Below are 288358 nucleotides of genomic sequence, written 5' to 3' on the forward strand. Positions count from 1 at the left end.
GTGTGCCAATCTGGCCTCAGGGTGCCCAAACCTTACTGCCCCACCAACCAGGGGGCCTGTCCAACACATTTTTGATTGCCCTCTCCCCCACACCCCAAATGGAGGGGGGTGTACCTCACACAGCCGTTTGTAGGAGGCCCAGGGAGGCCTTCATGAGGTGCCCCCGCCACCCATTTGGGATGAGGGGGGAGAGGGTCATCATAAATTGTGGGACAGGCCCCCCAGAGGGTGGGGCAGTAAGGGTTGGGCACCCTGGGGCCAGATTGGCACACCAATGTGCCCCTCTGCGCCAAGGCAAGTTTTGTACACAAAGAAAAAAATGGAAAATGGTGGAATGCATTTTAGGGGGGGCTGTGGGGCACCCCAAAGGGACTGGGAATTTTCTAATGGTCCGGGGTGGTGACCCCGTCTCCCCCACCCGCAATGGAGTGGGTGCCATGTCATGCAGCCCTCCCTGGGACCAGATATCTGCTCCTAGGAAGGGACGCCTGAGCCCAGGGAGGAGTGCAGGACAGCCACCCACTTATCTGCCACGGGGAGGGCTACATGAGATGCACCACCCCTCCAATTGGGGTGGGGGAGGAGAGGTGCATCCCCTTCACAATAGAAAGTTACCTGGCGGTGTATGGGGCCCATTTGCCCCCACTAAAGGGCAGCCTGCCATTTTGAATTATTTTCTTTGTTTACTAAACTTGCCTTGGTGCAGAGGGGCACATTGGTGTGCCAATCTGGCCCCGGGGTGCCCAAACCTTACTGCTCCACCGACTGGGGGGGCCTGTCCAACAATTTTTGGGGGCCCTCTTCCCCCCACCCCAAATGGAGTGGGGTGTACCTCACACAGCCGTTTGTAGGAAGCCCAGGGAGGCCTGCATGAGGTGCCCCCGCCACCCATTTGGGGTGAGGGGGGAGAGGGCCCCCAAAAATTGTGGGACAGGCCCCCCAGTGGGCAGGGCAGTAAGGTTTGGGCACCCTGGGGCCAGATTGGCACACCAATGTGCCCCTCTGCGCCAAGGCAAGTTTCGTAAACAAAGAAAAAAATGGAAAATGGTGGAAGTCATTTTAGAGGGGGCTGTGGGGCACCCCAAAGGGACGGGGAATTTACTAATGGGATGGGGAATTGACCCTCTCCCCTCCACCCGCAACGGAGTGGGTGCCATGTCATGCAGACCTCCCTGGGACCAGATATCTGCTCCTAGGAAGGGACGCCTGATCCCAGTGAGGAGTGCAGGACAGCCCCCCACCATTATCTGCCTCAGGGGAAGGCTACATGTGATGCGCTGCCCCTCTAATTGGGGTGGGGGTGGAGAGGTGCACCCCCCTTCACATTAGAAAATTCCTCAGCAGTGTAGGGTGCCCCTCAGCCCACGCTAAATGGCAGTCTGCCATTTTGAATTATTTTCTTTGTTTACTATACCTGCCTTGGCGCAGAGGGGCACATTGGTGTGCCAATCTGGCGCCAGAGTGCCCAAACCTTACTGCCCCACTCACTGGGGGGCCTGTCCCATAATTTTTGGGGGCCCTCTCCCCCCACCCCAAATGGAGGGGGGTGTACCTCACGCAGCCGTTTGTAGGAGGCCCAGGGAGGCCTGCATGAGGTGCCCCCTCCACCCATTTGGGGTGAGGGGGAAGAGGGCCCCAAATAATGGTGGGACAGGCCCGCCAGTGGATGGGGTGGTAAGGTTTGGGCACCCTGGGGCCTGATTGGCACACCAATTTGCCCCTCTGCGCCAAGGGGAGTTGGGTTACCAAAGGAAAAAAGGGAAAATAGTGGAACGCATTTTAGTGGGGCTGTGGGGCACCTGAAAGGGACAGGGAATTTTCTAATGGGATTGGGCGTTGACCTCCCCACCTCCACCCGCAATGGAGTGGGTGCCATGTCATGCAGCCCTCCCCGGGACCAGATATCTGCTCCTAGGAAGGGACGCCTGAGGCCAGGGAGGAGTGCAGGACAGCCCCTCCCCCCTTATCTGCCCCCAGGGAGGGCTTCATTTTGCTGGTGTGACCGTAGGTAACACTTGGTTTTTGCTTTGTTACAGCTTTTTGCAGCGAGCAGCTGCAACGTTATGCGAGTACTGTTTTTTATTATTCTATGGTTAGGGCCCACTGTCAGTGGGGTGGGTGAGACTGGGGCTGGATTTATGGTGGTTTGGGTGGGAATGGCCTGTCTGAGCGGATATGTTGGTGGGGGCTGGGACAAAATTGTCTCGTTTTCATCGGGACACGTGTAGGAACGCGGGAAGGTAGGCCATGTGTTATTGGCGGTGTGTTTCGGTGGGTGGCCAGAGCGAAATGTATGAGAATTGTCTTCATTTCCTGCCAATTTCAGAGACTTTTCCCTGTGTCCACTCACCGAAACACGTTGCCAACAACAGATTATACCTTCTCGCGTTCCCACAGGTGTTCCGAAGAAAAAGGTACCTCACATGTGTGGGTGCACCTACCGGGGGCGCAAAAGGAAAAGGGTAACCCGCTGGTAACCCCAAGGCTTTCACCACAGCACAATTTGTTCATGTGGGCAATCTACAGATTTGGGCCTAGGGTGTCGAAGCCAGCAAGGAAAACAGGGAACCCCATGCATTTCTGAAAAGAGAACAACCTAGCTCTCTTATTGTTTGCCGCCTTCTGTGTTCTTTTCCGTTCTTGGTTTGAATTAAAGTTTGGCTTCTCCCATGTACTATATTTGCTTGTTATTGAGAGGCAGACTGCCTCCTGAGTTGGAGTCGACCTCTTTTGCGCCTCCACTGTCCCGGCCCAGTTTTTAGAGGCATCCTTAATCTCAGCTCAATCCCCTACCCTCAATGGGAAGGGAGGTTCCCTCAATCCTGCCTTGGCCCGAAGCTTGTCGTTGCTCCCTCTTAGTGTTTTCGGGCCTTCACTGGGGTCTTGGCCTATGTTCTACTCCAGGCCCCTTTCGTTGTTAGGCCCTGTGTCGACATTCCGGAGGGTTTGTTCTTCGGCAAGTGCTCCAGTATCTACATTTTCAGTGCTTCCCAGAAGGCCGCAATCTGGGACCTCGTCCTTGGCCTCCTTTTATTGATTTCACTGGGGCGACAAATCACCAGCCATATCAGGAACAGTTTTTTGATAGAAGAATCTTTAATTTGTCGGCAGGTTGCTCTTCATCAACCCATTCGGATGCCAGATGGATTTTGATAACATGTGATAGGTCCGATTTGTTTTGTCCACTTCTGTATGCCCGGGGCTAGGAATCACTGCAGTAGTCGACTTGAATGCAGGATGCCTTGATGAATTATGTGCACTCAATTTGGGCTCCTGCCTCCTCCAGTTCCCGACTTCGACCCCGTACTGTTATCAATAGGGGCATCGATGGACTAGATGCTGGTGAAATTGGCCTCATCCTCTGATCGTGTCAAGAGGTCTGCCTGGGAAGCCACGAGAGGAAAATCCTAGGTCGGGCCTTTTCGATCTTGTTGTTTTCTGTTTCAATGGAGGTTAGTCTGGTTTTCCCAGGCATGTAGTTCAACGCTGTTTTTGGAGCAACAGAGAGGCGAGAGATCGTGGCTTTACAGGCAAGTGTGAATGGGGTGGCAGTGTCTTTTCAACTACTATTGGGGTTGCTGCTGGGGGTGCCTTTGCTGTTTCTGAAGTTGTTACTGTTTGTATTGATGGTTTGATAAAGCAGCACCCCTCCCGCCTCACTCATCAGATTCACTGTCTCCTTCCCTTCCCCCACCTGTGACGCCTCTTTCAGATTGTCAATATATTGCACCGACCGTACTTGCAATAACTTCAGCCTCTGTGTTGAAAGGGTATAGATCTGTTCTCAGACACTTTAGCCCTTCACCATCGTTTACATGTTTATCTATTTCAACTTCTGATCCCTCTTTTGTGCTATTGTCAGTGTGACTGTCGTTGCCGGAAGGTATATGAGAGATGACTCCCAGCACTCACCTTTCTGGAGTTTGTTAGATACACTCCTGTGGGTGCCAAGATCATCATTGGTGCTTCTGTTAGATATCCTGGCCAGGGAACCTCTTCCAGTTGCAGGGGGCTAATTCCCGAGGCTGTGCCCTTCTGGGCAACCACCATGGTCGACTCCGCCTTGTCGCACTCTTCACAAACTGCCACAGACTGCAAAACCTCTGTGAAAACTCAGCAAACGCTCCGTGTTGCTGCCAGGTTTTTAGCTGGTGAGCTCCTCCTCTTCCTCAATGGAAATGACAGACAGACCAACAAGACTGCTGCCATAGACTGCAAAACCTCAGCAAAAACTCTTGGTGAGGTTTTTAGCTGGTGAGATCCTCCTCTTCCTCAATGGAAATGGCAGACAGACAGACCAATAAGGATGCTGCCACAGACTCCGAAAAGTCTCTCTTGTTCTCCTCCTCTTCTCTCTCATTCTCTCTCTCTCTCTCTCTCTCTCTCTCTCTCTCTCTCTCTCTCTCTCTCTATCTCTCTCTCTCTTCCTCTCTCTCTCTCTGTGAGAGTTGCGGTTGTGCGATGTGCTGTTTGTTCTCTTTTTCTGTACAGTATGGTTATCTACTAGATTCAGAATGAATTTTAATTGCAGTTGGTTGAACTGGACCAGATGTAACATTCGCATGCACTATCTGTCATGTAAAAGTAAACGGTTTCTCTATTTATTTATTTACTTATTCATTTATTTATTAAAATTTGTAAGAAGGGAGCTACATGCCCGAAGGCCTCAGAGCGCAGCAAGCCAGAGGAAAGCAAGGCAACAACACTACAGTAAGATCAATCAGCAGATAGAAGTTAGTCAGCCAGATTAAACAGAAGAGTTTTTGTACTTTTTAAAAAAATAGTTAGAGAGTGAGAAGCTTTAATAGCAAGTGGAAGGGCATTCCATTGACACCTAGCATGAAAATCAAAGGTAGTTTCTCCAAATTGTTTCAAGTGAAAATGCGGTTGATTTAGCTGAGAAGCATCAGAGGAGCGCGAATTTCAATGATAGTCTCCTAGAAAGATAGAGAGGTGCTCACTTATTCTGGCATTTAAAGACAAGAGACAATGGGCCTCATTACAAGTGTGCCCGTCCGGTCACAACAGTGCCGGTAAGCCTACCAGCACCATTGTTACCAGACCAGCACACCCCAAGCCTGCCTGCCGGTGTTGCTGTGCCCGTCAGGTCTGACCCTGCTGGGCACATCAGCCACGGTAGGCAGAATTTCACGGAAGCACCTGCACAGTTATTAATGGTGCCAGTGCTTCCGTGGTTCACATTGTCATGCTGCGGCCTTGGAAGTGCTGGCAGAAATGGAAGTAAACCTAACATGGTGGTCCTGTGTTCCATTCTATCATTCTAGCGTTTTTCCAAGATGGCTACTGAATGTTTATCTATGGTGAATACGAAACAATCCTTGCGTTGTATCGTCCATGGTTCCCACTCAGAGTTTCTGTGTTGTCCCAGCGACTTTCTTAGCAGTACAGCGCTCCGTTATATACTTCTTCCCGTGCAAAACCCTTCTCGTTCTGCACGGTTTCCTGCATTCAGGTGACTCTGCCTTCCCTAAGGTACTGTGGTATTATTCCTTCTATTCCGTTTCTCCACGTCTCTCCTTCTTACTTCCCCTTTGCCTTTTTTCTCATTCCCTTTTCCCAGAGTTTTACTGCCTCCGTACGCCCCGTCGTCGGAGTTCCTAGCTTTACCTGTTTTCTTTTCTTTGCTTCCGGCGTACGCTTGCCTTACCTCTCTTTTTTTTCTTCCTTTTTCTACTGGAGTCAGCCTTTCTCTCTTCCGTAGGCGTCTCTGCTTCTGCCTCCAACCTTCCTACTGATTAGTCTTGAATTACATGCTTCTTTCTTCCTTACCTCATACCCTCCCGTACTACACTTACCTTCTACTTCCCTCTGTATGAACAATCGCCAACATTCTTGTGCTATTGTTCTTGTGAAGTCACGCTCAGTTGGAACTACGGTATCCAGAGTTCCTTTCTGCTTATCTAAACAAGCAGTTACGGAGTATTGCCAGCTGTCTTCCCGTACCTTCAGGAACTACAATTCCCAGCGTGCAGCGTACCTGCAAGACCCGGCTCACCAAGATAAGTCGTCATTGAAGGACATTATCCGGATTCAACAATCATACATCATCTAACAGGGTTTTTTCAGCCACAAGGCTTTTTCCCTGAAACTTTGGGTCTTGCTCCCTGGGGTTCACCTAGTCTGGTTTACCACTCCCAGTCAAGGTGGCCTCCGAGGGAGCACGTCCTTATCTTCATCAAAAGAAAGAAAATAAATCAACAGGACAGAGGAAACCGCAACGGGAGAAGACATCAGAAGCATTGGACAGTTCCATAGAGGAAACAGGTGAGGAGGAGTGTGGGGAGGATCTTCGAGAGCCTGACACCCATTCCCATTGAGTCCTAGGAGATTCACCATTTACCGGCGACTGACTTCCCGTAGCTCCGGGTCTGTAATGCCCTGGTGTTTCCAGCAAGCCACGTGCTGGTAAAATTCACAAGTCCGGCGGCAACCTGCCAGTTTTACCAGCACGTTATTGCCGGACTTGTAATGAGGCATTATGTCGTATGCCTTATACTCTGCCTGACTGGAAGCCACAGCAATGTCCTCATAAATACAGGTGTCTCGAGAGCATGAATACTGTTCGTACAGTGCCATTTTGGGGGGCCTGCAGGTGGTGGAGATTAGCTTTTGAGGTGCCTAATAGTAAACTATTACAAAGGTCTAACCTTGAATTCACAAGAGAAGATGCCAGAAGCGCTCAATTCGCAATGGACAGATAAGGCCTAATCTGATGAAGCAGCTTGACTACATGACGGCATGATGAACGTAGCTGTAAGACCTACTTCTTCATAGATAGTTCCGCGTCAAGATACACCACAAGAGTTTTCACAGAGTTACAGTCAGCAATAACAGTGCCCACAATTACAAATAGGATTATTGAATATGGAGCTTCTTAGGGCGAGGACCGGATGCCATATTAAGAAACTCCGTCTTCTTGGAGTCATTGTGGGCGAGAGAATTTTCCGCCATCCAAAACTAAATTTTATTGTAAACAAAGTTTATTTTGTCTGTGTCCTTACAGTGTACTCCAGATAATTCAAAGAGGATCTGGGTGACATCTGCATAGTTTTCAAATTGGACACCCAGATCTACCAAAAGGTCAATAAAGGGTCTTATATACATATTAAACAAAAGGGGCGAGAGACATGATCCTTGCGGCACACCGCAGGACAGAACTATATTGCCACCGTTAGCAATCTATTATGTAGACGTTTATGGTCTATAATGCTGATAAGTCTAACAATAACAGAACCGCTGGGTGACTTTTTTCAATAATATCAGTTCTATTAGATTTGTTTGTTTTATTTGCTTTTATAGCGTACCAAACTCAGGGGTACCTGGGCGCTTTCTTAGGGTACATCATGTTACAACAATGAAGTAAAATACAATACAATAATATTTACAGTAATAGATGCAGTAATGTACAGAAGTCTGCAACAGTATAAGAAATACAGTAATTACATTTGTTCGGTATATACATAGCTTAAGGCTTACAGTGGGCATGGATTAGCATATACATTTGATCAGTATAAACATAGCTTTGAAAGGTAATGGCAGAGCCTCAGGTGGCTGGTAGATCAAATTTACTAAGCCATGGGCATGCTCATTTAGTCGATGGAGGGGTCACAGTGGTGCATGGTGATAGTTACTTGGTTTGTGAGAACAGCCAGGTTTTTACTTTGTTCCGGAATGATAGGAATTTAGGGTCTGACCTGAATGCAGGTGGTAGCTTGTTTCAGGCCTTGGCCGCGAGCACCGGTAAGCTGGTGATTCCTGCTATGAGGAATTTGAATTTGGGAATATTGAGGCAGTGGGCATAGTTTGCTCTGGTGGGTCTAGTGTAGTTGTTCCTGGCAGATTTGCCCATCAGGTACTTGGGGGCTGTGCTATTTAGGCACTTATGAGTGATCATAAGCGTTCTGAAGGCGATTGTCATGATCCGCAGAGTGCGCCCCTTTTGGGCTTCCTGGTCCCTGTCACAACGGGCTTGCACTCACTAATACTCCCAACATGGCCGTCCAGCGTATACCCCTTCTCGCTCCATACGCTGGATGTAGCCTTTTCTATTAATAGACCACGCCTTCCGTGGCTCTGCGCATCTCAATGCTATTACGAAGTAGCGACCAGACGTGTGCTCCATTGCTCGCGGTACTATTCCTTTGTTCCAATCCCGCTAATCCCTTCCTTGACCTTCCCCTTCTAATTACCTCCTGGACTCGTGTGCTATCGTGCTTTCATTGCCTCCTGGATTCCTGTATTCGGCGTCCCGGACATTGAACGCACTCTGGAGTCGGAAGAGACTCGAGCAGCCTTATTCAAGAACCGGTCCGTCCGCAAGAAGGCATCAACCAAGGACACGAGTAAAGAACGGACTCAGGTGAGAAGGGGGGAACTCCTTGACAGTTTGAGACGCCACCCGACCGAACTTGTTATTGATATGGAGACTGCCGTGCAGGACCTGATGCGTCGTATACAAGAACTATCTACAGAGGTACAGAATCTAAAGGCAGAAAACGCAGCTCTCAAACAATTGATCCTATGCCGGGATTCTGCTACAAAAGAAAGTGTCTTACTGGGCGGCAAAACTCTTCGTGCATTTCTGGATTCGTGTTTGGTCCACTTTACCTTCAAGCCCTATTACTCTTCGACCCCCAGGGCCAAGGTGGGTTTCATAATCTCTCACCTTTCCAGAAATGCCTTAACCTGGGCTACTCCCCTCGTTAACTCTGGTGATGACTTTGATGGGTTCATACAGGCCCTTAAAAACATGTTTGACCACCCTGAGCAGGTTTACAGCGCCCAGGAACGCCTGTTAGACTTTCAGCAAGGTTCTCAGGATATGCTCACGTATGTGACCCGATTCAAACAACTGGCTAAGGAAGCTGACGGGTCCTCTAAGGCGAGCTTTACCCTGTTCAGGAGAGGATTGAACGATGAGATTAAGGATGAGCTGGCCAGAGTGGCACGGCCGAGCTCATTCCAGGCACTAATGGATCTTGCCATGCAAATTGACTTCCGTATCCAGGAGAGGAAGGCAGAAAAGAAAAAATCCAGGGGAAATCCTCCCAAGGTGTCCTTTGAGAGTACCGTCAGAACGGACACCAACCCAAGCCCAGTCACGGAACCAGAACCCATGCAGATTGGAGCTTTTCGTGGACCCATATCTCCACAAGAGAGGATGAGAAGAATACATACGGGGTTGTGCATTTATTGTGCCTCAGATAAACATTTGGTTAGGGAATGTCCTTTAGCACCCCCTCAGCGTTCGGGAAATGCCAGCTCCTGATCCGAGATAGAGCAGAGCTTAGGGAGAGAGATGTTTGCTCCACATCAATTCCATCCTTGAACCCTCCTGGACAAAACAATTTGGTTATATTGCAGGCCTTTTTATCACCCTCCAAGAATAAGACCTATTCCATTTTGGCCTTGGTAGACTGCGGAGCTATGGGAATATTCATCGATCAAGAGTGAGTTGCTAAACATCGGATTCCGTACGAGACACAAAGTACCATGCAACCTGTAGAAGCCATGGACGGAAGACCCCTCACGTCAGGATCCATAAACCTGCAGACCAAGGAGATCCAGCTTTCCATAAATCACCATCAGGAGCTGATTAGGTTTGACATCATTAAGTCAGCCCATTAGCCCATGGTTTTAGGTATGCCTTGGCTACAGAAACACAATCCGTATATCAACTGAACAGCGGGTTCTCTATTCCTAGGCTCTGAGTTTTGCATGTCGCACTGCCTATCCCCGGAACCTTCCTTAACACACCCAAAGGAACCTACAAGGGAGCAACAGACAGCACTCATGGTATCTAATATCATACAAATTCCTGAGGCCTATCAAGGATACGCTGATGCGTTTTTGACTGCCATAGTCCAGGCCCTACCCCCACACAGACCTGAAGACTGCGCAATAGATACAGAACCCTCAGCAGTGATTCCCTTCGGCAGGATGTTCATCCTTTCCGAACCCAAGAAAAAGGCCCTCAGAGAATACCTGGATACCAACCTTGAAAATGGCACCATAAGACCTTCAAAATCTCCTGCTGGTGCTTCACTATTTTTTGTTCCCAAGAAGGATACCAAGGAACTCAGACCCTGCCTCGATTATCGCGGCCTAAATCAATGCACCCTCAAGAACCGGTACCCGCTACCCTTGATTTCGGATATCCTGGAAGCCGTGAGAGGCGCGGTAATATTCACCAAGTTGGATCTCCGGGGTGCCTATCATTTGATCCGTGTCCGGGAAGGGGACGAATGGAAAACCGCCTTTGGCCATTATGAATATCTAGTCATGCCATTTGGACTAGCTAACGCCCCGGCAATTTTCCAACGTTTTATGGATAGGGTGTTTTCTGACATGTTGTTTCTCTTCGTCATTGTATACCTGGATGACATATTGATCTTCTCCAAGGACCCTCTACAACATGAACAGCACATGAAGGCAGTGTTACCGAGACTCCGAGAACACAAACTCTTAGCCAAACCCGAAAAATGCTTGTTTCATGTTACCTCCGTTCATTACCTAGGATTTATCCTTATTCAAGAGGGGATCGGTATGGACCCTTCAAAGGTAAAGGCCATACTGACTTGGCCTGCTCCCACTTCCGTGAAACAAGTTCAATCCTTCCTGAGGCTTGCCAATTTGTACCGGAAGTTCATATCTAATTTCTCCGAGATAGTACAGCCAATTGTTGCTCTCCTGAAGAAGGACAATCCTTTCCTCTGGTCTACACCGCAAGATACGGCGTTTCAGCGTTTGAAGACAGAGTTTACACAAGCACCTATCTTGGCCCAACCCGATACTAGCCGACCCTTTCTAGTAGAAACGGATGCCTCTAATTACGCCATAGGGGCGGTCTTGGAGCACGAATTAGAAGATAAACTGGAACACCCAATTGCTTATGTTTCACGAACCCTGACTCCTAGTGAAACACACTATTCAGTCCTGGAAAAGGAATTGTTAGCCATCCACCAAGCCTTCACTGAGTGGCAACATTTACTTTTGGGAGCTAAACATCCAGTCCAGGTCCGTACGGACCACCGTAACCTCCAGATTCTACAGTCTTTGGAGTGTAGAAATAGTCGTCAGGCGCGTCGGACCTACTTCTTCGCCCAGTACCAGTTCCACATCACTCATGTTCCAGGATCACAGAACCTAATTGCTGACGCCTTATCTCGACGACCGGAATACGAGCCCACTGAAGACAAGGCATATACTCAGATGTTTTCCCCCATGATTTTTGTAGCTCAAGCAGTCAACCTCCTTGAAGAAATCCGAGCTTAAACCCAAACCTCTAAACTGAGGAAGGATATATCCAAGAAAAATCAATGGAATCTAAGGGCCCGGGAAGGTTATTTATTCAAGGGCAATGTATTGGTCATTCCTACAAAAAGACTAGAACAGTGAATAATAAAGCTCTGTCATGATACCCTACACTCCGGACATCATGGTGTCACCAATACCCTCCGTCTTATACAAAGACAATTCTGGTGGCCTAAGATGAGGTTCGACGTACGACAGTACATTCAAGTCTGTGTTGTCGGTAGTCAAAATAAACATGATAACAAGAGACCGGATGGCCTTCTATTACAACCTACACTGCCAACAAGGCCATGGGAGATTATCGCTACAGACTTCATTGTGGAACTACCACCTTCCCGTGGATACACTACCATCATGGTTACCATAGACTTGATCACTCATGTGGCGCATTTTACGCCCCTGCGTAAACTACCATCCTCCTCTGAACTGGCAGGAATCTTCCTGGAATATATATTCCGTTTGCATGGACTCCCTTCCAAGATCATATCGGATCGTGGACCTCAATACATCCCACAATTCTGGAAACATCTCTGTCAACTTTTGGGAATTCAGTGTGCCCTTTCTTCAGGATATCACCCTCAAACCAATGGAGCAGGGGCGTTGCTAGGGGGCGGCTAAGGGGGCTATAGCCCCTGATCTTTTGGTTGTAGCCCCGGATAGAATCTCAGGAGCTACAGCCAAAAGACTAGCTAGCCCCCAGTCCCAACAGTTCCGACATCAGCTTAGCCCCGGGTCTTTTCCAGACCTAGCAACTCCCCTGCAATGGAGCCACAGAACGTGTCAATGAAACCCTGGAACAGTATCTTCGATGCTTCGCCACCAAGGTCCAGGATGACTGGTCACTCCTGATACCTGTGGCTGAATTCGCCTACAACAATTCCGACCATTCGGCACTTAAAACGAGCCCCTTTTATTGTAGTCAAGAGTTCCATTCATAGGTCCTGCCTTCTGTTCTTCCTCAATCTACACCAGTACCTACAGTTGACTCTTGGATCGAAACCCTTTTCAATATACACAGGGAGGCTAAGGAATTCTTAGAGAAGGCCAGAACACAGACCAAGAAATATGCGGATTCCAAAAGAAGACCAGGCCCCTCTTATGCAATCGGTGACCAAGTCTGTTTGTCCTCAAAGTTACTACCCCGACATCTACGGCCTAATAAATTGGCCCCATGATACTATGGTCCCTTTCCCATCAAAGAAATTATAAATCCTGTTTCTTATCGGATCAAATTACCAGATTCCTGGAAGAAAATACATCCAGTCTTTCACACATCTTTACTGAAACCCTACTATCCATCCTCCCGGAAATTCTGCAGACCTCCTCCTATGCTGGTCGACAACCAACTCGAATACGAGGTATCCCGGATTTGTGATTCCAGGTATAGACGGGGCCAGCTTCAATACCTGGTCGAATGGAAGGGATATCCCCCTAGTGAAAGAACCTGGGAGCCTATGTCAAACATCAAGGCCCCTCGGCTGCTCAGAAGATTTTACCTCATCCACCCGGGCAAACCTGGAGGGACGGGTCTTCGGACGAGGCATGCTGTCATGATCCGCAGAGTGCCCCCCTTTTGGGCTTCCTGGTCCCTGTCACAACGGGCTTGCACTAACTAAAACTCCCAACATGCCCAGCGTATACCCCTTCTTGCTCCATACGCTGGACATAGCCTTTTCTATTATTAGACCACGCCTTCCGCGGCTCCGCGCTTCTCAATGCTATTACGAAGTAGCGACCAGATGTGTGCTCCGTTGCTCGCGGTACTATTCCTTTGTTCCAATCCTGCTAATCCCTTCCTTGACCTTCCCCTTCTAATTACCTCCTGGACTCGTGTGCTATCGTGCTTTCACTGCCTCCTGGATTCCTGTATTCGGCGTCCCGGACATTGAACGCACTCTGGAGTCGGAAGAGACTCGAGCAGCCTTATTCAAGACCCGGTCCATCCGCAAGAAGGCATCAACCAAGGACACCAGTAAAGAACGGACTCAGGTGAGAAGGGGGGAACTCCTTGACAGTGATGCTATTTTGGTTAGTGAGTCAGTTGATGTTTCGCCGGGTTTGTGTGATGTGGTTGGAACACGGGATATTTAGGACAGTTCTGAGTGCATTATTTTGCAATACTTGTAACTTGTGTAGATTTCTTTGGCTGGTGCCAAGATAAAGAGTATTGCAATAGTCCAGTTTGGATAATATCAGGGCCCCTGCAAGGGTGATGCAGCTGCTGGTGGATAAGAATTCGTTTTGAGGTATGGCCGTTGTGGAGGAGGTGGCGTTTACTTGTCTTTGAAGGGTGAGTGCCGAGTCTAGATAGAAGCCTAAGTTTTTGGCTTCCTTGTCAACTTTAATGAGGTTTCCGTCAATAATAAAGGCTGAGTATTTGGGACCAAGCTTATTAAGTCTTAATTTGGATCCAATGAGTAGTAGCTTGGTTTTCTCATCAATGAGACATAATCTGTGCTTGGCCATCCAAGCATGAATTCTGCTGTATTTATTGTTTAGGAGTGTTGAATCTGATTGGTAGTCGCCTGATAGTGTGATCAGTATTTGCGTATCGTCTGCGTCATCAAGGAGGTCAAATAGAAGCTTGGTGAATATATGGTGTCCAGTCAAATGGTCGAATCAAAATGGTCGAAAAAAAAGGTCACTTTTTTAATTTATTTATTTATATATTTTTGTAAGTTTTGGTTGCTTAAAAAATATTTTTAATAAAGAAAAAGGTGGGTTGGGGGGAACCCCCCCCCATTTGGAATATTTTACTTTGATGAAATGGTCATTCCACCATTTGGTTTTCGACCAAATGACTGGTAACCGAATATATTATAGAGGGTAGGGGAGACACTGGAGCCTTGTGGGGCTCTGCATGAAATGGGGGCGGGGTCAGCTGAGGCGATGGGGGAGAAGACTCTCATAGATCTGTCTGAGAGGAAGGAGTTGACCCAAGCTGCGGCTCTATTTGAAAAGGAGGCCGCTGTCGTGAGATGGTTAGTTAAGATATTGTGATCAACCAAATCGAATGCTGCAGATAAGTCCAGTAGGAGAAGTAGAGCGGGCTTTCCATTGTCCCTTTGTTTTAATGTAGTCCTGTCTTATGTCACTGGCCTGGAGTGCTTGATGTTAGAATGTTGATGCATGAATGCAGCTCAGGAGAATGTTGGGTGCATCTGTGAGTGAATGTTTTGAGTGGGTCAGTTGGGGGCCTGAGCTGGAGTGTGAAGGATGGCTGGTGGGTCTACTCTATACTTATGTCCTGTCAACTATATCACTGCAACCACCTATAAGAGAAACTGGATTTATGTACATTTGTACTTATGTGAATAAAGCCACCTCGAACAAACCCAATGACTCCAGAGCAGGTCTGTGTCTCCAGTCCCAGCTTTACTACATCCAATACACTTTATAACAATGTCGACGAGGATGCTCAAAATGTGCCGAAGGAACCGGAGGTGAAGAAGAAAGAATGAAAAGAAAATGACAGGTCCGCCCAATGCTGCAACTACAGCAACTGAAATGACAGTAAGGAGAGCTGTGGGAGGGAGAGGCAGCTGCTACATGACCCACAGCTCCCCCGCGCATCAGAAACCCATCCTGCCCAGCAGTAAAGGAAAATAATTGGGATTTGGGAGGGAGGCCCCATCAGGAAATAAACGTGCCCCAGAGATCCCAGTTGAAGGAGAGCCAATTTCCTTTAAAGGACTGTCAAGTGATGCCCATGTTATGTAAGAGACATATGGAGACGCTTGCCGTTTAAATATATGTTAAGCTTTGACAGTTGTCAGTTATCCTGCACCAGTGAACTATACAATTGATGTGAGCTTGACGAAAAAAAAGGGATAAAACACATCTTTTTAGAAAGAGTAAGTGCCGATGTATACATGAGGAAACCTGTGCAGAGTGCCTGCATTACTTGATGACCGTTGGATAGCAGCCCAGCATCTGGTGACGTCATGCTACGGGCTGGAGTGATGGTGAATTGGAACGTTCTATCCAGGAATCTGCAGAAGGGAGAGCTTTCATTATGAGCACGTTCCAAAAAAGGCATACTTTCGTTTTTGACGTTTTTTCTTCCAATGTTCTGTGCCATAATGCGTAAGAAATGACCGAAAGCTACATGCCAGGTGAGCGAGAGTGAACGAAATGCTGTGATGCGCACTGAGAAGAAACTCATAACGGCCCTGTTCTGACTACCGTGTTACATGACATAGAGGCGCGAGCTGCAGAAAAGGAAGTTACTGTTCCCAAAGAACAGTACTAGAGGATCACTGCTTGCTCCTAATAGAGGGGCATTTGGAAGTAATGAACCTGGCATTCTCAGCTGTCCATTAAAGGAAGCAAATATTAGCAAGAGCTTTGCTTTGTCAACTCAAGCATTTGCATTTCATCAAGGAGTATACGGCTCCGTACAAGACGGAAAAGCAAAACTATTTATAGTCTTCAGGTGGATTGTTCTAGAATCAATAAGTGGACTATTGAAGGTGTTGTAGATGCCAGCCATAATATGACTGGAAATCAAAGGAGCCCAGTAAAATGTCAAATAATGTGGCATCGTTGCAGGAGGAACATTTTATTTAATGAGAAAAGAAAACGGACATGTTGAACTAAGAGAAAAATAACGCGGTACACACAGATTGTGCAATGAAAATTGATGGATTTGAGTATAAACCGTATTAAGTTAATAATGATTTTGTTTACAGGTTTTATGGTGATGTCTCCCCATGCTTAGAAGATAAATGTTTGCTGCAAAGTGGTTTCGAATCGATGACTGTGTTGGCCCCGATCAAGCCGGCACATATGGATTTAAGAATGTTGTTGTGAGTGCAGCATTGTATATGTTGTTTTTCAAAGATAATGTTGATTCTTTTCGCGAAAAATGTCATTTAGGATGCAATGAGAATTATTGAGAGGAACACGTTATAAGGTTATTTTTGAGTTAAATATTTTTGATGTCCAATGGAATTACTGGACATCTACAGTATTGAGGTAAAGGGAACAACCTGAGAATTTGCCAGGCCGTTGTCTCGATATGGTGTGTGATGTGTTGTGGCCCAACGTGGAGCACATTATTTCTCATCCCAAGTATAACTTGTGCACCAATGTTTTTTTCTTGAAGTCAGGATTTCTGGTATAATGGGTAATTGGTACACTTTTATAGGAGGTACATTTTGATTAGGTGAACTTGTATGCTCAGAAATTGAGGTACATACAGTAAAAGTATGAGGGTAACTGGGACACCCATAAAATGAGGTATGGCGGTTGGATTTTAATTTAAAAAAAATTAGCAAGATACCAAACAAATAGGTTTGGGGTTTCAAGGTTTAAAGGAAAAAATTACCAAACAAAAAAATGTTTGGGGTGCATGGGTCAGAAAAAATTACAAACATAAAGGTTTGTGGTTTGAGGTCTAATAGGGAAAAGTGCGTATTGTATGTCTAGTGTATATATTGAATTGCAAAGGAAAATGTAGACATATGTGTCAATTCCTGCAGGCTGTATTTAGTTTAGTTAGGTTTCAAAGTTTAGCTCCTATTTTAAAGTTTGCAGTGCTACCAGGGGCACAATATATGTTTAAATGTTGTTTCATTGTGATGAGTCTGGTAGTGTTGTGGTTTGGTTGACACATGCATGAGTATACCGGTAAGAATGTACGTGGCGCGGGTGAGATGAATGTGCTCGCGTGTTGTTGAGAGGTTACACTTGTATATGTATGCTTCGTTCCACCGTCCCTGTATATGTATGTCTGCACTGAGTGAATGAGGCAGAGTGCATGTGTCTGATGCTGGAATGATTGGAAGTTGGTTTGCTTTTGATAAGGGTTGTGATCTGTGGGGTGTGTGTGTTTGGCGATAAGTGGGAGCCGGTTGTAGCTGATTGAGTTTTGGTTGTGAGAGTGGAAGGAGTGTGATCAATGCATCCCTCCTGTAAACGTTGTCTTGGTGTGGCAACACCCCTCTCCTGCATGTTAGTCTGTGGATTCCCAGGACAAGGTTCTGTTGACTCTGCTTCACTGCTTGCGTTGCATCCGGGGTCCATAGTGTGTCAACCTGCTGTCCCCCCCCCTCCTGTATGTTTGATTTGTTCCCCTTTTGGTTTGGGTTGTGCCAGAGTGTGGCAGACTCTGTGTCTAGATGTGGTGGGTCTGGATGGAAGGATGCTGTGTTGGAAGGTTCGTGTCATCAGAAAGGGAGATGTTGTGGTTGAGTTTGGTATTAAAGGGAGATGTTGTGATGGTTGTGTCAGGGTAGGAAAGGGAGATGTTGTAATGTAGTCCTGTCTTATGTCACTGGCCTGGAGTGCTTGATGTTATAATGTTGATGCATGAATGCAGCTCAGGAGAATGTTGGGTGCATCTGTGAGTGAATGTTCTGAGTGGGTCAGTTGGGGGCCTGAGCTTGAGTGTGAAGGATGGCTGGTGGGTCTACTCTATATTTATGTCCTGTCAACTATATCACTCTAAATACCTATAAGAGAAACTGGCTTTATGTACATTTGTACTTATGTGAATAAGGCCACCTGGAACAAACCCAATGACTCCACCGCAGATCTGTGTCTTGCGTCTCAGCTTCCAAGAGGGCCGTTTCTGTCCCATGTCTTGGATGGAAACCAGATTGTCTGAAGCCTAGGATGTTTTGTGGCTCAAGATGATTCTGGATCTGACCGTATGCAGCCTTGTCTAAGATTTTTAGAAGAAATGGTACTGTGGTGATTGGTCTGAAGTTGGTGGGAACGTTGGGGTTGAGGTTTGATTTTTTGAGAAGGGGCATGACCCAAGCTTCTTAAAGATTCATGGGAACGGTGCAAGAGGCAAATTAAGTGTTGATAAAGGAAGTAATGAACGGGGAACATTTTTTGGCTCCTACTTTTATGATGGAGGCTGGGCAGATGGCGCCATGGCACTTTAGATGGCTTGAGGCTTCTGATGATGGACTCAACTTCTGAGGTGGTAAAAGGGGTAAAATCAAATGGTTGGATTTGATAAATGCGTGTGGGGTGTAATGGGCTTAGGGCAGGCTGTGTCTCGGCAGAGTGGCCAGCTTTGGTGAAGGTCAGCAGGGTGGACTTCTTTCCTTCAATTCTGGATTGAAGTAGTGCAATTCTGTTGAGTAATGCTTTTTGGATGTTTGCACACCAAAGGGCATCTTTTTTACAGGAGTCTGGTGGGGAGCTGAGAGATTCCAATTCTTTAAGAATAGTGAAAAGCTCCTTAGTACTGGATTTGGCATTGAGAATTATGTTATATTAATTTTCTCTTTTTGTTGCTAGTATGGCTGATTTGTAAGCGGAGGAGGCCGATGTGAAATTTGCCTTGTTTTGCTTTGATGGGTTTCTTTTCCAAGAAGCCTCTGCATCTCTTTTGGATTTACACAGGGTTTTCAACTCAGCAGAAAACCATTTGTTGAGGTGTGCCAGAGGTTTGGCTTTCCTTAATTTAAGTGGGGATAGATGGTCTAGGGCCTTAAGTAGATTCTGATTATAAAGATATACCACTTTTGAGGGATCTATATTGGGTGCCAGCTGTTGATTTATTTATTTATTTATGTATTCATATTTGTTAAGCCACAACAGCCCGTGGGCATCGTAGCGCTGGTTACAAACTGTGAGAAGCTTAGTTACAGAAGAAGCAGAGATACAATGTTACACATGTTGCAGAATACAAAGGGTAAGGAGCAGTGGGAAAACAGGGGGTAAAAAGTTAGTAGGGGTAGATGAAGGGGGGGCGTTAATTGAAGAGAGGGGTTTTCAGATTTCTCAGAAAAGGCAAGGAGGGAGGTTTCCGTTCAGAGAGGTAGGGAGCGAATTCCATAGCTTAGGTGCTATGTATGGGAAGCCTAGCCCTCCTCCTTTGGTTCTGGTGATGCGTGGGATACTGAGTTAATTGGTGTAGCGTGTTCTGATGGGTCGGGCTGAGGTGGATCTGGATAGTGTTTCTGATAGGTATGAGGGAGCCGTGGAGTTGATGCATTTGTGCGCGGTAGTGAGGCTTTTGAAGGTGATGTGGTCCTTGACTGGAAGCCAGTGAGCTGCCTGTCTTGCTTGAGAGATGTGATCTCTTCTCTGAATTCTTAGTGCTGCTCTTAGCGCATTGTTTTGAGTGACTTGGAGTTTGTTAAGGTTCTTAATAGAAGTGCCTGCTAGGAGAGCATTGCAGTAATGTAATTTAGCACCCATGGGGGTTCTTGCTATTGAGAGGCAGTTGGACTTGGTTAGGAAGGGTTTTATGGCATTGATGAGTTTGGTGCTTAGGGCAAAGGCCAAGACAATGGCATTGACTTGCTTATCCATGGATGTCAATGTGAACCCCTAATGTTTTTACGGAAGATAGAACAAGAATGATGGAGTTGCCAACGTTGAAGTGGAATATAGGCTGTTTAGCTTGGTTAGAGTAGACTTTTGACCGAGGATGAGAATCTCTGTCTTGTCTCCATTGAGGCAGAGGCCATTCTCAGCCATCCAAGCTTGGATAGTGGCGTAGATTTGTTGTAGTGCCGCTGCGTCTTGGACATTTGAGCCGGTTGGGGGTAAGAGTACTTGGGTATCATCTGCATAGTTGCTATATGCAATCCCAAGAGCATTGTGTTTATCAAAGAGGGGCTTTGTGAAGAGATTGTATAGCGTGGGAGCAGTGCATGACCCTTGTGGCGATTGTCTGGTGGGTAATGGGTCGCAGTAGAGGGAGTATGCTTCCTAATGAGATAAGGCAGTTATTTCTGGTTAAGGCGGGTGGGGCTTGGAGATCCTCAGGAGATGCTTGTTTAGAATCGTGGAACTCGAAGGAGATGACATTGTGAACCGACCATGCACACAGTGTATTGGACAGGATTTTGGTATTGCAATTAAGGTTGGCAATCCAATCTAAAATTCTGCCTTTGCAGTGTGTGGGGTCGGATATACACAGGGAGAAGCCTGATTCTAGAATGGTATCTTGGATGGCTAAGGCATTATTGTTGGTTTTGTCGTATAGTCCGAGATTCAGATCTCCTAGAAGCAGAATTTGCGATCCAGGCTTGGTGTTTTGAGTGTGGAGGCAAGTTAGGTCTTCCTCAAAGGAGGATAGTTTACCGGGCAGTCTGTATAGTAAGTGGATGAGGAGTGTCGTTTCAGGAGAGAGTGGGGAAATTTACGGAGAGTAGTTCTCCTGAGGGGAGAGGTGTATTATCACATTCCCTAAAGGCCAAAGTATTTTTGGCAATGATATCAACCCTGCCTCCTCCTTTGGTCGTTCTATCATATCGGATAATGTTATACTCATCTGGGACTACTAGCATAAGGGCAGGGCCCGCAGCTGGATGTAGCCATGTTTCTCTGATTGCTAAGAAATCAAGTTCATTAGCGGTGATGAGATCTGAGATATCTAGGGCATGTGCAATTAGAGATCTGGTGTTGATTAGGGCCCCTTTTATAGTGGTGATTTCTGGTTGAGCTGGACCTGAGGGGGCGATCGGCAAGGGGATTTGTGGCACGTGTGAAATGGGGGAGTGTGGAGCATTACATATGGGGCTGGTGCTGTTTAGGCATAGATTACTCTTGGTCAGAGGGATTTTATGTTGTCTGCTGGTTTTTGTTTTAGTGCGGGAGCCAAGTCTTTTGTTCCTGAAGGTGGTAGGGCATGGGAGGTTGGAGGTATTGTATGTTGTAGTTGGCATGGTGGGGCAGGGTAGCAGGAAGCTGAGTACCTGATGCTCTGCTGTGGTTGTGTGTGTAGATGGGCTAGAAGTACCTATGATGGGGATTCTGAGGGGTGCGACTAAAGAGCAGATGTAGAGGACACTCTCCCAAGGCCCCATGGGTGTCGTTTCAGCGCTTGCTGTTCACTGGAAGCAAGCGGGCAGAGAGGCTGGGGAGTTAGTGCTAGTGATAAACTGTAGTCTAGTTGTTGTTAGGGCAATTGATACGGTCTAGGCAATGCTAGTGCAGAGTAAATAAAATCCTGTTTACGATAGCGGCCGGTGCAGTTCATATAGCAGGCTAACTGTAAGACAGTATGTAACATCGCACAGTAGGGTATCAGCATGGCATAATTGTAGGCAAGTTAACACGGGCTAGGACGGAGGGAGCAGCCACAATTAAGTGTATAGTGAGAGCAATAGGACTGGTAGGCTATTGGTTTGGATCAGGTAGTGGGCAAGCTAATAGCGGCTAAGACAAAGGCAGCAAGGATCAGATGGGATATCAGAGCGTAATTAGTATGGCAGGTAATGCAAGTCGAGAGGTTACCTCTAGACAAGGATGCAAACTAGATTGGGAGGGCAGCAGTGCATAATTAGTGCAGTAGGCTGGCTCATAAGGAGGCAACCAGTGTTGAGAGGCTGCGGCTAAGCAAGGAAGCAGCAGGGATCGAATAGGCAGCAATGCACAATTAGTCTAACAAGCTGATAACAAGGAAGCAGCAAAAAACAAATCAATTGGCGAATTGAGTGGTAGCAATGCGGCAATGCACAATTAGTCTAGTAAGCTGATAACAGGAGGCAACACAAATCAAGTCAAATAGCGAATCGAGTGGCAGCAATGCACAATTAGTCTAATAAGCTGACAACAGGAGGCAACTAAAGTTAGCAAACAAAGGGGGGTCTGGGAATCTCTCTACCAGCACGAACACAGCCCAATGACCTGTTCTTGGGTGAATAACCCCTGGGAGAGACTCTACCAAGTCTTTAGCTCACTGTCCTTTTCACAGAGAAGAAATTTCCCCGCATATCAGCCTTTGTCCTGCCCAGGGGCAGTCCAGCGCCGAAATGCTAGGCAATTCTCCTCTGAACAAGAGTACCATCAGTAACCCCATACACGTGTTTCAGCCTTGTTGGGCATCATAAGTGAGGTGAAACTGTTGCCTCTCTAAGAACAGTGAGCAAGGGGTCCACGTCTGGATTGCCCTGTTAACTTAGGGTGAAACCCAAAGTAAATGTATGCAAACAAAGGGGGGTCTGGGAATCTCTCTACCAGCACGAACACAGCCCAATGACCTGTTCTTGGGTGAATAACCCCTGGGAGAGACTCTACCAAGTCTTTAGCTCACTGTCCTTTTCACAGAGAAGAAATTTCCCCGCATATCAGCCTTTGTCCTGCCCAGGGGCAGTCCAGCGCCGAAATGCTAGGCAATTCTCCTCTGAACAAGAGTACCATCCGTAACCCCATACACGTGTTTCAGCCTTGTTGGGCATCATCAGTGAGGTGAAACTGTTGCCTCTCTAAGAACAGTGAGCAAGAGGTCCACGTCTGGACAAGGCTGAAACACGTGTATGGGGTTACTGATGGTACTCTTGTTCAGAGGAGAATTGCCTAGCATTTCGGCGCTGGACTGCCCCTGGGCAGGACAAAGGCTGATATGCGGGGAAATTTCTTCTCTGTGAAAAGGACAGTGAGCTAAAGACTTGGTAGAGTCTCTCCCAGGGGTTATTCACCCAAGAACAGGTCATTGGGCTGTGTTCGTGCTGGTAGAGAGATTCCCAGACCCCCCTTTGTTTGCATACATTAACTTTGGGTTTCACCCTAAGTTAACAGGGCAATCCAGACGTGGACCCCTTGCTCACTGTTCTTAGAGAGGCAACAGTTTCACCTCACTGATGATGCCCAACAAGGCTGAAACACGTGTATGGGCTTACTGATGGTACTCTTGTTCAGAGGAGAATTGCCTAGCATTTCGGCGCTGGACTGCCCCTGGGCAGGACAAAGGCTGATATGCGGGGAAATTTCTTCTCTGTGAAAAGGACAGTGAGCTAAAGACTTGGTAGAGTCTCTCCCAGGGGTTATTCACCCAAGAACAGGTCATTGGGCTGTGTTCGTGCTGGTAGAGAGATTCCCAGACCCCCCTTTGTTGGCAACTAAAGTTAGTCATGCATGTAAATCATGACAAATGATACAGCGAGTACGAGTCAAGTGGCGGATTGACTGTACTAGCCGGCGTACGTACGGGAGGCAGCTCAAATCATATGGAGCAGTGCATGGCAACTGTATAAATGGGTTTTGGCAGAGGCATGCATACACATATAAGACAGCATTACATGTCCGTTATGGTGATGAGTGAAATTCACGTAAACTGCTATATGCATAAGATGGGGCACACAGGGAGAGCAGCAGGCAGCAAAAGGGGCTCCGCGCTAGAGGAACAGGCATGGACAATCGCAAAGGCAAGAAAGACATATGCGGAGGCACGTGCAGAGTGCTCAGAATGAAATGTTTAGTGTTTGAGGGCGTAGGCGTACCTTGGTGTGGTAGGAGGCTGGATGTTGGAGTGGACAAGGTGGCATGAGTTCAAAGTCTTGGGAGTCCATTTAGTTGAGCCAGAGCTGCGTTACTGGATGATGCAGCGATGTCAGAAGGCCAGAGGATCAGAGTCTCTGGCAGACGGCGTGGACAGGCTAGGGACAGGAAGCAGCCTTGGTGATGTGGCCGGCTCACGCCTGCTGGGGAAATAGCACACGATGACCAATCGAGAGTCTAGCTGCACAGCATGGGCAAAGTTAGGCTGAAGGTGCAGGGGCAAAATGCGGGCGGCCATCTTTGAGTGTGCAGCCTCGTGGTGCACAATGGAGGGTGGATGAGGTACAGATCACACAATCAGGAGAATAACTTGATTCCAATTAAATGTTAACTCAAGCATACTTCTCAGTCGCACACTGTAAAATGTGCGTTCCGCCGACTTGTGTGCAAAAGCCAGCTGATTTCATCAGTGGATCACAATGAGCCCACACGCTTACTGCGTAGATGTATATATCTTCGAGCTGTTCTCCTGGAAGTAGGCACTGCTCCTGCAGTGGTCACAGGGCTCCTGCTCCTCTGGTGGGGCCAGACAGAAGGTAGTTTGGCTAGATCAGATCTAAAAGAGCAGTTTCCGTACCGTGATGGGATCTAAAACCTGACTGACGGCTGTTTCACAGGTTATCTTCCTCTATGAAATTCTGGAGCTGTAAATATCTAACTCTGTCCAGAATCATCAAAAGAACATTAGTGATGGGCCTGTAATTCTCTGGGGCTGCAGGAGCCAAGGTGGCCTTTTTCAGCAAGGGAGTAACCCAAACATCTATAAGGATGTCAGATATGATGGCAGCTTCAAAGGACAAATTAATAATTTTTGTGATCCATGGGATCAACACAACAAGAGAGCCTTTCATAATGTCAGTGGGGCAGACGTCCCGCAGCCATGAGGTAGATTTCATGCTCCTAATGGTTTCCAGAACCTCATCCTCAGTGCAACTATGAAATGTGAACCTGGGAGTCATTGTGAGCGAGTCTATGTGTGTGTTATTTGTTATAATGGGCTCATTGTTGGAGACTAATCTGGTCAGTTGTTTAGGGATAGACAAACGATGACCCACAATTTTATTAGCAAACTTATCCTGGATGGACTCACAACATAAGGAGTCTTTGCCAATGGGTGGAAATTTAAAAAAGTTCTTTGGAATTGGATTGTGCATTATTGATATGTTGCTTATAAGTTGACTTTTTTGCTTCAATAATGATATGTTTATATAGTTCTACACTTTTCTTATAGATCTCAAGGGTGATGGAGCAAGGAATTTTCCTCTATTTACGTTCTAGAGTTCTTCTTGCTTCTACGATCTCGTCTTTGAACCATGTTTTCTTCATGGTTTTTATTTTGCATGTCTTTACTTTTGCTGGAGCAAGAGTATCAATGGTCTCCCTAATGGCAGAAGATAGATGAGAGGCCAGATCAGCAGAGTTGACATTAGCGTCGATATGCCCAATGTTTTGATGTAACAATGGCAGAGAAAGCACTAGCCGAAATGTTCATGGTATCGCAACATATTATTTTAATTCTTGAGTTGGTGTCAAGTCTGGAAGGGGAAGTAGGGAGGATATTAGTATTGACAAAAAAGTGATCAGACCAAGGACATACTGAAGTATTAATGGGGGTATTTAGAACGTTATGTGTCAAATCCTGCTGCTTCCAATGATGAGCGCAGATATACAGCACAGAGATCTGTTGGATTATCATGCCATAGGTTAACATCACCCATCAATATTACTGGGGCCTTAGGCCTAATATTACTGTTTAGTAATTCCAGTAATTGTTCTTCAAAAAGCAGAAGGGCTTGAGGAGGTTTATAGAGAGTAAATAGGGTGAGAGATATACGAAAGTGAAAGCATTTTCCAATGTTTGGTCTTAAAGAGGAAGTATCTCGTTGAAAGACATCTCACCAGTAGCTATAGGTGGTTCTATGTGATTTGGTTAGAGTTTATTTTGTCGAATTCGATTTTGTCAAATTTATTTTAAATTTTCCTACATTGAGCGCAAACATATTTGGGGGAGACCCCACGGAACCCCCCTCCCGACATCCCCCTTTCTTAATTATCACAATTAGCTCCTCACATATATTTGCGGCCAAATTCATCTGAAAAAATTTGAAGAATTCAATGAGTTCTGCCACAATGCAATCTCCCCATCTTGCTACTGATTGTACTCTCAACATTCTGATTGGCCGATAGGAGGTCAAAATTGATTTATATGTGCTAAGGAACAAGTTACTTACCTGTAACTGTTGTTCTCCAGCATGGGTTTGGCATGGATTCACATGCTCATTCCCCGTCGTCAGGCCGGGAATCCTCGGTATAGAAAAAAATCAGTATCCGTTTCGTTTCTGATCTGTCTTTCTTAGTAGTAACCAATCACTGGTCTCTGGGTCATACTGCCCCCAGCCAATGACTGCCCTCTCCCTAAGCCCCGCCTCCGGCAGCCATCCTCAGATTTGGTAGCACGTAAAGTGGCAGTATGACCAAGTGAAGAGCCGCAGAGGGGTAGGCGGAAGGGTTCGCATGTGAATCCCTGCCAGACCCATGCTGGAGAACAGTTACAGGTAAGTAACTTGTTCCTTCTCCAGCATGGGGTCTGGCATGGATTCACATGCTCATGAATAAGAGAATACATAGCAGTACACACATGCACAACCACAGGATGTGGCAACAGGCTCAACATTAAGCAATACAACAACTCAACATTAAGCAACTCTTACCTCCTCACCAGGCTCACCTTAGGCGAACAGGTTGCGCAGCACTGCTTGGCCGACCCTGGACTCCTCCCTGGAGTCCCAATCGACGCAGTAGAATCTTGTGAAGGTGTGCGTCGACCTCCATGTCACAGCCCTGCAGATGTCCAGCAGGGGCACACCAGACAGGAACGCTGTGGTAGCAGCGATCGCTCTGTTCGAATGGGCTCTCGGACGGCCAGGCAGCTGTCGGTTTGCCAACCGGTGACAGTGCATGATGCAGCCGGAGAGCCATCTGGAAATGGAAGTCTTCGAGAGAGCCTTCCCTTGATTCACAGTCCCAAAGTTCACAAACAGCTGTGACGTCTTCCGAAAACTCTTCGTGCGGTCCACGTAGAACTTCAGCGCTCTAGCTACATCCAGCGAGTGCAGAGTCATCTCGGCCGGCGACGAAGGTGACGGGAAGAAAACTGGAAACACTAAGGGCTCGTTGAGGTGGAAGTCCGACGGCACCTTGGGCATAAAGGATGGGTGTGTCCTCAGCACCACCCTCGTGTCATGAAAAGTCAAGTATGGAGGCTTGCAAGATAGGGCCTGGATCTCTCCCACTCGTCGTGCGGAGGTGATGGCCACGAGGAAAGCTGTCTTCCACGACAGAAACTTCAAAGTCATCGAATGCATAGGCTCGAATGGGGCCCTCATGAGCTTGGTCAGCATCACATTAAGCTCCCACACCGGGGCAGGAGCCTTCACCGGCGGGAATGATCGGAATAGTCCCTTCATGAATTCTTTCACCAGGCGATGAGACCACAAGGTCGCCCGTCCCGTCGTCCTGGTATATTGGGAGATTGCAGCCAGATGTATTTTGATGGAGGCGTGAGCCAGTCCAGCTTTGGCCAGCGACAGTAGGTATGGCAGTACTTGAGGGGCCGTAATCCGCAGAGGGTTAATCTTCTGTGCACGGCACCAGACAGAGAACCTCTTCCATTTATGTCCGTAGCACTTGAGAGTTGAGGACGCCCTGGCCTTTGCAAGAACCTCTCTGCAGTCGGCCGGGATGTCATACCCTCCAAACTCTAGTGCTGCAGGAGCCAGGCTTGCAAGTTCAGCGACTCCGGGTTGTGGTGAAGAATGTCGCCTCCTTCTCTGGAGAAAAGGTCTGCGTCCGTCTGCAGCTTGACTGGTGGGGACGTTGACAAGTCCAGAAGGTCTGGGAACCAGATCTGTCTCGGCCACGCCGGTGCAACGAGGATCATCCTGCACCGGGACCTCTTGAGCTGGTTGATGAGCCGGAGCAGCAACGGCAGCGGAGGGAACGCATAAAGAAATAGGCCGTCCCAGGGGAATGAGAAAGCATTGCCCATGCTCCTCGGCTGGGGGAACCTGCTGGCGAACCTCCGGCACTTGGAATTCGTCCACGTCGCGAAGAGGTCGATTTGGGGTTCGCCCTATCGTCGGAAGAGTACATCCACTTGATCCCGGCATAGTTCCGACTCGTGGTACGAGCGCAGCTCCCTGCTGAGTGAGTCGGCGATCGTGTTTTTTATTCCTGCCAGATGAAGAGGCACCAGAAACATCCCTTGGGCGATGCCAATGCCACAGATCCTGGGCTTCCTTGGATAGGGCCGGGGACCTGGTCCCACCCTGCTTCCGGATGTAGAACATTGCCCTTGAGGGACGGAAGAAAGGACCTGAGGGCCCAGAACACTGCGCGGAGCAGCTCCAAGATGTTGATGTGGAGAGACTTCTCCTCCGGGAGCCAAAGGCTTCTCGCGTGAAGATCTCCGCAGTGTGCTCCCCAACCTTCCAGGGAGGTGTCCGTCGTCACAGTCACCTGGTGAGCTGGGGTCTGAAAGTCTGTGCCCGCCGACAGATGGGAGCGGGTACCCCACCACCGGATTGCCTGACGGAACATCTCGTTGAGAGGGATCCTGTCCTCGAAGCTGCCCGTCGACTGGATCCAGTGGGCGTCGAGGAACTCCTGTAAGGGTCTCATCCGAAGCCTGCAAAGGCGCACCAGATAAATGCAGGAGGACATCATCCAGAGGAGGGACTTGATAGATCGTGCCTTGGCCATGTCCGTGGCCGTGGCCAGCAGACGCTGCACCTTGCCCAGAATGGTCCTGGTCCTTTCCTCCGAAGGCGAGGCCAGCCGCGCCACTGTGTCGAGCTTGGCTCCCAGAAACAGGGCGACTTGCGACGGAACCAGGTGGGATTTTGGAACGTTGATGGAGAATCCCAGGTCCGTGAGCAGCTGGACGGTCTTCGCAGTGTGCTCCACGGCGAGCTCCCTTGTCCTTGCCCGGATAAGTCAGTCGTCCAGGTAGGGGTAGACGTGGATCCCCTGTAGGCGAGCCGCGCCGCCACCGGTGCGAGGCACTTAGTGAACACCCTGGGTGCCGACTTCAATCGGAATGGGAGGGCCTTGAACTGGTAGTGCCGCCCTTGGACCACGAACCTGAGGAACTTTCGGTGTCTTTTTAGAATGGGGATGTGGAAGTACGCATCCTCCAAGTCCAACAACGACAAGAAATCGCCCTCCTCCAGCTGTCCCAGCACATGCTGGAGGGTGACCATGCGGAACTTCTGTGCCTTGATGTACTTGTTCAGTCGTCGTAGGTCCAGGATGGGGCGCCATCCTCCTGTCTTCTTTCTTACAAGGAAGTACCTTGAGTAAACTCTGGAGCCCCAAAGCCTCTTTGGGACGAGCTCGATGGCACCCTTCTTGAGCATCGCCCTTACTTCCAACAGTAGTTGAGGGATGTGATTTTCCTTCCTGGCCACGGGTGGAACGCGAGGGCACTTCTTCTGAAACTCGAGGGCGTGCCCTTGGGCCAGGGCGTCCAGCACCCAACGGTCGGTGGAGATGGACTCCCACACGCTGACGAACCTCGCCAGCCGGCCTCCCACCGGGGTGCTTCGGCGGGGGCCCGACCCCACAGTCAGTTCAATCTTGTTTGGAGGCTGCCTTACCTCCTTGACCTCCTTGTCGACGACGATGGGCACCACCTGACTTGCCGTGTCCCCTGTAGGCTTCCTGGGACGAAGATCTTGCCGCTTGGCGGTAAGTGGAGGAGCCACTGCCAGATCCCTTGGAGGCACCTTGTCTGCCTCCGGAGCTCCGAAAGGACGGCTGTCATTGTTGGAGCACTCCCAGTGCCCGGGCAGTCTCTGTGTCTGTCTTGATGGTCTGAAGGGACTCATCAACCGCCTTTCCAAACAGGTTGTTCCCGTCGAAGGGCATATCGTCCTGGCGGAAATCAGTGGCCTTGAGCCATCCTCGTCGTCTCAAGCAAACGCCGTTGCCCAACTGACGGAAACCGGTGTCGGCGATGTCCGTCGCCACCGTGATGGCGTGGTCTGAAGCAGCAATCTCCCCCTCCTGTAGGATTTCAAGGGCCTCAGCCCTTTTGACGTCCGGAAGGAAGTCTAACAGAGGGGCGATTTTGAACCACAACTCCCTGTCGTAGCGGGCTACGATAGCCAGGGCGTTGGCCGCCTTGATAGTCGTCGCTGCGGATGAGATGATCCGTCGTCCCATCGTGTCCAACTTCCTGCCCTCGCCGTCCGGCGGGGAAGTTGATGTCGAGGCCGATGCCCCCTCAGCTTTCTTCTTTGCCGCCACCGAGACGACCGAATCCGGGGTAGGTTGTGCCCGAAGGCACAAGGGGGCGGCGTCGGGGACCCGGTACTTCTTCTCGTACCGGTCCCTCTTTGCCGGTGCCATGGCAGGGTTCTTGAGGAGGGCGAGCCCCTCATCCCAGAGGTCATCAAGAAGCGGTACGGCGAGGACTGTCTTCCTTTTAGCCTCGCGCCGTTGGTAAAGGAACCCTTCTTTCTTCTTTTCTTCTGGGCAGAGCTGAAAAAGCTTGGATGCCCGGGAAATCATGGCATGAAAGGATCCAATCTCATCGGGCGGGGACGCCCGAGCAGGGGGCGACGGGGGACACATCCCATCGTCGCCCCCGTCGTCATCTGTACCTGTCATAGCCGTGTCCGTGCCTGTATCATCCCCGTGGGTAGTAGACCGGAGGGAAGGCAGAGCAGGCCGCAGAGGTGGGAGAGGTGGCGTAGGATGTGTCCTCCTCCTCTTATGCGGTGGACTCTCCGAAGGTCCTGGCTCCGGTTCCCCCGTCGGGTCTGGCTCAGGTACCTCCGTCGGGGGAAGGGGCAACCTTGTCCTTATCTCCGAGCATAAGGACTGAATCACAGACAAAATGGCCGCCGAGGTGTCCTGCGGTGCCGGAAACGACGGGTGCGAGGGCTCTTGAGGAGCCTTGTCGGTGACACCGTCGCTCTTGTTGTCGCCCTCGTCGGGATCCCTCCCGATGGGCTGGGCCTCTTCCATGACTTCGATGAGCTCTTCTTCAGAGGTCGTGTCCGTATCCACGATGGCCACCAGCCCCTCCCCCACCTTTTCCAACGAGGACTTTGTGGGGGTCTTCTCAATGGGCCTGAAAGAAGACTCCCTCCGCGGTGGCAGGGAGACTCTGGGTCCTGAGGGCGCCTCCACTGGTGTAGCCTCCACAGGCTGAGCCAGGGCCGCGGCGACATCCTCAATCGAGGTCTTCGCAGGGTGAATTAAGGCCATCACCGCCTTCTGGACGCCTGGGGCCTTCACCTTGGGGGGAGGGTCCGAGCCTCGCTCCCCCTCTGCTGGAATCTTCGACATCGACCGGGGCCTCTCCAGAAGCTTCGCCGGGTTCTCGGACTTCCACTTACCCGAGCCAGAGCGTTGGCTCGTGGTTGATGGCACCGGGGAGGATGCGCCCTGCCTGGCAGCCAGGGAGCCCGACCGTTCGGCGCTCCCGGTGCCCGCAGACTTGCAGTGCTTAGCCTTTTCTTCTTCTCGCCTGACGGGCTCTTCCCTTCCAGCCAGTTGGCGAGACGGAGGTGGCAATCCTTCATGGTCCGCTCCGACATGTTCCCACAAAACGCACAGTCCTTCTCCTTGTGCGTCTTGTCCTCATGGAGACAGTAGAGGCATAACGAATGCTTGTCCTCCTTGACAACATTCTGAAGCTGGCATCCAGGGCAGGTCTTGAACAGCTTCCCGGGCGTCAAGCTTCCTTTCTCCTGGGCCATGTCCGAGGTAGGCCTCGGAACTTCTGGAATCCTCCAAAAGCGTAACTCGATGAAATCTTCACCCTTGAGGGGCGTAGAAAACTCTGAAACGGATCCCCGTTGATCGGATGTAGAAACGGTGGAGCTTGAGGCTCTATTTAACCAAAAAATCTCCTGAAAAAGCGCGAAAAAACAGCAAAAGCTCGAGAGCTACAGCACGAGGACTCCCAACACTTGAACGTTCGGTAAAAATCTGAGGATGGCTGCCGGAGGCGGGGTTTAGGGAGAGGGCAGTCATTGGCTGGGGGCAGTATGACCCAGAGACCAGTGATTGGTTACTAATAAGAAAGACAGATCAGAAACGAAACTGATACTGATTTTTTCTATACCGAGGATTCCCGGCCTGACGACGGGGAATGAGCATGTGAATCCATGCCAGACCCCATGCTGGAGAATACTAATTATAATCTAACATGTTTGAATCCCAAGTTGACGGTACATGGGTTGGCATTCCTGTAAAGCTGGGTCACCCTCGTGAAGAAGTCTTTCAGATTGTCAGTGCCAAGGCGGGGGCAGCGATTGTTATGTACATTTGCACCCACCCTGTCAAAGAGAAGGAAACTGGAGCAGTGTGAGGCTCACCAGGTTAATCCTCTTGATCAATTGAGGAAATGGGAATGTGGGAATCCAGGAGCACAGTGATGAGTGGGCCTAATGGAATGAGGCCTCACTTTGCTTACTAGGAATCCTGACACTGGCCTCACTGCCCTAATCGAGAAATCTAATACTGGGCCTAACAGTGCATAATGGGGGTAATGGAAGTGGACATCACTGTGCTACAAAGGGATTCGGACATCTAGCATCAATGTGGTTACTACGGTAATGTAGCACCTGGCATCTAGCATCACTGTGCTTACTAGGCTAATCTAGAACCTGCCAACTGGAAGCACTGTACTTACTAGGGTAATCTAGCTCCTGACATTTAACATCGCTCTGCTTACTAGGGTAATGTAGCACCTTCCATCTAGGATTACTGTGTTTACTAGGGTAATCTATCACCTGATATCTAGCATCACTGTGCTTGCTAGGGTAATCTAGAACCTGGCATCTTCCATCACTGTGCTTACTAGAGTAATGTAGCATCTAGCATCACTGTGCTTACTAGGCTAATCTAGCACCGGACATCTAGCATCACTGTATTTACTAGGCTAATCTAGCACCTGAAAACTAGGAGCACTGTGCTTACTAGGCTAATCTAGCACCGGACATCTAGCATCACTGTACTTACTAGGCTAATCTAGCACCTGAAAACAAAACTAGGAGCACTGTGCTTACTAGGCTAATCTAGCACCTGAAAACTAGGAGCACTGTGCTTACTAGGCTAATCTAGCACCTGAAAACTAGGAGCACTGTGCTTACTAGGCTAATCTAGCACCTAACTGTAAAGACCGGTGGGGGGGTCTGTACTTCCGCTCTCTATATGGTAGAGGAGAGGACCCCAGCCAAGATTCTCTATTATGGTAACGATGGACGAGCAATCAAGGCCTAGCTTCTCAGGAGGTGATGCAGGCTGGTTCTTAAGTACAGTGTATCCCCAAGCCCCCACAAAGGAATGTCCACACACTGTATTACTGAAAACACAGTCTTTATATAATTAATATTCCAGGGTTATGTACACTTATCACAATAACGCACTTTGTGCTCAGGGAAATCAATAATGGTAAATATCTACAATTCTAAAGTGGTACCACTAATATTAGACCTCATTAAAGTGCATTCACAATACTGTCAAAATGGCACACAGATCAATAAGAAGGAAACCAGCAATAGAGAGAGGAGAGATAGCAGGTGGTTGAAACAATAGGCAGAATACTGGCCCCTACCACTGGGCACAGTTCTGTGTGGAGATCCCCCCACCTGGGCAACCTGTAAAATAAAGAGATATAACACAAGCCCAGTCCATATATGGTTCAATAGTCTTATTCTCTCCTAAAATGTTTTTACCCCCCCAATGTACCTGGTGGAGTCGAGTTCTTCGAAGAGGCGTCGACAGATCCTTCTTGAGTGACCCCCTTTAAAGCAGGAGTCACGGATCGTCGAGAGGCGTCGAAAAGCGTCGAGGAACTCGGTGTTCGGTGTCGGGGAATCGACGGCCCTTCTTGAATGCCTTCCCTTTCAAGCGGGAGACACGGGGCGTCGAACGTCCGACAACAAACAGGGTAGAACGGCGTCGATGAGGCGGCAGGCTTCGATCCGAGCGGTGCTCGTCGGCGTTGAGACGTCGGCGTCCTGCGAGGAAGAGGCGTGCGGGGCACCTCGGCGACACTAGTTCTGGACCGCAAAGATTGTGAATGACGGTGGCCCAGCAAGGGCGTCGAGTCGCTCGAGTCTTTGGGGTCGTGAGGTGGTGGGAAACCCACCGGCGGATTCTCCTCGGCGCGTTGGTCGTCCTCGACTTTCTCCGGCGGGACAAATCGGTCGACGGTGCGGGCGAGGGAGTCCTTCGATTCCAATGTTCTTAGGCAAGGAGCGGACGGCTCCGGTCGTCGGCGGCACGGCGTAAAGTGGTTCCCACGGGTGGGCAACACAACTTCGACGGGCCTCCAGCGGTTACACAGACCTGCGAACCCTGGTCGACGGCAATGGACCTCGACAGCGTCGATGTCCGGGTGCTTCACTTCGATCTCCTCGGCGGTCCCGTCTCGGGTCGGCAGCCTTTCGAGGGTCTGACTTCCAGGGAGCTTCGGCGAAGATTCAGCGGTGCTCGATGGTCCCTCGGAGCACGGGAAGAGGGCGCCTAGCCAGGTCCTCTCTCGGGTCAGTCCTCGATGAACACGGCAGCCTTCGGATCGGTCGAAGCAAATGCAGCAGCAAGTCTTCTTCTTCCAGCTGGGCGTCGAGGGTCAGCAAATCCAGTTACTCTTGAGTGGAGACTCAGCTTCTGAACGCTTCTGAACAATTTCCAGTGGTGAGAGGTCCCCAGATATACTATTCTGTCTCTCATCCACACTGCTGGCACACACACAGCAGCCAATCACACAGAAGGGCATTCATGCAGTCAGTCAGCCAATCAGGCACACAGTGCATTCAGGCCACACTCCTCCCTTTCAGACACTCACAACAAGGAATGTGGATTGGGACAAATACCCAGCCATTCAACACTACACACTGCATTCAGGCCAGTTTCGGGCAGGGCTGTCTCAGTCTTTGTCTCACATGCCAGAAACCAGACAACCACAACAAGGAGTGCATATTGGTCACCCACTCCTTTCACCCAGGTCCCACCCACAGGAGGTACCCACAACATACAGTCAAAGGGAAGGCTCCAGTCAGTCTAGCTGGGCCTTCACAACAACACCATATATGGAACTTCCACCCAACAGCCAGTCAGGGGGAAGGGACAGAGTCAGGGCTTCCCAGGACTTTGGGAAAACAAGGTAAGAGGCAATAGAAAGCAAGAGGCCACAGGGGCCATCTTGTTTTCCATCAGGAATCAACTGATTCCAAGGGCAGGGCCTGGGTATCCCAAAATGGAGGACACCCAGAGCACCTGTCAGATTCAGCATGGTGCTGCCACCAGCCCATACCCTGCTCTGTGGGTCACCCACAGGTGCCCAAAAACATACACTAGGGGCACAGGGTTGCACCCCTACCCATGGGTGCCATAAGGGTATCCCATGGGTCTGTTCACCAAACCAAAAGAGAGAGCTGCACTGCCAGGAGTCCCAAATGGACTCCTGGGCAGAAAACATACAGGACACACGATAAAAAGGCAGAAAAGGACAAGGATTCAGAGGCCCTGTCCCTCTGATGCATTTCCAGCATCACAGTCGCCCCCCCCAGACTGAGGTGGAGTGTGTCTAATCTCCCACGGGATAGACACCCTCATCCAGACGGTCAACATACCTTCTGGAAAGGCCATCTGCATTATCGTGACTCTTCCCTGGCCTGTGCTCTATGGTGAAGTCTAGCCCTTGTAGGCTAATGGACCACCGGAGCAATTTCGGATTCTCACCCTTCATCTGCATAAGCCACTTCAGGGGCTTATGATCTGTTTGGACCTTGAAGGTGGACCCCGTAAGGTAGGGCCTAAAACGCCTAAGGCTCCAAACTATACTAAAACATTCCTTTTCCACAGTAGCCCACTTAAGTTCTCTACCCTTGAGTTGTCTACTGATGAATATGATAGGATGTTCTCTCCCTTTGTCATCTAACTGGGACAAGACAGCTCCAATTCCGGTGTCGCAGGCATCCGTCTGGACGATAAAGGGTCGGCTGTAGTCAGGCGCACACAACACAGGTGCCCTACACAGACTTTCTTTCAAGCCCTCAAAGGCCCTCTGACAGTCTTCGGTCCAATTAACCTTCCTAGGCTGTTTGGGCGAAGTTAGGGCTGTCAGGGGTGCAGCTATGGTTCCATAGTCTGCCATGAAATTGCGATAGTACCCAGTGAGGCCCAAAAAGGCTCTCACCTGGGTTTGAGTAGTGGGAGTCTCCCAGTTCTGTACGTCCTGTACCTTACTGGAAAGAGGCTGGATTTGAACCCTCCTACCTCATGACCAAGATAGGTAACTTTCCCCTGAGCTATCTGGCACTTGGTGGCCTTGATAGTGAGGTTAGCCCTTTTCAAGGCCTGCAACACCTTATCCAGATGTGTCAAATGCTCTTCCCAGGTGGAACTGTAGACGGCAATGTCGTCTAAGTAAGCCACACAAAAGGCTTCCAGCCCACTGAGCGCATGGTTGACCAATCTCTGGAAGGTGGCAGGGGCATTCTTCAACCCAAAAGGCATGACCCTAAACTGGTAGAGTCCCTCAGGTGTGGAGAATGCCGTCTTTTCCTTGGCATGGTCCGTCAGAGCTATTTGCCAATAGCCTGAGGTGAGGTCAAAGGTGCTCACAAATTTGGCAGCACCTATGGTGTCCACGAGCTCATCAGCCCTGGGCAATGGGTGCGCGTCAGTTTTGGTGACGGCATTGACTCCTCGGTAGTCCACACAGAACCTCCAATCCTTGCAACCCGCCTGGGAACTTGCCTTGGGGACAAGGACCACTGGACTGGACCAGGGACTGGTTGAGGGTTCAATAACACCCAGATCCAACATCTTGGCGACCTCAGCCTGGATGTGGTTCTTGACGGTATCTGACATACGGTAGCACCTGCTTTTGACAGGCACACTGTCACCAGTGTCAATTTCGTGCTTACACCACGGTGTAAGGCCCGGTGTCAGTGAAAACAGGGAGGCATACTGCTGGAGCAAAGCCCTGCAGGCCCTCTGCTGCTCTGTTGTCAAATCTGGAGAGAGATGTACTCCCTCCACTGAGCCATCCTGAGGGTTGCTATTCAGCAAATCAGGAAGGGGCTCACTCTCATCCTCTTCTTGCCCTGAAGCTAGCAAGAGACATGAGACCTCTGCTCGCCTGTGGAAAGGCTTGAGCCTGTTGACATGGAATACCTGAGGGGCTACCCCAGAGGCACCCATGTCAACCAGATAATTGACTTCGCCTATCTTGGAGATTATCCTGAAGGGTCCAGTCCATTTGTCTGCCAAAGCTCTAGGCTTGGTAGGCTCCATCACAAGGATTTCCTGTCCCGGAGTCCAATCCACTTGCGAGGCTTTAAGGTCATGCCAGTACTTATTCAATTCCTGGCTGGCCTTGAGATTTGCTGTTGCCTGACCCATCATTTGTGTCATCCTCCGTCTGAGGCCTAACACATAGTCCCCCACTTGCTTGGCGGGACCTGGAGGGGTGGCTTCCAAGCCTTCTCGGATCAGGCGAGGGGCCCCCTCACGGGATGTCCAAAGAGTAACTCAAAGGGGCTGAAACCAACACCCTCTTGAGGTACCTCTCTGTAAGCAAACAGCAGGCATGGCAGGAGGAGATCCCATTTCCTCCTTAGGGGTTCTTCCAAAGCCCCTAGCATGCCCTTGAGAGTTTTATTAAACCTCTCGACCAGACCATTGGTCTGGGGGTGGTAAGAGGTGGAGAACTTGTAGGTTACCCCGCACTCTTTCCACATGGTTTTCATGTAACTGGACATGAAGTTGGATCCTCTGTCAGAGACAACCTCCTTGGGGAATCCAACACGGGTAAAAATGCCCAGGAGAGCCCTGGCAACCACCTTGGCAGTAATAGTCCGAAGGGGTATAGCCTCAGGGTACCTGGTGGCATGATCAACCAAGACCAGGATGAACCGATGTCCACCTGAAGTGGGAGGGTCAAGGGGACTGACAATGTCGATGCCCACCCTCTCAAATGGTGTGCCAACCACTGGCAATGGCTGCAGTGGGGCAATGACTCTGCCTCCAGTCTTGCCGGACAACTGACAAGTTGGGCAGGTCCTGCAGTGGGACTCCACTTCTACTCCCATCCGGGGCCAGTAGAAGTGGGCAGAGAGCCTCTGCTTAGTCTTCTTGGTACCAAGATGACCAGCCAAGGGCACCTCATGCGCCAACTGCAGCAGGAAGGGCCTGTAAACCTGGGGTACCACCAACCTCTTGAGGGCACCAGGTTCAGGCTTAGTGGGCTCACTAACAAGGAGCTCACCCTCCCAATAAATCTTGAATGTCCTAGGCACTTCACCTTGTACCTGGGACAGGGCCTGTTTCATCAGACCCTCGAGAGAGTGGCACTCTCTCTGTCCTTTACAGAAGTCTGCCCGGGAGGGTCCCCCTTCAGCTAACAAGCATTGAAGGTCGGGATGATCCTCCGGGTTGAGAACCTCTCCCACAGGAGAGTCTTTTGTCTCTTCTCCCTCAGGAGTTGAGTTTGGGTTTTTCACTGGACCCAGCCCGTCCGGAGCATGGATCCCAATGGGTGCTGTCGGAACAGCAGGAAGAGAAGGTGTTCCCCCCACAGAGGTGGCCTTCTTGGTCTTCCTTCTTCTTGCCTTAGGCCTCGCCTTTGGCTCGGGTACCTGACTCACAGCCAGACCCGGTGTCACCTGTGACCTAGTGACCGCAGCAGCAGTCAGGGGAAGACCATCCGAGATCAACCCCAACTCTACTAGATCATTACCTAACAGAATGTTAGCAGGGACATTGTCCTGAACCAGGACAGGAAGCTTTGCTGTCTTGTCTCCAATCATGAGTGTGACTAGGGCTACAGGCGATAATTTGGGAGGCCCACCAGCTAACCTGGTGGTTCTCAGGGGAGCACCGACATAGTCCTCTGGCTTGAGCAGGGTCCTGTCCACCACTGTCATGCTTGCCCCAGTGTCTCTCAAGCCAGTAGAAGGCTGACCATTCAAGAGGACACTTCTCAAAAACCTACGGGTGTTCTGCGGGATAGTCGCCAGTACTTCTGCGTACTGGTCCCAGGCCCCAAGGGACACTAAGGAAATCTCTACAGGAGCACCAAAGGTGATTCCTGTAGAGGAGGGGAGGACAGTGGCCTCCACCTCAGACATGGGGTAAGGGTAGCTCAGGCTGACAGCCTGTACTCCAAGTGCCTTACCTTTACACTTGGAGTCACCCCTTCTGTGGTCCAGAGCCCCACAATCCCAACAAGTGCCAGGAGTGCGGGGTACGGTACTGGAACCACTGGGAGCCTGCTTTGCAGCAGGTGGTCCGCTACTCTTATTCCCACCCACAGATGACTTATCCCCACTAGGTTTTTGGGTCTTAGGAGAGGAAGGTTTTGGTTTACCCGACTTTGATTGCTTTTGGGACTCCTCAGCTTTCTGAGAGGTCCCCTTTTCTTTGTCCTTGTCCTTCCCACTGGAGTCCTTAGGGGACACCCGGTGGGAGACCCACTTGTCAGCCAACCTAGCCAGCTTAAAGGGGTCCAAAATGTTCTGGTCAGCAACATACTGACGCAGCTCTGGTGAACAGGCTTCAGTAAAATGCTCAAAAAACAACAGGTGGGATAATTCAGCAAAAGTTTTCACCTTGTAACCATCAATCCACCCCATCATGTTCATTAGCGCAGCACTCACCCAGTCAACCCAAGACATATTCTCTCGTTTCTTAAAATCCCTGAACCTTTTAAGGTATTGGGTAGGTGTCTTGCCAAACTTGGCAATTAAAGCAGACTTCATACACTCATACTGACCCCTTTCTTCCACACTCAGCTTCAGAATACAGTCATATCCAGTTTGAGGCACTCTGCTTAACAAACACTTAGCCCAATCTCTTTTATCCACATCATGAATTGCACAAGCCATTTCAAACGCTTCAATCCATTGGAGGATATCTGAACCCTCCAAAAACACACCAACCAAATCTTTCATAAACTTGGTGGCTGGGGACCTGCCACTCTCAATTGGTTTAGCTGAAGTCTCCACTCGAGCTTTCTCTAACTGGATTCTCTGACATTCAGTGTCCTTTTCTTTGAGCGCAAGATCCCTATTCTTGAGTTCCACTTGCTGTGCCAGCTCCTCTTTCTTAAGCTCAGCTTCTATTTCCAACTTGCGATATTCAAAGGCTAACTTCATCCTTAATAACTCAAGTTCCATGGAATTGCTGGGGTTCGGAACAGAGGCAGCAGGAATGGCGGCATTCCCAGAAACAGATTCAGCGACAACTCCAGGGGCAGAGTCCTCACTGGTTGCATCCCCCCCTTCATCAAGAGTTTCACCATCAGTCTGGTAGTCCACCAGGGCAGCTATCAGCTCAGCCCTAGACTTATCCACAAAGTCTAACTCCCTGGCTTCACAAGCACTCTGGAGAGCCTCTAAGCTCATCCTAGTCAATTTACCATTCGCAATGGACTCCATTGCTTGTAATGCAGTTATTTGGAACACACCCAAACCTTAATCTAATAAAGTGCGGATATTTTGTAAGTGGCACGGTTATACACTGAGTCTTAAAACCATAAGCATCCCACCGCTGCCACCAGCTTGTAAAGACCGGTGGGGGGGTCTGTACTTCTGCTCTCTATATGGTAGAGGAGAGGCACAGAGGACCCCAGCCAAGATTCTCTATTATGGTAACGATGGACGAGCAATCAAGGCCTAGCTTCTCAGGAGGTGATGCAGGCTGGTTCTTAAGTACAGTGTATCCCCAAGCCCCCACAAAGGAATGTCCACACACTGTATTACTGAAAACACAGTCTTTATATAATTAATATTCCAGGGTTATGTACACTTATCACAATAACGCACTTTGTGCTCAGGGAAATCAATAATGGTAAATATCTACAATTCTAAAGTGGTACCACTAATATTAGACCTCATTAAAGTGCATTCACAATACTGTCAAAATGGCACACAGATCAATAAGAAGGAAACCAGCAATAGAGAGAGGAGAGATAGCAGGTGGTTGAAACAATAGGCAGAATACTGGCCCCTACCACTGGGCACAGTTTTGTGTGGAGATCCCCCCACCTGGGCAACCTGTAAAATAAAGAGATATAACACAAGCCCAGTCCATATATGGTTCAATAGTCTTATTCTCTCCTACGATGTTTTTACCCCCCCAATGTACCTGGTGGAGTCGAGTTCTTCGAAGAGGCGTCGACAGATCCTTCTTGAGTGACCCCCTTTAAAGCAGGAGTCACGGATCGTCGAGAGGCGTCGAAAAGCGTCGAGGAACTCGGTGTTCGGTGTCGGGGAATCGACGGCCCTTCTTGAATGCCTTCCCTTTCAAGCAGGAGACACGGGGCGTCGAACGTCCGACAACAAACAGGGTAGAATGGCGTCGATGAGGTGGCAGGCTTCGATCCGAGCGGTGCTCGTCGGCGTCGAGACGTCGGCGTCCTGCGAGGAAGAGGCGTGCGGGGCACCTCGGCGACACTAGTTCTGGACCGCAAAGATTGTGAATGACGGTGGCCCAGCAAGGGCGTCGAGTCGCTCGAGTCTTTGGGGTCGTGAGGTGGCGGGAAACCCACCGGCGGATTCTCCTCGGCGCGTTGCTCGTCCTCGACTTTCTCCGGCGGGACAAAGCGGTCGACGGTGCGGGCGAGGGAGTCCTTCGATTCCAATGTTCTTAGGCAAGGAGCGGACGGCTCCGGTCGTCGGCGGCACGGCGTCAAGTGGTTCCCACGGCTGGGCAACACAACTTCGACGGGCCTCCAGCGGTTACACAGACCTGCGAACCCTGGTCGACGGCAATGGACCTCGACAGCGTCGATGTCCGGGTGCTTCACTTCAATCTCCTCGGCGGTCCCGTCTCGGGTCGGCAGCCTTTCGAGGGTCTGACTTCCAGGGAGCTTCGGCGAAGATTCAGCGGTGCTCGATGGTCCCTCGGAGCACGGGAAGAGGGCGCCTAGCCAGGTCCTCTCTCGGGTCAGTCCTCGACGAACACGGCAGCCTTCGGATCGGTCGAAGCAAATGCAGCAGCAAGTCTTCTTCTTCCAGCTGGGCGTCGAGGGTCAGCAAATCCAGTTACTCTTGAGTGGAGACTCAGCTTCTGAACGCTTCTGAACAATTTCCAGTGGTGAGAGGTCCCCAGATATACTATTCTGTCTCTCATCCACACTGCTGGCACACACACAGCAGCCAATCACACAGAAGGGCATTCATGCAGTCAGACAGCCAATCAGGCACACAGTGCATTCAGGCCACACTCCTCCCTTTCAGACACTCACAACAAGGAATGTGGATTGGGACAAGTACCCAGCCATTCAACACTACACACTGCATTCAGGCCAGTTTCGGGCAGGGCTGTCTCAGTCTTTGTCTCACATGCCAGAAACCAGACAACCACAACAAGGAGTGCATATTGGTCACCCACTCCTTTCACCCAGGTCCCACCCACAGGAGGTACCCACAACATACAGTCAAAGGGAAGGCTCCAGTCAGTCTAGCTGGGCCTTCACAACAACACCATATATGGAACTTCCACCCAACAGCCAGTCAGGGGGAAGGGACAGAGTCAGGGCTTCCCAGGACTTTGGGAAAACAAGGTAAGAGGCAATAGAAAGCAAGAGGCCACAGGGGCCATCTTGTTTTCCATCAGGAATCAACTGATTCCAAGGGCAGGGCCTGGGTATCCCAAAATGGAGGACACCCAGAGCACCTGTCAGATTCAGCATGGTGCTGCCACCAGCCCATACCCTGCTCTGTGGGTCACCCACAGGTGCCCAAAAACATACACTAGGGGCACAGGGTTGCACCCCTACCCATGGGTGCCATAAGGGTATCCCATGGGTCTGTTCACCAAACCAAAAGAGAGAGCTGCACTGCCAGGAGTCCCAAACGGACTCCTGGGCAGAAAACATACAGGACACACGATAAAAAGGCAGAAAAGGACAAGGATTCAGAGGCCCTGTCCCTCTGATGCATTTCCAGCATCATACTAACATCTAGGATCACTGTGCTTACTAGGGTCATCTATCACCTGGCATCTACCTTAACTGTGCTTACTAGGGTAATGCAGCACCTGGCATCTAGCATCATTGTGCTTACTAGGTTAATCTAACACCTGACATCTAGCATCACTCTGCTTGCTAGGGTAATCTAGAACCCGGCATCTACCATCACTGTGCTTACTAGGGTAATGTAGCATCTGGCATCTAGCATCACTGTTCTATTTATTTAAATTTTTAAAGCACTCACACAGCCCGCAGGCATCGAGGCACTGTTATAGGAATTGTTTGTTATTTTTTGGTTGCGTAATTGTTTTTTTTTGTCTTACTTGCGTATTTATAACACACTTAAATACCCAGAGGTTTCTAAGCATGGACCTGGGGATCGAACCTGTGTTGCTTTGTGCCGTCTTGTTTCCAAGGCGAACACGTTGCCACTGAGCTATCCTCCCGGGTCACTCTGCTTACTAGGGTAATCTAGACATGGCATCTACCATCACTCTGCTTACTACGGTAATATAGCACATGATACCTAGCATCACTGTGCTTACTAGGGTAATCTAGCACCTGATATCTTGCATCACTGTGCTTACTAGGGTAATCTAGAACCTGGCATCTACCATCACTCTGCTTGATAGGGTAATCTAGCACCTGACATATAGCATCACTGTACTTACTAGGGTAATCTAGGCCTACATCTATCATCACTCTCCTTACTAGGGTAATCTAGCATCACTGTGCTTACTAGGGTGATCTAGAACCTGGCATCTACCATAACTGTGCTTACTAGGGTAATGCAGCATGTGGCATCTACCATCACTGTGGTTACTAGGGTAATCTATAACCAGGTATCTACCATCACTGTGTTTACTAGGATAATCTAGCACCTGACACCTAGCATCACTGTGATAACCTGGAATGCCAACACCTACCCACACTGTCCTTGCTGGCCCTAAAGGAATCAGCTCTCACTGCGCTTACTGGCAATATTGATGCTAGGCGTCATGCCCTTGAGTGCACAGTTCCGCCGCATTTGCTCGTCTGTGCCCACTCCTTGCCCAATTTGCTCTTCAGCACCACGTTAAACCCTGATGTGACCCTCCTTATACCTTCCAGGATGCATTTGCCCCTCAGTACGCTGCACTGGCCTCATGTGATGCTCAGAGTCTGCCCTGTCTGCACACCATTACCCATTTCAGATCCCATTTAACCTTCAGTACCAATTTCTATTCTCAGGTACCTTTTAGTAAACCGTTCCAATAATAATTATACTAACTTGTTATTCTCCCAAAAGGCTTTACATAGAACACATTTACATTAATTATTACCACCCATTCGAAATTGGTACTCACATTATCGACCTCAGAAGGATGAAAGGCTGAGTCGGCCTTACCGGCTTTTGAGCCTGCGACCTGCAGATCAAACAGATAACCGTAACCAGCTCTGAACCTATTGAGCTATATTGCCAGCTTAATCTTAATGGTTCTGTACAATTCTCAGTGGCAGTTCTACCCCCATGTGATCTTGTTGCCCATTGATACACCATGTGTGCCTAATAATACACCAGTTCTGCCCACATTTACTCTTCATGGCTGAGTTTTGCACCCATTTGCACACCGACAACCGTTTTAATTCCCATTTATCCCTCAGTACCCATTTCAAGTCCAATCTGCCACAAAGTACCAATGATTAGTCCAATGTGTCCCCAGTACCCATTTTGCTCCTTGCTTCCCACTCTCTCTATCTAGAACCAGCCCAACGTGCTTTTATTGCAGTTCTGGACCCAATGTGGCAACGTGTTATGCCACTATATGTGCCTCAACGACATGTCTGGTTCCATTTGCACCTCACTACCCAGTTCTGGCCCCTGCGTGTCTAGATTTCGCAGCCACTTACTATACACGTATGTCCCATCAGTGCCTACAACCTGCCCCCATGTGCCCTCATAGCCATGCGTGGCCCTATTGGTCCTTCAGAAGCACATCGGGTCCCATTTGACCCATGTGTCTCTCATTACCTAGTGTGGCCCCAGTTTGATTGTCAGTAGCCAATTCTCATCCCATGTGTCCCTCATTACCCAACTGGGACTAGTTTGCACCTTAGTGTTCATTTCTGAGCCATGTTCCCATTGGTACATATTTCTGTCCCATTGGCTCCTTGGCACCCGACACTGGGATCATTGGCTTCACAGTATCCAATTCTGGTTCCTATTTGCTTCTTAGTGCCCAGATCTGCCCTCAAGTGTCCCTCAATGAAGAGTTGTGCCTCATGTACCCCCTAACCCATTCATGGTATTGCTTGTCTGCCAGTGCCTACATCTTTACCCATGCATCCCTGCCCAATGTGTTCTTCAGTGCCAGGATTTGAACCCACATGGCCTTCAGTTCCCATTTCTTTGCACATTTGCCACTCAGATTCCAGTTCTGGGTCCATTTCACCCCTCAGTATCCAGTTCTGGGTCCATTTCCCCCATCAGTATCCAGTTCTGGGTCCATTTCCACCCTCAGTATCCAGTTCTGGGTCCATTTCCACTCTCAGTATCCAGTTCTGGGTCCATTTCCACCCTCAGTATCCAGTTCTGGGTCCATTTCCACCCTCAGTATCCAGTTCTGGGTCCATTCCCACCCTCATTTGCTCCCTTGGGCTATTTAAGGCCCCATTTGCCCCTCTGTGCCAAGCTATTGCTCCGTGGGCCCATCTGTTTCGATTTCTTTTCAGGCTCCATGTGCCACCCAGTAGTTCTGGACTAGTGCTAGGCATGAGCAGTTAGAGCAGTAGGGCAGGTCTGTGCCTTGGCGGCCCCTCAAGCAACAGCTGCAACCTGCAGAAAGACTGCTTCCCTCTATGATGCCGCAAGCTCCTGCCAATGCTCACAGCACCCCCACAAGGGGTCGCTAAAGACAACTCTTTTTCCCAACCCTGAAGAATGGGGACAGCAGGTCCCACTGGTGTATCACAAATACTGTTTGTTATTGTCAGGACATCTAAGGGAGATGCTGTTTATTAGGCATGGTTCATAGGGGTGACCATGTTTTTTCTAGACGATCCTAATGTATTTTAATCTTTGGCCGATGGAGACCTACACAAAGGTCCTGTTAGTCACTGCAATCTCTGCCTCCTTTCAAGACAATTTTCAGACTGTCCCCTTATTTCCATGTGTGCTAATTTGGCACAACAAAAAGGGTTTGATTTTCTGTGTAGCGTCACATTTCCTTCCTATATAGCATGCCCCTGACATAATATATTTTATTAGCATTTATTAGTCTGGAAAGTGCTGCTTTGTATTCTGGTATTAATAGTGTTCCAGTGGTATTGCGTTCATTCATACCCAGGAGACTTTTCCAATTTATTTTTTCCTTCAAAATTATTACGAAAAAACTGGGGGTGGGGATTTAGCAAGGAAGTCGTGGTAGGGTTTCTAATAAAGTTAAGGGACTTTGGGGGGGGGTCTCTAACAAATATAAACAAATTATTATTTTTAAATAACTCCTGTCGCTGTAGAGACATAGCACCGTTCCAGTCACCACTTAACGGCTATCCTGAGCAAATCATTTACCCAACAGTGCCTTATCTGCGAACATTTGGAAGTCCCCAAAAATGATTCAGTACATTATTTAAAAACAAAAAAAAACACTTATGGTACTGTTACATAGCTAATAATAACTGTTGAATGCACAGGCGCTTACAGGAGTGACACGCAATGACACACACACTTTTGATTTCACATTCCCTTTTATGCGCTTCATTTACTCTTATTTGTACTTGGTAAGGTTGCTAAAGTGCCCCCGGGCTCCCAGTTTCCCTCCTGAGGACTCAACGTCTTTCTGTGGCGTTCTTCAGTTTGGTTTTCCCGCCGTAAAGGGAGACCAGTGCTATGGCATCCCGTTCCCACCTCCCAGGCTCACCGAGTTTGCTTGACAGCTTCTGTGTCCTCTGAAGCTCCTGCTTGCCTGCTGTTTGCTTCTCGGTGTGCAGATGGTGTGGATACTGCTCTCCAGTTCCTATGAATGCCAAGAGGTTTTTCCACTATCTCTCACGGCCTCAACGTGGCAGACCTGCTCCGGCAGGCTTCTTTCTCTGGTCTTCTCGCTGAGCCGACGGGCTCTACGGTCTTCTCAGCAGCACAGTAGTTTCTCGATGATGCAGAGAGGACGAGGCTTTCCCATGCAGCGTCTCTCTCCTTTCAGCTGGTTAGGATATTTAAATGTCTTGGCTCGCAACCACTAGAGCATGTTGTGTGCTTCTCGCCTTCACTGATCCTTATCGCTCCATTCAGCTTTCTTGTCACTGTTCTTTCACGTGCATGGAAATGGTAGTCAGTTTCTGGTAACTTACGTATAGAACATTGGGAGGTGTGATCTGTAGGTCCTATGGATGGTTGGAAGAAACTACTAATATAGGCCATTAGGGCATGCTGAGTGTATGGGATATCCATAAAAGGAAAAAAGGGACACCATGTCTCATTTGATGGTGTTGTTAACACCCCCCCCCCCGGGTCTCCTCCTCCCATGTAGTCCTCCCTCATATAACCACCCCCAGGGTCAGGAAGCGGCTGTCGTCCCCTGGCCACACGGGGTGGCTACCCCTGAGAAAGAAATGATGACATAATCAGATTCATTACAATACACAGGGGCTGCCCGCAGCTCCCATTCACATGTACAGTGGGAGGCGCAGCCCACACTTGCTATTCACAGGCTACATAACTACCATGCTCTCCATTCACAGTAAGTACCCAGCACTCCCATCCACATTGTCAAAGCTGACTTTGCTTTATATCTTCATGAACTGGGTACAGAGTGAAACCTTAACTATGACAGCAACTGACGAGGCAGCCACAGCCATTTTAGGGGCAGTGGTGAAGAGAAATCGGATTGCTTGTCCATTAGGAGGTGTGCATGTTATACCAGGCTCCGTCCACGATTCATGTACACCCAGTTCTCCAGCCTCCAGCTCAATGATTGAGAAATAAATTGGTCAAAATACAAAAGCAGAGAAAGACACAGCACAAAGGACCAAGGTCTAGTTCACAAGCTCGAATAATTAAAGTATACCCACAATAGGACAGGGACAGAGAAGAGTAGAGAAGACGAGGAGGAGGAAGATATAAATGGACACATTAGGAAATGTGAGGCTATGCAGCACTGCACCAGCTCTAACGATGCCGCAAGTTCTTGCAAGCACAATCCCAAATCCAAAGCTCCCTACAAACACAACCCCAGAGTTCACAAACTGTTAGGTCTTGATGAGGATTGACCTGTAATCGAGGCAGGTGAGACGCTGGTCTGAGTTCAATATCAGGATTCAATGCAGAAAGTGGATCAATCCTCTATAAGCATCCACCAGCCTGAACTCACAGGGTGGCATGCACTTGTAGGGCAGAGCCCAAGGGTATAACCTTTGCTCCACGGGAAGACAGCTGATCTCCATATTGGATGACAGAATGTTGGGATGCTTAAACAGCGGTTTCACAGGAAAGAGCTCCCTGGAATTAATGGTAAGTGAAACAAGGAGCGGGCAGGAAGCGTAGCAGGAAAAGGAAGCAAGACGCAAGGAAAGTAACAGGATGCTTCAGAAATGAAAACAGCACTGACCTAAGGAGTGTCGGTGCTTGCGGGGAAAAGCAAGGAGACGCTGTTGACTTACCGCTGATCCGGTTCCTATGTAGATAGAGTTGCAAGCAAGTCGGAAGACTCTCTCTGACTTCCCACCGCTCTCTTGGATTTGCTGAGACTGTGACTTGTTCCTTTGAATACAGAGAAATGATGCCACCATCTTGCAGAGGTATTTGTTCCATAGGGATGATGCTTTCTCCATTGCTGCCATAATGACCAGGTATGGGATAGATCCCTAACACAAGCACACAATCCCAGGAACAATTCTGATGTTGGGCAAGCAGTGAGTGTGTCCAGTATAAGCCCATCCCTTACCCACGCAGGAGTGATTTACAGCACAGAAACTCAAAAGATTCTAAGCCCCACTAAAACAATAACCTCCTTGGGGTCTCTTAGGCCCGACCCCGACTCAGGGTCTATTTCGGTTCTCTGCAGCTTTGGTCTTCTCGGCTCCCGCTCCGCCTTGGTTTTTTTGGGTCCACTCAGTCTTCGGATCTTTGGGTTAACCCCACCTTGGAGCTTAACTTTCTGGTCTTGACCGCCACCTCCCAGTTCCCTGAAGCCACTGCGTGCCTTTGTGTTCAAGGTGGTGCTCCTCAGGAGGGACAGTGTGTTTAACTGACACAGAGCAGCTAACTAGACTGGGTCAACCTGATTCTGCATTGGAAGCAGCAGTATCCAGTCACTTATTGCAAATAAAACAGAGTAGTACATAACAGAGCGGACAATAACACCAAAAACCACAGAAATGTTTAAATAAATAAATAAAGGGTTCTGGGGTAAGGGGTTAAAATGGGTCAGGATAGGGTTGGGGTGACTTTAAAAAGGTGGAAAAAGGGGGCTTGGTGGACCCTCCCACAAATAAAAAAAAATAAAAAAGAATTGTGTTTTTCAGTGTTTTGTCCAGGATGAAATTGACCAATCTGTAATTGTGGTCGGTAAGATCACATATAACCGCAGCTGCTTGCACTCGCTGTTTTCCCTGCATGCACTTTACTAGCTTCTCAACAGGAATTCACTCAGCTTTGCTTTCGTGGCTCAGCCGCTCCAGCTCCTCGCTTGGCAGATAATATAATGGCAAGTGCAAGGGTAAGTGCAGACATCAGGTGTTAGGTGCTGGTAGGGGGTTGTAGGGATACAGAAACATTCCCTTAGTAGAAGGGTTGCCAGTGCACGTGTACAACTGGCGGGGAGAGGACCAGGACCTGAGATCAGAGGGTAGCCAGGTAACCAGTACAGTTTCAGCCAGGAGATCAGCAGGAGAGAGGATGAGAGAAAGCAGAAGCAAAGAGGAAGGTCTTCCGGAACCAGAGATGGCTCTCCTCAAGTTTAAGAGAGGCAGGGAGGCTGTTCCAGAGGGAGACCCCAGCAGAAGAAAGATCTACCACCAACTAGTTGCTTGGAGAAGCGACGGACCCTGTGGGAGTTGGAGGCGGAGGAGCGAAGAGCTCGAGAAGGAAGATATTTAGGAAGAGAGAGTTGAAGGTATTGAGGCCCCAGGCCCCAGAAGGTCTTGTGGACAATGCAGAGGGGGGTTGAACTTAATCTTCCTCGCCACTGGTAGCCAGTGCACAGATTTCAGTCCTGGAGAGATACGATCCCTGGGCTTCATGCCAAGGACAGTCTTGCAGTCCTGTTTTGGATAAGTTGCGGAGAGTAGTGGCAAGCAGATTTAGAAAGAGGCTGTTGCAGTAGTCCAGCCTAGAGAGAACCAGAGCTCTGGAGACAGTGAGCTACTGGGGGAAAGAGAGGAAAGGAAGAATACCTCTGAGGAGGTGCAGCTGGTAGTGTGACTTCTTAGAGACGTCAGAGATGTGAGGCGAGAAGGAAAGTGTGGAGTCGAAGAGGACCCCGATGTTTTTAGCCTCACTGGAGGGGAGCAGGAAGAGGGGCAAACGAGGCTGGCCAGAGTGTGACAGGTAAGGAGGAAGCAGGTGTGCTGATGAGTAGAATCTCTGTCTTACTGGCATTAAGGTAGAGATCATTGGCAGCACACCACTGATGGCAGAGAGACAGTCAGAGATGAGAGAAGAAGAAGAGGTGGCCGAAGGGAGCCCGAAAATGAGCTCAGTGTCATCCGCATAGCACTTAAAGTTGGGGCAGACAGCGGCAATGAGTTGGGAAGAAATGCCAGGTATTGGTTGAACAGCCAGGGAGAGAGGTTAGACCCTTGGGGAACATCACAGGTAGAGATAGAGGAGAGGAAGGACCCAATTTGGACCTGGGAGGGTCGATCGGAGAGGAAAGAAGTCAGCCAAGCCAGGGCCTGATCGGTGATACCCAGGTTATCGCAGAGTCGGTTGAGCAGGATGACATGGCTGACTATGTCAAAGGCAGAAGAGAGATCAAGTAAGAGGACACAGGGGTGTTGAAAACATGGTTGGAGTGCAGATCTTCACAGTTGTGCAGGAGAGCAGTTTCTGGGCTTCTGGCAGCTCTGAAGCCAGACTGAAGATCATGGAGATAACCAACAGATTCAGTGTGAAGATTGAGCTGGGATATGGCCAGCTTTACCAGAAGTTTGCCCAGTAGAGGAGTGATGGAGATTGGGCAATAGTTAGCCGGGCAGGAAGGGTCGGCAGAGGTTTTCTTAAGAGGAGGGTGCACAAGGGAGTGCTTCGGGGGGGTGGATTATTCCAGTGGCAAAGGAGTGGTTACCGAAGTCAGCCAGGGTGTCAATGTGGTCAATGTGGTCTTGGTTTTGGAGGAACAGGGGTGAACCTGTTTTGACAAGACTTTCATAGATCGTACTAGAAACCTCGGCAACGAGAGGTGGCCGAAGAAGGGCCAGAGGAATAGCAGGGAGTTCAGGGGGAAGAGGAAGAAAGAGGACAGGATGTCCTGAGTTTTAGAGATGAAGTGAGAAGCCAGGGCCGTGCAGAGGGCTTGTGAGGGGACAGGAGATGTAGAAACTGCAGCAGGATTGGCCAGCTCCTGGCAGATTTTAAAGAGTTCAGCCGAGTTTTTAGATGCCGCAGAGATGCTGTCTTGAATGTAGGCTCTCTTCTTGGTGCGGACAGAGATCCGGTATCGCCTTTGGAGCAGGAAGCACGCTATTTCCTCTCAGCCACCCTGCACTTGCGTTTAAGGGTGACGAGGTCTGAGTCATACCAAGAGATGCACTTGGCTTTGGGCTTCAAGCAGATCATCATGACAGGGGCACAAACATCAAGAGTATCAGCTATAGCAGAGTGAAGCATGGAAAGGGTTGTATCAGGGTGTGAGTGGGCAAAGGGGGAAGGGGGTGCAAAAGTGGCGGTGAAAGCCTCAACTGACACGCTTCATGGGTCGGATAACCGAGAAGGTAGGTGGCAATGCTGGCATTGGCTGGGCTGAGGGGTAGAGGGGGTGAGCTGGGATCGAAAGGGGAAGGTCGGAAGCAATCAGAACATCCAGAGTGTGCCCTGCAGAGTGAGTCGGGTCAGAGGGGAGAACAGAGTGAGAGAGAGTACTTCAATATGGCTTGAAAAGTATACAAACCATAGAAAAGGTATGCACACAAATATATAAAATTCATATATTTGTGTGCATACCTTATGGTTTGAATACTTCAAGCCATCTTTTTAGACATTTCTAGGTTTATAAAATATGGCATGAAAAGAATACAATTCAATCCATCTTTCTGAGGTGTCTTTTCCATCAGCATAGCTTTATAAAAGATGGCTTGAACAGTGTACTTTACAAGCCTTCTTTTATAAACGTTCATGGTGCATGCTATCAAAGCCCTGACACTTGTGAGCCCATCCCTGACTTTGGCATCCTTGGGGGCTTATCAGGCCCCAGATAGGCTCACCTGGACTCAGCCACTCAGTGCAGGGTGTGGCTTGGGACTACTTTACCTGAAGAGGCGGGATACAGTTAAGGGGACTATTGCCTGGAACTACTTCCAAGGCTATTTAAACCGCACCCTGCAAACTAAACCCGCTTCGCGTTATTCTGCACTCCTGCAGCGTAACGCTCATCGTGTCAGTTCAGCTCTTGCTTCAGCCATGCCCGTCCAGAGTCTATCCATCAGCACCTGTGAAAAGAGTAGAACAGGAGTTAGTAAAGCGTTGAAGGCCTTACCTGCAGTCAACATCCTGGCCTCGCCTTCTGCTTATCCACGGACCGCCGCAACTGCAGAAGATCAGTACAAAAGGTACCCTCTCGGGTAGCTACTCACCTAGGGTCGGCCTCCTCCAGGAACTTCATCGAGCAGTTCTCCATCATCCTGAATCACGTCGCACGTTGCACCATAATGTGTCCTGCCATGTTGTGATGGGATCGGGGCCCCGGCTCAGCCCCACTTTTTGGTGCCTGCCTGTGTTCTGCCTAGGTGGCCCGGCCCACTTAAAGCACTGAGAATTAGTCTTTGTTCCCTGCTCTGGTGTGTTCCATCATATCTCATTTTCTCCACAGTCACTTCCATCTCACCTATTAGGCTTTCTGTCATTCTTTCAAGGAGTGGTGTACTTTTGCAGGAGGGCAAGGGGTGTCACAGCCCGTTTTCTTTCTCCAGTGTCTTTTTGGATATTTCATTCCCCACGCAATCATCTTCTGAAAGTAAGGATGGCGATATTTCTGAGCTAGAGCAGCCCATTGCACCCAGCATTTTTGTCTGAATTAAAGAAATAAAATAGGATACTGTGCATTTACAAATACTGCTGAAGTCAGAATTAGGTAACCAAGAAAAGAAAAGAAAAAAATCAGAGAAATACAAACATGACAATGCAAAAAAGTTAAAAAAGTTGGCAATGGCATTAATTCAAACATAAAACTAATGAAGAACGTCATCTCACTAATTAAAACAACTGATGCACCACTGTTCCCAAAAGCAGTCACACACAAAGCGAAACCAGAAAAAGAAATGGTTATCATACAAATGGAGGTATTACTAACAATGTATTTTTAATGTTCACACACAGTGACATATTGGCAGAAGCCCAATATTCATTCAATCAGCATTTCATTCAGTTTATGAAGGTTTACATTTGACATCCAGGATCAATTTTGTTTGGTAAACATTTTTGTTTACTATTCCTTCTTGAAATTCAGCGAGACTGGCTATAATCATCATTACGCCTAAAACTATTTCTTTTCAACCAGAAAGGTACCATTTCATTTGCAAATTTGCATCTGTTTCATTGTCTCAAAGTTCAATGAATACATCTATTCCATTTGCTCATCCTTCTTTATTTATAAAGGGAAGCGTTTCACAAGACAGTGATTTAGCCAGTGGTAATCCGTCACTTGTTGCGTGTCAAAGACAAGTGGAAATCGATGTGGAAGCCTGATCTTTAGAGATTTGGTCAATATCCATGCCAAACAAAGTCCCATTGAAGAAGCGCTTTCTCCTCTCTGCAGTTGCAGAAGAGATTTCCCCACCTGCATGTTCTTTCTGATGACAGATAAGTACCTCCTGCGTACTGAAGTATTTCCCACATACAGTACATTGAAAGGGTTCCTCATGTGTGTGTGTTGTCTGGTGCCTCACAAGACTACTGTGCCAAATGAAGCTTTTTCCACATTCAGCACATGTTTAAGGGTTTTCACCTGTATGTGTTCGTACGTGATTAATAAGACCACCTTTCTGACTGAATCTTTCCCCACATTCACTGCACTGATATGGTTTCTCACCTGCATGTGTTCTCTGGTGTTGAATAAGCAGTCCCTTCTGAACAAATCCTTTCCCACATTCAGTACACGTATGAAGTTTCTCACCTGTGTGTGTTCTCTGGTGGCTAATAAGCTGTTCCTTCCTAATAAATCCTTTCCCACATTCAGTACACGTATGAGGTTTCTCACCTGTGTGTGTGTGTGCTCTGGTGGCTAATAAGCCGTTCCTTGCTAACAAATCCTTTCCCACATTCAGTGCATGTATGAGGTTTCACACCTGTGTGTGTTCTATGGTGGCGACGAAGATGCCCCTTATGAACAAACCCTTTCCCACATTCGGTGCAAATGTAAGGTTTCCCACCTGAGTGTGTTAATTGATGATCAATAAGACCACCCTTATAACTGAATCTTTCTTTCTCATTTGGAAGGAGTGCTTGGTCTCGCGCACGTCGGCTCCTCTGACTAACTACTTACTGACGAACGCAGCACTGCGAGCGCTGCTCTTGCTGCCTGGCCGCTTCCTGGAGGGGGCGGGGCCTAGCATCATCACGTGACGGATCACGTGATTTCCTCACTCCTCACATTGCCGGCATCACCGCCCTTGCGGCGTGTTCTTTCTCATTTGGAAGGAGCGCTTGGTCTCGCGCACGTCGGCTCCTCTGACTAACTACTTACTGACGAACGCAGCACTGCGAGCGCTGCTCTTGCTGCCTGGCCGCTTCCTGGAGGGGGCGGGGCCTAGCATCATCACGTGACGGATCACGTGATTTCCTCACTCCTCACATTGCCGGCATCACCGCCCTTGCGGCGTGTTCTTTCTCATTTGGAAGGAGCGCTTGGTCTCGCGCACGTCGGCTCCTCTGACTAACTACTTACTGACGAACGCAGCACTGCGAGCGCTGCTCTTGCTGCCTGGCCGCTTCCTGGAGGGGGCGGGGCCTACCATCATCACGTGACGGATCACGTGATTTCCTCACTCCTCACATTGCCGGCATCACCGCCCTTGCGGCGTGTTCTTTCTCATTTGGAAGGAGCGCTTGGTCTCGCGCACGTCGGCTCCTCTGACTAACTACTTACTGACGAACGCAGCACTGCGAGCGCTGCTCTTGCTGCCTGGCCGCTTCCTGGAGGGGGCGGGGCCTACCATCATCACGTGACGGATCACGTGATTTCCTCACTCCTCACATTGCCGGCATCACCGCCCTTGCGGCGTGTTCTTTCTCATTTGGAAGGAGCGCTTGGTCTCGCGCACGTCGGCTCCTCTGACTAACTACTTACTGACGAACGCAGCACTGCGAGCGCTGCTCTTGCTGCCTGGCCGCTTCCTGGAGGGGGCGGGGCCTACCATCATCACGTGACGGATCACGTGATTTCCTCACTCCTCACATTGCCGGCATCACCACCCTTGCGGCGTTAAGCCCTGGAGACAGTAAGGGCTGGAGCCGCTGTTTGGCTGTTCGGCTGTGAGCGGTGAGTGGTCTGAACCCAAGCTCTCACCTGCTAACCACACCTCCATTTATCTGACTAGTTTTCAGGGTTTGGGGTGGAGAGTCGGACTCTGGCAGCTCCATAAGCTGTCGGGCGTTCCCTTCCCTGGAAACCGTATAACTGCCTCAGACTATTTAGATAAATATCATTGCTTCGTGAAGAAAGAGGGAAAGAAAAAAAAAAAAAAAAAATCCATCCTTTTTAATTGAAATAGCCAGTCGAATGCTCTCCTGGCTGGTGTATTAAATGCGCCGGCGCTTTTATTATCTTAGATCAAACAAGCTGGCGGCAGCTCCACCCTCTTCCCCTCCTTCAGCTTCTCAGAAAAGAACAATAATGGGCAGTACACCGCGTCCACAAGTGACCTCAACTTCCCGAGTTCCCAAAATTACGAAATCTAAAGCAAAAGTAGCATCTCGTGATATACAAGAGATGCTTGCCATTATGGGCAAAGACAAAAGGCCCTGTAGCAGTGAATTACCTGATAATTGTGCTATATCTGATATTCCATCGTCTATAATGCAGCCTAAACCTAAGCGCTCCATTTCAGATATAACTATGCTGAAAGATAGCGAAATTCCGATACAACCGGCTTCCTTGTCAGACTCCTATACTGATCTAGGGAAATCAGTAAGCGACAAAGATCCACAGACCATAAAAGACGTGAGCACACAGTTACCGCAGAATGATAAATCTATGCCCATTAGCAAGCCTTTAGTTACATCTGGGTCAAATGGTCTATTAACTCCTGCTGCTTCATGTATTCCTTCTATGTGTGGTCCACCTAATAACCCCACGGTCATAGTATTGGCTGATGAGTTTACTAAGGCTCAAGATGAACTTAACCACTGTCCAAATTCATCCTTTATTGATACTAATGTGGTGCTTGAAGCAAATTACGAACTACCAGATATCTCCCACATATACTCTGATGACGAGAAACATATGTCTGTTTCTTCATATCTAGCACCTACTCCCAGACGGTCTGACACCATGCCGAAACCCATTCTTTCTCCTTCCATGCCTTTGCCTTATCTACTCCCTCCTTCTACTGCATGTCTATCTTCTACAGTACTAATTGAAACCACCTTGCACGCTATGAATCTGGCTATATCATCATTGTTTAAACTATGTGAGTCCTTGAATGAAAAACTTAAAATCCAAGATAAGCAACTTACTAAATTAATTAGATGGCAATCACAACTACATTTCCAACAGTTGAAATCATTCAACGACACTGTCCCCTTATCTCCTAAAAAATCAAAGTTAGCTTCTGCTGTACTATTACAACAGGAACCAACTAATAATTCTTCCCATAATCCATTAGAAAAACCAAAACTGTCCATGACAAATACGGCTACGTCTACCCAATTTACCCTCCCTACATTTCCACATATTATTCGGGAACTTCATTCCACTACTGAGAAGTATGCTCCTGTATGTTCTTTACCTAATACTCTGTCGCTCTCACCATCAGCGAATGAATCACAACCTTCTAAAGAACTATACACAATTTTCTCGGGTGCTGCCCCGACCAAACAGACTCATACTAATCCCTTAGAAAAGAAAACAAAAAATCAACCAAAGCGGCACATTCCCTCCTCGATCGCCAAATCCTTTTTGAAAGGGCTAAAACCGCCTGCCAAAAACAAAATGACTTTAGCTGCTAAAGCAGTACGAGATAAATATGCAAAAATTGCTGCAGAGAAAAGCTTAAAAGACCCTGTAAATATACAACCTTCAGCTGAACATTCACCTCTAAATAATATTGTGGCGCTGATTGACAATGAGTCTGCGATAACTGATAATCACCCAACATCAACCAGTGCTGCAAAAGTGAAAGATCTATCTGACACTGAGTTATGTTTAAAACGCTCAGAGCTGCGTAAAGAAATAGACCTTTTTTAGAATCTAAAAGCCTTAAACTTACTCCGACTGAATCTAACCTTAGTGGTGAATCTAAAATCAAAGATAGTGCTCCTTCCCAAATTGGAGCCAATAAGTTATCTCAACTCAGACTACCCCCCACAATAAAACCAGTACCACAGTTGCTTTCCCTTCCCTCCTTGGCAGATGTGAATAAAACGGATCAATGTAATTCATCCTCCGTGCCACCAACCTTAGATCATATTATAGCCTCAGCCATTGATCAATACATGTTAAAATATCACCAGTCCTCTAATAATGGCACTAAGAATGATAAAGGCGAGCAGAAATTACCTTCATCTATTACCACTTCGAATCTAAACCAATCTGTATTCGCTGCCTCATCTTCAAAACAAACTCCAATTGCTCCAACTAAACACGTAAGTCCTCATGCGACTCTAACCTCGAATCCAGAGAGTACTCTGAACAGACTGAAAAAACCCGATGTAAAACAAAATCTTCATTCACTAATTATTAAATGTAGACCTTTGCCGTATCACTCATATGACTTGAATCGTGCTAGCCTTCTAGCTATTTTTGGTGATATATACGCTTTAGAGGATATCAACTCTGCCGATATTGAACAAGTCGAATTCTTAAATAATAACGATCTATCTTTAGTGCGAATCTGGCTCCGCTCAAGAGTGGTTCTAAACACCCTTTGGGCCGCTCGCGCAGCCTTGTGGGATTTGGGTTTTGAGCTTACGATCGACTATCAAAGAAGCTCTACTATCACAGTCCCATATAAAGATGCACAACTACCATTGGTCACCTCCACTAAAGTGAACTCGAGTGGTTCACAATGCAAACAACATTGTGAATGTCGGTGTTCTACCTCCCAAGCATAGCGTTTCCCCTAGTAAGCATCTTTCATTGTTAAGCTGGAATACTAGAGGCTTCAAACATCTTCTCTCCGATGCTGTCATTAAACTAAGAGAGTACAATTTTATATTGTTACAGGAAACATGGCTAACTAACTGCCCATCATGGGATGGATATTACCCCATCCTAAATCCTGCTATTTCTGCAAAAAAAGGTCGACCAATGTCTGGCCTGTTAATCATGTTGAAAACATCGCCATCCATGAGTGTTATTTCACATGAATCTTTATCTCCGTATCTCCAGCTAGCACAACTATCCATTGACGATTGTCAATACGCTTTGATTAATACATATTGGAATCCAGTTGCTCTTTCTACTGGTTCCTACTTGCGCTCCCTTGAACGCTTATGGGAAAAAATACATCAACACAAGAAACAAACGCACATAATTTTAGCGGGAGATTTAAATCTCCATTGTCTAAATAGTAGCAAAGTGTTATCTGACGATCGAGTACGTAGCTGGAATGCGTTTATACAATCGAAAGACATGATCATGGTAAACGGAACATTTCCTGAGGACTCTCCTCCCCATCCGACATGGAAAAGGGGTAGTTCCGTGGCTATTATAGACTTCATTTATGTCAGCCGCTCCTTGTTCTTTCTCCTAAAAGGGTTTCAGGTTCTGCCATCCTCCGCCAGTGACCACAATATGCTACATCTTCACTGGCCACCGAACTGTACTGTTCAAAGCACTGCTCCACCTATGACATCTATAACAATGGAAGGAATTTTTGAAGCGAATCTTGGTCGAAATCGCCTACGATGGACCAGTACGAAACTATTACATTTCACAGATTCTCTTAAAATATTAAGCGAAACCTCGCTAAACCACTATAATTCTGATATTGATTACACAAAATTAATGTATCAATTTGCCAGTTCTACTAAGATAACAAGATCCTCGGTAGCAGCACACTCCTATAACCAAGATATGCAGAAAGCGAAAGCTCTATTCCGAAAAAATAAGAAAACGATTCAATCTCTACCAGTGGATCAGCGCTTGGCCGCTCTTAAAGCAATTAAAACCAAATATAGGAACTGGAGAAGAACTTATCGTTCTCTATTATACCAGAAAGATGGAGAGGCAATGTTAGCTAAAATGTTGACTAAAAACACTGCAGGATGTTGGACATTAATATCAGACACATATAACACCACCCAATGTCAGATGCAGACTAATGACGTTGCTTCCACCACATGGATCTCCCATTTTACTGATCTCTATGCTCTTCTCCCTTCTTCTAACTGCGTACCTCCTGTAAAACTTGAGGGATCCTTTTCAATAGATTTTACAATAGATGATATTCTTAATCTTATCCACAAAGCAAGTAGTTCCCGTGCTCCAGGCCCCGATGGCCTTTCTAATGCCATGCTAAAAGAATTTCCGAACCTATGGGCCCCCATCCTGTTTGAAATCTTCTCTCAAGTTGTACTTACCCAAAAGATCCCCAAATCATGGTGTACTTCATTGATTGTACCCATTTATAAAAAAGGCGACAGACAAAACCCCGCAAACTATAGGCCAATTGCCCTGTTAGATGCTCCTGGGAAAATCTTTGCCTCATTAATTCTAAGAGATCTTCAACAATGGATTAATTCATCAAATATGAGAGATAGGTTTCAAACAGGATTTGTAGCTGGTAAGGGAACGGCTATTAATATTGTCTCCTTGACTACAATCAAGGCACTCTGTTCTCAACAAAAACAATCGCTATTCATTGCCTTTGTAGATTTCAAGGAAGCTTTCGATTCTATAGATCGCAATCTAATGCTGCAAAAACTGTTACTATTGGGCTGCCCCCATTCTTTGGTTAAGTTAATATCTATCTTTCATGAAAATACATCAGTTCATATCCGTCTTACCCGTGACGGGATATTAACCCGCCCCATTTTTACATATCGAGGACTAAAACAGGGATGCATCCTGGCAGCTACATTGTTTAACTTATTTATCCTTGATATGGGCGAAAAGTTTCAGAACGTTAACTCTGATGCTCCTAAATTGGACCAAGAACAGATACCATGGATCCTTTATGCAGACGATCTTGTTCTATTATCAAAAACTGCTGCAGGTTTGCAACGTTTGATTAATGGATTATCGGAGTATACTGTAGAAAATGCCATGACTGTAAACCTAACGAAAACTCAAATTATGATATGCCAAAATCGTAAAATGACAAAACACCTACAATACAAATGGTATATAAAAAAAGAGCCGATTCTTCTAACCTCAACATATAAATACTTGGGCATTATGATCACCCAGGATAACAATGATAAGGTGATCAAAAAAGACCTTGAATTGAAACTGCAAACCCTAATTTCCCAATCTAAGGCCATCTTATATAAATTTGGAAAGTTTACATGCAATCATATAATAACATTCTACTCCATGAAAGTAAAACCCATTATCTCGTATGGCTCTGAAGCTGCATCGATCCTGCCCCGTTCAGTGTGGGATCGATTAGAAGGAAAATATTGGCGCTCAATTTTTAATTTGCCTGCCTGTGTCCCCATTGCAATGATTCGTTTTGAATTAGGGCTGCTATCGCTATACAGTACTATTGCATGGAAATTGATAGCCTTGTTGAGAAAATGCATTCTGTCATTACAATGTCTAGACATATCTGGTATCTTGGGTAAATACTTACTGTACTCCGATCATCAATACCCAAAACGCTGGTTAAACACAGCTATGAATATCCTTTCAGATGCGGACATTTCCGTAGATATTTTAATTCATAATCCAACGCAGGCTAAAACCAAATTATATCGGCAAGACTGGATACATACCTTAGAAAAATGTTCCCACTCTAAAGATTGGAACACTGCCCAGTTTGGTCATAAAAAATTTAGAGTTGCGGAACCATACATTTTAAAATATCCATCTCCAAAATTCAGAGATGACTATATTCGTTTCCGTCTAAATTTGTGGCACACAAGGGATATTTTATTTAGGCGAAAACTAATTGATGCCAGCGAGAACATCTGTCGCTTTTGTCTAGATCCTGCAAACGCAGAAACGTTGAAACATGTTATTGTTTACTGTCCTGCATTATATGTCATACGTTGTAAATACTATTTCCATTGCTTTACAACGCAAACTGTAACTGATATGGAAAAATTATGGCTACTGATTTTTGGTACAAAGAGAATGTCAATTAGATTAGCTACAACGGGCTTTTTAAACGAAATATATCCAAGGTGATTGTGAATGCTGTCTTGAGAGAATGATGATAGAAGGGAAAGAAAGGGAAAAAAAAAAAAAAAAAGCAAAATGCTGCTGCTATAAAACTCTTTTATATATTGGGCGTCAGGTGCAAAATTTAAAAAAAATGTGTTATATATAGATGAATTGAATTGCAATATGTTTTCGATATGGTTTTATCTATTTTGTAATTGTTGAAAGGTTGTTCTATACAGCCAAACAATAAATAAAAAAAAAAAAATAAATAACTGAATCTTTTCCCACATTCACTGCACTTATGAGGTTTCTCACCTGTATGTGTTCTGTGGTGGTTAATAAGCTGTCCCTTCCTACCAAATCCTTTCCCACATTCAGTACACATATGAGGTTTCTCACCTGTGTGTGTTCTCTGGTGGTTAATAAGCTGTCCCTTCCTAACAAATCCTTTCCCACATTCAGTGCACCTATGAGGTTTCCCACCTGTATGAGTTCTCTGGTGGCAAACAAGTTCTCCATTCAAAATGAAGCTTTTCCCACATTCAGTGCACTGATAAGGTAGCGCACCTGTATGCATTCGCTGGTGGAGAGTAAACTGTCTCTTCGCAGCAAACCATTTCCTACATTCAATGCACTCATAGGGTTTCACACCTGTATGTGTTCTCTGATGTTCAATAAACTGTCCCTTCTGAACAAATCCTTTCCCGCATTCAGTGCACTCATGTGGTTTCTCACCTGTATGTGTTGTCTGGTGTCGAATAAGATGTCCCTTCTGAACAAAGCCTTTCCCACATTTAGTGCATGTATGAGCTTTTTCAGCTATGCTTTTGTGTGGGAAATATGTATGTTCTGGATCCCACATCCTTTGCATTGGTAAGGTTTCTCGCCAGCATATTTTGTCAGAAGCTTAATAAGAGGACCCTTTTCACTGAAACATTTCCGGAATCAGAATGCAGATGAGCTTTCTCATGTGCAGGTAATTTCTAGTGACAATTCCTATCAACAAATTACCTTTACATTCACAATGTATATAAAATAGCGTTCTGTCAGGAATAAAAGACAAAACAAAAAGGCTGTTTTGTACTGTACATCAAACACAATTTTTCAGTAATCTATCATTCGAGATATGTTTTGTAGCTCTATGTTGCTGGATGTTACCACGGATGTGTTGAATGGACGTAAACATTTATGTATTCAATAGCCTTCTCATTCCCAGTTCCTGAATACTCTGAAAAGACAACTGTACCCCAGATGGTATCATCCTAAGATGTTAGGTAATTGCATGTTCTATCATTGAAGCCTTCAATGCATTAGTCCAGAGAATTTTACAATCAATTTTGTTGCATTTCTGGGGCATCAGTCACCTATTGAAATAAAAGAAGGTGCATATTGTTAATTTCAACATGTTCGCAATTGCAAGCATCACATGTATTAAGCAGACTAGTTCTTGACAGTAGTGATGTGCATTAGTTATTTACTGATTTAACAATGATGAGTGCCATGTATTGGGGAACGGCACCCTAATAGCTGGTAGTATAGGAGAGTAGGTGTGCACCAATGATGAAATATAATTAGACAGAGGGGATATGCAGCAGGAATAGCAGAATTCAATTTTTTTACTTAGAAGCTTCTGGTATCCAAGAGCATAAGACAAAACATTAGGCAGGTTTGAGGACTAAAGATTTTAACAGTATATTCTCCATACTTCAATATATAAACTATTGGGACATGTGTTTCACACTAGGTCTGCAGTTTGCTACCAATCGTGGGCATTATTTAAACACTATTACGCCATTAGTTATGACTTCATTAACATGGGGTGAATGTTTATTGCTACAAACACAAACACATGACCAACAGCACTGTTGAAGAAGCAACAACAGATATGAGATTTAGGGACATTGCCAATTTCACAGTGGGAAGAGACTGGTGCTAAGGCCATGCTGGCATTACATTCAAACATTGGGCCTCAATATGAGTCCGGCGGTAGCAGGAAAAACTTCACAGCTGCCGCCGGAGTCATTTTTTTTCCCGGTACCCGGCAATGGGGACTCACCGGGGCATTACAGCCCTGGCGATCCCAGTAATTCCCCATTGCCGGGCACCGGAATTTATTACTCCCCATTCCCATTCAAGTCCCATTGGACTCAATGGGAATGGGGAGGACGGATGCACCAGCACCATTCATGAATGGTGCATCCGTGAAGGTCTGCGAGTGGGTGCCTGCCAGCGCATCCTACTCACAGAACTCGTAGTTTGCCGATCCGGTAAGAAAGGTGCCGGTAGCTTACCTTGCAAGCAGGAAGTTACCAGGTGGGCGGGGCTTGCTAACTTCCTGCTTGCAGCTCTTTTTCTCCACTTAGCAAGCCCCGCCCACCTGGTGCCTTCCTGCTTCCCGCTCTTTTTCACCACTTAGCAAGCCACGCCCACCGGGTGCCTTCCTTCACCATCACTGTCTTGTGGCCAATGCTGGATTTGACTTTTATGGGCTTCATTCATTCACGGTGCGTCACTCTTTCTCAAATCTCATGCTGGACTTCCTTTGCATCTTGTACTCATGGTGACCCTGAATCATGCTGGTCCCATCTTCATCTTGTATCCTGGCTCGCAACATTAAGTGTTACTACTGACTTCGGCAATTGTATTCGCTCTCCACGCTTGCTTCTCCACTCTTGTTGACTGCTTAATCTCTTTTCTCTCCACCTTTCCCTTCTCCCTTTTCCTATCTTCCCCCCTTACTTTCTTCTATGCACTTACTCTATCAGAATTGTCCCTGGACCTAATATGATAGCAACCTCGTCTGTTTCCTCCACCCTCCCATTACTGTTTTTTCCTCCCCACCACACCTCCAGCACTATCTGAAATGTCGTCAGGCCTAGTATGATAGTCGCTTGTTTTGTTCCTCCCCTCCCTTTCTGCACCCCTCTCCCTCACCTTTTGTTTTTCTCCGGCTCTACCAGAAATGTCATCAGGCCTAGTACGGTAGTCACCTGTCTGTTTCCATTTCCTTCCCACTCTCCCCCTCCCTTCCTTATCTATGTCTTAGCTCTTGCACCATCTAAAATGTCGTCAGGCCGAGTACGATAGTTAATTTCACATCCTTACTGTTCGTGGCCTGTAAGAATGTGGTTGTATTTTCCCTTGTTCCCTCCCTTGCCTTGAAGCGCTTTGAAACACATTGTGTATAGGCGCTATATAAATAAACAAACAATCATATCATAATCATAACAAACCATTATGTTAACCATGACAACCAGCACCGGGAACATGGAAACCATCTCATTTGATGTTATTGCTGCACCTCATTTCCGAGGAGTCATTTTGGGCTTGCCATGGTTGACTCTACACAACCCTTGCATTAATTGGCGATCTGGTGAAGTGTTTTTTTTTCCTCTGCCTACTGTGAGGAGTCATGCGTGTCCTCCGTTCTTGCTTCCACAAACCCCTGTCGCCCGTTACTGACAGCAGCTTCCACTATCGGGAACGTTAACTCAGGTCTCCTTACCGGATGCTTAGGCTAGGTATCGGACGTGTTTGATCCCAAAGGAGCTGAGGAGTATCTGCCACACAGACCCTATGATTGCCCAATTTACCTCATTCCTGGGGCTAAAATACCAGCTGGTAGGGTCTATTCATTGACCGTAAAGGAGGATGCTCTTTTGAAAAAGTAGATCGTTAAGTTCCTCAAATCCGGTTTCATCCGGCCCTCACGTTCACCCACTTCTTCTCGCCTATGTTCTTTGTTCCAAAATAAGAAGGCGACATGAGGCCTTGTACTGATTACTGGGAATTGAACGTGATCACGATTAGGAACCAATATCCTATTCCCCCTATCTCTGTTTCCTTGACCAATTGGGCTCGTCGGAGGTATTCACCAAACTTGACCTACGGAGCACTTATAACCTTGTCAGAATTTGTCAGGGCGGGGGCGTGGCTAAGCGCCGAAGAAGATGGCCGCCTGACCGCGCTACTCCGCCTCATAATTTTCTTAAACAAATGCATTAGGCATACTTATATATAAATAAAACTTACCTTTTTCCCTGCACGTATCCCGCGAAACGACTGGAACACAACCGGGTGTTTTTCAGCGCCGTTCCGAACAGCTGGAGGCGCCGCTCGGCTCGCAGCATCGCGCACTGACAAGACTCCGAGAGAGTGTGGAAGAAGCGCCGCCCTGCATGAAGTAAAGGTCGGCGTCGCGCTTCACGTGACGCGCCGGCCTGGGCCTAATACTACGGGTGCCCAAGACGACGCTGCCACCTGGTGGGCACTTCTAAAAAAAAAAAAAAAAAAAAAAAAAAAAAAAAAAGATTGCTGAGGAAGAATTCTAAATCAAAAAGGAGAAACAAAGCGAAAGAAAGTGGAGAGGTGAGGAGTGGAGGGAGAAGGGATTGCTAAAAGGGGAGAAAGCAAATGTTGAGGAATATATGCAGAAAATCAATACAAATAAAAACAGTATTCTCAAATTTTTAGTCACAATTGCTTCAACAATCCCTATCAGTAAGCTCCACAGCCTGGATTAATGTTCCCCAGCCCCCAAACTCCTCACCTCTATTACTAAACTGGTGGACTCCTCTTCAAATAATACACTGCACAGAAAGATTGCTGCTACCAACATTACCTGTGAAACATATTCAAAAAATTTCTGTAGTATACGCCTTATTGTTCTTCTATGCTTCCATTTTGGTCTCTTTACATAAGAGTAACATAGTACAAACAATATGGATGTAATAATTGTATACTGCAGGCTGTCTTAAATGATATTTATAAAGAGTCTCTGCGAAACGTCTTCAAGCCTTCAATTCAAGCCCTCAAATCAACAAACCTCTCTATCTTTTTATAACAAGGAGGAAATATAACTAAGCAAACTATCCACTGAGCTGTCATATTCAAACTCATCTACAACTTGACGCAGTAATAAAAACTATAAAGACAAAGTCTACTTTACAATCTCCAACTATGGCAACAAATAAAACAAACCAAAAAAATGCACCCTCTGCTAAAGACGCCACCTCCTCCACAACAAACCTGAAAAGACCTAAAAGTGAATCACCACCCCCACTAGGAATCTCTGATCCTGCTATTGAAGTCATCCTAGCGGAAATTAGGGCACTTAAACCCTTCATGGAAAACACCAATACTAAGCTACAGCAACTGGATGAAAAGTGGATGGGTGTTAATAACAGAGTGGAAGAGGTAGAGAAAAGAGTTGGAGTGCTTGAAGACTTATCCCCTAAAGTAGCACAGTTAGAAAAATCTATTAAAGACCTCCAAAGGCACAACGAAGACTTGGAAAATCGCAGCAGGCGCAATAATCTCCGCATTTCAGGTTTAACAGAAGGTGCTGAAGGATCCGACCCTATTACCTTCCTACAAAAATTTTTACCAGCTATTTTACATTTGCCCTTGGACACAAAATTCAACATACAACGGGCCCATAGAATAGGTCAACCTTCAACTTCCTCCACATCTCGTCAGCTGCCGAGAACAATGATATTCTACCTATTGGAATATTCCCAACTACAACTCATTGTTTCAACAGCAAGGGAGCGTAAATCACTTATCTGGCATGGCAGTAAACTATATATCTCACAGGATGTAGCCAGAAGCACGGCTCTGAGAAGAAAGACTTTTCTATCCTTCCGCCCTGCTCTAAAACAATTAAATATCCGATATGGTTTATACCACCCATGCTCCTTCAAGATAACACATGAGGGTCGCACAGCTATATTTGATGATCCAGCTGATTTAAGATCTTTCATACAAACCCTAAAGTGTGATGGTATGGATACCTCCAATCCGCCAAGCACATCAACTACAACCTGAAGTCTAGCTTTCAATTCGTGATAAAGGTGTTTTATTATATTGTATGTTTATACTAGTAATTACCTAATGCAGCTATAACCCAATTGCTCTAACAAAATGGGGTGGATGCCGTTCGGGTGTCCCTCTTCCACTGATGGTCGCTCTTTTCCTTTTGGCGACCCAGTTGGCGATACCTATCCCCGTTATCTCTTTTCTCCTGAATCCTTATCCTATGTCCTGTTTGATCTCCACAACCTTTTGTATTTCATTGCCTAAATTATCCCAAAATGGGATCAAACCCCTTTCTCCCCTTCCAGACCCTCAATGTTCAATCCTTTTGTGTCATTACCTGGGTATATATGTTTTTAACAACATTACTAAAGATCTGATTCTATTATCGTATCGCAGTCGTATGTTGCATGTTTATCACTATGTATCTGACTAAATGACCTTCAAGTGTATAACCTGGAATATTAAAGGATGTAAAAATCCTATCAAAAGATGCAAAGTATTATCTCATTTAAACAAATATAAGCCAACAATAGCCTGCCTGCAAGAAACACACCTATCTAACAAAGAATCTATGAAACTTAAATCTCTTTGGGTTAAAGAGGTTATTTCTAGTCCTGCAATCTCCAAGAAAAATGGAGTGGCTATACTAATTAGTAAAAAACAACCCTGCAAAATCCTCGATCAAGATGCAGATACAAATGGCAGATGGGTCTGGGTAAAACTTTTAATTGACTCCACACAAGTATCTATTCTCAACATATATGGTCCCACACTACCAGATCCCCCTTTCTGGACCGCAATCAAACAATTGATACTCAAAAATAACTTCATCAATCTGATAATGTGCGGAGATGTCAATCAGGTCCTTGATCCTTTTTTAGACCGAAAATCCAACTGCATATTCATACCAAATAAATCTCATAAATCTTTTACTCAATGCCTAGCGGAGACAGGATTAATCGACACCTGGAGACTATCCCACCCCACACAACTAGACTATACCTTCCATTCACCCCCACATAATACACTATCACGGTTGGATTATATTTTTGCAACCAAAACCCTATCTGGATCCATTATAGACTCTAAAATCGCTAATATTATCATATCAGATCATGCACCGGTTATTACTTCTTTCTGCCTTGCTGAAACGAACAAAACTGCTACTAGATGGAAACTCAACAACTTCCTTCTAAATGATCCACAGTTTAACCAATCAGTTCAAGCCTTCATTCAACAATACTTTGCTAACAATCTTGATGGTGATACCTCGGTTGTCAATAATTGGGATGCATTCAAAGCCGCCATGAGAGGTCACATAATGGCCCTCTCCGGTAGGAACAAAAAACTTAGGAAAAAACATATAGATGACCTTTACTCGAAACTCACCCTTGCAGAACAAAGCTATTACGCAGACACCAACTCAACAAACTTACGACAAGTAATAAAATTACGTTTTGAAATTAACAAAGAAATTACAGAACTCGCAGCAGGAACCATACTCAAATATAAAACAAAAATATACCAAACTTCAAACAAAGCGGGCAAGGTGCTGGCTTCATATTTAAAAACTAAAAAAGAAAGAGTTCAAATATCACATATCAAAGACACTCAAGGCATATCTCATCACCGTCCTGACGCTATACTAGAATGCTTCAGAAAATTTTATGCGGATTTATACACTCCAGAATGTTCTATTCCAAAAGATGAAATTGAATCCTTTTTTAAAAACATTAGTCGTACTTCATACCCTAGATCAGACCTTTCTCACCTTGATAGCGAAATTACCTCCTCAGAGATCACTAAAGCCATCCACAGCCTGGGCAAAGGCAAGGCACCCGGTCCAGATGGACTATCAACTGAATTCTACATCAATTTATCCCATATATTGACACCAAAACTCAAAACTCTTTTTTCATACTTTATATCGCAAAAATCCACCTCTGGATCATTTTCAGAAGCTCTACTGATCATTTTCCCTAAACCCGACAAAGACCCGTCCCTCCCCAGTAACTTCCGACCCATTTCTCTAATCAACATAGAAAGCAAAATTTTCGCTAAAATACTTGCTAATAGAATCGAATCTTCCCTCCCAAATTTGATTAAAGCAGATCAAACAGGTTATGTAAAAGGACGTAATATATCCTCAAATGCTAGACTCCTACTGAATGCTATTAGTCTAGTAGCTAAGAACAAAAAAGACAGACAAGGATATGCTGCCATCGCTTTGGACGCGGAAAAAGCGTTCGACCGTGTAGACTGGAATTTCATGTTCCAATCCTTACGCTGGCACGGATTTGGTGAGAAATTTATCTCACTGGTAAAACTTCTATACTCAGCCCCCAAATCCGCTATATATTTAAATGGACAAACCTCTTCATTCTTCACCTTACTCAGGGGCACACGGCAAGGTTGCCCCTTCTCACCGCTATTATATATTCTCTCACTGGAACCGTTGCTGGAATCAATAAGATTAAACAAAAATATCCCAGGGATTCAAGTAGGCACCTCAATAACCAAAATTGCTGCTTATGCAGACGACATTCTTATCCTGATCAAAAACCCTAAATTCCATATACCTAACCTCTTAGAAACTCTATCTCAGTTTGGTCATGTATCAGGATATAAACTTAACAGACAAAAATCAGAAATTATGCCACTAAATCCCTATTGCCTCAAGCATGACATTGAATCTTTTGGCCTCAAATGGTGTAGTGGATCCATCAAATATTTAGGACTTCGTTTTGCCCCTACAATTCAAGAAACCATCAAACTCAATACAAAAACACTATTGGACACCCTGAAAGACCTTACATCCAAATGGTCCCCTCTTTACCTCTCCTGGTGGGGGCGGTTGGATACTATCAAAATGATGCTGTCCCCTATTGTACTTTACTATCTTCAGCTCCTTTCCGTTCCACTATCCCTTTCCTTTTTCAAATCTATATATTCCATACTACTAAATTTTCTTTGGGGAATAGGAAAAAGCAGAAGAATTGCGCTAACTAAACTCAAAGCACCTTATGAAATGGGTGGTGTTAAATTCCCTGACTTTAAGCTATACCACTCTGCATTTCTCATAAAACAATCTCGCCAATGGTTCACAGATCCCGAATCTGCAGATATCCCTATATGGTGTACAATAGAGAAACATATAGTTCATCCACACGATATCACTGACCATATATACATATTTAAGTATTCTCCTAGGAACATTTCGGAACCTATTAAAGCATCCGTTTCAGCGCTACAATCCTTTCTCTTCCCCCACACTAAAAATCCCAATAAACATCTATCCCCTTTACTATGGCATAATAAAAATATTGTCATAAATAAAAAGATCCTCAATCGTAAAGCATGGATTGGAAAGGGAATTAGATTCATCCAACACATTGTAGATGGTCCTTCTATTCTCTCCTTCCAACAATTCTCTACCTTATTCAACATACCCAAGACTGACTTTCAGTTTTACAATAAGTTAATCAACTCCTGCCTTGATGCACTAAATCATTTCTCCTATAAGATTCTTTCCCCAGACGCCTTTAGACTACTACAGCTAACCATGACAGGTGAGGTCAGAGCCTCAAAAATATATAATATGCTTACCTCAACATTTAATATTTGTCCTATTCGTCTCAAATGGGAATTTGACTTAGGATATAAGTTTGAGGACCACATATGGCACCGCTTGTTTTCTAAAATCAAACAAGTATCAGTCTCAGCTAACATTACACAACACTACTATTTCTTTATACATAGAGCATTCATTACTCCGGATAAATTAGCGAAGACTAACCCGAACTACGACGCTAAATGTTGGTCATGTGGCCTTTCTCCTGCCACTTATATGCATATGTTCTTTGAATGTTCATATATTGTCAAATTTTGGTACGATATCTGGAAATGTATTCAGCGCATCTTCTCTGTAAGTGTTCCATTTTCTCCTTTAAGCATATTCTTAGGAAGTGTAGCCATCACAACACAAATTCCATCGGACTCTGCTAGATTATACGACCTACTCATATGTATAGCATTAAAATGTATCACTGCAAACTGGAAAGACTTTCGATCGCTCTCTACCAGAGCATGGTGGAATGCTTTATGTCAAACTCACAAATTGGAAATGTGCATGGCAAAAAATCTCAATACAATCTCTAAATACAACGCTAAATGGCACTATTTCACATGTTATCTCAACTGTTTCAATGCGACGGCTCATGGCTCCTGAATATACACTCTCATGCATACGTTACGAATCGAATGATTATATTTATGTAATAATGCTTGTTTTTAATTATCAATGTAAGATAAGAATCAGTTTTATGCAATAATTATCTTATACCCATTTCCCCCCCCCTCCACCTAGCTCCCTTCTGTACCTAGTTTGTCAGCTGTCTGTTACCCAGTCTTGTCTCCCCATCTCTCTACTCATACCTCCATATCAGTTACTCATTACAGATATATATTATACTAATCCAGGTTTAATCAGTACTTTCTACAATTGCTACTCCATTCTTGTTCAATTTAATGCATCTAATTTCATATATCTTCTACATGGTTATACCCTTTCTTGTTGAAAATTATTATCTTTGTTCATTCTCTATGCTTACCAGATATACTCAAAGTCTGTAATGTGCTAACATATGTAATAATATCTGTATCTTGAATAATAAAAAATTATGAAACAAAAAAGAATTTGTCAGGGCGTAGACACGGTATGGCCTTTATGAGTACTGTGTAATGCCGTTTGGCCTTTGTAACGCCCCAGCCACTTTTCAACATTTCATCAATGACATATTCAAGGACATGTTGGATGTCTACGTGGTGATTTATTTGGACGATATCCTTATATACTCACCGACTCTCGACACTCACATCCATTATGCGTCATCGGTTCTGCAAGATTACGGGAAGATCGCCTCTATGCCATATTAGAGTAGTGTGTTTTTCACGTCTTCTCGTGGAATTCCTGGGTTATATCATTACTAAACAGGGAATCCGTGTGAGCGATGTTAAGGTGAAGGTTGTCTAGACCTGGCCAGTTCCAACGGATTTGAGATCTTTACAGTGATTCCGGGGGTTTTTGAACTTCTACAGGCATTGCATACGCTTGTTCTCTAGTATAGTTGCACCATTGACTGCTTTGACTAGCAGCAAGTTGCGTTTTTCCTGGAACAAGGCGGCCCAAGCAGCTTTTGAATCACTGAAGAAGGCATTCACAACCGCCCCAGTTTTGCAACACCCCAACACTGCCCTACAGTTTGTGGTGGAAGCAGGCGCATCTGATGTGGCTGTAGGTGCCATATTATCTCAGGCCTGTCGCGATTCTGGGATTCTCCATCCGGTAGCCTTTCATTCACGCAAACGTACCCCTATGAAAGGAACTATTCTGTCACAGAGAAAGAGCTCATGGCGGTCCGCAAAACATTCCTGGTCTGGCAACACCATTTATTGGGCAACAGTGAACCTGTAAAAGTGTTAACTGCCCATAGAAATCAGGTGGCTGTGCGTTCTGTGAAGTGCAATACGGCTAGACATGCACAGTGGCATGAATTATTTTCGGCCTGCCATTTCGTTATCACGTACCGCCCATACTCAAAAAACACTCTAATACTGATGCGCTCTTTCGGCTTCATGCCGCTGATTCATGGTCTGCACCAGAGTACATTCGTGCTTCCTAACCAAGTGGCCTGTGGTTGTGTTCTACAGCCCTCTATGAATTCTAGACTACAGCAGTGGGTTCGCTCGGATCCTGCAGAGATTACTGACTTCAACATGGATCTTGTCCACTGTCTCCCTTATGCTCAGGGTCAGGAGTACCTACCTGACGAACAGACCCGGTGAAGGCACTCAACTGGTGTCCTGATTCTCGAGTGGCAGCACATCCAGGACTAAGAAAAACTCTTGATCTACTCATGAGATGGTGTTGGTGGCCTGCTATGTACAAGACCGTGCGTTTGTATATCTCTTCCTGCACTATTTGTGCCCAGGCGAACAGAGCTCGCTCCAAACCTGTGGGTCTTCACCAGCCACTTCCGATCCCTGATTTGCCTTGGACCATGGTCTCAATGGACTTTGTTGTTGATTTAGCACCTGTAAGGGGTTATAATACGTTATGGATAGTCATCAACTACTTCACAAAGATAGCTCCCTTTGTACACTGTAGGGGTCTGCCATCTGCTCCCATTTTGACAGACCTTTTCTTGCAGAACGTTTTGGTTTGCCCACCATTATAGTCTCTGACAGGGGGTCTCAACTTGCCTCCAAATTCTGGATGGCTATCACATCTCCGCTAGGGATTGATGACAGATATTCTTCTGCTTACCACCTGCAGACGGATGGTCAGACCGAGCGTCTCAACTCCACTATGGAGCAATACCTTTGTTGCCTCATATTACAACACCATGACACCTGGCTTTCGGTGCTAGGGAGGGCTGAGTTTGCCTATAACAATTCTTTGCATACATCAACTGGGTCCTCTCCTTCTTCGCTTTGTATGGTTTTCACTCGCTTCCCTTCCTTTATCACCGGTCTTACCACGCACCGTGCCTGCAGAGGCATCCTGTGTACGTGATCGAGTCAAGTTGTGGGATGACGTTAGATAGCACTTATTAAAAGCTCAGTCCACGGCAAAAACAGCATTGGACCTACACCGTTCTCCATCGCCCAGTTACCAGGTGGGTTCTCAGGTCTGGTTGTCCACGAAAGACCTGAAAATACCTGGCCGCAAGGCCCTCTTGCCTCATTTTGTTGGTCCTTATCTAGTGACAGAGGTATATAACCGGGTGGTGATATGTTTGAGGCTAACAGAACGGTGGAAGATCCACCCGGTGTTTCATGTCTCATTGGTTAATCCCTGTTCCCTTTTCTACACAATTATCTGCTCATCCATGCCCTGTGGTGGTTCAGGGATCTAGTGCGTACGAGGTCCAGCAGGTCCTGGATACTAGGGTATCTAGAGGCCAATTACAGTATTTGATTGATTGGAAAGGGTACGGCCCTGAGGACAGGACTTGGGAACCTGTTTGCAATGTGCATGCTCCTGAATTGCTACTCCAGGAGGGTGGGGCTCTCTTTGGGGAAGGGAACTGTTAGGAAATGCTCTGGCATTCCCAAGCTGACTCCATGTGGTCTTCCTTCTGTAAGCCAGAAACCACGTAGAATGTGTGCCGATCTTTGTTTCAGGTCCCAACATCGGTCCGTACCCCTGGCTCAGCGTTTCTGCCTCACAGCACGGAACGTTTCTAGTTGCCATGGAGACTGGGACAGCATCCTCCATGCTCCGGTCACGTGCAGCGTCATGGACGATCACGTGATGGCAGATTCTTAAGCAATCGCAGAACACTGCTACGGTGCTTCTGATTTGAGCTGACCATTGTTTCTTGACATTGCGCTACCTAACTTTGGTATCCTCGACTACGGTTTGTTACACTGACATGTTTCGTCTTTCTCCTTGTCTGCTCGGAAGTTGCCCGCTCTTTACTGAACCTCTGCTTCTGCGACCCGGACTGTCTGCCTGCCTCCTCCTTGTCTGCTCGGAAAGGTACCCGCTTGTTGCCATTCCTCGATTCATGTTTCACGGATAGTCCTTGCATCTCCCTTGTCTGCTTTGCCTTCCCTCAAGATCCCGGACTAGCTTTCGTTTCATGGATCGCTGGTGTTACATTTGTCGACACCCTATTAAACCACAGAGCACTCTGAAATTCCGGTTCCTACGGACTATAACTATCATTTTTTTTTCCTTGCACTGCCATCTGTTTCAGTCTCATCTTTCATCGGATTCTGTTACAACTCACCTGGTTCTCACATCAAGGGATTCTGCCTTTTCCACTGAGGATCACAAGTTTTCCTCCACTGCACCCTCCGGTCCATCAGTGACCCATCTCCCGACCAATAATAATTTCGCATTTATATAGAGCTACAAACCCTCAGGTATCTGAGCGTGGCTTATTATTACCCACGGTGTGTGGTTCTCATTTATCGACCTCGAAAGGATGAAAGTCCGAGTTTGCGCCTGCCGGGATTCGAACCTGCTTTAGCAAGCTCTGCACGGATGTCAAAGCGAGCACTACTCGCTGTGCCACTTGACCGGCATAAGGGGTCCTTGTGCCGTCGTGTCCGATGGCCTTTGGACTAGAGACTTGCCACCTCAGGCTAAGGCATCCTCGTGCTGTCGTGGCTAGTTTCCCCTCCATTGGGCCAGAGACTGCTTCATTCCGTACTACCACAGTGGTAAGTCTTTTCCTGTTCTTTTGGATAGAGTTGTGTCTTACTGGTTTCTCGTAATATAACTTTTCTACCTGGTTATCTATTGTAGATTAAGTCCAACTTGTGTTCCAAGGTGTTTGTATGTGATCCTCCCCACCTACGTTTTAGCACAGGTTAGTGTTTGTGTCCTGTTGCTCCAGTTCAGCAGATTGGCACTATGATCCTGTGGCGATATCTGTAAACTTATCCTACAGGTAACCAACATCGTCGGTGCATCTATCGAACCATCCCGGTGCAGTCCCCAGACGTCTACTTGTCTCCATCTTCTGGATAATATCTTCTGGTGTGCTTTGGTTCTCCTCACACAAGGATTATATTACCTTGAGGAATTCTACGGCTACACTACGCGTTCATGGCCGTACAGAATCCTAACAGAGCACCTCTGGAAAAGGTAAAGAGCTTTTGATGCCTGGGTATTATCCTGAGCAACAGCTCCTTGGAAATTCCAATGCAAGAGCACCTTCAGGCAAATTTAAGATCATTGATAGCTCAAACGAAAGCAATTGACAGGAAATAAGGCCGCTTTTCGCTGACACCAATCCTGGATTTCTACAAGGTAAAAGTCGTTACATGCTTAATGTACAGAGTTGAAGCCATGCTCAACATCCCGGAAGGTGTATGGCAAAAACTAGAGGGCAGGTTTTGGCAGAGCGTACTAAAGCTGCCACAATCAGTACCTATGGTACTAATACGGAGGGAATGGAGCTTAATGTCCATGAATTGATAGTTGCACGCAATGGCCTAATGCTATACAGAATGCATTCTACCTTCACCACAGTTAATTTTGGAAGCCATAAAAGACGAAATAGATGGAGACCTGTAGAATCCTCACCAAGTGGGCAACAAAGAACATACTACTCCTGAAAACATTGGGCAGCTCTGAAGAGGTGGTGAAGTCAAACCCATCCAAGGCAACAAAAAAAAAAACAAAAAAAAAAGAAGAGGTTGCCCAGGAAGAAGCAGTAGTTTATAAACTTACCAGAGACCTACCATACAATATAGGGAAAGTAAATCAAACCCTATTTGCCAAAATTCCCAGACAGAAATGTGCGACAAACATTTCTGAGGATTCGGCTTAACCCGTTATATACAAATTAGACCCTAGCAATAAGAAACAAAGCCTGTACAAACACGTGCGAGTTCTGTAACAATGCAAACCAACAGAGACAATAAAACACCTCCTACTAGCTTGCAAGCGGACAGAAGAGATCAGGATGACTCACCTTGGCTACTTATTCAAAGACCTTCGCGTTTATAGGAGGAAGGATGGTGGGCTAAGTTAATGAGTGGAGAGAAGTCCGCCTGGGTGGTAACAGTGGTTGGATTGTTCTCAAAACTCAGACTAAACAAGCCTGATGTGAATTAACTATGGGAAATCGCTCTGATGTAAAGAAATTCTTTCTTTTGGATATGTATTAAAATAATATTTTCTTGTAAAAATTGATTTTAAATTAAACCAAGTAATACATATATATTTTTTTTTTTAAATGGCAGACAGAGCTATGGGTTCTTGCAATTATCTTTTTCCTGGTTCATTTCTTGTTTGTTGTTAACCCTGTTTAACACTGACAACATTCAAATCAAACTCTACCACAGCACACCAATGAAACAACTAATTGCATACACATGCATTCTGCTTAACTGCCACTTTGCACCTGTGCACACACAATCAACCAACTCATTAGCAGACACTCCCCAGGCACATTCTTCCTTACAGAAGCCATGAACGCATTATCCTGGTCATGCTTCCACTGCACAGTCATCCACCACAGAGACCACCCATAAACATGTGCCCCATAAGGAGATTCAGTCGCCACACGTGCAGCCATATTTTGGAGGCCCTGGAGCCGCTGGACAAGGCCCTTAGGCTGGGCTAAGTATAATGAATTACAGTAATCCAGTCGGCTCACAACCAGAGCTGCTACCACTAGGAGCCTAAGCTCCAAGGATAGAAAAAGGAGTACCTATTGCAGTATTTTAAGACGATAGTGTCTGGCTTTACAATCAGCAGACACCTGTGCATCCATCGCCAGAGTAGAAGAAATAACCACTCCCAAATTCTTAAACGTGGCAACTGGAACATGAAGCGGGCCCAAGGAGGACGGCCAAAAAGAGGACACCCAGAGTGCAGGATTAGGGGGGGGGGCGAGAACCCACCACCAGTACCTCAGTCTTGTCTCCATTCAACTTCAGCCAAATGTGGTCCATGCAATCTCCCACGGCAGACAGGCACTGATGCAAGCGCGAAAACATCTCAGCCTGATCAAGATCAAGCCGGATCAGAATCAGAGCGTTATCGGCATATGAGTAGCACCTGATGCCGAAGGAGCGGATGAGACACACCAATGGCCAAATGTAGATGTTAAAAAGGATAGGAGACAAGGCAGAGCCTTGGAGCACCCCACAGGCAAGAGAACAGAAACCGGAGAGAAAAGGGGAAGGGAGAATCTATCTGCCAGAAAAGAGGTGAACCAGGCCAATACTTGGCCAGACATTTCAACCTGGGCAAGACGAGCCAGCAGGGTAGAATGGTCCACAGTATCGAAAGCCGCTGACAGATCAAGTAGAATCAGGGCAGCCAACCCCCCCCCCCACGTCGTCCTGTACTGACACCAGAACACTTTCCGTACCTCGCTCAGGCCTAAAGCCCGATTGGGCGGGGTCATAAATGTCAGATGACTCCATAAAGGACAACAGAAGAGGGGAAATCAAGGACTCCAAGACTTTCATAAAGACTGGAAGAAGTGAGATAGGACAAAAATTTAAAGGGAGTACAGGGTCAAAAGAAGGTTTTTTGAGAAGGGGAATCACTGTCGACACCTTCAATTCCTGAGGAATATGGCCCATCTGACAGAAGGCATTTATGGCTGCTGTTACCTCACTTAATAAATCTGGAGAAATATCCTTCTATACTGCCAGAGGGACTGAATCAGCTGGGGCAGCTGATTTAAGTTAACATATAGCGCCAGACATCGCCAACTGAACTTTGGAAAGAAAGACCATCCCGCAGATACCACACCCCTGTTCATAACTGGTGGATCCTAAACAGAGGCAGATATTAGCGCTGCCACTGATATACTAGCCTGAATAGACACAATTTTAGCAATACAAAACTGAGATAAGGAATCACAAAGTTCCTGAGAGGGACTCGTAGTTCACTCCATGTTAGCTGTTGATGTCAAGGATTTAACCACAGAGAAAAGTTCTTCAGGTTTGCATAGAGCTAGCTCAACTTTCTGTGCCCAATATGACATTTTTGCGGCAAAGGTGGTATGAGAAGAGTCAGCTGCACAGGCCTTATATTGAGATCTAAGTCAAGGATCATAAGCACACCGCCATTTTCGCTCAGCCCGTCATAGCTCAAGTCAAGCCAATTTAAGCTGCTTCGAGAACCAAGGCTCAAACGAGAGCCTCTGCGGCTGAATTAGCCTTAAGGGGGCCACTTCATCAGCTGCCTCTCACAAAGAGCGGGACAGCACAGGTCGACCACCAGAGCCACACCACATTTGGCTCTAACTGAGGACACACAAGCCTGTGTACGCCAACTACGCTGCCAGACTTTAGGAGGAAAGCTCCTAGGTGACCTCAGCGCTATATTAAGTGTACATGTCAAAAGATAGTGGTCAGACCACAGCACAGGCTCAGCCGGATGTATAGTAAATTGGGTTTCTTTGGCCAGAATCAGATCAAGCGTATTCCCCAACCTATGTGTGGGTTTAGATACTAACTGATGCAGGTCTAAGTCAGCCAGGCTATTCAAAAATAATCTAAAACTGGAGCCCACGGGCCATTACATTTGAGAGTAAAATCTCCCAGTGTAATACAATGAGCAAACAATCTGTAACTCTACAATAAGATCTAAAAAGGGCTCCAAGAATCCAGTGAATGAGCCCGGGGGATGATAAATTATAACAAAATGACAAGTAAGTTGCAGTGACAGGTCTAATCTCAACAGTAGTGCTTCCATGCCTAACGTATGGGAGAGTGACAGCCGAGTAACCCCCAAGTTGGACATAAAAATCATCGCCACCCCACCTGCAATTTTAGAGGAGGCTCAGTCAAAATGAATGGTTTTATAATCAACAGGAATAGCCTGCACCAGTGAAACTGCCGAGAACTCATGCAACCAAGTTCAACATCCGGCTCATGCTCAGATAAAAGATGGTATACTTCGGCAGCATGTGCCGGCAATGAGCGTGTATTAAGCAGCATAACAGACATGCCATCCATGCTCTGCCCGTGACCAGGTGCTTTAGGAGGGACAGAAGGGAAACTAAAAACAGGGCATGAGTCAAAGCCACATGGAAATTGTAGGCCCAGAAGCGCTAAATTTAAAAGGGTCTGCCTAATAAAACGTAGTGTCCCATCCAGCCCGTCCATAGCACGAACGGGTACACACCGGCTTGCCTTTGTCATGCTGAGAGCAAGCCCGCTACGCGGACGGTCAAAACGGCACATAAATGCCATGAATGAATGGAAAGGAGGCATGTGAACGCCCACATCAAGACAAAGAAAGAGGACTGCCCGCAGAAGGCGGCGTCCTAAGTGAATCTCTCAGAGTAACACTCTATCATTAGCAATTCACTGGTACACAATAAAAACATCAATAGATGCAGTTAGATACAAACAGCAATATCTGGCGCTGAGTGGCTTTAAATGGTAACCTTGCAAAAGGTAACCTCACCGCTCACAGGTGACATGAGTCACGTTGGCATGCATGTGTCACCATGTCACATCCTTAGATTGCTCACCCTCTCTCAATAATGTGTATCATGACACCCACATAAACTGGCTGCCAGGCACATGAAAGCCCTATTTCCTAAGCTAGAGCCAACAGTAAAGGAGAGAACAGAAGTCAGCCAGATCATTTAAACTTACTTTTGTGCCAAGCAAGCAACACATTTTAACAAACCAGTCAGGGACTAAAAATCGGGATTCATGTTCGTTACAGTGCAGACCTGCATAGGCTGCCCATTTTCTCATGTAACTCAGTATATTGTTATTTTACAGTGCACCATCAAATCGAAATTGTAAGAAAGGGCAGAGTGAGGGAGAGAAGGGGAGGCATATAGACACAGAGAAAAAGAAAGGGTATTCCTCGCAAAAAAATACATTTGGGTGCAAAAATAGTAGAGACAGGAAGAAAATAAACAAGAAATACAGAGGATGTCTTTATACTGCAATACGATCATGACCTGAATTTTTAACTGTCCACAAACAGGAGTAAATTGGTCATGTATTTGTTCTTGACAGGTCATCCTTCAGATATTTCTCGGGCTCAAGTACAGTAGGGAAAGGAACTGCCTGCACAACCATCTCATGTCCCAACCCTCTTGTGGGTAGGCTCCCACCTGGGTGATTATGGGGAGTCCATGTCTATCAAACGTCCAAACCCCATATGACACATTCCATAAACACCAAATATAGTTCTAATCTCCCTTCCAGAACGATCACCCTTCCAAATCAGTGTAAAAATGTCAGCGCCTAAATATCCAAGATGGCGTTGCCACCTACCAAAGTGTACATCTGGTGTTCTATTGCATGTAACTCCCTCCTCACCAACGCTTTACCATCTAACCCGTGTTCTCCCAAGTAACTTGAAAGGAGAGCAACCAGCTCTACTTGCACTGACCAATAAGCCTATGTAATGTTCCTGCACAACTCGGCTCCTGTGTCTCAGGCCATGCGGGTAGGGACAATTAGTTTTAGTCCAATGGAACACATTCCCAAATGAGTACAATAGGAAGAAACAGAAGATGGTATTAAAATAAACCAACTTATTTATTAGTGTTGCATTCCATAATATTACTTCTACTTTGAAGCACACCTCTAATTTACCATGTAATACTTGGTGGAATTTCATTTGCTCCATCCATGTACTCAATACCCTAAAAATACTGAGTAATGATGATGTGCTTGGTAGCGTTGTCTTCACCATATATTTGCCTCTTGCCTTTGCTCTGCTACCGTTATCCTGTTTTTTGTTTGGTTTTGTCTGCCCTGTGCTTCCACCTTCCATCTACAAAAATAACTTCATTGCGTTGCACATAGTTAAACCTGGTCAAATTTTAATTGTGTAATACACTATATAAGTTATGAGTCATATCTTTATTGTATTTTTCGACCTGCTCAATAAAAATTATTAAACCTATAAAATTAAAAAATGAATGTGTTTGTCAAGTGCACATTAACCCCCACTGTGTACCTTGGTAATAAAGATCCTTTTCATTGTTACACTACTCAGTGGTATTTATGCTGTTTGTGGTGTTGTCCCCTTCAAGGATGGGGGTCATGACATGGCTCCCCAATAAAAAAAGGAACCTCAGCCGGCACATTGGGCAATAAGGCAGCAGACTCGCTGCATGGCAACTGGTGGCCGAGGTGGGCGCAAGGTTAGACTACGGCAATGCTCTATTTTCCGGCACTTCAGCCCATAATCTAAAACAACTGTAAACCATCCAAAATAATGGCCTACAAGCAGCCCTCAACCTCCCCAGAACTGAACATATTAGCTGTCTGCAAGATGGTACACTGGCTCCCCATCTGGGAAAGAAAACTCTTCAAGACCCTATCCATCATCCATAGATGCATTTCCAAGTCGGACTTGCCGACCTTGCCCGAAGATTCTCCAAATCGCACTCAACCAGGCCCCTTAGAACACCTTACACACAAAGACTAGTTCAACCAACATTTAAATGTGGCAAAACAGATGGCTCAAGCTTCCCAGTCATAGCAGTGAAGCAATCGAACTCCCTTCCACTCAAACTCAGATCAGAAGACATGACTCTTCAATCAACCCTCCCTCATTCATGCTTCCAACCACATCCTGACCTCTGCAGCCTCATGCATGTATTCCTATGACTGTAACATTTACTTCTATGACAGTATGTAACACTTTAACTATGTTTACTACCTATTGTCCCTAAGGGCCTGTAATGCCGGTGATAATTCACAGGATGAAATAAACACTTTAATAACTGGCAGGTTATCCCAAAGACTCACCGGTACCTCTCTTCCTCTCCTTGTGACTACGACCTTCCAGTTGTGGGAGGAATCTGCTTGTTCCAATAGGGGGGGGCGAATGCGAAAAGCCTCCCAGATACCCCTTCTCCCCACTAGAAAACCAGAGAGGAGAAGAGATCCCAGGGAAACCCTCTGGGGAAGAAAACCATGTGTCGACGGCTGCGGGAAAGTAGTCTTCAATGCAGCGGAGATTCAGGTGAAGTCCGGAGACTGGTGGTCTTGAAAAAGAAAGAAAATGGCAAGTACTTGCAGGTAGGTGAGAGGTGGAAATGAAGGGATTATGATTCAGATTACCCTTAAACAGGAGTGGAATGCGAGAAAGGGTGCCAGCCGGAAACTTCTGAGAATCCCTAGGGTAGCATGAAATAGTGAGATTAGAACGAGTAAGAGGATTGGATAGAATCAGGTAGAGGTCACGGGAGAATCTTTTACCTGGATAGAAAGAAGGACGGAGCTTGGAGTTGATTCAGTAGCGAAGGGTTTGGGGCGAACGGGTGCGGTACCCGTGTCGCGTATGTCTGTAGATGTAAACAAAGGGAGAAGGCAATTGAGTAGGGAGACGTTCGGAAGGTGGAGGATCTCGGAGAGCCTGAATGCCACTTACCGTGTTCCAGAACGGAACCGGTGAGCCGTTTGGTGCGAGAAAGTGTTGGTGTCCAGGGAGTCGGGAAACAGAGACATGGTACGGTAGGCACTGAAATCAAGATAGGATAAAGATGGTTTAAGATGCAGAAAGGTTAGTAATATGCAAGACGTATCAGGAAGATCCCAGATGCGAACTCACGGAGCGTTGTTGTGGAGGAGTAGCAACGCATCTGTGCGTCGTTCACAGGAACAGATAAACCTCCTCTCGGGTAGGGGGATGGTACTTTCTGGATACTGAGGCGTGCAACATCTAGACCCGCATCTTTAGTTTCGGCGGCCATATTGCCAGTAAAAATGGCTGACACCCACCATCCCAAGGTCCATCGATGCCACAAGAACCAACGCCTGACAGTATGCCCCCTCGAACGACCCGGTTTATTCAGATGAGATTAAAAAAACTGGCGGGCCAGATCTGGAGCATGAACAGCTGATGCAGGTTCCCATGAGCGATCGGCCGGAGAATACCCATTCCAGTCAATCAAGAACTGTAGACGTCCCCGAAAAAGACGAGAATCGCAGATGCCAGCCACTTCATATTCAGGACCCATCGGAGTGGCGACAGGAAGGGGGGAGGGGCACAAATTCTTACTCGGGAGAACCGATCAACAACGTCTTTTTTCAATTTTGACACATGGAATACAGGATGAATCCTGGACCAAGACAGAGGGAGCTTGAGTCTGTAAGCAGACGATCCCAATCGTTGCAAAACGGGAAAGGGACCGAAGTATCTAGGTGACAATTTGGAAGGCACCAGCTGTCGGAGCAGAAATCGGGAGGCCAACCAAACTAAATCACCCGGCACCAATCTCGGAGCCGGAGAGCGATGCCTATCAGCAAAGCGTTTGACACGGGCCTGGGCTTCCAGAAGAGAGGTCTTAGCTGTCCGATGTCCCGCCTGAATAGTATCAATGAGATTGTCCACATCGGGAAACTAAGACAGGGATACTGGACCACTGGGAAAACACATAGGGTGATAACCGTAGGAACAAAAGAAAGGAACAAGTTACTTACCTGTAACTGTTGTTCTCCAGCATGGGTCTGGCATGGATTCACATGCTCATGAATATTCCCCGTCGTCATGCTGGGAATCCTCGGTAAAGAAAAAATCAGTATCAGTTTCGTTTCTGATCTGTCTTTCGTAGTAGTAACCAATCACTGATCTCTGTGTCATACTGACCACAGCCAATGACTGCCCTCTACCTAAGCCCCGCCTCTGGCAGCCATCTTCAGATTTGGTAGCACGTGAAGTGGCAGTATGACCAAGTGAAGAGCCGCAGAGGGGTAGGCGGGAGGGTTCGCATGTGAATCCATGCCAGACCCATGCTGGAGAACAACAGTTACAGGTAAGTAACTTGTTCCTTCTCCAGCATGGGGTCTGGCATGGATTCACATGCTCATGAATAAAGAATACATAGCAGTACACACATGCACAACCACGGGAGGTGGCAAAGGCTCAACATTAAGCATTACATCAAACTCAACATTAAGCAATTCTTACCTCCTCAGCAGGCTCACCTTAGGCGGACAGGTTGCGCAGCACTGCTTGGCCGACCCTGGACTCCTCCCTGGAATCCCGGTCGACGCAGTAGAATTTCGTGAAGGTGTGCGTTGACCTCCACGTACAGCCCTGCAGATGTCCAGCAAGGGCACACCAGATAGGAACGCTGTGGTAGCTGCGATCGCTCTGGTGGAATGGGCTCTCAGACGGCCAGGCAGCGGTCGGTTTGCCAACCGATGACAGTACATGATACAGCCGGAGAGCCATCTGGAAATGGAAGCCTTCGAGAGACAGGTTCAAAGTTCACAAAGAGTTGTGACGTCTTCCGAAAACACTTTGTGCGGTCCACGTAGAACTTCAGCGTTCTAGCCACATCCAGCGAGTGCAAAGTCCTTTCAGCCGTCGACGAAGGCGACGGGAAGAAAACAGGCAACACCAAGGGTTCGTTGAGGTGGAATTCCGACGGCACCTTGGGCATGAAGGAGGGGTGCGTCCTGAGCACTACCCTCGTGTCGTTAAAAGTCAAGTTTGGGGGCTTGCAGGAAAGGGCCTGGATCTCTCCCACTCTTCGTGCGGAGGTGATGGCCACATGAAATGCTGTTTTCCACGACAAGAACTTCAACGGAGCCGAGTGCAGAGGCTCGAACGGAGGTCCCATGAGCTTGGTCAGCACCACGTTGAGCTCCCACGCCGGGGCCGGAGTCTTCACCGGCGGGAACGATCTGAACAGTCCCTTCATGAATTCTTTCACCAGACGATGAGACCACAAAGACGTCCGCCCCGTGGTTCTGGTGTATCGGGAGATCGCAGCAAGATGAATCTTGATGGACGTGTGCGCCAGTCCAGCCTTGGCCAGCGTCAGAAGGTACGGCAGTACCTGGGGAGCTGTAATCCGTAGAGGGTTAATCTTCTGTGCGTGGCACCAGACAGAGAACCTCTTCCATTTGTGTCCATAGCATTTAAGAGTTGAGGACGCCCTGGCCTTTGCAAGAACCTCTCTGCAGTCCGCCGGTATGTCGTATCCTCCAAACTCTAACGCTGCAGGAGCCAGGCCTGCAAGTTCAGCGACTTCGGGTCGTGATGGAGGATGGCGCCTCCTTCCCTGGAGAGAAGATCCGCGTCCACTGGCAGCTTGATTGACGGGGACGCTGACAAGTCCAGAAGGTCCGGGAACCATATCTGCCTCGGCCACGCAGATGCGACGAGGATCATCCTGCACCGTGACCTCTTGAGCTGGTTGATGAGCCGGATCAGCAATGGCAATGGAGGGAACGCGTATAGAAACAGGCCCTCCCAGGGGAACGAGAAAGCATCGGCCATGCTCCTCGGCTGGGGAAACCTGCTGGCGAACCTCCGGCACTTGGAGTTGGTCGCCGTCGCGAACAGATCGATCTGGGGTGTGCCCCACCGTCGGAAGAGGCGGTCCACTAGATCCTGTCGTAGTTCCCACACGTGGCACGAGCGCAGCTCTCTGCTGAGTGAGTCGGCGATGGTGTTTTTTATCCCTGCCAGATGTAGAGGCACCAGAAACATCCCTTGGGCGACGGCCCAATGCCACAGATCCTGCGCCTCCTTGGACAGGGCTGGGGACCTGGTTCCGCCCTGCTTCCTGATGTAGAACATGGTGGTGGTGTTGTCGGTGAAGATCCTCACCACCTTGCCCTTGAGGGACAGAAGAAAGGACCTGAGGGCCCAAAACACTGCACGGAGCTCCAGGACGTTGATATGGAGGGACTTCTCCGTCGGAAGCCAAAGGTCTCTCGCGTGCAGATTTTCGGTGTGCGCTCCCCACCCTTCCAGGGAGGCATCCGTGGTCACTGTCTCCTGGTGGCCGGGGGTCTGGAAGTCCATGCCTGCCGTCAGATGCGCGGGTGCCCCACCACAGGATTGCTCGTCGGAAACTCTCGGCGAGTGTGATCCTCTCCTCGAAGCTGCCCATCTGGATCCAACGCGCGTCCAGGAACTCCTGCAACGGGCGCATCCGGAGCCTGCACAGGCGGATGAGGTAAATGCAAGAAGACATCATTCCGAGGAGGGACTTGATGGACCTCACCCTGGCCGCGTCCGCGACCAGCATCCGCTGCACCTTGCCCAAGATGGCCCTCGTCCTTTCCTCCGACGGAGAGGCCAGAAGCGACACTGTGTCGAGCTTCGCTCCCAGAAACAGTGCGTCTTGCGCGGGCACCAGGTGGGACCTGGCGTAGTTTATGGAGAATCCCAGGTCCGTGAGTAGTTGGACGGTCCTTGCCGTGTGCTCCACGGCGAGCTCCTTCGTCTTCGCTCGGATGAGCCAGTCGTCCAGGTAGGGGTAGACGTGGATCCCCTCTCGGCGCAGCTGCGCCGCCACCGGTGCGAGGCACTTGGTGAACGCCCTGGGTGCCGACCTCAATCCGAAGGGAAGGGCTCTGAACTGGTAGTGACGCCCTTGGACCACGAACCTGAGAAACGTTCGGTGTCCCTATAGGATGGGAATATGGAAGTAGGCATCCTCCAAATCCAACGACGACAGGAAATCGCCCTCCTCCAGTTGACCCAGGATGTGTTGGAGGGTGACCATCCGGAACTTCTGTGCCTTGATGAATTTGTTCAGTCGTCGTAGGTCCAGGATGGGACGCCATCCTCCCGTCTTCTTCTTCACGAGGAAGTATCTTGAGTAAACTCCGGAGCCCCGAAGCCTCTTTGGGACGAGCTCGATGGCGCCCTTCTTGAGCATCGCCTTTACCTCCAAGAGAAGTTGAGGGACGTGATGATCTTTCCTGGCCACAGGGGGGACGCGCGGGCACCTCTTTAGAAACTCAAGCACGTGACCCTGAGCTAGGGCGTCCAGCACCCAACGGTCGGTGGAGATGGACTCCCACACGCTGACGAAGCTCGCCAGCCGGCCTCCCACCGGGGTGCTTCGGTGGGGGCCCGACCCTACTGCCGGTTCAGTCCTGCTTAGACGAGGCTTTGCCGCCTTGTCCTCCTTGGCGACGACGGCGGGGTCTGCCTGACTTGCCTCATCCCCTGTAAGCTTCCTGCGACGACGAACGGGCCGCTTGACGGTAGGTGGAGAATCCGCCGCTGGAACCTTTGGAGGCACCCTGTTTGCCTCAGCCGCTCCGAAAGGACAGCCGTCGTTGCTGGAGAACACCAAGAGCCCGGGCCGTCTCCGTGTCTGCCTTGATGGCTTGAAGGGAATCGTCCACTGTTTTCCCAAACAGGTTGTTTCCGTCGAACGGCATGTCCAAGACTCTGGTCTGCACGTCCTGACGGAAGTCAGTAGCCTTGAGCCATCCACGCCGCCTAAGGCACACGCCGTTGCCCAACTGGCGAAATCCAGTGTTGGCGATGTCCGTCGCAATCGTAATGGCGTGGTCCGACGCCACCTCTCCTTCCTGCAAGATCTCTAGGGCTTCCGCCCTCTTGTTGTCTGGTAGGAAGTCCAGCAGGGGGGCCAGTTTATACCACAACTCCCTGTCATAGCGGGCAACGATAGCCAAGGCGTTGGCCGCCTTAATCGTCGTCGCTGCAGACGTGATGACTGTGTCCCATCGTATCTAATTTCTTTCCCTCGCCGTCCGGCAGGGAGGTCAACGTAGAGGCCGTGCTCCCCCTGCTTTCTTCCTGGCCACCATGGAGACGACCGAGTCCGGGGTCGGCTCTGCCCGAAGGCACAAGGGGGCCGCATCCAGGACCCGGTACTTCTTCTCGTACCGATCCCTTCTAGCCGGCGTCGTGGATGGGTTCTTGAGGAGGGCGAGGCCCTCATCCCAAATATCGTCCAGTAGAGGTACAGAGAGGACCGTCTTCCTCTTGGTCTCACGCCGTTGATAAAGGAAACCTTCCTTCTTCTCTTCCGGGCAGAGCTGGAAAAGCCTGGATGCCCTGGCGATCATGGAGTGAAACGATCCAATCTCGTCGGGCGGGGAAGCCCGGGTGGGAGGTGACGATGGCAGATCCTCGTCGTAAACCTCGTCGTCTGTACCCGTTGCGGCCGTGTCAGTCCCCGTATCATCCCCACGTGTCGTGGACGGGGAGGAGGGCTGAACAGGGCACGATGGCTGATAAGGAGGTGGAGGAAAAATTCTTCTACTCTTAAGGGGAGGGCTCCAAGAAGGGCCTGGCTCCGGGTCCCCCGTCGGGAGCGGTTCCTCCGCTGGTGGTTACGGCAGTCTCGTCCTTATCTCCGAGCATAAGGACTGTATAGCCAACAAAATGGCCGCACAGTTGTCTTGCGGCACTAGTTGAGGGGAGTCCGACGGGCGGTCAGGAGCCCTGTCGGCACCCTCGATGTTATCGTCGTCCCCTACGTCGGGGTCCCTCCCGACGGGCTGGTCTTCTTCCACGCCAACGCCGTGGCTCAAGACTTCGATCAGCTCTTCCTCAGAGGTTGAGGCCGAATCCACGACAACCTCCTGCCCCCCCTTTTTCTTCTCCGTCGGAGGTTTCACGGGGGTCCTGTCGATGGGCATAAAAGAGGACTCCCTCCGCGGTGGCAGGGAGACTCTGAGCCCTGAGGTCGCCACCACTGGTGTAGCCTCCACAGGCTGAGCCAGGGCTGCCGCAACTGTCTCGATAGAGGCCTTGGCCGGATGGATTAAGGCTTTCACCACCTTAGGTGCGCTCACCGCCTTCTCCTTGGGGGGAGGGTCACTGCCTCGCTCCCCCTCCGATGGGGCCTTCCAGCTCGACGAGGATCTCTCCAGGAGCTTCGCCGGGTGCCCGGCCTTCCTCTTACCCGAACCAGAGCGTTGGCTCGTGGTTGATGGTGCCGGGGAGGAGGCGCCCTGCCTGGCGCCCGTAGAGCCCGACCGTTCGGCGCTCCTGGTGCCAGCGGACTCGCGGTGCTTGGCCTTGTGTTGGACCCCCGTCGCTGGGGCGTCCTCAAAGGTCTTAGAAGACCGCTCGGACTTCTTCTTCTTTTTCTCGCCTGACGGGTACTTCCCTTCCAGCCAGTTGGCGAGACGTTGATGGCGGTCCTTCATGGTCTGCTCCGACATATTGCCGCAAAACGCACAGTCCTTCTCCACGTGCGTCTTGTCCTCATGTAGGCAGTAAAGACAAAGGGAGTGTTCGTCCTCCTTAAAGACATTCTGAAGCTGGCATCCAGGGCAGACCCTGAACAGCTTTCCGGGCGTCGAGCTTCCCTTCTCCTGGGCCATGTCCGAGATGGGCCTGAGAAACTTCTGGAGTCCTCCAAAAGCGTGGCTCGACGAAATCTTCACCCTTGAGGGGCGTAGACGAATCCGACACGGGTCCCTGTTGATCGGATGAAGAAACGGTGGAGCTTGAGGCTCTTTTGACCGAAAAAGAGAAATTTTTTGAGAAAAAACGTGAAAAATAGCACTAACGCTTGAGAGCAATAGCACGAGGATCCCAACACTTGAACGTGCGGTAAAAATCTGAAGATGGCTGCCAGAGGCGGGGCTTAGGTAAAGGGCAGTCATTGGCTGTGGTCAGTATGATGCAGAGATCAGTGATTGGTTACTACTACGAAAGACAGATCAGAAACGAAACTGATACTGGTTTTTTCTTTACCGAGGATTCCCAGCCTGACGACGGGGAATATTCATGAGCATGTGAATCCATGCCAGACCCCATGCTGGAGAAGGACTGCGCCCCAAGGCGGAGTGACAAGAGTTATTATAGGCAAACTCAGCCAAGGGTAACAAGGAACATCAGTTGTCTTGCGAGGCAGAAATGTAACAATGCAAATATCCCTTGAGAGTCTGATTAAGACGTTCCGTATGACCTTTAGTCTGTGGATGGAACCCGGAACTTAACGCTCGGGAGATGTTCAAACTCTTGCATACCTGCTGCCAGTATCGAGAGGTATACTGCAAACCGCGATCAGAAACAATTGTTTCAGGAAGCCCATGAAGAGAGAAAATTTGTGAAAGAAAAATCTTTGCCATCTGGGCTGCGGTGGGAATCCGAGGAAGCGGAACAAAATGTGCCAATTTTGTAAAGTAATCGACTGTGACCATGATTACCGTACAACCGTCCGACAATGGTAGTTCAACAATAAAATCCGTTGAAATAATTTGCCAAGGACGGTCAGGCATAGGCATAATCGATAGAAGGCCTTAAGGGGCAGACCGAGGGTATTTAGATTGTAAGCATATGGGACAAGCGGAAACAGTCTGTAATGTCTTGAGTTCCGGCCACCAGAAATTTCGTTGGATCAATTCCTTGGTATTAGTCACACCTCTGTGACCATCTAGGTAGGAGTCGTGGCATAGATGTAGAACCGTTCTTCTTAGTTCCACCGAAGGGAGAAACAGCTTCTCGTCTTTATACGCACATCCTTGGGACAAGGTAAGTTCCAAATGGACAAAAATTTAGGATTCAACTGGATGAATTGAGAGGTCGAATTTGCCACATTCTGAAGAAATGTGGTAACCACCTGCACAAATTTGGCTCTGGGAAAAAAGGGCTCTGATCGGAAAGGCGTAGAGGAGTTATAATCCTTTCTGGACAAAGCATCTGCCTTAAGATTGGCTTTTCCGGGAATAAAAGTAAATACAATCTCCTAAGGCGAAAAGAAGTGTGCCCAACGTGCCTGTCGGCTATTCTGGGTCTGAGAATCTTGTAATGCACGTAAATTACTGTGGTCTGTTCTGACCTCAATCGGGTGTCTTGCCCCCAATAGCAGGAGTCTCCACTCTTCAAATGCTCCTTTTATCGCCAGTAATTCCTTTTCGAGCACTGAATAATTTATTTCTGAAGGCGAAAGTGTCTTCGACAGATAGGCTACCGGACATTCTATTCCTTGATCGTTCTCTTGAAGCAGCACGGCCCCAATGGCCTGATGAGATGCGTCTGATTCGACAATGAATCTTTTGGCTTGGTCTGGAGTAATCAGGATGGGTCCTGTGAGGAAATGTTTCTTCAGTCTCTCAAATGCTAGATGTGCCTCTTCCGACCAATGAAATCGTACATCTTTCTTAAGAAGAGCTGTCATTGGGAGAATCTCTTCTGAATAATGCGGGATGAAACATCTGTAGAAGTTCGCAAATCCCAGGAATCTCTGTAGATCCTTGATGCACATCGGAATAGGCCATTCGGTAATAGCTGATACCTTCCTAGGGTCCATGGCTACCCCTTTCGCTGATATTATGTACCCCAGATATGCCACCTGGTTCCTATGAAACTCATATTTGTCCAATTTGCAATAGAGATGATTGTTGAGCAATCTCCTTAGGACTTCTTTTACATGATGACTGTGTTCATATGGTGACGTAGAGAAAACCAGAATATCATCTAGGTAGACTATAACTGTGTGAAGCAGGATATCTGAAAATAGGTGGTCCATAAAGCGTTGGAAAACAGCTGGGGCGTTGGACAGACCGAATGGCATTACTTTATATTCATAATGTCCCAAGGGAGTACGTAAAGACGTTTTCCACTCATCGCCAGCTTGTATACGAATGAGATGGCAGACCCCGCAGAGATCTAGTTTTGTGAAGATGGTAGCTCCTTTAACGGCCTCAAGAATATCCGGTATGAGGGGCAAAGGATAACGATCAGGGGTAGTAATTTTATTCAAGCCCGAAAATCAATACACGGTCTGAGTTCCGTAGAGTCCTTCTTGGGGATAAAAAATAAGGAAGCTCCAGCTGGCGAGGTGGATTCCTGAATAAGCCCAGTGCATAGATTCTTTTGAAGGTATTCCTTAAGGACTTCTCGTTATCGCCTAGATAAAACATACATGCGACCGAAAGGAATCGGTGTATCTGGAACAAGTTCCAAGGCACAGTCATCTCTACGATGTGGGGGCAATTCGGCATCGGAAAATACTGTCTGAAATTCCCTGCATTTGTGGGGTAATTCTTGAATATTGTTCAACATAGAGGTGGAACAAGTCTTTTCTAATACTGAGATCGTAGGACGAAAGCCCAAAGCTCCATCCGAGAGACAGTGCGTTAAACAATGTTCTGAACCGAGGAAGACAGTATCCGCCTTCCAATTGATGTAAGGATTATGGGCTCGAAGCCAAGGCAATCCTAAAATCACCGGGTAGTGTGCCGTACGGATTACATCAAATACAATGGTTTCTGAGCACGACGGTAAAACAATAGTGCATTCAGTTATAGAAAAATCCAATTTATCACATGATTAATTCATCTACAATAAGAATGAGCTAAATTAAATTATGAAAGGATTTACAGGTCATGCACAGAAGGCATATAATTGAAACTCCCGCAGAGGACACTGCCATCTCCTTCCCCACCCTCCATCACATACACATTGGAAAGGATTAAGGTGGGCTACGAAGGAAAAACAGAGACAACTCAAACATATTCCCACAATAAGACAACATTCCTTTCCCACAACAAGGGCGAGGAAACGTTGCAGGTCCCTCACCTCCAGCCAATTATGTCGCAATTGTTCCTTTTCAGCTTGTGCTTTGTTTTCCATTTACAAATGTAGCACTAGTGAGAAAGAGTACGGCTGTCCAAGGGAGGAACAATGGATACACATCCACACGGCAAACATCACAGGGTGGCAGCAGTCTCCCAAGTTACTGCTCGTTATCTGCAGCCAATGGACTGACATGCGCAGTGTCAGTCCACTGAGACACTAGCCATAAGAGCATGCGCAGAAAGGGGATACTGAATGGCGCATGCGTGATGAAAATACACTTTCATAGTCAACTCAGAAAATAGGAGCATGCCACCGAAGGCAAGGCATGCTCAGAGCAAGACAGCTATCAGCAAGGCATGTGCAAAGAAGATATTTGAATAGTGTTTTCAGAGAAGAGACAGTCTGCTCTTCAATAATTCTTTTTGTGCATAACCAAAAGAAAACAAGTATTGCAAAACTAACGAGAATAATTTCTTTCACATATTTTGTAAATGTTATTCAGATAAAAAGGGATGTTGTGTGATTTAATTAGATGGCATCTATACTTTTAACTAAACTCTCCTGTATTCACTGGAGTAATTTGAGGGCTTATATTGTGACATCATGCTAGGCATTCTGCCACTTTTTCTTCTGTCCTACAGATTTAACATTTGTTTTTTCAGTTTTGTGAAATTCGTATTTTTCTTTACATTTTCCCTAAAGCAGCGCCTTCTCATGCAGTGAAGATGGAGGGAAAAGTGGGGTTCTTCTTGAATGAGTTCTATGTTGCACAAGATACAGATTCTGTCTGCCTCAGGTTTCCATGTTTGTCTGTTTGTTCTCCAGTGTGTAGTCATTAACGCTGCGTTTGGGAATGATTTATCAGAGGCAAACATTATGTTGTTTTTTATTAATTGTTTAATCATTTCGGCCAAATCTATGCTGTCCTAGACTTTCTCCAGAGTAGGGATGAGGGCCTGGAAACCTTCTAGGAGCAACTGGGTTCCGCAGCAGACTAGACTGCTGCCATCAGCTCAAGGTTCGCGGCTCCATGTTATTGTTATCATTAGTATTGGGTTTTTTATACTGGGCCAGCTCACCACCGTGGTAGTCTCAAAGCATGTAAACCTTGTCTGAGTTAAGGTGCATTAAGTCCCACTCATGGACAGCAGGACCGGATAAAAGTGCAAAAGATATGGGTTAAAGAAGAATCCTGTGAGAAGCATAAGGTGTGTGAGAGGGTGATAGATGGAGCTTGCTGTAATATAAATGTAGAGGTGGAACCCAAGTACCTCTACCTCTAAGTCCTGCCCCATTCTGCCTATATGTTGGCTGCCAGAAAGTGTGACATGCGCAAAGCCAGTAATGGCACCTAGTAGTACCAGTAATCTGGAAGAAGTGTGAAAATGAATGAAAGGGAAGACTAGTGATGTCACAATAAGCAGAAATGCTGCACCCAGAAGTGATGACAATGAAGAAAGAATATGGATCTCACAGAAACTGATGGCGTAGTAGCGAATTAAGCAACATTTCGGGAGCGAAATGAAGATTGCACATGCAGAGAAGCACTAAAGAAAATGCAAAGCCATTTTACAAATGTACAGACGCAGTAACGCAAGTAGACGAAGTAACCATGAGGCTGGCTACATAGTGAACAATCTGGATGTTCCATGACGCATTTTGAGCAAATTTAGACCCCATGAACGAAATGGCTGGAAATGTGGCGCGGCAGAATAAAACAAGCTGAAGTCGAAGGAAGATTCGAGAAGGCTTGCCTGGTCCAATGTCAAGAGTCGGGCCGCTAAGAGCCTGGTCATTTACTTGAAAAGATATGAATGTGACAATCGAGCTGAGTTCCCGTTTGAGGTGCAATGGAAGAACACTAGAAGTGTCAAAGTTTCTTCATTTAATACTACTAAATACAATGACACAGGTCAAAACAAGGTCTCTAGTCACATGGTCAGATGAAAATAGACTTTGGGGATAGCTACACCGAGACCAGAAGATTAGGCCATGCCTTCACTCCCTTTTATTCTCAGGCACAGTGAGCCTTCGCAAGGCCGAGTTCAAACGCATTAACTGAATGGCAGACCACAGTAGTGATGATGGATGTTGGGCTAATTGGGTGGGAGGCATGAGAAGGACAACCTTCGTCCCCCCGCAAAGACCTGCGGTACCAACTTGGTGCTGCTAACGAGTGGAATATTCCAGAAGAGTACAAGCATGACAACCAATTGTAGAGGGCCACATAGTAAGGAGCCCTATAAGAAGCCAATAGAACATTGTGTATTAGTCTAACACAGAAGATGACTTGCACTTGGGTTGGGCTTAGTTGCCCACCTGACTTTAGAGACCCAATCAAGATCCCCGCCCCTACAGAAAGTATACTTAATGTTCCCTTTAAGCCAGGTTTTCTTATTTTGCCACGTAGTGCAATGTCACTGATCACACATTTTTAGTATAAAACTTGTGAGCCCATCCCTGACTCTGGCATCCTTGGGGGCTTATCAGGCCCCAGATAGGCTCACCTGGACTCAGTCACTCAGTGCAGGGTGTGGCTTGGGATTACTTTACCTGAAGAGGCGGGATACAGTTAAGGGGACTATTGCCTGGAACTACTTCCAAGGCTATTTGAACCACACCCTGCAAACGAAACACACTTCGCGTTATTCTGCACTCCTGCAGCGTAACGCTCATCGTGTCAGTTCAGCTCTTGCTTCAGCCATGCCCGTCCAGAGTCTATCCATCAGCACCTGTGAAAAGAGAAGAACAGGAGTTAGTAAAGCGTTGAAGGCCTTACCTGCAGTCAACATCCTGGCCTCGCCTTCTGCTTATCCACGGACCGCCGCAACTGCAGAAGATCAGTACAAAAGGTACCCTCTCTGGTAGCTACTCACCTAGGGTCGGCCTCCTCCAGGAACATCATCGAGCAGTTCTCCATCATCCTGAATCATGTCGCACCATAATGTGTCCTGCCATGTTGTGATGGGATCGGGGCCCCGGCTCAGCACCACTTTTTGGTGCCTGCCTGTGTTCTGCCTAGGTGGCCCGGCCCACTTAAAGCACTGAGAATTAGTCTTTGTTCCCTGCTCTGGTGTGTTCCATCATATCTCATTTTCTCCACAGTCACTTCCATCTCACCTATTAGGCTTTCTGTCATTCCTTCAAGGAGTGGTGTACTTTTGCAGGAGGGCAAGGGGTGTCACAGCCCGTTTTCTTTCTCCAGTGTCTTTTTGGATATTTTATTCCCCACGCAATCATCTTCTGAAAGGAAGGATGGCGATATTTCTGAGCTAGAGCAGCCCATTGCACCCAGCATTTTTGTCTGAATTAAATAAATAAAATAGGATACTGTCCATTTACAAATACTGCTGAAGTCAGAATTAGGTAACCAAGAAAAGAAAAGAAAAAAAATCAGAGAAATACAAACATGACAATGCTAAAAAGTTAAAAAAGTTGGCAATGGCATTAATTCAAACATAAAACTAATGAAGAACGTCATCTCACTAATTAAAACAACTGATGCACCACTGTTCCCAAAAGCAGTCACACACAAAGCGAAACCAGAAAAAGAAATGGTTTTCATACAAATGGAGGTATTACTAACAATGTATTTTTAATGTTCACACACAGTGACATATTGGCAGAAGCCCAATATTCTTTCAATCAGCATTTCATTCAGTTTATGAAGGTTTACATTTGACATCCAGGATCAATTTTGTTTGGTAAACATTTTTGTTCACTATTGCTTCTTGAAATTCAGCGAGACTGGCTATAATCATCATTACGCCTAATACAATTTCTTTTCAACCAGAAAGGTACCATTTCATTTGCAAATTTGCATCTGTTTCATTGTCTCACAGTTCAATGAATACATCTATTCCATTTGCTCATCCTTCTTTATTTATAAAGGGAAGTGTTTCACAAGACAGTGATTTAGCCAGTGGTAATCTGTCACTTGTTGCGTGTCAAAGACAAGTGGAAATCGATGTGGAAGCCTGATCTTTAGAGATTTGGTCAATATCCATGCCAAACAAAGTCCCATTGAAGAAGCGCTTTCTCCTCTCTGCAGTTGCTTCAGTTGCAGAAGAGATTTCCCCACCTGCATGTTCTTTCTGATGACATATAAGTACATCCTGCGTACTGAAGTATTTCCTACATACAGTACATTGAAAGGGTTCCTCATGTGTGTGTGTTGTCTGGTGCCTCACAAGACTACTGTGCCAAATGAAGCTTTTTCCACATTCAGCACATGTATAAGGGTTTTCACCTGTATGTGTTCGTACGTGATTAATAAGACCACCTTTCTGACTGAATCTTTCCCCACATTCACTGCACTGATATGGTTTCCCACCTGTATGTGTTCTCTGGTGTTGAATAAGCAGTCCCTTCTGAACAAATCCTTTCCCACATTCAGTACACGTATGAGGTTTCTCACCTGTGTGTGTTCTCTGGTGGCTAATAAGCCGTTCCTTCCTAACAAATCCTTTCCCACATTCAGTACACGTATGAGGTTTCTCACCTGTGTGTGTGCTCTGGTGGCTAATAAGCCGTTCCTTGCTAACAAATCCTTTCCCACATTCAGTGCATGTATGAGGTTTCTCACCTGTGTGTGTTCTATGGTGGCGACGAAGATGCCCCTTATGAATAAACCCTTTCCCACATTTGGTGCAAATGTAAGGTTTCCCAACTGAGTGTGTTAATTGATGATCAATAAGACCACCCTTATGACTGAATCTTTTCCCACATTCACTGCACTTATGAGGTTTCTCACCTGTATGTGTTCTGTGGTGGTTAATAAGCTGTCCCTTCTGAACAAATCCTTTCCCACATTCAGTGCACGTATGAGGTTTCTCACCTGTGTGTGTTCTCTGGTGGTTAATAAGCTGTCCCTTCCTACCAAATCCTTTCCCACATTCAGTACACGTATGAGGTTTCTTACCTGGGTGTGTTTTCTGGTGGTTAATAAGCTGTCCCTTCCAAACAAATCCTTTCCCACATTCAGTGCACTCATGTGGTTTCTCACCTGTATGAACTGTGTATGAGTTCTCTGGTGGCAAACAAGTTCTTCATTCAAAATGAAGCTTTTCCCACATTCAGTGCACTGATAAGATAGCTCACCTGTATGCATTCGCTGGTGGAGAGTAAACTGTCTCTTCGAAGCAAACCTTTTCCTACATTCAATGCACTCATAGGGTTTCTCACCTGTATGTGTTGTCTGGTGTCGAATAAGATGTCCCTTCTGAACAAAACCTTTCCCACATTTAGTGCATGTATGAGCTTTTTTAGCTATGCTTTTGTGTGGGAAATATGTATGTTCTAGATCCCACATCCTTTGTATTGGTAAGGTTTCTCACCAGCATATTTTGTCAGAAGCTTAATAAGAGGACCCTTTTCACTGAAACATTTCCGGAATCAGAATGCAGATGAGCTTTCTCATGTGCAGGTAATTTCTAGTGACAATTCCTATCAACAAATTACCTTTACATTCACAATGTATATAAAATAGCGTTCTGTCAGGAATAAAATACAAAACAAAAAGGCTGTTTGTACTGTACATCAAACACAATTTTTCAGTAATCTATCATTCGAGATATGTTTTGTAGCTCTATGTTGCTGGATGTTACCACGGAGGTGTTGAATGGACGTAAACATGTATGTATTCAATAGCCTTCTCATTCCCAGCTCCTGAATACTCTGAAAAGACAACTGGACCCCAGATGGTATCATCCTAAGATGTTAGGTAATTGCATGTTCTATCATTGAAGCCTTCAATGCATTAGTCCAGAGAATTTTACAATCAATTTTGTTGCATTTCTGGGGCATCAGTCACCTATTGAAATAAAAGAAGGTGCATATTGTTAATTTCAACATGTTCGCAATTGCAAGCATCACATGTATTAAGCAGACTAGTTCTTGACAGTAGTGATGTGCATTAGTTATTTACTGATTTAACAATGATGAGTGCCATGTATTGGGGAACGGCACCCTAATAGCTGGTAGTATAGGAGAGTAGGTGTGCACCAATGATGAAATATAATTAGACAGAGGGGATATGCAGCAGGAATAGCAGAATTCAATTTTTTTTACTTAGAAGCTTCTGGTATCCAAGAGCATAAGACAAAACATTAGGCAGGTTTGATGACTAAAGGTTTTAACAGTATATTCTCCATACTTCAATATATAAACTATTGGGACATGTGTTTCACACTAGGTCTGCAGTTTGCTACCAATCGTGGGCATTATTTAAACACTATTACGCAATTAGTGATGACTTCATTAACATGGGGTGAATGTTTATTGCTACAAACACAAATACATGACCAACAGCACTGTTGAAGAAGCAACAACAGATATGAGATTTAGGGACATTGCCAATTTCACAGTGGGAAGAGACTGGTGCTAAGGCCATGCTGGCATTACATTCAAACATTGGGCCTCAATATGAGTCTGGCGGTAGCAGGAAAAAAATTCACAGCTGCCGCCGGAGTCATTTTTTTCCCGGTACCCGGCATTGGGGACTCACCGGGGCATTACAGCCCTGGCGATCCCAGTAATTCCCCTTTGCCGGGCACCGGAATTTATTACTCCCCATTCCCATTCAAGTCCCATTGGACTCAATGGGAATGGGGAGGACGGATGCACCAGCACCATTCATGAAGGTCTGCGAGTGGGTGCCTGCCAGCGCACCCTACTGACAGAACTCGTAGTTTGCCGATCCGGTAAGAAAGGTGCCGGTAGCTTACCTTGCAAGCAGGAAGTTACCAGGTGGGCGGGGCTTGCTAACTTCCTGCTTGCAGCTCTTTTTCTCCACTTAGCAAGCCCCGCCCACCAGGTGCCTTCCTTCACCATCACTGTCTTGTGGCCAATGCTGGATTTGACTTTTATGGGCTTCATTCATTCACGGTGCGTCACTCTTTCTCAACTCTCATGCTGGACTTCCTTTGCATCTTGTACTCATGGTGACCCTGAATCATGCTGTCCCATCTTCATCTTGTATCCTGGCTCGCAACATTAAGTGTTACTACTGACTTCGGCAATTGTATTCGCTCTCCACGCTTGCTTCTCTACTCTTGTTGACTGCTTAATCTCTTTTCTCTCCTCCTTTCCCTTCTCCCTTTTCCTATCTCCTCCCCTTACTTTCTTCTATGCACTTACTCTATCAGAATTGTCCCTGGACCTAATATGATAGCAACCTCGTCTGTTTCCTCCACCCTCCCATTACTGTTTTTTCCTCCCCACACCTCCAGCACTATCTGAAATGTCTTGTTTTGTTCCCCCCCTCCCTTTCTGCACCCCTCTCCCTCACCTTTTGTTTTTCTCCGGCTCTACCAGAAATGTCATCAGGCCTAGTACGGTAGTCGCCTGTCTGTTTCCATTTCCTTCCCACTCTCCCCCTCCCTTCCTTATCTATGTCTTAGTTATTGCACTATCTAAGATGTCGTCAGGCCGAGTACGATAGTTAATTTCACATCCTTACTGTTCGTGGCCTGTAAGAATGTGGTTGTATTTTCCCTTGTTCCCTCCCTTGCCTTGAAGCGCTTTGAAACACATTGTGTATAGGCGCTATATAAATAAACAATCATATCATAATCATAACAAACCATTGTGTTAACCATGACAACCAGCACCGGGCACATGGAAACCATCTCATTTGATGTTATTGCTGCACCTCATTTCCGAGGAGTCATTTTGGGCTTGCCATGATTGACTCTACACAACCCTTGCATTAATTGGCGATCTGGTGAAGTGTTTTTTTTCCTCTGCCTACTGTGAGGAGTCATGCATGTCCTCCGTTCTTGCTTCCACAAACCCCTGTCGCCCGTTACTGACAACGGCTTTCACTATCGGGAACGTTAACTCAGGTCTCCTTACCGGATGCTTACGCTAGGTATCGGACGTGTTTGATCCCAAAGGAGCTGAGGAGTTTCTGCCACACAGACCCTATGATTGCCCAATTTACCTCATTCCTGGGGATAAAATACCAGCTGGTAGGGTCTAATCATTGACCGTAAAGGAGGATGCTCTTTTGAAAGAGTAGATCGATGATAAGTTCCTCAAATCCGGTTTCATCCGGACCTCACGTTCACCCACTTCTTCTCACCTATGTTCCTTGTTCCAAAATAAGAAGGTGACCTGAGGCCTTGTACTGATTACCATGAATTGAACGTGATCACGATTAGGAACCAATATCCTATTTCCCCCATCTCTGTTTCCTTGACCAATTGGGCTCATCGGAGGTATTCACCAAACTTGACCTACGGAGCACTTATAACCTTGTCAGAATTTGTCAGGGCGTAGACACGGTATGGCCTTTATGAGTACTGTGTAATGCCGTTTGGCCTTTGTAACGCCCCAGCCACTTTTCAACATTTCATCAATGACATATTCAAGGACATGTTGGATGTCTACGTGGTGATTTATTTGGACGATATCCTTATATACTCACCAACTCTCGACACTCACATCCATTATGCGTCATCGGTTCTGCAAAGATTACGGGAAGATCGCCTCTATGCCATCTTAGAGTAGTGTGTTTTTCACGTCTTCTCAGTGGAATTCCTGGGTTATATCATTACTAAACAGGGAATCCGTATGAGCGATGTTAAGGTGAAGGTTGTCTAGACCTGGCCAGTTCCAACGGATTTGAGATCTTTACAGTGATTCCGGGGGTTTTTGAACTTCTACAGGCATTGCATACGCTTGTTCACTAGTATAGTTGCCCCATTGACTGCTTTGACTAGCAGCAAGTTGCGTTTTTCCTGGAACAAGGCGGCCCAAGCAGCTTTTGTATCACTGAAGAAGGCATTCACAACCGCCCCAGTTTTCCAACACCCCAACACTGCCCTACAGTTTGTGGTGGAAGCAGGCGCATCTGATGTGGCTGTAGGTGCCATATTATCTCAGGCCTGTCGCGATTCTGGGATTCTCCATCCGGTAGCCTTTCATTCACGCAAACGTACCCCTATGAAAGGAACTATTCTGTCACAGAGAAAGAGCTCATGGCGGTCCGCAACATATTCCTGGTCTGGCAACACCATTTATTGGGCACCAGTGAACCTGTAAAAGTGTTTACTGCCCATTGAAATCTGGTGGCTTTGCGTTCTGTGAAGTGCAATACGGCTAGACATGCACAGTGGCATGAATTATTTTCGGCCTACCATTTCGTTATCACGTACCGCCCATACTCAAAAAACACTCTTATACTGATGCGCTCTTTCGGCTTCATGCCGCTGATCCATGGTCTGCACCCGAGTACATTCGTGCTTCCTAACCAAGTGGCCTGTGGTTGTGTTCTACAGCCCTCTATGAATTCTAGACTACAGCAGTGTGTTCGCTCGGATCCTGCAGAGATTACTGACTTCAACATGGATCTTGTCCACGGTCTCCCTTATGCTCAGGGTCAGGTGTACCTACCTGACGAACAGACCCGGTGAAGGCACTCAACTGGTGTCCTGATTCTCGAGTGGCAGCACATCCAGGACTAAGAAAAACTCTTGATCTACTCATGAGATGGTGTTGGTGGCCTGCTATGTACAAGACAGTGCGTTTGTATATCTCTTCCTGCACTATTTGTGCCCAGGCGAACAGAGCTCGCTCCAAACCCGTGGGTCTTCTCCAGCCACTTCCGATCCCTGATTTGCCTTGGACCATGGTCTCAATGGACTTTGTTGTCGATTTACCACCTGTAAGGGGTTATGATACGTTATGGATAGTCATCAACTACTTCACAAAGATGGCTCCCTTTGTACACTGTAGGGGTCTGCCATCTGCTCCCGTTTTGGCAGACCTTTTCTTGCAGAACGTTTTGGTTTGCCCACCATTATAGTCTCTGACAGGGGGTCTCAACTTGCCTCCAAATTCTGGATGGCTATCACATCTCTGCTAGGGATTGATGACAGATATTCTTCTGCTTACCACCTGCAGACGGATGGTCAGACCGAGCGACTCAACTCCACTATGGAGCAATACCTTTGTTGCCTCATATTACAACACCATGACACCTGGCTTTCGGTGCTAGGGATGGCTGAGTTTGCCTATAACAATTCTTTGCATACATCAACTGGGTCCTCTCCTTCTTCGTTTTGTATGGTTTTCACTCGCTTCCCTTCCTTTATCACCGGTCTTACCACCCACCGTGCCTGCAGAGGCATCCTGTGTACGTGATCGAGTCAAGTTGTGGGATGACGTTAGATAGCACTTATTAAAAGCTCAGTCCACGGCAAAAACAGCATTGGACCTACACCGTTCTCCATCGCCCAGTTAGCAGGTGGGTTCTCAGGTCTGGTTGTCCACGAAAGACCTAAAAATACCTGGCCGCAAGGCCCTCTTGCCTCATTTTGTTGGTCCTTATCTGGTGACAGAGGTATTTAACCAGGTGGTGATATGTTTGAGGCTAACAGAATGGTGGAAGATCCACCCGGTGTTTCATGTCTCATTGGTTAAGCCCTGTTCCCTTTTATACACAATTATCTGCTCATCCATGCCCTGTAGTGGTTCAGGGATCTAGTGCGTACGAGGTCCAGCAGGTCCTGGATACTAGGGTATCTAAAGGCCAATTACAGTATTTCATTGATTGGAAAGGGTACGGCCCTGAGGACAGGACTTGGGAACCTGTTTGCAATGTGCATGCTCCCGAATTGCTACTCCAGGAGGGTGGGGCTCTCTTTGGGGAAGGGAACTGTTAGGAAATGCTCTGGCATTCCCAAGCTGACTCCATGTGGTCTTCCTTCTGTCAGCCAGAAACCACGTAGAATGTGTGCCAATCCTTGTTTCAGGTCCCAACATCGGTCCGTACCCCAGGCTCAGCGTTTCTGCCTCACAGAACGTTTCTAGTTGCCATGGAGACTGGGACAGCATCCTCCATGCTCCGGTCACGTGCAGCGTCAAGGACGATCACGTGATGGCAGATTCTTAAGCAATCGCAGAACACTGCTATGGTGCTTCTGATTTGAGCTGACCATTGTTTCTTGACATTGCGCTACCTATCTTTGGTTTCCTCGACTACGGTTTGTTACACTGACATGTTTCGTCTTTCTCCTTGTCTGCTCGGAAGTTGCCCGCTCTTTACTGAACCTCTGCTTCTGCGACCCGGACTGTCTGCCTGCCTCCTCCTTGTCTGCTCAGAAAGGTACCCGCTTGTTGCCATTCATCGATTCATGTTTCATGGATAGTCCTTGCCTCTCCCTTGTCTGCTTTGCCTGCCCTCAAGATCCCGGACTAGCTTTCGTTTCATGGATCGCTGGTGTTACATTTGTCGACACCCTATTAAAACCACAGAGAATTCTGAAATTCCGGTTCCTACGGACTTTAACTATCATTTTTTTTTCTTGCACTGCCATCTGTTTCAGTCTCATCTTTCATCGGATTCTGTTACAACTCACCTGGTTCTCACATCAAGGGATTTTGCCTTTTCCACTGAAGATCACAAGTCTTCCTCCACTGCACCCTCCGGTCCATCAGTGACCCATCTCCCGACCAATAATAATTTCGCATTTATATAGCGCTACAAACCCTCAGGTATCTGAGTGTGGCTTATTATTACCCACGGTGTGTGGTTCTCATTTATCGACCTCGGAAGGATGAAAGTCTGAGTTTGAGCCTGCCGGGATTCGAACCTGCTTTAGCAAGCTCTGCACGGATGTCAAAGCGAGCACTACTCGCTGTGCCACTTGACCGGCATAAGGGGTCCTCGTGCCGTCGTGTCCGATGGCCTTTGGACTAGAGACTTGCCACCTCAGGCTAAGGCATCCTTGTGCCGTCGTGGCTAGTTTCCCCTCCATTGGGCCAGAGACTGCTTCATTCCGTACTACCACAGTGGTAAGTCTTTTCCTGTTCTTTTGGATAGAGTTGTGTCTTACTGGTTTCTTGTAATATAACTTTTCTACCTGGTTATCTATTGTAGATTAAGTCCAACTTGTGTTCCAAGGTGTATGTATCTGTGATCCTCCCCACCTACGTTTTAGCACAGGTTAGTTTTTGTGTCCTGTTGCTCCAGTTCAGCGGATTGGCACTATGATCATGTGGCGATATCTGTAAACTTATCCTAGAGGTACCCAACATCGTCGGTGCATCTATCGAACCATCCCGGTGCAGTCCCCAGACGTCTACTCGTCTCCATCTTCTGGATAATATCTTCTGGCGTGTTTTGGTTCTCCTCACACAAGGAATATATTACCTTGAGGAATTCTACGGCTACACTACGCGTTCATGGCCGTACAGAATCCTAACAGAGCATCTCTGGAAAAGGTAAAGAGCTTTCGATGCCTGGGTATTATCCTGAGCAACAGCCCCTTGGAAATTCCAATGCAAGAGCACCTTCAGGCAAAATTAAGATCATTGATAGCTCAAACGAAAGCAATTGACAGGAAATAAGGCCGCTTTTCGCTGACACCAATCCTGGATTTCTACAAGGTAAAAGTCGTTACATGCTTAATGTACAGAGTTGAAGCCATGCTCAACATCCCGAAAGGTGTATGACAAAAACTAGAGGGAAGGTTTTGGCAGAGCGTACTAAAGCTGCCACAATCAGTACCTATGGTACTAATACGGAGGGAATGGAGCTTAATGTCCATGAATTGATAGTTGCACGCAATGGCCTAATGCTATACAGAATGCATTCTACCTTCACCACAGTTAATTTTGGAAGCCATAAAAGACGAAATAGATGGAGACCTGTAGAATCCTCACCAAGTGGGCAACAAAGAACATACAACTCCTGAAAACATTGGCCAGCTCTGAAGAGGTGGTGAAGTCAAACCCATCCAAGGCAACAAAAAAAAAACAAAAACAAAAAAAAGAAGATGTTGCACAGGAAGAAGCAGTAGTTTATAAACTTACCAGAGACCTACCATACAATATAGGGAAAGTAAATCAAACCCTATTCGCCAAAATTCCCAAACAGAAAAGTGCGACAAACATTTCTGAGGATTCAGCTTAACCCGTTATATACATATTAGACCCTAGCAATAAGAAACAAAGCCTGTACAAACACGCGCGAGTTCTGTAACAATGCAAACCAACAGAGACAATAAAACACCTCCTACTAGCTTGCAAGGGGACAGAAGAGATCAGGATGACTCACCTTGGCTACTTATTCAAGCACCTTCGCGTTTATAGGAGGAAGAATGGTGGGCTAAGTTAATGAGTGGGTAGAAGTCCACCTGGGTGGTAACAGTGGTTGGGGTTGGATTGTTCTCAAAACTCAGACTAAACAAGCCTGATGTGAATTAACTATGGGAAATCACTCTGATGTAAAGAAATTCTTTCTTTTGGATATGTATTAAAATAATATTTTCTTGTAAAAATTGATTTTCAATTAAACCAAATAATACACATATATATATATATATATATATTCAATGAAAAAACTTTGTTAAAGGGACGTTATGGTAAAGTTGCGCTACTAAAAACCTATGAAATTCAGTGAAAAAAACTTTGTCAAAGGAACGTTATGGTTCCAAGTAAAACCAAAAAACCCTTGAAATTCGCCAGTTATGGTAAGCTAAGCAACCATAACTCGCGCCACCACCGTGCACTGCTAAGACTAACACCCAGGACATCAAAGATGACATCACAAATGTCATTGATGACATCACTGATGACATCACATGTTTATGTACTTTTCATGAAATATGTGTACAAGGGATTCTTATTATAATGTTGCGAAACAAGTGTCAAGGATCATTGCAATAAATATCATACCCTAATTAGTGCATTGAACGATGAATTGATATAAATAGCATTCTATTATGGGGTTATATCTAGTATACTAAGCTACTGATACAGAAACATAACATGGTGTTTAGTGTACAAGATGACGGTATAATATTCGTAATGTTAATATGTTGAATAATGAAATGATAATTGTTTTCTTAATAGATTTTTGTGTACTGTGAAATATGCAATACGTAGCTAATAAAACATTACTATAGACAAAACACAAAGACACAAGAACACATACCAATATGGGTATATACAGGGAAAGTGAAGTTAGCAAAAAAGCACAAGTAGTAGCAGAAACAATTCATAACTTAACTGATTATTTTCATGCAAATAAATGATTGCTCTGTTTCAAAGCTGCTATTCACCCTGTGTATATGTATCACTTGATGTGATTAGACCCACAGGGAAAGTACAGCCATAAAAAAAAACAACAGAACTATCAGAAAGTGCTCATAAGTCTATTGATTATCTTTATGCACAAAAAGGATTGCTGTCTTTCAAGCTTGTGTCTTCCCGTATGTATATGTTTCATATGATGTGACTGGACTCTAACAGAATTACTGTAAGAACCTACTTGAAGGATACGTCTACAAATAAAATAAATAAAATACAATGTTTAGTTTCTGACTGTTACTGAAGAAAACCATGTGGCCTAGATATGTCAGCAAAAGAAAAAAGAGTGAGCCAGACATGTGATGTCATCAATGACATTTGTGATGTCATCTTTGATGTCCTGGGTGTTAGTCTTAGCAGTGCACGGTGGTGGCGCGAGTTATGGTTGCTTAGCTTACCATAATTGGCGAATTTCAGGGGTTTTTTGGTTTTACTTGGAACCATAACGTTCCTTTGACAAAGTTTTTTCACTGAATTTCATAGGTTTTTAGTAGCGCAACTTTACCATAACGTCCCTTGAACAAAGTTTTTTCACTGAATTTCATAGGTTTTTAGTAGCGCAACTTAACCATAACGTCCCTGTAACATTTTTAACTAAATTTTAAAGGTTTTTATTAGTACAACGTGACCATGACATCCTTTTCAATAGATGAAGACCACTAACATCTTATGTTCTCAAAGTGGGAATGCCGGGTGGTAAAAAAAACAAAAACATTTTCCTTCCTGCGGCGTCTCGGTGTAGGAAGGAAAATCTTTTACCAAGATGGCCACCATGGAAAGGGAAGGCGGGGTGTATAAAGAACACAACGGCGCATGAGCGGGGTTGGGGGGGCACAGGGGAGACACATGGGCATGAGAGGGAACAGGGTACAAATGGGGCATGAGCAGGGGGTGGGGGGGGGAAGGAAGGAAACACAGGGCATGAGCGGTGGTGGGGGGAACACGAGAGAGACACGGGGCATGAGCAGCGGGTGGGGGGAACACGAGGGAAACACGGGGCATGAGCGGGGGGTGGGGGGCAACAGGAGACAGACACGGGGCATGAGCAGGGGGTGGGGTCAACAGGAGAGAGACACGGGGCATGAGCGGGGGTGGGGAGAACAGGAGACAGACACAGGGCATGAGCGGGGGATGGGGGGAACAGGAGACAGACACGGGGCATGAGCAGGGGTGGGGAGAACAGGAGACAGACACGGGGAATGAGCGGGGGGTGGGGGGCAACAGGAGACAGACACTGGGCATGAGCAGGGGGCAACAGGGGAGAGACACGGGGCATGAGCGTGGAGTGGGGGAATGCAGGAGACAGACACGGGGCATGGGTGGGGAGAACAGGAGACAGACACGGGGCATGAGCGGGGGGGTGGGGGGAACAGGAGACAGACACGGGGCATGAGCGGGGGTGGGGGGAACAGGAGACAGATACGGGGCATGAGCGGGGGAGTCGGGGGCAACAGGAAAGAGACACGGGGCATGAGCGGGGGGTGGGGGCAACAGGAGAAAGACACGGGACATGAGTGGGTGGGGGGAACAGGAGACAGACACGGGACATGAGTGGGTGGGGGGGAACAGGAGACAGACACAGGGCATGAGCGGTGGGTGGGGGGCAACAGGAGAGAGACATGGGGCATGAGCGGGGGGTGGGGGGAACAGGAGACAGACACGGGGCATGAGCGGGGGTGGGGGAACAACAGAGACAGACACGGGGCATGAGCAGGGGGGTGGGGGGGTACAGGAGACAGACACGGGGCATGAGCGGGGGGCAACAGGAGACAGACATGGGGCATGAGTGGGGGGGTGGGGGGGTACAGGAGACAGACACGAGCATGAGCGGGGGGTGGGGGGGTACAGGAGACAGACACGGGGCATGAGCAGGGGGGGCAACAGGAGACAGACATGGGGCATGAGTGGGGGGATGGGGGGTACAGGAGACAGACACGAGCATGAGCGGGGGGTACAGGAGACAGACACGGGGCATGAGCGGGGGGTGGGGGGCAACAGGAGAGAGACACGGGGCATGAGCGGGGGTGGGGGGAACAGGAGACAGACACGGGGCATGAGCAGGGGGTGGGGGAACAGGAGACAGACACGGGGCATGAGAGGGGGTGTGGGGGCAACAGGAGAAAGACACGGGACATGAGTGGGTGGGGGGAACAGGAGACAGACACGGGACATGAGTGGGTGGGGGGGAACAGGAGACAGACACAGGGCATGAGCGGTGGGTGGGGGGCAACAGGAGAGAGACATGGGGCATGAGCGGGGGGTGGGGGGAACAGGAGACAGACACGGGGCATGAGTGGGGGGATGGGGGGTACAGGAGACAGACACGAGCATGAGCGGGGGGTACAGGAGACAGACACGGGGCATGAGCGGGGGGTGGGGGGCAACAGGAGAGAGACACGGGGCATGAGCGGGGGTGGGGGGAACAGGAGACAGACACGGGGCATGAGAGGGGGTGTGGGGGGGCAACAGGAGACAGACACGGGGCATGAGAGGGGGGTGGGGGCAACAGGAGACAGACATGGGGCATGAGCGGGTGGGGGGAACCAGAGACAGACACGGGGCATGAGCGGGGGGGCAACAGGAGACAGACACGGGGCATGAGCGGGGGGTGGGGGGCAACAGGAGAGAGACACGGGGCATGAGCGGGGGTGGGGGGCAACAGGAGACAGACACGGGGCATGAGCAGGGGGTGGGGGAACAGGAGACAGACACGGGGCATGAGAGGGGGTGTGGGGGCAACAGGAGAAAGACACGGGACATGAGTGGGTGGGGGGAACAGGAGACAGACACGGGGCATGAGCGGGGGTGGGGAGAACAGGAGACAGACACGGGGAATGAGCGGGGGGTGGGCGGCAACAGGAGACAGACACGGGGCATGAGCAGGGGGCAACAGGGGAGAGACACGGGGCATGAGCGTGGAGTGGGGGAATGCAGGAGACAGACACGGGGCATGAGCGGGGGTGGGGGGAACAGGAGACAGATACGGGGCATGAGCGGGGGAGTCGGGGGCAACAGGAAAGAGACACGGGGCATGAGCGGGGGGTGGGGGCAACAGGAGAAAGACACGGGACATGAGTGGGTGGGGGGAACAGGAGACAGACACGGGACATGAGTGGGTGGGGGGGGAACAGGAGACAGACACAGGGCATGAGCGGTGGGTGGGGGGCAACAGGAGAGAGACATGGGGCATGAGCGGGGGGTGGGGGGAACAGGAGACAGACACGGGGCATGAGCGGGGGTGGGGGAACAACAGAGACAGACACGGGGCATGAGCAGGGGGGTGGGGGGGTACAGGAGACAGACACGGGGCATGAGCGGGGGCAACAGGAGACAGACATGGGGCATGAGTGGGGGGGTGGGGGGGTACAGGAGACAGACACGAGCATGAGCGGGGGGTGGGGGGGGGTACAGGAGACAGACACGGGGCATGAGCAGGGGGGGCAACAGGAGACAGACATGGGGCATGAGTGGGGGGATGGGGGGTACAGGAGACAGACACGAGCATGAGCGGGGGGTACAGGAGACAGACACGGGGCATGAGCGGGGGGTGGGGGGCAACAGGAGAGAGACACGGGGCATGAGCGGGGGTGGGGGGAACAGGAGACAGACACGGGGCATGAGCAGGGGGTGGGGGAACAGGAGACAGACACGGGGCATGAGAGGGGGTGTGGGGGCAACAGGAGAAAGACACGGGACATGAGTGGGTGGGGGGAACAGGAGACAGACACGGGACATGAGTGGGTGGGGGGGAACAGGAGACAGACACAGGGCATGAGCGGTGGGTGGGGGGCAACAGGAGAGAGACATGGGGCATGAGCGGGGGGTGGGGGGAACAGGAGACAGACACGGGGCATGAGCGGGGGTGGGGGAACAACAGAGACAGACACGGGGCATGAGCAGGGGGGTGGGGGGGTACAGGAGACAGACACGGGGCATGAGCGGGGGGCAACAGGAGACAGACATGGGGCATGAGTGGGGGGGTGGGGGGGTACAGGAGACAGACACGAGCATGAGCGGGGGGTGGGGGGGTACAGGAGACAGACACGGGGCATGAGCAGGGGGGGCAACAGGAGACAGACATGGGGCATGAGTGGGGGGATGGGGGGTACAGGAGACAGACACGAGCATGAGCGGGGGGTACAGGAGACAGACACGGGGCATGAGCGGGGGTGGGGGGCAACAGGAGAGAGACACGGAGCATGAGCGGGGGTGGGGGGAACAGGAGACAGACACGGGGCATGAGCAGGGGGTGGGGGAACAGGAGACAGACACGGGGCATGAGAGGGGGTGTGGGGGGGCAACAGGAGACAGACACGGGGCATGAGAGGGGGGTGGGGGCAACAGGAGACAGACATGGGGCATGAGCGGGTGGGGGGAACCAGAGACAGACACGGGGCATGAGCGGGGGGGCAACAGGAGACAGAGACAGGGCATGAGCGGGGGGGGCAACAGGAGACAGACACAGGGCATGAGCGGGGGGGGCAACAGGAGACAGACACAGGGCATGAGCGGGGGGGGCAACAGGAGACAGACACAGGGCATGAGCGGGAGGTGGGGGGAACGACAGAGACAGACACGGGGCAGGAGCGGGGGGTGGAGGGCAACAGGAGACAGACACGGGGCATGAGTGGGGGGTGGAGGGCAACAGGAGACAGACACGGGGCATGAGCGGGGGGTGGGGGGAACAGGAGACAGACACGGGGCATGAGCGGGGGTGGGGGGAACAGGAGACAGACACGGGGCATGAGCGTGGGGGGTGGGGGGGTACAGGAGACAGACACGGGGCATGAGCAGGGGGGCAACAGGAGACAGACATGGGGCATGAGTGGGGGGGTGGGGGGGTACAGGAGACAGACACGAGCATAAGCGGGGGGTGGGGGGGTACAGGAGACAGACACGGGGCATGAGCGGGGGGTGGAACAGGAGACAGACACGGGGCATGAGCGGGGGTGGGGGGGTACAGGAGACAGACACGGGGCATGAGTGGGGGGTGGGGGGGTACAGGAGACAGACACGGGGCATGAGTGGGGGGTGGGGGGGAACAGGAGACAGACACGGGGCATGAGCGAGAGGTGGGGGGACAGGAGACAGACACGGGGCATGAGCGGGGGGTGGGGGGGAACAACAGACACGGGCATGAGCGGGGGGTGGGGAGAACAGACACGGGGCATGAGCGGGGCAACAGGAGACAGACACGGGGCATGAGCGGGGGGTGGGAGGAACAGGAAAAAGACACGGAGCATGAGCAGGGGGTGGGGAGAACAGGAGACAAACACGTGGCATGAGCGGGGGTGGGGAGAACAGGAGACAAACACGGGGCATGAGCGGGGTAGTGGGGGGCAACAGGAGAGAGACATGGGGCATGAGCGGGGTAGTGGGGGGCAACAGGAGAGAGACATGGGGCATGAGCGGGGGTGGGGGGTACAGGAGACAGACACAGGGCATGAGCGGGGGTGGGGGGTACAGGAGACAGACACGGGGCATGAGCGAGGGGGTGGGGGGCAACAGGAGACAGACACATGGCATGAGCGGGGGTGTGGGGGGCAACAGGAGAGAGACACGGGCATGAGCGCGGAGTGGGGAGGTACAGGAGACAGACACGGAGCATGAGCGGGGGTGAGGGCAAAATGAGACAGACACTGGGCATGAGCAGGGGGTGGGGAGAACAGGAGACAGACACGGAGCATGAGCGGGGGTGGGGAGAACAGGAGACAGACACGGGGCATGAGAGGGGGGTGGGGGGCAACAGGAGACAGACACGGGGCATGAGCGGGGGGTGAGGGCAACAGGAGACAGACACGGGGCATGAGCGGGGGTGGGGAGAACAGGAGACAGACACGGGGCATGAGAGGGGGTGTGGGGGGGCAACAGGAGACAGACATGGGGCATAAGCGGGGGGTGGGGGGCAACAGGAGAATGACACGGGGCATGAGCGGGGGGTGGGGGGCAACAGGAGAGAGACACGGGACATGAGCGGGTGGGGGGAACCAGAGACAGACACAGGGCATGAGCGGGGGGGCAACAGGAGACAGACACAGGTCATGAGCGGGCGGTGGGGGGTACAGGAGACAGAAACAGAGCATGAGCGGGGGTGGGAGGGAGGGAGAAAGACACAAGAGCGGGGGTGGGCGGGAGGCCGAAAGACACAAGGGGCAAGAGCAGGGGTGGGCGGGAGGGGGAAGAGGGAAAGAGACACGGGGCAAGAGCGGGGGTGGGCGGGAGGGGGAAGAGGGAAAGAGACATGGGGCAAGAGCGGGGGTGGGCGGGAGGGGGAAAGAGACACGGGGCAAGAGCAGGGAGGGGGAAAGAGACATGGGGCAAGAGCGGGGTGGGCAGGAGGGGGAAAGAGACACGGGGCAAGAGCGGGGGTGGGCGGGAGGGGGAAAGAGACACGGGGCAAGAGCGGGGGTGGGCGGGAGGGGGAAAGAGACACGGGGCAAGAGCGGGGGTGGGCGGGAGGGGGAAAGAGACACGGGGCAAGAGCGGGGGTGGGCGGGAGGGGGAAAGAGACACGGGGCCAGAGCGGGGCTGAGCGGGAGGGGGAAAGAGACACGGGGCAAGAGCCGGGCTGGGCGGGAGGGGGAAAGAGACACGGGGCAAGAGCGGGGCTGGGCGGGAGGGGGAAAGAGACACGGGGCAAGAGCGGGGCTGGGCGGGAGGGGGAAAGAGACACGGGGCAAGAGCGGGGGTGGGCGGGAGGGGGGAAAAGACACGGGGCAAGAGCGGGGGTGGGCGGGAGGGAGAAGAGGGCAAGAGACACGGGGCAAGAGCGGGGGTGGGCAGGAGGGGGAAGAGGGAAAGAGACACGGGGCAAGAGTGGGGGTGGGTGGGAGGGGGAAAGAGACACAGGGCAAGAGCGGGGGTGGGCGGGAGGGGGGGAAGAGACACGGGGCAAGAGCAGGGGTGGGCGGGAGGGGGAAAGAGACACAGGGCAAGAGCGGGGGTGGGCGGGAGGGGGAAAGAGACACAGGGCAAGAGCGGGGTTGGGAGGGGGAAAGAGACACGGGGCAAGAGCGGGGGTGGGCGGGAGGGGGAAAGAGACACGGGGCAAGAGCGGGGGTGGGCGGGAGGGGGAAAGAGACACGGGGCAAGAGCGGGGGTGCGCGGGAGGGGGAAAGAGACACGGGGCAAGGGCGGGGGTGGGCGGGAGGGGGAAAGAGACACGGGGCAAGAACGGGGGTGGGCGGGAGGGGGAAAGAGCGGGGGTGGGAGGGAGGGGGAAAGAGCGGGGGTGGGAGGGAGAGGGGGAAAGACACGGGGCAAGAGCGGGGGTGGGTGGGGGGAAAGACACGGGCAAGAGCAGGGGAGGGCGGGAGGGGGGAAAAACACGGGGCAAGAGCGGGGGTGGGTGCGAGGCAGGGAAAGAGACACCGGGCAAGAGCGGGGGTGGGCGGGAGGGGGAAAGAGACACGGGGCAAGAGCGGGGGTGGGCAGGAGGGGGAAAGAGACACGGGGCAAGAGCGGGGGTGGGAGGGGGAAAGAGACACGGGGCAAGAGCGGGGGTGGGCGGGAGGGGGAAAGAGACACGGGGCAAGAGCGGGGGTGGGCGGGAGGGGGAAAGAGACACGGGGCAAGAACGGGGGTGGGCGGGAGGGGGAAAGAGCGGGGGTGGGAGGGAGGGTGAAAGAGCGGGGGTGGGCGGGAGAGGGGGAAAGACACGGGGCAAGAGCGGGGGTGGGTGGGGGGAAAGACACGGGCAAGAGCAGGGGAGGGCGGGAGGGGGGAAAGACACGGGGCAAGAGCGGGGGTGGGTGCGAGGCAGGGAAAGAGACACCGGGCAAGAGCGGGGGTGGGCGGGAGGGGGAAAGAGACACGGGGCAAGAGCGGGGGTGGGCAGGAGGGGGAAAGAGACACGGGGCAAGAGCGGGTGTGGGCGGGAGGGGAAAAGAGACACGGGGCAAGAGCGGGGGTGGGGGGGAAAGACATGGGGCAAGAGCGGGAGGGGGGAAAGACACGGGGCAAGAGCAGGGGTGGGCGGGAGGGAGAAGAGGGAAAGAGACACGGGGCAAGAGTGGGGGTGGGCAGGAGGGGGAAGAGACACGGGGCAAGAGCGGGGGTGTGCGGGAGGGGGAAAGAGACACGGGGCAAGAGCGGGGGTGGGCGGGAGGGTGAAACACACGCGCGGCAAGAGCGTGGGTGCGGGGCAAGAGTGGGGGTGGGCGGGAGGGGGAAAGAGACACGGGGCAAGAGCGGGGGTGGCAGGGAGGGGGAAAGAGATGGGGCAAGAGCGGGGGTGGGAGGGAGGGGGAAAGAGACGGGGCAAGAGCGGGGGTGGGTGGGAGGGGGAAAGACACGGGGCAAGAGCGGGGGTGGGTGGGAGGGGGAAAGAGGGGGTGGGCGGGAGGAGGAAAGAGACACGGGGCAAGAGCGGGGGTGGCAGGGAGGGGGAAAGAGACGGGGCAAGAGCGGGGGTGGGAGGGGGAAAGACACGGGGCAAGAGCGGGGGTGGGCGGGAGGGGAAAGACACGGGGCAAGAGCGGGGGTGGGTGGGAGGGGGGAAGACACGGGGCAAGAGCGGGGTGGGCGGGAGGGGGAAAGACACGGGGCAAGAGCGGGTGTGCGGGGCAAGAGCGGGGGTGGGCGGGAGGGTGAAAGACACGCGGGGCAAGAGCGGGGGTGTGGGGCAAGAGCGGGGGTGGGCGGGAGGGTTAAAGACACGGGGGGATGAGTGGGGGTGGGCGGGAGGGTGAAAGACACGTGGGGCAAGAGCGGGGTTGGGCAGGAGGGTGAAACACTTGGGGCAAGAGCGGGGGTGGGCAGGAGGGGGAAAGAGACACGGGGCAAGAGCGGGGGTGGGCAGGAGGGGGAAGAGACGGTGCTAGAGCGGGGGTGGGCGGGAGGGTAAAGAGACACGGGGCAAGAGCGGGGGTGGGAGGGAGAAGAGGGCAAGAGACACGGGGCAAGAGCGGGGGTGGGCAGGAGGGGGAGGAGGGAAAGGGACACGGGGCAAGAGTGGGGGTGGGTGGGAGGGGGAAAGAGACAGGGCAAGAGCGGGGGTGGGCGGGAGGGGGAAAGAGGGGGTGGGCGGGAGGGGGAAAGACACGGGGCAAGAGCGGGGGTGGGAGGGAGGGGGAAAGAGACGGGGCAAGAGCGGGGGTGGGAGGGAGGGGGAAGAGACGGGGCAAGAGCGGGGGTGGGTGGGAGGGGGAAAGACACGGGGCAAGAGCGGGGGTGGGCGGGAGGGGAAAGACACGGGGCAAGAGCGTGGGTGGGAGGGGGAAGACACAGGGCAAGAGCGGGGTGAGCGGGAGGGGGAAAGACACGGGGCAAGAGCGGGTGTGTGGGGCAAGAGCGGGGGTGGGCGGGAGGGTGAAAGACACGCGGGGCAAGAGCGGGGGTGTGGGGCAAGAGCAGGGGTGGGCGGGAGGGTGAAAGACACGCGGGGATGAGTGGGGGTGGGCGGGAGGGTGAAAGACACGTGGGGCAAGAGCGGGGTTGGGCGGGAGGGTGAAACACGTGGGGCAAGAGCGGGGGTGGGCAGGAGGGGGAAAGAGACACGGGGCAAGAGCGGGGGTGGGCGGGAGGGGGAAGAGACGGTGCAAGAGCGGGGGTGGGCGGGAGGGTAACGAGACATGGGGCAAGAGCGGGGGTGGGCAGGAGGGGGAAAGAGACACGGGGCAAGAGCGGGGCTGGGCGGGAGGGGGAAAGAGACACGGGGCTGGGCGGGAGGGGGAAGAGACACGGGGCAAGAGCGGGGGTGGGAGGGAGGGGGAAGAGACACGGGGCAATTGCGGGGGTGGGCGGGAGGGGGAAAGAGACACGGGGCAAGAGCGGGGGTGGGCAGGAGGGGGGAAAGAGCGGGGGTGGGCGGGCGGTGGAAAGACACGGGGCAAGAGCGGGGTGGGCAGGAGGGGGAAAGAGACACGGGGCAAGAGCGGGGGTGGGCGGGAGGGGGAAGAGACACGGGGCAATTGCGGGGGTGGGCGGGAGGGGGAAAGAGACACGGGGTAAGAGCGGGGGTGGGCGGGAGGGGGAAACGTCTGTAGAAGTTCGCAAATCCCAGGAATCTCTGTAGATCCTTGATGCACATCAGAATAGGCCATTCGGTAATAGCTGATACCTTCCTAGGGTCCATGGCTACCCCTTTCACTGATATTATGTACCCCAGATATGCCACCTGGTTCCTGTGAAACTCGTATTTGTCCAATTTGCAATAGAGATGATTGTTGAGCAATCTCCTTAGGACTTCTTTTACATGATGACTGTGTTCATATGGTGACGTAGAGAAAACCAGAATATCATCTAGGTAGACTATAACTGTGTGAAGCAGGATATCTGAAAATAGGTGGTCCATAAAGTGTTGGAAAACAGCTGGGGCGTTGGACAGACCGAATGGCATTACTTTATATTCATAATGTCCCAAGGGAGTATGGAAAGACGTCTTCCACTCATCGCCAGCTTGTATACGAATGAGGTGGTAGGCCCTGCAGAGATCTAGTTTTGTGAAGATGGTAGCTCCTTTAACGGCCTCAAGAATATCCGGTATGAGGGGCATAGGATAACGATCAGGGGTAGTAATTTTATTCAAGCCCCGAAAATCAATACACGGTCTGAGTTCCGTAGAGTCCTTCTTGGGGATGAAAAATAAGGAAGCTCCAGCTGGCGAGGTGGATTCCTGAATAAGCCCATTGCATAGATTCTTTTGAAGGTATTCCTTAAGGACTTCTCGTTCTCGCCTAGATAAAACATACATGCGACTGAAAGGAATCGGTGCATCTGGAACAAGTTCCAAGGCACAGTCATCTCTACGATGTGGGGGCAATTCTGCATCGGAAAATACTGTCTGAAATTCCCTGTATTCGTGGGGTAATTCTTGATTATTGTTCAACATAGAGGTGGAACAAGTCTTTTCTAATACTGAGATCGTAGGACGAAACCCCAAAGCTCCGTCCGAGAGACAGTGCGTTAAACAATGTTCTCAACCGAGGAATACAGTACCCGCCTTCCAATTGATGTAAGGATTATGGGCTCGAAGCCAAGGCAATCCTAAAATCACCAGATAGTGTGCTGTACGGATTACATCAAATACAATGGTTTCTTGATGGGAAGAAATATTCATCAACAATGGTATGGTTTGTTCCTTTATGGGACCTGAAACTAGTGGACTACCATCCACCGACTCAACTGGTATTGCCAAGGTTTTAACAGAACACGGGATTTTATGCGTTATCTTCCAGTAGGCATCGATAAAATTCCCTGCAGCCCCACAGTCTATTAAGGCCGTGACCAGAATGGAGTCTGAATCTCCCCATTTGATTTTGACTTCAAAAGCCAAAAGCAAGGCCATCATAGTGAGATCTGGGATGTCTGTTAGAGCGAACTCTAGGAACTCGGGAGATCTCATCCTTTATTTCATCATTTAATCCCCTACGGAATAAAGTGATTAGAGCATCATCAGCCCATTAGGTGCCAGCTGCTAACTGCTTGAAAGTGGTGATGTAAGACAGCAGATCTTGTGATCCTTGTTTAAAATCCAATAACTGTTCTTGGGCTGAAACTGTGATCTCTTGCGGCTGAACATGGCTCTGAGGCTGTTCAAAAAAGCGGGGTAGGAATCTAATAAAGCATTATTAGTGGTAACAAGTGGTGTTGCCCATGCTAAAGCAGGACTGGTTAAATTTGCAATCATGTGTCCTACCTTATCATGGTCGTTCTGAAAAAAGGCAGTCTTGAACGAAAATTGAACTGTACAAGCCTCAATAAAGGCCTTGAGTTTATGTGGATTACCATCGTACAAACCTCCCGGAATTGGGCCTGGAGGTATCTCGGAACAACTAGGGACTCTCCCCACCTGTTGTCGGAGAAAGGCATTCTCCTGTTTTAACGCCTGAACTTCAGCAGTCAGCTTGCACCGCTGTAACCAATTGCTGTTGTTGGGCCGGGTCCATATTTTCCTGTAATATGTAACAATGAACGTCTGAGATAACCTGCTCAGACTTCCTGATCTAATCAGGATAGTTTCAAATCTGGGCGTTGCCAACTGTAATGCCGGTGATAATTCACAGGATGAAATCAAACACTCGAATAACTAGCAGGTTATCCCAAAGACTCACTGGTACCTCTCTTCCTCTCCTTGTGACTGCGACCTTCCAGTTGTGGGAGGAATCTGCTTGTTCCAACGGGGGGACAAATGCGAAAAGCCTCCCAGATACCCCTTCTCCCCACTAGAAAACCAGAGAGGAGAAGAGATCCCAGGGAAACCCTCTGGGGAAGAAAGAAAACCCTGTGTCGACGGCTGCAGGAAAGTAGTCTTCAATGCAGCAGAGATTCAGGTGAAGTCCGGACACTGGTGGTCTTGAAAAAGAAAGAAAATGGTAAGTACTTGAAGGTAGGTGAGAGGTGGAAATGTAAGATTATGATTCAGATTACCCTTAAACAGGAGTGGAATGCGAGAAAGGGTGCCAGCCGGAAACTTCTGGAATCCCTAGGGTAGCATGAAATAGTGAGATTAGAACGAGTAAGAGGACTGGATAGAATCGGGTAGAGGCCACGGGAGAATCTTTTACCTGGATAGAAAGAAGGGGCAGAGCTTGGAGTTGATTCAGTAGCAAAGGGTTTGGAGCGAACGGGCGCGGTACCCATGTCGTGTATGTCTGTAGATGTAAACAAAGGGAGAAGGCAATTGAGTAGGGAGACGTTCGGAAGGTGGAGGATCTCGGAGAGCCTGAATGCCGCTTACCGTGTTCCGGAACAGAACCGGTGAGCCGTTTGGAGCGAGAAAGTGTTGGAGTCCAGGGAGTCGGGAAACACGTGGTACGGTAGGCACTGAAATCGAGATAGGATAAAGATTGTTTAAGATGCAGAAAGGTTAGTAATATGCAAGACGTATCAGGAAGATCCTAGATGCGAACTCACGGAGCGTTGTTGTGGAGGAGTAGCAACGCATCTGTGCGTCGTTCACAGGAACACAAACCTTCTCTCGGGAAGGGGGACGGTACTTCCTGGATACTGAGGCGTGCAACATCTAGACCTGCATCTTTAGTTGTGGAGGCCATCTTGCCAGTAAAAATGGCCGACACCCGCCGTCCCAAGGTCTATCGATGCCACAAGGACCAACGCCTTCGGAGAGGCGTGACAGGGCCTCCTGTAAACCGATTAATCCCACCACCCTGATGTCTGAGGGCTTGTGCGTGCTATACAAATGAATAAATAGATAAATAGCTAAAGAGGTGCAGACCTCTGCCCACAATGTGGGTGGGGCCTGCCGCGTACATGCGAGTGCCCGGCCGAAGAACACACGTTCGGGAGGTACAGAAAGGTTGACCATTTTGTGAGGGTCTGTCCTGCCCTATTACTGGCCACCTAAGACACCCCGTTACCAGCCCCTGCCTCAAGGGAGGATACCCGACAAGCAGTGGGAAGGAGACTGCCCAGAATGTATGTAGCTCACCAGAAGAAAGAGGGCCTGTATAGGAGGAAGATGAGGACGGGGGATACGTTCTTCCTATTTTGTGCCTAGGGATGATCGGAGGGTATCACCAACGAGCGGGGCAGGGCTACAGTAAGATTCCATTGAGTGAGGAATTTGATCCAAGGATTTGGGATCACCAGGTGACGAGAGGACTTCTTGTGTCCTGTAATGGAATGGGTGCCCGGACTGGAATGAATCGAGACCATAATGTTAGTTCACATGTTTTGATGTTTACTGTTTAAACATCAAAAACAAAAAGGAGTGTGATGTGGTCCCCTTTAAGGATGGGGGTCATGACTCCGTCATGACGTACTGCCAAATAAAAAAGGAACCTCAGCCAGCATTGCGGCAGCACAGCAGCAGACTCCCTGCGTGGCAACTGGTGTCCATGTCATTCGTTTTAGATCTGCTCTGTGATCACTGCCTTGTACTCATGGCCTACCGGCCCATTGAGGCAGTGACTGGTCTGTGTGATCCCACAGACCCCCGGTTGTGTGATCACAGACCTGAGTGTCAGGGCAGGGTGACCCCTGCATCTGGTGTGGCCACGTTATCGTGCAGTGTCTGTTCCTGCTGGGTGCACCTAGCAACTGTAAGGCTGGTCTGTGTGACCACCACAACACTGTCATCTTGGAAGGATGAAGGGGTAAATGGACCTTCAGTGATGCAAACTGGTGACCATGAGGTTAAACAGAGTCTGCAAGTGGATGTATTATTCCACTGAGCCACAGACCAGGACCCTGAATCCGGGATCTGTGGGACATGGACGCCCCTCTAGGATGATGCAACATGGAAGAAAATAAGATGGCGAACAAAGGTGACAGGGAGGGTGTGGGCAAGAGAACGTGTGCACCAGCAGAAACTAAAGCAGATCCCTTTTATAGTTTGTGGCGTTTGCCTTTTTCTGAGCACGACGATAAAACAATAGTGCATTCAGTTATAGAAAAATCCAATTTATCACATGATTAATTCATCTACAATAAGAATGAGCTAAATTAAATTATGAAAGGATTTACTGGTCATGCACAGAAGGCATATAATTGAAACTCCCGCAGAGGACACTGCCATCTCCTTCCCCAGCCTCCATCACATACACATTGGAAAGGATTAAGGTGGGCTACGAAGGAAAAACAGACAACTCAAACATATTCCCACAATAAGACGACATTCCTTTCCCACAACAAGGGCGAGGAAACGTTGCAGGTCCCTCACCTCCAGCCAATTATGTCGCAATTGTTCCTTTTCAGCTTGTGCTTTGTTTTCCATTTACAAATGTAGCACTAGTGAGAAAGAGTACGGCTGTCCAAGGGAGGAACAATGGATACACATCCACACGGCAAACATCACAGGGTGGCAGCAGTCTCCCAAGTTACCGCTCGTTATCTGCAGCCAATGGACTGACATGCGCAGTGTCAGTCCACTGAGACACTAGCCATAAGAGCATGCGCAGAAAGGGGATACTGAATGGCGCATGCGTGATGAAGATACACTTTCATAGTCGACTCAGTTAATATATGACGAGGAGCATCCGAGATATATGACGAGGAGCGTCAAGAAAGGAGCCCAGAGTCCTAGCTCAAGGAGCTTTTAGAAGGAGTCATTTCAAAACCCAAGTGGGTACTTATACGGCACATAGATCTACGCGAGGAAATGATTCAAACTCGTATCAGAGTATTTTAGTTTGTCTGTGTATTGAAAAAGCGAAGTGTCGAAGAGCGACAAAGATAGGTTGTGTTGAATACAGATGAAGTTATCTATCTTTGTAGTCATTGTCCGCGCCGACTGAACAGATAGATTGGAGTAAATTGAGACATTAAGCGGCCAAGGTGGTGCACGCTCATATTTGTTGTTTTTCTGTAAACATATTTTGTGTAAATCAACGGTAAGTATCAACAGTCAATTGAGACTTGTCGAAATGGGGGATGTTACTTCACTGATGCATCTTTGCAAGCAACTGCCAAAACACGCACCCAAGCTCAAACAATATAGTGCAGAATGAGTTAAGGATACTGCAGATAAAATGTTCATGCCGTGGCCACAAAGGGAATCGCTGTCAAAGGCAGTTTCGTAACACATGACCACATACTTACATGCTGCGTACACAGGGAAGAAATTGGAGAAAAGGCAAGCTAGTTTAGAGCTCTGGAAAATGTACCAGGAGGAACGAGAACTGGATGCTTAATCAGTGTAGGGAGGAAGGTATTGAGCCTTCTGCTCCCCTATCCTCGACCGAAGTAAATGGCAATAGTCTAAAAGATGAAGGATTGTATCCATTAAGGGAATTAAAGACAATGAAAGGAGATAGTAATCCGATATGTGATAGCTCAGAAAAGGCTAAAGCAAAAGAAGAGAACTTTAAGGTCTTGCAAGACAATGAGGAGAAACGTGAACAACCAAGAGTGACCCTAGATATAGAATGGGAGATTAAGAGATGGAAAGGAAAAAAGAATAAAGCTGACAAGGGCACGCTCGTGCAGAACGAATGGACGGAACCAGAGATGCTCTCCTCAAGTTTAAGAGAGGCAGGGAGGCTGTTCCAGAGGGAGACCCCAGCAGAAGAAAGATCTACCACCAACTAGTTGCTTGGAGAAGCGACGGACCCTGTGGGAGTTGGAGGCGGAGGAGCGAAGAGCTCGAGAAGGAAGATATTTAGGAAGAGAGAGTTGAAGGTATTGAGGACCCAGGCCACAGAAGGTCTTGTGGACAATGCAGAGGGGGGTTGAACTTAATCTTCCTCGCCACTGGTAGCCAGTGCACAGATTTCAGTCCTGGAGAGATACGATCCCTGGGCTTCATGCCAAGGACAGTCTTGCAGTCCTGTTTTGGATAAGTTGCGGAGAGTAGAGGCAAGCAGATTTAGAAAGAGGCTGTTGCAGTATTCCAGCCTAGAGAGAACCAGAGCTCTGGAGACAGTGAGCTACTGGGGGAAAGAGAGGAAAGGAAGAATACCTCTGAGGAGGTGCAGCTGGTAGTGTGACTTCTTAGAGACGTCAGAGATGTGAGGTGAGAAGGAAAGTGTGGAGTCGAAGATGACCCCGATGTTTTTAGCCTCACAGGTGGAAGCAGGAAGAGGGCCAAGAGAGGTTGGCAACAGTGTGACAGGTAAGGAGGAAGCAGGTGTGCTGAGTAGAATCTCTGTTTTACTGGCATTAAGGTAGAGATCATTGGCGGCACACCACTCATGGCAGAGAGACAGTCAGAGATGAGATAAGAAGAAGAGTGGCCGAAGGGAGCCCGAAAATGAGCTCAGTGTCATCCGCATAGCACTGAAGGTTGGGGCAGAGAGCAGCAATGAGTTGGGAAGAAGTGCCAGGTATTGGTTGAACAGCCAGGGAGAGAGGTTAGACCCTTGGGAACATCACAGGTAGAGATAGAGGAGAGGAAGGACCCAATTTGGACCTGGGAGGGTCGATCAGAGAGGAAAGAAGTCAGCCAAGCCAGGGCCTGATCGGTGATACCCAGGTTATCGCAGAGTCGGTTGAGCAGGATGACATGGCTGACTATGTCAAAGGCAGAAGAGAAATCAAGTAAGAGGACACAGGGGTGTTGAAAACATGGTTGGAGTGCAGGTCTTCACAGTTGTGCAGGAGAGCAGTTTCTGTGCTTCTGGCAGCTCTGAAGCCAGAATGAAGATCATGGAGATAACCAACAGATTCAGTGTGAAGATTGAGCTGGGATATGGCCAGCTTTACCAGAAGTTTGCCCAGTAGAGGAGTGGAGATTGGGCAATAGTTAGCCGGGCAGGAAGGGTCGGCAGAGGTTTTCTTAAGAGGAGGGTGCACAAGGGAGTGGTTTGGGGGGGGGGGGGGGGGGGGGACACGGTGGGGAGGGGTTATTCCAGTGGCAAAGGAGTGGTTACCGAAGTCAGCCAGGGTGTCAATGTGGTCCTTATTGGTTTTGGAGGAACAGGGGTGAACCTGTTTTGACAAGACTTTCATAGATCGTACTAGAAACCTCGGCAACGAGAGGTGGCCGAAGAAGGGCCAGAGGAATAGCAGGGAGTTCAGGGGGAAGAGGAAGAAAGAGGACAGGATGTCCTGAGTTTTAGAGATGAAGTGAGAAGCCAGGGCCGTGCAGAGGGCTTGTGAGGGGACAGGAGATGTTGAAACTGCAGCAGGATTGGCCAGCTCCTTGCAGATTTTAAAGAGTTCAGCTGAGTTTTTAGATGCCGCAGAGATGCTGTCTTGAATGTAGGCTCTCTTCTTGGTGCGGACAGAGAGCCTGTATCGCCTTTGGAGCAGGAAGCACGCCATTTCTTCTCAGCCACCCTGCACTTGCGTATAAGGGTGACGAGGTCTGAGTCATACCAAGAGATGCACTTGGCTTTGGGCTTCAAGCAGATCATCATGACAGGGGCATGAACATCAAGAGTATCAGCTATAGCAGAGTGAAGCATGGAAAGGGTTGTATCAGGGTTTGAGTGGGCAAAGGGGGAAGGGGGTGCAAAAGTGGCGGTGAAAGCCTCAACTGACACGCTTCATGGGTCGGATAACCGAGAAGGTAGGTGGCAATGCTGGCATTGGCTTGGCTGAGGGGTAGAGAGGGTGAGCTGGGATCGGAAGGGGAAGGTCGGAAGCCATCAGAACATCCAGAGTATGCCCTTCAGAGTGAGTAGGGTCAAAGGGGAGAACAGAGTGAGAGAGAGTACTTCAATATGGCTTGAAAAGTATACAAACCATAGAAAAGGTATGCACACAAATAAAATTCATATATTTGTGTGCATACCTTATGGTTTCAATACTTCAAGCCATTTTTTTAGACATTTCTAGGTTTATAAAATATGGCATGAAAAGAACACAATTCAATCCATCTTTTATAAAGCTTTGATCATGGACAAAGTCTGAGGTGTCTTTTCCATCAGCATAGCTTTATAAAAGATGGCTTGAACAGTGTACTTTACAAGCCTTCTTTTATAAACGGTCATGGTGCATGCTATCAAAGTCCTGAAACTTGTGAGCCCATCCCCGACTCTAGCATCCTTGGGGGCTTATCAGGCCCCAGATAGGCTCACCTGGACTCAGCCACTCAGTGCAGGGTGTGGCTTGGGACTACTTTACCTGAAGAGGCGGGATACAGTTAAGGGGACTATTGCCTGGAACTACTTCCAAGGCTATTTAAACCGCACCCTGCAAACTAAACACGCTTCACGTTATTCTGCACTCCTGCAGCGTAACGCTCACCGTGTCAGTTCAGCTCTTGCTTCAGCCATGCCCGTCCAGAGTCTATCCATCAGCACCTGTGAAAAGAGAAGAACAGGAGTTAGTAAAGCGTTGAAGGCCTTACCTGCAGTCAACATCCTGGCCTCGCCTTCTGCTTATCCACGGACCGCCGCAACTGCAGAAGATCAGTACAAAAGGTACCCTCTGGGGTAGCTACTCACCTAAGGTCGGCCTCCTCCAGGAACTTCATCGAGCAGTTCTCCATCATCCTGAATCACGTTGCACGTCGCACCATAATGTGTCCTGCCATGTTGTGATGGGATCGGGGCCCCGGCTCAGCCCCACTTTTTGGTGCCTGCCTGTGTTCTGCCTAGGTGGCCCGGCCCACTTAAAGCACTGAGAATTAGTCTTTGTTCCCTGCTCTGGTGTGTTCCATCATATCTCATTTTCTCCACAGTCACTTCCATATCACCTATTAGGCTTTCTGTCATTCCTTCAAGGAGTGGTGTACTTTTGCAGGAGGGCAAGGGGTGTCACAGCCCGTTTTCTTTCTCCAGTGTCTTTTTGGATATTTCATTCCCCACGCAATCATCTTCTGAAAGTAAGGATGGTGATATTTCTGAGCTAGAGCAGCCCATTGCACCCAGCATTTTTGTCTGAATTAAAGAAATAAAATAGGATACTGTTTATTTACAAATACTGCTGAAGTCAGAATTGGGTAACCAAGAAAAGAAAAGAAAAAAAAAATCAGAGAAATACAAACATGACAATGCAAAAAAGTTTAAAAAGTTGGCAATGGCATTAATTCAAACATAAAACTAATGAAGAACGTCATCTCACTAATTAAAACAACTGATGCACCACTGTTCCCAAAAGCAGTCGTACACAAAGCGAAACCAGAAAAAGAAATGGTTATCATACAAATGGAGGTATTACTAACAATGTATTTTTAATGTTCACACACAGTGACATATTGGCAGAAGCCCAATATTCTTTCAATCAGCATTTCATTCAGTTTATGAAGGTTTACATTTGACATCCAGGATCAATTTTGTTTGGTAAACATTTCTGATCACTATTCCTTCTTGAAATTCAGCGAGACTGGCTACAATCATCATTACGCCTAAAACAATCTTTTCAACCAGAAAGGTACCATTTCATTTACAAATTTGCATCTGTTTCATTGTCTCAAAGTTCAATGAATACATCTATTCCATTTGCTCATCCTTCTTTATTTATAAAGGGAAGCGTTTCACAAGACAGTGATTTAGCCAGTGGTAATCTGTCACTTGTTGCGTGTCAAAGACAAGTGGAAATCGATGTGGAAGCCTGATCTTTAGAGATTTGGTCAATATCCATGCCAAACAAAGTCCCATTGAAGAAGCGCTTTCTCCTCTCTGCAGTTGCTTCAGTTGCAGAAGAGATTTCCCCACCTGCATGTTCTTTCTGATGACAGATAAGTACATCCTGCGTACTGAAGTATTTCCAACATACAGTACATTGAAAGGGTTCCTCATGTGTGTGTGTTGTCTGGTGCCTCACAAGACTACTGTGCCAAATGAAGCTTTTTCCACATTCAGCACATGTATAAGGGTTTTCACCTGTATGTGTTCGTACGTGATTAATAAGACCACCTTTCTGACTGAATCTTTCCCCACATTCACTGCACTGATATGGTTTTGTATGTGTTCTCTGGTGTTGAATAAGCAGTCCCATCTGAACAAATCCTTTCCCACATTCAGTACACGTATGAGGTTTCTCACCTGTGTGTGCGCTCTGGTGGCTAATAAGCCGTTCCTTCCTAACAAATCCTTTCCCACATTCAGTACACGTATGAGGTTTCTCACCTGTGTGTGTGCTCTGGTGGTTAATAAGCCGTTCCTTGCTAACAAATCCTTTCCCACATTCAGTGCATGTATGAGGTTTCTCACCTGTGTGTGTTCTATGGTGGCGACGAAGATGCCCCTTATGAATAAACCCTTTCCCACATTCGGTGCAAAAGTAAGGTTTCCCACCTGAGTGTGTTAATTGATGATCAATAAGACCACCCTTATGACTGAATCTTTTCCCACATTCACTGCACTTATGAGGTTTCTCACCTGTATGTGTTCTGTGGTGGTTAATAAGCTGTCCCTTCTGAACAAATCCTTTCCCACATTCAGTACACGTATGAGGTTTCTCACCTGTGTGTGTTCTCTGGTGGTTAATAAGCTCTCCCTTCCTACCAAATCCTTTCCCACATTCAGTACAACTATGAGGTTTCTCACCTGTGTGTGTTCTCTGGTGGTTAATAAGCTCTCCCTTCCTAACAAATCCTTTCCCACATTCAGTGCACCTATGAGGTTTCTCACCTGTATGAGTTCTCTGGTGTTCAATAAGCTGTCGATTCTGAACAAAACCTTTGCCGCATTCAGTGCACTGATAAGGTAGGTCACCTGTATGCATTCGCTGGTGGAGAGTAAACTGTCTCTTCGCAGCAAACCATTTCCTACATTCAATGCACTCATAGGGTTTCTCACCTGTATGTGTTCTCTGGTGTTCAATAAGATGTCCCTTATGAACAAATCCTTTCCCGCATTCAGTGCACTCATGTGGTTTCTCACCTGTATGTGTTGTCTGGTGTCGAATAAGATGTCCCTTCTGAACAAAGCCTTTCCCACATTTAGTGCATGTATGAGCTTTTTTAGCTATGCTTTTGTGTGGTAAATATGTATGTTCTGGATCCCACATCCTTTTTATTGGTAAGGTTTCTCACCAGCATATTTTGTCAGAAGCTTAATAAGAGGACCCTTTTCACTGAAACATTTCCGGAATCAGAATGCAGATGAGCTTTCTCATGTGCAGGTAATTTCTAGTGACAATTCCCATCAACAAATTACCTTTACATTCACAATGTATATAAAATAGCGTTCTGTCAGGAATAAAATACAAAACAAAAAGGCTGTTTGTACTGTACATCAAACACAATTTTTCAGTAATCTATCATTCGAGATATGTTTTGTAGCTCTATGTTGCTGGATGTTACCACGGAGGTGTTGAATGGACGTAAACATGTATGTATTCAATAGCCTTCTCATTCCCAACTCCTGAATACTCTGAAAAGACAACTGGACCCCAGATGGTATCATCCTAAGATGTTAGGTAATTGCATGTTCTATCATTGAAGCCTTCAATGCATTAGTCCAGAGAATTTTACAATCAATTTTGTTGCATTTCTGGGGCATCAGTCACCTATTGAAATAAAAGAAGGTGCATATTGTTAATTTCAACATGTTCGCAATTGCAAGCATCACATGTATTAAGCAGACTAATTCTTGACAGTAGTGATTTGCATTAGTTATTTACTGATTTAACAATGATGAGTGCCATGTATTGGGGAACGGCACCCTAATAGCTGGTAGTATAGGAGAGTAGGTGTGCACCAATGATGAAATATAATTAGACAGAGGGGATATGCAGCAGGAATAGCAGAATTCTACTTTTTTACTTAGAAGCTTCTGGTATCCAAGAGCATAAGACAAAACATTAGGCAGGTTTGAGGACTAAAGATTTTAACAGTATATTCTCCATACTTCAATATATAAACTATTGGGACATGTGTTTCACACTAGGTCTGCAGTTTGCTACCAATCGTGGGCATTATTTAAACACTATTACGCCATTAGTGATGACTTCATTAACATGGGGTGAATGTTTATTGCTACAAACACAAATACATGACCAACAGCACTGTTGAAGAAGCAACAACAGATATGAGATTTAGGGACATTGCCAATTTCACAGTGGGAAGAGACTGCTGCTAAGGCCATGCTGGCATTACATTCAAACATTGGGCCTCAATATGAGTCCAGCGGTAGCAGGAAAAAACTTCACAGCTGCCGCCGGAGTCATTTTTTTTCCAGGTACCCGGCAATGGGGACTCACCGGGGCATTACAGCCCTGGCGATACCAGTAATTCCCCATTGCCGGGCATCGGAATTTCTTACTCCCCATTCCCATTCAAGTCCCATTGGACTCAATGGGAATGGGGAGGACGGATGCACCAGCACCATTCATGAATGGTGCATCCGTGAAGGTCTGCGAGTGGGTGCCTGCCAGCGCACCCTACTCACAGAACTTGTAGTTTTCCGATCAGGTAAGAAAGGTGCTGGTAGCTGACCTTGCAAGCAGGAAGTTACCAGGTGGGCGGGGTTTGCTAACTTCCTGCTTGCCGCTCTTTTTCTCCACTTAGCAAGCCCCGCCCACCTGGTGCCTTCCTGTTTCCCGCTCTTTTTCACCACTTAGCAAGCCACGCCCACCTGGTGCCTTCCTTCACCATCACGGCCTTGTGGCCAATGCTGGATTTGACTTTTATGGTCTTCTTTCATTCACGGTGCGTCACTCTTTCTCAACTCTCATGCTGGACTTCCTTTGCATCTTGTACTCATGGTGACCCTGAATCATGCTGGTCCCATCTTCATCTTGTATCCTGGCTCGCAACATTAAGTGTTACTACTGACTTCGGCAATTGTATTCGCTCTCCACGCTTGCTTCTCCACTCTTGTTGACTGCTTAATCTCTTTTCTCTCCTCCTTTCCCTTCTCCCTTTTCCTATCTCCTCCCCTTACTTTCTTCTATGCACTTACTCTATCAGAATTGTCCCTGGACCTAATATGATAGCAACCTCGTCTGTTTCCTCCACCCTCCCATTACTGTTTTTTCCTCCCCACCACACCTCCAGCACTATCTGAAATGTCGTCAGGCCTAGTACGGTAGTCGCCTGTCTGTTTCCATTTCCTTCCCACTCTCCCCCTCCCTTCCTTATCTATGTCTTAGCTCTTGCACCATCTAAAATGTCGTCAGGCCGAGTACGATAGTAAATTTCACATCCTTACTGTTCGTGGCCTGTAAGAATGTGGTTGTATTTTCCCTTGTTCCCTCCCTTGCCTTGAAGCGCTTTGAAACACATTATTTATATAGCGCCTATACACAAACAATCATATCATAATCATAACAAACCATTGTGTTAACCATGACAACCAGCACCGGGCACATGGAAACCATCTCATTTGATGTTATTGCTGCACCTCATTTCCGAGGAGTCATTTTGGGCTTGCCATGATGGACTACACAACCCTTGCATTAATTGGCGATCTGGTGAAGTGTTTTTTTTCCTCTGCCTACTGTGAGGAGTCATGCATGTCCTCCGTTCTTGCTTCCACAAACCCCTGTCGCCCGTTACTGACAACGGCTTCCACTATCGGGAACGTTAACTCAGGTCTCCTTACCGGATGCTTACGCTAGGTATCGGACGTGTTTGATCCCAAAGGAGCTGAGGAGTTTCCGCCACACAGACCCTATGATTGCCCAATTTACCTCATTCCTGGGGCTAAAATACCAGCTGGTAGGGTCTATTCATTGACCGTAAAGGAGGATGCTCTTTTGAAAGAGTAGATCGATGATAAGTTCCTCAAATCCGGTTTCATCCGGACCTCACATTCACCCACTTCTTCTCACCCATGTTCTTTGTTCCAAAATAGGAAGGCGACCTGAGGCCTTGTACTGATTACCGGGAATTGAACGTGATCACGATTAGGAACCAATATCCTATTCCCCCTATCTCTGTTTCCTTGACCAATTGGGCTCGTCGGAGGTGAGCACTTATAACCATGTCAGAATTTGTCAGGGCGTAGACACAGTATGGCCTTTGTAACGCCCCAGCCACTTTTCAACATTTCATCAATGACATATTCAAGGACATGTTGGATGTCTACGTGGTCATTTATTTGGACGATATCCTTATATACTCACCGACTCTCGTCACTCACATCCATAATGCGTCATCGGTTCTACAAGATTACGGGAAGATCGCCTCTATGCCATATTAGAGTAGTGTGTTTTTCACGTCTTCTCGGTGGAATTCCTCGGTTATATCATTACTAAACAGGGAATCCGTATGAGCGATGTTAAGGTGAAGGTTGTCTAGACCTGGCCAGTTCCAACAGATTTGAGATCTTTACAGTGATTCCGGGGGTTTTTGAACTTCTACAGGCATTGCATACGCTTGTTCTCTAGTATAGTTGCCCCATTGACTGCTTTGACTAGCAGCAAGTTGCGTTTTTCCTGGAACAAGGCGGCCCAAGCAGCTTTTGAATCACTGAAGAAGGCATTCACAACCGCATCTGATGTGGCTGTAGGTGCCATATTATCTCAGGCCTGTCGCGATTCTGGGATTCTCCATCCGGTAGCCTTTCATTCACGCAAACGTACCCCTCTGAAAGGAACTATTCTGTCACAGAGAAAGAGCTCATGGCGGTCCGCAACATATTCCTGGTCTGGCAACACCATTTATTGGGCACCAGTGAACCTGTAAAAGTGTTTACTGCCCATAGAAATCTGGTGGCTTTGCGTTCTGTGAAGTGCAATACGGCTAGACATGCACAGTGGCATGAATTATTTTCGGCCTGCCATTTCGTTATCACGTACCGCCCATACTCAAAAAGCACTAATACTGATGCGCTCTTTCGGCTTCATGCCGCTGATTCATGGTCTGCACCCGAGTACATTCGTGCTTCCTAACCAAGTGGCCTGTGGTTGTGTTCTACAGCCCTCTATGAATTCTAGACTACAGCAGTGGGTTCGCTCGGATCCTGCAGAGATTACTGACTTCAACATGGATCTTGTCCACGGTCTCCTTTATGCTCAGGGTCAGGTGTACCTACCTGACGAACAGACACGGTGAAGGCACTCAACTGGTGTCCTGATTCTCGAGTGGCAGCACATCCAAGACTAAGAAAAACTCTTGATCTACTCATGAGATGGTGTTGGTGGCCTGCTATGTACAAGACCGTGCGTTTGTATATCTCTTCCTGCACTATTTGTGCCCAGGCGAGCAGAGCTCGCTCCAAACCCGTGGGTCTTCTCCAGCCACTTCCGATCCCCGATTTGCCTTGGACCATGGTTTCAATGGACTTTCTTGTTGATTTACCACCTGTAAAGGGTTATGATACGTTATGGATAGTCATCAACTACTTCACAAAGATGGCTCCCTTTGTACACTGTAGGGGTCTGCCATCTGCTCCCGTTTTGGCAGACCTTTTCTTGCAGAACGTTTTGGTTTGCCCACCATTGTAGTCTCTGACAGGGGGTCTCAACTTGCCTCCAAATTCTGGATGGCTATCACATCTCTGCTAGGGATTGATGACAGATATTCTTCTGCTTACCGCCTGCAGACAGATGGTCAGACCGAGCGACTCAACTCCACTATGGAGCAATACCTTTGTTGCCTCATATTACAACACCATGACACCTGGCTTTCGGTGCTAGGGATGGCTGAGTTTGCCTATAACAATTCTTTGCATACATCAACTGGGTCCTCTCCTTCGCTTTGTATGGTTTTCACTCGCTTCCCTTCCTTTATCACCGGTCTTACCACCCACCGTGCCTGCAGAGGCATCCTGTGTACGTGATCGAGTCAAGTTGTGGGATGACGTTAGATAGCACTTATTAAAAGCTCAGTCCACGGCAAAAACAGCATTGGACCTACACCGTTCTCCGTCGCCCAGTTACCAGGTGGGTTCTCAGGTCTGGTTGTCCACGAAAGACCTGAAAATACCTGGCCGCAAGGCCCTCTTGCCTCATTTTGTTGGTCCTTATCTGGTGACAGAGGTATTTAACCGGGTGGTGATATGTTTGGGGCTAACGGAACGGTGGAAGATCCACCCGGTGTTTCATGTCTCATTGGTTAAGCCCTGTTCCCTTTTATACACAATTATCTGCTCATCCATGCCCTGTAGTGGTTCAGGGATCTAGTGCGTACGAGGTCCAGCAGGTCCTGGATACTAGGGTATCTAAAGGCCAATTACAGTATTTGATTGATTGGAAAGGGTACGGCCCTGAGGACAGGACTTGGGAACCTGTTTGCAATGTGCATGCTCCCGAATTGCTACTCCAGGAGGGTGGGGAAGGGAACTGTGGAAATGCTCTGGCATTCCCAAGCTGACTCCATGTGGTCTTCCTTCTGTCAGCCAGAAACCACGCAGAATGTGTGCCAATCCTTGTTTCAGGTCCCAACATCGGTCCGTACCCCTGGCTCAGCGTTTCTGCCTCACAGCACGGAACGTTTCTAGTTGCCATGGAGACTGGGACAGCATCCTCCATGCTCCGATCACGTGCAGCGTCAAGGACGATCACGTGATGGCAGATGCTTAAGCAATCGCAGAACACTGCTACGGTGCTTCTGATTTGAGCTGACCATTGTTTCTTGACATTGCGCTACCCATCTTTGGTATCCTCGACTACGGTTTGTTACACTGACATGTTTCGTCTTTCTCCTTGTCTGCTCAGAAGTTGCCCGCTCTTTATTGAACCTCTGCTTCTGCGACCCGGACTGTCTGCCTGCCTCCTCCTTGTCTGCTCGGAAAGGTACCCGCTTGTTGCCATTTCTCGATTCATGTTTCACGGATAGTCCTTGCCTCTCCCTTGTCTGCTTTGCCTGCCCTCAAGATCCCGGACTAGCTTTCGTTTCATGGAATCGCTGGTGTTACATTTGTCGACACCCTATTAAAACCACAGAGCACTCTGAAATTCCGGTTCCTACGGACTTTAACTATCATTTTTTTTTTCCTTGCACTGCCATCTGTTTCAGTCTCATCTTTCATCGGATTCTGTTACAACTCACCTGGTTCTCACATCAAGGGATTCTGCCTTTTCCACTGAAGATCACAAGTCTTCCTCCACTGCACCCTCCGGTCCATCAGTGACCCTTCTCCCGACCAATAATAATTTTGCATTTATATAGCGCTACAAACCCTCAGGTATCCGAGTGTGGCTTATTACCCACGGTGTGTGGTTCTCATTTATCGACCTCGGAAGGATGAAAGTGAGTTTGAGCCTGCCTGGATTTGAACCTGCTTTAGCAAGCTCTGCACGGATGTCAAAGCGAGCACTACTCGCTGTGCCACTTGACCGGCATAAGGGGTCCTCGTGCCGTCGTGTCCGATGGCCTTTGGACTAGAGACTTGCCACCTCAAGCTAAGGCATCCTCGTGCCGTCGTGGCTAGTTTCCCCCTCCATTGGGCTAGAGACTGCTTCATTCCGTACTACCACAGTGGTAAGTCTTTTCCTGTTCTTTTGGATAGAGTTGTGTCTTACTGGTTTCTTGTAATATAACTTTTCTACCTGGTTATCTATTGTAGATTAAGTCCAACTTGTGTTCCAAGGTGTTTGTATCTGTGATCCTCCCCACCTACGTTTTAGCACAGGTTAGTTTTTGTGTCCTGTTGCTCCAGTTCAGCGGATTGGCACTATGATCATGTGGCGATATCTGTAAACTTATCCTACAGGTACCCAACATCGTCGGTGCATCTATCGAACCATCCCGGTGCAGTCCCCAGACGTCTACTCGTCTCCATCTTCTGGATAATATCTTCTGGTGTGCTTTGGTTCCCCTCACACAAGGAATATATTACCTTGAGGAATTCTACGGCTACACTACGCGTTCATGGCTGTACAGAATCCTAACAGAGCATCTCTGGAAAAAGTAAAGAGCTTTCGATGCCTGGGTATTATCCTGAGCAACAGCCCCTTGGAAATTCCAATGCAAGAGCACCTTCAGGCAAAATTAAGATCATTGATAGCTCAAACGAAAGCAATTGACAGGAAATAAGGCCGCTTTTCGCTGACACCAATCCTAGATTTCTACAAGGTAAAAGTCGTTACATGCTTAATGTACAGAGTTGAAGCCATGCTCAACATCCCGGAAGGTGTATGGCAAAAACTAGAGGGCAGGTTTTGGCAGAGCGTACTAAAGCTGCCACAATCAGTACCTATGGTACTAATACGGAGGGAATGGAGCTTAATGTCCATGAATTGATAGTTACACGCAATGGCCTAATGCTATACAGAATGCATTCTACCTTCACCACAGTTAATTTTGGAAGCCATAAAAGACGAAATAGATGGAGACCTGTAGAATCCTCACCAAGTGGGCAACAAAGAACATACTACTCCTGAAAACATTGGGCAGCTCTGAAGAGGTGGTGAAGTCAAACCCATCCAAGGCAACAAACAAAACAAAAAAAATAAAAAAATAAAAAGAAGAGGTTGCACAGGAAGAAGCAGTAGTTTATAAACTTACCAGAGACCTACCATACAATATAGGGAAAGTAAATCAAACCCTATTTGCCAAAATTCCCAGACAGAAAAGTGCGACAAACATTTCTGAGGATTCGGCTTAACCCGTTATATACAAATTAGACCCTAGCAATAAGAAACAACGCCTGTACAAACACGTGCGAGTTCTGTAACAATGCAAAAAAACAGAGACAATAAAACACCTCCTACTAGCTTGCAAGGGGACAGAAGAGATCAGGATGACTCACCTTGGCTACTTATTCAAGGACCTTCGCGTTTATAGGAGGAAGAATGGTGGGCTAAATTAATGAGTGGAGAGAAGTCCACCTGGGTGATAACAGTGGTTGGATTGTTCTCAAAACTCAGACTAAACAAGCCTGATGTGAATTAACTATGGGAAATCGCTCTGATGTAAAGAAATTTTCTTTTGGATATGTATTAAAATAATATTTTCTTGTAAAAATTGATTTTCAATTAAACCAAGTAATGCATATATACATATATATATTTTTTTTTTTAAATGGCAGACAGAGCTATGGGTTCTTGCAATTATCTTTTTCCTGGTTCATTTCTTGTTTGTTGTTAGCCCTGTTTAACACTGACAACATTTAAATCAAACTACCACAGCACACCAATGAAACAACTAATTGCATACACATGCATTCTGCTTAACTGCCACTTTGCACCTGTGCACACACAATCAACCAACTCATTAGCAGATACTCCCCAGGCACATTCTTCCTTACAGAAGCCATGAACGCATTATCCTGGTCATGCTTCCACTGCACAGTCATCCACCACAGAGACCACCCATTAACATGTGCCCCATAAGGGGATTCAGTCGCCACACGTGCAGCCATATTTTGGAGGCCCTGGAGCCGCTGGACAAGGCCCTTAGGCTGGGCTAAGTATAATGAATTACAGTAATCCAGCCGGCTCACAACCAGAGCTGCTACCACTAGGAGCCTAAACTCCAAGGATAGAAAAAGGAGTACCTATTGCAGTATTTTTGTCAAGCTCACTCTTGATTTCCGTCAATTCCACTCCCCCTTCCTGAGTACCCCTCGTGCCCTTCTCCTCACCTGTAGTATCCTGGTCTGACGCAACTCCGAATCTCCGGATTCTCAATGCTTCTTCCCTGGATAGTCGATGTGGTCTGCCTCGAGAGGAAGCCACCCTGCCCCTCTAACTCGGGGCCAAGGGGGCCCCCGTACCGGGGCAGACCGGTTTAGGGGAAAAAGCCAGCGGGCGTAAAAAACCCCTCGTAGCGGAACCAGGTAGCCGGATAGCTGACACAAGAAACTAAATGCAGACCAGCAGGATAACCGGAAAAGGACTGACTGCTCGGAGGAGTGTGAGAAGACTGTCGAGGTAAAGGGAAAACCAGGAAGCGCTACCTTAGATAGCAAGGTACGCCAAGAGAGTGCAATATCGTAGAAAGGAGAAAGAAAAGAGCGGCAGGGCGCCGCGGAGGAAAGACCTACAGCGTCTCAACCCGAAAGCCTGACGCGGAAGGTTGCAACGCATCTGCTTCCGGGTTGGAGCCGGCTAAAAGGAACTCGTCGGCCTGAAGACTAGACCGCTGCGGACAAGAACGTAATGCGCAACGGCAAGGTTAATGGCCGCTCCATCGCCAGCGTTTCCACAATCGCCAGGGACAGCGGTGTGTGACAGTATATCCCCCTCCCAGTCCGAACCCTCCAGGTTTCCCTGGATGTGTCCGGTGAAAGCGCCCGATGAGTCTAGATGCATGTATGTACGACCTGGGCTCCCAGGAGTCCTCAGAACTAGGATAGTTCTTCCATGACACCAGGTATTCTAGCCTGCCCTTATGGTATCGAGAATCAAGGATGGCAGACACCTCATACTCTTCTGGTCCTGAATCGAAATTGCTCAAGCGCCCAGTAGTCTTGCCCATCGGGGTGTTCGGATCAACCGGGCTGAGAAGGGATGAGTGAAAAACCGGATGTACCCGGCCCAAGGACTTCGGTAGTTGCAATCTAAATGCCACTGGATTAATCTTCCGGATAATCTTGAAGGGACCTATATTTCTGGGGGTCAGTTTGGTCGGATGAACCCACCTAGGCAGGTATCTAGTTGACAGCCAGACCCAATCGCCCTCCTTCCATTCCGGACAGGGCAATCGAGCCCGATCGGAATGGTCTTTGTATCTGCGCCTGGCCAAAGCTAAACTCTGTAATGCAGTATCGTGGGCTTTGGTGATTTGATCAAGAGTGGATTCGATGGTGGGTATGTTAGTATGAGAAGGAAAAACAGGAAGTATGCTGCGAGGGTGATGTCCATAGGAACTAAAAAAAGGGCTCAGTCCTGTGGCCGAATGTACAGTGTTGTTATATGCGAATTCAGCAGTGGACAGAAGGTTAACCCAATCGTCCTGGTTCTTGTTTACGTAACACCTGAGGTATTGTTCCAGAGTGGCATTAAGCCGCTCTGTTTGTCCGTTGGTCTGAGGGTGAAAACCTGATGATAAAGCCCTCTCGATTCCTAACCGTGTACACAGGGCGTTCCAGAACCTTGAAGTATATTGACTTCCTCGGTCTGAGATAATCTTATCGGGAAGGCCGTGGAGCCTAAAAATATCCCTGAGAAACACCTCAGCCATCTCGGAGGCTGACGGCACACCCTGTAGTGCGGAAAAATGTGCTAACTTGGTGAATGTATCAATGGTTACCATAACGCAAGTCTTCCCCTGAGATTTGGGCAAATCTACAATGAAATCAGTGGAAATCTGGGACCATGGCTGGTTTGGCAAGTCTGGCTGCGTAAGCAACCCATATGGCTTATGCGTGGAGTTCTTGTTTTGGGCACAGACTACACACGTTTTACAGTGTTGCTTAACATCATGCGAGAGTCGAGGCCAAAAGAAAGATCGAGAGATTAGCTCAAGGGTGCCTCGGACTCCCCTGTGTCCAGCAGTAACATGATTATGACCCCATTCTAGGACTTTAGATTGTAAGGACCTAGAGGGAACGTACAAACGTTGTCCTACCAATAGAAGTCCTTCAGACCAATGGATCTTGGATTGCAAGTCACCGGGAACCGTGATTGCCAAATCGGGTTTGGTTACCGATCTTATCTCCTGCAGAAATGCCGAAACCATTCCCACAATCTTGTTTCGAGGAAACATTGGTTGGCTAACTGAGGGGGAATGAATGTCCGCAGACCGGCTTCTAGACAGAGCATCCGCCAAGCTGTTTTGGGTGCCAGGAATGTACGTGATGATAAAGTCATACTGACTAAAGAAATGTGCCCAGCGGGCTTGCCTTGAATTGACACATTCCATGTTACGGAGAATCTTCAGGTTCTTATGGTCTGTGCGTAACGTAAACGGATGCCTTCCGCCTTGCAACAGGTGTCTCCACTCCTCGCAGGCCACCTTGAGAGCCAAAAGTTCTTTTTCTATCACTGAATAGTTCAGTTGGCTGGAGGAAAGAGTCTTCGAAAGATATGCTACAGGATGTTCCTTCCCGTCCTTCTGCTGGAGTAGTACAGCACCCAAAGCGCTTGCAGAGGCGTCAGCCTCTACCATAAAAGGTTGGGTTTGATCCGGTTGAGTCAAGATGGGTGCAGAACAGAATCTCTTCTTGAGGTCAACAAAAGCTTGATCCGCTGATTCTGACCAGAAAAACGGTTTAGCGTCCTTCTTAAGTAATGAGGTTATTGGTAACACAATCAGTGAAAAATGATTGATGAATTTTCTGTAGAAATTGGCCAGGCCCAGAAACCGTTGGACCTCTTTCACCGAGGTGGGGATGGGCCAGTCCAAGATGGCAGATACCTTCCTTGGATCCATAATGATACCATCAGGGGAAAGAATGTATCCCAAATATGGAACGGATGACTTCTTGAAGACACACTTCTCTGGTTTAACTAATAGATGTTGTAATTGCAAGCGATGCAAAACTGTCTGGAGATGTATCATATGTTCAGATGGGGATTTTGAGAAAACCAGAATGTCATCCAAGTATACTATGACACTGAGGTATAGCAGGTCAGAGAATAGACGATCCATAAAGCGCTGGAATATGGCAGGAGCGTTAACCAAGCCAAAAGGCATCACTCGGTACTCAAAGAGACCAAACGGAGTACGAAATGCGGTCTTCCATTCGTCTCCATCCTTTATACGTAGAAGGTGATATGCACTCCGGAGGTCCAGCTTAGAGAAGATAGTAGCACCCTGGACCGCTTCCACTATATCTGTTATAAGAGGCATGGGGTATCGGTCCCGAAATGTAACCTTATTTAGCCCTCTATAGTCAATGCAGGGCCTTAACTCAGTAGAATCCCTCTTAGGTATGAAGAACAGCGAAGCTCCAGCCGGTGATTTGGAAGGACGAATAAGGCCATTGGTCAAATGAGAGTCCAAATATCTGCGAAGCGCCCTTTTTTCTAGTAGAGACAGAGAAAACATGCGGCTGAACGGCACCAGGGCATCGGGCACCAACTCAATAGCGCAATCCTCCGGCCTATGTGGAGGTAGATCCAGGATCGGATCATCCTTGAAGACTTCCTTGAATTCTGCCAATTCCGGAGGCACCCTACTGATCTCATGTACTCCTTCCTTTTGTGGAGTAAGGACTTGCACCATTTCCTCTGAAGCAGGGGATAAACAATACTGTTTGCAGTATGGGGAGGAAAAAGCCAAGGTGTTTTGTGCCCAATCGATGTGCGGGTTATGCCTCCTCAACCAAGGAATCCCCAGGATCACAGGGAAATGTGCAGCTCGTATCAAATCAAATTGTAATTCTTCCGAATGCTGGAACACCCGGACCTTCATGGTTTCCGTGGAATGGGTAATCGGTCCTGACGAGAGTGGTGAACCGTCAACTCCCTCTACTTTCTGACATTCCTTTCGTTGTAACAGAGGGAGACCTTGTTGGTGAGCCCACATGGTATCCATGAATATGCCTGCGGCACCACAATCTACCAGAGCCATGGTTGTAAGAACCTCTGTAGGAGTCTCCAACTGGATGGGAACTGCCATGAGACGAGAGTCCATCGAGACGGCTTGTGAGGCTACCGTTACAGTGACATAGGGACTAGCACTCTGTCCTCGGATACTCGTCCCCTTTAGTTCCGAGGTTGATCGTTTCCCGACCGCTTAGGTGGAACTTCTGGACAGTTTCGTAGTAAATGAGTGCCTGATGCACAATACATACAAAGGCCAGCATTCCTCCGACGTCTTCTTTCTTCAGGAGTCAAGGAAGATCTAGCAGACCCCACTTGCATTGGTTCTTCCTTGTTCTCGGAGTCAGGTAGGGAGGGCAATGAGTGGGTACTCGGTAGAAACGAGGCCGGGGCTCTTTGCTTCTTTCTCTCCGCCTTGCGTTCACTAAGGCGATAGTCAATTTGAGTAACAATGGAGAACAAATCAGACAGGGTGGTGGGGCGAGCTATCCTTGCCAGTTCGTCCTTTAATTCGTCCTTCAAACCTCGACGAAATATGGTGTATTGAGCCCGTTCTGGCCATCCAGCTTCTGTAGCCAAACGTTTAAATGTGGATATATAAGTCTGTATATCTCTAGAACCTTGGTTAACATCCAGGAGTTCTTCCGCAGCAACATGGGTAATCTCTGGTTGCTCGAAAGCCTGGCGCAATAAGGACAGAAACCCCTCATAATCTCTTATGACGGGGTTATTGTTAGTCACCAACGGGGCAGCCCAGGCTAATGCATTCCCCGTTAGGTTGGATACCATAAATCCCACCTTGGTATGATCATTCTGGAACAACAGAGGTCTAAAGGTGAAGTAAATGGTACAAGCATCCAAAAATTCCTTTAGTCGTTTCGGAGTACCATCGTACTTGCCAGTGGATAAAGCCATGGGAGGTAAGTCAGAATCCCTTGTATCCCTAGTAGAGACCATCTGTCTCAATACAGCATTATCCGCTTTCACATTCTGGAGTTCCACATTCAGGGCCTGGACAGCAGCCACTAATTCCTGTATTTGTTCTGAAGTGGCCATCCTTTTATCCGGGCGTTGCAAACTGTCAAGCTCACTCTTGATTTCCGTCAATTCCACTCCCCCTTCCTGAGTACCCCTCGTGCCCTTCTCCTCACCTGTAGTATCCTGGTCTGACGCAACTCCGAATCTCCGGATTCTCAATGCTTCTTCCCTGGATAGTCGATGTGGTCTGCCTCGAGAGGAAGCCACCCTGCCCCTCTAACTCGGGGCCAAGGGGGCCCCCGTACCGGGGCAGACCGGTTTAGGGGAAAAAGCCAGCGGGCGTAAAAAACCCCTCGTAGCGGAACCAGGTAGCCGGATAGCTGACACAAGAAACTAAATGCAGACCAGCAGGATAACCGGAAAAGGACTGACTGCTCGGAGGAGTGTGAGAAGACTGTCGAGGTAAAGGGAAAACCAGGAAGCGCTACCTTAGATAGCAAGGTACGCCAAGAGAGTGCAATATCGTAGAAAGGAGAAAGAAAAGAGCGGCAGGGCGCCGCGGAGGAAAGACCTACAGCGTCTCAACCCGAAAGCCTGACGCGGAAGGTTGCAACGCATCTGCTTCCGGGTTGGAGCCGGCTAAAAGGAACTCGTCGGCCTGAAGACTAGACCGCTGCGGACAAGAACGTAATGCGTAACGGCAAGGTTAATGGCCGCTCCATCGCCAGCGTTTCCACAATCGCCAGGGACAGCGGTGTGTGACAATTTTAAGACGATAGTGACTGGCTTTACAATCAGCAGACACCTGTGCATCCATCGCCTGAGTAGAAGAAATAACCACTCCCAAAATCTTAAACGTGGCAACTGGAACATGAAGCGGGCCCAAGGAGGACGGCCAAAAAGAGGACACCCAGAGTGCAGGATCAGGGGGGGTGGGGGAACCCACCACCAGTACCTCAGTCTTGTCTCCATTCAACTTCAGCCAATTGTGGTCCATGCAATCTCCCACGGCAGACAGGCACTGATGCAAGCGTGAAAACATCTCAGCCTGATCAAGATCAAGCCGGATCAGGATCAGAGCGTTATCGGCATATGAGTAGCACCTGATGCCGAAGGAGCGGATGAGACACACCAATGGCCAAATGTAGATGTTAAAAAGGATAGGAGACAAGGCAGAGCCTTGGAGCACCCCACAGGCAAGAGAACAGAAACCGGAGAGAAAAGGGGAAGGGAGAATCTATCTGCCAGAAAAGAGGTGAACCAGGCCAATACTTGGCCAGACATTTCAACCTGGGCAAGACGAGCCAGCAGGGTAGAATGGTCCACAGTATCAAAAGCCGCCGACAGATCAAGTAGTATCAGGGCAGCCACCCCCCCCCCCCACGTCGTCCTGTACTGACACCAGAACACTTTCCGTACCTCGCTCAGGCCTAAAGCCCGATTGGGCGGGGTCATAAATGTCAGATGACTCCATAAAGGACAACAGAAGAGGTGAAATCAAGGACTCCAAGACTTTCATAAAGACTGGAAGAAGTGAGATAGGACAAAAATTTGAAGGGAGTACAGGGTCAAAAGAAGGTTTTTTGAGAAGGGGAATCACTGTCGACACCTTCAATTCTGGAGGAATATGGCCCATCTGACAAAAGGCATTTATGGCTGCCGTTATCTCACTTAATAAATCTGGAGAAATATCCTTCTATACTGCCAGAGGGACTGAATCAGCTGGGGCAGCTGATTTAAGTTAACATATAGCGCCAGACATCGCCAACTGAACTTTGGAAAGAAAGACCATCCCGCAGATACCACACCCCTGTTCATAACTGGTGGATCCTAAACAGAGGCAGATATTAGCGCTGCCACTGATATACTAGCCTGAATAGACACAATTTTAGCAATACAAAACTGAGATAAGGAATCACAAAGTTCCTGAGAGGGACTCGTAGTTCACTCCATGTTAGCTGTTGATGTCAAGGATTTAACCACAGAGAAAAGTTCTTCAGGTTTGCATAGAGCTAGCTCAACTTTCTGTGCCCAATATGACATTTTTGCGGCAAAGGTGGTATGAGAAGAGTCAGCTGCACAGGCCTTATATTGAGATCTAAGTCAAGGATCATAAGCACACCGCCATTTCCGCTCAGCCAGTCTTAGCTCAGGTCAAGCCAATTTAAGCTGCTTCGAGTACCAAGGCTCAAACGAGAGCCTCTGCGGCTGAATTAGCCTTAAGGGGGCCACTTCATCAGCTGCCTCTCACAAAGAGCGGGACAGCACAGGTCGACCACCAGAGCCACACCAAATTTGGCTCTAACTGAGGACACACAAGCCTGTGTACGCCAACTGCGCTGCCAGACTTTAGGAGGAAAGCGCCTAGGTGACCTCAGCGCTATATTAAGTGTACATGTCAAAAGATAGTGGTCAGACCACAGCACAGGCTCAGCCGGATGTATAGTAAGTTGGGTTTCTTTGGCCAGAATCAGATCAAGCGTATTCCCCAACCTATGTGTGGGTTCAGATACTAATTGATGCAGGTCTAAGTCAGCCAGGCTATTAAAAAATAATCTAAAACTGGAGCCCAGGGGCCATTACATTTGAGAGTAAAATCTCCCAGTATAATACAATGAGCAAACAATCTGTAACTCTACAATAAGATCTAAAAGGGGCTCCAATAATCCAGTGAATGAGCCCGGGGGATGATAAAATATAACAAAATGACAAGTAAGTTGCAGTGACAGGTCTAATCTCAACAGTAGTGCTTCCATGGCTAACGTATGGGAGAGTGACAGCCGAGAAACCCCCAAGTTGGACTTAAAAATCATCGCCACCCCACCTGCAATTTTAGAGGAGGCTCAGTCAAAATGAATGGTTTTATAATCAACAGGAATAGCCTGCACCAGTGAAACTGCCGAGAACTCATGCAACCAAGTTCAACATCCGGCTCATGCTCAGATAAAAGATGGTATACTTCGGCAGCATGTGCCGGCAATGAGCGTGTATTAAGCAGCATAACAGACATGCCATCCATGCTCTGCCCGTGACCAGGTGCTTTAGGAGGGACAGAAGGGAAACTAAAAACAGGGCATGAGTCAAAGCCACATGGAAATTGTAGGCCCAGAAGCGCTAAATTTAAAAGGGTCTGCCTAATAAAACGTAGTGTCCCATCCAGCCCGTCCATAGCACGAACGGGTACACACCGGCTTGCCTTTGTCATGCTGAGAGCAAGCCCGCTACGCGGACGGTCAAAACGGCACATAAATGCCATGAATGAATGGAAAGGAGGCATGTGAACTTCCACATCAAGACAAAGAAAGAGGACTGCCCGCGGAAGGCAGCGTCCTAAGTGAATCTCTCAGAGTAACACTCTATCATTAGCAATTCACTGGTACACAATAAAAACATCAATAGATGCAGTTAGATACAAACAGCAATACAAGTATTTATCCAGTAATATCTGCCGCTGAGTGGCTTTAAATGGTAACCTTGCAAAAGGTAACCTCACCGCTCACAGGTGACATGAGTCACGTTGGCATGCATGTGTCACCATGTCCCATCCTTAGATTGCTCACCCTCTCTCAATAATGTGTATCATGACACCCACATAAACTGGCTGCCAGGCACATGAAAGCCCTATTTTCTAAGCTAGAGCCAACAGTAAAGGAGAGAACAGAAGCCAGCCAGATCATTTAAACTTACTTTTGTGCCAAGCAAGCAACACATTTTACAAAACCAGTCAGGGACTAAAAATCGGGATTCATGTTCGTTACAGTGCAGACCTGCATAGGCTGCCCATTTTCTCATGTAACTCAGTATATTGTTATTTAACAGTGCACCATCAAATCGAAATTGTGAGAAGGGGCAGAGTGAGGGAGAGAAGTGGAGACATATAGAGACAGAGAGAAAAAGAAAGGGTATTCCTCGCAAAAAAAATACATTTGGGTGCAAAAATAGAGACAGGACGAAAATAAACAAGAAATACAGAGAATGTCTTTATACTGCAATACGATCATGACCTGAATTTTTAACTGTCCACAAACAGGAGTAAATTGGTCATGTATTTGTTCTTGACAGGTCATCCTTCAGATATTTCTCAGGCTCAAGTACAGTAGGGAAAGGAACTGCCTGAACAACCATCTCATGTCACAACCCTCTTGTGGGTAGGCTCCCACCTGGGTGATCATGGGGAGTCCATGTCTATCAAATGTCCAAACCCCATACGACACATTCCATAAACACCAAATATAGTTCTAATCTCCCTTCCAGAACGATCACCCTTCCAAATCAGTGTAAAAATGTCAGCGCCTAAATATCCAAGATGGCGTTGCCACCTACCAAAGTGTACATCTGGTGTTCTATTGCATGTAACTCCCTCCTCACCAACGTTTTACCATCTAACCCGTGTTCTCCCAAGTAACTTGAAAGGAGAGCAACCAGCTCTACTTGCACCGACCAATAAGCCTATGTAATGTTCCTGCACAACTCGGCTCCTGTGTCTCAGGCCATGCGGGTAGGGACAATTAGTTTTAGTCCAATGGAACACATTCCCAAATGAGTACTATAGGAAGAAATAGAAGATGGTATTAAAATAAACCAACTTATTTATTAGTGTTGCATTCCATAATATTACTTCTACTTGGAAGCACACCTCCAATTTACCATGTAATACTTGGTGGAATTTCATTTGCTCCATCCATGTACTCAATACCTTAAAAATACTGAGTAATGATGATGTGCTTGGTAGCGTTGTCTTCACCATATATTTGCCTCTTGCCTTTGCTCTGCTACCGTTATCCTGTTTTTTGTTTGTTTTTGTCTGCCCTGTGCTTCCACCTTCCCTCTACAAAAATAACTTCATTGCGTTGCACATAGTTAAACCTGGTCAAATTTGAATTGTGTAATATACTATATAAGTTATGAGTCATATCTATTGTATTTTTCGACCTGCTCAATAAAAAAATATTAAACCGATAAAATTAAAAAATGAATGTGCGTTTGTCAAGTGCACATTAACCCCCAACTGTGTACCTTGGTAATAAAGATCCTTTTCATTGTAACAGTCACGCTCACCTGATTCCCACAGAGGCGCAGGTCTGGCTTCGAGTGCTGATGCTTCTTCAATGGTGAAGCGCAGGACTCTGAAGATGGACAGGTAGGGCCCCTCTACTCTGGCTCGCAGGAATATTCCCCTGTGCGTGAAAAGGGAGTATTACCTACTGACGGTATAATGCTCAAGCCTTCCACTCCCTTCCAACCCTCCACGATACCCTTCCACTAATTCCCCGTGAAGTCTCACCTTAGGGTCTGGAAGGATGAGTTCTCCATCCTGCTTCTGATGCAGGGGCGCGTTGAAACCCAGTTACTTCACTGGATTGAGGTGAGGTTTGATGGAAGTTCAAATAAGCTTGACTATTCAGGTAAGGCGCTGTAAGAGTTCTGTTGCAAGTTCAAAAGTTCAAGCTTAATAATAATGTTCATTGTCTTATTGCAGCAAGCGCAAACGCTTATGTCTTTTACCCCTTAGGGGCCGGGGTTCGGAATGCCGGCGATATGGCGCCGACCCGAAGTGAACGTGCAGTTCCAGTAAATGACAGGTAGGTTCTGGATGAGCGTTCAGGTAATGTCTTTGCATTCGCTCATTCAATGCCTTTGTCTTTTTTCCCCATAGTGGCCGGGGTCGGGAATGCCAGTAAGCGGCAGGACCCGAAATGAAATGGGAATGACCCAACAGGTAAGTCTTAGAAGGAAACTGAGCTTTTCCCATTTCCCTTCCTTCTCACCTTGTTTTCTTGTCTTTTCACTCTAGGCTCTGGGAAGAGGGTGCGGATCCGGATGATCGCTGCTGAAGATGGAGGCGCCCAGGAAAGGTGAGGGAAATGCAGCGCTGCAGCGATCGAAGCGAAATGCTTTTAAAATGATGTCTTCCCTTTCAGGATTGTCGGTGTGATGTCTCCGTGATGCAGCTTTAGCAGGTAAGGTCTTCTTTCTCCCCAATTCTCTCTCATCTCAATTTGCAGGCGACCCACGATGCTGACAGGCGTGGCTGAAGTCCAGATGCAGGAGCTGACACGGTGAGTGTCCAGCTGCGAGAAGCAGAACAACGCGAAGCGCGAGTTGCTGATCGGGCGTGGTTTAAATAGCTTTGGAAGAAGTTCCATCCTTCCACCGATCAGGTATGTATCCTTCCCCGACCACACCCAGGTGGAAAGTAGTCCCACAGGTAAAGTAGTTCCATTCAGGCCTCAAGAGGGCCTGGACGTAGCAGCATGGTCTGCATCATTTAAGTGCACATTAAAACACTTGAACACATGTCTAGCTTTATGAGCCTGGCGTCTAAGGCGCCAGGACAGGGGTCCAACATGAGCCTGGTGCCTAAGCCGCCAGGACTGTGTCCAAAGGGCCCCAGCTTGGGCCCGCTGGCACTTCCCTGGGGGGAATGATGCCTGCCTCTGGGGTTGCTGGGTCTGACCTGGCTCCTTGGAGGTAGGCATCATGACAGTAACACTACTCAGTGGTATTTATGCTGTTTGTGGTGTTGTCCCCTTCAAGGATGGGGGTCATGACATGGCTCCCCAATAAAAAAGGAACCACAGCCGGTACATTGGGCAATAAGGCAGCAGACTCGCTGCGTGGCAACTGGTGGCCGAGGTGGGCGCAAGGTTAGACTACGGCAATTCTCTATTTTCCGGCACTTCAGCCCATAATCTAAAACAACTGTAAACCATCCAAAATAATGGCCTACAAGCAGCCCTCAACCTCCCCAGAACTGAACATATTAGCTGTCTGCAAGATGGTACACTGGCTCCCCATCTGGGAAAGAAAACTCTTCAAGGCCCTATCCATCATCCATCATCCATAGATGCATTTCCAAGTCGGACTTGCCGACCTTGCCCGAAGATTCTCCAAATCGCACTCAACCAGGCCCCTTAGAACACCTTACACACAAAGGCTAATTCAACCAACATTTAAATGTGGCAAAACAGATGGCTCAAGCTTCCCAGTCATAGCAGTGAAGCAATCGAACTCCCTTCCACTCAAACTCAGATCAGAAGACATGACTCTTCAATCAACCCTCCCTCATTCATGCTTCCAACCACATCCTGACCTCTGCAGCCTCATGCATGTATTCCTATGACTGTAACATTTACTTCTATGACAGTATGTAACCCTTTAACTATGTTTACTACCTATTGTCCCTAAGGGCCTGTAATGCCGGTGATAATTCACAGGATGAAATCAAACACTCGAATAACTAGCAGGTTATCCCAAAGACTCACCGGTACCTCTCTTCCTCTCCTTGTGACTACGACCTTCCAGTTGTGGGAGGAATCTGCTTGTTCCAACGGGGGGACAAATGCGAAAAGCCTCCCAGATAGCCCTTCTCCCCACTAGAAAACCAGAGAGGAGAAGAGATCCCAGGGAAACCCTCTGGGGAAGAAAACCCTGTGTCGACGGCTGCAGGAAAGTAGTCTTCAATGCAACGGAGATTCAGGTGAAGTCCGGACACTGGTGGTCTTGAAAAAGAAAGAAAATGGTAAGTACTTGCAGGTAGGTGAGAGGTGGAAATGTAAGATTATGATTCAGATTACCCTTAAACAGGAGTGGAATGCGAGAAAGGGTGCCAGCCGGAAACTTCTGAGAATCCCTAGGGTAGCATGAAATAGTGAGATTAGAACGAGTAAGAGGACTGGATAGAATCGGGTAGAGGTCACGGGAGAATCTTTTACCTGGATAGAAAGAAGGGCGGAGCTTGGAGTTGATTCAGTAGCAAAGGGTTTGGAGCGAACGGGTGCGGTACCAGTGTCGCGTATGTCTGTAGATGTAAACAAAGGGAGAAGGCAATTGAGTAGGGAGACGTTCGAAAGGTGGAGGATCTCGGAGAGCCTGAATGCCGCTTACCGTGTTCCGGAACAGAACCGGTGAGCCGTTTGGAGCGAGAAAGTGTTGGAGTCCAGGGCGTCGGGAAACACGTGGTACGGTAGGCACTGAAATCGAGATAGGATAAAGATTGTTTAAGATGCAGAAAAGTTAGTAATATGCAAGACGTATCAGGAAGATCCTAGATGCGAACTCACGGAGCGTTGTTGTGGAGGAGTAGCAACGCATCTGTGCGTCGTTCACAGGAACAAAAACATTCTCTCGGGTTGGGGGATGGTACTTCCTGGATACTGAGGCGTGCAACATCTAGACCTGCATCTTTAGTTGCGGAGGCCTTCTTGCCAGTAAAAATGGCCGACACCCGCCGTCCCAAGGTCTATCGATGCCACAAGGACCAACGCCTTCGGAGAGGCGTGACAGGGCCTCCTGTAAACCGAATAATCCCACCACCCTGATGTCTGAGGGCTTGTGCGCCCTATACAAATGAATAAATAGATAAATAGCTAAAGAGGTGCAGACCTCTGCCCACAATGTGGGCGGGGCCTGCCGCGTACATGCGAGTGCCCGGCCGAAGAACACACGTTCGGGAGGTACAGAAAGGTTGACCATTTTGTGAGGGTCTGTCCTGCCCTATTACTGGCCACCTAAGACACCCCGTTACCAGCCCCTGCCTCAAGGGAGGATACCCGACAAGCAGTGGGAAGAAGACTGCCCAGAATGTATGTGGCTCACCAGAAGAAAGAGGGCCTGTATAGGAGGAAGATGAGGACGGGGGATACGTTCTTCCTATTTTGTGCCTAGGGATGATCGGGGGTATCACCAACGAGCGGGGCAGGGCTACAGTAAGATTCCATTGAGTGAGGAATTTGATCCAAGGATTTGGGATCACCAGGTGACGAGAGGACTTCTTGTGTCCTGTAATGGAATGGGTGCCCGGACTGGAATGAATCGAGACCATAATGTTAGCTCACATGTTTTGATGTTTACTGTTTAAACATCAAAAACAAAAAGGAGTGTGATGTGGTCCCCTTTAAGGATGGGGGTCATGACTCCGTCATGACGTACTGCCAAATAAAAAAGGAACCTCAGCCAGCATTGCGGCAGCACAGCAGCAGACTCCCTGCGTGGCAACTGGTGTCCATGGCATTCGTTTTATATCTGCTCTGTGATCACTGCCTTGTACTCCTGGCCTGCCGGCCCATTGAGGCAGTGACTGGTCTGTGTGATCCCACAGACCCCCGGTTGTGTGATCACAGACCTGAGTGTCAGGGCAGGGTGACCCCTGCATCTGGTGTGGCCACGTTATCGTGCAGTGTCTGTTCCTGCTGGGTGCCCCTAGCAACTGTAAGGCTGGTCTGTGTGACCACCACAACACTGTCATCTTGGAAGGATGAAGGGGTAAATGGACCTTCAGTGATGCAAACTGGTGACCATGAGGTTAAACAGAGTCTGCAAGTGGATGTATTATTCCACCGAGCCACAGACCAGGACCCTGAATCCGGGATCTGTGGGACATGGACACCCCTCTAGGATGATGCAACATGGAAGAAAATAAGATGGCGAACAAAGGTGACAGGGAGGGTGTGGGCAAGAGAACGTGTGCACCAGCAGAAACTAAAGCAGATCCCTTTTATAGTTTGTGGCGTTTGCCTTTTTCTGAGCACGACGATAAAACAATAGTGCATTCAGTTATAGAAAAATCCAATTTATCACATGATTAATTCATCTACAATAAGAATGAGCTAAATTAAATTATGAAAGGATTTACAGGTCATGCACAGAAGGCATATAATTGAAACTCCCGCAGAGGACACTGCCATCTCCTTCCCCACCCTCCATCACATACACATTGGAAAGGATTAAGGTGGGCTACGAAGGAAAAACAGACAACTCAAACATATTCCCACAATAAGACGACATTCCTTTCCCACAACTAGGGCGAGGATACGTTGCAGGTCCCTCACCTCCAGCCAATTATGTCGCAATTGTTCCTTTTCAGCTTGTGCTTTGTTTTCCATTTACAAATGTAGCACTAGTGAGAAAGAGTACGGCTGTCCAAGGGAGGAACAATGGATACACATCCACATGGCAAACATCACAGGGTGGCAGCAGTCTCCCAAGTTACCGCTCGTTATCTGCAGCCAATGGACTGACATGCGCAGTGTCAGTCCACTGAGACACTAGCCATAAGAGCATGCGCAGAAAGGGGATACTGAATGGCGCATGCGTGATGAAGATACACTTTCATAGTCGACTCAGAAAATAGGAGCATGCCACCGAAGGCAAGGCATGCTCTGAGCAAGACAGCTATCAGCAAGGCATGTGCAAAGATGATATTTGAATTAAAACTGTTTTCAGAGAAGAGACAGTCTGCTCTTCAATAATTCTTTTTGTGCATAACCAAAAGAAAACAAGTATTGCAAAACTAACGAGAATAATTTCTTTCACATATTTTGTAAATGTTATTCAGATAAAAAGGGATGTTGTGTGATTTAATTTCATGGTATCTATACTTTTAACTAAAGTCTCCTGTAGTCACTGGAGTAATTTGAGGGCTTATATTGTGACATTGTGCTAGGCATTCTGCCTCTTTTTCTTCTGTCCTACAGATTTAACATTTGTTTTTTCAGTACATTTTTCAGTTTTGTAAAATTTGTATTTTTCTTTACATTTTCTCTAAAGCAGCACCTTCTCATGCAGTGAGGATGGAGGGAAAAATGGGGTTCTTCTTGAATGAGTTCTATGTTGCACGGGATACAGATTCTGTCTGCCTCAGGTTTCCACGTTTATCTGTTTTGTTCTCCAGTGTGTAGTCGTTAACGCTGTGTTTGGGAATGATTTATCAGAGACAAGCATTATGTCATTTTTTATTAATTGTTTAATCATTTCGGGCAAATCTATGCTGTCCTAGACTTTCTCCAGAGTAGGGATGAGGGCCTGGAAACCTTCTAGGAGCAACTGGGTTCCGCAGCAGACTAGACTGCTGCCATCAGCTCAAGGTTCGCGGCTCCATGTTATTGTTATCATTAGTATTGGGTTTTTTATACTGGGCCAGCTCACCACCGTGGTAGTCTCAAAGCATGTAAACCTTGTCTGAGTTAAGGTGCATTAAGTCCCACTCATGGACAGCAGGACCGGATAAAAGTGCAAAAGATATGGGTTAAAGAAGAATCCCGTGAGAAGCATAAGGTTTGTAAGAGGGTGACAGATGGAGCTTGCTGTAATATAAATGTAGAGGTCGAACCAAGTACCTCTACGTCCTGCCCCCATTCTGTCTATATGTTGGCAGCCAGAAAGTGTGACATGCGCAAAGCCAGTAATGGTACCTAGTAGTACCAGTAATCTGGAAGAAGTGCGAAAATGAATGAAAGGGAAGACTAGTGATGTCACAATAAGCAGAAATGCTGCACCCAGAAGTGATGACAATGAAGAAAGAATATGGATCTCACAGAAACTGCTGGCGTAGTAGCGAATTAAGCAACATTTCGGGAGCGAAATGAAGATTGCACATGCAGAGAAGCACTAAAGAAAATGCAAAGCCATTTTACAAATGTACAGACGCAGTAACGCAAGTAGACGAAGTAACCATGAGGCTGGCTATATAGTGAACAATCTGGATGTTCCATGACGCATTTTGAGCCAATTTAGACCCCATGAACGAAAGGGCTGGAAATGTGGCGCAGCAGAATAAAACAAGCTGAAGTCGAAGGAAGATTCGAGAAGGCTTGCCTGGTCCAATGTCAAGAGTCGGGCCGCTAAGAGCCTGGTCATTTACTTGAAAAGATATGAATGTGACAATCGAGCTGAGTTCCCGTTTGAGGTGCAATGGAAGAACACTAGAAGTGTCAAGGTTTCTTCATTTAATACTACTAAATACAATGACAGGTCAAAACAAGGTCTCTAGTCACATGGTCAGATGAAAATAGCTACACCGAGACCAGAAGATAAGGCCATGCCTTCACTCCCTTTTATTCTCAGGCACAGTGAGCCTTCGCAAGGCCAAGTTCAAACGCATTAACTGAATGGCAGACCACAGTAGGGATGGTGGATGTTGGGCTAGAGGCATGAGAAGGACAACCTTCGTCCCTCCAGCCCCCTCCCCCCACAAAGACCTGGGGTACCAGCTTGGTGCTGCTAACGAGTGGAATATTCCAGAAGAGTACAAGCATGACAACCAATTGTAGAGGGCCACATAGTAAGGAGCCCTATAAGAAGCCAATAGAACATGGTGTATTAGTCTAACACAGAAGATGACTTGCACTTGGGTTGGGCTTAGTTGCTCACCTGACTTTAGAGACCCAATCAAGATCCCCGCCCCTACAGAAAGTATACTTAATGTTCCCTTTAAGCCAGGTTTTCTTATTTTGCCACGTAGTGCGACGTCACTGATCACACATTTTTAGTATAAAGTTGTGTTTTTCAAGTTAAATGTTTGAGAGACTTGAGTGAATGTCTGTTGATGTCCGTTGTACACCCAGTTTTAGATAATTGTTACTAAAGCAGCGCGATTTTGCTAAACTTCCTGAGTCGGTCCGATTATTGATGTATGAGAAAGATCTGCATCCCCATCCATCTCAGATACTGTTACCTCGTCTTAAAGGGCCTATGGATTCACTTGGTAGCAAAGGATGGTTAAAAAGACACTTCAAATCAGAAGGCTTTTAGAATTTCGCAAAATTGGGCATCCTCAGCCATTTTGCTGGAGGATAGTGAGGCTTCCTGTGGAGAGCGGCCGATATAGAACTCTTGCAAGAAAAGACGATACAGGTGGGAAGGGTCCCTCTTTCACAAAATCCCTCCTGGTTTCCACAGGCGCGGAGCGGACCGAAGGCAACGGTGGTTGATTGGAGGAGGGACAATCCCGAGGGTCAGGAATTGAAAGGCGAATGGTGAGTAGATTGAGGGGGCTGGCAAAATAGGGGAATGGCGATTGTGGTAAAAGTATAAGGTATTGGAGGGTTGGTTAATATATGACGAGGAGCATCAGATATATGACGAGGAGCGTCAAGAAAGGAGCCCAGAGTCCTAGCTCAAGGAGCTTTTAGAAGGAGTCATTTCAAAACCCAAGTGGGTACTTATGCGGCACATAGATGATCTACGCTAGGAAATGATTCAAACTCGTATCAGAGTATTTTAGTTTGTCTGTGTATTGAAAAAGCAAAGAGCGACAAAGATAGGTTGTGTTGAATACAGATGAAGTTATCTATCTTTGTAGTCATTGTCCGCGCCGACTGAACAGATAGATTGGAGTAAATTGAGACATTAAGCGGCCAAGGTGGTGCACGCTCATATTTGTTGTTTTTCTGTAAACATATTTGTGTAAATCAACGGTAAGTATCAACAGTCAATTGAGACTTGTCGAAATGGGGGATGTTACTTCACTGATGCATCTTTGCAAGCAACTGCCAAAACACGCACCCAAGCTCAAACAGTATAGTGCAGAATGAGTTAAGGGTACTGCAGATAAAATGTTCATGCCGTGGCCACAAAGGGAATCGCTGTCAAAGGCAGTTTCGTAACACAGGACCACATACTTACATGCTGCGTACACAGGGAAGAAATTGGAGAAAAGGCAAGCTAGTTTAGAGCTCTGGAAAATGTACCAGGAGGAACGAGAACTGGATGCTTAATCAGTGTAGGGAGGAAGGTATTGAGCCTTCTGCTCCCCTATCCTCGACCAAAGTAAATGGCAATAGTCTAAAAGATGAAGGATTGCATCCATTAAGGGAATTACAACAGTGAAAGGAGAGAGTAATGATCGCTCAGAAAAGGCTAAAGCAAAAGAAGGGAACTTTAAGGTCTTGCAAGACAATGAGGAGAAACGTGAACAACCAAATGTGACCCTAGATATAGAATGGGAGATTAAGAGATGGAAAGGAAAAAAAGGATACAGCTGACGAGGGCACGCTCGTGCAGAACGAATGGATGGGTGGAGAGTTATTGCTCAAGCTTGATGGGAAAAGTGTCGAGGAAGTAAGGCAAAGGGAAGATCAAGACGAACAGGATAGAAAAGACAGGGACCGAGAGAAACAATTGAAAGATGAGCATAAAAAGAAGAGTAGACAAAGACGAAAGCAGATGTATCAGGAGGAGCAGCTAAGAAAGGAAGAAAGGACATAGGAAGTATGACAACAGGCAGAGAGCAATCAAAGAACAATACAGGTTAGAAAAGAAGAGAGAAGAGGAAGAGGCCCAGAGATTACGGGATGAAAGAAGGCAAAGATGACGGGAAGAGGAAGTGTGTGGAGCAAACGAAAGAAAGGAAGAGAAAAGACAAGAAGAGCAAAGGGTTAGATGGGAAGTAAAGAAACAAAGTGAATTACACGAAGAGATGGCGCAAAAGAGGAGACAGAGGGCACACAATATTGATCGCATTTAGAAAGAACTGATGGAACCAAGTCCAGTAATATCATGGAGCGACAGGGGAGTTTCTCCCGTCGCAAGGAGCAATGCCAGGAACATCTAGGGTAAACCTAGATGGGAATTGAGAGAGGAAGCATCGGAGATAGGATCAATAAAGCTCATCAGAAGAAGAGGACAAAAGGTGAATCGGGAAGTAGAGGAAAAGAAGATCAACCTAGAATTGCCCAGTCACAAGGCAAAGAAGGAAAATGCAAAGTCATTTCACATATGTACACATGCAGTAACGCAAGTAGACAAAGTAATCATGAGGCTGGCTACGTAGTGAATAGACTGCATGCGGCAATATATATTTTTTTGTTGGTAAAATGCATTGTATTACATCCAAATATAAATACAATATTTACAAATTTGGACCCCGTGAATGAAGGGGCTGGAAGTGAGGTGCAGCAGAATAAAACTAGCTGAAGGCGAAGGAAGATTCGAGAAGGCTTGCCTGGCCCAGTGTCAAGAGTCGGGGCCGCCAAGAGCCTGGTTATCTACTTGAGAAGATACAGTTAACGTTAGAAGCAAGCTAAGCTCCTGTTTGAGGTGTAACAGAAAAACATTAGCAGTGACAAGGTTTCTTCATTTAATAGTATTAGATACAATGTAGGAGCTCAATACGTGGGCTCTAGTCGCATGGTCAGATGAAAATAGACTTTGCAGTGAACTACGCCGAGACCACAAGATGAGTGATGATGGATGTTGGGCTTATTGGGTGGGGAGGCATGAGCAGGCCAACCCCCACAGCACCTGAGTATCAGCTTGCGTGCTGCTAGTGAGTGGAATGTTCCAGAAGCGTACAAGCGTGACAACCAATTGTAGAGGGCCACGTAGTAACGAGCCCTATAGTTTGAGAAGCCAATAGAATATAGTTTATTAGTCTGACAGGGAAGATGACTTGCACTTGGTGTGAGCTTAGTTGCCCACCTGACCTTAGAAACCCAACCACGATCCCTGCCCCTACAAAAAGTATTCTTAGGTGTTCCCTTAGCAGGTTTTCTTATTTTGCCACGTAGTATGAAGTCACTTATAATTAATCTTTTGTATAAAGTGTTTATGTGAAATGTTTGAGAGACTTGAGCAAATGTCCCTTGTACTCACTGTTTTAGATCATTGTTAATAAAACAGCCGTGATTTTGCCAAACTTCCCGAGTCAGTCTGATTATTGATGTATGAGTAAGATCTACATCCCCACCCATCACAGATAGGGTTACCTTGTCTTAAAGGGCCTACGGGTTTATACATGTGTATGTAGCAACTGCATCAAGGGAGGATACCCGACAAGCAGTGGGAAGGAGACCGCCCAGAACTTCTGAGGCTAATCTGGCATCACCAGAAGAAAGAGGGCCTGCGTGGGAGGAAGATGAGGATGGGGGAAATGTTCTTCCTATTTTGTGCCTATGGAGATGATTGGGGTTGTCACCAGCGAGCGGGGCAGGACTGGAGTAAGGAGTTTGATTCAAGGTCTTGTCTCCTGTAAGGGAATGGGTGCCCAGAATGGAATGCATTCAAGGTCGTAATGTTAGTTCACATGTTTTGATGCTTACAGTTGTGGTTTTTCTTTGTTATAGAAAATGAGGAGTGTGGTGTTGTCCTGTTCAAGGATAGGAGTCATGACTCTTCAAGACGTGGCTCCCCAATAAAAAAAGGAACCTCAACTGGCATGTGTGGCAGCACAGCGGCAGACTCCCTGCGTGGCAACTGGTGTGCATGTCATTTGTTTTATATCTGCTGTGTGATCACGGCCGGTTTGTACTACTGGCTTGTGTGCCCATGTAGCCAGTGACTGGTCTGGGTGATCCCACACAGACCCCGTGTTGCGAGGATCAGGGCAGGGTGACCCTTGCATCAGGTGTGGCCATGTGACCATGGAGTGTCTGTCCCTGCTGGGGGCCCTTAGCAGCTGACTGGCTGACCGTGTGCCCATGAGCCAACAACAACACCGTCAATCTTGGAAGGATGAATGGGTAAGTGGACCTTCATTGATGCAAACTGGTGACCATGAGGTTAAGCACAGAGCCTGCAACTGCATTATTCCCCTGAGACACAGATCGGGGCCCTGAATCAGGGATCTGTGGGTCATGAACACCCCCTCCAAGAAGAGGCACCATGGGAAGTAATTAAGATGTGGTACATAGGGGACAGGGAGGGTGTGCGCAAAAGAACATTTGTGCACCGGCAGAAACTAAAGCAGATTCCTTTTATATTATGTGATGTTTGCCTTTTGCTGAAGACAATACAACAATAGTGCGTTCAGTTATAGAAAAATCTAATTTATCACACGATTAATTCATCTACAATAAGAATGAACTAAATTAAATTATGAAAGGATTTACACATCATCCACAGAAGGCATATCATTGAAACACCCGCAGAGGACACTGCCCTTGCCGCCCCCACCCTCCATCACATACACACTGGAAAGGATTAAGGTGGGCTATGAAGGAAAACAGACAACTCAACATATTCCCCAAAATAAGAAAACAGATTCCATTCCCCACAAGGGCGAGGAAAAGCAGCCTGTCCCTCACATCCAGCCAATCGCCATGGTTCCTTTGTAGCTTGTGCTCTGTTTTCTATTTACAAATGTAGCACTAGTGAGAAAGAGCACGGCTGTCCAAGGGAGGAACAATGGCTGCACATCCACACGGCAAACATCACAGGGTGGCAGCAGTCTCCCAAGTTACCGCTTGTTATCTGCAGCCAATGGACTGACATGCGCAGTGCTGAGACACTAGCCATAGGAGTATGCGCAGAAAGGGCATACTGAACATTCCGATTGGCTGAGGGGAGGTCAATACCCATCTTTATGTGATCACTAAGCAATAAAACCAGGCAGGCGGGACAATACCGGGTGAGATAATGCCCTGAGACGGAGTTAGAGACCAGAGAGAAGCGAGGGCCTTAAAGTTACCCTTGGGCATCACCAGACCTGTTATTGGCCGAGACCATCTGGTTTTATTGCTATTAGGATCCCAGAATGCTTTTTTCTCCTGGGATCCAAATGTTTTTTTTTCCAGCTGAGAAACGCCATCTTTGGTCAGTGGACCATCAATGAGACACATTCCTTGAAGATCATCATAGTAGATGCTGCATAGTGTCAGCCTTTAAGGGGGACTCGCACATAGATCATCATCTCCCTGGCAATATTAACAATGTTTAGGTCCCAGGGAGGAGAAACATGCCTGAACTTCTGCATGCTTCTAGTGTCTCAGCTCTCTCCAAAACATCCGGAAAATGGCATGTTGCACTGTACGGGTCAGCTGCACAAAGAACCACAACACATATTAGTAGTGTGTACAGACTGTAACCGTAGGCTCCCTCCTCCATGCCACTGTGTTGAACATATAAAGGTGTGGTATTGAAGGTGTGCCACCAGCTCATTTGCATACTTATTATTGGGAACATGCATATACATTCGCGTTTCCTCGTTCTAATCTGGAGATGTTGGCCCAGTCCTGTAGTTCTCTTTCCATTGTAGGACATGTAGGGCTGGATTTAACAAATATAAAGCCAGGATTTCAAGTCTCAAAATGCTAAGAAAAGTCACAAGTGAAGTAGCATCCACCGAATGGAATGGGGCATGTATGTATGGTTATCACAGAGAGGTGGGGGGGCTGTTAGCATCACAGATGACTGGGAAGATGCATCCTTAGACGTGGGCATGAAGCTGGGGTAGATGCGGAAGGCAAAGAGAGAAGCAGTAGCTAAGAATGAGCAGGTCAAGTACAGGGCATCAGCCGAGGCTTCGACAGCAACATGCTTTAAATACCAACTCTTCTCCATTCTGGCAATTCTATTTTTTGCCTTGTTTTGTTACTTCCAAATAGTCATGGTTACGCAGGCTCCCTCCTCACCAAGTCGCCATGCATGATCCATGTAACATAGGAAAGGCTTTGCCGGAATGGATAAGAATGCTCTGAATTACTTGGGTGACATTGGCATTGATGAGTCACCATTTCCCCATCCTATCCTGGTTTATCACTAATCTCATTGGCAGGCGGACAGTACCTAAGAAAGCAGCCCATTTAGCCAGGCTCACCAGTAAATGAAAAGACAGAATCCAGGCAGGCCATTTTAATTAATTTTGTGCACAGGTAGCAAGCTAGCAACACATGTTCCAAAGTGAACATCTGGAAGTCTCCTCATTGAAAGAGTAGGGTTACCCATCTTTGCTGCCGCCTTTCTCATGTAATTGACTATACCATGATTTTACAGTGTACCATACTCAGATGAAAAGAGAGGTGCGTGTGGGAGAGAGTTAAAGAAGTGAGAGATAAGATTATCTACAACAAAATATATTGGGTGATAAAATATACAAGTTCCGCTCAGCAGATGGTACAATAACATCAAGAACAGGTTACTTAGTTCCAATAGCAAAGCTCTTAATGCTATACATTTAAAGGCTGTGTCAGAACATCTGGGGTTAAGATCTTAATGGATACGGCCCACCCCTTAACTCGTCCTCCAAGGATGGTCCAATATCAGGATTTTAGATCCCTGTCATAGCACATCTTGCCGAGATCCATCTGCGGCATCACTGAATCATGCGTCTCTTAGCAACAATACTTGCAGAGCATGAGCCGCGATGACATGATGCAAACCTAGGTGCAGTTGATCTACATCTTGAAGCTTCCCTCCCTGGGAAATACGTGGGGGGAGTGCTTTAAAATGGGTCTTCTTCCCGAGTGCACATAGTGAAAGGCGCTAGGCAGCGGGTGGGGGGGTCGTAACATTGTAAATAATTGCAAGTGTGCTATTATCTCCCATACCAGAAGCCAGGAGTACAAAACAAGCGGTAAAGAGGATGACTGGGCCATGTAATGAACTGATCACCTAAATTGTTAACCGTTAAAAAATTGGGCACAAACGGGCATGGTCCTATAGGGTTCTTTCTTCACAAATGTGCATGGCATGGTGAGCGGGTTGTCATACTTCCAAACTCCATATCCCTCGTTTCATAAACTCCATGGTTTCAATTCCCTTCCAGAACTCTCACCCTTCCACGATCAAGCGACAAAACACAACCAGATGACAAGATGACGCTAGCACCGGCTAAAGTGCACGTCTGATGTTCTCTTTCTTACTACTCCCACCTCATCAAGGCGTTACCATCAATTCCTCGTTTACCGGCTGATCTGGAAAGACAACTAACTCTGCTTGTATCTACCAATGCCCATCATATTAGGTCTTCTCATTTGCACTCATCCACCCCCTTCAGCAAAGCGCTGTGATGAAGCATGTAGGAGAATTATTCTGGACTCACTCACCAAAATTAATGACTAAACCATGCAGATAGGACTAAGATTTTATTTTGGTCCAACATAACGCATTACCAACTGATATTAATGGAACTGCACAGATGAAAGTATTAACGTAAAATAAAACATGTATTTGTGGAGTGCACTTTCACCCCTTTATGCTACATACAGTTAACATATCTTCTTTGTTGCACAACACAGTTGTACTTATTCTTGTATTCTTTGATGCAGGAAGGGCTGAGGGCACCTACGATGACAATAGTTACCTATATCTGCAAAGGGCAGACATTATTATAGCATTAATTAAATACCACACTTACAAGACATCCAAAAAAGATATGTCATCTAAACCACCAAAGAGGGAGCTGCCCTGCTCCTCTCCCTGCCCCAGAACACACCCTCAAACACAAACAAAGCAGAAAGGATAAACTGGAGGTCTAGTAAGGACAAGCAGAGACAATTTAGCATGTGTCAAAAACAAGATTACTATTCACTCCTAAAGAGTAGTGAAACGCCTGTTACTCACCTACAGCAATAACGGCTCAAATACTCCTTCAAAGTTTGTGCTGTATTTCACATTTCAAAACGCGGCATTTGAGATCCCGGAGAGACAGCAAGCAACTCCTCCGCCGGTCAGAAGCTCAGAACAAAGCAGCAGGTCTGAACAAGATGGAGGGCTATCTGTCTCTACCGGAAGAAGAAGCGTGGCGCTGCAGGCGGCAGAGCCGAGGAACAGACATGCGCAGTGCAAAGACACTTACAATCAGAGCATGCGCAGAGAAAAGAGAATCCCCGTTCCGAGCATCCGTGTCATTGCGGCCGGAGCAGCGAAGCGCTTCCGGAGCACGTTCAGTCGGCGGGAGGTGGCGACTAATTCCCATCCAATAAAAGGACCATAGCGCTACGGTAGCGACTAGTTCCCATCCGAGAAAAGGACCATGGCAACGGCCCGCCCACTCTTCATCACGTGGTCTGTGATGTCACCCCTGCGATTTCCGTCGGAGCAATGAAGCGGTTCCGGGGCACTTTCTTGCTCGGGATGCAGCGGGATTCGGGAAGCGGGAAAGTTGTGGCTGCTGGTGCAAGGGCACTGAATGCTTTCGGCTTGTAGTGGGCATTTTATTTTTAATACCGGAACGTTTGTATGAGATCCTGGAGCGTCGGACTTCGCCTTGTCTGGGCAAGGCTCAGGCTGCAGGAGCAGCTGCAATCCGTGTGCTGTTGGCTGGCTGCAAATACAATTAGCATTTTCTTTCGAGATACCATGAACGTTCCTGCAAACCACCAGATTTCCACAGCGGGAAATTGCATTTATTTTAAAAATCACGTTCAGCTATTCACCATGGAAGGTATGGAGGCCTAAGAAAAGGAACAGGGAGACAGTGGATTGTGGTGTTTAACTGATCAAAGGGGACTAATAGAGTAATTTAATCTTTCATGAGGGTGTGTTTAGGATGGGTGGTTTTAGAGGGGTCGACTGCGGCTGAGCATCTGTTGCAAGGGGAAGGGGCATCTTGTTATGGAGGGAGGATGGGGCATTATGGTATTGGTCTAGACTAGAGGGAGGGATGGGGCATCTTGGTGGGGCCTGAATGGTTGGATAGGGCACGCTGGTGTAGGTCTGGTGGGATGGGTGTTACAAAGTATATATCTGGACACAATTTGTAGTTTCTCAGGAGATTTATTGTTAAGTCTCCGGCAGGCTACCGCAGTCCGGCCTCAGCGCTGCCTCTGCTCCCGTTCTCTCTCCTGCATTCCAAGAACGAACGAATGCAGGGAAGCGAAACGTTCGCAGGCCCAACACAACATGATGACAGTGTAATCAATATACTGTAACATCTCCCTTCCTAATACATAACTGAAGAAATTGAAAAAAGAGAAAAGAAAGAAAGAAAGAAATAAAGAAACCAAAGCTTTAAAATCAAACATTAATTAAAACCATGTACCTGCAGACAAATAGCGAACAATTTCTAAAGCAGAAACTATACATAGTGATGTACTTATCCCTTACAATATTTATGTAAACCACTGCTGAAATAAAGGATACACCCTGGCTGGTTGTGGCATCAGCATAGCGTTCCAGTTCACGTAAATGTCCCTGATATGTGGACAACAGTCAATAATAAATGAACCCTTCCTTATAATTGGGTACAACTCTCCTGGGTCTTGAACACCTTTCGCCGTTACCGCTGGAAACCCCACGGTTCTCCCCATTTAGTTCTTTTCCACATCTTCCTTCTCTTCCTCTCTCATCCACGCTTTGTCTGCATTCAACCGAGTTATTGCCAATATATTTTAATTCGTTTTTTCCTGCTACAGTGATGTCATCACACGACCACTTGTCTCCATTTTCCAAAACTACAGATTTTTTCAGACGCTTGACAACTTTCTGAGGAGCCCGAAACTTAGACTCTCCCTTCAAAACCTTTTTCGGTTCCTTTATTCTAATCCAATCCCCAGCTTTGGTATCATTTTCCTTCACACAGTTACGCTGGTCATAGTACCTTTTATATTGATCTTGTCTTTTCCTAACCTTCTCCATGATCTCGTCCATGTTAATGTTAACATCCTTCCCTGTCGACATCCAAGCTGGTTTGAGTCTATTGTTAGCCGTTCTACCCCTCATCAACGTGAATGGTTCTATACCAGTGACAGAGTGAGGTGTAACCTTATATGTATCTAATGCTTCTTTCAGAGTATCTTTCCATGGTAGATTATTTGCTATTGCCAGTTGAATAGTTCCTTTTATAAAGCGATTCATCCTTTCTACAAGACCATTGCTCATTGGATGGTATAAAGCCGTGGTATTATGCTTGATGGCTCTATCATTTAAAAACTTTTGCATCTCCTGCGACACAAACTGGGTGCCATTATCCGAAATCAGCTCTTGTGGATCACCCTCTCTACTAAAGATTTCTTCCAAAAATCTTGTAACCTTATATGTCGACACGGAATCTTCCAAAATTCCACATTCGACCCACTTTGATGTGTAATCAACTAAAACTACCAAATATATCTTCATGGGTTCTAACACTTCATATGGACCAGCGATATCAATAGCTAGTTTGGACCATACTGCGTTAGGCACATTCACAGGTTGAAGAGGTGTGGCTCTTACTAATTTGCTTTTATCGCTGGCTGCGCAAGCAGAACATTCTTTAACCAGTGACTCCACATCACCCCACATACTGGGCCACCAATATGTTCCTCTGACTCTCCTTTTCGTCAAATCTCTGCCAATATGTCCTTCATGGGCAATCTCCATGATTTTTCTCCTCAACGTAACTGGTGGCACAATACGGTCACCACGATATACATATAGATCATCATATGATATTTCGTCTTTGATCTTTTCCCATAGCTTAACATCAACATGTACATTCTTCCATCCATCCGCTACAGCCTTTTTTAACATCTCTTGTTCAGGGTCTGAATTAGCAGCTGCCACCCATTCTCCTTTATCGAAACCAGGATGAATCTGTGCAATAATGGAATCCATATTTTGATCCTCACTTGAACTCTCATCATTTGGCATTTCAAGGTATTCATCAGTACAAGGCAACCGGGAAAAACAGTCAGCAACTTTGTTAGATCTGCCTGGGGTATACTTTATAACCACATTGTACTGCATAATGATCAAAGTCCATCTTCTAATGCGAGGTGATGTTAAGTGAGAGTTCTTGGGATTGAGTACATGTATAAGAGGTTTGTGATCTGTTTTCAATTCAATGGGAACTCCCCAAATTAGTCCTTTGAAGTGTTCTAAGATCCATTTGACACCTAGTGCTTCTTTTTCAATAGTAGAATAATTTCTCTCTGCTCCCTTTAAAGTTCTCGAAGCAAAAGCTATCGGGACAAGTAACCCATCCTGGATTTGTTCCAGAGCTCCACCCAAACCAACATTACTTGCGTCGACCGACAACACAGTTCTGGCCCCAGGGTTGAACATCTTGAGTGTGGGTGCCTTATTGATCAGATTCTTTATATTATCTAATTCCTCCTTACATTCTGCTGACCAATCAAATTTCATGCCTTTGGTCATCATATTTCTCATGTGAACAGTTTTTTCTGCATAATGGTCAACAAACTTGGAGTAATATTCAGTGAGACCAAGTAGACTCCTAAGCTGATCTTTGTTTGTAGGATCAGGGATCTTCAGGATTGTGTTTATCAGAGCTTCCTTGGGACTTATGCCCTCTTCGCTGATACAGTGGCCTAAATATGTAACCTCCTTCCTTTTTGATTTTGCATTTCTCTATTTTTAGAGTTAGACCCCTTTGTTGAATTATCTGCAGGACTCCTAACAGTTTGGCATCGTGATCTTCTTCAATCATGGCTGATATTAGGATGTCGTCCTGAAAATAATGTACACCTTTTAAACCAGCAAACAGGTGCTGCATCAGTCTCTGAAATACGGCGGCCGCCGATGCTAAACCAAATGGCATCCTTTTATATCGATAAGCCCCCAACGGTGTTATAAATGATGTGAGGTGCCTAGATTCATCATCTAGTACAATCTGATGATATGCTGACGACAGGTCTAGAGTAGAGAAGAATTTTGCTGGTTCCATCGTTGTTAACATCTCTCCAATGTTGGGTAACGGATGTCGGTCAACCCATATGTTGTTGTTGAGGTCTCTTAAGTCTACACACATCCTAATTGTCCCATCAGGCTTTCTCACAATTGGAGAAAGCCACTCTGAGCTTTCAATTGGTTCAATAATATTATGAGAGCATAATTTATCCAATTCCTTCTGAAGGGCTTCTCTTGTGCCAATAGGAATATTTTGTACTCTATGCACAACTGGCTTAGCTCCTCTCTTCAATATTATACGATGCTTAAAACCTTTCAGAGCTCCTATGTTGTCATTGAAAACTTTGGGAGAACTCTTCACTAAAGCTTCAGCAGAATCACAAGTAGTACTCATTACACTCATTATTGGTTCTTCTTTACCGGGATGTATTCTAATTCCAAGTGACGCTTGCTCCCACCAACCAACTATTGAGTAACCCTCTTTGGCAACATAAAGTTTACAAAAGGTTTTCCTCCCTTTGAAACACAATTTCACCCAGGCGTATCCAATTATGTCTATGGGTGTTTTCCCATAGCCTGTGGCTTTGACGGTAGGCGTATGAAGCTTTCTCATGTCCATATTCAACACATTCCTAAAAGTGTTTGCATCAACCATGGTATAAGGTGATCCTGTGTCAACCATCACTTGCAACATAGTATCATCTATTGTCATTGACACCCATGAGCCCATGGCATTTCCAGTTGTGGCAATGGTAGTAAGTATATGCACTCTATCTTCCAGACCACTGGTAATCGCGACAAGATCATTTGATGTAGGGGCTTCTATCCTCCCCACAGATGCCATAGACCCTCTGTTCCATTGGCCGTTGCTTCTCATGTTATTATAACGTGAACTGAATCTGCCTCTGCCTCTCACATTGCGGCAAACTTTACCAAAATGGCCCACATATCCACATTTGTAACACTCCACGGAATGAGCCGGGCATTCTTTCTCAATGTTCACATGTTTCGCCCAACCACATTTAAAGCATTTGTTCTGTGATCTTTGAAATGACTCTCTCTTTTGTCTCCAATTTGAGTTAAAATCTGACTTTACTATCTTTTTCGCCGCGGCAACAAGTGTTTCTTCATCACCTTCGTATTTCCCTTCACTGGTGACATGTACAGATTTAACATCAACACTGTCATTTTTATTCTGAATCTCCTTCATACACTTCTCTCCAAGTTCAAAAGTCCGCGCTATTTCAATGGCTTGCTCTAAAGATGGATTCTTAGCTTGCCAAAGACGTTGTTGTATACGGTTGTCAGCCACATGTAGTACTAATTTATCTCTCATATACTCATCAGCCACACCAGTGAATTCACATGTCGAAATGAGTCCTCTAAGGGCTGCAATATAATCGTCAACAGATTCATTTTTTCCTTGTTTCCTGGACAGAAACCTATATAATGGGGCACATTGGTGTGGTTCTGGAGGAAGGGGGCACATTGGTGTGTGTCTGGAGTGAGGGATAGGAACATAGTGGTGTGGATCTGGGGGAGGGATAGGGACAGTGGTATGGGTTTGCAGGGAGGGTTGGGGTACATTGGTGTGTGTCTGAGGAGGGATGGGGGGACATGGGTGTGGGTCTGGAGGGTGGTCTGGGCCATCTAGGTGGGGGTTGGGAGGGTAGGATGGGGCATCTTGGTGTGGCTTTGGAGGGAGGTGGTGGGGCACATTCATGTGGGTTTGATGGGAGGGATGGAGCACATTGGTGTGGGTTTAGGGGGAGGCATGTGGCACATGGGTGTGTTTCCAGAGGGAGAGATGGGGCTCAGTGGGTCTTGAGGGTGGCATGGTTCATCTAGGTGTGGGTTGGGAGGGTGGAATGGGGCATCTTGGTGTTGCTCTAGAGGGAGGGGGTGGGGCCACATTGGTGTGGGCTAGGGGCAGGGATGGGGCATATGGGTATGTTTCCGAGGGAGAGATGGGGGACATGGGTATGTATCTGCATGTGATTCAGGATAGGCACATGGGCATCTTGCTATGTGGAGGGAGGATGGTGCATTATGGTATTGGTCTAGAGGGAGGGATGGGGCATCTTGGTGTGGTTCTGAGAGGAAGGGATGGTGCACATGGGTGTGGGTCTGTAGGGAGGGATGGGGACATTGCTTTGGGTATGAAGGGAGGCACAGGACACATTGATGTGCATCTGGAGGGATGGATTGGGCACATTGGTGTGGGTCTGGAGGGAAGGATTGGGGCTCATTGGTCGGAGGACGGATAGGGGCATCTTTCTGTGTGGAGGGAGCATGGGCCATCATGGTATGGGTCTTGAGGAAGGGATTGTGCATCGTGGAGTCTGGATCGGAGGGGGCATTGTTGATCTGGAATGGGCATATGATGGGGGCATGTGAGGGAATGGTGGAGCATGTGGGTCAGGGCTGGAGCGCTCTGGTGGGAAGGAAGGGGGCATCTGGGTGTGAATGGAGGGATGGGGTATGTTTGGAGAGAAGGATGTTGGTTTATTGGAGTGGTGGGAGCATGTGTGTGTCGAAGGGATGGGGTAATCGAGTGTGGGTATAGAGAGAGAGAGGGCGTATGGCGCCATCTGAGTGTGGAGGTAGAGATGAAGCATATGGGTGTGGCTTTGAGGGGTGGAGCATCTTGGTGTAGGTATGGAGGGACGGATGTTGGTGTCTTTGTGTGGGTTTGGATGGAGGGATGGTGGCATGTAGGTCAGGAGGGAGGTGGCATTTGAATCTGGAACGTGTTTGGAAGGAGAAATGGGGCATTTGAGTGTGAATGGTTTCTGCTTGTGGGTGGGGGCATAAAGGATCATTAACAGCGAAGCAGCGGGAGGGAGAGCCGTGGGCCCGACCTCAGTTGCATCACAGACGTGCACACCCACAGCCCGGGGCACCTCTCGCAGATCAACCAGCCCCCTCTCCTCACTGAGCCCGCATCTGCGCTGGCCGGGGGGCGCACACTCCTCTCTCTGACCTGCCAGCGGCTGGGCATTGGTGGGCACACCCCGGTCACCAGGGAAGCCCTGACTGGGGGCAGCCGGGAGCCGAGGGAAACCTGATTGCCCAGGTACCTGGAGCTGGGTCCTATGCGGCCGGGCTGGGGTTTGAAGACTCTAGTGGTCCCACCCGACCCCCTGTCTGTGCTGTCTCTGGCCTGCCTCGTTGTCCATCTCCCAGCCCCCATCCCAAAAGGGAAGCGGAAGGGGTCGGGGAAGGATGAGTGGATCGGGCCGTGTGGGCAGGTGGCGGAGCGGCCTACCTCCATCCCCCTGGGAAGCGCTGTGCTGCTGCAGCCGGCGGTCAGGCTGAGCACCTGGATTATTATTTTTTATTTTTTTGAAACCACAATGGTTTCGGCCGAGCTAGACAGGGAGCTGGGCTGTCCTGCCACAGCCAGCGCTGCCTCCCCCAACCTCTCCTGCACCGGCAGGGTCAGGCCGACGTCTAGGACAAAAAAAGTTGCCTGTGGCTCTTGGCGGCGGATCACTCGACTCATGCATCGATGAAGAACGCAGCTAGCTGCGAGAATTAGTGTGAATTGCAGGACGCATTGATCAACACTTCGAACGCACCATGTGGCCCAGGGTTTTTCCCGGGACTACGCCTGTCTGAGGGTCGCTTGTACATCAATCGCCCCGGGGTTCACTCCCAGGGGCGTGGCTGGGGCTGTCGCAGGGGCCCCATTCCATTCATCCCCCTAAGGTCAGACCCCGATCAGCACCGTCGCTGGATCCTTGGATCTGGCGTGCAAGCTCATTGCCGACGCGTCCTGGTTTCCCCAGTTTCCCCACCTCATGCTGGTTTCGGGAGGGCCGGGTGGCCGACGTGCCCCGGATGTGGTGGCGGCGGCAGCAGGCTTTAAAAAAGCCTGGCGCACCTTCACCCTACCCCGGGGCACCTGGCCGTGCTGTGTGTGGCTGTCTTTGGTGTCCCACGGCTGCCGGCGCAGGATGACCATGGAGCACGGACCTCGTGACCATGGGGGCTTCGGTCACAGATTGGAACAGAATACACTTGCCTGCGCCAAGGGCTGGGGCAACCCCCCATACGGGCCCGAGGCCAGCTGCCCTGAGCTTTGTGCTCCCCGACCACGGCCTCAGATCAGACATGGTGACCTGCTGAATTTAAGCATATTACTAAGCAGAGGAAAGGAACTAACCAAGATTCCCTCAGTAACGGCCAGTGAAAAGGGAAGAGCCCAGCTCCGAATCCCCATTCAGCAGCAGGCGTGGGAAATGTGGCGTACAGAAGACCGACTCCCCGGCATCACTCAGGGGGCTGAAGTCCTTCTGATCGAGTCTCCCCACGCGGATGGTGTTAGGCCGATAGCGGCCTCTTGCACACCGGGATCAGGTCTTCTTGGAGTCAGGTTACTTGGGAATGCAGCCCAAAGCGTGTGGTAAACTCTGTCTAAGGCTAAATACGGGCGCGAGACTAGTGACCAGCAAGTACCGTAAGGGAAAGTTGAAGAGAGTTCAAGAGGGTGTGAAACGGTTGAGCGGTAAACTGGTGGGGTCTGTGCAGTCCACCCACAGGATTCAACACGGCAGGCAGGTTGGTCACCTGGAACGGTGGAGGCCCTTGCGGGTCTGCGGCCCGGGCACATCCAGCCCCAGCAGGGTGCATTTGGGAAGGCCCCAGGGGGCAGGTGGCTCTCTGCTCCAGCAGAGAGTGTTACCGCCCCCTGACAGCAGTTTTGCTGTGTCCACGGAGCTGAGGGAGATAGACGACCACCGGGCCCTTATCCGGCAACTGTCCGGGCCCCTCTTGGGGGTTGCTAGAGTGGCCACGGGAGACGGGGCTCCCAATGTGACTGTGGTGGACTGCCCTCAATACACCCCAACCACGTCGTGCTGCCGAGCAGGGAGGCCCACAAAGGGCGCCAGGGGTCGGTTAACCACCCGACCTGTCTGGAAACACTGACTAAGAATATAATGCCTGCCTGAGTCAGAGGGATGAATGAAACCCTGTGATGTAATGATGTTGAGGGCCGGTGCCCGGCGATTGCTGTGGCATCCTGTTGCGGTGGGCTCTCCACCGACCCGTCTCCCCCGCTCTGTCAGAGATGATGCATGAGCGTGTGTGCTAGGACCCGAAAGATGGTGAACTCGGCCTGGTGGAGGTCCGTAGCGGTCCTGATGTGTAAATCGGTCATCTGACCTCGGTAGAGGGGCAAAAGACTAATCGAATGATATAGTAGCTGGTTCTCTCCGAAGTTTCACTCAAGATAGCTGGCGCACGGAAACCCCAGTTTTATCTAGCAAAGCGAATGATTAGAGGTCTTGGGGCCAAACTTATCTCAACCTGCTCTCAAGCTTTAAATGGGTATGAAGCCCGGCTTGCTGGCGTGGAGCTGGGTATTGTATGAAAGTGCTCAGTGGGCAACTTTTGGTAAGCAGAACAGGCGCTGCGGGATGAACCGCACCCGGGGTTAAGGCGCATGATGCAGATGCTCATCAGTCCCCAGAAACGGTGTTGGTTGATGTAGACAGCAGGACGGTGGCCATGGTAGTCGGAATCCGCTAAGGAGTGTGTAACAACTCACCTGTCGAATCAACTAGCCCTGAAAATGGATGGCCCTGGAGCATCAGGCCCATACCAGGCCAGCGTTGAGAGCCGCGGGGGGCTAAGTCAGGCGAGTAGGAGGGCTGCTGCAGTACGCCCAGAAGCCCGGGGCGAGGGCCCGAGTGGAGCCGCCGCAGGTGCAAATCTTGGTTGTAGTAGCAAATATTAAAACGGGAACTTTGAAGAATAAAGTGGAGAAGGGTTCCATGTGAACAGAAGCTGAACATGGGTCAGTCAGTCCTAAGGGATGGGCGAGTGCCGTTCGGAAGGGATGGGCTATGGCCTCCATTGTCCTCAGCCGATCGACAGGAAGTCTGGTTCAGATCCCCAAATCCAGAGTGGCAGGGACGTGCGCCCTTGCGGCGTCCAGTGCGGCAATGCAAATGATCCCAGAGAAGCCGGCGGGAGCCGCACAGAGTTTTTTAAATATAGTATATTTTTTTTTTGTGGAAAAATCAATGTTTATTATATATAACACACAATTCTTGGGACTTCCATCAGATTCAGCGTCAGAGTGTTACAATCAGCATTGTCCAGTCCCATGAAACTCCCTCCCCCCCTAACTTGAGCCAATATGTCCATGTCATCATCCTGTGATTTTTCAGGCAGGTTTATCGTCGTCTCTTTATCCGTTTTTATCATCGCTCTGATCAGACTGGGGGGGGCCACTCATGGTAGCCACCAGCTGCCCCCATTCAATTAGGGGTCCTACCTCCTCCCCTCCCCTACAAACCGTGTCCCACCAAACAGCCGTTTCTGCCTCTGCCCATTTTAAGAGGTCAGCCCATCACAACTCTATCCTCGGCCTCTGGGCTGCCTTCCAGCACATTGCTATCCTTCGTTTGGCCAGGACATATGCTAGATCTTTCATTCTGCTTATGTGCTTTAAGTTACGTGGCCTAGGGAATCCCCCCAGCATGCATGCCCAGGCCGACTCAATCTCCAGTGTAATTCCGGTTCCTGCTAAGCGTGCCTTCACTTCTTGCCAAAACCGCCCCACCTCAGGGCAGGCCCAAAACATGTGGAGTAGCCCAGCCTCCTCCACCCCACACCTAGGGCATTTCTGAGTCGTATGGCCACCAAACCTAGCGATCTCACTGGGGGTGAGCTATGCTCTGTGTGACATATAGTTGGATTTGCTGGAGCCTTGCGTTCCGGGACACTTTTTTATGATATCTTTGGGCTCTTTTCCAGAGCCCATCCGACATGGGCTCTCCCACCTCATCCTCCCAAAGTTGTCTGTTGGGTCAAGTCCTTCCCCACCTTGGATCCCAACAGCTCGTATATGCGGGAAATCTCATGCCCACCCTCTTAAATATCATATATAGCCTCCATGGTAGCATCCGGTTGTCCGGTGAGCACCTCTGTTGGCCACTTCACTCATACTCTCTTGACAATTCTGGTTTAAGTTATGTACTGCCCTTTATGCACCCCAGTATCTTCGATCAGGTTCGGGAACTCTAATGCCTCCCCTTCCAGCCATATGTTTCCCAGGGTGGCCAGGCCCACTGGTTCCCAGTACTTGCGGACCCCTTGTATCAGCTGGGGATCCTCTCCCCATAGTGCTGCAAGCGGCACCTGCATAGAGTACGGAACCAGGTGTCCCGCAATCTGCCACGTTCTGTGCCATATCTCCCATCCCAGTACCAGCAGCCCCGCCATCCCCCGGACCCTCGACTTGGACAGCCACACCACTTCTTTGTGAAAGAAGGGGAGCAGTTCCCTGCACAGCAGCCTGGTTTCTGCCGTCTCCTCGCCAGACAGCCATCTTGCTACATACTGCAGCTGCTCTGCCAGATAGTACAGCTCAAAATTTGGCAGGTTGATCCCTCCCCTATCACACGAGTTCTGTAGTTTCCAGAGGGCCACCCTGTTCCTGGAGTTGCCCCAGATGAAGCTCCTACACAGGCTATGGAGGCTAGCGAAAAAGCGCCTCGGGATCCCATGCGGGATGTTAACAAAGAAATGCAACAGTCTGGGCAAAACTACCATTTTTAGCAGAGCAGCCCTCCCCACCATAGCCAGGGGTAACCTGGACCAGAATCCCATGCTGTTCTTAATTCCTTCTACTGCTTTAACCGTGTTGCGTGCATGTTCTTCTGCCATATGGTATATGTCAATTCCGAGATATCGGAACGACTTTGTGTGCCAGGGTAATCGGCAACACTGGCAGACTCCTAGGCAAGACAAGCTTGTATCTCCCCAGAGGGAACACGCTAGACTTTTTGGGGTTACCCGCTATGCCAGAGAGAATGGCAAATTGCTCCATCATGTTTAGAATATATTGCATGTTCTCTTCTGGGTAGCGTAAATATAACAGTATGTCGTCCGCATATAAAGAAACAAGGTGCATGCCATCCGCAGTGCGAATACCTATCTCCTCGTATTGCTGTCTCAGGCAGGTGGCCAATGGCTCCAGTGCCCATATGTATAACATGGGCGACCACGGGCAGCCCTGTCTAGTGCCTCTGCTTAGTTACCTTTTGTCCGAAATGATGGCACCCGTTTTGACCCTGGCGATCGGGGAGCTGTATAACATTGTCACCCACCTGAGATACCCCGGTCCCATTCCATAGCCCTTAAAGGTCGTGATCAACTAGGGCCTTTTCCCTGGCTCGAAGGCCTTGACCGCGTCTAGTAAAACTATTGCCAGTTCACCTGGGTCATTTTTTGTCTGGTCAAGGATGTGATGCAGTCTTCTGAGATTATCAGTTATGTTCCTGACATAGCCCGTTTGGTCGGCGTGTATCAGTTTACCAATGACAGCCTTAAGCCTATTTGCCAGTATAGCAGTGAGGATTTTACTAACCTGATTGAGCATCGATAAGGGCCTGTACGACCCACAATCAGTGATAGGCTTGCCCGGCTTCAGAAGTGGGATAATCGCCGCCTCTTGCAGGGTCTCTGGTAGCCTGCCTTGCTCATACGACTGGTTAAGCATGGCCAGCAGCGGGGGAAGCAACTCTTGTTCATAGGTTTTATAAAATTCACTTGGAAGCCCATCGGACCCGGGGGCCTTACAGGTGGGCAAGTAGCGAACCACTAGTTCGAGTTCTTCCATCGTAATAGGGGCATCTACGTCTGCGCGTTCTGCCTCATCTAAGGTGGGTAGGCCCATGTCCTCCAATCTTACCCGAATTTCGTGGTCTCTAGGGCCACCTGGGTCCTCATAAAGATGTTTATAGAATCTCAGGAACTCCTCATTCACCCCCTCCTGGGTATTCTGAGTCCATCCTCCCTTGCCTTTAATTTCCCTGATCACCGTTCGTGGCGTCTCACTCTTGTATAGCCAGGCCAGCAACCTGCCCGGCTTATCTCCCCCTGCGTGCTGTCTCTCCACGTATTTCTTATAGCTTAGTTTACATAACCTGTCCCAGCAGTCCCCACTGGCCTGTTGTAATTGCCTTATCCTGTCTCTGTCCTCATCAGCGGTGCCTTCCGTACGCATCCTGCCCTCCAACTCCTCCTCAATTCCCTTCCACTCTGCTCTATGCCCCCCTGGAGCCCCCTAGACTTCGAAATGGCAACCCCCCGCAAAACCACCTTAAACGCCTCCCAAACAGTTCCCATAGAGCTTACACTACCAGTATTTATCTCGAAGTACTCAGTGATCGCCTCTCTTAAATCCTCCCTGAATCCCGGGTCCTGCAGAGCCTCGGCTCTGAGCTTCCAAGTGGGAATCCGTGCCCTGGGAGGTTGATGCCGCCACTCCAGGACCAGGGGGGAGTGGTCCAAAAGCACCCTAGCTTTGTATTCCGCATCTTCCATCTCTCCTGTCAACTCTGTGGAGGCGAACACATAGTCTAATCTTGTGTGAAGGGCGTGTGGTGCCGTATAGTGCGAGTATTGTCTATACACTGGATGCAACTGCCTCCAGACATCCACTATGTCGAAGTCCCTCGGGAGGGCCTGCAGCACCTTTGCTGCTGGGGTTGGTTTGTCTATCTTACTATCCGATCTTTCAACATTAGGGTTAAGTACACAGTTAAAATCACCTCCCCAAATAATCCCACCACCCAGCAGAGGGCCGACTCTACCGTACAGGGTCCTAAAGTAAGCCGCTGTGTCCTGGTTAGTGGCATATAAATTTACAATACACACTTCTCGGTTTTTCAATATACCCTTCACAACTGTCAATCTGCCATCTGGGTCACCCGTGACCTGAAGCAGCTGAAATGGCACCTGCGGCGCGACCCAGATGATAACTCCTCTAGCGTAGGCAGAGTATGTGGATCCCACCAGGCACCCCCTCCACTTCTTCTTAACCACCTCCAATTTCTCCCTAGTAAGGTGGGTCTCTTGCAATAATGTTATGTCGGTCCTCATCCTTTTCAGATACATCATCACCTTGTTACGTTTCAGATAGCTGTTGAGGCCTTGACATTCCAGGTAACCACTGTAAGGCACCCTGGCGCCATCACCATGATATCCCGCCTCTTAAGGGTCACATTTTGGCTCAATACCCTTTCCCTCCCCTCAAACTTCCCTCCAACCCCCTTCCCAACTCCCCATCCCCCAACTTCAAACCACTGCACACCCCTCTCACCCTCCCACCCCCCCCCCCCTTCGTCTACCCCAACCCCAACAAGTGCCCAGCTCCATCCCTGGATCTCGGGGGCCCCCCTGCGTTTGGTTCTGCCCTAAAAGGCCCCAGCCCAGAACCCAGCAGGGTGTCACCGAACTACCAGTGACCTAACTAAACTATTTGCTATGGGGGTGTGAGGTCATGCTCCGTATAGCTCCTATATCTATATCAAAGTTTCCAGTGCCACTGTCTCATATTTATAATTGTAGCTCTGAACACACTCCTCTGCCGGTATATGCAATGCTATATTCAAGTCCCATTGTCATGAGCTGCAGCACCTAGGGCGCTTTTCCGACGCATGTTACTTATCTCCACCTTCTGCTCCCTGGATGTTCGGTTCCTGGGGACAGCTCTGCGCATCTAACCATCCCATGGCGTCCTCTGGGGTGTCAAAAAACAAGGTTCTGCTCTTGTAGAAAACCTTCAGTTTAGCTGGAAAAAGCAGCATGTACCTATGGCCTGCATCCCGCAATCTTCTTTTCCCGGACCCAAAGTTCATGCGGCTGCGCTGTACTTGGAAGGTATAATCCGGGTATGCCGTTATGTTCGCAGCACCTCTTTGTATCGTGCCGCCCTTCCGAAAGTGTTCAAGGATTTTTTTCCCGGTAGTTTAGGATCTTCGCTATCACCGGCCTGGGGGGGAGGGGGGATAGGGTTCCCCGGCGGTGGCTTCCTCATCAGGGCCCTGTGTGCCCTCTCTACAGCGAACCCCTAGGACAGAGCTCCCCCGGTTATCTCCTGTAATAGCATAGACTTGATGTATTCATAGGGTTAGTTCCCTCAGCTCCTTCCGACAATGGGGAATATTGTTCCTTCGGGCGCGTCCCTCCGCCTCTTCCGACCTGCTCTTCAGATTGCCCACACGTTGTACCAAGGCGTGAAGTTCAGATTTATGGGCAGCACAGGCTGCTGTGTTCGGGGCCACCTCTTTTTCCAGGTCCTCCGTGCGCTCAGCCAACAATCGTACGTCTTGCCGGAGAAGATTTACGTCCTCCTGCACCGCTCCAACTTTGAGCTCAAGTACAGCTTTCAATTCACTGATTGCCAGGCCCAGTTTGGTCTCCAAGGCCACTTTCAGGTCCGCAAGCACCTCCTGATTGCCCATAATGTCTGGGCCCCCAGCGGGGGTCGTGTCTTTCTTCCTGGCCCCTTCTGCGCCTGGTGGTGTTTTGGCAAAATTGTCCAGTGTGGGCTGCTTGCCTTTCTTTCTGATGGGTTTGTTGGACATCTTGTTGCGTCAGGGTAAAGTGAGTCGGCCCCAAAACGTGCTGTCCTCTTTTAGAACGTGCTAAGTTGCCCAAAATGTCTAGGCCCGGCCTGATCGTTTCAGGGGTGTCCTCCAGCGACCTCCCCTATTTCTAGAATGGACTGTGTCCTCCCACGTACCCATGTGGGTTCATTCAGCCTTCACAGGACTAAGGACCCTGCCCCAGTCGATCTAGCTCCCTGGGCTGTCTGCCTGGCGCTGGTGTGGCTCTGCGGGCTCCGGTGGCCACTCTTGCTGGTCCCCACTTTCATGGGGCAACCCCGTACACCTTAATCTGCAGTTACCTCTTGCGCCCACCTCGGGCACGTTGTCTGCATCTCTTTGTTCCCACTTCAGGCGGCTGCAAGTCTCTGTGTTTCTGTCTAAGCCTGTCTGTGCCGCTCGGGTGGCTGGATCAGCATTCGTAAATCAATCATAGGCATGTCTTGTTCTTCGTTGTGCTATTGTGTTTACTAGCCTCCACAGGATGGTTTAGTGGAGTTTGTTGCAGGTTGGGTTGCCGATGTGTGCCTGCGCCTCTTCGTCTCACGGTGCGGCGCTGGGTTTATTGTGTCATGGGCATTTCAGCTTATCAGCTGTCTGTGAGCAGCAACGGTGCTCTTTTCTCTCCTCCCATCACCTCGTTAAAGGAGACGGATGCTCCCAGCTTCGCCTCCCTCTGATCGATCCGCTTGGTGCACAGCTTACCGGGCAGCTCCCTGCGTCTATATACACGCGCGCATTGGCGCCATTTTGAATGCGCTATCCAAGCTCCGCATCGCAGCCCATTCAAAGAATTGCTTGGCAACGTGATAGTTAGTTCAATATAAGTCAGTAGTGCTCTGGTCGCCACCGGTTCATTCTAGTTACTGGTTCCACATTCCACCATGCAATAGTTCCATGTTTGCAGGGTCAGCGCTCTGCATGACCCTGCCCTGTACTGCAATTGCAAGATCAACTCCCTTGTCCCCGGTGGATGCGTGAACTTATACACGTTGCAAAGGGTAATATGATTAAGCTGGCATCTGTTTTGCTAGGAGCTGCTATCACATCTAATCAGGGTCCCCCTGTGTGCCTCCGTCAGGTCTCAGGCAACCCTTAGGCTGTGCTCGGCTTTATTATCAGTGAAACTTGATTGCATCCGTTTCAGGGTCTTCCTGTGTGGCACTCCGTATACTAAGCTGGCCCTGTACATCCGTGTTATTGCGTTACCTTCGGTCCGAATGGCCGCAACACAGAGCCTGCAGCCGTGGACACCATGCGCGACCCGAAAAGCTGCCCTGTCATAGGCCTGTCTAATGACCAAGTCTCCACTGCGGCTGCAAACGAAACCGCCCATAATGCTTGGACGGCTCAGACGCCGTCACTTCGCTACAGCTGCTTGTGGACACGCCGGTGCCTCGTATGTGTTGCGCATACACTGCCGAGTATTGCAGTGTATATTGTACTGTCACTTATTCATGGGTGAGCAGCCTTGTAGTCTATCACGCATACACGCGGACTGCTTGGGGTTCCAGTCCCGTTTCGTCGCGCACCGGGCATGCGCTTTTCAATCACGGCACTGTTTGTTTGCCGTTTTACTCCGACGTCTGGCTTCTCCCCTGTGTCCTGTGCTGTGGCCACAGGGGGTCTTCACAGCTAAGCTCTACTCGCGGCCCCTTCTGGCAGACCCGATCTGAGCACAGCTCTCTCTCCTACAACGGGCTGCTCGCGAGTCAGCTGTCCTCCACATCTCTTTGTTGTTGGCGGATCGCCATTTTAGATTCCTCACAAGCGCACTGCCACAAAATTCTTCCAGTTGATTTCGCTCGCATCACAGCGCTGATCTTCACCATCTCCAGCTCCAGTTGGGCAGTGTTAGTTCATGAACTCGGGCAAACGATGTATTCAGACCAGGATGGTTTCAATGTGTCACATTTTCTCGGATCATTTCAGGATCATCAGGAGCCTCCTTGGAAACACGTCCTCCTACATGGCTCTGTAGCCACGCCCCCAGCCGCACAGAGAGTTCTTTTCTTTTCTTTGTGAGGGGCAGGGCACCCTGGAATGGGTTTGCCCCGAGAAAGGGGCCCGAGCTTTGCAAAGCGTCGCTGTTCCGGCGGCGTCCGGTGAGCTTCCGCTGGTCCTTAAAAATTTGGGTGAGATTTTGTAAATCTCGCGCCAGGCCTTACCCATATCCGCAGCATGTCTCCAAGGCGGACAACCGCTGGCATGTCAGAACAATGTAGGTACGGGAAGTCAGCCTCTGGATGCGAGCCGGTCCCTTCCTGGGGATCACCCCAGCTGCAGTGTTCGCCAATCTTGTTCTTCCTCTGGGGGTTCAGGGCCGGCATTCTGCCTCGGCCGACACCTAGCAGCTGACTTGGAACTGGTGCGGACCAGGGAAATCTGACTGTTTAATAAAAAAAAAAGCATTGCGAAGGCCTGTGGAGGGTGTTGACGCAATGTGATTTCTGCCAAGTGCTCCTAATGTCAAAGTGAAGAAATTCAATGAAGCGTGGGTAAACGGATGGGGTGACTATGACCTTTAAGGTAGCCACATGCCTCGTCATCTAATTAGTGATGTGCATGAATGGATGAATGAGATTCCCACTGTCCCTATCTATCTAGCGAAACCACAGACAAGGGAACAAGCTTGGCAGAATCGTCGGGGAAAGAAGACACGGTTGAGTTTGACTCTAGTCTGGCACTGTGAAGAGACATGAGGTAGGATAAGTGGGAGGCCCTCGGGCCGCTGGTGAAATACCACTACTCTTATTGTTTTTCCACTTACCCGGTGAGGCGGGGGGCGAGCCCCATGGGGCTCTCGCTTCTGGCTCCAAGCACCCGGCACGTGCCGGGCACGACCCGCTCCAGGGACAGTGGCAGGTGGGGAGTTTGACTGGGGTGGTACACCCTGTCAAAGGATAATGCAGGTGTCCTAAGGCAAACTCAAGGAGGACAGAAACCTCCCGCGGAGCAGACGGGCAAAAGCTAGCTTGATCTCGATTTTTTTCAGTATGAATATAGACCGTGAAAGCAGGGCTTCACGATCCTGCTAACTTTTTGGGTTTCAAGCAGGAGGTATCAGAAAAGTTACCACAGGGATTACTGGCTTGTGGCGGCCAAGCCTTCATAGCGACGTCGCTTTTTGATCCTTCGATGTCGACTCTTCCTATCATTGTGAAACAGATTTCACCAAGCATCGGATTGTTTACCCACTAATAGGTAACGTGAGGTGGATTTAGACCGTTGTGAGACAGGTTAGTTTTACCCTACTGATGATGTGTTGTTGCAATAGTAATCCTGTTCAGTACGAGAGGAACCGCAGGTTCAGACATTTGGTGTGCATGCTTGGCTGAGGAGCCAATGGGGTGAAGCTACCATCTGTGGGATTATGACTGAACGCCTCTACGTCCAAAATCCCCCCCTCCACCCCAGACCGTGATACTGCAGCGCTGTCGAGCATCAGTTAGCTTGGGACAGCTGGCCTTGGGGCCGGTGTGTAGAGCCGCTTGCCTCAGGACTTGAGTGTGGACAGAATGGGGGCCACCTCTCTCACCCATAGTGCACCGAATGTTTGTGGGAATCTGGTGCTAAATCATTCATCGACAACCTGATTCTGGTTCAGGATTTCGTAAGTAGCAGAGCAGCTACGTCGCTGCGATCTATTGGAAGTCATCCTCTGAGCCAAGCTTTTGTTGCAAGGTTCTCCATCCTTCCTCCTGGGGCATGCGGGGTACACAGGAAAATACCACCCACCACAGGGGCGCACCTGCGGGGGGGGGTGCGGGCTGGGCGGGGAGCACTCTTCTCACCTTTCCTGGTCAGCCTGGCAGACCAGATGGCCTTTGGCCCGGGCCTTCGAGGTGGTGCCTTAAGCCCCCGAACAGGGCAGGGAAGAGAGGGTGCAGCCACCCCAGGGCGCGGGGTTGTAGCTAAAGCCTGTGCCCCTGGAAAGTGGGGTTGGGGCAGGCCCGGCTGGCCACTGGACCACCTGGCCTGGTAGTAGGCCCAGATGGCCCAAGTTGTGGCTGGTGGAGCAGATGCCCGAGTTGCGGCTGACTCCTGCATTTATCTCCGGTCGGGTTCCGTAAGCTTAATAGTCGGCGTGGAAGTGCCTCCTCGGCCCGAGAGCGCTGAGTTGGTGCCTTAAACCCAGGGCGGGGAAGAGAGGCAGCAGCTTAAGCACCCACCCCAGAGCACGCGGGGTGGTACCTTAAGCCTGTGCCCCTGGGCGGTGGGGGCAGGTACGGCCACCGGCCCATCTGGCCCGGGGAGTAGGCCCAGATGGCCCGAGTTGTGGTTGCCACGACTGACTCCTGCATTTGTCTACGGTTGGCATGGAAGTGCCACCTTGCGGCCTTCACGGCGGCCGTGGCGCAATTACCGGCTTTAGTTCAATGGCGTTCGTGGGTTGCTCCCGGTCCTCTGGCAAGTATCAACCAGTTGTGGTCAGGTCCAAGACGAGGTGCGTGTGTCAAGGGGCGCCCTGAGCGGGTCCCTTTCCTCCGCGTGGGGGTAAATGCTCTCGCAGTGGCCGGCCCTGAGTTCCACAGTGTTTGTGGGTTAGTCCTGGAGGGAAAGGCTCTAATGTTGTGGGAGCAGCTCAGGCCAGAGCTCCAGGGTGAAAGGCCCCGGACCCAGTGGTAGTCGCATCGCTCCCCACAGGGAAAAGCTCTAAAGGGGCCCTGCTAAAGCTCCAGGGTGGCTGGCGGCTGGGGTGTCCTGGCCTTAGGTGCCTGTCTCACGTCTGGTTGACTGTCCCCAAGCCTGGTGGTGATTGTGGGGAGCCCTGTCCCTCTCTGGAGGGTAAAGCTCTAATGTGGCGGGCAAAGCTCTAAGGCGGCCCGGGCCAGAGCTCCACGGTGACTGGGGCTGCTGCCCCCACTGGCCTTGGGTGCCAGCCTTGTGCGTGTGGGTGGAGTCCCCAAGCCTTGCGGTAGTTGCTGGGAGCCCTGAAAGGGGAAGCTCTAAATGGGCCCTGCTAAAGCTCCAGGATGGCTGGGGGGGTGCTGGTCCCCCCCCCCCAAGCACCCAGCCTTGGGTACCTGTCTCACATGTGGGGCGACTACCCCTCCCCAGAGGGATAAGCTCCAGGGTGGATCAAAAACCTCTTATGTGGAGGGGGGGGGAGAAAAACTCTAAGGTGGCCTTGCCAGAGCTCGAGGATGACGATTGGTGTTGGCCCATGCCTTTGGGCACCTGCCGGTGCCTTGTCTTTTGTCGGGTGGGGGGGCCAAAGGCCCTTCCCATCCAGGCCCATTGGAATGCTTTGACCTACCAGATGGCCGCTCTCTGAGCCCGGCCATCTGGTTATTGGCCAGAGGAATGTCTGCAAGGACAAGGCGGCTTGGCTGCTCTGGAAGTTCTGATGGGCGTCAGTTTAAAATGTTTCTCCAGTTGGGTCTCTAAGGAGTCCGAGGCTTTTGCCGAGAGGTCCCGCTCTGTCACTCTGGGTACACAGATGACGAAACTTAGTCTCCTTCCTCCGGATTACTATAGACTGGGTGAGAGGGACCTGTCTGCGCTCCTCTTGGTTCTTGTTGCCCAACCCAGGCTCTATGGTGAAAACCCGGGCCAGCCGGGGGGCGTGCCCCACGCAATGCCCCAGCAGAGACTGGCCTGCTGGGGGTGCTCTTCCGAGCACTCCATGGGATCGATTTGGTGCACTTGGTCTGTCTAGGGTTGGACTGCTTGGCCATCCTCGGCTGTTTCAAGCAATTTGCTTCCACCCGCCTTGGGACCGTGTCAAGGGTTTGCTTCCCTCGGGGAGGGCCCCCTCGTTTGGGCAGCTCTAGAGCGAAGGCTAAGCAGCCCGGCAGCTCCCCAGTGGTCAGATCAGACAGGTTCCCCTCGCAAGCCACGACGCGGCCCCTCCTCCACCAAGCACGTTTCTCCAGCAGTTCGGAACACACGTTGGCTGCTGACCCCCTCTGTCGCCATACCAGTGGCAGCGTGCTGGCAAACCCCACTACCGGTTCAAGTTGTGCCTGGCCTCTCCCTCCCACCCACCCTGTGGCATGGCTGAGCAGGCCCGGGCGCCTGTGTGACCAACCTGTCCACCCGACACGCACACGTCTAGGGATGCTCTTTGGCGCTCGGGTCCTGCAGACAGCCCAAGAGGGTGCGCAGGTTGGCTCTGAGGCAGTCGCGCGGCTCCTCCCGTTGCCACCCTCCATCAGGTGCGGCTACCTCATTGATCCTGCCAGTAGCATATGCGTGTCTGAAAGATTAAGCCATGCACGTGTAAGTGCAAACGACTGGTACAGTGAAACTGCAAATGGCTCATTAAATCAGTTATGGTTCCATTGATCGTGCCATCTGTTACTTGGATAACTGGTAATTCTAGAGCTAATACATGCCGACGAGCGCGAACCTCCGGGATGCATGCATTTATCAGACCAAGACCAATCCGGGCTCGCCCGGCCGCTTTGGTGACTAAATAACCTCAGGCCGATCGCACATCCATGTGACCGTGACGATGCATTCAGATCAACTTTCGATGGTACTTTGGTGACCACGGGCAATGGGGAATCGGGGTTTGATTCTGGAGAGGGAGCCTGAGAAACGGCTAGAACATCAAGGAATGCAGCAGGCGCCGAAATTACCCAATCCCGACTCCGGGAGTTAGTGACGAAAAAAACAGTACAGGACTCTTTCGAGGCACTGTAATTGGAATGAGTACAATGTTTAAATCCTTTAACGAGTACCCATTGGAGGGCAAGTCTGGTGCCAGCAGCCACGGTAACTCCAGCTCCAATAGCATATATTAAAGTTGCTGCATTTAAAAACTTGTAGTTGGATTTTGGGATTGAGCTGGCGGTCTGCCGTGAGGCGAGCTACCACTGCCTGTCCCAGCCCCTGCCTGAGCGTCCTGGGGGTCTGAAGCGTTTACTTTGAAAAAAGTACAGTGTTCAAAGCAGGCTGGTCACCTGAATACTTGAGCTAGGAATAATGTAATAGGACACTGGTTCTATTGTGTTGTTTTTCGGAACTGGGGCCATGATTAAGAGGGACGGCCGGGGGCATTCGTATTGTGCCGCTAGAGGTAACATTCTTGGACCAGCGCAAGACGAACCAAAGTGAAGGCATTAGCCAATAATCTACTGTTGTTTTTGGTTGTTGGTCTTCAGGTCTGCCACTCTGCCAAATTCCCCTAGGAGTGCGGTTAACTTCCCGAGGGAAGTGTCCATGTCTGTTAGCACGACTAGGAGGTTGTCGGCAAAGGCCATTGCCTTGTGGTCTTCCCCACCGAATGTAATCTCTTTTATTCCCCTCTCCTGTCTAATTCTAGCTAGGAAGGGTTCGAGAGTTTTGCGTACAGGAATGGTGACATGGGCAGCCCTGCTTAGTACCCCTAGTGATCCTTATCGCCTGGGAGACATGCCTATTGAAAGCCAGCCTGATAAGTGGTGCTCCATAGTTGACTTTGACCAGGTGGACAAGTTCCGGGCCAAACCCCATAACCATCATCGTAGCAAACAAGAATGACCATTTGACTCGGCCAAATGCCTTCTCTGCATCTAGTGCTAACACTCCCTGCCCTCAGGACTGCCCTGTTTGACTTCTCTATCAGGTGGGATATTCGCCTAATGTTGACAAACGTTTGTCGCCCCTTGACAAAGCCTGCTTGATCGGGGTGGATCAGGTCAGTGACTACTTTATCCATTCTAGATGTTAGAATTTTTTGTAAAGATTTTGGCATCGAGGTTTATTAGGGCGGTAGGCTACAGAGGGTTTGTTTCTTGTTTGGCTTAGGGAAGAGGATTACCATGCCTCCTCCATGGACTGGGAGATGCGGCCCGTATCGGAGAAGGAGTTGAACAGGGATGCCATTAACGGGACTAATGTGGTATGGAATGCTTTATAGAAGGTGGCTGGGTACCCGTCCTGGCCTAGGGCTTTATTTGGTTGTAGCGATTTGATCGCTGCACGCACCTCGTCTTAGGTAATCGTCCAATCTAAAGCGTCACGCTGGCTCTGTTCTAATCTTTTTAGCCAGCAAGATTTTAAGAAGGCCTTTTGGAGGTCACTCTCCGGTGCCTCCGCAGAGTAGAGGCTTGTATAGAACTCTGTGAATGCCTGATGGATCTCTTCTGTACGTGTGGTTTCCTGTCCCTCCACCATCTGAATGTGGCGTATTGTACCTGCCGCCTCCTTCTGCTTAACCTACCTGGCTAAGAGCCGGCCTGTCTTGTTTGCTGGAGGTAATACTTCTGCCTCAAGAATCGGAGCGATTTTACTGCTTGTTTAGCTAGAAGGATATTGATTTGCCCTTTGATATGCCTATACTCCCTCCTGATCATTACCCCCCTATCTGTCTCCGTTAACCCCTGTTCTAGGTCCACCTGGAGGGCCTTCTCCTGTTTGGCTCGAGATGCCTGCTTTGCTATGAGCACCCCCCGCATGGTTGCCTTAAAGGCGTCCCATACTACATGTTCCTGCACCTCCGGGGTCTTATTTTCCCCAAAGAAGTTGCGGATGGACTTGTGTATCTCGTCGCAAATTACTGCATCAGCAGATGTCAGGGGAACCGCCACTTCCAGAGGCCCCCCCCCCCCTCCCGTTGGATTTCTAGCTGCAGGGGAGTGTGGTCGGGCAGGGCTATGGTTTCCCTTTCTATGATCCGTACTTGGCAGAGCAGTGTCTCCGAAATCAATATGTAATCAATTCTTGAGAATGTTCGGTGCACATGTGAGTAGTATACCCCTTGGAGTCCCCTTTTAGTTCATGCCATGTATCTGCTAATGCTATTCTGTTATGCTAGCCTGTAGTTTACTAGATGGGCCTTCAGATGTGGGTCTGCGCTTCTGTCCGTGGATGGGCGCCATGCCAAGTTAAAATCCCGTCAGTATTAGCTGGCTTGTTGTTAACTGGTTTAGCTTCTCCAAAACCCCCTGCAAGTATTCTTCCTGCCCTGAGTTGGGGGTGTACACTGTGGCGATTGTGAGAGGCCACCCCCCATTGTAGCTGGACGAAGAGGAATCTACCTTCCTTGTCGACTTTTGTGCCTATTATTTCGAAGTCAGGTAGGTGTCTAAATGCTATGAGGACCCCTCAAGCTTTGCTCTTGTCGTTGGCCTGCAGAACCTGGGGTTATCCTCAGCTTCATTCTGTATCTGTCTTGCTTACGGATATCAGTCCCCTGGAGCGTCACAATGTCGGGCTTGGTATCCTGGAGGAGGTTCTCCAGTTTCTGTCTCTTTAGTCAGTGTGTTTAGTCCTCTAACATTGAGTTTTAGTATTTGGATCCCTACCCATACCCCGTTACGTTCTGAGAGTAACCATGTCGAAACAATCCCCCTCCGGCTGGACTCGGCTCAACTTCCCCAAGCCGTAACGTCGTCCTAGGTTGCTTGATCTCGTTCCCATCCCAGAGAATAACTGTGCGGGAAGAGCCATTCCTCTGCTCTCCCCTGTTTCCAAGATCCGTCACCCCCTAACCCCCCGTCTCCCAGAGCCGACCCTTAGGCTGACATTCCCTGTGTAACCCCACCGGGTCTTAAACCTTGTCTCGTGATTTCCCCCCCCCCCCATATGCTGCTGTTAAGCGGACAGCCTATTCAGCCTGGGGATCCGGTTGCAATTCTCCCCCCCCCCCCCCCCTGGACCCTGCAATTGTTTGTGTCTCTGCTCTGACCTCTCTACTCTTCTCCACTCCCATGGCTTCTCTTGGTGGCTTTCATGTTCTGGCCTCCTATTAGGTCCTCCCCCTGCATCCCCTTCTTCAATATTCAGGATCTTGGGTCCCTCATCCAACGTAGTGATGTGGTGTTGGCACCCTTCCCACTTGAAGACCATTCCAAAGGGGAATGTCCACCTGGATCTTATCTGGGCTTTGGTCACCGGGCCCATTTGCCTCCTCATTGATAGTATGGATTTGGCCAGGTCCTGGAAAAGTTCTGACGGCGCTGTTCACTTTTATCAGGGTTGCTTTCCTTGCCGCTTGGAGGATCCATTTGTTTCGGTCGTATCGCTGTAAAGCCGTCGCCACTTCTCTTGGCCTGGCCCCGGGTTCTTCTCGCTGCGGACCTTCTATCTGAGAATTTCTCCCCCAGCCATGCCCAGCAAATCTTTGAACACATGCTGCATTGTTTCCCTGAGGTCAGCATCGCTCACACTTACTGGCAGTCCCTTCACCCTGATGTTGGACCTTCCGAGCGGTTCTCCAAGTCCTTGGCTTGGAGCTCCAGGTTGTGTCGCTACCGCCTGCCGCTTCGCTAATACATCTATCTTCCGGGTGTTTTAAGTGAGTTCTTGAATTGCGTTTCATTTGTATCAATTCAACTGTCGCCTTTGATTTCATACAGGGATTGTGCAAGTTCTGTGTGTATTAGGCTTAATTGTGTCTGAAGGGTAGCAGTCATTTGGTCACTGAATGCCTTAAAGCACTGTTGCAGCCCCTTGCTCGTGACCTCTTGCCCCTGTGGTAACGTCGGGGGCTCCTCCAACTGCTGCCTCTCTGTCACCCATGGATCCTCTTCCTCCGGGGCTTCCCCCTCATTTCTACATAGCTTTTGGAGGGTCCCTTCTGTTTTCTTGAGATCTTGATCCTTGAGCGGCCTTTTTTGGCCTCCTTGGCCTTGTTGCGCAACATTGCCTGCTGATGGCGAGTGCCTGCCTGCACCCTACTGTAGGGGGCTTCTTCCCAGGCATCTGAGATTCCTCTTGACCCCGGGGTATTGGCCAGTTTTTCTGTAGGAAGGGGATGCTTTTCTCTCCCTCCTGTGCGCAGCGGGGGTCTAGCTCCCCTTTAGAGCCTGGGTTGGTTGCCCCCTGGGGGCTGTGGGGCTAATACGCTCAAAGGTGAAAGTGGTTATGGTCGCAGTGTCACACTGGCCTGGAGCCCAGGAGCTTCCTGAATTTCTTCCCGGGGGGCCCCTGTGCTCCCACCACTCCTGAGCCTCTAAGTATGCTCTTGAACCCATGGAGGTTCCTTCTCGGTTAATCTTGCATGGCAGGGTTAGTTTTCATAAGGGTGGGTGGTGGAGCGAAGCAGCGCTCTCCTGCAGAGTCAAATGTTGAGGGTTGGGGGCACGTGCCGTCCCCACCCCTCGCCCCGGGTTCCTTCCCTGGCCGTTAGTGGGGGGGGGGGATGCTGTAGGAGACTTAGTGCTGTCACCCTTCTATTACTGCAGTTTGCCTCTGATGTTACTGAATGGTATGGGCATGGGGCCTTTGCTGGGGTCCGGGTATGCTGCGGGTCTCCTGCCATAGGGGGGGGGGGTCTCCTTCCAAGTGTAGGTTATGGTGCGCTGGGGCAGATGCTTTCATAAACCTCCATGTCCGTTGTTTGGGAGAGGAGCGTCTTGTGTGCGCCTGCTTCATGGCTGCCAACTCCCTTAATTATGCCTACTTACCCTGCGCTAGCTGGGGCGCATCACAGCTCATGGGGGCCCTGTGCCGCGTGGTTCGTGGAGGCCCTGCGCTGCGTGGAGCCGGGCTTGCTGTATGGGGCAGAGGCAGGCGCAGGATTTCAGGGGAATACTACCCGCTCCCTCTCATTTGTAGCTGGGTGTCCTGGCTGCGCCGGCTCTGCTGTATTGCCAGTGGATCCGCGGTGGTCCGCTCACACTCCCCAGTCTCGCCTATGTTGCCTTGGCTGAATGGGCACCCTGTGTCTTCTGCACCACCCGCGTGGGTTCTCTGATCTCCTCCGGCTTGACTGCCAGTCCCCACACAGGCATCGCTGCTGGCGGTCTCAGGTCCACTAACTCTGCCCCCAAACGCTGCAGTTGAAGTTTTCTTGGGGACCGCTCGCTTCACGGGTCGTCCCCTTTGCTTTTGCTGCCCTGGGGTCTTGTAATGCTGCTTATTGCTCCTTTTTCGGATGGCCGGGGAGGAGCGCGCTCCTCACGGTGGGTTGCTTGCGGGGGCCCTTTTGGAATGTTCTTATGAAGCTTTTTGAACCTTTGTCTGCCCTTTCTTGAGTAATCTTTCTTCCACACTTCTCAATCCATTTTTCGTCCAGGATGTGGCACAGAGGGGGTGCTGGTCTCCAACGCTGATGATGCGGCTTGGATGCACAACTCTGGCAGGGTTGGTGCTTATTACTAGACTTATCTGCCGCCTTTGATACCGTTGACCATGCCGCCTTGCTCGTCTGGGCCGGCTTTTCTGATGCCATACTTTCCTGGTTTTCTTTGCTTTCCTCTAACCGAACAGTCAATTTCCATCCCCCCCCTTTTCACTCTGTACCGTCTGCCTTGAGATGTGGATTCCCTCAGGTTTCCTCCATCTTCCAGGTTTTGTTTAACATGTACATGTAACCTCTTACCAAGCTTATCTGCTCTCACGGCTTCCACTGTTATTCTTAACAGATCACACAGATCCTGGTCCGTTTAGATCTCTCTTGTCGAGACAGCGACCAGATTTAGGTCCTGTCTCGAAGCTGTGGGTGCATGGATGTGTAATAGCTGCTTCAAGGGGAAAAAATGAGGTGTTGGTGGTGGGCCCTCCTTCCTCTACTGCCTTTTGAACCCCCTCTTTTTGGCCATCTTTAGGGGGTAAATATGACATCTGAGATTCCGCAGACAGAAAAGCTAAGTCTAGTATATCAAAGGGGCCATCTTCAACTGAAAACCCCATAGCAAGGTTCTTTGTTTACTCCTTTCTCAGTTACGTGCCTCTGTGGTGTCCTTACTTGTTATGTCCTCCATGGAACACTGCAACGCCCCATTTCTGGCACAAACTGGCTACTTCTTATGGCACCTTCAGGTCCTGCAGAACTCTGCAGCCAGAGTAGCCACTTACACACCTAGTTGTGCTCACATTACTCCATGTGTGCACCATCTTCATTGGCTACCCATGGCCAAGCCCATTCAGGTCAAGGGCTAATGTCTAGTACATCATGCCTTTTATGGAACTGGGGCAGAATGTCTACAGGCTAAATTCTGTTTGTACATTCGTGCTCGGCCACTCCGCTTGGAATGCCTGATATTAAATACTGACAAACTGCCTTGTACATATAAATCCATTATACATCCATATAAAAGTGCTGTGTGCAAATGCGTCATAAAGTCAAAGCAGAACCATATTACTTCAAGGCAAATCGTAACTATTGCAAATGCCTGACTAAAGTGCCAAGAGTATAACGGATTCAAAAAGTGCCAGGTGCGCTTGAGAAACGTGTCAAGTGTTTCTGAGTTCCTTCCACTCTCATCGCATTTTTAATTTTAGGCAGTGTGAGTTGCTTTTCATGTTATTTTAACTCACTGGGCCGCATTACGAGTTTGGAGTTAGCCATGGTGCTAGTAGCGCCATGGCTGCCTCCAAACTCTGGTCCGGGTTCCTTGAATGAGGAATTACCAGGCCATTCCAACCTTGGAGGATCCGGTAATTCCTCATTCAAAAAACCCATCCCCATTTCCATTTGAGCCCCCACAGGGCTCAATGGGAATGGTCCCCGTGCGGGACCCGCAAAGGACGTCTTGTCTGACCAGACGTTCTGAGGGGGGTCCCGCAAGGGAACCTCGTAATAGGGTGGATTGGGTTTACCGGCGCTGTTAAACCCATTCCGCCCACCTTGTAATGAGGCCCACTGTCCTATAAATCCATATTTCAAGTGACATTTTTTACTTGCAAATATTCTGAGACCTTTAGTTGTCTATAGTTTACCTGTACTTATTAACACTACAGCACCATTATGAAAAGCAAATAATTTATAGATCGATAATTGCGTCACAAACCTCCGGCACTGTGTATCATCGTTCCCCTACTGACGGTGTGAAGTCGTAATATCTGTTGAGCCCTTACAGGAAATATTGTGACAAAAGATTGTGAACATTTGCAATAATAAAGTTTACTTTTTCTTTTATCCAATTCTTGCAGCGACTCATGTGCAGTTATGAGAACTGTTTTTCCATAAATATTTCACGATTCGGCTTCTTTTTCCTTCCAATCCCCCAGGTAAAGCAGGTTCACTCCATATGCCTCCACCAATTTGATCTTTGGATTACACATGTATATGTATTATTTGTTGCTTTACAGTGTAAGCACTTGTCATAATAAAAACACTTCAGTTACCCAATTGTCTATTTCTTTAAGCTAATGTGTTATTTGTTTTTAACCCCTTAACTGCCAATGCCTCCCACCCCCCCGCGCGCCAAGCCCTTTTTTGGTGGTTTTGGTATGTCGCCATTCAATCCCTTGTAATGCTTTATTTACATGTGATATCTCCCTCAAATTTGGCCCCCTTTCTTCCCACATGTAGGGGATCATAACGCCACCTAGGAATCCTAGTTTGCTGTATGGGGGTGAGAGAAAATAACCGAAAACGGAGCACATTTCGTGTTTTTTCAGACAATGCCAATAAAATTATGTACAAAGAAGCCTGTGGGTGTTTCCTTGTAAGAGCTAGGAACAAATGATTTGATGTGCTGAATTTGCCATTGTCCAGGCTTTCAAGAACAGGTTGAGTGAAAACCAAAAAAATAAGGTTACCATCAATTTTGTGAGAGCTATGCAGGTTTATCCCCCAAAATCCCTCCCCCCCCCCCAATAGTCCATGCGGGGACGGAATGGAAGAGGAGGGTAGGAAAGCTGAAAGGGAAGACCAAGGCATACATTTCTGAAAAGTAGACAAAATTCCAAGTTTAGGAAAGGGTGATTTGGGCAGGTGAGGCAACATCTATGTAGGGAAAATGCCCATAGTTTGGGGAAAGATTTGAAAAATTACAGTTAAAAAAGGTATGTGCTGGACATGGTTGAACCTGTAAGGTAATGGCTTCTATGAATATTTAGAAAAGCAGTGCCCCGCTACATTCCCCTGACTTTTCCAGTTAGGAAATCGCATGTACCATAAGCCAAAAACGGAGCCATAGTACACAGGAATGTTATGCTGACGGCCTAAACAGACATGTGTAAATAAGGAAAATAAATGTGAGGAATGGCAAGCATACCATTTTTGAAAGAGCACAGGCAGCCCTTTTGAAGGGTAGGTGACTTGAGCAGGTTACAAAAGCATACAGTGCTTAAATCGGCAACTACATGTAGTTCACATTTGGGAAATTAAAGGGTTGTGTAACAAAGTGCAATAGCAAATGTATGAAAATGTTAAACCAAGAGAAAACAACAAATGTCCTACTATCCTATTTACCCACACGTGTCCTGACGAAAACTGTACCTCATGTGTCGGTGCAACTACCTCGGTGCAAATGGAAAGGGCTAAACTACTGGTAACCCAAGTGTTTCAGGAGAGCAGACTCCCGTAGGAACCCACAGAGGTCTGACTTGTGCCAATTGCCCTAGAATTTATTACCCAAAAGCCCGGCAAAGTCTGAAATTTAGGGAACATTTCCAACCTGGAAACTACTGAAACATGCCGCCAACACATGGCCTACCTTCCCAAAGGTGTCTGGATGAAAACAGTACCTTGTGCGGGTGTACCTACCTGGGTGAAAAAGTGTTAACCATCACCAAGTCCAACGGCACTCCCAAGGAGCACCAGCAGGGTCTCCATCCGTTCCCTGAGGGGAAATTCTGTAATGCTGCCTACCCAGAGCTCCAGGATGGTCTGCGGTGATATCACCGGCCTTGGATGACTCTACCATGTGGGTCCACCATCCCCAAGTGCAGCAGGAAGCCCCGGCAGGTTCCTCGACCTTTCTCAGAGGGAGAAGCTGTAACACAGGCCAGCCAGAACTCCAGGATAGTTTGTTCCTGGCCTTGGGCAGCTGTCTCCCATATGGAGTGACCATCTACAAGTGCAGCGGCTGTCCCAGGGAGCACTGACAGGGTCACCTACCCTGAGGGAGTGGCACCCTTCTGGTGCTTCCTGGAACCGCTGCTGGGCTGCGGGATGGTCGACCCACATGGGAGACAGCCGCCCAAGGCTGGGCACATTACCTGCAACCATCTTGGAGCTCTGGCTGGCCTATGTTACAGCTTTCCCCCACCAGGGAGCCCCGGCAGTGTGCCACAACCTCCACGAAGGGAAAAGCTGTAATGTAGCCCAGCCAAAACTCAAGGACGGCTGGAGGTGATGTCCCCGGCCTTCGGCATCTGTCTCCCATGTGAGTCCACCATCCTCAAGTGCAGTGAGAGCGACCTACCCCAAAATCTGATAATTAAAAAAATGGGTACAAAACATTTGGAAAAAATGCAACTACTTCAGGTTCAATTTAAACACATAGATCCATAATTATGCCAACGGCTAAGATATTTCACACTTTGGTCCAATTAAATGGTTATAATAAATCTTGTCCGGTGTTGCAAGTTGTTACCTGGCAATTTTAGACATGATAAGGAGTTGACATGTCTGTTGCTTAGCTATGTAACAAGCTGAAGGCCTTCACTGCGGACACTGCGCTCCGTGCTGTGCCTGTCCCACGTGCACTGTAGCGACCAAAAGAAACACTTGCACTTGCAAAAGAAGGGAGCATGCCGTAGCACAATTGGCTGTTACTCTTGAGAGGTGTTTTTTCATTGCACTTTAAAAGGGAGATTACATACATTTGTCCCTGTGAACAAGGTGACAAATACCAAGAGCACAAAAATAGGGAAGCAACAGAAATGAATTCAAAGATTATGGGAAATATACCAGGCACTGGGTTATTCCTAGGTTATTAAATCGAAAGAAAGATTCCAGAAGCATATGTTAGCAGTATATGGTCCTAATTATTTGAGTAAAAAGAAAGAGGCACTGTTTCTTTGTCGAGGTCGGGCTGGACAACAATTTCTTAAAACTAGCTGAATGCATCAAGATGGGCAACCAGCTTGATGTATGCATAGCCAAGATGGACAAGCATTACGAGGTGAAGGGGAATAACATTTTGGCTTGTTATCAATTTTCCATCAGACAACAGAAATGTTGTGAGACCATTGAGGAGTTTGTTACAGCACTGTGAGGGTTGGCTATAAAGTGTTGTTTTGAACATTATCAGAAAGAGGACATTCGGGACAAGTTGATGATCAACAGGAGATCAATTGGTCCCCTCGTCTAATGGGAACTAGCCCACTCACACTGAAGTAGCTATTTCCCATTAGAGAAACGGCCCTCTGACCTGGAGAGGCAGAAAAGTCGGAGGGCCGTTTCTCTAATGGGAAATAGCTGCTTCAGTGTGAGTGGCCTAGTTCCCATTAGATGAGAGGACCTTTCTGCCTCTGCAGGTCGGAGGGCCGCGTCTCTAATGGGAAATAGCTGCTTCAGTGTGAGTGGCCTAGTTCCCATTAGACGAGAGGACCTTTCTGCCTCTGCAGGTCGGAGGGCCGCTTCTCTAATGGGAAATAGCTGCTTCAGTGTGAATGGGCTAGTTCCCATTAGACGAGAGGACCTTTTTGCCTTTCCAGGTTGGAGGGACGTTACTCTAATGGGAAATAGCTGCTTCAGTCTGAGTGGGCTAGTTCCCATTAGACGAGAGGACCTGTCTGCCTCTGCAGGTCGGAGGGCCGCTTCTCTAATGGGAAATAGCTGCTTCAGTGTGAGTGGCCTAGTTCCCATTAGACAAGAGGACCTTTCTGCCTCTGCAGGTCGGAGGGCCGCTTCTCTAATGGGAAATAGCTGCTTCAGTGTGAATGGGCTAGTTCCCATTAGACGAGAGGACCTTTTTGCCTTTCCAGGTCGGAGGGCCGTTTCTCTAATGGGAAATAGCTGCTTCAGTGTGAGTGGGCTAGTTCCCATTAGACGAGAGGACCTGTCTGCCTCTGCAGGTCGGAGGACCGCTTCTCTAATGGGAAATAGCTGCTTCAGTGTGAATGGGCTAGTTCCCATTAGACCAGAGGACCTTTCTGCCTCTACAGGTCGGAGGGCCGTTTCTCTAATGGGAAATAGCTGCTTCAGTGTGAGTGGGCTAGTTCCCATTAGCCGAGAGGACCTTTCTGCCTTTCCAGGTCAGAGGGCCGTTTCTCTAATGGGAAATAGCTGCTTCAGTGTGAGTGGGCAAGTTCCCATTAGAAGAGAAGACCTTTCTGCCTCTGCAGGTCGGAGGGCCGCTTCTCTAATGGGAAATAGCTGCTTCAGTGTGAGTGGGCTAGTTCCCATTAGACGAGAGGACCTGTCTGCCTCTGCAGGTCGGAGGGCCGCTTCTCTAATGGGAAACAGCTGCTTCAGTGTGAATGGGCTAGTTCCCATTAGACGAGAGGACCTTTTTGCCTTTCCAGGTCGGAGGGCCATTACTCTAATGGGAAACAGCTGCTTCAGTGTGAGTGGGCTAGTTCCCATTAGACGAGAGGACCTTTCTGCCTCTGCAGGTCGGAGGGCCGCTTCTCTAATGGGAAATAGCTGCTTCAGTGTGAATGGGCTAGTTCCCATTAGACGAGAGGACCTTTTTGCCTTTCCAGGTCGGAGGGCCGTTACTCTAATGGGAAATAGCTGCTTCAGTGTGAGTGGGCTAGTTCCCATTAGAAGAGAAGACCTTTCTGCCTCTGCAGGTCGGAGGGCTGCATCTCTAATGGGAAATAGCTGCTTCAGTGTGAGTGGGCTAGTTCCCATTAGACGAGAGGACCTGTCTGCCTCTGCAGGTCGGAGGGCCGCTTCTCTAATGGGAAACAGCTGCTTCAGTGTGAATGGGCTAGTTCCCATTAGACGAGAGGACCTTTTTGCCTTTCCAGGTCGGAGGGCCGTTACTCTAATGGGAAATAGCTGCTTCAGTGTGAGTGGGCTAGTTCCCATTAGACGAGAGGACCTTTCTGCCTCTGCAGGTCGGAGGGCCGCTTCTCTAATGGGAAATAGCTGCTTCAGTGTGAATGGGCTAGTTCCCATTAGACGAGAGGACCTTTTTGCCTTTCCAGGTCGGAGGGCCGTTTCTCTAATGGAAAAGAACTGCTTCACTCTGAGTGGGCTAGTACCCATTAGACGAGAGGACCTTTCTGCCTTTCCAGGTCGGAGGGCCGTTACTCTAATGGGAAATAGCTGCTTCAGTGTGAGTGGGCTAGTTCCCATTAGACGAGAGGACCTTTCTGCCTCTGCAGGTCGGAGGGCCGCTTCTCTAATGGGAAATAGCTGCTTCAGTGTGAATGGGCTAGTTCCCATTAGACGAGAGGACTTTTTTGCCTTTCCAGGTCGGAGGGCCGTTACTCTAATGGGAAATAGCTGCTTCAGTGTGAGTGGGCTAGTTCCCATTAGACAAGAGGACCTTTCTGCCTCTGCAGGTCGGAGGGCCGCTTCTCTAATGGGAAATAGCTGCTTCAGTGTGAATGGGCTAGTTCCCATTAGACGAGAGGACCTTTTTGCCTTTCCAGGTCGGAGGGCCGTTTCTCTAATGGAAAATAGCTGCTTCACTCTGAGTGGGCTAGTTCCCATTAGACGAGAGGACCTTTCTGCCTTTCCAGGTCAGAGGGCCGTTTCTCTAATGGGAAATAGCTGCTTCAGTGTGAGTGGGCTAGTTCCCATTAGAAGAGAAGACCTTTCTGCCTCTGCAGGTCGGAGGGCCGCTTCTCTAACGGGAAATAGCTGCTTCAGTGTGAATGGGCGAGTTCCCATTAGACGAGAGGACCTTTCTGCCTCTACAGGTCGGAGGGCCGTTTCTCTAATGGGAAATAGCTGCTTCAGTGTGAGTGGGCTAGTTCCCATTAGCCGAGAGGACCTTTCTGCCTTTCCAGGTCAGAGGGCCGCTTCTCTAATGGGAAATAGCTGCTTCGGTCTGAGTGGGCTAGTTCCCATTAGAAGAGAAGACCTTTCTGCCTCTGCAGGTCGGAGGGCCGTTTCTCTAATGGGAAATAGCTGCTTCAGTGTGAGTGGGCTAGTTCCCATTAGACGAGAGGACCTTTCTGCCTCTACAGGTCGGAGGGCCGTTTCTCTAATGGGAAATAGCTGCTTCAGTGTGAGTGGGCTAGTTCCCATTAGAAGAGAAGACCTTTCTGTCTCTGCAGGTCGGAGGGCCGCTTCTCTAATGGGAAATAGCTGCTTCAGTCTGAGTGGGCTAGTTCCCATTAGACGAGAGGACCTGTCTGCCTCTGCAGGTCGGAGGGCCGCTTCTCTAATGGGAAATAGCTGCTTCAGTGTGAGTGGACTAGTTCCCATTAGACGAGAGGACCTTTTTGCCTTTCCAGGTCAGAGGGCCGTTACTCTAATGAGAAATAGCTGCTTCAGTGCGAGTGGGCTAGTTCCCATTAGACGAGAGGACCTTTCTGCCTTTCCAGGTCAGAGGGCCGTTTCTCTAATGGGAAATAGCTGCTTCAGTGTGAGTGGGCTAGTTCCCATTAGAAGAGAAGACCTTTCTGCCTCTGCAGGTCGGAGGGCCGCTTCTCTAACGGGAAATAGCTGCTTCAGTGTGAATGGGCGAGTTCCCATTAGACGAGAGGACCTTTCTGCCTCTACAGGTCGGAGGGCCGTTTCTCTAATGGGAAATAGCTGCTTCAGTGTGAGTGGGCTAGTTCCCATTAGCCGAGAGGACCTTTCTGCCTTTCCAGGTCAGAGGGCCGCTTCTCTAATGGGAAATAGCTGCTTCAGTCTGAGTGGGCTAGTTCCCATTAGAAGAGAAGACCTTTCTGCCTCTGCAGGTCGGAGGGCCGTTTCTCTAATGGGAAATAGCTGCTTCAGTGTGAGTGGGCTAGTTCCCATTAGACGAGAGGACCTTTCTGCCTCTACAGGTCGGAGGGCCGTTTCTCTAATGGGAAATAGCTGCTTCAGTGTGAATGGGCTAGTTCCCATTAGACGAGAGGACCTTTCTGCCTCTACAGGTCGGAAGGCCGTTTCTCTAATGGGAAATAGCTGCTTCAGTGTGAGTGGGCTAGTTCCCATTAGAAGAGAAGACCTTTCTGTCTCTGCAGGTCGGAGGGCCGCTTCTCTAATGGGAAATAGCTGCTTCAGTCTGAGTGGGCTAGTTCCCATTAGACGAGAGGACCTGTCTGCCTCTGCAGGTCGGAGGGCCGCTTCTCTAATGGGAAATAGCTGCTTCAGTGTGAGTGGACTAGTTCCCATTAGACGAGAGGACCTTTTTGCCTTTCCAGGTCAGAGGGCCGTTACTCTAATGGGAAATAGCTGCTTCAGTGCGAGTGGGCTAGTTCCCATTAGACGAGAGGACCTTTCTGCCTTTCCAGGTCGGAGGGCCGTTTCTCTAATGGGAAATAGCTGCTTCAGTCTGAGTGGGCTAGTTCCCATTAGAAGAGAAGACCTTTCTGCCTCTGCAGGTCGGAGGGCCGTTTCTCTAATGGGAAATAGCTGCTTCAGTGTGAGTGGGCTAGTTCCCATTAGACGAGAAGACCTTTCAGCCTCTACAGGTCGGAGGGCCGTTTCTCTAATGGGAAATAGCTGCTTCAGTGTGAATGTGCTAGTTCCCATTAGACGAGAGGACCTTTCTGCCTCTGCAGGTCGGAGGGCCGCTTCTCTAATGGGAAATAGCTGCTTCAGTCTGAGTGGGCTAGTTCCCATTAGACGAGAGGACCTGTCTGCCTCTGCAGGTCGGAGGGCCGCTTCTCTAATGGGAAATAGCTGCTTCAGTGTGAGTGGACTAGTTCCCATTAGACGAGAGGACCTTTTTGCCTTTCCAGGTCAGAGGGCCGTTACTCTAATGGGAAATAGCTGCTTCAGTGTGAGTGGGCTAGTTCCCATTAGACGAGAGGACCTTTCTGCCTTTCCAGGTCGGAGGGCCGTTTCTCTAATGGGAAATAGCTGCTTCAGTGTGAGTGGGCTAGTTCCCATTAGACGAGAGGACCTTTCTGCCTTTCCAGGTCGGAGGGCCGTTTCTCTAATGGGAAATAGCTGCTTCAGTGTGAGTGGGCTAGTTCCCATTAGCAGAGAGGACCTTTCTGCCTTTCCAGGTCGGAGGGCCGTTTCTCTAATGGGAAATAGCTGCTTCAGTGTGAGTGGGCTAGTTCCCATTAGCCGAGAGGACCTTTCTGCCTTTCCAGGTCGGAGGGCCGTTTCTCTAATGGGAAATAGCTGCTTCAGTGTGAGTGGGCTAGTTCCCATTAGCCGAGAGGACCTTTCTGCCTTTCCAGGTCGGAGGGCCCTTTCTCTAATGGGAAATAGCTGCTTCAGTGTGAGTGGGCTAGTTCCCATTAGCCGAGAGGACCTTTCTGCCTTTCCAGGTCGGAGGGCCCTTTCTCTAATGGGAAATAGCTGCTTCAGTGTGAGTGGGCTAGTTCCCATTAGACGAGAGGACCTTTCTGCCTCTGCAGGTCGGAGGGCCGCTTCTCTAATGGGAAATAGCAGCTTCAGTGTGAGTGGGCTAGTTGCCATTAGATGAGAGGTTCTTTTTGCCTTTCCAGGTCGGAGGGCCGTTTCTCTAATGGGAAATAGCCGCTTCAGTGTGATTGGGCTAGTTCCCATTAGACGAGAGGACCTTTCTGCCTTTCCAGGTCGGAGGGCCGTTTCTCTAATGGGAAATAGCTGCTTCACTGTGAGTGGGCTAGTTCCCATTAGCCGAGAGGACCTTTCTGCCTTTCCAGGTCGGAGGGCCGTTTCTCTAATGGGAAATAGCCGCTTCAGTGTGAGTGGGCTAGTTCCCATTAGCCGAGAGGACCTTTTGCCTTTCCAGGTCGGAGGGCCGTTACTCTAATGGGAAATAGCTGCTTCACTGTGAGTGGGCTAGTTCCCAGTAGACGAGAGGACCTTTCTGCCTCTGCAAGTCGGAGGGCCGCTTCTCTAATGGGAAATAGCTGCTCCAGTGTGAATGGGCTAGTTCCCATTAGACGAGAGACCTTTTTGCCTTTCCAGGTCGGAGGGCTGTTTCTCTAATGGGAAATAGCTGCTTCAGTCTGAGTGGGCTAGTTCCCATTAGACGAGAGGACCTTTCTGCCTTTCCAGGTCGGAGGGCCGTTTCTCTAACGGGAAATAGCTGCTTCAGTGTGAGTGGGCTAGTTCCCATTAGAAGAGAAGACCTTTCTGCCTTTCCAGGTCGGAGGGCCGCTTCTCTAATGGGAAATAGCTGCTTCAGTGTGAGTGGGCTAGTTCCCATTAGAAGAGAAGACCTTTCTGCCTCTGCAGGTCGGAGGGCCGCTTCTCTAACGGGAAATAGCTGCTTCAGTGTGAGTGGGCTAGTTCCCATTAGCCGAGAGGACCTTTCTGGCCTTCCAGGTCGGAGGGCCGTTTCTCTAATGGGAAATAGCTGCTTCAGTGTGAGTGGGCTAGTTCCCATTATCCGAGAGGACCTTTCTGCCTTTCCAGGTCGGAGGGCCCTTTCTCTAATGGGAAATAGCTGCTTCAGTCTGAGTGGGCTAGTTCCCATTAGACGAGAGGACCTTTCTGCCTCTGCAGGTCGGAGGGCCGCTTCTCTAATGGGAAATAGCCGCTTCAGTGTGAATGGGCTAGTTCCCATTAGACGAGAGGACCTTTTTGCCTTTCCAGGTCGGAGGGCCGTTTCTCTAATGGGAAATAGCCGCTTCAGTGTGAGTGGGCTAGTTCCCATTAGCCGAGAGGACCTTTCTGCCTTTCCAGGTCGGAGGGCCCTTTCTCTAATGGGAAATAGCTGCTTCAGTCTGAGTGGGCTAGTTCCCATTAGACGAGAGGACCTTTCTGCCTCTGCAGGTCGGAGGGCCGCTTCTCTAATGGGAAATAGCCGCTTCAGTGTGAGTGGGCTAGTTCCCGTTAGCCGAGAGGACCTTTTTGCCTTTCCAGGTCGGAGGGCCGTTACTCTAATGGGAAATAGCCGCTTCAGTGTGAGTGGGCTAGTTCCCGTTAGACGAGAGGACCTTTCTGCCTCTGCAGGTCGGAGGGCCGCTTCTCTAATGGGAAATAGCTGCTCCAGTGTGAATGGGCTAGTTCCCGTTAGACGAGAGGACCTTTTTGCCTTTCCAGGTCGGAGGGCCGTTTCTCTAATGGGAAATAGCTGCTTCAGTCTGAGTGGGCTAGTTCCCATTAGACGAGAGGACCTTTCTGCCTTTCCAGGTCGGAGGGCCGTTTCTCTAACGGGAAATAGCTGCTTCAGTGTGAGTGGGCTAGTTCCCATTAGAAGAGAAGACCTTTCTGCCTCTGCAGGTCGGAGGGCCGCTTCTCTAACGGGAAATAGCTGCTTCAGTGTGAGTGGGCTAGTTCCCATTAGACGAGAGGACCTTTCTGCCTCTGCAGGTCGGAGGGCCGCTTTTCTAACGGGAAATAGCTGCTTCAGTGTGAATGGGCTAGTTCCCATTAGACGAGAGGACCTTTCTGCCTTTCCAGGTCGGAGGGCCGCTTCTCTAACGGGAAATAGCTGCTTCAGTGTGAATGGGCTAGTTCCCATTAGCCGAGAGGACCTTTCTGCCTTTCCAGGTCGGAGGGCCGCTTCTCTAACGGGAAATAGCTGCTTCAGTGTGAGTGGGCTAGTTCCCATTAGCCGAGAGGACCTTTCTGCCTTTCCAGGTCGGAGGGCCGCTTCTCTAACGTGCAATAGCTGCTTCAGTGTGAGTGGGCTAGTTCCCATTAGCCAAGAGGACCTTTCTGCCTTTCCAGGTCGGAGGGCCGCTTCTCTAACGGGAAATAGCTGCTTCAGTGTGAGTGGGCTAGTTCCCATTAGCCGAGAGGACCTTTCTGCCTTTCCAGGTCGGAGGGCCCTTTCTCTAATGGGAAATAGCTGCTTCAGTGTGAGTGAGCTAGTTCCCACTATTATGCAGGACTTGGCCACTAGGGGCAAAAAGGGCCATTTTTCTAATGGGAACTAGCCTTCTCAGTGTGAGTAGGCTAGTTCCCATTATTATGCAGGACTTGGCCACTAGGGGAGCAAAGAGTGCCATTTCTCTAATGGGAACTAGCCTTCTTTGTGTGAGTGGGCTAGTTCCCATTATTATGCAGGACTTGGCCACTAGGGCCAAAAAGGGCCACTTCTCTAATGGGAAATAGCAGGACTTGGCCACTAGGGGCAAAAAGGGCCATTTCTCTAATGGGAACTAGCTTTCTCTGTGTGAGTGGGCTAGTTCCCATTATTATGCAGGACTTGGCCACTAGGGGCAAAAGGGGCCATTTCTCTAATGGGAACTAGCCTTCTCAGTGTGAGTAGGCTAGTTCGCATTATTATGCAGGACTTGGCCACTAGGGGAGCAAAAAGGGCCATTTCTCTAATGGGAACTAGCCTTCTCAGTTTGAGTAGGCTAGTTCCCATTATTATGCAGGACTTGGCCACTAGGGACAAAAGGGCCATTTCTCTAATGGGAACTAGCCTTCTCTGTGTGAGTGGGCTAGTTCCCATTATTATGCAGGACTTGGCCACTAGGGGAGCAAAAAGGGCCATTTCTCTAATGGGAACTAGCCTTCTCTGTGTGAGTGGGCTAGTTCCCATTATTATGCAGGACTTAGCCACTAGGGGGCAAAAAAGGGCAATTTCTCTAATGGGAACTAGCTCACTCACACTGAAGCAGCTATTTCCCATCTGAGAAATGGCCCTGACAACCGATGGTCCGTTTCTCGGATGGGAACTAGTATCAACCATAGCGCTACCCTCTTCTTCACGTGACCTCCGATGTCATCTCATGTGATTTCCGGCCGGAGCAGTGAAGCGCTTCCGGAGCACGTTCAAGGAGCGGTTGGCTGGGGCTGAGCGGGGATTCTGAACGCTCTGGCTGCTGCCCTTGCAAACGGACCCTGCCAGCCTTTGGCTTACATCATTTGGGGGTGGGCATTTCAACACCGGGAACGTTTCTACGAGACCCTGGAGGGTCCTGAGCGGCAAGGCTCTGGCTGCCAGGTTGCAGGAACAGCAGCAAGCACTGTGCTCTTGGCTGTAAATGCAATTGGCATTTCCTTCCCGATACCGTGAACGTTCCTGCAAAACACCCGATCGATAGGGGAGCGGGAAATTACATTTATTCTGAAAATATTCAACATGAAAGGTCTGGAAGGCTAAGAAAAGGAACAGGGAGACAGTGTATGATGGTGTTTAACTGAGGGGGCTCATAGAGTGGTTTAATGTTTCATGAGGGTGTGATTATTAGGATGGGTGGTTTTAGAGGGGGTTGGCTGGGGCTATCTGCGTGCGATGCGGGATTGGCACATGGGCATCTGTTGCAAGGGGGAAGGGGGATCTTGGTATTTGGAGGGAGGATGGGGCATTATGGTATTGGACTAGAGGGAGGGATTGGGCATCTTGGTGGGGTCTGAATGGTTGGATGGGGCATCCTGGTGTGGGACTGGTGGGATGGGGCACATTTGAGTGGATCTGGAGAAAGGGGGCACATTGGTGTGGGTCTGGAGGGAAAGAACACAGTGATGTGTGTCTGGGGGAGGGATAGGGACAGCGGTGTGGCTTTGGGGGGAGGGTTGGGGTACACTGGTGTGGGTATGGGGAGGAATGGAGAGCATGGGTGTTTCTGGAGGGAGAGATGGGACACAGGCCCTCATTACGACCCTGGCGCTAAGTGAAAAACGATGCGGGTAAATGATTACCGCCATCGTTTTCTGCTAGGTCCGATTATGACCCATGACCGTTAACTACGCTGCCATTAGCGGCATCGTAGTTAACGCTGCCGCTAACTGCTCCAAGGACGCGCGCACGCGACCTCCCACACCGTAATTACCGGCATAGCGGAAAGGTACGCGAATGCCGACCCAAGCGGGCATGCACCTAACGCCATCACCCATCCTGTTAAGTACCTTACCGCCATGGTGCTAATTACGCCATCGCGAACCAACCGTAAATGGCCATGTAAAGTGAATCCAGCTGCCACAGGTGCACAGAAACAGCACAGGTGGAGGCAATACAGACTCAGGAAGTACAAAAAGAGCACACCCCACCCCTTCCCACACCCAGTCACACTCCACAATGATACCAATAGGACTAGCAATGTTGGGGCTGGAGGACCTCATAGCAATGCAAGTGCTACAACAACAACAGGCAGCACAGAGGAGACGCAGGAGGAGAAGGAGGCCAAGGCAGGGCCAGCAAGCCCCACAAGCACAGCCAGTGCCACCACGCAGGCAGCCCCCAATCCCACGCATCAGAGCCAGTCCATTCAACCTCACTACTGAGCAGATCCACACCCTGTACCGTTTGGACCGGGACACCATCACCGCCATCGTAGACATGACACACAACGACATCGTCAGCATGATAGAAACACCAACCGCCATCCCACCCCTACTGAAGGCTGAAGGTAGTCTCTGTACTCCACTTCCTGGCCACAGGCACCTACCAGCACACAGTGGGGCACTTGCATGGCATTTCACAACCATTATTCTCACGTACACTTATCCGAGTGCTCAATGCCCTCCTCAAGCACACAGACGACCACATCTCATTACCACGGACTGACCAGGAGATTGCAAACACCAAAGTGGGTTTCCATGCACTAGCCGGCATACCTGGTTACATTGGTGCCATCGACTGCACCCATGTGGAATTGGTGGTTCCACGTGCCATGGAGGTACCGTACCGCAACCGGAAACAATTCCACTCAATCAACGTGCAAATGGTCTGTGACTCTAACAGGATCATCACACATTGTTGTGCCCGATTCCCCGAGCAACCCATGATTCAATGGTCCTGAGGAACTCCACAATACCACGCTACATGGAGCGACATGCAGGCCCAAGATCCTGGCTACTAGGTGAGTCTAATGTCATTTTTTTTTAAAACGTATTTTATTGATTTTGGTGGAAAAAAAAATGTGCGATACAACAAGAAACCAACAGTGCTTCAAAATGGGGAAGGGACGGTGCAGGGGGAACAAGGGGAGGGAAGGGAACAAACAAGTCAACAACAGTCTTCATGTCATAGCGAACTTACAGTGGACGGGTGGGTTAGGGCCGATGACCCAAAGTTTCAGGAAGCAAGAGGGGTCGAACACAGGGGCAGTCCTTCAGATTCCGGCATCCGGGAACAGTGCCAGTGTGACAATGTGGGCCCTCAGGGGGGTGTAACACTCACCTGATTCCCGTAGAGGCGCCGGTCTTGACTGGGCGTATACCGTATCTTCTAAGGTGATGTGTAACACACGGCTGGCTCTTTGGGCTGGACCCCTGTGCACTGTATGTCTGACTTGAAGGGTAAGGTGTCTGCAGATAGAAAATATGGGATTAATGAACTGGGTTATTGAATGTCTCTCTCTTCTTCCCTTTCTCTTCTCCTGTAGGACCCCAAAGGTTAACGCGCTCACCTTAGGTAAGTGAACGCCGTGCTCTCCATCTGCTTCGGAGCAGGGTGCTGAAACCAGTTTCCTCACTGGATAAGGGAAGCAGGCCTCTTGACTTCAGAGGACTGCTGTCCGTCGTTTTCTTCACGCACGGTAAGTTTCGAGTAATTCAAATGTCTTTAAAAGTCTTTAGTAATGTTGTATCTTGTTTTGCAGGGTTCCGGCGATGGCGAAGATGGAGCCCGTGTGATGAATAAAAGCGCCTTGAAGCACGTAAGTAAGCGCTTGCTGCCTGCTTCACGGCGCGCTCTAACTGTCTTTTTCCTTTGCAGGTATAAGTTTCGGAGTGGCTGCAGGGTGCCCGAATACCCACTGGGTTAGATGTGAAAGGAGTAATGGCTCGTGAGTATTTAAGTTCCCCAAAGTCTTTAAACGCACCGTGTTTTATCTTTCAGATGCGGGATGCAGCGCCGAAGGCCTCCGGAGCGTGCGCAGAATTGGTAAGCTTTTGTCTTTCAGATGCCGGAATGCAGTGCGAGGCGTTGATGACAGCCGATGGATCAGGTAAAAGGAGCGCTGTCACTGAAGACCGTAATGCTAACCTGTTCTTTCTTGTCTTTATAGGTGTTGCTGAAGACTGGATTCAGGATGGTAAGCCTTTTTCCTTAGGCCCAGGATCAGATGCAGAATAACACAAAGCAAGATTCATCCATCGGGTGTGGTTTAAATAGCCTCCTGTAGTGCTTAGGTGTCTCCTTCCACAGCCACGCCTACGAAAGAAAAGAGTCCCTGCTTTCCAGAAGAGTTCCAGGGTTCTGAACCTAGGGAGTGGCTCCTGCCCCACCCAACAGGAAAAGTAGTCCCGAACAGAAGAGGATCAGAGGCTCAACTGGCAGGTAAGTAAGCAGCATGGTCTGCCGCAGGTAAATCCACCCAAGCATTATGAGCCCGGCGCTTCCAGCGCTGGGACTGGGCACATTTATGAGCCTGGCGCCACCGGCGCCAGGACAGAGTCCAAAAGGTCCCAATTGGGACCGGCTGGCGCTCGGAACCTGGGTTATGGGTCTGCTTCCAAGGGAGTTGGGCAAGTCCTGACCTCTTGGAAGCAGAGATCATGACAGTACCCCCACTCAAGGCCCCTCCCAAACCGGGCTTCTCCGGGGGTTTGGGTTTGTCAGGAAATGTTCGATGAAATTTTTTGATTAGGCGAGGAGCGTGGACATATTCAGCAGGTTCCCAGGATCTCTCTTGGGGGCCGTAGCCTTTCCAGTCAATTAGGTAAAATAGTTTAGATTTGGAGATCTTGGAGTCCAGAATGCTTTTGACTTCAAACTCGAGTTCTCCATCAACTAGGATAGGTTTTGGAGATTTAGTTAGTCGGGTTTGAGGTTGCACGGGTTTTAATAGAGAGACGTGGAAGACCGGATGAATCTTCATGTGCGGGGGCAAGTCCAACTTGACCGCTACTGGGTTTACTATGGTAGTGATGGAATAGGGACCAAGGTATCTTGGGTTGAATGTACGTGGCCCTTTAGAGGTAGATATTTGGTAGATAACCAGACTTGATCCCCTACTTGATATTGAGGGGCTTCCTTCCGATGTTGATCTGCTCCTTTCTTGTATTGTTCTTTAGCCCTTTGAAGGTGAGAAACAGCTTCCTTAAAGGCTTGGGTGATTGTAGCATGCAGGTATTCTACTGCTGGTGTTTCAAGATCTTGGAGGGGATCCAACTCCGAGGTTCGAGGGTGACTGCCGTATAAAAGAAAAAACGGGGTTTTCCCAGTTCCCGAATGGACAGAGTTATTGTAGGCATATTCGGCTATCCAAAGTATGTCTTTCCAAGTTTTTTCAGTTTGTTGCAGCATGCAGCGTAAATATTGTTCCAGAGTTTGATTGGTCCTCTCGGTTTGTCCGTCGGTCTGAGGGTGGTGACTGGTCGATAGTCTCACATCAATTTGAGCCGACCGACAGCAACTTCGCCAAAAATGAGAAATAAATTGACTACCACGATCCGATATTAGAACCGAAGGAAAACCGTGCAGTCGGACGATGTTTTCCAGAAATTCACGGGCCAGAGTTGCTGCTGTTGGCAAGCCTTTGAGCGGAATGAAATGCGCCATCTTGGAGAATAAGTCCACGATTACTAGAATCGTATTGTATCCGGAGCATGGAGGTAGATCGGTGATGAAGTCCATAGAAAGCATATGCCAAGGGCGAGGTGGGATGTCAATAGGGCGGAAGAGGCCTGCTGGTCTTTCCTTTTGACTCTTGTTTTGGGCGCATACTCCACAGGACATTATAAAGTCTCTGATATCTTTTTTCCAAGACGGCCACCAGAAGTAGCGCTTGATCTTTTCTGAAGTCTTGGTCATACCGGGATGTCCTTCCATTAAAGAATCGTGATAACAAGAGATTACTTTTTTCTGTAAATCTGTGCTGGGCAGGTATAATCATTCTTGGAAATACAACGAGTTGTCCTTTACTGCAAAGTCCTTTCCCTTTAAAGGCCAATTCTGTATGTCTGCTGGAGTTACAAGTTGCCTGGCTTTATCCTTAACTTCCTCTATGGATTGTGTGGCGATTACACCCAGGATTCTTTGTTCGGGAATGATAGGTACAGGTTTAGGGTTGATCAAGTGTTCTTCCACTCCCATTCGAGAAAGGGCATCGGCTTTACCGTTTTTTGTACCGGGTCGATAGGTAATTATAAAGTCAAATTCGGCAAAGAATAATGCCCAACGAAGTTGTCTAGAGGATTGGGCTTTTGCAGTTTTCAAATATTGCAGGTTTCGGTGATCCGTAATCACAGTAACGGTGTGTCGGGCCCCCAGCAGATAATGCCGCCAAGCCTTAAAAGCAGACTTGATAGCCAGAAGTTCCTTGTCAGTAATCGTGTAATTGATTTCAGGAGGCGAGAATTTGCGGGACCAAAATGCCACAGTATGCAACTGATTGGTTACCGGGTCCTTTTGTGATAGAACTGCCCCCATGGCAAGGCTTGAAGCATCAGTTTCCACGATGTAGGGGAGTTCGGGGCGAGGGTGTTTTAAGATTGGTGCAGAGATAAATTTAGTCTTCAAATCCTGGAAAGCTTGTTCCGCCTCGGTAGACCATTCAAAACGTTTGTTTTTCTTTAACAAGGCAGTGATGGGCTGGACTATTCGAGAAAATTTGGGGATAAACCTACGGTAAAAGTTAGCGAAGCCTAACATGCTTTGCACACCTTTTACAGAGGATGGTGATGGCCATTTGAGAATTGCATCGAGCTTCTTTGAATCCATACGTACTCCGCTAGGTGATAATATGAATCCCAAGAATTCAACTTCAGTCACGTTGAAAACACATTTTTCCAACTTAGCGAAAAGTTTGTGTTGACGCAATCTTTCGAGGACCATTTTTACGTGTTTCCGATGTTCAGATTCCGATGAAGAATAAACGAGGATGTCGTCAATGTAAACAACAACACACACATCTATGAGCTCTCTGAGGACATCGTTCATAAAATATTGAAAGGCGGCAGGGGCATTGCAAAGTCCAAAGGGCATGACCTGATATTCAAATAGCCCATATTTGGTGCGGAAGGCCGTCTTCCATTCATCGCCCTCCTTTATTCGAACCAAATGGTAGGCTCCTCTAAGGTCCAACTTTGTATATATGCATGCTTTTCTGACCTGGTCCAAGAGTTCAGGGATCAAAGGTAACGGATATCTATTCTTGACGGTGATCTGGTTCAGGGAGCGATAATCTATACAAGTTCTAAGGTCTCCTTCCTTTTTTGGAACGAAGAACAAAGCTGAAGAAGCAGGGGACTTGGAAGGACGAATAAACCCATTTGCCAGGTATTGATCCAGGTATTGACGAAGGTGAAGGTTCTCAGGCTCGGTGAGGGCATAAATTCTACTACAAGGAGGAGTAGATCCAGGTATCAGGTCTATCTGGCAGTCATAAGACCTATGAGGAGGTAGAGAGTTAGCCTGATCCTTCCGGAAAACATCTTGGTATTCTTGGTATTCGGGAGGTAACTGGGGAGTCGTCTCTGAAGAAGTAGCTGCCAGTGCAACACCAGGTGGAGGATGACAAGTAGAGACACATTCTGGAAACTGGACCGTTCTTGCTCGCAAATCGATCAGAGGATTGTGTTTCTCTAACCAAGGAATTCCTAGAATAACCTGAAACTGAGGGGCCTTGATCACATCGAACACGATCTTCTCATGGTGTCCATCTTGACTTACGAGCGTCACATCTTGAGTGGTATGCGTTACTGGTCCAGAGGCTATCTCCGTTCCATCCACCGTAGTAATGACGTCCTTTACAGCCTTGGGACAAAGAGTAAGATTCATCCTCAAAACCATTGCATGATCCACATAATTGCCGATGGCACCGCTGTCGACGTAAGCTTCAATTGCATGTAATCGATCCGGATTATCAGGGCTAATGAGGACCATAGGTATCACGAAATGCGAGGTCACGGAACTGGTTTTCACGCTCGGCAAGAGGACCTCTATTCTTGTCGGGCGAGGTCGTTTCCCTGCTCAGAGTTTGTAACTTTGGTAACTGCAGCTCCTACTGCCTTCTTGGCAGGTTTCACCGGACAGTCTCGAAGAAAGTGCCCTGAGTTTCCGCAATAGAGGCATAATTGCAACTGTTTTCTTCTTTCCCGCTCCTTTTGTGTTAGAGGACCTTTCAGGCCCCCTATTTGCATGGGTTCTCCGGAGTCTACTCCTTTGGAAGGAGTTGGCGGTTTGGAAAATACTCGAGCATCAAACTTGGAACGATCAGCCTTCCTGTTCTGCAGTCTGTGATCTATTTGAACAACTAAATCTATATAGTCCGAACAATCTTGTGGGGGATTCACTACTTGGGCTAACACATCTTTGAGCTCTCCACGTAGACCTCTATAAAACAGCGTAATCCTTTTGTCCTCAGGCCATTGAGTTTCCACTATCAGTCTGTTGAAAGATGCAATATAAGCCAAAAGGTCTTGATTACCTTGTCGCAACGAAAGAAGGTCATTGTCCAAAGCCTGCCCCTGTGAATGTCTTGCGAAAAGTTTTTCCATACTGAGCTGAAAAGCTTGAAAATCATGGAGGACCGGATCATCTTGATTTACTAGAGGGATCGACCAGTCTGCCGCATTACCACTAAGGTACGAAAGCGCGAAAGCTACTTTAGCCTGATCAGTTGGAAATGCTGCTGGCCGGCATAAGAAATGCAACCGACACTGATTGATAAATACTGCAAACCTCTTTGGGTCACCAGAAAATCGTTCGGGCGGAGCCAGAGGTACATTCCCAGGTAGGTTGATCTGCACTGGACTCATAGAGGATGTAGAAGGAAGATTTCCCCCAGATGCAGGTAACGGGGTCTGTCCGGCTTGTGACTGTAGCAATTGCCTAGCGAGATCATCTGTTCGCTCCTTGGAAATAATCAGTTCCCTTTTTAGAGCGTTGGTTTCCTGACGGGCTGCATGCACTTCTGCCCTTAGTTCCCCAAGCAACTGGGCTAGCTGGTCGGTATCCGAGGTTTCCATAGTGCCTGGACGGGAGTTTTGTGGTAGGCTTTGTGTTCTGTAACTCTCACCTGATTCCCGTAGAGGCGCCGGTCTTGACTGGGCGTATACCGTATCTTCAAAGGTGATGTGTAACACACGGCTGGCTCTTTGGGCTGGACCCCTGTGCACTGTATGTCTGACTTGAAGGGTAAGGTGTCTGCAGATAGAAAATATGGGATTAATGAACTGGGTTATTGAATGTCTCTCTCTTCTTCCCTTTCTCTTCTCCTGTAGGACCCCAAAGGTTAACGCGCTCACCTTAGGTAAGTGAACGCCGTGCTCTCCATCTGCTTCGGAGCAGGGTGCTGAAACCAGTTTCCTCACTGGATAAGGGAAGCAGGCCTCTTGACTTCAGAGGACTGCTGTCCGTCGTTTTCTTCACGCACGGTAAGTTTCGAGTAATTCAAATGTCTTTAAAAGTCTTTAGTAATGTTGTATCTTGTTTTGCAGGGTTCCGGCGATGGCGAAGATGGAGCCCGTGTGATGAATAGAAGCGCCTTGAAGCACGTAAGTAAGCGCTTGCTGCCTGCTTCACGGCGCGCTCTAACTGTCTTTTTCCTTTGCAGGTATAAGTTCGGAGTGGCTGCAGGGTGCCCGAATACCCACTGGGTTAGATGTGAAAGGAGTAATGGCTCGTGAGTATTTAAGTTCCCCAAAGTCTTTAAACACACCTTGTTTTATCTTTCAGATGCGGGATGCAGCGCCGAAGGCCTCCGGAGCGTGCGCAGAATTGGTAAGCTTTTGTCTTTCAGATGCCGGAATGCAGTGCGAGGCGTTGATGACAGCCGATGGATCAGGTAAAAGGAGCGCTGTCACTGAAGACCGTAATGCTAACCTGTTCTTTCTTGTCTTTATAGGTGTTGCTGAAGACTGGATTCAGGATGGTAAGCCTTTTTCCTTAGGCCCAGGATCAGATGCAGAAGACACGATGAGCGTTCTGCTGCAGAGGATGCAGAATAACACAAAGCAAGATTCATCCATCGGGTGTGGTTTAAATAGCCTGCTGTAGTGCTTAGGTGTCTCCTTCCACAGCCACGCCTAGGAAAGAAAAGAGTCCCTGCTTTCCAGAAGAGTTCCAGGGTTCTGAACCTAGGGAGTGGCTCCTGCCCCACCCAACAGGAAAAGTAGTCCCGAACAGAAGAGGATCAGAGGCTCAACTGGCAGGTAAGTAAGCAGCATGGTCTGCCGCAGGTAAATCCACCCAAGCATTATGAGCCCGGCGCTTCCAGCGCTGGGACTGGGCACATTTATGAGCCTGGCGCCACCGGCGCCAGGACAGAGTCCAAAAGGTCCCAATTGGGACCGGCTGGCGCTCGGAACCTGGATTATGGGTCTGCTTCCAAGGGAGTTGGGCAAGTCCTGACCTCTTGGAAGCAGAGATCATGACAGGGGGTTTGTAGTCAGCTCTGAAGCGTATGTCGCTGAGGAGGGCCTTCCATGATTCCAGAGTGCCGCATTCGGTTTCGCCGCTTAACGTGATTCCTTCCTGCCAGGCCCTGGTTTCAGCTGTTGTCCATCTCTCAAGTTCTTTGAGCCATCGTTCGTGCCTGGGGCCCGACGGCGTCTTCCAGGCCATCGCAATTGTTCTCTTAGCCAGGATGCATGAAATATCCATTAACCTGATAGCATGCTTGGACTTGCTAGGTCTGGGGTAGGTCCCCAGGAGGCACTCGCCAGGGGTCCATTCATATCTCGTCATTCCGGCGTCCATGCAGGTCTGTTTGGCCTTGGACCATAGTGTCATCGCCTTAGTGCAAGTCCAAAACATGTGAATCATGTCTGCTTTATCATTCCCACACCATGGGCATGCAGGGGAGGATGCCTTGTTGAAGGAGGCGACTCTATGTGGGGTCATGTATGTCCTGTAGAGGACGTTCAATTGAATTTGACCAAATCTGGTGTTCCTGGACACTTTTTTGGGAAATAACAGCGCTCTCTCCCATTCCTTGTCCAAGATCGGGGTCTCAAGGTCCGCTTCCCATTTCGTCCTCAGATCTTCGCTTTTAGGGTTGGGTTTGTCACTTAGTCTACTATAAAGTCTGGAGACAGGTCTCCAGCCATCCGAGAGGTCGTGCATCTCTTGCAGTAGAGGGTCAGGGGAGGGTTCTTCAGGCCAGCCGGTCCATTGTTTCTTAGCAGTTTGTTTTAGGCGGTGGTACCAGAGGAACTGGCCCGGGGGAATTCCTTCGGCGGCCTTAAGAGATTCAAAGTCCCTGAATTCCCCTTCCTCGTACATGTCGCTCCAGGTGTAAATGCCGGCATCTTCCTACCTCCTTGCCGTAGAGATGTCTGCATCCGTTCGACAGGTGTCCACTAGGATGGGATTGTCCGGAGAGTATGGGTGCCGTACTCGCCTAACGTAGCAGGACCTGGCCCATATCTTCCTTCCCAGGTCAATCACCGGAGAGGGGACCGGGGATCGCCGTGTAGAGTGCCACAGGATCTCCTTGGGGATCACGTTGTCCGAGGATTGCCTCAGAAGTTCCGTCTCAGCCGAAGGTTCGTCTGAGAGCCATTTCGTTATGTGACTCAGCTGGGCAGCCAGATAGTACAGCTGGAGATCCGGCAACTTTATTCCGCCCTCTTTGTGTGGCAGAGAGAGAACGGACAACGAAAGTTTGTGCCTGTGTGGGCCCCAAAGGAAGTCCCTGATGATGGCCTCCAGCTTCTTGAAGAAGGATGGTCGAACGTAATGGCAAATGTTCACGAAAAAATATAGGAATCGGGGGAGTACGATCATCTTGACTATCGCTGCCCTGCCCACCATGGCCAGTGGGAGCTTGGACCAGAACTTTATAGAACGCCGAAGCCTCGTGATGGCGGCCTCGGTGTTGTATTCATGCGTGAGTAGCGGGTTGTGGCTCACATTGATCCCCAGGTAACGGAACTGAACCAGTTGCCAGCCTATTCCTATCACTGGGAGATCGCTTTCTGGAGTGTTGCATAAGCCCGCCAAGGGAAAGGCGGAGGACTTACTCCTGCTAAATCGAATCCCCGAATACTTTGCGTAATTGTCCAGTACCTCCAGTGCTGTTGGCGCGTTAACTTCGGGAGAGTTTAGGTAAAGGAGGACGTCGTCTGCGTACAAGGATATTATGTGGTGCGCATTGCCCACCTTGATGCCAGCATCGAAAAGCTGCTGCCTGAAGTATAGTGCAATCGGCTCCAGGCCCAGTATGTACAGCATGGGCGATAACGGACAACCCTGTCTTGTTCCCCTTTGTATTTCCCAAGCTGCAGACACCATTCTTCCCGTTTTCACTCTTGCCATCGGGGAATTGTAGAGGACCTCGAGCCACCTGATGAAGCCCCTTCCAAAGCCAAATCTTCTCAGGACCTCCTTGATCCACTCCCAATATATGGAGTCGAAGGCCTTGATAGCGTCAAGCGACAACACCGCCAAGTCCTCGTCCCTCTCGTGTGTTTCCGCCATTACATGCTGCAACCTCCTGAGGTTAGCAGTGGTGTTGCACCCAGGTACAAATCCATTCTGGTCTTCATGAACAATGGAACCCACCACCCAGGCTAGCCTGCGGGCCAATATGGATGAAAGGATCTTGGCATCATAGTTTAGCATGGCCAGAGGGCGATAGGACTCACAGTCGGTGGGCAATTTGTGTGGCTTGAGCATAGGGACGATTATGGTTTCTTTCATGGTGTTGGGGAGAATCCCGTTCGTGTATGCCTCCTGGTAGACCTCGTGGAGAACTGGGGCGAGGATGGACTCATACGTCTTATAGAACTTAGGTGGGAGGCCGTCGCTGCCAGGAGCTTTATTGTTAGAGAGGGACCTAATCGCCCCTTGTACGTCCTCGAGAGTGATCTCCATCTCCAGATCCTCTTTCTGCTCAGGTGAGATATGGGGAAGTTCTATCTCTTCAAGTGTGTCCATGATGTCTTCAGCAGGAATTTGGGTCCTATGCGCATACAGTTCGGTGTAAAATTTAGCAAAGGCTTCATTGATCCCTAGCTGAGTCAAGTGGGATGCCCCGTCGGCGTCCCGTATCTCTACTGGGAGGTGTTTAGGATGTTCCCGCTTGCAGAGCCAGGCTAACAGTCTCCCTGGTTTGTCCGATTCTTTATGGGATCGGATGGTGCGCGTGGCGAAATCAAATTTCTCCAGTCTTTCCCATGCCAGCTGACATTCAGTACGGGCTTCCTTCAGCTTGTTCTCTGCTCCTGTGGAGTTGTCGTGTGCAGACTCTAGTCGGGAGATCTCGGCTTCCTGTGTTTCAAGAGTTCTCTGCAACTGCCTGCGAGTTCCGCCCGTTCTCGATATAATTTCACCTCTGGTCACCACTTTCATGGCTTCCCATAATGTGCCCCAGGAGGAAACCGAACCTGTATTGTTTTCCAGGTATTCTTCCAATTTTTCGGCGATGGTTTCCCTGAACTCGAGGTCTTCAAGTGCCGCAGTCGGCATCCTCCACATGGGAATCGGGGGTCTGGGGTCCCTCATCTGCCATAGCATAGTCAGTGGGGAGTGGTCTGAGATCGTCCGCCCCAGATACTTCGTGGCTGCGGTGCGTGGGGCGAGCTCCCTGTTGATGAACAAATAGTCAATTCTTGTGTGGACTCCGTGTGGAGCTGAATAGTGGGAGTTAGTTCTTTCGTTCGGATGGTGTACCCTCTAGATGTCCACTAAATTGAGCTGTTCCAGAGTTTCCCTCAGGGCAAGGGAAGCAAGGCTGCTCGAGTGTGGGGGGGGCAGCGATCTGTCCACGCTTGTGTCAACAACACAATTGAAGTCCCCTCCCCATATGAAGGAGCGGTCCCGGTACCGAGTCAGCTTCGTCACCCTAGTGGCGAGGTACGCCGGTGTCCCGTGATGTGGGAAGTAGGAGTTGATCAAGCAAATTGGGGTTTGTTCCATTGAGCCCCAGATCGCTACGAATCTCCCTTCTTTGTCTTGTTCACTTCCCTCCAACTGGAAAGGGACGTCAGGGCTTATCCATATTAGCACCCCTCTGGCGTATTTAGAGTAGGGGGACCCTCTCACAGTCCCAGCCCATCGTTCTGCAATCTTAGACATGGCCTCCGCCGTGAGGTGAGTTTCTTGAAGGAGTGCAATCGAGATTTTCTTCCTTTTGAGGTAGGACTGTATACGATTGCGTCTGAGGTATGAGCCCATACCCCGGACGTTCCAGGTCATCACAGTGAGCTGTTCCGCCATCCGGTCTGAGTTTCGGGTTTGGTGTGGGACTCCGTCTCCGGGGTCTGGCACCGCTTTAGTCCTTCACGGGTGGGCTGCGGGGGAAATGTCACTGAGTTTCGTTCATCGGTGTCACGCCCCAGACCCATCTCGGTCTGCGTTGGCAAAAGAAGCATGAAGACTGTACAACTAATAAAACTAAGAAAACTACTAACAGAACTCAAACTGGTGCGCCCAGCAACTACAACATTGTCGCGGTGCTCAGGCGCTCTCGAGCCGTCAGAGCCCATCCGGGAGTCGGGCGCGAGCTGGGTCGGGCGGTTGCCTCGACCGGGTAAATACTACGCTGGGGGTGGGGCAAGGGCCTGGCGGCAGAGCCGAGCGAGGCCGTTTCCGAGTGAAAAAACTGGAGTTGGATTACCTTCTGTGTTCCGGTTTCATGTGCGATAGTTCTTACAGTTACTTGGGGGTCGCTTGTGGGGTCCTGGGGGGTTAGGCCTCAGTCTGTGAGTTGTCCTTGCCATCCGCCAGGTTGTTGTCCTCGAGCCACATGTTGGCCGCATCTGGAATACCACTCTCTCTTTGTAGATGACCCTGAGGCGCGACGGATAGAGCAGTCTGTATTTTAGGTTCAGCTGTCGGAGCCTGGCTTTTATCGGGACAAACGAATTCCGCTCCCTTTGAACCTTCTGCGTGTAGTCCGGATAAATGGAGATTTTGGAGGCCCCTCTTTCGATGGGGCCCCCCTCCCTGGAATGCCGTAAGATAGTTTCTCTGTCCTGAAAGTTCAATATCTTAGCGATTATGGGTCTGGGGTTCGATCCAGGGGGAGGGCGCCGCTGCAGGGATCTGTGGGCCCTTTCAACTGAGAATCCCTGGGTCAATTTGCCGGCTCCTATTTCTTGTAGCAGGAGGGTTTCAACGAAGGATGTAGTGTTTGCTCCTTCGTTCCCCTCGGGGACCCCCAGGATCCTGATGTTGCTCCGTCTGGCCCGACCTTCGGCCTCCTCCGCCTTTTCCTCCAAGAAGGCAACTTTCCTCTTCAGGAGGGCAACTTCGGTCTTTATGGCTGTGGTGGCCGTGGATGTTTCCTCCGTCGACTGTTCAACGGTCGCGACCCTCTCCGTTAGGTTGCGAGCGTCTTGGCGGATCAGTTGAATGTCGACTTTGAATTCGTCGATCTTGGAGTCTATATGCGTCTTTAGTGAGGCTATAGCATTGAGTATCTGGGAGTGGTTAGCGGCGGCCACCCCTTCACCTGACTGGGCGACCTCAGAGGAGCTGGCCTTAGGTTGAGTGGGGGTCTTCGCCCTGGTGGAGACTAAGGAATCCATGGTGGCGGCTCTGGACTTGTTCTTGGCGGCCATCTTGAAGCGATGTATGCGGATTTCCTAGGCCTCAGAAGTTAGATTACTTGCGAGATTGCTAGTGGGGCCCCTCACCTAGCCAAATCTCGGGCCGTGAGCTGTAGCCTGCCCCGTGTCTGGTTGTGCGGTCCGTAGGGGCGATCTCCAGAAGAGCGGGGCCTCTCTCGTGCTGAAGCTTCTCCACGCCAGACCCTGGAGTCCGTTGGGGGAGGGGGTACTCCCCGCCGGCCCCGCTACGCTGTGCGAGTCGCCTTCTTGGATCCGATCCAAGCGGGAGGGGGGGAGAACCAATTCGGGGCCAGAGCAGTATCGGGGGGGGTCCAATTTGGTGGGCCCGATAGCTATTCAGGTGCAGGGCTGCTTCCCCCAACTGCTCGTTCTCCTGCAGAAGTCGGGGCCGCACATGAGCCGGAGAAAAAGGATCAGGAAACGGCGTCTCGGCCGGAGCTCGGCAGATCAGCTACCGCTCGCCATCAGCGCCAAGCCACGCCCCCCGGTGAGTCTAATGTCATGACCATGGAAATGTGAATTGGGTAGGTGAACGACGTACCAATGCACACTCCACTGGGCTGAAAGGGGGGGGGTATGATGCATACTCCACCAGGCTGAAAGGGGGGGAATTATGCATACTCTACCGGGCTGAAAGGGGGGGGAATGATGCATACTCCACCGGGCTGAAAGGGGGGGGGATGATGCACATTCCACCGGGCTGAAAGGGGGGGGAATGATGCATACTCCACCGGGCTGAAAGGGGTGGGAATGATGCATACTCCACCGGGCTGAAAGGGGGGGGAATGATGCATACTCCACTGGGCTGAAAGGGGGGGGAATGATGCATACTCCACCTGGCTGTGAGTAGCAGAGACAACGGAGACAGATCATACCCTAAAGCAACCCAACCTTCACCCAACACCAGTAAACCCAATACATGATGTATGCAGCCCTACCATGTGAATGAGGTCGTGTCCCAACCATGACACAACCATCTGCAAGTGCATTGTACCAATCCAGACCACATTGACTACAACGAAATGCACCTACATGCACGTCACCAAATACCATCAACCGAAAGGCCTGTCCCCCATAACTGCGCACGAAGGAGGCACATGACGGACAGAAACATCAACACACCTTTACACAGACAGCAGGGCCCCCAAAATGTCCCTATCAACATCAGTATTGCTCAATGTGGTCATGATGAGGCCGACAGCAATGTTGCAATGATGTGAGCATTGACATCACAGGACACGTGCCAGGCCACCAAAACAAACGGCATGAACGAACACAGTGGATGGGCACTCACAAGGCACTCGACCCCTCTGCATACATTGGTTGATGGCATGCAAAACAGGCCATGAGAGCCATGAGCATATACCGGTCGCATAGTGTGAATCAATTAGTGCATTTAGAAGTGTTCCAAAATAACAGTTGGAAGCAAGCCATGGTGGCACATCATGTTCTGAATTAGACGTCATGACTGACACATACATTCTCACCCACATACAGGTGATGCAGGCTATCCCCTGAAGAGGTGGCTCCTTACACCAGTCAGGAACCCACAGAACCAGCACGAGGAGGACTTCAACCGTGCACATACACGTACCCGTGTGGTCATTGAGCAGGCATTCGGCCTCTTGAAGGCACGGTTTCGCTGCCTCAGCAGGTCTGGCGGGGCACTCCTGTACCGCCATGAGAAGGTGGCAAAGATGGTCATGGCATGTGTCATGCTACACAATATGTGCGTCAGACGAAATGTGCCCCTGCCCCCTGATGCAGAACTGCAACCACCTGACGTTGAGGATGAGGAGGGTGCAGATGGGACCACACCTCATGGAGGAGGCGATGCACAGGAGGGGCGTGAAATGCGTCAAAATATCATCGACCAATGCTTATAGCACACACGGCTGGTGTGTATCACATGGAGACGGCACTTGGGGCACTGTGTGTCTCTGGGTCATGCACACTGTGGACTGTACACCAATAATGCACACATACGCAATGAAAATGTCCACACATTTGATTTGGGAAAAAGGAAAATGTGTATTTCAATTGTAAATTCTTGTGACACACCCCCTCCCCCCTGAACAACCCAACACACACCCTGTGAGTGGCTAAAGATGCCTGTAACCGTGGGCACATGCTATTGCAAGCCCCCTCTCCCGGCCCCCGGGGCACCCCTGCCTGTGGAGCGCAGGTTCATTCCTGATCGTCGGACGGGGCTGCTTTGGGCAGAACTGGCAGCGGAGGATGTCCCTGGCTGCTCACGTGCATACATGTCCTGAAGGGTGTGGGACAGCTCCGAGAGCGCACGGCGGCAAGTTCCCCACAAATGTCCCTTGAGGTGGACTGCATTGCAGCCCTCAGGGTCTCCGTGCTCCGCTCAATTTCGGACCTTAGGGTCTCCGTAGATTGTTCTATGGCTGCCCTAGCCCCCCCACATTCCGCAGCATGCTCATTGAGGAGCGTGGACAGCTGTTGCTGACGTGCAATGACATCCTCAAGGGACTGTTGCCTCTGCTGGGCCATGCCCATTCCAGGTAGTGTCACGGAGTGGCTGCTCCCCTCCTGTGGACTTTCAGCGGGGCCTGGGGTGGATGGCCAGTCCTCTTCCTCTGGGTGCCCCTGTGTGGGATCCTCATGGGGGCTGGTAAGGGACAAACAGGGGGAATGAGGCAGGTCAGTCGGGCGTCCAACATCAGGCTCCTCTGTATCGGAGTCAGAGCATGCTGCAATGGCAGCTGTTTCCCCTATGGTGCTGCTGCCCACAGAAGCGGTGCCTTCGGTGGTGGACAATGTGGGGACGTGTGGTGCTGCTGCTGGCCTGCTGCCTGCTGGGGTGCCTGTCGGTGGCCCGTCCTGTGTGCTGGCAGAGGATTTCGCCTGCTGCGGGGTCTGGCTCACTGCAGCTGAGGTGGAGGGTCTGTGCACGGTGGTCTTGGCCCTCTTGGCTTTTTTTGTGGCAGGGGTGTCCTTATCCTCGGGGTTGGATTCAGAGCCTGTGTTGGAGCAAAGGATGGAGAGCGTTATTGATGGGTCTGCGGACATTGCAATGGCAATGATTGACATGATTTTGGTCACTAGATGAGGCACATTTGAGGCAGGGGCATGCAGGTTGTCTCATTTTTGTGTGGAATAAGGATAGAGGTAAGTGGGTGCCTGCAGTTAGGGTGTGCATGCTACATGTATACAGGGTGGAGGTCGCATGTGGCTGTGGGCAGTGTCCAGCTGATGAGTTGCATTCAGACTCTAGGGCAACATTGTGCTACACATGAATGGACTTCAGTGACTATAGCATGTCTTGATTTGAGGCACCTACCTTCATCGCCTGATGTCGGCGCTCCTCTTTCCATCCCTCCTACACCTTCGATGCCTTCCATGCCTATTGTGCTGGCACATATTTCCTCCCATGGTTGGAGTTTGATAGGGGAGTCAGATCCTCCCCCAGTAGCCAGGCCCAGGTTGCGATTAGCGGAGATGATGCTTCTGACGCGGAGCCTCAGGTCATCCCACCGCTTCCTGCACTGCTGTGGGTTGCGGGGTACGGTCCCCACCGCACTGACACGCTCTGCCACCAGGGACCATATGGCCTTCTTTTTGGCTATTGCCGGCCTGGTCATTTGCGTAGAAAATACTACGGCAGCATTGTCCTGAAGAGTCTCAGCGAGCATGGTCAGTTCCTCCCGAGAAAATCGGTCCTGGCGCTGCCGATCGCATGCCTTCTTCACAACTTTGGGCATTTATATATATGTAATTGGGTGGGTGATGGGTTGGGACAGGTCTCAGGTTTGGATCTGGTATAATTGGGGAGGATGGCAATGGATTGTGTTTTTCAAGATGGCCGCCGTGCTGTTTCCCGTTCCGCCGCGATGACGCTACTTCCGGTTCCGCTTATTTACAGTGCCCGCTAATTACGGTCACCGCTAACTATGTTGTCCGCTCACTACGGTCGCCGCTAAGATGGGTGGCGGTAGTGCACCTTGCGCGGCGTACGATGCCGGTAGGGGCCGTTTCCGCCATGGTGTAATTTACATTACCGCCATGGCGTAATGCTCGTGCGCGATGGGTCGGAATGTGACGCTCTTTCTGCCATCTATCCACGGCGTAAACGTTCATTACGCCATGGCGGTAATATCAGATACTTACCGCCTGGGTCGTAATGACCTCCACAGTGTGTCTAGAGGGTGGCATGGGTCATCTAGCTGTGGGACAGGCATTTTGGTGTGGCTCTGGAGGGAGGTGGTGGGGGCATATTGGTGTGGCTCTGGAGGGAGGTGGTGGGGGCATATTGGTGTGGCTCTGGAAGGAGGTGGTGGGGCACATTGTGGCTATGGGCAGAAGGATGGTGCACATGGGTGTGTTTCTGGAGGGAGAGATGGGGCACAGTGTGTCTGGTGGTGGCATGGGTCATCTAGGTGTGGGTTGGGAAGTTGGAAGGGGCATCTTGGTGTGGCTCTGGAGGGAGTTGGTGGGGGCACATGGGTGTGTTTCTGGAGAGAGAGATGGGGCACAGTGTGTCTGGAGGGTGGCATGGGCCCTCTCAAAGCATAAAATAAGCGGTATTGCATCGCAATTTTTGCGATATAATAATGATGTTTTGCTGTTTATTTTAGGAATCATGTCACACCAACTGCGATATGATTTCCACAGCAGAAAAAGATTGTGCCTTTAAAAGTTCTGCCTGCTCTGCACAATGTGCACTGCAGGTGAGGCAGAAGCACCCGGGCTGGGCTCAAAACATTGTTTCAATGTTTTGTCAGCCCAGCCCGGATGCAGTGTCATCACGTGGTGAGGGGAGGTACTCAGCCCCCCTCTCACACTCTCGCTTAACTTTGTGGTAAGGAGGCTGAAGGACTTGCTAGAGGAGGTTAGGGTGGGGGAACCGGGCCCTGCTTTTCATGCAAATGTCGTGGTGCTGGGTGCAAGTGTCTGATGATAATATTTCTCCCGCCCGTTCGGATGGGAGAAATATTATTCTCAGCCACTTGCTCACACCCAGCACCCACCATAATATCATAACGCAGCCTGCTGCCTTCTACGAGCAGCAGACTGCGTTATTACGGCAGGTGCTGGATGTCAGAGAGCACCCACTCTCCCAGCACCCGCCGTAATAACCCAGCATGCGGCTCATAGAAGAAGCGTCTTCTATGAGCCGCATGCTGGGTTATTACGGCATATTACGGCGGGTGCTGGATGTTAGAGAGCGGCTGCTCTCTAACACCCAGCACTCGTAATAACGCAGCATGCTGCTCATAGAAGAGGCCTTCTATGAGCAGCATGCTGCGTTATTACGGTGGGTGCTGGATGTTAGAGACCAGCTCTAACACCCACGCACCAGGGGAGCCGACTTATGAATTTCCCGGGAGGGGGGGGGGGCCCAAATACAGTAGTCGCCAACTTGGTGCAACAGCGCTTGGGGGGGTGGAGGCGCGCGCAGCGCAGAACAGTGGTAAAAATGACTAGTATGTACTGCATATACTAAAGTCAAGGAAGAAGGCGATTTAAGCCTTCGAGTTGCATTCTAGTAGGCCATCACTTCCCCAACTCCACCCCTCTATAATCATCCAGGTTGTATTAGCCCTCAAAAGGCATAGCAACACAACTAGGATGGGAGAACGAAATGTCCCATCCTGTGAGTGAGTCAGATGTCTGTCACGACCCTCGCCCAATACCCCCTCTGGCAAACCCATTGGCCAGGTGGAGTCAGGACTCGGGCCTCTAGAGCCTGGCATCCTCTTCAAAAGCCCTCATGGGGCGCCAGGCTCATACACCATGAACAACAATGTACTTGGGAACTACTTTATTATATTGTCAGCCAACATGGAGGCATCCACATAGCTTGGGTCCTAAGGACCAAGCTATGCGGTCTAGTGTTTTGGGTGTGGCAGGCCTGGAACTACTTTTCCTGGTACTACTTTACCTGGGCTATATAAACCACACCCTGACTGCAGAACATGCTTTGTGTTACTTTGAAGCTTGCAACGTGACGCTTACCATGTCCAGCTATTCCCTCGAACCTCGGAGAAGCAGAACCTGCAAGGAGACAAAAGGTACATCATTAGCAGCAGCATCTTACCTGCAGTCTTCATCTTTAGACACTCGCAGCTACTGAGAACAGCTTCCTCGAATCTGCACGCCTCCCGGACAGAATGACCTGAAAGAGGAAGATAGAGGCAAGAGTCATTTACAAATTACGAACTGCTCAAAAGGCTTACCTGGCTTGTCGCCTCTCGGCTGGCACCACTCCGGACATTCCACTCGCGCTGAAGAACACCGCGGTCTACAAGGAAGGAAAACACAGGTTAGCAAAGGCAAGACTTTGCAGCGCTGTGCATAGTGCTTACCGCATCATAGCACTCTTAATGCGCCATAATTTACCAGTGGGGCTCAACCAAGCTAGTTCACTGCGCTGAAGCTCTGCATACCTAACAGAGAAAAAAGAGACATTTTAAACAAAGAAAGGCATGCAGGATAGCAACTAAACTAAAGAACAGCAATAAGACCTACCTGAACAATATCAAACAGGCCGGTGTCAGTGAAGTAACTGGACAGCACTTGCCCATGAAAGACAACGCGCCCCTGCAAAGAAGGCAGGGTGGAGAGCACGCCTAATTCTACCACAAGGTGAGGAGAGAACTGATATTTTTGGCACCCATAAATCGCCCACCGCAGCCCCAATTACTTTTTGGTAGCTGGCATTAGTGGAAGATGGCATTTTAACACATAACAAAAACAAATAAAACTCAGAATCATTACAGATGCAGCCAATGATTCTGCAGTTTTATGCAGGAAACCTGGAGCTCTGTACAGGCGCTCTGGGGCAAAATACATGCAAACCTCCTAATTTGCATAAAGGTGAAGGGCCTCAACGCTTTCCCCGATTGCTGGGCTGGGTGTTGGCAAGTGGCTGCACTGGCCTTTGTTCGGCTATCGATTCTCCAGCCCCCCCTGCCCCCAGAGTGAGTGTGCATTTTTGTGGATAGGTAATGAGTTGCTTTTTGCCTATTTTGTAGGAATTGGTCTGCAGTGTAGAGGAAGATTAGGCAGAGAGGACCTTCCCACTGTGACTTAGCAACATGCCTTAAGAGGTAAGCAAAACCTAGCCCAACTTTTTATTTTAAAAATATCTTTTTAATGTAATTCAAAGGCCTTCTGCAAGCAGGATGTGTTATTGGTGCAGGTGACCATGCTGGGAATTAATTTTCTCCTGCCTGTTTCGGTGGGAGAAATCAATACCAGCCACTTGCTTGCACTCAGCCCCACACTAAAACTGTGCTGCAACATTGACTGCATGACCCAGCCACACGTCCTTGAACTGAAAAAATGTTTTTAGAGCTGTGGCCATTCATGCGGCGAACCTTTACATTTTACAGACATTGCACTGATGTTATACTTCAGAGGTACATAGAAATAATTTCTGCATTCTTGCTAATTCTATATCTTGGGGTACAACTTATTCTGGTGACATTCAATATTAGTACAAAATTGCTAATCAAATTAGTTCATTTGCTAATCAAAAACATTTTCATCAGCAAAATCTTCTAATCAATTTTTGAAAACTAATTTATGACTTGCATCTAGGTGTGGGTTGCGAAGTTGGGAGCAGCATCTTGGTGTGGCTCTGGAGAGAGGGGGTGGGGGCACATTGGTGTGGCTCTGGAGGGAGTTGGTAGGGGCACATTGGTGTGGGTCTGGGCGGAGGGATGGTGCACATGGGTATGTTTTTGGAGGGAGAGATGTGCACAGTGGCTCTGGAGAGTGGCATGGGTCATCTAGGTGTGGGTTGGGAAAACGGGGCATCTTGGTGTGGCTCTGGAGGGTGGCATGGGGGCACATTGGTGTGGATCTGGGCAGAGGGATGGTGCACATGGGTGTGTTTCTGGAGGGAGAGATGGGTCACAGTGCATCTGGAGGGTGGCATGGGTCATCTAGGTGTGGGTAGGGAAGTTGGCTGAGGGAATCTTGGTGTGGCTCTGGAGGAAGGTGGTGGGGGCACCTTGGTGTGGATCTGGGCGGAGGGATGGTGCACATGGGTGTGGTCTGGGGAGGGATGGCCACATATTGGTGTGGGTCTGGAAGGGGAGATGGGGGCACACTAGTATGGGTGGTTTTAGAGGGGGTTGGCTGGGGCTATCTGGTGGGATTCAGGATCGGCACATGGGCATCTGATGCAAGGGAAAGGGGCATCTTGCTATGTGGAGGGATGGAGCATCTTGGTGTGGTTCTGAGAGGGAGGGATGGGGCATATTGGTGTGGGTATGAGGGGAAGGGATGGTGCACGTGGGTCTGGAGGGATGGATGGGGACGTTGCTGGGGGTATGAAGGAAGGCATAGGACACATTGGTGTGCATCTGGAGGGAGGGATGGGGCATCTTAGTGTGGTTCTGTGAGGGAGGGATGGGGCATATTGGTGTGGGTATGAGAGGAAGGGATGGTGCACGTGGGACTGGAGGGATGGATGGGGACATTGCTGGAGGTATGAAGGGAGGCATAGGCACATTGGTGTGCATCTGGAGGGAGGGATGGGGCACATTGGTGTGGGTCTGGAAGGAAGGATTGGGACTCATTGGTCGGAGGACGGATAGGGGCATCTTTCTGTGTGGAGGGAGCATGGGCCATCATGGTATGGTCCTTGAGGAAGGGATTGGGCATCTTGGAGTCTGGATCGGAGGGGGCATTGTTGATCTGGAATGGAGGGACAGGGCATATGATGGGGGCAAATCAGGGAATGGTGGAGCATGTGGGTCAGGGCTGGAGGGGGGAAGGAAAGTGGCATCTGGGTGTGAATGGAGGGATGGGGTATGTTTGTCTGGCGAGAAGGATGTTGGTTTATTGGAGTGGTGGGAGCATGTGTGTTTGTCGAAGGGATGGGGTAAACCGGGTGTGGGTAAAGATAGAGAGCGAATGGCACCATCTGAGTGTGAGTCTGGAGGTAGAGGTGAAGCATATGGGTGTGGCTCTGAGGGGTGGAGCATCTTGGTGTAGGTATGGAGGGACAGATGTTGGTGTCTTTGTGTGAGTTCGGATGGAAGGATGGTGGCATGTAGGTAAGGAGGGAGGTTGCATTTGAATCTGGAAAGTGTGTTTGGAAGGAGAAATGGGGCATTTGAGTGTGAATGGTATCTGCTTGTGGGTGGGGGCATGAAGGATCATTAACAGTGGGAGGGAGAGCCGTGGGCCCGACCTCGGTTGCATTGCAGATGTGCACACCCACAGCCCAGGGCACCACTCGCAGAGCGGTCTGGTGTGCGTGGTCAACCAGGCGCCAGAGAGCGGGCATTCCCTTCCACCGGAGAGGGGTCAGCCACCGAGCAGATGGCCGGGAATGCCTGGCCAGGCTTCGGTTAACCTGCTGGGGATGTCCACAACCATGCACCGAAAGGGAGCCCTGCGCAGCCCCCTCTCCTCACTGAGCCTGCCTCTTTGCTGGCCGGGGGCACACACTCCTCTCTCTGTCCTGCCAGCAGATGGGCATTGGTGGGCACACCCCGGTCAGCAGGGATGCCCTGAGTGGGGGCAGCCGCGAGCTGAGGGAAACCTGACTGCTCTCGAGGGGCGCCTCCCTAGGCAGACAGTGGCTCGGTACACCAGGCATGAGCCCTGAGCCATGCTGTAGCTGGCTTACTTGACGGTGCAGAGCTATAGGAAACTATATGGATCAAGAATTTGCTTCAAGGATGAACCTGTCGCTTTGCGAAAAGACCAACACTTATGTAATCACCACCGTCGATGGGACCGAAATAGCTTCATGTCCAGTAACTCATTCAACTATGGAAATGACACTGTTGGGTCAAGCGGGGAATCGAGAAAACATTGTGTTTGACTTAATCAAGGCCCCACAGTTCCAAATAATTCTGGGAATGACATGGTTGGAAACTCATAATCCTTGTATTGATTGGCGAGAAAAGAGAGTGGCCTTCTCGGATTGTGCACACACTTGTTACCCTGAAAAACTTTGACTAAGAAACTGGCTACGATCACAAATCCGACAACTCAGTTACCCCAGGAATTTCAGGATGTTTTTCAAAAAGACCAAGCTAACACGTTACCACCCCACAGATCATATGATTCCCAGATTGACCTCCTACATGGCGCTCAAATTCCATGCAGTAGAATCTACGCCCTCACAGAACCCGAGAATCTTCATTTACGGCAATATTTGGATCAATACCTAGCTAATGGCTTCATTCGCCCATCCAAGTCTCCGGCAGCATCGTCTTTATTCTCCATTCCTAAAAAGGAAGGTGACCTCAGAATTTGTATTGACTATCGCGCATTAAATCAAATAATGGTAAAAAAACGATACCCGTTACCCTTGATTCCAGAATTACTGGACCAAGTGAAAGATGCTCGTATTTACACTAAGTTGGACCTCCGAGGGGCGTATCATCTGGTGCGCGTGAAAAAGGGCAACAAATGGAAAACTGCCTTCCGTCCCAAATACGGATTGTTCGAATACCAGGTGATGCCCTTCGGCTTTGCTACGCACCGGCAGCTTTCCAGTATTTTATTAACAATGTCCTTCGTGAACTTATAGACGTCTGTGTCGTAGTATACATAGACGACATCTTAGTATACTCGTCTGAACAAGACCATGTGAACCATGTTCGTGCTGTATTAGAAAAACTTTGCCAGCATAAATTATATGCAAAATTGGAGAAATGCTTTTTTCATACTTCAGGAAGTCGAATTTCTTGGGTTTGTCCTGACCCCAAATGGAGTTCGAATGGACTCACAAAAGGTGGATGTGATCCTCAAGTGGCCCTCACCTACCTCGATTAAAGGGATACAGAGTATGCTTGGATTTGCAAATGTTTACGGCAGATTCATACCTGATTTTTCACATCTAGTACACCCCATCACAGCTCTTTTGCGGAAGAATAAACGCTTCCAGTGGACTGAAGAAGCAGAAAGGGCATTCCAAGACTTAAAACACAAATTTATTTCAGCCCCTGTTTTAAAGCACCCACGCCCAGAACTTCCGTACGTGGTTGACACTGATGCATCTAGCTTAGCCATGGGAGCTGTCCTTTCCCAAAAGGATCCTGAGACTGGTCCACTTCACCCGGTGGCATTTTGGTCACGGAAATTTTCCGCACCTGAGTTAAACTATGCAGTTATCGACAAGGAACTACTGGCCATCAAGTCGGCGTTCAAAGCCTGGCGGCATTATCTTCTCGGAGCTCCACACACCATCACTGTAATCACGGATCACAGTAATTACAATATTTAAAAACAGTCAAGGCCCAATCGTCGCGCCAACTTAGATGGGCCTTATTTTTTGCGGCATATGATTTTGTGATTACTTACCGACCTGGTTGTCGAAATGGCAAAGCAGATGCTTTATCTCGTATCGGAATGGGAGAAGCATATTCAATTCCTGAACCTGTACCCATAATCTCAGAGAAAAGAATTCTTGGAATAACTACTCTACAAACTCTGGATAATAAGAAGATTCAGCAGCTTTTCGACCCTGCAGCCTTACAAGGCTGGTTAAATAAAGGCAAAGATTATTCAGTCATCGATCACCTACCATACTATGGCGGACGTCTTTACCTACCAAGTAAAGAACTGCAAGAACATGTTATCTCCAATTATCATGAGTCTTTGGTAGAAGGGCATCCTGGGATCACTAAAACCGAAGCCAAGATCAAACGACAATTCTGGTGGCCTACTTGGCGGAAAGACATTAAGTCATTTGTGCTGTCTTGCGGCATTTTTGCCCAAAATAAGACCCTGAAGAAGAAACCAGCAGGTCTATTAGAACCTTTGGACATTCCACCTACACCTTGGCATACCTTATCCCTTGACTTCATTACTGACCTTCCCCCATGTAATGGGTACACCATCATCCTAGTAATAGTGGATCATTTTTCCAAAATGGCTCATTTCATTCCATTAAAGGGTCTATCTTCAGCCTCGACCTTGGCCAAGGAATTTCTAGAACAGATTGTCCGAATACACGGATTCTCCTCCGTACTGGTTTCAGACCGGGGAAGTCAGTTCATTTCTCAATTTTGGAGGAAATGCTGTCAATTTGCCCAAATCGATGTTAGATTATCAACTAGCCACCATCCTCAAACCGATGGTCAAACTGAGAGGACCAATCAAACACTAGAGCAATATCTACGGTGCATGTTACACCAAACCGAAGGCAATTCGAAGGAAATTTTGTGGATATCCGAATATGCCTACAACAATTAATTGCACTCAGGAACAGGGCAAAGTCCATTTTACACTATATATGGACGGCATCCTCGAACCTCCGAAACTCGACACGCCTCAACACTTACAGATGCCCGCCGTGAGCAACCTACACGCCACTATAACACAGGCCTTTAAAAGAGAAACTGAACATTTGAAACAGGCGAAAGAGAGATACAAGAAAACCGCAGATCAACATAGGAGCGAAGCTCCGAAATACCAGATAGGAGACCAAGTTTGGCTAGCTTCAAGACACATAACTTTAAAGGGGACTCGCACCTTTAACCCCAGGTATTTGGGACCTTACACCATTAAGGCCATTATTAATCCTGTGGCTGTCAGCTTGGAGCTACCATCAAATATGAGGATTCATCCAGTCTTTCATGTTTCACTTCTAAAGCCAGTACAGCCAGGGACAAGGCTAACAAAACCACCTAATCCCATCCTAATAGACAGAGAACCAGAATTTGAAGTAAGAAATATTTTGGACTCAAAAATAGTCAAATCAAGACTTTTTTATCTGGTTGACTGGAAAGGTTTCGGTCCACAAGAAAGGTCATGGGAACCAAGTGGCAATATTCATGCACCTCGACTGGTGAAACGGTTCCACCAGAATTTCCCAGACAAGCCAGGGTCAGTATGGAGAACCGCCTTATGAGGGGCCGTGGGGGGGGAGGGGAGGCGTGCTGTCACAATGCCTGCCCCCAGACATCTGGAACAGATCCATCTCTCCGGGGAACAGGCACCCAAGAGGACCCAGGAATTCCCAAAACCCCGTCTAGGGGCTATATGGCCGTAGGCGCCAGGCTCACACTGCCATCTTTAAACTGTGCAGGTCGTCCTGCAAAGAACTCACGTACAGGCCACCGCGAGGCCTTGAAGGGACTACTTTCCCTTAGGAACTATTTTACCTCTTGGGTGTGGTACTGGAACTCTTTACCTGGGAACTACTTTTTTGATGCTATTTAAACCACGCCTGAAGAGTAGCACACGCTTCGCGTTATTCTGCATCTCTGCAGTGTAACGCTCACCGTGTCTGCAGTTCAGCATCCAGTCTACAGCTACACCCGTCTTGTGTCCAGAGCCGATCCTAGAGAAAAGGAAAGGAGAAGAGAAGGTTAGAATAAGAAGATTCTCATTTGGGCATCATCTTCTCCAGGAGCAGCCGCACCTGTGAGAAAGGGGAGAAACATTTAAAACCGTGTTGCATTGTCAGCTGCAGCGCTGCGCCATAACCGCCTACCTTTTCAGCAACTTCACGAACCAGCGTGGCGCTGTCGAGTTGCCGCTCGAAACCTCTGCATCTGAAAAAGCAAGAATAAACAAGGTGAGCGGGTTCCGCCAAGGACATTCACTTACTTACCATAAGATACTTACTTGGAATATTACTGCTCGAGGCAGCGCTGGTCACCATTCTACGCTTGACATTTTCGGAAAGCACCGCACCTGCATCGAACATAGAGAACTATTGGTTAGTCACACTTTGAACAATATTACTTGCTAGTTAGTGCTTGGTGCAAAACTGACTCTTACCAAGGCGCTACCTTCATCCATGGAGACGAGTTCACTCCTTTGACCACGCTGCATGGGGAAAGGTATGAAAGGAGCAAGAGTGAAATAACAGACATTGAACTCTAAAGAACTATACATTTGGTTTACACCAAACTTACCTCAGAATCATTATTCGTCTGGAACTCTGCCAAATACCTTCGGATCAGTGAAGTAACTGGAATTCGACGCGCCCCTGCACTCCAAAACGCAGATGGATCCTTCCTAACTATAAGGTGAGACTTTACCCAGGGGCATACTAGGAGCTTTCAAGAAGATGGTGTTAGTGTTAACCCTTCTACCTCGGGTGGCTAATTTCCCTTTACCACTTTTAGGAAAATCCTCTTGCAGGCCAGGCAGACGAAACTGAGTGGGCAAGTGCAGTCGAGCATCACTTCGCTACGAGTCACACTGGTGGAGACCCAGCGGCAGTCCAGCTTCGTTCGGCACCTCTGTGGAATCCAGGTGAGCGTAACACAAACCTACCCCTAACCAACCTTGCCCTACACTATCCAGAAATTCGAGGCTTGGCTCGCGCCTGCGCCATCCACCTCGCCAGCAATTTCCAACAATCTATAACTTATCTACACCTTCCACCTATAACAACAATGTGCTTAGCACAAACATACCGATTCCAACTGACACCTCTCTATCCCTCCCACCCCAGGCAAATTCCGCTTCCATATCCACACCACTGCCTTGCCCCATCAACTCAGTCTACCTTGTGCCTTGTCAGTCAGAAATCAAAGACTAGCTTCCAGATGTCTTCACTGGTCTTACCACCACAACAATCATGTGACAGACAATACCTCCAACGCTAGCAAGAACAAAACCCTAGTCCACACGATTCCCATGGCTGATAATGCCTCCCACCTACCTAATGTCGCCAAGGTTGCTAACATCAATGGTGTGCTCATCAACGCACGTTCCATCCTGGCGCATGCCCTAGATATTGCTGATTACATCATCACAGAAACCTGGACTTTCTTGCAATCACGGAAACTTGGTTGCATGCGGCTACGGGCCCTTCCCTGTCCCTAGCCATTACTGACAACTACTCGATCATCAGGTGTGAAAGAGACTCCAGCTAAACTAAAGATGGGGGATTTGCCTTCATATTCAAGAGTTCCCTTAACCTCAGAGCTGCCAACCATATTAACCTGGCATCAGCAGAATCACTGTCCATCAAACTACCAACCACAGGGCCACAGTCCATCTTATCTACAGGTCCCCGGGTCCCACCTCCTCGTTTGTAGAAGACATCTCATCTATTCTAACCTTTAACACTAAGCCTAACTCACAAATTATTATTTTGGGTGACATTAATCTAGGTTACCAGGATATGAATGATTCCAAAGCTTCTGACCATGAAAAGGTCCTGGCCGACTTTGGCCTCATTCAACATGTCAGGGAGCCCACACACATCAAGGGTCGCACTCTAGACTGGGTCTCGGACATCAACTGTGCACTCAACGTCACTTCTGTGTCTCCTTGCGCATGGTCTGATCACCACAAAATAGTTTTCTCCATTAACTTCAGTCCACCCACAGTTAAACCTATCCTTGCCCCTCCAACCTACACACGCAACAAAAAGGACATCACAGTTGAGAAACTGCTCCCTCTCATCCTCCCTTTATTGATCTTCCACCTGCTGGGATCCTACGGCACTAGTTGACACATATAACTGCGTCATGTTAAAAGCCCTCAACTCCATCGCCCCCATCAAACTACGCAAACAAAAACCACGTCTCCACCTAAACCCTTGGTTTACACCACACTTACGTGACTTGCGGAAAGAAAAAAGGAAAGCCGAGGCTCACTGGAAAAGCTCACCCTCTCTAATCAACAAAAATAACCTCACGCTAGCATCCTTGATTTATTAAGAAGCTATCCTTGCTGCGAAAAAGGAAGTGTACAATAAAAGGATCATCCAAGCCCAATATAACTGTTATATTTACTGTTAAGAATTACTGCAAACAGCTTAAAGCGGTAATAAACCTCAACAAAACCGCTCACCTTGACAATACGGAAATCCATTATGGAAGAGCCAAATGCAGCAGTGAAAGTTCCCCTGAAACAGTCCTGGCCCCTCCGACCCGGAAAGAGGTGAAAACCGGGGGAGAGGATAGGATCGCCAGGGAAACCCTCTAATGGGAAGAAAACCCTGGTCGAGTCTGGAAGCTCGTCGATCAGGAAGTAGTAGTAGCAGGAGAATCCTTGAGAGGTGGTTTCAAACGGAAGTTGCACAGGATATCCCTTCTGAGTAAACGAGAGGAATAGATAGTATCAGCGAAAAGTAAACAGGGAAGACAGCCAAAAGAGAAGGCGGAAGGGAAAAGCTCTCACCCTTGGAGGGAAGGATTGGGACTGAGACTTCGGAACTGGACTTCAGAAGAACAACGGAAGAGAGGCAGAAGGTCTGCAAGAACAAACAGGTAAGTGATTCTAATCGGGGCTAGAAGAGAAGACTCAGGGAATAGGAAGCTTACCCAAATGGGATTCAAAGCAGAGGGTAATGCCGTGGAGGAGGTGTTATAGACGGCTAAATTGAGCAGGATTCGCCGGGTTGGACTGAACACGAAGGGAGCAGAGATTGGAAAGGTTGGATGGAGATAATCTCTGAGAGATAGGTAAAGACAAGATTAGGACAGTTTAAAGAGTAATCAAGGACTACTAGACATGTAAATACAGGATTCAAATAACAAACTCACGGAGCGTCTGTAGCAGAAGCGACGCGATGAAACCTTGGCTTGGAGTCTGGATATAGTATCACGTGAGCGGTCCGTGGTGTCTCGGAGGGACGTGAATAGACTAGACCGTAGCTGTCGGCTGGAGAAACCAAACAGGCATCCATCTTGGAACTGCACCTCTGCACGATACCGCACAAGCGGGCACGGGACCACAGAGTCCATCTACCGCAATGTGTAACAGTATACCCCCTCCTCCTGGGGGGTGCCCCGGGTTTACCCGGATGGAGCCGGAAAAAACGCTGCACCAGCCGGGGAGCATGAACCCCAGAGGCAGGTTCCCAGGTCCTTTCAGCAGGAGAATAACCCTTCCAGTCAATCAGAAACTGCAATCTACCTCTCCGAAAGCGAGAGTCACACACACCTGCCACCTCAAATTCAGGACCTTCATCAGTAAGGACAGGAGAAGGAGGAACTCTTCCCGTCTGAAGAAAACGATCCGGTACCACCAACTTAATTTGAGACAGATGAAATACAGGGTGTATCCGAGACCAAGAGGCTGGTAAAGCCAGTTTGACCGCAGCTGCGCCCACCATAGCTAACACTTTAAAGGGTCCAAAGTATCTCGGCGATAGTTTAGACGGAACGAGATGACGAGGAAGAAAACGGGAAGCCAACCAAACAGAGTCACCGATGGTAAGTTTCGGGGGCAATGCGGCGATGAGGATCGGCGTTCCGCTTAGCACGGTCTTGAGCCTCCACAAGAGATCGCTTAGCCAGTCTCTGACCATCCTGAATGTCCGCAATAAATTCATCCACTCCTGGGCAGCAGGAAGGAGGAGACGACACCATAGGAACAAAGGAGGGATGGAAGCCATAAGAACAATGAAAGGGGCTAGTCCGGAGAGCAGAGTGACGGGAGTTATTGTAGGCAAATTCAGCAAAAGGGAGTAAACCTGCCCAGTCATCCTGGGCCGCTGAAACGAAGCAACGTAGATATCCTTCCAGTGTTTGATTCAAACGCTCCATTTGCCCATTGGTCTGGGGATGATATCCAGACGAGAGGGCTCGTTTTATCCCTAAGACGTGACACGTCTTTTGCCAGAAAAGTGAAGTATATTGGGGACCTCGGTCTGAGATGATGGTGTCTGGGAGGCCATGACGGGAGAAGATTTCAGATAGAAAGATTTTAGCCATCAAAGTTGCCCCCGGTAGCTTCTCTAAAGGGGTAAAATGTGCCAATTTGGTGAAGTAGTCAATTGTCACCATAATGGCTGTCTTGTTCTCCGAAGGTGGTAGATCAGACACAAAATCGGTAGAGATGATTTGCCAAGGCCGATCTGGAATGGGCATCCTCGTTAATAACCCCAATGGAGGAGTACGAGGAGTCTTTGCGTGCGCACAGATACTACAAGCCGCAACATAATCCTGGACATCAGATTGCATATTTGGCGACCAGAAGTGTCGTTGTACGAGTTCCAATGTTGAAAGAAACCCTCTATGACCCGCAGCCTTAGAGTCATGACACATTTGTAGCACTTCGAGTTGTAAAGAGGGAATGGGAATCAACAGTTGAGTGCCGCAAAAGAAATATTCCTTATCTTTAGTGAGATGGTGGGTGGATGCAATGTTTTCACAGAATGATTTATTTTGATCAGTGGCAGTTCGTACTTCTTGGAGAATGTCAGTTAAGACAGCAATAAAACGAGCGTTGGGAAACATCTTCTCGGAACAGAATGTCGATCTAGGAGAGTCCTTACGAGACAGAGCATCTGCCTTCTGATTATGTTTTCTCGGCAAAAAGGTAAACTCAATTCGAAAGGGAAGAAAAAAATAAGCCCAGCGGGCCTGCCTGCTGTTGGTTGTGTAGGCATTCTGAAGGGCTCGTAGATTCTGATGATCAGTGCGAACCTTGATAGGATGGGTAGATCCCAGGAGTAGGTGTCTCCATTCTTTGAAAGATTATAACCGAGTCTGTGTCTCCAGCCTGAGCTTCTCTCTTCTTTATCCCTAAGAAAGACTCGAACGAACTTCGCCCTTGCATTGATTATCGAGGATTAAACAAGATAACCATTGCTGACAAGTATCCAATGCCTCTTATCATAGACATCCTTGAAGCGGTTCGAGGGGCTACTGTTTACACTAAGCTGGATCTCCGAGGTGCTTACCATCTCATACGAATAGCTGCAGGAGATGAATGGAAAACGGCCTTTCGCACCCCTTTCTGTCACTATGAGTACCACATCATGCCATTTGGCCTGGTCAACGCACTGGCAATATTTCAGCGGTTCATGGACCACCTCTTTGCTGACATTCTGTTTCATTTCGTCATCATCTATTTAGATGATATCTTGGTTTATTCCAAGAACCCAAAGGAACATATCCGACATGTCAACACAGTGTTGGACACCCATATATAGTCTATCCTCGATGCTGATCTATGGACATGAGAGAAGAAAGTGTACCCCCTGGAATTCCCCTATCATTTCCCTCCAAGTGTCTACTAGCGATAAGCTCTCCACTTTCCCCTGCTGTTCATTCAAGGGATTGATTTGGGTATAGTAAATTCTCACGCTCCTGTCCCACACTGAGTCCCAGGCAAGATTGAAGTCTCCTACTAATATTATATCCCCCTTAGCGGACCTTTCTAGTTTATGTGCCATGTCTGTATAAAGTGATCCTGTCCCGTGTTTGGGGCGTACAGTGAGGCTAGGGTTATTGTCTCCCTCCCTCCCTGAAGAATTATTACTATGTACCTTCCACTGTTGTCCCTACTCACTCCTGTTATGTTAAGCTGTAGATTATTTTTCAGTGCTATAAGGTGACACCATTTCTTTCCTAGGCTACTTGACTGGTGTATTCAGTCATAACCTCGTAGTCTTATTCTTTGTTTGTCTTTCTCTTGTATGCAAGTTTCCTGCAGGGCTACTACGTCTGGGCTTTCCCAGGTGAGGTAGTGATCCAGTTTTTTCCTCTTGACTGGTGAGTTGAGCCCCCTTATATTCAGTGATATAAAATTTTTATCACGCTTTCCCTAGCCATCGCTTAGTGGTCTTCTGCACCCTCCCCTTCCTTGTTTGGCCTCTTTATTTCTTCCGGACCTGGTTCCCCTCTTGCCCCCTTCCTCCACCCCCCCTTCCAGGGGTGGATCGACAGGCCTCTAGTCCCCACCGAATCTCCTGCTCGGGTGTTGAGCCCCCCCCCAGACTTCCCAATGGTGGGTCCTCCCTGACCCATGCAGCTGTACCAAGATTTCCCCCTTCTCCTCCCCTCCTACCGCTTAAATTACCTTTTCCCTCCCAAGTCCTTCTTATTTTGTTCCTCAATGTCATGGAGTACTTTACTTTTTGGCGCCTCTTTCTGGGCCCCCGTTTCGTGTGTTGCTTCTGTCTCCGTGATACTTGGGCCGTGCAGAACCCTCTTTTTCCTTGATTTCTTTTTCGACTCTTGGGTTGACCACTCCCAGGCCTTCCTTTTCAGAAGTTCGCTTTCTGGGTCCTGAGATTCGCTATTTGACGGGTCCACCTCTATGCTCACAATGTCTGTGCCTTCTTCCACCGTAGTGATTCTCCTTTGTCGGTTGTCCATTTCAAACAGAAGTCCGAACTGGAAGGATCATTTATATCTTGTACTTCGCTTCACCAGCTTTTAAACTATCGGGCACATCAACCTTCTTTTGGTGAGTGTGATCTGAGATAGGTCCTCGTACAATTGAACTGTGGTCCCGTTTAATTTGAGCTCATCAGATCATCTGGGTGTTGCTAAGATATTCTCTTTCTGTGTACATTCGTGCTTCGCTACCAGGACGTTCCTTGGCCTAGCTCCCGGCTCGTTCTTCTTTGGCCCCACTCTATGTACTCTGTATGTCAGGATTTCATCCGGGTCTGGTGTGTTTATCAGTGACGCAAATAATCTGTTCTGTTTCTAGATCTTCGGTCTGGATCTCCCGATTGTGCGTGACCCTAGCAAGATGCTCCATCATTTCCTCCACTCTATGATTGTCATCAGCTAGCTCCTTCAGGGCTTTCTCATTGGTGTCCACTCTTGCCTCCAGAGAATAAATGTCACTCTTGACTTCCTTTATTGCTCCAGTCAGGTCCTGAAGCATTGTTCCATGAATCGTTGCATTACCCCTCATTCCTCCTGGGCTTCTTTGTGGGGGAATCTTCCTTGTTCCTGCCTGCTCCCATATCGCTGTCCAGGAGAGCTCCCCCATCTTTCATACACATTTTCTATAATACTCCCTCATAGTTCTTTTTATTTCCTTTTGCCAGGGTCTTCCCCCCTGGTTTTTGACATCTTGGCTAGTTGCGGTGTATCCTGATGGGGAGTTTGCAGTTTTTTGGCCTCTGTCTTGGCAGAATTCCTGTCCACTTCCCTTATGGCCCTTGCTATATTATTTTGTTGCCCCCTGTGTTGGGTGGTCCTCCATGCCACTCCCTCTCTGTGGCTCAGGCCAGGATCACTGGCTTGCTTTGTTTCCCTCTTCCGTGGGAGTCCTTACCCTGCCAAGGTGGGATGTCCTCGCTTGACCCCTTGCCCCCGAGGGGTCCGGCTGTTGCCTGAGGGGTTGTTTCGTTGGGATCCCAGGGTCTGGAAAGGCCCGGGCCTCTCTGCTGCCTTCTGCCTTTTGCATGCTGTGTTGTCAACTGGTTGGGGCTTGAGCCTCACAGTGGCCCTCTTCCTGTTATGGTGCTGTGGTAGTGTTCCCCCCTGCTGTAGTCCCTCTTGCTCTTTCTGTCTGGACTGGGGAGTCTGGGGTTCGGCATGCTTTTCCTGCGCCCTCAGCATGCTATTCCTGCACCCCTTTTCAGGTTCCTTTCTGCCTGGGCTGGGAGGTTCTAAGATGTGCAGTGCTGGTCATGTTGAGATTGTCCTTATGTCCCCATGCTTGGACGGGGAAGGCTTGGGCTTATCAGTTGGCCACCTCCTTTTTTTGCCCCCTTTCACAGCAGCACTTATTGCTCCCTTATGCCTGGGCTGGGGGTGTTGGGGGGGGGAGGGTCTGCCATGTGCAATGATGTTGTCTTTTGCCCCTCAAGGTTTAGGGTTGGGCGCTTGCATGTGTTTCTTTCTGTTCTGTGTGTCAGGGATGTTACACTTCTCACAGTCTCCCCTCCCGGCCTCCTCGCCCACTTGGACCAACTAATCAATTGTCTTGCAATTGGTCACCCTTTTGCCTGGCGTTGCAAGACATCAGTGAGGTCTCGCTAAAGGAGTGTGACACCCCACACACCCCTTGGGACTAAGGATACGTAGCAATCTAGTTGCACTAGTAGACCTCTGACTTTTCTTCAAGCTCAGCTCACCCCTCCTTTTATGACTCAGTCTGCACTGTATTATTATTGTATGTTTAACAATTGAGTAGTTTCCAATATGTGAAACCAATACATGTACAATATCGAGCTATCGATGACTCCTGGTGGAATACATAAACGATTGCACATTCTAGTTGTTATTGTTACGTTTGCACAATATATTATGTTGAATGTTTCAGAGTAATTTTTTTATATAAAAAAGTAAATATAGTATCAGCAGCAAAATCATAAAAGCTGCTTTAACACTGATTAGTTTAAATGTGTCTTTCTAAGGTACGCCTATGCCATTAGTGAGACAAAGATGTTCTTGGCCGTGTGATACATGATAAAGATCAATATGTTTGCATAAACTAAATGTAAATGCCCAAACATTAATGGTAGGACGCCCCCCCATGTTTCAATTCGTTTCCAACCCATAGTCCTGCCAGCTTCAGGGCTGTCCCTCCAGTTACCATAAAAGCCCAAACAATGCTTTTGATAATGATTTAAATGTAAAATACATTTTTAATAATGATGGTGAGGAGGGCTGATTGCATCCTCCATGAGAGCAGGTGTTTGAAGTGCCAGGTGGAGACAATACTTCTTTGCTGTTTTGTGCATCTAAAAAAATGCTGCGGTCAGCAAAGAGGGTCTTGAGGGTGCACACAGTCTCCAGGAGGGAAGGTTTGCTTGAGAACATTGGGGTTTCAGTTGTCTTTTGAGTTTGAGGTATTTTCTTGATTTCTGATGTTCTACAGAATCTGGTTCCGAAAGGTGACCCACACCGTTGCCAATCCTCCTGCGTCCTGGTCCGGATATACTGGCAGTAGAAAGAACACCAGACCCATCTAATTCCACATGCGATAGTCTGCAACTGTAGGCCAAAGAGAAATGGCCAAGGGTCTCCTCGCACTAGAATTCAGAGCGCTTCCTCCATGAGCTACGAATATTCAAATAAGAGGCGCTATGCAAGGCACTTGATGTGTTAGAAACACAATACACTGTCGCTATGGGGTCTTTAGAAGGAACGGAGGAAGTAGTTTAAGTGACTAGGGCCTTTATGAGGTAGGTTGTGTTCAGCTGGGGCACATTCCTGCCTTGCCGCATAATCCAAGTGATCCACGCGAGATAACGGACTCACCTGCCTCCAGGCTAGAATTCCTGTGATGCCATTGCATGTGGCAGACTATCAAAACAAAACCGATGACCAAGAACTGTGGTCATATATAGAGTCCAAAGACATGTTTCACTTAACTTGTTACATGGACATGGGGCCTCATTACAAGCAGGGCGGTAAGGGTTAACGGTCACCGGTAACAAGACCGGTGCCGTTAAACCCTTACCGCCCTACTACGAGTTCCCTTTGCGGGTCCTCCACTAACGCCTGGTTTTTCCAGGCGTTAAGGACGGGAGCCGCAAAGGGACTCTGGAGCTAATAACGGTACCGCAATTTGCGGACCATTATTAGCGCCTTCCCCATTCCCATTGAGCCCTATGTGGGCTCAAATGGGAATGGGGAAGGGCCCTGGTGAATGGGGAATTACCGGTCCCGCCAACCTTGGAATGGACCGGTAATTGCTCCATTCACCAGGGGGGAGTTGGAACGAGTTTGGAGGCAGCCGTGGCGCTAATAGCGCCATGGCTACCTCCAACCTCGTAATGAGGCCCATGGTCTCCCATGCAGAATTTTCATTTCACAGTTATATCTGCACAGAAAGGGAGGCCCAATGTTGTGGTTACCAAAGGCCCTGAATGCTGATATTGCAACAAACCGTCTCAAACTCTAAGAATTAAAACTGAAGCTTCAAGCATTTTGTTTAATATTTATTTAAGAGCTGGGTTCTCAGCAATAGCTCGACATTCTTTGGCGAAAATAGAGCACTGATTCTTTTTCATTTATTAGCGACGGGAGTGCCATTTTGATTGTTGCAAGGAATTTTTATTTCAAGTTCGAGCCTGTAAGAGCTCTGCAAGGTATTCATGATGATGAAACTCTGCTGTGAGACAATCCAGACTGTAAAACCGAAGACAACATCCAATAGCGTGGATGCTAGGGGCCATGTCTAAGAAATATGGTCAACAGGCTTGTTCTGGAATGGTCCCAGGGAACTCCCTTGCCTCACCCAAGCTTTAGCGCAAGATCCTGTCAATGCCCCACTGACAACATTCTAATTGAATTGAACACTGGTATCTGGTAAACGACTTGAAATTCCAGGAAAGAATTGAAAGTATTGCGCTTATTTGGATAGAAGGATAATGGTTGCCATTATTAATGAAAGTAATGTTCTCCCAAAATCAGATTAGCGTGGGGGAGGGGTGAAGGCGCTTGTACATAACTGGGTAAATCTGCATGTAGATAAAGTTTTGCCTAATATATATAGTACAATTATATCAGACCTTTCTTGCTTTGCAAATACTGGGAAAGTAGTAGGGAAGGATGGCGTGGCATTTTACGCCAATTTTCTGCCGAACTCCAGTCTGCATTTTAGAACTTCTTTCAAACGTAGTGTTCCTAAACAAGATGAGGCTCTTAACTTAAGGCTGGTCTGTATGTCGCCTAAGTTAAGAGCCTCATCTTGTTTTTGAACACTATTTCTAAGTCTGGCAGTACGGCTGACCCAAGGACTCATAACAGAGTCCAACATGGCTGAATACCTTTGTAACCGTGAAAAGGAAACTACAAACCTCTTCTCTGCAAGAGGATGCATGAACTATACTTTTTATAATGCTGGTGCTAAGAAGTAGGACTTGAACTTCAAATTTATGAAACTGGAAAGAGTTTCTAAGAAGGAAATTGATAAGTATTGGAGAAAATATCCCTGGAGAATTATGTCAAGAATGAACTCATACCAAGAGGTTTGAGGATCCTCAAATTTCCAAACTTCAACAATGACAAAGATAGAGATCGTGCAGAAGTGTGGGAAAGAAACTTAAATAGCAGTTCTATGACAATGATGGAACTTATAATAGAACATGCCACAAGAGAACACAAACGAGCCATAGAGGGGATTGAGACCATTCAGAAAGAAATAACAGAAATTAAAGCTTTGGAAACAACTAAGCAAAAGAATTATGATAAAATGTATGAGATCTTAAAGGAGTACCAAGATGAGGTCAAAATGAGAAAATTAAGAAAATGCTTTCGAGCTGAGAGCGACTATCGAGAAGATCGAGAGTATACATTTCAAGAAAAATACAACCAACATTAAAAACCGTCTTCGAGAAATACCACACCTAACCCATCATCTACTAGTTCAAACGGAGACTCAGAACCTGAAGATTCAGTGATAGAAGGATCCAGTAACACAGAAGACAGAGAATTGGAGAAGAGCAGTCAAGGCTATATGAATCAAATGAAACGATACAAGAAGCGAAACAGGAATTTTCCACAGAAATCGGTCTGTTTTCAGCTACCAACAACTTTGGGAGTCACCCAACCTACACAAGGAGGAGAGAAAGGAGGGAGAGTAGAAAACTAAAGAAACCCAGAAGCACTAGAAAACTTAAACAAAAGATACACAAAGGCCGCCAGCGCAAAAGAGGTGAACAGGAGCAAGAAATAAATGATTTTGTTCTAAACTTATCAAGTAGAGTAATTACCGAAGATGAAAGGAAGGTCCTAAATAAAGGACTCCCATTTTCCCCTACTACAAGATACAACCAAGTGGATGTACATATCAACCTTTTTAAGTTTGCCCGCAAACTTAAACTGAAAAGGGTTTTTGCAACTAAAGCACCTGGAGTATATATTAGACCAGTCCCAATACAGAAAAGTGACTTACCCATACAAGAAATCAAAGACACCTGCCCAATAAGATCATTAGAGGAATCAGACAGTTTTGATATCAGGAATCTACTGCAAAAATCATGTATCAAACCAGACATGCTGAGTATGAAAGAATTAAAACCTAAATGAAAATGTGTCCACTGGTACCAGCGGATAATGTAATTGATACATTCTATGAGGCCGTTACAGAAGAACTGTATGCAATATCAGAGAAAGATGCAAACAGAAAATCCAAAGGTTGCAAGAATAACTTGACATATGCAGACACACATGCTTTGAAACAACTATCCTCTGATATGTCAGTGGTGATAAAGGAGGCTGACCAGGTTTCAAGTTTGAAGTTTAGTTTATTTGTAAAGCGCAGTCAAGCCCCAGGGCAACCGGGCGCACTTTCTTAGATACAGGTTACAATATATACAATATAAACAATATAAGCAAATTACATACATACAATAAAGCGAATGACAATTTACAAGTTATAATACAAGTACATTATAACCTATATACACAGTTAAGATATATTACAAGTCCGGAGCAAGTCTTAAGTGAGGGAGCTTCATAGGTTCTGCGTAAACAGCCAAGATTTGGTATTATTCTTGAAAGTTAGGAACGAAGGCTCAGTTCTGATGGAGGTAGGCAGTGAGTTCCAGAGTTTTGAGGCTAGGACCGGGAAACTCACACCACCCGCTTTTTGGAGTTTAAATCTGGGCAGGATTAGGCTGTGAGTTTGAGCTGATCTAGTGGGTCGAGAGGAGGTGTGGAGTGTAAGGCGTGAGGAGAGGTAAGGTGGGGCATTATTGTCCAAGCATTTATGAGTCAAGGCTAGTGTCTTCAGGGCAATTCTTTGTTTTACCGTGAGCCATCGTAGATCAGATCTGACGTTAGAAATATGAGACCGTCGAGGGATATTGAGAGCTGCCCTTATGGCATTATTTTGGATAGTCTGCAGTTTATTGAGGTTAGACTGGGTAGTCTCCAAGTAGAGGGCACTGCAGTAGTCGATTTTGGACATAATGAGTATTCTTGCAAGGGTTATGCAGTTCTGAGGGTTCAGAAAAGGTCTGCAGGTGGTGATAAGTTTGCAAGTATAGGCCGATGCCGACCTTACTGCATTTGTTTGTCTGTTCAGGGAAAGGGTAGAGTCCAGATAGATGCCTAAAGTTTTAGTGTCTTTAGAGACCTTGATGTCATTACCGTCAATAGTGAAAGACTTGTAGGCTTGGTCTAATTTGTTGAGAGGTTGAGTAAATCCTAGTAGTAGGAGCTCTGTCTTGTCGTCGTTAAGGCATAGTTCGTTTTGCGCCATACAGGCCTGAATGACCAGATAGACATCATTCAAGGATTTGGTATCAGCTGTGTAATCACCCGTGATGGGAATGAGTATCTGGGTGTCATCCGCTTAGTTGGTATAGGAGACACCCAGATAGTCGAGCACATCGAAAAGGGGTTTGGTGAACACGTTGTATAGTGTGGGCGATACACAAGAGCCTTGAGAGACGCCGCAGTGAATAGGAGAGGGGTCTGCCGAAGCTGTAGGTCAAAAGACACGCATGGACCTGTTGCTAAGGAAGGAATGGATCTAGGCGTTGGCAGAGTCTGAGAAGTGGGCCGCTGATTTAAGATGTTGGCGAAGTATTTGGTGGTTGACCAGATCGAATGCCGCAGAGAGGTCCAGGAGAAGGAGTAGCGCTAATTTCCCATTGTCCTTTAGTGTCTCCATCTGAGTGTTCAGATCAATCAGGGCTGTTTCAGTGCCATGTTTGGGGCGGTAGCCTGATTGTCTTAGCCCCAGGAGATTGTTGGATTCAAGGTAGTCTTGGATCTGCAGGTATGCTGCACGATCAAGGATCTTGAGCAGGAACAGGACTTCAGTGATCAGTCTAAAGTTGTTCGGTATGTTGGGGTCAAGGGATGGTTTTTTAAGTAGTGGGATCACCCAGGCGTCTTTGAGGTTGTCAGGGACTATACCTGTTTTGAAGGAGGCGTTTATGAAGGCTGTGATATAGGGGGCTAGGTCATGAGAGGCTTCCTTGATGATAGGTGCCGGGCAAGGGTCACCTTGGCAGTTGGAAGACTTGAGGTTGTTTATAATTCCTTCTACTTCAAGAGTAGTGAGAGGGGAGAAGGCGAACGGTTTATAGGTCGGGTTGGCTTGACAGGTACTAGATGTAGGGGCGGTCAGAGGTTGGTCTGGCTGTAGGGACTTTTGTTTGTCTCTGATTTTGGTTTGGAGGGTGGCAATTTTGCCCAGGAGTGCTGTCTGTATATTAGTACACCAAATGCTATCTTTAGTGCAGGAGTCAGAGGGGTGGGGTTGCAGGTGTCTCAAGTTCCTTGAGGATTTTGAATAATTCCTTGGTATTTGATTGTGCAGACATGATGCGGTTATTGTAGGATTCTTTTACAAAGGCGGGAATATCGTCATTATGGACAGAACTGACTATCTAGAAATGGGATACAATCATCTCACATTACCGGGCTGTTGCAAAGTTCTAACTGGCAACCCCAAAACAGACATCACTACCAAACTAGAGGAATACATTACAGGATGGCATAGAAGAGGATTTATTTCAGATGAAGAAAAAACATATTTGTGTGTAACCATCCCGTAAAGGCCAACCAATCCTTAGTGGTATCGGATGGGCCACAGAAAACATTTCAGAATACCTGGATCACATCCTAAGACCAACATCGAGCAAATTACTATTGTATTTTAAACATACGACCAGTGCGATCAACAAACTGAAAATGATTAAGTGGCAAGAAAACTCCATCCTGGCCACCTTAGATGTAAAGGCCCTGTATACATCAATACAAGACAAATGGGCAACAGCCGCTATTGAATACACATTTAGACAAGATTCTGCATCATTCTACCAGCAAATCGAAATGATAAAATGGATGCTACAGATAACACTGGATTTCAACATATTCATATTCATATTCAACAATACATATTACCAGCAGATAAAAGGTGTGGCCATGGGCCCTGGCCAACATATTTATGGTCTCTTCGAAGATCAAGTTGTTTACAAGGACAAAGAGTATAACAATAGGATAATATTATGGACACATTACATTGACGATGTATTTGTAATTTGGCAAGGAATACGGGATCAATTTCAAGAATTTACCAACAGATCAATGTAAACAATTATGGAATAGAATTTACAGGAACATGTGACAGCAGTTCAATCAATTTCCTATATCTAACAATTCATGCAGATGGTCTTCAGCTGGAGACTTGGACATTTAGAAAGGAAACCGAAGTGAACTCAACGCTGCATGCAAGCAGCTGCCACTACAAACCAACGATCAACAATATTTTTCATCTGTGTACAAGTAGATACGAATATACAGAGAACAAATAGCAAGAGCCTAAGCGGTACAAATCCAGATTTAGACAAAGATTAATATATGATTCGGAAGTTAATAATGATATGCTAACACAAGCAAGATTTATTTGGTTATTAAAGTAGTGTTGTAATGTAAATGGGGAGTTACAATGGAAGTGGTTAATCTAGATCCCATAATATGCACATATATCAGGATTTAATAACTTATCAAACATCAAGCGATATACCAATGCAATACGCATTTACCACAGCATAATAAATTGGGCCACACAAGCATTGCATTATTTTTGTAATAGAGAATACACACGTAAAGATGGCAGCGATATTCATGTAATAGAAATTAAAGACGGCAAGCTGCCTGTGTGGTCACTATGACGACCGACAACACCAGTGAATGAGCACTATGACAACCGATCCAGACGCATAAACCATTGCGGCTTCATTACGCATGGTTAGAAGAGCCAACACGAGCGATTATACAGGTGTTACGGTAAGGAGCTGTGAGCCATTGAACTTTAAGGAATAATATTCTGTGAATAATAGCACCATTGCATTACGGCACAATCGAAATATACAAATGTATGGTAGAAAACTCTGGGATTTGGTGAAACAAATGTTCAAGTTTACAGGAGGAAAGTAAGTACGTTGCATTAGTGCACAGCAACATCACACAATGCAAGTGAAATATAAGACAAATTATCTTTTAATCATTTTAGTGTCTTAGGACAATAACAAAGGTCACAATGAATAATAGCACCAGCATACTACTCCATAATCCACATATAATAATGTATGCTAAAAAATGTGGGGATTTGATGAAAAGCTTGTTCGCAGGGATTTGATTAAATGCTTGATCGAGTACATGGGGAAAGAAAGCACGTTGCATCAGTGCACAATAGCATTTTAGAGTGCTAGCGAGATAATAATACAACTACCATTCAATCATTTTAGTGTCTAAGGGCAAAAATAATCACGCAGTTTGGAAACAAAACTTAAGCTGTGCGTTTCTTGAAATTTACTACAATGACAATACGAAATATATTTCTTCATTGTTTTCAGGGATCTAACCCATGATTAATGCAGAATCCGAGAGTATTGAAACATAAACAAAAATTATTAAGGGTAAGAACTTTCAAACAGGCTATATGGAGCATAACAAAGGTTAATCAAAAATACTCAATGTCAGATGCAAATATTTAAAGCAAATATGTAAACTGATACCGGTTCTGTTTGGTCTTTTGTCTCCCCCTCCATTTCTCAATCCTTAACAATCCTTCCCTACACCAATCCTTAATGTCTGTCATCTTTTGGTTGATATGTGTAAACTAATTTGATTAGCTTTTAAATGATAACAATATAACATCTGTAATTCATTCTAAAAAGTGGATTTATGTGTTGACTACAATGTGGTTATTATAGAGGATCTGCCCTGATTTGATAAAGGTGATCAGCCGAAACACGTGTCATCTGAAAGGGAACCTTGTCTAATGGAGTGATTACATTTTGAGAATTTCAAACCAAACTGGCGCAGGTCTCAAGGAGTTATTCTTTCTTCTTTCAAACCTAAGAAGCATCTCTGGCATAGTACGATGCAGATTGAAAGCGACCAAGAAGTTGCCCTAAGAAGGTACTCAAGAGTAATGGTAGAAAATTGATAGGTCACTAAAGAAATTAATGTAAACATTTAATTAGCCGTAAGAAAGAAGAAGCAATAGAATCATTCTGGAGGTCGCTCTTGCAGAACAAACAGTCTGTTGGAAAATAGTGACACAGGGTTCAGTCGAACAAAGCCAAGATAATGAGCCAACAGTAAGTGCACCAGTGTAATCATTTTAAGGATGTTTACCATTGTGATCAAATAGGAGAAGGTCCATCACACATGGACAAGGGTTCTGAACAATCCCCACCTTGGTTATCGACCCGGTAGAGCTCCTGGTACCTCTGACACACAATATGTGTTTAGCTTTAGTTCCCGGTCTTAGGTTTCCTACTTTCCACAGTTTGAGATAATAACTGCTGTAAAAGGCCAAGGGCAATCCTCTCTGGTCCTGCCGTCTTTCTCCTCATATTAAACTGCCATCTTGGAGTCGCTGTTTCCTTGTGTGTTTTGCCTTGCTCAGAGTGTGCTTTCGTGCTCCGCTTTTTATCTGTGTGGGGAAGTATGATGGAGGTCAGGCGTGTGTAAAGATCAATAATTGCCTGAGGTTGCCTGACCATTATATTGGGACATTTCAGGTACACGGCTCTGGTGTTAGTCGATTTTCACTCACGGTGAGCTGTCTGTGAGAAAGTGTTTTTATCGGGAAAGGGAGGGGGTAGAGTTCCTAGGTATCCTATCTGGTAAGAAGGGAAAAAGGTGTTACAGTGAAGGGGATACAGCATCTCACCTTCCGGTGTCCAACTTTTATTCCCAGAAGGCCCCTCATCCAGGTGATCCTCCCGCACTGGTCCACCCCCAGGAACTGGATCCAAAGAAATGGCTGTGTCCTAGCCACCTGGATGACCGATCCCAAGGGACTTGTGGTGAGACTCCTTCAGGTTTATCACAGTTGCCTAACTCCTGGCGGATTTACCCTGTCTTTCACATACACCTGCTGAAGCCTTACTGTTCCGATGCTTTCCAGCACTGCAGTCCGTGGCTGGTCCTCTTCAGGTGAATGGAGCTCCTAAATATGAAGTTGGTGACATTTGTGATGACAAATTTCTTTGTGGTTGTCTCTTCTATCTAGTGTCATGGAAAGGGTACACACCCTGTGACACCTCTAGGGAACCGGCCTCTGGTGCCCACGCCCCCCATTTGGTTCTCCGATTTTACCTGCTTTGTCCTTGGAAATCTGGTTCTCCTTTTGGTCCTTGGGCCGGACGGCATGTCAAGCCGCTTACCCTGATGGCCCGCCACGTTCTACTTCCATGGCGGGCCCAATGGGAGCTTCTCGATCGCGGTCCCTGACGGGCGTGGCCTTGTGATTCCTCTCACAAAAGGGCCGACATGTTGGCATCTATGCACATGTGTGGGGGACCAGCGGCTGTTCTCCATGCATGCATGGTACAGGCAGCATGGTCCATTGCCATTATCAACCGGGATATGATATGATAGGTTATTTATAACGCGCTTAATACCGAGAGGTTTCAAAGCGCAGACCCGCGGATCGAACCTGTGTTGTTCCATGTCGTCTTGCTTCCAAGGCGAGCACGTTGCCCCTGAGCTATCCTCCTGAGACAGGACCATGAAGTCCATGCTGATGTTCTATGCAGGGAGCGAAGTCCATCAAATCTTCAAGACACTCCAGGTGAGGCACTATTACTACGGTGAGGCTAAGAATGCATAATTTTGACCATTGGTCTATAGACTACAAACCGTTTAGTCTACGCCAGGCACACCAATACCCGGTGGAGTCCCTGGATGCCTATCATGCCTGCCTGAGATGCCTCGCAACGTCATGCCTACTGGCCGATAAGATGGACGAAATCAGGGCGCAGATCATCCAGCACTGCGACACCAGATCCTGAAGGAGCCCGATATACTCATAGCCAGGATTTTGGAGCTCGGCCGCACCCAGAAGCTGTCATCCTCAAGAGCAGCTCAGATGGAAGAGGCATCGAAGGGAGCTCGCCCTGTGATGGTACAAGCCATGTCCACCAGAAGTCAGTCACGCCCGATTAGCAGTTTCCAGAATCAAGATCAGCAAGTGCTGAAGCAATGCTATGCATGCAGTGGGGCACCACACCATGCCCAGGCATTCTCGGCAATAGGATACACATGCAGGCGGTTTGGCAAGACAAACTGTTTTGCCAGGATATGCAGGGCCCCAAGGTCAATCAGGCAATCCACAAGGCCCCCACCAACGCAGCCCCACTTGCAGATGCAAAAGATTGGAGCGGTTGAGGATTGCAGGTCCGTCCTGTCAAGGGTTAAAGGTGTCCATTGCTAGCATGGATATGTCCATTCTGATCGTCATCGGGGCATCGAACAATGTCATGCCGGCAGTCCAGTTCCGGCGCCTACACCCTGTGCCCAAGTTGCTGACACCCCGGGTCAGGATCATCACGTATGTGGGGCAACGCTGCTAACCCTCAATGGTGCATTTCGAGCCAAAGTACAGCATGACCTCACCGAAGTGGAGGCCACGTTCTATGTGATGCCGGTGGCCAAAGAAACGCTGCTAAGCTGCTCCACTGCCAAAACTCTGGGCTGGTTCAATTTGTCTTCCAAGTGTACCAATCGAATATTGACAGCCTGCTGCTACAGTTTGATCACCTCTTCGAGGGAGTAGGAGGCCTCCAGGAGCAGGATGTGCGGCGGCATATATACCCCTCTGTACAACTCATTGCACTGTGCCACCGTTGCATTCCATTTCATCTGAGGCACAAGGTCGAGGATGAGCTTGCCAAGCTGGAGCAGGCCAGCATCATCAAAAAAGTTACTGGCCCCACCCTATGGGTCTCACCTATTGTCGTTGCTAATGAGCCCAAGTGTCCTGAGATCAGGATCTGCGTGGACATGAGACGCCCCAACAATGCCATTTGCAGAGAGCGCCATCCCACTCCTACACTGGGCGACATCTTGGCCGACCTGCAAAGAGCAAAGGTGTTCCCGACACTTGACCTCCAGGCCGGGTACAACCAGGTCCCGCTTCACGAAGATTCAAGGCCCATCACCACCTTCTATACACATGTAGGGCTTTTTGCTATCGGCGGCACAGTTTCGGCATGTCATAAGCTGCTAAAGTCTTCCAGCACACAATCACTGGCATGCTGGCAGGGCTGTCAGGGGTCTTGAAAGTGAGTGACCATGTCCTCATCTTCTCAAAGTTTCATCAGGATCACCCACTACACCTCACGGCTGTGCTTGAAAGGCTTGCTCGGCACGGCCTCACTCTCAACAGGAGAAAGTGCAAGTTCATGCAATCCAGCGTAGATGTTTTGGGATTTGTGTTCTACGATGGCGGGCTGTCACCTGACTCTCGGAAGATCGAAGACATAAAGAAGGCGACGGCCCCGGGATCCCCCTCCGAGGTTAGGAGCTTCCTTGGCACAGTCAATTATTGCAGATGCGTGACTCCCAATATGGCTACCATCACTGAGCCACTGTGACTATTGACAAAGAAAGATCAAGATTTGTGGTGGGGGCCGCGCGAGTGCAAAGCCTTCCTGGCCACAAAGGAGGCTTTGGCTGTGGATACCAACTAACAAGGGTGTACTTTGACCCCACTCGACCCACAGAGCTCGTGCTGGATAATAGCTTGTGCGGTCTGGGTAGTCAAAGGTCAGTGAAGCACACCCACAAGGCCCTCACCCCCCATGGAGAGATGGTACCCCTAAATTGAACTGGAAGCCTTGGCTGTCTTATAGGGCTGTAAGCACTTTAACCTCTACGTCTACAGACAGCTGGTGACCGTGTTCATCGATGACAAGCCTCTCATCCCCATTAGGATAGGGACCGCCCACCGACCACCCATCCGGCAGGAAAGATGGCTGTTGCAGCAGTTACATGTCTTTATAACGACTCATTTTATAACGACAAAACATAACACAATTCTTTTTCTTAACACAATGTTTCTTTCTTTTTTTTGGGGGGTGGGGGCTGCCCCCAACCCTGTTTCCCACCCCTGAAAACCCACCTCAACCTTTTCCCCAAAAGATTGAACCCTTTAACCCACCCCACATACATTTTCGTTATACAATTTCCGTTATATGTGCTCTGTACATAAAATGTTGGTTATAAAGACTGTATACCTATTGCAGCTTCAAGAATATGTAGTGACTGAGTGGGAGGACTTTGCAGCCCAATGACCTGTTCTTGGGTGAATAACCCCTGGGAGAGACTCTACCAAGTCTTTAGCTCACTATCCCTTTCACAGAGAAGAAATTTCCCCGCATATCAGCCTTTGTCCTGCCCAGACACGTGTATGGGGTTGCTGTCGGTACTCTTGTTCAGAGAGGAATTGCCGTAGCATTTCGGTGCTGGACTGCCCATGTGGGCGGGACAAAGACTGATATGCAAATGGATATTTCCCATCTGTGAAAGGTACAGTGAGCAAAAAGCGTGTACTGCAAACTCTCATCTTAGAACAGGTTATCATGCCATGTTCTCTCTGGAGAGGAGCACCTGCTACCTTTTGTGAAATATTTGTAAGGAACTTGGGGTTGGTCACCCTAAGTTACCTGGGGGCAACCAGACGTGGTCTCCCTGCTCACTGTACTCAGAGAGGCACAGCTTCACCTCACTGATGAGGCCCAACAAGGCTGAAACACGTGTATGGGGTTGCTGTTGGTACTCTTGTTCAGAGAGGAATTGCCATAGCATTTCGGTGCTGGACTGCCCATGTGGGCGGGACAAAGACTGATATGCAAATAGTTATTTCCCATCTGTGAAAGGTACAGTGAGCAAAAAGCGTGTACTGCAAACTCTCATCTTAGAACAGGTTATCATGCCATGTTCTCTCTGGAGAGGAGCACCTGCTACCTTTTGTGAAATATTTGTAAGGAACTTGGGGTTGGTCACCCTAAGTTACCTGGGGGCAACCAGACGTGGTCTCCCTGCTCACTGTACTCAGAGAGGCACAGCTTCACCTCACTGATGAGGCCCAACAAGGCTGAAACACGTGTATGGGGTTGCTGTTGGTACTCTTGTTCAGAGAGGAATTGCCATAGCATTTCGGTGCTGGACTGCCCATGTGGGCGGGACAAAGACTGATATGCAAATAGTTATTTCCCATCTGTGAAAGGTACAGTGAGCAAAAAGCGTGTGCTGCAAAATCTCATCTTAGAACAGGTTATCATGCCATGTTCTCTACAGTTTGTGAAATAAAAGTAACAAAACAAGGCAAAAAATAGAATTGCCAGAATGGAGAAGAGTTGGTATTTGAAGCATGTTGTACAACAACCCTCCCCCCCGACCCCCGTCTCCCGGATGCTCGATAGCTGACCTGCTCATTCTTAGCTACTGCTTCTCTCTTTGCCTTCCGCATCTACCCCAGCTCCATGCCCACGTCTAAGGATGTATCTTCCCAGTCATCTGTGATGCTAACAGCCCCCCCACCTCTCTGTGATAACCATACATACATGCCCCATTCCATTCGGTGGATGCTACTTCACTTGTGACTTTTCTTAGCATTTTGAGACTTGAAATCCTGGCTTTATATTTGTTAAATCCAGCCCTACATGTCCCCCAATGGAAAGAGAACTACAGGACTGGGCCAACATCTCCAGATTAGAACGAGGAAACGCTAATGTATATGCATGTTCCCAATAATAAGTATGCAAATGAGCTGGTGGCACACCTTCAATACCACACCTTTATATGTTCAACACAGTGGCATGGAGGAGGGAGCCTACGGTTACAGTCTGTACACACTACTAATATGTGTTATGTGGTTCTTTGTGCAGCTGACCCATACAGTGCAACATGCCATTTTCCGGATGTTTTGGAGCGAGCTGAGACACTAGAAGCATGCAGAAGTTCAGGTATGTTTCTCCTCCCTGGGACCTAAACATTGTTAAATAGAGCCAGGGAGATGATGTTCTATGTGCGAGTCCCCCTAAAGGCTGACACTATGCAGCATCTACTATGATGATCTTCAAGGAATGTGTCTCATTGATGGTCTACTGACCAAAGATGGCGTTTCTCAGCTGGAAAAAAAAAACATTTGGATCCCAGGGGAAAAAAGCATTCTGGGATCCTAATAGCAATAAAACCAGATGGTCTCGGCCAATAACAGGTCTGGTAATGCCCGAAGCTAACTTTAAGGCCCTCGCTTCTCTCTGGTCTCTAACTCCGTCTCAGGGCATTATCTCACCCGGTATTGTCCCCGCCTGCCTGGTTTTATTGCTTAGTGATCACATAAAGATGGGTATTGACCTCCCCTCAGCCAATCGGAATGTTTAGAGTGCAGTTAAAAACGACTGGTATTGACTGCATGCTCTACATTGTCTTCAAAAGTAAACAGGGAAACAACAATGCAATTTCCAGGCAAGATTTTATTTAACCAGACTTTTCTTCTCTCTAAGGAGCTTTTTGTGCTGCAACATCCAAAGCTAACATATGGCAACATGCTTTTACTTTCTTATGGAGAAAACGTTTACTTTTACATGACAACTAATTCATGTTAACCCATTCCAGAGTAACCAAGTTTTCAATGTAATGCTTAGCTTATAAGGACAACCATATTTACTTGACTCACTATTAAAGTAATGTTTTTGGTTCATCACAAAATCTCCAACACATGTATTGCTATTACCAATATGTTCTAATAGTCTTAATAGTCTTATCGCCCTTGGGAGGTGTCCGTATCACTTGGAAAAATGACCCTTCCCCTCGGTTATCGACTTGGCGGTGGGCCCTTATCCAGCAAAAAAGACCCCTTCCTCTGCCATTGAGGCTAGATTTGCAACGCATACAAAGCAGCATGTGCTAAAATACTTTTAGTATTCTCTTAATTTAAGCAATTTTTGCAAGTTCTTTATCTTAAGCACCTGTTGCTCCACACCACTAAATTAATTCTGCCCTGCTTGTAGCGCAAGGAAAGCGATGCACCTTTTTACTACTGCTTACTTGTTGGGTTTGACTGATAAAGGAAACCTGCTGATCGAGTTTCTGTGTAATGGGAAATGAAGCACGAGTGGTAGAATGCTCCTCTCCAGTCACAACATAGAATTTCTGGGAATGCTGCTTTCTCCTATTTTCTTTTCTTTTTTGGACTACGGCTTACCTCTCCTCCAGGTTTACATTTAACCATCATTAGTCACCAAGGTGCTTTGAGGTATTTTCTAAAGCTGGTAATCAATGGTGTGAAAAAAGTAATGGAGAATATCTGAGCTGTTGCTTATTGGTTTTGTGCCTTTGGGTGTTGTGTTGAGGCTCCTTCCTCAAGACAGCATTTGCTGTTCATCAAGTGTCGAGCTTCCCTTCCCCAAGACTTCAATGTAGTAACTGGTACTGGTCTCAGTCTTTCAAAGTTTAACACAACTCCAGGCCAGCTTGACACTCCTCCTGGATTGCATTAATAGTTCATTCACAGTGTGTCTCCTTGGTTTGTTTCACAATGTCTTTGGCTTTCACAATTCAGGGCTCACTGGTCTAGGTGCAGTTGTCGGACCACACGGTTTACCCATCATAGGTCGCGCTACCAGGAACCCTAGGCTCTTCGACCCAAACAGGTTTTTCTTTATCTGCCCCTGTGTACAGATTCACATTCACTTGCTTCTCTCTGGCGGCCTCTTGGCTTTATATGCAGGTTCACACTCTCCTGGCTTCTCCTGGTTAGGCTCATTGCTTTGGCATCATGTCTCACACGTCGTATGCCAGTCTTGGGCCTTGCCACACTATTTCCATTCATAAAGTTCACGTGCTTCCAACCTCCCTCCAATTTGGAAAGAACGCTTGCCTATGCCTCCTACATATCAGATGGCTCGCTTTCTCTCTTTCCTTAGCATCGACACATTCAATTGGAAGTTTTACAATTAAGCAGTTCACATGCGGTAAAAGATCTTCATTTGATTCAACAAAGGCTTGCTACTTTTTAGCTACTCGCATGTCAGTTTCATCAAGCTAGAAGTGTTCAATAATACTTTCGGTTTTGATGGTGGTCACTCCCCACATGCAATCAGAAACTCAGAATAAAGGACACATCCCAGTAGGGAATGAGACCAGGAGATTGGTTGTGAGAGAAATAAAGGCTTTTATATAAGGTTTAGCATCCAGAGAAATCTCCTGCCTTGAGAGCGCTCTGGAAAGCAATACATTTTTAAAGGGTTACAGTGTCATAGATGATGATTTCCATATAGTCTACAAGTTACATTTTGATTTGTGAGGGAGTAGGTCCCAGTATGGGACTATAGGGGCAGGCTCCATGAGATTGGCTGGCAGCTTGGCGGGCTGGTAGGCATCAAGTGGGTCAGCTGGGCTGGTCCATGCGAGGGGAAGGTCAGTTCAGGTCCAGGAGAGGTGGCTAACTAATCTACATGCTATCACAGAACATGCAGTAAATAATAACCCATAAACTTAACCTATGGTATTAAGAGAGACCTATAAATTGTACACACTTATTTTCATTATCCTGCCATAGATCATTGGCAATGTGAAGGGTGTAGGAGTCTTGCCCTCAAGGTGACTTACTGTGGTGAGATTTAACAGTTGTCGGATCTGGCACTTCAGAGCAAGAGGGGATGGATTGATGTCTGTTGGTTTTCGGCAGGATATATGACAACATGAGATTAGTTCTATTGGGGGCACTCTAGGGTGGTCAGCAAGGAAGGGTCACCCTTCTGTTACATCAAAGAAGACTGGAGGGGCACAAGGTTGAACAGGCAGTAACCTTCCACCAGTGGGGGTGAGAGGTGCAGGAGCGGGTTTGGGGAGACGGATGGGCCCCAAGTCATGATTCGGCCCGGTCACATGCAGGGCAGTGATCTCAGAGGAAGGATGAAAAGAATACACTGTTTGCTTGCAACAATTTGCGCCAGAGCATCCGTGAGAAATGGGCTTGGGTGGCACAAGCACAGTAGGACAATGTGGGGGCTGATAGTGCTCGCTGTGCGCGGCGCTGCTGAGGGGAGAGAAGACTTCAAAGATACCAGAATGCGGCCTAATCCAATGATGGAGTCTGGGGCACACAAAATGAAGTCCACATGTATCTTGCAGTAGCCCGCTTCTGTAGCTGGCAGGGACTCGTCTGCTGGGACCAGGGAAGGGCAAGGAAGGCGCCACTCCACTATTGCAAGAGCAGGTGGTCCCCATTGTGTGGAATATATGGAGAGAGGGGGACAAACCAACCCCTCCCCTTCCTTACAGTTTGCTTGCAACTGTTGCAGCTGACATTCACACTTGGGAGCAAAGCGGTTCAGTGTCTCTCTCCCAGCTGACACTCACTGGCTCATGTTCCTGTTCCTGCGACAGTGCTCGGCTTCGCAACATTCCTCCACTGCTGCTCCATTTTCCTCTGCTAGCAGGGGTTATTCACACTACCTCTTTGACACTCCGGGACACACGTTATTACGGAAGCAACGAGCAAGCTTTTTCTTTATGGGAAGCGTCTTTGCCAGTGCGACTTCCCGCTGCCTCACTGTTAAGCAACAGACTCTGAACTACGGTGCCAGTCTCAAGATCCAGCCTCACATGACCCGCAATCTCGGCGCACCACACAGTCCCGCTCCCAGCTTCAGTGTCTTTCTCCTTTCCCAACTTCTTCTCTCTCCCTTTGCGTGGTGAGGTCTTTAATACTGTTCCGGTGAGTTCATGGTTCTCAGGTGCATGTTGACTTCAAGTTTCTGACTATTGTCAGGGCCCTTAGGCTGACTTGCCTGGTTGTGCCATCTGCATGCCTCTTTATCCCTCTTCTTCGTCTCAGTATCAGAGTGGTGAAATGATATGTTGGTGTGCACTACTCCTAGTCGCCTATTCCTCATCCCAGTACTGTAATGCTATGACTGCGGGGAGATGAGGGGAAATGGTTTACAACAGCGTATAAAGGCAGGGGGGAGGGTAAAGTTGGCTCTTACAAGGAAGGGGAGGGATACCATGTCTCGTCTAAGGCCCTCTCCCCAACCCCCAAGGACCCTCTACCCAGGTGATCCTCCCTCACATCTTCTCCCTTAGGGTCAGGATCCAAGAGCGATGGCATTTCCGTGGTCCCATGAAAAGAGGACCCAAGGAGAGTAGGTGTGAGGAGGCCTTCAGGTTTCTCAGAATAGCATCTCCTCTGCACCATCCCCCGCGCTGAAAACAGAAGAAATCACAGACATCTACCACCAGAGTTTGGAGAAAAAAAAACAACAAAAAAACACAGAGTTTCAACAGCACGGGCATCGAAAGACAGTTTTCTCTCGCAGGATAACACGCGATAAAAAGCACAGACAAGACGGATTCTGTCTGCACCCTGAACTGTTGCATGGGGTGACTATCCAGCTTCATAACGGCACAACAACAATTAACAGACTGTTAAGACCAACGCAGGTTTCGCGCACACTTTTGAAGAAGCGCCTAGCAGGATTTAATCTGAATATAAGATCAGAACACGATTTAGAGTGCAATCTGCAATCATCATAAAGGAAGCAGATTTCCTGGTTTCAACCACGACGCTCCAGTCTAACCATATTAAGATCAAAAAGTTTCCAACTATATTCTGACACCTTGGGGATTTACCTTGAATTTTTTGTCAATCCATTAAAACAACGTACCATCCTGAAGAGGGCTATAAAGCAAACAGCGGAACACCAGAGAAGGTGTTGACGACATCTGTTCAGCCGAAACATATGTACACATCCCACAGACACCACAGCAATGTTGTCTTTTTCTTCTAAATGAACTTTGAGCTTTTGCTGTACATTGACAGTGTTCCCCTGCCACAATAGCATGTGGTAACATTTTTGATGTCATGGTGATAAATGATGAATGTCACTTACTAACACCATCCAAATTTTTGGGCACGAGAATGCAATAATTGTTGGACTGTTTTTTCTTTAAATTGAAGTTTTGAATTATCTCTGAATGTTTGTGATGTTGCGGGAAAGCATACATCATATCATTTTCTAATGAATTGTTCGTTGATTAAAATGTGTTTTTTATAATGATCACTTGTTTGGCACAACTATTTGGATAGATGAACTAGATAATCTTTTCATTTGTTTTTTCTTACTGACCATCCTTTAAGGTAGACTAGGAAAGGGGTAATTAAGCAGTTTGTTTTTTTCAAACCCTACATTGTTGGTCCCTATACTGCTTCATCCCCCTAAAACAAAAAATTGTGGGCCTTACCCATTCTTCTCCCATCTACCACCAGAGCCTCCTTCACACCATAAACCTGCACTCTCCCTTAAAACGCAAACTACCCAAACCACACACACCTGATAATATTTGGTTCTCTGATGAGCTCACCAGCCTCCGCAGAAAAAGTGGGCAATTGAGCATCAGAAGGCACCCTACCCCTATCAATGGTGCTATCCTTTACATTGCTTCTAAGACATACAGAAAAGCTGTTGTCCTACACAAAGCATGCACCTACGACATCAGAATCTATCTCCGATGAAAGCTCCAATTCTAACGACCTAAGGCTTAAGGGCCTTGGAAAACCCTGTCCCTTCTAACACCCAGACCAACTCCGGCAATGCATGTTGTTACACCATTCAAACCACACTCACCAAAAAGATTGACCTACTAAGCAACAAAATTAATACCAAGAAAACCCTCCTAGCTTGTAAATTTCTACCTCCTCCCTCCTTGGAACCCCTCACCCTGCCCAACCCAGGCCTGCTGCCACTATTCTCTTTATAGTTACCCAAGCTGTCGATTTGGACGTCATCCAGTCTCTAAAACCCAATTGCAAGGGTGACTCCTGCCCGCACATATTGTGTAACTCTTTGCCCCCACCCTAACTCCAATCATCACAGATTTTGTGAACGCCTCCTTCAAGACCAATGTGTTGCCCACTAGTATCAAAACAGACTGTCATTCTTCTCCTCAAAAAGGCCACCTTTGACCCCTCCCTGCCCACCAACTACCACCGTCCCTTTCTTTCTCATCCTAGACCGCATCGCCTACCCGAATGCGCAACATTTCCTCGAACACCATCACCCCCTGGGAACCAGACTATCTGGCTTCTGACCGAAACATAGCACCGAAACTTCTCTACTTGACATGAAAATGCAGTTCGACAGCATCTGCGAGGCAACCTTGCTATCCTCCTTCTCCTAGACCTTTCTCTGGCTATAATTATAATTGGTTATTTATAACATGCTTAATACCAAGAGGTTTCTAAACGTGGATCCGGGGACCGAACCTGTGTTGCTCTGTATCGTCTTGCTTTCAAGGCGAGCGCATTGCCCCTGAGCAATCCTATCCTCTGCAGCCTTCGATCTCGTTGACCATGACATTCTCTGCTCACATCTAAGCTCCCACTTTGCTTTCTCCACAAACGCTGTCAACTGGGTCAAATCTTTCATCAGTGATCTTTATTGCTAACTCAGCAGCTAATACCATGCCTGTCTCCTTTGGAGTTCCCCAAGGTTCCTGTCTCTCACCTACATTAGACAACACATATACCAAACCCCTGTTTTGACATGCTGCACTCTCTTGGCATTATTTATACAAACATTGCCGATTTTATACGCAAATCTTTGTCCAGCTCACTGGCGCTTACCTCGACGATGCTGTCACAATTAACAATGTTTACAGTACCATCCAAAATTGGATGGCCAATAACAACCTTTGCTTCAATGACGACAAGACAAAGCTACTCCTATTGGGCACCGCCCACCACCACAAACTACTTGATTCTGTTTACTCCTCCTTCACGATTGATGGCTCGGTTATCCCAGTCCTCAAATAGGTTAAAACAGTAGTGCTTCATCTCGACGCAGAACTTACTATGTCTAAGCACATCAGCACCCTCGCTGCCTCAACAGCCTCCAATGCCAACCTCATTGCACTGAGCATATAATTAATCTCCACCAATAACTTCCTCATGCTTTACAGAGCTCTGATACTCAGTAAACTGGATTACTGCAATGTCCTCTTCAAGGGCATGATCGCCGCTAACCTTGCTAAACTGCAACTCCTACACAATAAAGTTCTCCATGCTGCCCTGGGACACTGTCGATCTGATCACATCACACAAGTACGGAAAGAAGCTCACTGGCTGCCTACCAAAGCCTCTATTGACTTTAAAACCCTCTCCATTGCTCACCACTGCATCCATAAAGAAGCCCCCTTTATCTGAACAACTGCATCACTAAGAGATCCCAGCCACGTCTCCTCCGCTCATCTAACCACACCTCTTTGGTAACACGCCGATAAAAAAAAATTCCAGATCAGTTAGCGTGAGTTTCAAGGTCACAGCCCCTACTCTCTGGAACACACTTCCGTCCCACATCAAAAATGAGTCCTCCTATCCTGTCTTTAATAGACTTGTGGAAACATGGCTGTTTGATAAATAAGATTAACCATGCTTTATATGTCCCACTGCATTACCTGTATTACTTTGACATTCCACCATGATATAACATACTAAATATTTGAATCTTTTCTGGTCCAAACGCTGTGATACCCCTGGCTCTTGGGCATTATGTAAATGCTATAAATAAACCAGAGCAGAGGCATCCTAAAGCTACCGGAGCCTTGGACGAGACACAGCAAGAAGGTGTGACGTGCAGGAAGAAATGCGAAAGCCAACTGCACAGAAAGCAGCAAGTATAGGTACCCAAGAGCTGCATGAGTTTCGGAGAGACACACTGCTGTCCCGCAGACACAAACCAAGAACAGAGGTATGCGGGCAGACAGAAGGTGTCTGGAGACCCGGAAGCAAGAGTGTGAAAGGGTTGGAAGACCTGGGAAAGTTTGGCGAGTTTGCTGCTAGCACACCACGAAATACCATAGAAGAGGGAATGGGACCCTGTAAATGAACTGTGTATGGAGGTCCTGGAAAGAGGGTATACCAGGCAATGCCAAGTGTTTGAAGCAACTGCATGCACGTCCTGGCAGGAGAGTATACTAGGCAAAGTCAATTGTGTGAACTGAAATGCATAGGAAAATCCCATGGCAGACACATAACCATAGGATTTTGAGTTGCATTTAATGTGAAGGAGAACCTGGCAGGGGAGTATACCAGGTATTCTTCGAGCCTGGGACATGCACCCAAAGTCTAATACAGTAAGAAGAGAATCCCAAGGAAGTCTCATGTCCTTAGGATTTTTACCTGTCTTGAATGTGGAGAATAACCTGGGGAAGGGATCAATTTCCCCAGGAGTGGAATGAAACACCAAGAGGAGGGAGCTATCCTCTTGGGTTACAAGGAACTTGGTTAGTCTTTGTTTAGGACTTTTATTTCTTGGAGGAGAGAAACCTGGGGAAGGGAGTCATTCCCTGGACCAGTGAAAGTTTTATACCTTTTGTGTTTGGATTTGAAGATTTGCGCACTTTGAGAAGGAGAGACCATGAATACTCTTCCCAGGGCCCAGGGAAAGGCAGACGCTTCCTGATCCTGTCCCTGGGGTTGGTGTTCTGCTGGTGGATCACCTGGGAGGAGAAAAGACCCAGGGGAGTGAAAGGAATCCATGGGATGATACAAAGTATTTGTCTTCCTTTGGGCAGGATGGCACACCAATGCAAACAAAAAAGTAGGCCTTGGGAGAAATCAACACCCTTGTAAAATTCAGGAGATCTGTGAACCTGAAAACTTCACACCCAAAAGTGCAGTGAAAGGAAATTTAGGAATAACACCAGCGTAAAATAATTGCCTCTCCATCCTCAAAGCAGACACATGATTACTGCTTGTGATGTTCCTTGAAAATAAGATTATAAGAAACAACTTGGGGCTTGAAAGTAGAACAGGAATAAGAAAATCTGATCTTTCTATTCGGGACTTCAAGTCCCACAATTCCCTAAGTACTGGGACGATGAAGTGGGCTGAAGATGTGCAATATTGTAGCAGTCATCGGTTTATTGATGCAGATGACCCACACCTGAGGGAGACCGAGAGGCTTAAAAATCCCTCTCAGGTACAGGCCATAGAGTTGGCTTTGCTGTTGAAGAGCAGTGGAAGCTAAAGGCAGAAGTCACATTGTTTGTGTTGGCAGCCCAAGCAGAAGCTGGAGGAAAGAGAGGACGCCAGGACCACTGCATGGCAGATAATCAGCTGCTGGTCCTGAGAGGGTCTGTATCCCATAAGTCTGAAGTGAGGAGTTTGGGCAGCGGGAAGCGTACAGCAGTAAGGCTTTCCCCCTTGTGACCTGTTCTGTAGGTGCTGTGCAACGGGAAGTGTGCAGGAGGCTGTCTCAGGTGGCTGGTGTGCACCAGACAGCCTCAGGAGCGAAGAAGGGCTCGAAGTGGCAGTGGCGTGGACGAAGACAGACTTACCGAAGAGGTTTGTCAGGTTGCGAGGAGGCACAGAATCAAAAGTCCTGTGGGCGGCGAAGGGAACAGAGGCGCACATCTGATCCGGTGGGTTCTCGGGTTGTCAGTGCCGGGTTGAAAGCAGGCGTTCAGTGAACGAGAAGTGCTTGCATAGAAGCAGAACGAAGCAGCGCTAGCGTGTGAACAAAAGTAATTCACACATCTCTTTTGAATACCGAACGTTTGTAAAACAGCACTCGCGTGTGAGTGAAAGCAATTCCCAAGTTAACCCTGAATATTGAACTAGGGAAAATCAGCAAAAACCTAATGTATTATAGCCAAATGACTGTAATGTTGAAAGTGTGAGTTTGCGGAAAACCCAATCAGATGTGGGGGCGGCTTTGTTAAGAGTTAATGTAAACACGCATTACCCAAGCCAAGAGTAACTGAAAGCAAGGCAAACACAATCCTGCTAATATTGTCAACAGCGAAAGGGGTCAATGCAAGGGCTGTAAACTCTGAAACGAGTTGCCTATATTGTGTACAACATCTGGTACAAGCTTGAGCTCCCACACATTGCCAAAACCAGGGGAGAGGCAGGAAGAGACCCTATCCCTGTCAAGTCTTTGGTTGCTAGTGAAGTGGGGAAACAAGAGTGGCAAAAAGGCTGCCATTGTCGGAAAAGATAGCCAGAAGGAGAGGAGCATCAGTTGCCAAAGAGAACCAAAGAGCATCAATGTGAATCTTGTTTCCCCTGAAAAGGTCTTGAAAGTTTTGACTCGGTACGGTACCGGCGGCAACCATGGCGCTAATAGCGCAGGAAGTTTCACACGCGATTGGAGTAGGATACGTGTATTACTGGGCTGCGCATGAAGTTTCACACGATTTTGCTGTCAGAGCGGGGAACGCGTATTTTGGGGGTGCGCGGGGAGTCCTACACGTGAATTGGCAGTGTGGGCCCTCCCAGGTGTCCCCTCTACCCCCTCCATGGCCACTGCAGGCAGCCCACACCTCAGGGGACTACCCTGCACCCCTGGTCATGTCCCGCAGGCAGCCCATCCACCATGGGCATGCCCCCCAGCCAAGCCACATGTCACGTTGCAATATGATCACCAACTCATGTCTCCCAGCACCCCCACCCCCCAGCAGTAAGGGGCACCTGCCAGCAGGCCCCCACTCATGTCCCACACATGTCCCCCTGCACCCTCCAGCAGTCAGAGGCACCTGCCAGCAGGCCCCACACATGTCCCCCAGCACCCCCACCCCCCAGCAGTCAGGGAAACCTGCCAGCAGGCCCCCACACATGTCCCCCAGCACCCCCACCCCCCAACAGTCAGGGGCACCTGCCAGTAGTCCCCCACTCATGTCCCACACATGTCCCCCTGCAGCCCCACCCCCCAGCAGTCAGTGGCACCTGCCAGCAGGCCCCCACACATGTCCCTCTGCACCCCCACCCCCATCAGTCAGGGGCACCTGCCAGCAGGCCCCCACACATGTCCCCCTGCACCCCCACCCCCATCAGTCAGGGGCACCTGCCAGCAGGCCCCCACACATGTCCCCCCCGACAGGTCATCACACTCCAGACCCATGCCCCTCATGGCCACCCAAATCCCACCCCAGTCCAAACACCCCACATTGAATTCCCAAAGTAATGATAGAAAATACATAACCAGCATGGCCATGAATCAATGTCCCTCAGACCCACGCACTGGTGACACATGACTGTGAAAAGATCAACATTGTGGCATGCACAAAACAAGAGATAAGACCACATCAGTAAAGTATATAATAAATGCGTATTCAATAATTAACCAAAAAAAAAAAACACACAATAATGGTAATAATGAAGAAAAAGCTGCATGTCCAAAATTTTTTAAAAAAATGTGTGAAAGCAGAATCCAAATCAATCCAAAAGCAAATGGGTCCAAAGAGTCTGTCCGTCCAACCAAATCCAAAGTGTAAAAATAAGACACATCCATTGATCCATGGTAAAAAAGAAAGTTAAATGAAGTCAAATCCAGTGTAGAACTATATACAAAGTACAAATCCAGGGTCCATGAGCCCAACCATTGAAAGGAAACCTACAAAAACCCTACCTAATGAACAACTATATACAAAAAGGTGGGGCATTGTCCAAGCGCCCCAAATGAAATAAAAACCAAAAGGAAACCTAACACTAATTAACTATATACAATGGCAGCGGGCTAGTCCGATGGCTCACTTCCTGAATTCCCGGGCCAGGGCATCATCGAACTCCTGCTCGATGTCGCGGAGGCGGTCCTCTTCTAAGGCCCCGAGGGTTCGCAGGGACGATGACATCCGGACCTCCAGGTCCCTGCGAATTGCCTCGAGGCCCGCCTCAGAGCCCTTTGCATGGAGTTCTCTGCCCTGACCATCGTGAGCCGTGCCTCTTCCGCCCGCTGCCACTCCGCATCTATAGCATGGCCTAACCTCTGCCACACGGAAGACACTTCCCGTCCTGGGTCCTCTTGCCCTCCGGCCGATGCCTGCCCCTCCAATGTCGAAGGCCACGAGCCATCATGACTCCCACCTTGTTGCTGCTGCTGCTGTGCCTGTGCCCGTGCCCTGGCTCCTGCTGCCTGCACATCCTCCTCTGGCTGGGATGCAGTTGTTGAGGTGGCCACCCCTGCTGGACATCCAACTCCCGACTGTGGCAGGGATTTGTCCTCCACCAGCCTGGCCGCACGGTCAGAGGCAGCTCCACAGGGTACCCAGGTGATACATGGGTGGGAAGATGGCACGGAGGACGACTGGTGCATAGGAGGTTCAGGTGAGGAGGGGGTCGAAGCAAGGTTCAGCAAATGGAGGAATCCGGCCTGGGTGACCTGTCCCAGTAGGCTGACGTGGTGAACGAGCCATTCGAGATGATGTGCAGTCTCCCCATGAAAAGACTGCAGGTCATTTCGCATGTCCTGTTGACGCAACACCACCCCACCCAGGATAGGCTCAACCCGGTCCCAGATAGCCACATCCGCAGGGAGAGGAAGGCCAGTTGTTGTAAGTGGATCCCCTCCCTCAAAACGGGTCTGGACGTAGGCATCCCTGCTGGTGCGGGATGATGCAGTCACAGGATCGGGGACAGGATTACACACAGGCACCTCCGCGGCAGCCTGTGCTGCCTCCTGTCCCTGTCCCTGCACTGCACCACTGGCACCAGTGGAATCCCCACCTCCGGACCCCAACTCTGTCCCTTGCGCGGCCTCCTCCTCCACCAAACCCCCCACCAACCTGGATGACTCCGTGCCATCTTCCTACGTCGGACCCTGTGGGGTCTCAGCTGCCCCTTCTGCTGCCGAGGAGTCCAACTCCGACCTCCGCCTCTTGGACCTACCCTCGGCAGATGCAGCCTGGGACGTGGCACCGGACTCCTCACGCCCTGACGAGATCACAACCTGGGAGGTGAGCCGGGTCTTGCGTCTCTGGCTGGTGGTGTGATCCCCGCCGCTGTGCTCCACAGCACCCTCTCCGCCCTCTTCATCAGTTGACGCTGCAGAGAGGGAGAGATAGGAGACAGGCATCAGGACACTGTACAATGGACTGATACACACATGCCAGTTACACATGAGTGGCAGTGTGAAACTTCAGACATGGCATCACAATCCCCAACACACATGGCATGTCAACTCACACACCTGAGCAATTCCACAGCCATATGGCAACAGCCAGCACCATCCATACACATACAACAGCATGAGCAGCCAAAGGTGAGCCAGACATCACATGAAACACAGGGAGTGCACTAGACATGCACACACGCCACAACACTTACATGCATGTGTACACCTCCACCAACTGTCGCAGTGATGAGATCGGCATCCATGTCACATCTGGCAGTCAGTCTTCTATATAGCAGTGTCCCAAGCATCCGTGTTGCATGACTGTTGCACCCTTGTGAAATACACACACATGCACATGTACACGGTGCAGATACATGCAGCTGGAACCGACATCCATGTGTGACACCACAACCATGCCAACTTACATACACAGTCATTCAAGCATGTGTGCTCACACATCTGCATTTAGCATGCAAGCTTACACACACATGCACCATCCATGTGTCTCACACATGAGAGGACTCGCATGTGTTAGCTTCATGGCCCTGTACATATACATCCATACATGGCCCTACAAAACCACATGTGCAACCTGCACACTACTGGCACACCACCACAAGCAGAGCTTACAATCAGTATGCATGTACACTTACTGCTCGACTCCAGACGGGTCTGCCTCTCAAGGACCTGGACGTGGAGCGCTGGGGATATGCGTTCCAGGACCCTCATTTGATGTTCCGACAGGTGGCCCCTTAGCATCCACTGCCTTCAAGAGGCGCCGGGCCTTGTTGAGGGTCCTGGACCTGAAGTCCTCCCAGCGCTTCTTGACAAGTTGGAATTTTCAGACTGCCACCCCCTCCGCGTTGATGGCAGTCACGATGTCCATCCAGATCCTGGTCCGTCCTTCCTTGTTGGCGTGCAAACTTCCGAAGAGGGTATCATGCTGCCCCAGGCCTTGCTCCACCAGGACACCAACTTCGGTGGCATTGAATCTGGTGGCCCTCTGCCTCTCTGGCTGGGGGTTGCCAGTGGTCTCAGATGGTGGTGTGCCCGACATGGCAACCCCAGAGGCAGGCGTGGGTGGGCAACTGGGTCCTGGGGCTGGGCTGTGGAGCGCTGGTATCCCAGTTGGGAGTCTTCAGTTCCAGCAGGGGTGGTCAAAGCAACTGCACCCCTGCAGATGGCTGATGTGCAGGCAGCAAATAGCAGGGCACGTGGGCAGCAGGCAGGCAGGCAGCAGCAGATGGCAGGTGGGAGCTTGCTCAGGGCTCTTGGGGGCAGGAAAATGGCCTTCAGGGCAGGAGCGTGGTCTTCTGTGTGTTTTCGCGTGGTCAGCTTGATACGGAGTGATTTGGCACGTAAAAGAATTGCACGTCAGCGTGTAATTCGAGGAAAGGGCCATAGCGCGTAAGCGCATCAGCGCACGCACGCGTTTCCATTGGACCAAAGGCCCTTAGCGCATAGGCGCGTAAGTTATATTACGCGCGTGGGCGTTTCCCTCATAGCACGTGATGACAGAGCACACATGGAAAAACTGCACGTCCGAGTGTCATCGCGTGTAATTGGATGAAAGCGCCTGCGTACACACGTCTCTGACGTGTACGTGCGGGCCGGTTTAAACGCCATTTCCTTGTATGTGCTTTTCGTGGAGAGCGAGTGGGTGAAATCTGTACTTCTTGTCGGTTCACACGCGATTACTTCACAGCGTTTCTAGTTCGTACTCCCTGTTACCCCTGACAGCTCTTTTCAGATTTTTTATTGGGCCGGTTTCCTCAAACAGAGTTCACTTCTCCTTTTGTCCTGTCTCCTCAGACAGCGTACAATTCTTCTTTTGGTGGGGGTGTTGCCAACGCGCACACGCGTGTATTTTTCACGTTCTTTTTCCAGGCAGACTGTGAGTTCCGCACGTACTTAGCAACTGTGCTTGCCCCGTGTGTCGCGTTCCCCTTCAGAGGTCATTGTAGGCTGCGTGAATTACGCGTACGCTTAATTTTGTGTTTCTGGGTGCCACAGCGTAGTGCGAGTTCATTTTTTCACGCACGTGGTCCACGAGGGGTTGCGTGCACGTTTATTTTTGATTTCGGGCTGCCTGTGCATTGCGTGACCCGTCATCTTCCCCCAGGGGTCACAGACAGCCTTGTTAGAGCACTAGGGTACGAATTCCATCTGGTATCCTACCCCTTTGACCCCCAATTGCCCAGGACAATAGTTTACTGCAACTCCCATACGCACACATCAGTGCCATGGCTGGGAGGCGACCAAGCGGTAAGGGAGGCAAAGGTGGCTGACCCTCAAAAGGTGGGCGTGGTGGGCGCGGTAGGGGACGTGGCCGGGATTTGCAGGGTGCCCCTGTGCCCCCATGTGTGGAGGAACAATCAGGGACACCCATGCCCCCCCATGGTTGAGGGAAACATGGCTGACACCATCCAAGCTCAGCCCCTGTTGGACCAGCCCATTGTGGCACCTGACCTGGCACAGGATGACTCCCTGGCTGACTTCCAGGTCAGCAAGTCCAGGCCACATGTGGCGGTGAAAGTTGTTTTCACCAATCCACGTGGATCTGGACCAGCTATGTCATCTGCTGCCCCAAGTATGCAGGGTGGGGAGGCTGCAGGGGCAGCTGCAGCTCCATCCGCCCCTGTTCTGACTCTCCCAGCCAGGACAGTGTCAGTCCCAGTCCATCAAACTGACGGTCCCCCTGCCAACATTACCCTACAACCAATGCCTGCATCAAGAACTATGGTCATTGTGCATTCCCACACTCCTACTACCCAGTCCACCAGTGATTCTGCCCCTACTGACCAGAGCGGCGTAAGCCACTCTGGTTCTGCTCCACCTTTAAAGAAGAGAAAGAAGGGTGCTCTGGCACGACAGGCTGAGACCCCAGACACGGCTACACACTCCGGTACCTCAAGGAAGCCTTGCTTCAATGAGACGGAACTTGATGCACTTGTGGGCACATAGCCACGAAATGGTGGTGACTGCAGGGTGCAAGACCAGACCTGGTCAACGTAAGGCACACTGGCAGACCATCGCCGACCACTGAAGTGCCCTTGGATTTGTGAGGCGCTCAGGTGATGATTGCTACAAGCGGTGGAATGACCTGAAACACAGAGCAAAGAACAAGCTGGCCTCAAATTATGCTGCTACTCTGGTGACTAGCGGTGAGTCTCCACAAGAGGACAACAAACTCACTGAACATGAGTCTGTTGCTGGGGCCTTCGTCACAGAGAAACAGATCCAAGGTGTGGGAGGACTACCTGATTATGAAGCATTGTCCGGTGAGTGCCCATGCATGTGTGTGTAATGCATGTGTATGTTGTTTGGGTGACGGGTTCTGTTTGATTGCCAGGTGAGGGTGTGTGTGCCTGAGTGGTATGGGTCACCCATGTGCTTCATCCAAAACATTCAGCGGCCTTGGATTTGGGTGTGACAGTATCCCTTCTGCCCACATTAGTAATTTGGCTCAACATTACGGCGGTTGCCCTTGAAGTGGCATCTGGCAACAACATTGTTTGTATTTTTCAGTGTTCGTTCAGGCTGATTGTTTCAATTCTCCCACTTTGGCTACGCATTCCTCAGCCCTATTGTCACATTTGTGACATGCTTCTGTCATTGGACCACATGTGTTACCTTGTTAGATGAATGATTTGACCATTCAGGCTAATTGAGTATTGGCCTGATCACAGGAATGTATGGGGCCTGTTTGAATGTGGAACATGATAGTTGTTTCCTGTCATGTGAAGTGACAAACCATTGATGTGTACATCGGCCTGCAATCACTGTATTTCTGTACACTGGATGTGTTGCAGTGTGTGGCACATGCCTATTTTGTCACACTATGTAGCATTTTTCATCTCATCATGTCCATCTCACATGGATGGCTGACAGTATTCATTCACTGACATGTGGAATTTACCATGGCTATGGTACATGCCATCTGTGTGATGGCATGTGTCATGTATGTGTATTGGACATGCCACTCACAGGCCAATATGTGATGGCAGTGCTACCCAGCATGCAGCAAATGTGTTGCTGTTCCATGTAGGTGTCATCAGTGTCTGCCTTTTGGGTCCCCTTCAAACTCAGTGACAGTGCATGCATGGGAGGGTTATAGTCATGTGGGACATGTGTAAATCGTGAAAATCATGTACTGGTTATGTAGCTTGTCAGGCCTATTTGTGTGCTATGGTGATAATGCCTGTTTCCATTTTTTGTCTTTCATGTTTTTGCAGGGGATGACGCACTTTATGCTGTTGAGGTTGAGGAGATGGTGCAGACCCAGGAGGAATCTCAGGCACGACCGGGCACCAGTGGGGGATGTGGTGTGGTGCTGGGTGAGAACCCAATCTTGCTGCAGAACATTCTATCGAGGGGTGCCTCTGGGTGCACCTCCCCAGACCTCTATTCAGGTGCTGATTCCGATGATGAGACCTATGTGCCGTCGCAGGTAAGTGTTTTTGGCAGGGATTCTGTTCTATCCAACCCACCTGTACCAGGGGTAGAACCCTCTATGGGGGTGTTAGTGTTGGTAAGTCCTCCTTTGGCGGTTACGGATGCAGGGTCGACGCGGTGGGCATACGCCACCAGGCAATACCGCATGGGAACAATCCATTTACGGTATGGCAACCCAACAGGCAGCATCAGTTGATATGATGGCTCAAGCAATGGAGAGGGTGGCCACTTCCATTGTCCCCCCTGAAAGGCAGATGGAGCTACTACAGCAGGCAACAGACTCCATTTGCCAATCACACAGGTAGGACATGTTGGCATCCAACAGGGACAGACGGGCGGCACTGGAGACTCTACGCCAATTGATATCAATAGCGTCCCAGGGCCACAGGGAAGCCCTGAGGGTAGAACTCCATCACCTCAGGGAGACTCTTGTTGACCTTGAGGCTTCCACTAACTTGAGGACAGAACAGCAGCTGGAGCATTTCACATGTTCGCTCTCAGCTGAGATGTAGGCAACTCGGGAGGAGATCCGTGCATCACGTCAGGTGCTACATGGGGATCTCCGTACTATAATCCTCCAAAACTAGACCTTCCACACCCGCATGCTTGCTGCCATGGAGGACCATAACAGGGATTTGCTTGGGCTGCCTTCCATTGCACCACCACTACCTCCTGTGGCAGCACCACCTCCTGTGGCAGCAGCAGAAGGTGATGATAGCGACAGCAGCAGTTCTCCCACATTGGCATAGCCGTGCAGGCCATGAGCCCATGGAGGTGTTTTTTTTCCTGACATCAACACAGGTGGGTGTTGGTGCGCACCCTGTCCTCAGACCTCCTGGGTGGCACCCCCTCCCCCTGGCCCCCACTTGGCCATTTTTATTTTTATTATTTATTTATTTATCTTCATTTGCAGTGTGTTGCCTTGTGTGGCTCCCGTGGGCATCCACTGTATTCCGGCTGGGCACATGCAGGCTTGTCCTGAGTTTGGGTTAGATGCTTGGGTTCGTGAGACACATACCCCTCCTGCTTCCCGTTTCCATGGGCTTGCAAAGGGTGTGCCCAAGTGACATTGACTTACACGGTGACGTAGGACTCCCATGAGCTGTGTGGGCAGTCTGTAGTCAATACTTTGTGTACATTCCTAGTGGATATTGTTGTTGAATTGTACACTGCATGGTGTATTGCTATGTGCTTGTGCATCCATGTCTTTCGCCTAATTTGCAGGTTAATTCCTCATGTCTTCACCAGGCCGTCTACTTTGGAAATGGAGTTCATGTTGTAAGCAGTGCACTTGGACCTTTGCATGACTGCAGCACTGTACAGTTGGAAGTGGCCGATGTGCTGGCATGATCAGGTTGTAAACTACCACTACTTTAACTTAGTACTGTCATGTTTATGCTATGTTTGAGGTTGTGTAGCTGCATTGTATTGTTGGTAAGTATTTGGTCATGTGTGTTAGTTCTACATTACTGGGAGAATATTGTGTGTGGGCAGTTTCCATTGAGGACACTGTACTTTGACACTTGTGTGATGTTTTGGGGATTGCTGTGTTTGCTCTCACATAGCATGACATGCCATGGTGTGTTGGGTGGCGGTGCTGGTGAGGGGTTGGGTGACATGGCACTGTTGTCATGTTGTATTTTGCAAGGGGGTAATGATTTTTGCAGCATAGAAGTGTCTTTTGATGACACAGCATTGGTGGTGTTTGTGTAGGTAGGGCACACAATGTAACACTTCCAGGTGACCAATATCAGGCTGGTATGGTTGTGACAGTTGACTGTCCCTTATGTCATCATCATTGATTGTCAGCTGGCATGTGCCAGGGCTGTGTGCACTCCACAGAGGTGTGATTTTAGGTGAAGTAATTATCCACCAGCTGCGTACGGGCTGCCTCACCCCGTGCCCTTTCCCCTCCCATGCGCAGCGGGCCTGCTTGTGGTTGGGGATGTGGGGGCACCACCATGTCCACGGGCAGGCCCCATCGTGTTGCAATGTTGTGCAGGACACATGCTGCCACTTTGATCCTGCACACTACTGGGGGAGCATATAACAGCTGCCCGCCAGAACGGTCAAGGGAGCGAAAGCGTGACTTGAGCACTCCGAATGTGCGCTCCACTATGCCCCGGGTTGCAATGTGGGCTGTGTTGTACCTTACCTCGGGTGGCGTGGTGGGGTTCCGAATTGGCGTCATCATTTGGGTACTCAGAGGGTAGGACTGTCCCCTGGGGAGGTGGTGATGGGTATCATTAGTGGGGTTGTGACATTACTCAGTATCTGACATGCATGCATGTGCTGTGGCATTTATACTCACCTAGCAGCCATGTATCGCCATACCGCCCAGCTTCTAGGTCCCGGTTTAGGGTTGACATTCTGTAAATAAAACTGTCGTGGGTGGACCCTGGATAGTTGGCATATACTGAGGTGATGATTCCCTTGGCATCACATACTACCTGGACGTTGATGGAATGCCAGTGCTTGCGGTTTCTGTGGATGTGCTCTGAAGCCCTGGGGGACGTAGAGCCACATTGGTGCAGTCAATGGCACCTAGCACTTTGGGGAAGTGTGCCACCCCGTAAAAATCCTGGACGACAGCCTGCCTTTCTGCAGGTGTTCTGGGCAGGTATATGTGCCTGCGGACTGATGGGCGTGCAGTCATGATGGCCAAGACCTGGTGTAGGCAGCGTGACTGCGTGGCCTGTGATGCCCCCCCCACTATAGCAGTTGTCCGTTGAAATGATCCAGAGGCCAAGAAGTGCAGTACATTGAGGACCTTCTGCAGGGGGCTGAGTGCTTGGGAGCACAGGGTGGGTGATGTGAGGTCATCCTCCCACTCACTGACCAGGTCGAGTATTATGTGAGGTGGAAACCTGTACCTCCCATACACCTGGTCATCAGGCATCCCAAAAAGGCTGGTCTGGGTGTAAAAATTCTGGGCCTGACTATCCTCCTCCTCCTCCTGCGGTATCCCACAACCACTGCTGCTAGGAACGGTATATTCATCCTGGCGTCTGGGCTTGTTTGGTGTTTACGCACACTTTTATGCTGCGCGGGCCCACGTACGCCTGCTTCCTGCTGGTGTACGTGTTTCCGGATTAGCGCTTCTTTTTTGGCACACGCGTTAGCCCCGTTCGATTCCATGAATACGTGTTTTGAATGTGCGTGTGGGTGTTCCGCGCACTTGCCTCCTGTACTTCCCCCGTGACGCCAACATTTTCACGAGTTGTTCCCCATTCCACGTGTCACGCCCCCTGTTCCTCCTACTTTTGCTTTGTGCGCCGCGCTATGTGCGATTTTGCTGTGCGCTTAGCGCATGCTCTTTGGAGACGTCAGCGCCGCGTGGCGCACATCCTGGAATTTCCTCGCGCACGGACTTCCATGAATCGCTGTTCACGGGTTTCACTGCGATTTTCTCACTGGCACTGCGATTCGCACGCTTTCGCACGCTTGCGCTGAAAATGTCAGCGCACATTAATTCCATGAATCAGCTCGTATATTGGAGCTTTGTCATGAATCAGGATGTCCTTCTGTTCTTTTCTTGAACTGTGAAGCAGAATTACATTTAAACCTGGGGATTGGGAGTTCGCTCAGGTTATGAAGAAAAACTGTGTTTACATTGTGAATTCAATCATTATTATTTTGGACTGATATATATTTCCTTGTTTGCTTGTTGTAGGTTTAAGTGTGAGGGACAGATATCCTTTGTTGGCTTTGTTGGAGTGTTTCCTTTAGTTTATTTTAGACAGGGAAATCCTCATCGGGCTAGGGCTAGAGAGGCGTTCATCCAACCATATATTATAATAAAATGTGAATTGTTGAACTTCACAATGTGGTCCGCCTCACATTTCTGACCCCTCTGTCTTCTGGGGGAATTGAAAGGGATCACACCTGGCTTTCTTCATTGTAGCTGAAGAAAGCAAAGCAGCCTCTGTGAGTCCAATAAGGCACTTGCTACCACCTTACACCACCTATCCCGCTCAATCATTCAGCACCAACCTCAACCATGGATCCAGCGGAAGGCACTCTGGTGCCTTACCACATGAGCAATGTTTGCTCCTGTACACTTCCAAATCACTAATCCAGCTGCCCTTTCACCTCACAACTGCTCTGGACTCTGCCAAATTCATATACTTTACTGACCTTCTAGCTTCTGTCTGCTCACACACCTGCAATGTTAATGATGCATCGTGGGCAACTGTCGCCACTGATCCGCTACTCGGCCCCAGCCTGGAGAGAGAGTATTAAGGTACTGCGAAGAGGACTGAAACCCGGTTCACTTTTAAAAGTCTATAGTTTTTTTTAACCTTGATTGTACATTCTTTCATTTAGTACAGCGGTGCGACTAAAACAGCAGTCATGTGATGGTAATTCCGTTACAGCTACATTACCACTGCATTATTGCACTGCTGTAGAATAGGTTTGGTGGCAAGATGGAGGATTTTCTTCCAGCAAAATGCTGGAGGTAAATCGTCCATCCTACCACTAAATAATGGAAAAATAGGAGGAATTACTGCTAGTAGAATTAGCACCGCAGTAATTCCACCAGAATTTCCAAAAATTGGGATTTGTACCACCCTACCACCACTTTTAATCCACGGGATCAAGTAGTGGTAACGGCAATTCCGTTTGGCAGTATTTTGACAGATATACTGCTGAAATACCGCCAAACCTGTAATGAGGCCCTTTGACTTGTTGTTTTGGTTGTGTGGCGGGTCACAAGAAAGATGCTGACACGCGGTTTGTTTTTGGATCACGTTCCTCGCTCCCGCAGCTCCCGCTGCCTTCCCTATTCCTTTTTTGGTTCCTTGTTCCCTCTAGTGTTCCCTCCTGTTCCCTTGGGTCTTGGTCTTTTTCTCCCTTGGGTTTCCCCTTAGGCTGCCTTGGGTCCTGTCCTTCCCTCTCAGCCATTGCTTCTGGACCAGCCTTTTGCCTGCTGCCATCTTCCTGGTGCCTTGAAGCCCTCTGCTGTGGACAATCATCCTCAGGCTAGTCTTTGCCTGCAGCCTCTTCCTGGAGCCTTGCAGCTACTGCTTTGGACTATCATCCCAGCTCAACCATTGGCCCACAGCCATTTCTTTGAACTCTGCAGTCCTCAATTGTGGACATTAGCCTTCCATCTCAGCCTACTTTTGGAGTTATCACAGAAGTAGTTCATCTGCGGACAGTCTACAAGAACCGCCTTCCCTGACAGGGCTTGCACTGTCCCAGCGTCACGAGAATCAGGGAAGTGCACATTCGTGGCGTTGGGAGCTGGTTCACCCCTGGCCCTGTTGATACCAGGGAGAGGGTTGCGCCGGTTTCTCGCGTTACACTTTCTGCATTCATCAGTCGGACAGCCTGGCGACCTCACCACGATCAACTACCGGAAGTTCAGGTATTCAGCGCCCACGAGACGCTTTCCTTAATAGCCTTGCACGTATGGATGTGGGTTTGTCATAACAGGATTTGACCATGTTTGCGGTATTCGCACCATTGTTATTAAACCAGAGCTTGGACGACCTTTGGTATTTCTTTCAGCAGGATTTAGGAGGGTGGTAAAACAATCACACATTGGGGTTTTGCAAAGCCAGTTTTCCTGTAGACATATTACGAACACACGTTCCAGTGGGATTTTAAAGTCATTGAATAAATGTTTGAATCCACGTGTGTTCCAAGATAGAAACTCCTGCAGGGTCTCATGTTCTGACAGTCATGGCTATTGAGAACCCCAATTTCTGTTCAGATTTGCTTTTTTTGTTGGTACATTTTTTGACAGGTTTCATTCAAGTCTTAGGTTTTGACTGGCACTCATAGACTGCCGTAACACTGCAGAGTCGACAGGTTTCAATTGATGTTGATTTGACTCTGTTTCTTTGTTGTGTCGTAAAATGTTTTCCTGATCAGGTTCAGACAAGATTTTGAATCCAAAGAACAAGAGATCATCGCTGGCTCTTAGCAGAGTACTTCGAACACCTGCTGAGTTGATGTGTAGAAGCACCTGATCCGGAGATATTTCTGTTGCATATTCAATGATCTTTATGTCGTCTGATTCGATTGTGCGCAGAAGTGGAATACACTTGAACAATTTCATGATGTTTGTTCGATTTAGATTTCCTTCTGTGTCATCACTTTGAATATTTTATAGACGTTGTTTGCGACAAGTAAGTGCACCTTTATTGTGTTTATTTTCATGAACACGCTGATTGCATTGATTGCGTTGATTTGACGTGAATTTTGGGTTCATCAAAGGATCAGCACCCAACGCTAGGTTTGCGTTTGCCGCAGCTTCGGATTCTGTTGTAGGTTGCATGTCTATGGATTTCGTTGCGGTAGAAATTGCTTTATGTGATTTCATCGGGGTAAGCTGATTTATCGCTGATTGATGGCAACTAGAGGAAGAGGACACATCATGCTCCTCAGGATTCGAGTAAGTAGATAAGTCACATATATTTATTGAAGTGGATGCGCTTGAGGAGCCACTTGTCTCGGAATCAGAAATTATTCTTCGTCGTTTTAAAGCTGTTTTTTTTTTGTTTTGAATGATAGGTACATGAGCCCCTTTTTTTTTTAAGGCAATTTCTGACTGTTTGTTTGTTATAACATCGTCATGTTTAAATAAGCTCAGCTTTAACGGGGAAGATCAGTTCCTTATGAATTTCTTGGTTCTTGTGTTGGTGGCCAATTTACCTTTCTTTACCGATTTCCGAGAAGCGGCTTTGTCTGCTGTTTTGTTTGCTACAACCACGGATGCGGTAGCGGTAGTCTTTACCGCACCAGCGAAAATTCCAAATGAAGAAAAAGGATTTTTAGGCGTGAGCTTTTTCACTTGAGTGTCTTCTTGGCGAATTTGATCTTGCATGCCTTTATTTCCCTTATCACTGCATGTACATTTCGAGCCCCTAACAGATTTTTCATTTCTGGTTGGAGGTTCCTGCGCCGGCAAGTGGTGTGGCATATTGTCGTCCAAGACTGTAATAGGATTTTTCGGCCGTCGTTCATGCGTGCCTACTTTGCTCAAAGCGACTTTGTCAATCAGGGACAGGGACACATCTAGATCGACAATTTCTTGTGGCGCATTTGAGACATTCGTTTCATCTCTCAGCTGGCGATCTTCAACATGAGGACTAGAATTAGGGCATAAGTGCTCGCGCATCCACTTAAAAGTGTCCAACATACTTTCAACCAGGTTCTCACTTTGGCCGCGCTGAGTAGTGATCTCATTTTGCCTTTGCTGCCACTCAGCGGTTTGAGCAGCCTCTGCAAGTATCTTTTCTTTCAAGTAAACATTGAACTTTTCAGTTTGTTCAATTTTTTGGTTCAAGTTTAGCAACATTGCACTTTTGTCTTGAATTCTTTCATTTAAAGCTTCATAGAGTTTCACGAATGGTATTAGGGCAAGGGATGATGTGGCCAGAACGTTATTGTGGATCTGCATTGCAGCAGCCAATGAAAGACTGGCCTTTGCAGCTGTATGGCCATAATTATCTGCCCCAGTACTCAAATGTGGGCATCCACTACTTACACTTTACTTTGAATTGAAGCTGGTCTTTTGGTACTGTTGCTTTTCCTTGTTGGTGCCATTGGCGTACTTGTCTTGCACTTGGAGTGCTCTGGCACTAGGAAGGGCAGGGCAGCGCCCGAAGATTTCATTGTTGGCGTAGACTTGTTGTTTAAGCTCACTTTCTCTTGGCAAGCTGCTGCATATAGAACTGCCGAGTCCGGTGCAGTTAACGAGATCAAAGGGTTCCGTATTCAGGTGCCGAGTGGCAATTTCTGTAGTAGATTGTGAGAGTCCCGATTTGCGGAAGTGGCATCCATTTGTGAAGCAAGATTTGAAGTAGCCAAGGTAGGCTGCGTATGGCGAAGGCTGTGCTTTCTAAGCCTGTCATCATCACATTCAAAATTCTCACTGCTTACATCCGGCAATAATTTCGAGAGATCTAAAGATTTTCTTATGGATTTATGATGAGTGTAGTCGCTAGGCATCGCATGGAATCGTAATGCGCTTGTCCCGTCGGGCAGCAGGCCCTCTTCGGTAGCATGTAGTTGAACTACATGAGAACTTTTCACGGAGGCACTTGACATGCCATGTTTGCTCCCACTGCAGTCAGGCGTAACATCAGATTTATTTGCTGAAGCGCTAGGTCCGTCAGTTTGTGAAGGCTCTGTTATGACTGCTGAGGGAATTTCAGCTGAGCTGCACACTGCCGATAAACTTGGCTTTAGGCTCATACATGTGTGTAACATAGAGCCTTTTGGGCTTTTCACAATGGTTTTTTCCATTTCGTTCAAGATAGGTTCATTGTTTGGGACTGTCATCAGCTCGGCATCAGTGATGTCGAATGGTGAGTAAAAATGTTCAGGAGTCACAGGACTGGAAATGGATTCCCGGAAATCACAAATCAATTTAGAAACTGGTTCCAGATTGTTTAGCGATAGCATAGGAAATTGTGAAGGGACTAGTGCCAGTGGCGTTTCTTGCCTAGATGGTTCGCTTTGATTTCCGCTTAAAATTTGGGAACCACAAATGCTGCTGCTGTTGATTACAGGTACAGGTACAGGTAGAGTATCAGGAAGTGACAATGCTTCCGGCAAAACAGCCTGTGAGCCAGTTTCCACTATGTCAGCTACAACAAACTCTGCAATGTCAACAGCGGTTGCACTCATCACCCCAGATGAAATGTCTAACGGCAAAGCAACAATCTGTTTGTTTACCTTGCTGTTTCTGGATTCTGCCTTGTTTGCAACGGTCCAGGGATTCAGCATATGTCACTGTTGCAATGTTTTGTGTTGGGTCTGGGGGCCAGATTTTTTTGCCTGGACAGTCAGCCATGGAGGCGTCTTGTGGCGGACTGGGGCAGACTGGGAACTCGGTGCCGGAACTCTGCGCCGTGCTCCGTGCCCACAAGCAGTTTTTATAGTAAAAACAAAAGCAGGACTCCAAACTCAAACGCATCGTGCAGCTCCTCAAGCCAAAAAACAATGGGACTGGGGCAGACTGGGAACTCGGTGCCAGAACTCTACGCTGCGCTCCGCGCCCATAAGCAGTTTTTATAGTAAAAACAAAAGCAGGACTCCAAACTCCAAACGCATCGTGCAGCTCCTCAAACCAAAACACAATGGGACTGGGGCAGACTGGGAACTCGTTGCCGTAACTCCGGAGTTAAAATAATGACAAGCAACTCGCACTGCCTTTCCTTCTAAGGGGAGAAAATGGGTTTAGTGATCTGGAGAAGCAGTGTATTCTTTGAGTGGAGGACACACATTACATAGCCAATACAGCAGCCTCCCTTCCCTCAAAGTGGAGAAAGAGTAAAAAGTAACAGCACAGGCAACAAAAGGTAAATATCTTCTGTAGTTTGTTTATGCCTCTCTGCACATGTTGTTCTTTGCTTCTGAGATTAGCTGTCTCCTACCCTGCTTTCCTGGATCCTTCCTGCCCACTTCTCCTGTCTCTTCTCCATTCTTCCTTCCTACCCCCGTGCCTCTTCCTGCAAGTGGTGTTAATGCTGCGCTGATCCAGGGTTAGGGTCCTGGTCCCTGACTTTGAACTAGTGCATTCTTTTGCAGGTCCCCTCAGCCCTTCCTCCATCAAAGAATACAAGAATAAGTATTTGAGATATTTTCTAAAGCTGGTAATGGTGTGAAAAAAGAAATTGAGAATATTTGAGCTGTTGCTTGATGGTTTTGTGCGTTTCGGTGTTGTGTTAATTCTGATGATGTCATCCCTCCTTTCCCAGAGGTAGCCCCTCCTCTTGTGGCCAGAGGACAGCAGCCGCTAACTGATCCTGAGGGTGGCTATTTGAGGGAGGACCACAAGTGGGGAGGCGACCCTCAGGAGGATGACACTACATTGGCGGAGGAAGTCACATATGCCCCATTCCCTTTTAGGGATGTTCCCTCCCTTCTTCATACCTTGATGGCATATTGATGCAAGCTCCCTCAACCACTTGGCAAGTCTATTGCCAGTATTCCTCAATATCACAAAGAATAGCTTGACAAGAACTGAGACGAGGAAGAGGCAAGGAGTATTGATAGATATTTTATTTTTATCGCGCTCGTACACAAGTGTTTCAGAACACGACAAGGCAAGGGAGGGAACAGGGGAGAACAAAACAGCGATCTTATAGGCCCAGTGACGTTGAGAAAGTGCAAGTGCATGGGAAAGGGGGAGGGGAAAAGTGCAGACAGGGTAAGTCTGATAAGTGCAGGAAGAAAAAGGGAGGCTGTATGGGTACTGATACAGACCCCAGTGCAACGGATGGTGCACAGGCAGTGCTGGAGGGTGGCAAGTTGAGCAGTTGCCTGGGCCGGAGGACAGAAGCTGGCCAGGTGCACGGTGCCAAGAGAGAACAGATCAGCAGGGGAGAGGGGGAGCGAAGGCAGAAGAAAAGAGGATGATTACTCCCAATGAGAACAAACCTCTGCATCTAGTCGCAGGGAGAATCCAATTGGCCCGACATGGTTAAAAAACTATGCTGTGAAGAGAAACATGGAGTTCTCCAGCTTGGTACAGGGCGAGGTACCGGCGGGATCGCCGAAACCCTGGTCTGCTCTGCAATCCTGTGTCGGGAGTCCTGGGGAAGACAGAGCTGCGGCAGCAGAACTGCTGGAGCAACCATGCTAGCAGCCTCAGGAAAATGAAAGGAGACGCAGTGCCCGCTCTGGGAACCGGTCGAGCAGTGACAGAGGTGAGACTCCCTGAGTAAGGCGCGGAAACCAGCTGCACAGAGAACCCTAGGAGCACACACAGCTGACCTCCATGACCTAATTGTTGATCGTCACCTCGATATGCTCGCTATGACTGGATCCTGGCTGCATGAAGCCTCCGGCCCTGTGCTCTCACTTGCTCTGCCCCTTGGTTGCACAATTTATAGAGCTGCCCGTGCAGACGCCGCAGGAGGAGGTGCAATGCTCATGGCTAAAATGTCCCTCAACCTCAGAAGCACTCCCACTCCCTCCATTAAGGGTTACAAAACTTTGCTACTCAAACTCTTGCTTAAACCACAGACCACCTACAACATGCTTCTCCTCTATCACCAACCCAATTCGGCTAGCTCACCTGAATCTGACATCCCCTTTCTCATTATTCCTCTCAATAAACCTGCCACCAAACAAATCCTACTTGGGGACTTCAACCTTAGTTATAATGAACCGTCCGACCTCAAAGCAGCATCGCTCACTCACTCCAAGACATGAGGCTTACACATTTTGTCTCATCCCCTACCCACATTAAGGGTAGAATTCTTGATTGGATCCTGACCACTAACTCCACCGTCAAAATCTCTCAGATCAGTCCAGTGCCCCAGTCAGATCGCCACCTTATTGAGTTTTGCCTGCCCCATACTAAACAGCCTGGACTACTGCCCCTGTGCTCAACCACATCTGAGTAAGACCTACAAGAAAGCTTACGCATGAGATCCTTAAGCCCACACTCCTGGATAGTGTGAAGGCATCATGAAGTAAGACACAGACAACAGATTAAAAATTCAAAATAAAATGGTTTATTACGGATGGTTGAATGTCTAACTGGCCCTATGCTAAGGGGGCATTTCCCTACCTGAACGAAGGAATGTCTGGGTCAAAGAGTTCAACTTAAGTCTGTGTTCACAAACCTATCCTTGTCCTCACTAATAAATACTAAACAATTTGTATGGATATTAATAATCAAAGAATTGGTGATTAAAACAAAGTTCTGAGCTTCTTCCAGCTCTTAGCTTCATTTTTAGCTCCCCTTCTTCAAGTTCAAGAAAGTTCCACAAATCCTTGAAGTATTCTTCCCCAAGTTCAAAACAATACAGTTCTACCGAATCCTCAGGGTTCCCTTCCACAAGTTCAAGGCAGGACAGTTCAAAAGAAACACATTTTACTACTGCTTACTTGTTGGGTTTGACTGATAAAGGAAACCTGCTGATCGAGTTTCTGTGTTATGGGAAATGAATCAAGAGTGGTAGAATGCTCCTCTCCAGTCACAACATAGAATTTCTGGGAATGCTGCTTTCTTCTATTGTCTTTTCTTTTTTGGAATACGGCTTTCCTCTACTCCAGGTTTACATTTAACCATCATTAGTCACCAAGGTGCTTTGAGGTATTTTCTAAAGCTGGTAATCAATGGTGTGAAAAAAGTAATGGAGAATATCTGAGCTGTTGCTTATTGGTTTTGTGCCTTTGGGTGTTGTGTTGAGGCTCCTTCCTCAAGACAGCATTTGCTGTTCATCAAGTGTCGAGCTTCCCTTCCCCAAGACTTCAATGTAGTAACTGGTACTGGTCTCAGTCTTTCAAAGTTTAACACAACTCCAGGCCAGCTTGACACTCCTGGATTGCATTAATAGTTCATTCACAGTGCGTCTCCTTGGTTTGTTTCACAATGTCTTTGGCTTTCACAATTCAGGGTTCACTGGTCTAGGTGCAGTTTTCGGACCACACGGTTTACCCATCATAGGTCGCGCTACCAGGAACCCTAGGCTCTTCGGCCCAAACAGGTTTTTCTTTATCTGCCCCTGTGTACAGATTCACATTCACTTGCTTCTCTCTGGCGGCCTCTTGGCTTTATATGCAGGTTCACACTCTCCTGGCTTCTCCTGGTTAGGCTCATGGGTTTAGCATCATGTCTCACACGTCGTATGCCAGTCTTGGGCCTTGCCACACTATTTCCATTCATAAAGTTCACGTGCTTCCAACCTGCCTGCAATTTGGAAAGAACGCTTTCCTATCCCTCCTACATATCGGATGGCTCGCTTTCTCTCTTTCCTTAGCATCGACACATTCAATTGGAAGTTTCACAATTAAGCAGTTCACATGCGGTAAAAGCTCTTCATTTGATTCAACAAAGGCTTGCTACTTTTTAGCTACTCGCATGTCAGTTTCATCAAGCTAGAAGTATTCAATAATACTTTCGGTTTTGAAGGTGGTCACTCCCCACATGCAATCAGAAACTCAGAATAAAGGACACATCCCAGTAGGGAATGAGACCAGGAGATTGGTTGTGAGAGAAATAAAGTTTTTATATAAGGTTTAGCATCCAGAGAACTCTTTTGCCTTGAGAGCGCTCTGTCAACAATGCAATACATTTTAAAGGGTTACAGCGTCTGTCTTGATATGGGCAAAATCTTCCTCGGGGCCAGCCCTTTGAGAGCAAAAAATACCCAATTCAGCCCAAAATACAGGTTCTATTGTGCTGAGCAGTGAACTCATGCTAGTGACAAATGACACCATCAATAAGTTTTAGTATTTATTCTAAACAGTGAATTGCATATACATTTGGGATTCAAGTTAGAGAAGATTACAAAGAACAAAACTTAGAGAAATGCAAAATATAGAGAAACATAGAATTTAGATAAACATAGATAAACATAGAGAAACACAGTCTTACGCCCCTTCAATCAGCACTGGGAGACCCTGGCCCTCATAAGCTAGCTGTAACAAGCCCCGCTCAGAGGACAGCGCTGCTGGGTGCCGTCAGAGCTCCAAATTCCGGGCACTTGATCTTGCTCGAACCAAGTCCACAGGACGATCTCCCACCTGAGTCATGTGAGCATGCATATTTTATAATCTCGTGCTGTCCGTCCATGACGCACAGTTCCAGAACTTTCCCTGTGCAAAATATAGGCTGGCTCATGAAAAAACCCAACTCTGTTAATTTCCACTGTGTTCCTTCTTCTGAGCCCATCCCTGGAGCCCATCTGTGCGAAAGCTCAGGAATGTCTTATCAGTACCTTCCCAGAGAAAAGGAGATTAGCTTAGGGGCCATGCAGGGCTACCGTTAGTGAGGCAGAATATTCTAAGGGAAGCAGGGATGTATTAACCCCATCTGCAAGCTCTAAAAGGCATGCACTCATAGCTTAGTGTTCATAGCGCTTAAGACTGGCTATCTAAGCGCTATATAGGTGCCATAATGTTCCAAACACTCCAAAAATGTCTATTAGCTACAGAGCTAGGGCCCTCTCCCTGCCTGTCTATCAACAATGCATAATGTGACCTATCACTCATACTAGGCCTGCATATTCCTTGTAGCTCACTACTGCATAATGGAAGTGCTACAACAGACTACTGTCAGCATTTTTGCACCTACTTTGAATACACTATTGGCTTTCAGCGGCTAATGCTGTCATCTAAAGCCCTGATTGGCAAAGTTGCAATTTTGTGTATCACTACATTCCACCCCTATTCAACGTGTGTGCGACAATGCTGACTAATACACATCAATATAGTATTTAGTGCAGTGATAAAGACCTTGGGGCTTTGCAAGAGGTTTAAGCAAACTATCTTCTAGCGGTTAGTCACCGTGGCATGCAAGGTAAAACACTACCTAAACAAAAATGTACACAAAGTGAACAGTGACATATACCCTTGCCAAAACCTGGCCTACACGAAAATACCTACACAAAGTGAACATGGACATTTACTCTAGCCAAAACCTGGCCTACACAACAATGCCTAAATAATTATTGTATAACTGATTGTCAGTTAAAAAGCAGCATGCAGTTAGAATGTCAAGGCAATCCGGTGTAGTCTAATCTACAATGCACTATTGCATTTATGTATGGTTACCAATTCTAAACCTGGCAGCCTTTCACTCTAAGGGTCTACCCTCCCCCTGATCCCAGGGCATTCAGACGTGACTATGGGCTGTGTGATTAGACACTTCCCCCATGTATGTGGAACCCAACCAGAAACCATCTAATTTCGTGAACAAGGTGAACCCATGGGCACCAGGTTATCTAAATAAAAACAATTCTACTAATTTGCATCAAAGCATGGCATGTGTTATTCATGCAATCAAAAGCAAGCAATTTGATCCATATGTATGCTGGCAACTGTAGCTCTGTGTGCCAGTGTGTGGAGGATGGTCGCCCCCACTCAGTAAAAAGCCAACACCTGCTGATTAAACAATGTTTGCCATAAAATGCATCATGTGTATTTAGCAGTCTTGTTGACCTGCCCTATGGCAGAAGAAATGTCTTCATACCTAAAATTCTGCCATCTTCAGTGGTTGCCAATACTTGTAGCAGTGTTGGGCGTATCAATGGGCCCCACTAGGCTAGAAGTTCTATAGCAGAGCTGGCATCAGAACCCATAGTGGCTAGCTTATTGTGCACAGTTTCTATGTCACAAGCATATAAAGCTCCTGCAATTAATGTATCTAGCTCCCTAGCTACGCGCACTCTAGTGATGGGCCATAGAAATGGACTCCATTTGTAGCAGCTTGGTAGTACTAAGGAAACATTGCCTCATGATAAATCTATGTCTAAGTGTATCACTGTAATAATAGAGGTGTGCATTACCAGCCTACAATTTACATGTTGCTTACTACTGGAAAATCTAACATGTTCGCAATTTCTACCTTCTGTGACTTGGAGAATACCCTTCTTCAAATGGGATATCTACCATATACAATATTAGTTTTAACTACAAACACCATACTACCATCCGGCAGTGGCTGTTTCATCACACCATTGTGTGAAATGCATATAGTCAAGTTATAGTCCATAAAATCTTGGCGAGAACACTCGCTGCAGTTCTTGGTCAGAAAAAACATCACATTAAACAAATTAAACAAATCGTTGTATCCATTCACTGAAACATTTGGGCCTAGGGCTTCATAGGCACCAGTCATATGAGTCAGTGACAAAAGATGTCTGACAATGTGCCAGGCCAGTACACTAGCAATTCCATGTGGATACTCATTTGTAGCGCTTTTCCAAAGAATTATTCCAAATGTCTACAATCAAAAAGGTGACTCTTTGCATTAGTGTGCTGGAGACAGCTGTCCCCACAAAAACATGAAACTGGTTGGTTTAACAAAAACCGTGTCACACTATGTGTCATAAAATCAAATAACTAGTCAGTCATGGTTTCATTTACCCGCCTTAAAGCTGGCTGTAAAAGTATCCAGTGTTTCAAAGATTACCATCTCAAATTAGAGCTCACACACTTGGCAGCATTACTTCAAATTAAGGATCTTAACCTACGCACAGGTGACTTTGATGTGCGCACTCATCTTATCTCAAAATAAATTACACTCCTGCTTGCATGTTTCTGCTGCCCCAACAATTCATAAATCATTTTCCTGCCTACGTGCAACGTAGAAGTTTTTTTTTCTTCAAAAAAGCAAAACATCTCTGGTTAAAGCAATTCAGTTGGAAGAGTAAAACCATTTCGTTTTTTCAGATTCATCTCAAAAAGTGCATTTAAAAACCATTTTTCAATGTGTTAGCATTCAAGTGCTGTGTCGCACAGCTGTTTGTGGTGCATGATGTTACAGACCACAACTCATTGTCCACAGTCCTTTAAACAAGAAAGGCAAGACATATCAACTGAATCATTTGAATGTGTAGCATCAAATATTTGATAACTAGCCAAGTCTGCACCGTGCCAGTTCAGCAAAAGTTATTACTCTCTTGGACACCTTTCCCAGGTTGCAGAACAAATGTCCTCATACGTCATGCATGTTAGCAGCATTGAGTGCGGTGCAGGACATTTCAACGTGACTCACATATTTCATCACGCAGTGACTCGCTTTCTCTGAGAATGCGTCTGCTTGACTGATCAGTGTCACCCGCAAATTGCACACATCTACTTCAATAATGGCACGCAACTGTCTTGCTTTTTTGCCTAGGCAAAATACAAACAGAAATGTTAGGATTTCATCAAAAGTACAATGTCATTATTCTTCACATTAGGATGTCATCAAAACTTCAATATCAGCGTTATCCACCCCTTCCCTTAACACCACCCCCACCTTCAGAAGTCTCATCAGGTAACTACACACTTTATCATTGCTACCACAATTATTTATCACCCTTCTGCATGTTTCTGGGGGCTTATTTACACTCAACCATACGGGGTGTAACTGCCTAATCACAAACTCATTTGTGCAATGCGATCATAGTTGGTCAATGGTACCTCAGACTGATCTGTGCTTTTACAAAAGCCATATAATAAGTACCCAGGTCGCACTTCTCAATGGATCAATGCTTTCCTTTGTCACCAGAGCGATCACGAATGCCAGGCGCCAACTTGCTTCCAGTGTCTCATGATCTTGATTTAGTTTGCCCTGCTGGCATCACTCCATTTTTCAAAGGTAAAGTCTTTCCGTCCAATACCGCCTGCAGTTGTACAAGCAGCTTTGTTTATTTTTCTCCATACAGCTAGTGTCTTTCAAGCCTCTGGTTTTTCACTTATCATTTTCTCAAAGGGTGTTTGCTGATTTCTTGGACCACCCCTTTGAGCGCGATAGTCTAAGTCAGTTTCTTTTGTTGCTTCAACAAATCATTCATTCTTGCACTAAGCCGTGAGGCTTCTGGATCATGGCTAATGTGCAGTGTTCATGTTGTACTCCAAAGCCCCGCTCTGCATGTTGTCTCTTGCAAAACGGCTAAGCGCTTTTGTCAGTTTTGCTTCCATCTGGAATGCCATAATGTCTTTGTCAGTTACACCAGCCCAGGCAATGTAGCTTGCATTTTTAAACAGCTGTGTATTTTCACTTCTCAAAGCGCCTAGAGGTTTCTTCTCCAGTGCACAGCGCTTCACTTCAGTTCACATCACATGGAGCACTGGAATGCAGCTTGCACAGCAATGTCGCTTCACTTCACATCACATCACATGGTGCATGGGAATGCAGCTTGCACGGTAATGTCTCTTGAAATGGG

The 288358-nt window shown here is 48.5% G+C and overlaps 1 non-coding gene and 1 pseudogene across 1 annotated transcript; one reads left to right on the top strand and one right to left on the bottom strand.

Moving 5' to 3' along the window:
• Window positions 1–53116: 53116 nt before the first annotated feature.
• On the bottom strand, window positions 53117–162001 carry LOC138515411 (zinc finger protein 850-like; annotated as a pseudogene).
• A 7097-nt stretch (window positions 162002–169098) lies between these two features.
• Window positions 169099–169249, top strand: LOC138517586 (5.8S ribosomal RNA). Its single transcript, XR_011282736.1, has one exon. It is a non-coding gene; the product is annotated as a 5.8S ribosomal RNA (ribosomal RNA).
• Window positions 169250–288358: the final 119109 nt, after the last annotated feature.

Source organism: Ambystoma mexicanum, chromosome 6q (assembly GCF_040938575.1).
Source record: "Ambystoma mexicanum isolate Mex_15411 chromosome 6q, UKY_AmexF1_1, whole genome shotgun sequence".
Lineage (NCBI taxonomy): Eukaryota > Metazoa > Chordata > Amphibia > Caudata > Ambystomatidae > Ambystoma > Ambystoma mexicanum.